This window comes from Procambarus clarkii, chromosome 37 (assembly GCF_040958095.1).
Source record: "Procambarus clarkii isolate CNS0578487 chromosome 37, FALCON_Pclarkii_2.0, whole genome shotgun sequence".
NCBI lineage: Eukaryota > Metazoa > Arthropoda > Malacostraca > Decapoda > Cambaridae > Procambarus > Procambarus clarkii.
In genome coordinates, this window is record NC_091186.1 from 19796318 (window position 1) to 20084675 (window position 288358).

At 43.6% G+C, this 288358-nt stretch overlaps 4 protein-coding genes across 4 annotated transcripts; 2 read left to right on the plus strand and 2 right to left on the minus strand.

Annotated features, from left to right (window-relative positions):
- Positions 1-2300: 2300 nt before the first annotated feature.
- Positions 2301-4640, minus strand: LOC138371855 (mucin-2-like). Its single transcript, XM_069336889.1, has one exon. The coding sequence runs from the start codon at positions 4638-4640 to the stop codon at positions 2301-2303; it is 2340 nt and encodes a 779-aa protein (XP_069192990.1).
- A 2218-nt stretch (positions 4641-6858) lies between these two features.
- On the plus strand, positions 6859-96123 carry Ctf4 (Chromosome transmission fidelity 4). Its single transcript, XM_045754452.2, has 18 exons — positions 6859-7074; positions 17651-17762; positions 23871-24022; positions 25262-25359; positions 29445-29692; positions 36341-36586; positions 41832-42027; positions 44042-44184; positions 51016-51200; positions 52465-52712; positions 56681-56907; positions 57176-57310; positions 61720-61890; positions 65445-65656; positions 72106-72224; positions 76308-76528; positions 84447-84740; positions 95662-96123. The coding sequence occupies exons 1-18, from the start codon at positions 6995-6997 to the stop codon at positions 95830-95832; spliced, it is 3258 nt and encodes a 1085-aa protein (XP_045610408.1). The 5' UTR covers positions 6859-6994; the 3' UTR covers positions 95833-96123.
- Positions 96124-106173: 10050 nt separating this feature from the next.
- Positions 106174-132660, minus strand: Chmp1 (charged multivesicular body protein 1). Its single transcript, XM_045754453.2, has 4 exons — positions 132471-132660; positions 128020-128264; positions 118849-119069; positions 106174-107896 (listed from the first exon to the last, which is right to left on the minus strand). Exons 1-4 carry the CDS (start codon positions 132490-132492, stop codon positions 107776-107778), a joined length of 609 nt encoding a protein of 202 aa, XP_045610409.1. The 5' UTR covers positions 132493-132660; the 3' UTR covers positions 106174-107775.
- A 30304-nt stretch (positions 132661-162964) lies between these two features.
- LOC123765739 (vacuolar protein sorting 53) lies at positions 162965-267521 on the plus strand. The gene is made up of 19 exons (XM_069337229.1): positions 162965-163223; positions 175726-175911; positions 182166-182237; positions 189323-189465; positions 199006-199126; positions 207990-208135; positions 219571-219745; positions 220417-220530; positions 221410-221511; positions 227169-227311; positions 229733-229853; positions 235366-235551; positions 244227-244433; positions 247473-247663; positions 253358-253406; positions 254124-254228; positions 264019-264093; positions 266703-266790; positions 266985-267521. Exons 1-19 carry the CDS (start codon positions 163146-163148, stop codon positions 267248-267250), a joined length of 2568 nt encoding a protein of 855 aa, XP_069193330.1. The 5' UTR covers positions 162965-163145; the 3' UTR covers positions 267251-267521.
- The last annotated feature ends 20837 nt before the right edge of the window (positions 267522-288358 follow it).

A 288358-nucleotide genomic window follows, 5' to 3' on the forward strand; every position in this document is an offset into this window, starting at 1 on the left:
TGATGATGAACGTTCAAAATTAAAATACTTGTTAAAATTCCAGTTTTTGCTCTATTATTATGGGACTATTTTTAAAATACATGCCTTTATATTGCGAACAATTTGATACCAAAATGAGCGAAGTAACACAAAAATTGATGTTATCAAACTGAACGAGTATGCACATTAGGTTGTTCTGAATGTGTTGATGGTGAATGTATATAGTGTGTGACAGTGTATAGTCTGTAAATAGATTGTATATATACATAAATTAGCATGATACATGGTGAATATGTGCAACAAATGTGTACACAAGTGTCATGCACTTAACACAGTGTCTTTGGACAGTACGGATGTTTTACTGCCATAATATAGTGTATGTGTTCATTATACATAGGATTAGCATGTAAAAACAAATAAAATGTATTTGGAACTGTGCGCAAAAAATATGCAAAAATATATTCGTGGCAACTCGTGCGCCCCGCCCCGGGCGCCCCACCGGCCCCGAGAGCATACTGCTCTGGCGCACGGGGAATTATGACGACACGGCCCACCTTTCGGACCCCATAGCAGCCAAAGTAAGTACAATTTCGAACTTGCGTTGCTTTACCCATATACAGGGAGGGGTTTTTGACACTTTCCGAAGAAAAAATAATTTTTTCCCAAGGTTTCATTTCCTGCGCACTGGGGGGATGTCATATTTATAGGCTGCGCAGTTAAAGGGTTAATGAAGATAAGTTCCAGCTCATGCGCTATGGAAAAAATGAAAATATAAAAACGGAAACCACGTACAAAACTCAGGCAAATCATAACATAGAACGAAAAGGCAATGTAAAGGATCTGGGTGTACTCATGTCGGAAGACCTTACCTTTAAAGAACACAATAAAGCAGCCGTCACAACTGCAAGAAAAATGACAGGTTGGATAACAAGAACTTTTCACACTAGAGATGCTATACCGATGACACTTTTCAAAACGCTTGTGCTCTCTAGAGTGGAGTACTGCTGCACAATGACAGCACCTTTCAAAGCTGGAGAAATTGCTGACCTAGAGAGCGTGCAGAGATCCTTTACTGCTAAAATCCACTCAGTAAAACATCTAAACTATTGGGACCAACTAAAGAGCCTAAATCTGTACTCCCTTGAGCGCAGGCGGGAGAGGTACATAATAATTTACACGTGGAAAATATTATAGGGGCTGGTCCCAAATCTGCACACAAAAATAACATCACATGAGACCAGAAGACATGGCAGGATGTGCAGAATACCCCTGTTGAAAAGCAGAGGTGCAACAGGTACTCTGAGAGAGAACTCTATCAACATCAGAGGCCCGAGACTGTTCAACACGCTTCCGCTACACATAAGGGGCATAACTGGCAATCCCCTCACAGTGTTCAAGAGAGAACTGGATAAGCACCTCCAAAGGATACCTGATCAACCAGGCTGCGACTCATACGTCAGGCTGAGAGCAGCCGCGTCCAATAGCCTGGTTGACGACCGGGCCGCGGGGACGCTAAGCCCCGGAAGCACCTCAAGGTAACCTCAAGGTAACCATGCTAATCTAGAAGTTGGAAACATTTATCAGTACTGTACTGTACTTGATGCAAACCAAAGAGGTAATCACAAGAGAGACCAATGAACACAGGAGGCAAATTAAACTTGATTCATATTTGGAAAGAACAGCAACCATAGGATCTCCAACTACTGAAACCTCACAAGGAATCAAAACACCTTTAACCAGTGAAGCCTCACCAGAAAGCCAAGAGCCTTCAACCAATGAAGCTTCAGCAGCTGGCAGTCAAGACTGACTTTGCTAAGCTCATGGTGTACTGTACAGTAATTTGGGTGTTGTGTTAAGTTAGGTTATATAAATTTTCAAGAATTATTGATTTGAAGATACACAGAACTGCACAGTCCTGTATGCAGCATCAATCAAGAAGACTAACTACAATAAGGTTAGCTGAAGTTTGTTTTAGATTTCAGTACTGTACTTTTACATTTTTTTTAATTAGACTGAGTAAATTCAAATTATGTTGCTTATGATACAAAAATGGGTGAATACAGTATGTTCACTATTGGATTTCCCGAGTAAAAATTTTGCTTATCCACATGTCTGACAATGAGCAAGAGAAGAGGGGGGGGGGCCTTCTCCCAGATAATTTGGATAAGTGAGCTTGGCTATATCCTCGTATAACATTATTGTTGGCTATTCAATATCTAAGACTGGGCAGGTTGAAGTCCCCCAAGTAAGATAATATCTGGTATTAGGTTTGCCAGATTATCTAGGCCTTTCTTTATTTTGCTAATCTGCTCTGTGAATTCTTAAACCGTAGCATGTTGGGATGGGATGCTTGGATACAAGTCCACAGGGGTGCTGGGATGTTGGGATACAAGTCCACAGGGGTGCTGGGATACAGGTCCACAGGGGTGCTGCTGGGATACAGGTCCACAGGGGTGCTGCTGGGATACAGGTCCACAGGGGTGCTGCTGGGATACAGGTCCACAGGGGTGCTGCTGGGATACAGGTCCACAGGGGTTGCTGCTGGGATACAGGTCCACAGGGGTGCTGCTGGGATACAGGTCCACAGGGGTGCTGCTGGGATACAGGTCCACAGGGGTGCTGCTGGGATACAGGTCCACAGGGGTGCTGCTGGGATACAGGTCCACAGGGGTGCTGCTGGGATACAGGTCCACAGGGGTGCTGCTGGGATACAGGTCCACAGGGGTGCTGCTGGGATACAGGTCCACAGGGGTGCTGCTGGGATACAGGTCCACAGGGGTGCTGCTGGGATACAGGTCCACAGGGGTGCTGCTGGGATACAGGTCCACAGGGGTGCTGCTGGGATACAGGTCCACAGGGGTGCTGCTGGGATACAGGTCCACAGGGGTGCTGCTGGGATACAGGTCCACAGGGGTGCTGCTGGGATACAGGTCCACAGGGGTGCTGCTGGGATACAGGTCCACAGGGGTGCTGCTGGGATACAGGTCCACAGGGGTGCTGCTGGGATACAGGTCCACAGGGGTGCTGCTGGGATACAGGTCCACAGGGGTGCTGCTGGGATACAGGTCCACAGGGGTGCTGCTGGGATACAGGTCCACAGGGGTGCTGCTGGGATACAGGTCCACAGGGGTGCTGCTGGGATACAGGTCCACAGGGGTGCTGCTGGGATACAGGTCCACAGGGGTGCTGCTGGGATACAGGTCCACAGGGGTGCTGCTGGGATACAGGTCCACAGGGGTGCTGCTGGGATACAGGTCCACAGGGGTGCTGCTGGGATACAGGTCCACAGGGGTGCTGCTGGGATACAGGTCCACAGGGGTGCTGCTGGGATACAGGTCCACAGGGGTGCTGCTGGGATACAGGTCCACAGGGGTGCTGCTGGGATACAGGTCCACAGGGGTGCTGCTGGGATACAGGTCCACAGGGGTGCTGCTGGGATACAGGTCCACAGGGGTGCTGCTGGGATACAGGTCCACAGGGGTGCTGCTGGGATACAGGTCCACAGGGGTGCTGCTGGGATACAGGTCCACAGGGGTGCTGCTGGGATACAGGTCCACAGGGGTGCTGCTGGGATACAGGTCCACAGGGGTGCTGCTGGGATACAGGTCCACAGGGGTGCTGCTGGGATACAGGTCCACAGGGGTGCTGCTGGGATACAGGTCCACAGGGGTGCTGCTGGGATACAGGTCAACAGGGGTGCTGCTGGGATACAGGTCCACAGGGGTGCTGCTGGGATACAGGTCCACAGGGGTGCTGCTGGGATACAGGTCCACAGGGGTGCTGCTGGGATACAGGTCCACAGGGGTGCTGCTGGGATACAGGTCCACAGGGGTGCTGCTGGGATACAGGTCCACAGGGGTGCTGCTGGGATACAGGTCCACAGGGGTGCTGCTGGGATACAGGTCCACAGGGGTGCTGCTGGGATACAGGTCCACAGGGGTGCTGCTGGGATACAGGTCCACAGGGGTGCTGCTGGGATACAGGTCCACAGGGGTGCTGCTGGGATACAGGTCCACAGGGGTGCTGCTGGGATACAGGTCCACAGGGGTGCTGCTGGGATACAGGTCCACAGGGGTGCTGCTGGGATACAGGTCCACAGGGGTGCTGCTGGGATACAGGTCCACAGGGGTGCTGCTGGGATACAGGTCCACAGGGGTGCTGCTGGGATACAGGTCCACAGGGGTGCTGCTGGGATACAGGTCCACAGGGGTGCTGCTGGGATACAGGTCCACAGGGGTGCTGCTGGGATACAGGTCCACAGGGGTGCTGCTGGGATACAGGTCCACAGGGGTGCTGCTGGGATACAGGTCCACAGGGGTGCTGCTGGGATACAGGTCCACAGGGGTGCTGCTGGGATACAGGTCCACAGGGGTGCTGCTGGGATACAGGTCCACAGGGGTGCTGCTGGGATACAGGTCCACAGGGGTGCTGCTGGGATACAGGTCCACAGGGGTGCTGCTGGGATACAGGTCCACAGGGGTGCTGCTGGGATACAGGTCCACAGGGGTGCTGCTGGGATACAGGTCCACAGGGGTGCTGCTGGGATACAGGTCCACAGGGGTGCTGCTGGGATACAGGTCCACAGGGGTGCTGCTGGGATACAGGTCCACAGGGGTGCTGCTGGGATACAGGTCCACAGGGGTGCTGGGATACAGGTCCATAGGGGTGCTGGGATACAGGTCCACAGGGGTGCTGGGATACAGGTCCACAGGGGTGCTGGGATACAGGTTTACAGGGGTGCTGGGATACAGGATCACAGGGGTGCTGGGATACAGGATCACAGGGGTGCTGGGATACAGGTTCACAGGGGTGCTGGGATACAGGTCCACAGGGGTGCTGGGATACAGGTCCACAGGGGTGCTGGGATGTTGGGATAAAGGTCCACAGGGGGTGCTGGGATGTTGGGATACAGGTCCACTGGGGTGCTGGGATGTTGGGATACAGGTCCACTGGGGTGCTAGGATGTTGGGATACAGGTCCACTGGGGTGCTGGGATACAGGTCCACAGGGGTGCTAGGATAATGGGACACAGGTCCACTTAGGTGCTGGGATGTTGGGACACAGGTCCACAGAGATGTTGATGTTGGGATACAGATCCGCAGGGACGTTGATGTTGGGATACAGGTCCACAGGGGTGCTAGTATGTTGGGATACAGGTCCACAGGGGTGCTGGTATGTTGGGATACAGGTCCACAGGGGTGCTGGGATACAGGTCCACAGGGGTGCTGGGATACAGGCCCACAGGGGTGCTGGGATACAGGTCCACAGGGGTGCTGGGATACAGGTCCACAGGGGTGCTGGGATATTGGGATACAGGTCCACAGGGGTGCTGAGATGTTGGGATACAGGTTCACAGGGGTGCTGGGATGTTGGGATACAGGTCCACAGGGGTGCTGGGATGTAGGTCCACAGGGGTGCTGGGATGTTTGGATACAGGTCCACAGGGGTGCTGGGATACAGGTCCACAGAGGTGCTGGTATACAGGTCCACAGGGGTTCTGGGACACGGGTCCACAGGGGTTCTGGGACACGGGTCCACAGGGGTTCTGGGACACGGGTCCACAGGGGTTCTGGGACACGGGTCCACAGGGGTTCTGGGACATGGGTCCACAGGGGTGCTGGGACATGGGGGTGCTGGGACACGGGTCCACAGGGGTGCTGGGACACAGGTCTACAGGGGTGCTGGGACACGGGGGTGCTGGGACACAGGTCCACAGGGGGTGCTGGGACACAGGTCCACAGGGGTGCTGGGACACAGGTCCACAGGGGTGCTGGGACACAGGTCCACAGGGGTGCTGGGACACAGGTCCACAGGGGTGCTGGGACACAGGTCCACAGGGGTGCTGGGACACAGGTCCACAGGGGTGCTGGGACACAGGTCCACAGGGGTGCTGGGACACAGGTCCACAGGGGTGCTGGGACACAGGTCCACAGGGGTGCTGGGACACAGGTCCACAGGGGTGCTGGGACACAGGTCCACAGGGGTGCTAGAGGTGTTTGTTTGGGATACACTAGGGGGGGGGGGTGGAGGGGCCCCAGCACCCTCTTCTCCTTGTGGGGGGAGACTGCACCTGCTGCCTCGCCCTCGCCACTGCCACCCTCCTCACCCTGGCCACCCTCGTCACCCTGGCCACCCTCCTCACCCTGGCCACCACCACGTGGCCACAGCTGGCCCAAGGCTGCCGTCGTCACCAGCCACTTACTTCCCCTTCGACCATATTGCCTTTAAAAAGACCAGGCCCAGCTCGCCCTCTATTTTCCTCCCCCTTCCAACTTTCTTTTCCCCCGTAGCGTGTGTTTGGTGGTCGCTCCTCGGCACTTGCACTCCGGTATTTACCTTATAAACACTCCTCGGGGCACCGAGTGTGAGGCCCGACTGATGGCACAAATGTGAGGGCGAGAAGCAGGAAGTTAAAGGCCTCTCGCTGCACCGCGGCCAAACACCTAACTGAATGGTCGAAAATGGCCTCGCTCCCCGTCATTCATCCTTGTGACGTCACTGGGCACCACTTTGTAAACAACTGCTTATCTTGACCCCTTTGTTTCTGCAAACACCTCCACAGGGGGCACGTTTGTTGTGTGTGACTGTCTGCTCTGGTATATGGGTTATGGCTGGGGTTTAACGGCTGTTTTGTTGGTTAAAGTACATACTAGTTTTTCTGACGTCATGATAGTAGGAAACTCTCCGTAATGGAAAAACTATAATGCTTTACATCAATATATGCTAATAATATATAACTGCAAAAAAATATAATAGACTATCAACTGAATTTAAATTATTCTTCATATTTATTATTTTATTAATTCAAGATTTATTTATAATAGATAAACACATAAAATGTCTAATACTGTTTTGATCTCTGTTAATGTTTCAACCTTTGGCGCGCAAAGTCAGCTGTTGTTTTCCAGGCGGCCTCGGGGGGTCGAGGTGACTAGCACAACTAATAGAAGAGATCTCTGGCAAATTATCACCGCAGTTACTGTATCATTGGTTGTGAAGGTGAAGGCAGGTGAACATGCAGGCGAAGAAGATGAGACCGACGCGGTACGCTCACTATGAGGGCCACACAGACATCTGTTATACCGACGACGGCAGGTGGGACCTCGGGGAATCCTTCTTTGTTAACATGCCGCCTTCACAACAAGTTTAGTTTCGAGTTATTTCTATACTGATTGTGTGTGTAATTTTAAATAAAAGTTTAAAGGTATATCTCGTCTGTCGTGAGAAATGTAATTGTTATCAAAATCATTACAACAAAATTTGATCTACCCTGTAACCCCTGCTAGCAAACATTTTTGGGCTTTCAACCCGATTAAGTTGTTGCATTCCCTTATATTATCTTGTATATCCAAATAATGAAGCACCTCGCATGATCACTTCCAAAACAAATGCTTCATTAGGTTATAAAACGGCATCCCACTCGATAACACTCAGAAATCGCAATAGCGTGATGCATCAAATGAACAAATCCACAATAGGATCCAATAAGTTCAGTAGAACTTCGGTTTCAACTCTTTTGACCATGTCGTAGCACAGTTGATTAAGGCAGCGTCCGGGATGGTCTCGGACACAGGTTCAAATCCTCATCACGGCCCTTGTGGATTTGTCCCACTTGATAAACTTGTAATCGGAGGCAATACCCCCATGGGGCCTGTATCCAAATAGTACCCTGACAGATATCCATATAATGTATCCCCCCCCCATGCCTTTATTCCAGTATGTAAGCTGTATAATGGTCTGGAAATATTGTGGTCAAAATGAATTTCTAAAACCAAATTTTTTATTGGTGATAGTTGTGGCCATCAGTGATTTATTTATCTTTCAGTAGTGGACTAATGAATAAGAGGCACCTCAATAATCCTTATCTTATCAGTCTGGAGTTCATCCAGATTTTGGTATATTTATCAGTGTTTGAAAGTTTCCGATACAAAATAAAATAGCTTCTGTATATTTAAATACTGAGCACATAATATATGAACAAGGATTTTGTGTATACAGTAGTTCTATTTCTTTGGCTTGTATATGCATTGCAATAGAATTATTGTATAGCATATAAACAAGGGTTTTGTATATACTGTACTTGTAATTCTTATATACTCAATACAAAACATTTGAACCCAATAATGTTTTTGTAGCACAGGATGATCTTTGACTAAATAGCAGCAGCAAAATGCAGTTACTGTACTTTATACAGTGGCAACTTACTTACAGATCTTTGGCAAGTCACAAAGAATTGGTGTATTCTGTGTAACCAATATTTTCCTACACAAATTTGAGTGGACACAAAACACAAGCTGAACATTAACCCTTTTATTGTTTATCATTATATGTTGCTTCTCTGGGTAATGCAGCTATCACTGGTTGATTTGTTGTTATTGCCCAGATTTATACTAATGGTATAAATATGGATATAATGCATCAATATAGATGTAGACCCATGAAAAACTCTCCTATTGGTTTTTAATTGTTTAATACCAGTATGTGATGATGTTCCCATGTATCAGTAATTGTTATCATCAAACCATACTTTGATGTGTCCCTCTGGTGTTTAAATCTATTTCAGATGACATCACCTAATAGATTAGCATCAACGTTTGTAACTATACACTCCCTTTGAACTGTGTTGGGAGCAGATTTGTGCAATATTGGTCAACAGGTTACATTGGAGGCATGTGTACAGTACCCAGCCACTGATAGGTGACCATGGCATGGAAGCATCATGGGGGAAATTCATGGTCATCATTGAACTCGTTAAAATATGTGCCAAAAAGGAAAAAGGAAAGTAAGGGAACTACTGTAGATGGATGGCACAGGTAGTAAAAATTAGCTGAGATAACTTAGGGGAACCTCGGGATATTGTATAAATCAATGAAGAACATAGATTATGAGATACAGTATATAGAAGGTCATTATATATAGCCACCCAGGAAATCAGATAAACCAAAGGAAACTACAAAAGAAAACTTGCTAAAAGCATAAGGACAGATCCATAGTCATTCTATTTGTATACAAGAAATCTGTACACATGCCTCCAATTCCAGAATGTGGAATGACCTTCCCAATTATGTCAAAGATTGTACCTCTCTCAACCAGTTTAAGATGAAAACTAAGTACTACCTAATTTACTCCATGTAACCTACCTTACTTCTAAATATCAACCCATGTCTTCCTATTTAAAAGAAAAAAAAATGTTTACCAACTTGTATATTGGCTATTTTTACCATGTTCCCCCCTTTTTTTTTTATCTTATTTTTTTTTCATTAAACACAATTTATACTTTAAGCTCAATTACTATTAAGTTTTAGTCTGTGTTTTTTTCCCCACCTTTCCTTGCCCGAAATGCTATGCGTACTAGTGGCTTTAGGTATTGTATGTACTTCCTCTATCTTTAAATCTAACAGAATGTTTGTACTGTAATGCTGCAACTATGTATGTACTGTTCCTAAATAAATTATTATTATTAAGTAAAACCAAAACAATGGTCTCGGTAAGACCCATAAAAGTTAAGATTAACCAATAAATGATAAAAGGGCAGCAAACATACTTAATGGAATACTTTACATCAGTGTTCACACTAGAAAGATTAGGCAACATCCCATAACCCACAAATGTTTGAAGGAGATGAAGTGAACACTTTAAGGGATTCCATAGCATGACTAGATCAGAAAGGGCAATGACAAACTCAAAAATTCAAAAGCCCCAGGTGTGGACAGAATTCAATCCAAGGCAGATGAACTATGCCTACCACTGAAACTCCTTTTCAGAAAATGTCTGAGCCAAGGATAGTTCCCCTAGATTGGAAATACTGTATGCAAATATCACCTCTATTTAAAAAAAAAAAGGGCAGAAAGAGCTTGACAGAATAGTTCTGTGTGATTAGCTTGGTTTCACATGTCAGCAAACTCATGGAGAGAATCCTTAGGGAGGGAATCATTTAACATCTCAGTGAACAGTCTTGTAAAATTGATATAACTTGGGTTTGTTTAAAAATAGATCCTGCCTTACAAATCTGCTCATATATCTGGGGGTAGCCCCTACGGCTCCCTGGAGCTATCCAGGCTGATATGCTAATGTCAGACTTTGGCATTAGTCATGTGTATAGAGTTCTATGGGCCTACCGGGGACCACGGCCAGAACCTGGCCCCCCTCAGAGAGGCAAGGGGAGCAATGGTCTATAGAAGCCCCCCGTGTGGTTGGAAGCATTCTATGTCTGCCATCGATCGGGTCAGGCACCCAGAAAGGTAAGCATCCCGAAACAAACCCCTATTCTGGTGAAAATATTGCTACCAAAAGCTGTACAAGTGGATAGAACTCCCCCCCCCCCCCCCAAAAAAAAGAGAGCAAACTAGTGACGTCACCCATTGCTGCGCCGCCGTCTGCGCAGCTCCCCCCCTCCCTTGGAGGGGAAAAGGGGAGCCCCAGACCTACCGCACCGGCGATCCACACCCCAGTTCTTGAGGCTGATGTTATAGGCAGCGGTTGTGTGACCTGGCTCCAGACTTTTACGGCGCTGTGCCTTGTGTGTGGTGGTTTTTCTCCAGGGGTGCGAGAGCCAGGAGTTACTCTTCAGTACTCGGGCTGCATGCGCCTAGGGTTCCCTTCCCTAGGTGCCCTGTAAGTACTGCCCAGGGAGCTTCGGGTTACCTTCCTCAGGTTCCTTGGGATCTGCATCTGTGGGTCCGTTTACCTGCTTGGTTTTTGGCCGCCCTTTGGGTACTTGGGGTGTTTTGTCTCCCTAGTTTTCCTTAGGGTAGGAGGCAGTTTTGCACTGGTAAAGGGCGCAGGGTGCTGTGCAGCTTGTCACCAATCACAGCGAGCGGCTCTGTTCCTTGGGGTACTTTGTCATCTTGCGGGGTTTTGTTTTCTTTTTCTTTTTGCCTTGTAGGGGGTTCTGCCCTACTTGCCACTGGTGTTTGGCCTCATCCTGATACTTGGTGGTGCCCCCTGCTAGGTCCCTGTGAGCATACATGTCCCTGGGGTTCAGCTGTAGGCAGTTTGTTTGGTAGTTTTGGGCACCGGTTAGCAGTACCCTGCCTGGGTTTACCTGAGCGCAAGTCCTCTTATAGTAAACGCTCAGGACCCTGGGAATCCCCTAGGTGACACGTGGGTCTGATGAATGCGACCCCGGAGTCCCTCCTCACTTCATGCTTGAGTTTGAGGGTTGTTCAGTCCCTGTGTCTCAAGGCGACCCTCACGTTTTTTCCTCCGTCGCGCTGCCTGTTGGGTCGGTGACACTTTCAACCCTGAGTTCAGTGAGTTTTGCTGCTTGCTGGTGACTCAATTTACCCAATCTGCGGATGATCATCTTCGGGTACAGGCTGTGCAGGCGTTGCATTCTAGGTTTCGTTTGTTGCAACGCGCTAGGTTGGTTGTTCACCTGGATGCCCCACGGCTGCCCCATTTTGCTTATAGGGACCCGGACTTGGGGGTGGGGGTCGCCTCGACCCTGGTTCAGTCCTCACCACCTCGTCCTTCCCCTCCTGTTGTTCGTTCTGGTCCCCCTACCCTGCTTCTGGCCCCGAAACGTCTGAGGGTTTCGGAGTCAGGGCAGGGGTTAGTTGGTCTTGAGATGCGGGCAGCCTTGGGGGATGCCCCTTCCGGTGTGGCGACGGAGTCATTCGAGTCTACTCCCCCTGCTGAAGCCTCTGGGTCTGACCAGTGGGCCCCCCTTCTGTCCGGCTTTTACGGCTGCCCTGGCCTTGTCTGGTGGGGTCCTTGGGGGTAGGACTGCCCCGGGTCCTGCGGAGTAGGACCTTGGGGGAAGGACTCTGCCCTGGGTCCTGCGGAGGAGGACCTTGGGGCTGAGGAGGGGATGACTTTGGACCTTGAGCTCCGCTGGACCCCACCTGGGTTTTTCTGCCCTCTGAGCGGGGCTTACTGTTACAAGGAGTGGGGTTTTCTTTTCCCCTCTCTGGGTACGAGTTGGACTTGGTGCCTACCCCTTCCCTGGTTCGGTTCTGTGTTCCTCCGGGTGCTTCGGTTCTGTCTTTCCGGAGGATTTCAGCTTATCGCATCCAACCTGCTGCGGTGCGGGAGGCCCTTGCTGCAAACCTCCTGCGTGACCCGGATTATGCCTTGGCAGTGAATCCCTCGGCTTTCAGGTTTGGGACTTCGTTCCCTTTCTGGCTCCGTTACGAGGTTCCGGAGTTGTCCTGGCTGGCGGACAGTTCTGTCTTTACCTTGGAGGCCTGGCACTTCTTCTGTTGTTCCCGCACGCGTGAGTGGCGGGAGGCTTCGACAGTGCTGCAGGTTTTCATGGGGGGACGACCTAGAGCACCTCAATGAGTGCTTGTTTGCTCCTGCTCTTCCCGGGATATTGGTGTCGTTCAGCTCCATGTGCAGGTTCCCTCCCTTTCGGCGGCGCTGGTGGCTGAGGACTTGCGCTCCCTGCGCCTATTGCCTTTGGCCTTGTGTTTCTTTTCCCTCCTCGAGCTGTCTTTGGACTGGCTCACGAAGGATGTGGGGGTGTTCCTGGTTCTGGCGCCTTGACCTCGGCGGCTCACTCGTCGGCTGCCTTGCTGAAGTTCTTCACACCGATCTTGCGGGATGCGGTTGCGCTGTTTTAATGCTACCCGGCTCGCGTGTCGGCAGGCGGTGCTTGCCTCTTCTGTGAAATCCGCTTGGGCCTTGGCTCTTAGGATGTCTTTGCCCTTGTGTCCTCTCCTGTTTGAGGCTTCAGCCGTTGCGCAGTATATTCAGGCTGCTTCGGCTTCTTGCCGTCCTATGTCGGACTTCCTGGTTCTCCGGTGGGTCCCTTGGTGGGCCTTCCCGGAAAGATCGTGCCAAGGCTCGGGGTTCCTCTCGTTGTGGTAGGCCACTGGTGTCGGGTTCGGGTTCGACTCCTCCTTTTGACCCGCCTTCATCTGGTCGGCGCGGTGTTCACTCGGTGTGAGGTTCTGGGTCTCACGCCTGGCCCAACGATTCGTGGGCGTTTTGGGTCGTTTCACACAGCCTCCGGTAGTGTTGGGTAGCCCCTCTCTTTAGGGGGTTTGGGGCTGGTGGGGCAGGCCTCTTGCCCTGCGCGGTCAGGTCATCTTGGAGTGGGTTCGCTTGAGTGGTTGAAACGACAACGTCTCAGGTGGGTTTCCCGTCCGTTTCTGGTCCCGAAATGGGACTGCATGGACCTGCGGTTCATTCTGGACTTGTCCCGTCTGAACCCCTGGGTTCATTGCCCTTCCTTTCGGATGACTACGCTGTCCCAGGTTCAGCTCCTGTTGGAGCCGGGCGCTTAGACGGTGTCCCTGGACCTCTGGGATGCTTATTGGCATGTCCCAATTCATCTGGGATTCAGGGGACTGGCTCGGTTTTGTTGGGGGCGTCAAGGTTACCACTTTTGTTGTCTCCCGTTCGGGTTGAACCACGTGCCTTACATGGGTCGTGGTGGCCCGTCTTCATCTGTTAGGTGTTCAGGTGTTGGCCTACCTCGACGACTGGCTGGTTTGAGCTCCCAGCCGGTCCTCTTGTCTGCTGGCCAAGGATTTGGTTCTTTCTCAGCTCGCCGGGTTCTGGTTCTTGGTGAACTGGAGGAAGTCCCATCTGGTTCCCTCCCAGGTTCAGGCATGGCAGGGCCTTGTGTTGGACCCCTGGACCACTTCCTTTTCTCTTTCTCTGGAGTCTCTCCTGTGGCTGCGGTCCCACATCCGCCTGTTTCTGAGGGGCTCCAGGGTCACCCGGTGGTTACTCGAGGGTCTGTGCGGGAACCTGAACTTCGCGATGCTGGTCTACCCGCTGGATTGGGTTTGGCTTCATCGGCTGTTCTGGTTCCTTCTGGGACGTCCCTTCCTCCTCTCTCGCGATCGCTGGGCTCAGACCCCGGGGGCCTTGCGTTGGATGCTGCGTCGTTGGCTTCCTCTTCGGGTGTTTCAGGATTCAGTGCCTTGGCGCCTACCCGAGCCCTCGCTCGATGTGTTCACAGATGCGTCATCTCTCGGCTGGGGCTTTGTGACCAGTGCTCATCAGGTCGGCCAGGAACGGTGGGGGTTCGTCTTTCCGTCGAGCCCACAGCACAGTGCGGGAATTCGCGGTGGTGTGGTTTGCTCCTCGGGCTTCGGGTCGCCTGCGGGTCAACGATCCGGCTTCATTCGAATTGCTCCCCGGTGGTTCATTGTCTGAACCGGGGGGAGGGGGGTCAATGTGGTCCTTGGCTCTTTGGCGCTGGTCGCTTCGGGTGACTCGTCTGCTGAGTTCTCGGGGTTTGGCTCTCCTGGCAGTTCACGTGCAGGGAGTGTCCAACGTCTTGGCTGACGGCCTGTCTTGTTTTGTTCCCCTCTCCACGAAATGGACGGTCGACGCCGACTCCTTCCATTGACTTTGCCAGACGTTCGGACGCCCCGAGGTGGATCTCTTCGTGTCGGCTTGGTCTGTGTGCCTTCCCCAGTATGTGGCGCCCTTCCCCAACTGCAAGGCCGTCGGGGTCGATGCCAGCCGGCAGGACTGGTAGAGGTGGGGGTTCCTTTACCTCTTTTCCCCAGTTCCGCTGTTGCTCCGCGTTCTGGCTGGCTTGGAGACTTACCAGGGAAAAAGTTGTCCTCTTGGCCCCATGGTGGCCGGCCCAGTCGTGGTTTCAGGCGCTGCTTGCTTGGTGTCTGAACCCAGATGTTTTCCCGCGACTTCGCCTCTTCCAGCAGATCGAACCGGTGCATCACGGGGCTGGTTCGATCTTCTCGAGTCTTCGCGTATGGTATTTTTGACTCGTGTTTATCATCTCTATGGTGATCAGGTGACTTCCTTGTTCGTGTCCCACCTGCGGGCTTCGTCTCAGCGGCAGTATGAAGTTTCCTGGCGGTCCTTCCGGTTCTTCTTACGTCTTCGTCGTTGTACTTCGCTTTCGGTTAGGGTGGTGTTGTCCTTTCTCTCTTGGTTGTTCCAGGACCGTCTCCTTATGCCTAACACTGTTGCCTCGTATCGTGCGGCGCTGGTGGAGCCGCTTTAGCTTGCTTTCGGTATTGATGTTATGTCTGCGCCGTTTCGCAAGCCGTCTCTGGCATTGTTTCACCTCCGGCCTGCTCATGCGCCGCCTGAGCCATCGTGGTCATTGGACGGAGTGCTCTCTTATCTTTCTTCTTGGTTTGTTGTGGCCCCTTTGGTTCAGGATTGTTTCTCCAAGGCTCTTTTTTTTTTCTGTTGGCGTTGGCCTCTGGGAGTCGGGTTGGCGAGTTTCATGCTCTCCTCCAGCGCAGGGGTTTCTGCTCTTTCGGTTGGGGCGATCGGTTTGTTCATCTGCAGCCTTCTTCTTTTCTGGCGAAGAATGAGACTGCTGTTTTCCAGAGGGGTCCCTGGGTTGTTGTTGCTTGGTTGGCTAGGCCGGGGGTGCATCATGTTTGTCCCCGGTTGCGGCTTTCTGCTGCTATTTACGCACCGCGGCTTCTGTGTCCGTGGACGCGCTTTGTGCTGACCCGGTTTCCCTTCTTCCCTGTTCTCGGGTGCGGGTCTCCCAGGTCATCCGCAGGGTTATTGAGGCTAGCCAGCCTGCGGTCTACCCTCGTGCCCATGACGTTCGCGACTCTTGCCTCTGTCTTTGGCAATATGTCTTGGGCTGACATTCGGGTACGGGGATTTTGGCAGTCGAACAGGGTCCTGGCTGCTCGTTACCTTGTTAACGTCCCTGGGCCCAGTCGGGCCTGTGTCACTTTGGGGTTGGCGGATGCAGCCAGGTGTCTCGACTTCTGGTTGAGGAGCAAGCAGCAACCGCCTCTTGGGTAAGTCCCTCTTTTTTCCTCTGTAGCTAGTTAGCTCCAGGGAGCTGTAGGGGCTCCCCCCAGAAAACCATTGTTGAATGTAGTGAAACGCCATTTTCTGGGCGAGACCTGGAGGCTCACCGGCATCCCTCTCTCCCTCCGGTTGGCGGTTTTTCACGTGTTTTGACATCCAACCTCAGAACTGGGGTGTGGGTCGTTGGCTCGGTAGGTCTGGGGCTCCCCCTTCCCCCTCCCGGAGAGGGGAGAGCTGTGCAGACGGCGGCGCGGCAACAGGTGACATCACACTAGTTTACCTATGTTCAGTTCCCTGCTTTTGGACTTCTCCGGTGTTCCGTTTTGGTACCGAGTTCCTGCGATTTTCTGTGTGACTTATTGCCGGCTTCGGTGTTGTGCTGTCTGTGGGGGGTGGTGGACTTTCGGTCTAGCGCCTCCTGCCTTCCTGGTTCCTTTTCTTGGTCCCGGTAGTTCCAGTACTGGCTCCGGGATTTTCTTTATTCCTTTTCCGGAACGGGTGTGTTTGCTTTCCTGCGGTTCATGTCCTGGGTAATTCTCCTCTTGGATGCCTCAGGGACGCGTGCGTCATTCTTCTCTGCTCCAGCTGGTTACGTTGCTCCTTTGGGTTGCGGGATCGCTGTTTTTCGATCCGTGTTTTGCGCTTTCGTTCGTGGTGCTAGTTTCTCGGTTGTGTCGGCACTGGTTGGTTCGTTGTTGGTCTCCCACCTGTGTGTTTCGTCTTGGGGGCGGTGTGTGGTTTTCCTGGCAGTCCTTCCGGTTTTCCCATGTCTGCGAAGGGTCCTTCAGTCTTTGATAAGGTTGGCTTGTCTTTCCTTCGGGGTTGTTCCGGGACCATTGTCTGGGATCGTGTCCTGTCACCTCGTATTGGGTGGAGCTGGCGGAGCCGCTCCTGCTTGTGTTCGATGTTGCGGTTCCTTCTGCTCCGTTCCGCTTGCTGTCCTAGGCGCTGTTTCCCCTCTGACCTGCTCTTGCGTTTTGGTGTCGTCCTGGTCGTTGGCCTGGGTGGTCTATTTTCTTCTCGTTTTGGTCTTTGTTTTGTCTGTGGTCGTGGTTTTTTGGTTAGGGCACGTGGCATCTGCCTCCTGGTTCCTTCCCTGTTTTCCTTATCTGTGGTGAGGTAGCTCCGGGGAGCCGACGGAGCTCCCCCTAGAAAACCAGCAATGAATGTAATGAAACGCCATTTTCTGGGTGAGTCCCGGAGGCTTCCTGGCATCCCTCTCTCCCTCCCTCCGGTCGGCGGCATTTTTTCGCGTATTTTGACATCCAGCCTAAGAACTGCCAGTTGGATCACCTGCGTGGAGGGTCTGGGGCTTCCCCTTCCCCCTCCCGGGGAGGGAGGGGGGGTTGCGCAGACGGTGGCGCAGTGACGTGATGCCATGCTAGTTTTATAATTTTGTTTGGGGAGTTCTGTCCACTCGTTCGGCTTTCGGTAGCAATATTTTCACCAGAATAGGGGTTTGTTTTGGGGCGCCTACCTTTCTGGGTGCATATCCCGGTCGATAGCAGACATAGAATGCTCCCAACCACATGGGGGTTTCTATAGGCCATTGCTCCTCGTGCCTCTCTGAGGGGGCCAGGTTCTGGCTCGTGGTCCCCGGTAGGCAAGAACTCCTAGCACTTTGATGCCAGAAAGTTATACATATCCATTCAGCTCTGGGGAGCCTCCGGGAAGCCTCCGGGACTCACCCAGAAAATGGCGTTTCATTACATTCAACGCTGGTTGTTTGTGTGTCTTTGCATTGCGTATTGTTTTATTGTTTTTCATTCAGCCACAGTGACCTACTTATGGTAGAAATTATCTACTTTTACAGTCAGTTATGATGGTTACAAATACTATATATTCTTTAAAGGGTATTTAATTTAGTTTTTTATTTGAAAGGGATAATGTAAGATAGTCCTGAGTGTGCTCTTAGTTTGGGTATACAGGATTTCAAAATCACTCTGAAATCACCTTTTAGGTATATGATAACATGTGGAGCTGATGGTGAGGTGCGTGTTTTTGAGGGGCTCGATGACGACGACTGCAAGACCTACGTGGTTGCTGAGTGTGCCTCTGCCGTTGCTTATCGGGTGAGCACTTGATATTTATATACCAAGCTGGTACAGTACTTGGATGTACTGTAATTATTTCTGAATTGCATTATTTTGCCACTTCTGACGTTCCTAATTGTGGTTCCAACTCTAGTATCTGCAGTCCATAATTCAGAGCTATGGCCCACCACCACATAATTACCAGCATGTGCCCACACTTTGTCTGTTGTTTTGCTGAATATAGCTGCTGGTGGTGAAAACTGTACTCGCCTAGTTGTGCTTGCGGGGATTGAGCTTCGGCTCGTTGGTCCCACCTCTCGGCCATCAGCCAACTGGTGTATGGATTCCTGAGCCTACTGGGCTCTATCATATCTACATTTGAAAGTAGTAGTGTATGGAGTCTGCCTCCACCACATCACTGCCCAATTCATTCTATTTGTAACTGCTGACATTAAAAACATTCTTTCTAATGTCTCTGTGAGTCATTTGGGTAGTCAGTTTCCACCCTTGTCCCTTTATGCATTTACCCCCGGGTTAAATAAACTGTCTTTATTGACCCTATCAATTGTTCTGAAAACCCTGTATTGTGATCATGTCTCCCCCTAACTCTTCTGTCTTCCAGTGACATGAGGAAGACAAATCTTCAAGTTCCTGCAGTCTTTCTTCGTTGCTCTTACCCTTCAGCTCGGGTATTAGTCTGGTGGCGTACCTTTGAACCCGTTTCAATTTAGTCGTGTGCTTGACGAGATACAGACGCCACCCTGGAGCTGTGTACTCCAGGATTGATCTGACATAGGTGGTATACAAAGTTCTGAATGATTCTTTAAAAAAGTTTATAAAGGCTATTCTTTTGTTGGCCAACCTGGTATATGCCGCTGATAATATCCTCTTGATTTGGGCTACAGGGGTCAGGTCTGGCATGATATCAACCCCCAGATTTTTCTTGCTCTCTGATTCTTGCAGGATTTCATCACCTAAATGGTACTTTGTATATGGCCTCCTGCTCCCTGCACCTATCTTCTTTACTTTACATTTGCTTGGGTTACACTCTTAATAGCCATTTGTTGGACAATTCTTTCAGTTTATCCAAGTCATCTTGTAGCCTCATGGTGTCATCCTGTCTTAATTCTTACAAGATCATCAGCAAACATTGAGAGGAATGACTATACCCTCTGGAAGGTTATTTACGTATATCATTATGTATATGTAGGTCTGAGTACAGAATCCTGTACTCCCCTAGATGTGCTTGCTGGGGTTGAGCTCTGGCTCTTTGGCTCCGTCTCTCAACTGTCAATCACCTGATGTACAGATTCCTGAGCCTACTGGGCTCTATCAAATCTACATTTGAAACTGTATGGAGTCAGCCTCCACCACATCACTACTTAATGCATTCCATTTCTTATCTACTCTGGCACTGAAAAAATTCTTTCTAATGTCTGTGGCTCAGCTGGGTACTATGTTTCCACCTGTGTCCCCTTGTTCGTGTTCCACCCGTGCTAAAGAGCTTCTTTGTCCACCCTGTCAATTCCCCTGAGAATTTTGTAGGTGGTAATCGTTCTTCCCTTACTCTTCTGTTTTCCAGAGATGTGAGGTTCAGCTCCCTTAGCCTTTCCTCGTAGCTCATACCTCTCAGTTCCAGGGCTAGTCTGGTGGCATATCTCTGAATCTTCTGTCTTATGGTTTAACTAGGTATAGACTCCAAGCTGGAGCTGCATACTCAAGGATTGGTCTTACATAAGTGGTATACAAGGTCCTGAACGACTCCTTACACAAGTTTCTAAAGGCAGTTCTCATGTTGACCACTCTAGCATATGCCGCTGATGATATCCTTTTGATGTGGGTCTCTGGGGGACAGGTTTGGTGTGATATCAACCCCCAGAGTTTTCTATTTGACTCCTGCAGGATATCACCTCCCAGATGGTACCTTGTGTTTAACCTTCTGCTCCCTTTGCCTATTTTCATTACTTTAAACTTTCCCGAGTTGAACTTCAGTAGCCATTTTCTAGACCATTCCTTCAGTTTGTCCAGGTCGTCCTGTAGTTTGTCTATCTTCATCTGTCGTGATTCTTCTCATAATTTTTGCATCATCAACAAACATTGAGAGGAATGAGTATACTCTCTGGAAGGTCATTTACATATATTTGAAACAGGATGGGTCCGAGTACAGAGCTCTGTGGGGGCTCCGCTGGTGATGTCTCCCCACTCTGATGTCTCCCGCCTCACAGTTACTCGCTGTTTCCTGTTGCCTAGATACTGCCTAATCCATTGGAGCACTTTACCTTTTACTCCTGCTTGATGCTCCAACTTTTATAACTGCCTTTTGAGAGGTGCTGTGTCAAAGGCTTTCTGACAGTCCAAGAAAATGCAGATCTCTGAACCCATGCCGGTGGTGTGTTACAAAGCTATTTCCCTCCAGATGCTCCGAGTCTTTTCCTCCAAATGCGCTGAGCCTTTTCCTCACGATCTTCTCCGTCACCTTGCATGGTATACAAATTAGGGAAACTGGCCTGTAGGTCAGTGCCTCTTGCCTGTCACCCTTTTTGTATATTGGAACTACATTACCTGTCTTCCAGCTTTCCTGTACTCGCCTAGTTGTGCTTGCAGGGGTTGCTTTTTGGCTCTTTGGTCCTGCCTCTCGATCATGTATATCATTGATTGTACAGATTACCAAGCCTACTAGGCTCCATCATATCTACATTTGAAACTGTGTATGGAGTCAGCCTCCACCTCATCATTTCCTAGTGCATTCCATTTAGTGTACTAACTACTGACACTGAAAAAGTTCTTTCTAATGTCTCTGTGGCTCATTTGGGTACTCAGCTTCCACCTGTGTCCCCTTGTGCATGTACCACCCTTGTCTACCCTATCAATTTCCCTGAGAATGTGGTGAGCGTGTCTCCCTGAGCTCTTCCGTCTTCCAGCGACATGAAGAGTTCCCTCAGCCTTTCCTCGTAACTCGTGCCTCTTAGTTCTGGGGCTAGCCTAGTGGCATATCTTTGAACTTTTTCCAGTTTCATCTTGTGCTCTACAAGGTACGGGCTCCATGCTGGGGCCACATACTCTTGGATTGGCCTTACATATGTGGTATACAAGATTCTGAAAGATTCCTACACAAGTTTCTGATGGCAGTTCTGATGTTAGCCAGCCTCGCGTACGTTGCTGATTTTATTCTTTTGATGTGGGCTTCAAGAGACAGGTTTGTTATGATATCAACTTCTAGGTGAACAAATCCACAAGGGCTGTGACGAGGGTTCGAAACTACAGTATGTCCAAGTGGATCCCAGACGCTGCCTTAATTGTTTATTTGATGCATCACGCTATTGTGATTTCTGTGTGTAATGTAGTTAACTCCTAGATCTTTCTCCCTGTTCATTCTCCCCGAGTCCTGTGGGACTGCTGGTGACATCATGCCATTCTGAGGTCTCGCCCCCTCAGTAATTCTCTGCTTCTTGTTGCTTAGATACTTCCTTATCCACTGAAGCACCCTACCAGTTACTCTTGACTGTTTCTCCAACTTATGCACCAGGCACTGTGTCAAAGGCTTTTCAGACAGTCCAAGACAATGCAATCTGCCCAACCTTTTTGTTATTACTTAACCCTTAGAGAGAGGCTATGAAAAAATGCCTACGTGTAAAACAAAAGAAAATCTTTATAGAATTAATTTTTTTTGCAATATGTAAGAAACGTGAAGATAAGCAAATGTTTATAATTTCTGTGGTTGGTGGTGCTTTGCAAGTCTGTGTCTGGCACTAGTCAATGCCTGGTGCTTGACTTTGCTGACGCTTCCTGTTTTATCCTCGAATGTTTTACTGATCGTTTTATCACTTGTTTTTCTATATTTACGTCCACATGGAGCTATTATATCGATACAGTATTTGCATCATACTTGTAAAACCCAGAGAATTGTTTAAATCATCATATGATGACTGCTTTCATAACCATGAAATGGTAGCAAGGTTTCTTTCAAGGGTCAAGGTAAATTCCATTAAATTTTCATACACCTATTATATCCTTATTTGCATCAACACCTTTTATATCCTTATTTGCATCATATGCATAAAACCCAGACATTGTTTAAATTGTCATATGACAATATCTGCACTACCCCATGAATCAACATTTGACGATGACCGCAGCCCAAGGGTTAATCTTTGTCACCTGGTCGTAGAATTCTATTAAGTCTGTGAGGCAAGATTTACCATCTTTGAACTTATGTTGGTGGTGTCACAAAGTCACTTCTCTCCAGATGTGCTACTACTGTAGGTTTATCTGTGGGGATCCATGTCTGCTTTCTGAAGCTATCCAAACTGATGTGTGCTATATTAGTTTGGGGTCATCAGTCGCAGGAATCCTTATGCCTACCGGGAACCACGAGCGAACCTGGCTTCCTGAGGGAGGTGCAGGGAGCAATGGCCTACAAGCACTTTATATTTAAAGTATAGTACTGTATGTCATAATTGCCATCAAACGAGGAAGCACTCGGAAAGATAGGTGAAACAAAACGGACCACAATCTGGTAAAAATTGTGACATACATCTGAAAAGAGCAAAAGACACTCCCCCCAAGAAGGAAAAACAAGCAGCAACACTTCATCCGCCTAGCACTCCCACTCGTTAGCACAACCCTCCCCCACCTTCCTGAAAGGGGAGCTGGCAGTCGGAACAGTCACCGTCATGACTGAAGCCAGTCATGTTCCTGTTCTGGATTTTGTGCTGTGTGGCTGTACCAGCTGTGTGTTGGTGTGGTGGCCAGGTGTCTTAGTGTACAGAAGCATCATGCACCTAGAGTGATCTTCCGTAGGTGCTTCATAAGTTCTGCCCCTTGCCTTTCATGGTTATCTTCCCTGGGGCATTTGGGAATCATTCCCCCGCTAGAGGACTTTGTCTCTTGGGGTTTTCTTTGCATTTGGAGTGCATCAAGGCTCTTCAGCTTTGTCTTTCCCTGGGTAGAAGGTGGGGGGAGGGAGTGTTTTTGGCTGGGTGGTGCATCCTGCTTTACTTCAATGAGACGGCCAAAGCTTCTCTCTGACTGCCAGTTTGTTTGTTGTGTGCCTTCGGGGGGCCTTTAGTTTCTTTTTCTGATGTGGACAGAGGAGGTCTGTCTGGCTTCTTGTTAGGGCTAGCCTAGGTTGTGTTGGTGGTCTTCCTCTGTTGCCCTTGAGGTTTCACTGCTGCTGCAGGTGGTCAGTTTGCCTGCTACTAGATAGGGGTTCTACTGGCCCCAGTGCCTGGGCTTCCCGTGGGATTGCTTTGCCCTACAGGCCTTGGGAGAACCCCCGTGGGCTCAGTGGTACGATAGATACTTCAGAGTCCTTCTCTTGCCTTGTGCAACGTTGAAGGTTGCTTGTTGTCCCTACCGACGCTCATTTGTACTGCCTCTTGTCGTGCTGCCTGTTGGGTCGGGGACACCTATGAACAAGAATCTTGTGGGACTTGTTCCCAGCTTGTACAGTACTTCAATTTACTCATTCCTTGTCTGCGAATTTTAGGAGTTGGGCAGCGGCTGTGTTGCATGCTTAATTCTCCTCCATGTAACTTGCCTGGTTGAAGGCTCTGGAAGTTGCCTTGAGGTGGTTTTAGGAGCTTAGCATCCCCGCGGCCCGGTCATCGACCAGGCCTCCTCGTTGCTGGACTGGTCAACCAGGCTGTTGGATGCGGCTGCTCGCAGTTTCACGTATGAATCACAGCCTGGTTGATCACTTGGGTTTTGAAGTGAACATGGAGCCTGCACTTGGGTTTTAGTGACCATGATTTGAGGGTTTTAGTGATCAGAATTTGGGGGTTTAGTGACCATTTTTCGACCCAACTGCCTTGGTGTCTGCCCACTTTTTTCCTGGTCTCGCTCTTCTACTCTGAAATTTACTCACTCCACTGGTCTATCATTATCCATTTATTCAGATTGCCTAACCATGTCAGTCTTGCAGTTTATTGACTTGTACTTCACACCTCCATGATATTTTAATTTGTTAATTTACCTACTTTTACCACCTCGCATGCTCCTCAGAATAATTTTTGTCTTGAACTAAACTTCAAATGTAATAGCAACCAGCTACAATTCCCCCTTTACATACGCTTTGATTAATCATTCGTGTTTGTAAATATTTGTCTCTTGCATCGCCTAACTCTTAACTCGCTTGTCTTTTCCCAGAATGGCTGCTTCTTGGTGGGCACAGACTGCAATTGGGTTCAGGCGTATACAATGGATGAAGGTGCCCCTAGCGGCATCATCACAAGATTTACTGCTCCACCCACCCACATTGTTGTCAGTAAGGATGGCAAGCTGGTGGCATGTGCTGGCAGGTACTGTATCTTGATGACTGATGTACTCTGTAGAATGGGCACCTGTGGTTCCTTGTTGCTTGGTGTGGCATGTGGTGACAGTTTGTATTGAGTGTAAGGTTTGTGTTGCCTGCAGCGTGGGGGTTAATGTGAGGGAGGAGTGGAGAGTGTAAGGTTTGTGTTGCCTGCAGTGTGGGAGTTAATGTGAGGGAGGAGTGGAGAGTGTAAGGTTTGTGTTGCCTGCAGTGTGGGGGTTAATGTGAGGGAGGAGTGGAGAGTGTAAGGTTTGTGTTGCCTGCAGCGTGGGAGTTAATGTGAGGGAGGAGTGGAGAGTGTAAGGTTTGTGTTGCCTGCAGTGTGGGGGGTTAATGTGAGGGAGGAGTGGAGAGTGTAAGGTTTGTGTTGCCTGCAGTGTGGGGGTTAATGTGAGGGAGGAGTGGAGAGTGTAAGGTTTGTGTTGCCTGCAGTGTGGGAGTTAATGTGAGGGAGGAGTGGAGAGTGTAAGGTTTGTGTTGCCTGCAGTGTGGGGGTTAATGTGAGGGAGGAGTGGAGAGTGTAAGGTTTGTGTTGCCTGCAGCGTGGGAGTTAATGTGAGGGAGGAGTGGAGAGTGTAAGGTTTGTGTTGCCTGCAGTGTGGGGGTTAATGTGAGGGAGGAGTGGAGAGTGTAAGGTTTGTGTTGCCTGCAGTGTGGGAGTTAATGTGAGGGAGGAGTGGAGAGTGTAAGGTTTGCAAGTGTTGCCTGCAGTGTGGGAGTTAATGTGAGGGAGGAGTGGAGAGTGTAAGGTTTGCAAGTGTTGCCTGCAGTGTGGGAGTTAATGTGAGGGAGGAGTGGAGAGTGTAAGGTTTGCAAGTGTTGCCTGCAGTGTGGGAGTTAATGTGAGGGAGGAGTGGAGAGTGTAAGGTTTGCAAGTGTTGCCTGCAGTGTGGGAGTTAATGTGAGGGAGGAGTGGAGAGTGGTCAGTGAAGGTGCACACACTACGTTCTTAAAGACACCCAAAGCAGCACTATAGTGAGGGAAGCAGTTGCGATGGTCCATGTTAATGCTTTCAGAGTTATTGAAGCCAGTTGGTCTACCTGCAAATACACAAAAACAAATTTGAATGTTGTAGTTTTGCTGATTAGTGAATGCCAGGCTTCTTGGACAAATATATACTGTAGTTTAGATGAATGACTGTAATCTAAATAATTTTTCATGTACTGTGCTGAAAATTCTAGCCATCTCTCTAAAGCCATCACTAGCATTTGAATTTTGTTTCCAGTGACATGACCATTCGTGTACACGAGCCGGTGGAGTACAAGGACACTGTGTTTTCGGGACACCAAGCTCCTGTACTCTCTGTTGCTATTGACCCAAAAGGTGAATATGATTCCTGTCATGTTTTATTTTTGCTTGTATGTAGGACAATGTAGTGTATATATGTGTTATGTTTTCTGTGGGGAGCCCCTAAGGCTCCCTGGAGCTTATCGGGGTAATGTTACGTTAGACTGGGACGTTAGCCAAGGAGTTCAGACCTACCAGGGACCAGCGTTAGAACCTGGCCCCTTCAGAGAGGTTTGAGGAAGCAATGGCCCTGGAAAACCCCCTTGTGGTTAGGGTTTTCCTTATCTGCCATCGACCGGGGTTAGGCACCAAGAAAGGTAGGCATAACAAAACAAACCCCACATGGTAAAAAACTAAAACAAAAACCGAACAGAGAGGTAGAAACTCCCTACAATCCCAAGGAAACAAGCAAACATCATACTTTACTGCCACGCCGATCATCCGCGCAGCCCTTCCCTCCCCAAGAGGGGAGAGGGAGCCCCAGACCTCACTGCACCGACTGCCTAGCATCAGTTCGTAAGCTAATGTCAATCGGGATAGACTCTTCTCTGGCCTCGGTTTCCTAGGCGGTGTTTGCCTTGCGTGGCGTTCACTGCCGTGTGTTGTGTTATGCGGTGGCCAGGTGTTCATCAGTACCAGGGCTGCATGCGCTTAGGAGCTTCCTTCCCTAAGCTCCCTGTGAGTACTGCCCCTGTGTGACAGTAGTTATCTTCCCTTGGGCGTTCGGGAACCATTCCATAGAGGTTCTTGCTGCTCAGCATTTGCCTCTCCCTTGGGGCCAGCTGGGGCTTTGGGCCCTTGTTTGGCCCTGGGTAGGGACTGGTATTGTGCTGGTTAGGGCGTCAAGGTGTTGCACGACCTGCCACCTAAGCGGCGACCGGTTCCTGTTGCCTTTGGAAACGGTGTACTTTTGCGGGTTTTTTCTTTTGTTTTTATTTTCATTTGCCTGGTGGGGGTCTGCCCAGTGTGGCTATAGTTCCACTGGTAGTGTTTGGTGGCCCTCTGCTAGGCCCCCGTGATTGTACATGTCGCAGGGGTTTTCAGTGTTGTCCTCTACCCCCTTGTTATTTTTGGGTTTCTTAACCGGTTAGCAACAACTTGCCCGGGCTTCCCATAGTTGTTACCATACGGGCCCTGGAAACTCCTGTCGAGGCTCAGTGGACCATTGAATGTGTCTTCTGGGTTCCAAGTTGTCTTGTACGGGATTGCTGGTTGCTATGCCCTTGTCTCCGAGTGACAGTCGCCACTTTTACCTCCGTCATGTTGCCTGTTGGGTCACTGACACCTTGACCCAGAGTCTTGTGAGAGATATTCTCTGCTTGTTCTCCAGTACTCGCCTGATGTTATTACTGTTCAGAGTACAGGCGGCATCTGTGTTGCAAGCTAGGTTGCTGCAACACGCTAGGTTGGTTTCACACTCAAATGCCCCGGGGCTGCCCCATTTTGGTTAGGTGCTGTTCCCCCTTTCCCTCCCTGTTCCCAGCTCCAGGCCGTTTGCGGGTTTCGGGGTCGGGGCGGGGTTTAGTTGGGGCCGAGACTCGGGCGGTTTCGAGGGCTGCCCCGTTCGGGTTGGGGACGGAGGCTTTTGAGCCTGTTCCTCCTGCCAAGGCTTCTGGGTCTTACCAGCGGTCCTTTCTTGCTGCCTTTCCCATGGACTCTTGCTTTTCTTTAAGGGCGGAGGGCTTGGAGGATGGCTCTGCCCCTGGGCCTCTGTTGGGGTTCCTGGGGCTGTGGGGGATGCCTGCTAGCAGTAATGGGGCTATTTGCCTCTGCCTGGGGTTTCTGCTTCTAGGCTGAGTTTTTTGCCCATCCAATCTGCTTGCTTCCCACTTTTGCTGGCATGTTTTTGTATCTTTTGCGTCGGTCACAGCCCTCTATTCTGGTGGCCATTTTCTTCTGCCGGTTTCCCGGCGTTGCGGTTTGTTTACATGAGCCTGGGTATGCGCGCGAGCGTCTTGTGTGAGTTTTTCACCATTTTTCAGGGGTTTTATTCTCCTGTTGTCATTTCTTTGCTTTTCTGGTGTTTTCTGCCCGTTTTCTGTTCCTCTGGGAACGTGCAAGGCACTTGCGTACATTTTCCATGAGCAGCCAGCCTGCAACTGGCTTCATCTCCTCGCACTTCTGTTTGTGTCACTCCCATACTGCATTATCAACACTCCATTTTTGCTTTACTTACTACCTTTCTCTTTTGACTTGCCTTATCACTTTCACTTCTAGAGAAATAGTAAAAAATGATCAAAAACAGTACTTCTGCTAATGCCATGTTCAGCACACATGACGCTTCTCTGGACTCCACTCTCCACCTTCTTAATTATTTCAACTTCTCAAATGTCATTACTGACCTTTTTCTTTTATGTATCCCGCTTGTTGAACCTTTCACTGACACAATGAGTGCATTTGGAGCTGACATGGGGCACGGATGTTCCTAGATTTTGACGATATATCCAACAAAAGTCATAGAATGAACACTCCAGCCTCCTGACAAATCAAAACAATGGGCCATAAATCTATGACGTTACAGGGTAGAAGGCACTAGTTTTATTTAAACTGTGTTTGTACACTTCCATTTGAAACTGGAACTTTGTTTCCAGTTAGGAGTGTGTCTCTCCATGGTGGACATCAGCTCACAGTTCAGTGCATGGGTGAGTGGTAGTTTGGTTCATACTTCTATGCTCTTTTCTCTTACAGCTTTGTTTGCTGTCTTCTTTAGCCTTTTTGCTTATCCCTTACACTGCTCCAATCGTTATCTGCGATTTCCTCCTGTGTTTGAATTGCCATATGCAAATTTCCCCATTTGAGTTATGTAGGAATGCTTTCAAATAGGTGCACAGTTCAGGGGATAAGGGCAGTGGGGATGTTTAGAAGCTTCTTGTTCACTTTCACTTGGGTGATGTTTGTCAATGCTATTCCTGTGGCAGTCCATATACACAGCATTAAGACTGCTCTTTTGATAGTCTGGGTAAATGGGATTCTTTTGATAGGGTTATTCCTCTTCTGTCAATGAACAGCAGAAGGATCTGTATACAATTTTTTTTCTTGTAGTGTCATCTACTCAGTTCTACTTTCAATGGCTTCAAGGATGAAGTCTTACTGGTCATGTCATTCTTCTGTCTCCTCTGTGGCTGGTTATCATGTTACTTTGTCTTTCTCATTCATTTCCAATCACTACTTAAGTGATTGCTGTTCGATGTATAACTGCCATTTGTCTTGGTCTTACATCAGACAATCATGTGGGATTCCTCTGTGCTCTCAATCTCTATTGTTGTTCAGATGAAGAGCTCCTTTTGAAGCCCTCTCAGTAGATCCTCATTCCCTGCTTACCTGAGAGTTCAAGATGATTGCTCAAGGTACATGCTGGATTACACCTGACCCTTGGTAGACTAGTGATTCTAGTCAAAGATCCTCTAGTCAAGGTGACCCTCAAAGACCTGGACATAAACACCAATACTTGGGAGTTCTTTGCTCAGGAACGTCCAACTTGGAAAAGGGAAGTTATCACAGGGGCCTATACAGCAGAAAATAGATGAACTGCAGAGGCCCATATGGCATAAAATAGACGGACTGCAGAGGCCCAGAGGAAACTTGCTATGTGTAAAGCTAGAGCAACCTTCACCTTTGGAGTAGCACCCATGCACATGTGTCCCATGTGGGCGAGCCTTCCTGACCCAGATTGGTCTCTTCCTCCATCATCTGACACAGCCACTGACCTTTGACCTGATATATTGAGGTCGTGGTCATCTTCACATCCGAAAGACGATCATCATCAGTGGTTCTATCAGGAGGTGAGAGGAGAAAGCAGTGGAGTGCTTTTTGTTTATTGGAGAACAGTTCGTATCAAACATTTTCTGGAGAGTTCTGAGTTTTGTAACCCTTTTTTCATCATTTTTGTCATGTTTTTTTTCTCCTTGTGTAATGTTTGCCCTCAGCTTCCCCACCTCTGTAATAGGACAGGATTTTGGGCTGCCTCTGGTAGGACACAGAAAATGGCAGCGATGAAGTGAGATGGTATTGGTGCTGGGTTGCCAGTACATAATGTGTGTGGGTGCCACAAATTATACTTGATGCTATATTTTTCTTTTATTTTGTATAAATGTGAATATAATCAGGTGAATGTTTATCAGGTGAATATCTGGCATCATCGTCTTGTGATGGCAGCGTCCGAGTGTGGGATCTTAAAACAAAGTCGGTTGTTGTATCTTGGAACCTCTTGCCCAAGACTAACAATTTGTCTACCTCCAAAACATTATGCCGCTTAACATGGACACCTGATGGTCGGTATCTTATTGTCCCCGTTGAAAGCAAGGTTCACATGTACGATCGCACTTCATGGCAGGTGGTGCGGGAACTGAAGGATGACTCTATCAAGGAGGTAAGCTTTTTGATGTGTTCAAATGCATATCCTCTTAATTAGAATCATGAAAATAAATAATATTTCCTTTTATTACACAACCATCTTTTCTTCCTTGCCTCAGGCAGAAACCTCCCTTATCTCCCCCCCCCCCCTCCCCCCACTTGAACAGAAACCGTATCACCCCCCTCCCCATCCCCCCACTTGCCTTGAGCAGAAGACTCCAATGTTTTTCCTATGAAATTGCAAGCAAAAATAAAACAATGCAATACAAGCAAAATATTTTACAATGATTGTATTCCAAAACTTGTAGCAAAGAATAATGATTGTTAGGAATGTATTATTTATTTGTCTTGCTGAATATTAAGTGTATGTAAGCTGTCTCCATGCCTTGCTGGCCAACCACTTAGGCTGGACAGTAGAGCGATGGTCTTGCTTCACGCAGGTCGGTGTTACATCCCAGACCGTCCAAGTGATTGGGCTTCATTCCTTTCCCTCCTGTCCCATCCCAAATCCTTACCCTTGCCCATCCCAAGTGCTATTTAATTGTAATGGCTCAGTGCTTTCTCCTGATAGTTGCCTTCCCTTACCTTTCATACCTTGCAGTTTTGTGGGCATAACCTGGCTGTTCCTGCTAGCCGTGCTCTACCCCTTTGTGTTTACACCACATGCTTTACATTTCTAGCATCATTACTTACTTATTTCCTTATGTGAAGGTTTCATTATGTACTGGTAATAATGCTAGAAATAAGATAAAAGGTAGACATTAATTTATATATAGAAATAGTGCATGTAATTATAACATTGTAAATAAAATAAATTTGATTAACTAGTAAGGGTAATATGCTAGTACCATTGTACGTAACTTTCTGTGAAGCTAGCCGCACATCTTAAAACTCACGTTAGGCATTCAAAATAAGTTGGTAAGATAGAGAAGGCAAACAGATGCGTTCAGAGAAGTGGACACACACACATCTGATGAAAAAATTGATCAAGAAGCTAAATAAGAACACGGCAGTTGGTGCAGATGTAGTTTCACCATGGGTTCTGAGAGAATGTGCACCTGAGCTCAGTATGTGTTTTCAACTCGTTTTTCAGGCATTCCCTGTATACTGGAGTGGTAGCAGATGTGTGGAAAAGGGTTAACAGAGTTCCAGTCTACAAAAGTGGCAGCAGGGAAGGTCCTTCTAAATTAAAGACCTGTATTATTGACAAGTGTAATAGTCAAAATATTGGAAACAATAATTAAAACTAAATGGGTAGAACACCTGAAGAAAAATTATATACACAGGCAGTATGGTTTTCGATCTGGAAGTTCCTGTATAACGAATTTACTCAGTTTCTTTGATCGAGCAATGGAGATTTTACAGGAAAGAGATGGTTGGGTTGACTGCATCTATCTGGACCTTAAAAAAAAAAAAAAAAAGCTTTCGACAGTCCCCCACATACAGTAAGAGGTTGTTCTGGAATCTGGAGCATATTTGAGGAGTGACAGATAGGCTTCTAACATGGATGAAAAATGAAGGCAGTAATCAGTGGCAATGTATTGGTCTGGAGAAATGTCACGAGAGAAGTACCGACCACAGGGTTCAGTTCTTGCACCGGTAATGTTCATTGTCTACATAAACGATCTATCAGATGGAATACAGACTTGTGAACATGTTTGCTGATGATGTTAAGATAATAGGGAAGATAAGAAACCTAAATGATTGTCACACCCTTCAAGAAGACCTGGACACAGTAAGTGTATGCAGCCCCACTTAGCCAATAGAATTTAATATGAATAAATGCCGTGTTATGGAATGTGGAATTTTAGTGAATTTTTACCAAGTAATATTGCGACAAGATACATTTATTGTGGACACTTTACTGACACTATTATCACAGTTCCCTGGAACATTTTGAACATTCTACTGTATATATATTGTAAAGGACACAAATATGCATCATATACGATAAAAAAACAAAACAAATAAAATTGCATTGGAAATACATAGAACAAATAATTGAAAATATATTTGTGGCAACACCCGGTGTTTGAATGGGCTGCGCAATCGTGTCTGGGCGAGTCACACACGGGCGACCAGGCCCTGATGACGTCACAGCGCACCTTGTCCACGTCTCCACAGCCAAAGCAAGTGGAATTTGGTATTTATTTTTACATAGACATGTTCAGGGAAGGGAATTTATCATTTTACGAAGAAAACAGAATTTTTTGGGAACACTTTATTTCATGCGCACAGGGAGAATTTCACAATTCTACCCTAAATGAGTCGAATATAAGGGAAGTTAAGTTGGAAGCCCCATTGGGAATGAGTGATCATAGTGTATTGAGCTTTGAGTACCTGGTTGAGCTGGGAATTATCACCCCCAAAAAAGAACTGGGAACCAAAGGGCTGGCGTACCGAAAGGGAAACTATGAGGAAATGAATAAATTCCTATGGGATATACATTGGGACACAGAACTCGGAACCAAGTCCGTACAAGACATGATGGACTATGTCACCCAAAAATGTCAAGAGGCTGTAAGCAGGTTTGTCCCAGCCCGACAGGAAAAAAACAGAGAAGCAAAGGAAGAATCCGTGGTTTAATAGGGAATGTATGAAAGCAAAGGAGCTGAACAAAAGGGCATGGAGGAACTTCTGTAATAACAGAACACCAGAAAGTAGAGAGAGATACCAGAGAACCAGGAACGAGTATGTCAGTGTGAGAAGAGCAGCTGAGAAAAGGTATGAAAATGATCTAGCTAATAAAGCAAAGACCGAACCAAAGCTACTACACAGTCACATCAGGAGGAAGACAACAGTGAAGGAACAGGTGATGAAACTTAGGGTGGGCGAGGACAGGTACACAGAGAATGACAAAGAGATGTGTGAAGAACTCAACAAAAAGTTCCAGGAGGTCTTTACAATAGAACAGGGAGATGTCACAGCGCTAGAAGAGGTGGCAGCAAACCAGGCGACCTTGGATAGGTTCGAAATTACAAGAGATGAGGTCAAGAAGCACCTATTGGAGCTGGATGTGAGAAAAGCTGTTGGGCCGGATGGAATCTCGCCATGGGTATTGAAAGAGTGTGCAGGAGCACTTTGCTTACCACTCTCCATAGTGTAAAGTAGGTCACTGGAAATGGGGGACCTACCAGAAATATGGAAGACTGCTAATGTAGTACCAATATACAAAAAGGGTGACAGACAAGAGGCACTGAATTACAGGCCAGTGTCCTTAACTTGTATACCATGCAAGGTGATGGGGAAGATTGTGAGAAAAACCTAGTAACACATCTGGAGAGAAGAGACTTCGTGACAACCCATCAACATGGGTTCAGGGAGGGTAAATCTTGCCTTACAGGCTTGATAGAATTCTACGATCAGGTGACAAAGATTAAACAAGAAAGAGAAGGGTGGGCGGACTGCATTTTTTTTTGGACTGTCGGAAAGCCTTTGACACAGTACCCCATTAAAGGTTGATGCATAAGCTGGAGAAACAGGCAGGAGTAACTGGTAGGGTGCTCCAGTGGTTAAGGGAGTACCTAAACAATAGGAAGCAGAGAGTTAGTGAGGGGTGAGACCTCAGACTGGCGTGAAGTCACCAGTGGAGTCCCACAGGGCTCTGTACTTGGACCTATCCTGTTTCTGATATACGTAAATGATCTCCCAGAGGGTATAGGCTCATTCCTCTCAATGTTTGCTGACGACGCCAAAATTATGAGAAGGATTAAGACAGAGGAGGACAGCTTGAGGCTTCAAGAAGACCTGGACAAGCTGCAGGAATGGTCGAACAAATGGCTGTTAGAGCAAGACACCCAAGCAAATGTAATGAAGATAGGGGTAGGAAGCAGGAGACCAGATACAAGGTACCATTTGGGAGATGAAATACTTCAAGAGTCAGAGAGAGAGCAAGACCTGGGGGTTGATATCACGCCAGACCTGTCCCCTGAAGCTCATATCAAGAGGATAACAGCAGCAGCATATGCCAGGTTGGCTAACATAAGAACGGCCTTTAGAAACTTGTGTAACGAATCTTTCAGAACATTATATACCACATATGTCAGATCAATCCTGGAGTATGCAGCTCCAGCATGGAGTTCGTATCTAGTCAAGCATAAGACTAAAGTGGAAAAGGTTCAAAGGTTTGCCACCAGACTAGTACCCGAGCTGAGAGGTATGAGCTACGAGGAGACACTACGGTAATTAAACCTTACTTCGTTGGAAGACAGAAGAGTTAGGGGGGACATGGTCACCACATTCAAGATTCTCAAGGGAATCGACAGGGTTGATAAAGACAGGCTGTTTAACACAAGGGGCACACGCACTAGGGGACACAGGTGGAAACTGAGTGCCCAAATGAGCCGCAGGGATATTAAAAAGAACTTTAGTGTCAAGAGTGGTTGACAAATGGAATGCATTAGGAAGCAATGTGGTGGAGGCTGACTCCATACACAGTTTCAAGTGTAGATATGATAGAGCCCAATAGGCTCAGGAACCTGTACACCTGTTGATTGACAGTTGAGAGGCGGGACCAAAGAGCCAGAGCTCAACCCCCGCAAACACAACTAGGCGAGTACAATAAACTCGGTGCAGCACAGTGGTTAAGAAGCACATTAACAAACTGGAAAAGATGCAAAGACATGCAACTAAATGGATCCCAGAACTGAAGGACAAGAGCTACAAGGAAAGGTTAGAGGCATTAAATATGCCAAAACTGGAAAATAGAAGAAAAAAGAGATACAGTAATATGATCACTATCTACAAAATAGTAACAGAAATCAATAAAATTTATGGGGGAAGAATTCCTAAGACCTGGAACTTAAAGAACAAGAGGTCATAGATTTAAACTAACGAAACAAAGCTGCCGATGAAATACAAGAAAAGTCACTTTCACAGACAGAGTGGTAGACGGTTTGAACAAGATAGGCGAGAAGGTGGTGGAGGCCAAAATCGTCAGGTAGTTCCAATCACTGTCATATGAGTGTAGCTCTCATCCTGTAACTACACTTACTTAATTACACACGAACGTATGTCAGGAGCCTAAGCCTCACGTGGCAGAGATTGATGGCAACCATTAGAGATATGTTTATTTTCTTGAGGAGAGTAGGACACTACATACAATATCTTCCATAGATCCTTAGATAAACTAGCCAACTTGGATAAAGACATGCGAGCTGAGATGGATGGAGGTACGCGAGATGAGATGGATGGAGGCACGCTGGCGGAGATGGATGGAGGCATGCGGGCCGAGGTGGATAAAAAAGCGATCTGATCACCACTTACAAAATAATAGCAGGAATCCACCAAATTGAAAAATGTATTTCTGAAACTGGCAACCTCAAGAACAAGAGGTCATAGATTCACGTTAAGGAAACAAAGGTACAGAAAAAAGATTAGAAAGTTTTCTTTTGCAAACAGTGTTAGATAGTTGGAACAAGTTAAGTGAGAAAGTGGAGTAACCATAAATTGTTTTGAGGTGTTATATAACAGTGTTGAGAAGACAGGACAACATAACTCTTATTCTGTAACTACACTTGGGTAATTAGTTTCAATCTGTAAGAATGGAAACAAGGAAGACTCACTAATACTAGGAAAAATTGAGTAGAAAACTAGATAGTTTTCTTGCAAGAAGTGCCGGATGAACTAGGCTGTGGTGGGTATGTGGACCTGCAGACTGCTCGAAGCAACAGCCTGGTGGACAAAGCTCACAAGTCAAGCCTGGTGGACAAAGCTCACAAGTCAAGCCTGGCCCCGAGTCGGGTTTGGGAAGTTGAACAATTCCCAGTACCCTATCTAGATATAAACTAAAACCAGTATCAATAACAATTGCAGTAGAAAAGCACCTGAAAAAATTATTAAAATCAAATGGACAAAGTACTATGCCAGAAAAGTAAAGACGTAATAACACACGCAGTTTGGGTTTCAAATGGGAAGTTCTTGTGTAACAAATGTTAGGTTTTACTATAGAGATACAGAAATATTTTAAGACTGGGAAGGTTGGGCTCATAGCATATACCTAGACTTGAAAAAAAAAGTCTGACAGAATTCCACACAAGATGCTGTTCTGGAAGTTAAAACACATTGGCAGACTAAAAGGCAGACTTCTAAATTGGATAAGGATTTTTTTTTTTTTTATGGACAAATATAAGTAGTGATCAGAGGAAATGCATCTGACTGGAGAAATGTCACTAGCAGAGTACCTTGCCTTGTGTTGGTTATGGCAATTAATGTCCCTATGGCCCGGTCTCTGGCCAGGCGTCTTGGTTGGTGGTCTGATTGATCAGGCTGTTAGACATTAGACATAGCTGCTCACAGTTCAACATATGAATTGACTGTTAACTGGCTGCACCCCAGTTAATAAGGTATTTTTTTAAGTGTTTATCAAGCTCTCTTTTGAACACCCAGAGAGGTTGGCTAGTAATAACCCTTATGTTTAGAGGGAGAGCATTGAAAAGTCCTTGGCCTGTAATGTTTATAGAATTGCTTCAATGGTCAATTGAATTGATCATAAACTGTTTCAATATTTTTATCAATTGAATTGATAAATTGATCATAAACTGAATACAAGTAGTTTTTACTATTATGTTTAGAAAAGATAGGTACAATAGGTGAGTGTGCTTGTATCATTGCTGTGCTTGCAATAAGTTATATTTTTGCTCATCATGTACATTGCATTTTTCAGACTGTGTCTGTGTGTGGGGTATCATCATGTGGACGATTCATTGCTGCTGCCTGCCTTGATGGTGTCGTGGTGGTGTGGAATGCCATCAGTTACCAGCTGATTACGGCCGAGAAACACCCAAAGTCGCTTGCAATATGTGGTCTGGCATGGAATCCTAGTGGGAAAAAGGAGCTAGCCTTTGTTGATATTGATGGGCAGCTTGGAACTGTGGAGAATATCATAGAGGGAGAAAACACCCCTGCAGTGGTGAGCCATTTTGGTCCTTGCTATATTCTATTTCTACTCATTTTTTTTTCCAATATTTTTGATGTTGAAAACATTCCAATGATGCCTCGACAAAACTTTAATCATTAGAGTACCCTATAAACGTATTTCAAGCTTAACATTATGTTGGTAGGGCATGTGATGATTGTGTGTGTTTACGAGTTTCTAGTACGCTGCCAATGTCAATCTAATAATGTGTGCTGTTAAGTCTGGTTTTATGTTCACTTTCTAGATCAACTTCCTCTGATGTGTGCAGCTGCCTTCATCTTAAAATGTACTGTCCTTCTAGCATACTTTCTTTCAAACTTTATTTGCTTACATTTATTCAGATTAAACTAGTAGCCGTAAGTTTGCTCAGACTTATAGCTTGTGTAGGTCTTCTTGCATTTTGTGCACTATTCATTCTGTACTCTTCTCATCAGCTTGGCAGCATTTGCAAACAGTACCTTGCAAAATTTAACTTGAAAGGTAATTTACCTAAACTGAGTATAGTGAGTATATGAGTATATATAAGTATACTGAGTATATATAAGTATACTGAGTATCTATAAACTGAGAGATATAAGGACTGACCTCTGTGGGGTGCTCTGAATGCTGTTTCCTTCCACCCCCTGACTTTGTCTCCCCCACACTATCCCCCACTTGTTGAAAGGGTATTGTTACTTAGTTTAGTATTTTCTTTATCCTAGTCTACATTTCTGTTTTATAATCCTATGGAGGGGGGGGAGTATGAAAAACCCTTTCATTTGTCTTATGATGATAAAGTCCACCCAACCTTCTCTTTTCTTAGGTTTCTTATGTTAGTCCACCCAGCCTTCTCTTTTCTTGGTTGTCTTATGATACAGTCCACCCAGCCTTCTCTTTTCTTGATTGTCTTATGTTACAGTCCACCCAGCCTTCTCTTTCCTTAGGTTTCTTATATTACAGTCCACCCAGCCTTCTCTTTTCTTGGAAAATCATCAAAGACTATCAGGTGTATTGGATATGATTTGCTGTGTGTGTGTGTTTTGTGTTACAAGTTTGTTTGCTACAGATACAAGATCCTCTTTCTGATTATTTTCTAAAATTACACATGATACATGTCAGTGGTATCATGATAATGGTCCAGGATGGACTGAAACTTTGTCGCTTCTCCATCTTCTGAGTTGTAATTATTTAAGTGTAGTTACAGGATGAGAGCTACGCTCAGTGTCCCGTCTTCCCAGCACTCTTTGTTGTATAACGCTTTGAAACTACTGATAGTTTGGCCTCCACCACCACCTCGCTTAACTTGTTCCAACCACCTACCACTCTGTTTGTGAAAGTAAATTTTCTTGTATTTCTTTGGCAGCTTTGTTTAGTTACCGGATAATTTAAATCTATGACTTTTGTTCTTGAAATTCCCGTTCTCAGGAATTCTTCCCTATCAATTTTATCGCGTCCCATTACGATTTTGTACATGGCGATCATATTGCCTAGTTTTCTTCAATCTTCTAGTTATGGGATATTTAATGCCTCTAACCTCTCCAAGTAACTCTTGTCCGTCAGTTCTGAGAGCCATTTAGTTGCATGTCTTTGCACCTTTTCTATGTTGTTGTTGTTCTTGAGATATGGGCCTGACAGCTGAGTGGACAGCGCTTCAGATTCGTAGTCCCGAGGTTCTGGGTTCGATCCCCGGTGGAGGCCGAAACAAATGGGCAGAGTTCCTTTCACCCTGATACCCCTGTTACCTAGCAGTAAATAGATACCTGGGAGTTACAGCTGCTACGGGCTACTTCCTGGGGGTGTGTAACAAAAAGGAGGCCTGGTCGAGGACAGGGACGCTAAGCCCCAAAATCATCTCAAGATGACCTTTCAACTGCTGCATATTCCAGCTTTGGTCTAACAAAAGTTGTGAACAATTTCATTAGTATTTTGCAATCCACGTATTTTAAAGAAATTCTGAAGTTAGAAAGTGTAGCATAGAATCTTGAGGTTATCTTGATAATTTTGGGGCTTTTTAGTGTTCCTGCAGCCCGGTCCTCGACCAGGCCTCCACCCCCAGGAAGCAGCCCGTGACAGCTGACTAACACCCAGGTACCTATTTTATTGCTAGGTAACAGGGGCATAGGGTTGAAGAAACTCTGCCCATTGTTTCTCGCCGTCGCCCAGGATCGAACCCAGACGACAGGATCACAAGTCCAGCGTGCTGTTCGCTCAGCCGAACGGTTCCCAGAATCCTTGCACGAAGTTCTTTATGTGGTCCTCATGTGAGTTTTCCATTTTTGGTCAACATGGTGGTGCCGGTCTGGTTCAGGGCCTCCGATCTCCTTGCTTGAATTAGTTCTCCTTTAGTGCATTTTTTTAAGATTTGAAGAAACTTGTAATTTCTTATTGTTCCGTTACCAAATTTAATGGTTTAAGTTTCGCACGGGCGCACTGCAGACTTTGACGTCATGCTCCCGGCGGTGCGGGTGAGCATGCAGCGACACCGAAATGTGTATACTCGTTTCAGTTTTCTCGCCTTAGTTCTCGTGCTACGTCGTTCGTTTTGGTATCATTGTGTTCGCAATTAAATTCCCTTCAGGTATATACAATGTCCAAAAGCCCGGCGTGACTCCACAGCAAAGCCTAAAGTTACCCGTGAACGAGAACCAATTTGCACACTGCGGCCTAATGTGTATACTCGTTCAGTTTGATAACATCAATTTTCGTCTCCAGTCTTTCATTCTGGTATCAAATTGTTCACAATATAAAGGCGTGTATTTTAACACTTATCAGTCATCGGGCAGGCGCGCAGTCAACTTAGGGGTCATGTACCGAGCATGCGGGTAAGCGCGCGGTGACACCTAAATGTGTGTACTCGTTTCAGCTTTCTCGCCTTAATTCTCGTGCTACGTCGCTCGTTTTGGTATCATTGTGTTCACAATTAAATTCCCTACAGGTGTGTATAAATATAATGTCCAAAAGCCTGGTGTGACTCGACAGCAAAGCCTAAAATCGGCAAAAGTTACCAGTGAGCGCACAAAATCAGTAAAATGTGCATACTCATTCCATTTTTCTCACCTTAATTCTCGTGCTACGTTGCTCGTTTTGGTATCATTGTGTTAGCAATTAAATTCCCTACAGATGTGTATGAATATAATGTACAAAAGTTTGGAGTGCCTCCCCGCAGAAAAGCCTAAAGTTACCCGTGAACGAGCACCAATTTGTACACTGCAACCTAATGTGTATACTCGTTTAGTTTGATAACATCAATTTTTGTGTTCGTCTTTCATTTTGGTATCAAATTGTTCGCAATAAAAAGGCGCGTATTTTAAAACTAGTCCCATAATAATAATAACACAATAAATAGAATTTTAACACATTTTAAAAAAAATTCCCAAAAATGTATTTATAATCTTTCAAGTATTCTGACATCAGGTTTCATGTTATATCTTTCATTTTGATATCAAATTGTGCACAATTTAAAGGCGTTCATTTTGAAACTATCCTAGTGTTGATCGGATAAAAAGTGAATTTTATACAAATATTTTGTTGGACACAAATGTCACGAGATAGGACTCGGCAGAAAAATTGGTAACGCATTGTGTGTCACGAGATAGGGAAAGTGTTAACTAACGTGCCTGATGCATCATAATGCTTTGCCTGGTCGGTTATCTGCCTAAGGCTTTGCATATTACAGTATTTGTATATACCATGTACAGGGGTACCTCGATTTAAGAGTTTAATCCGTTCCTGGAGACAGTTTGTAACCTGAAAACTCGTAAACCGAAGCTAATTTCTCCATAAATAATGGGAAATTAATTAATCCATTCCTGACTACCCAAAAACCTCACTTCAAACTAAATTTTATACCTAATTCATCGAAATCTACACTACAAAAGTATGTTCAAGTTATTACTTACCCTTGCTGATGACTGCTGTTGGCATATGGAAGATGGTGAGGAGGAGGGAGGAGGAGAGGTGTTACTGTTTGGAAGGGGGAGTCCCCTTCCATTATAACATCAGGCAGTGAGGACTTCTCTGGTGTGCACTCTGGCACGTTTTGCCTGCATACCACTAGGACCTGCTTGTGACTCGCTGCTTGCTTGTCTTACTAAGAATCTGTCTAAAGACACTTTTTTTCCCTACATTTTAACACTTGTCTGTAGTAAGACATCACATTGTCATTTAAAGGGTCAATGCAACGGCCTGCTACAGCTTTATCTGGGCGAGTTTTTTCAACAAACTTTGCAGTTCTTCCCATACTTCACACATTTTCTTAATGAGGAAGGGACATCCTCTACTCACAACTATTTTCTTAGGTTAAACCTCACCACTGACTTTCTTGGGACCCATTGCGAGATATATAATAACAACTTTTATGTTCATATGGCCAAACATCCAACAAAACACTGTAAATCCTGGTGAAGAATTGAGGCGGGATAGTCACTGGGCGCGAGGCACTGGTAAACTGAGCGGCGTACCACCACGCGCAAGTCGGCCTGTATGCGTATCAACACGCTTGTATCCTGAGGCAACCCTCGTATCCAGATACAAATTTTCCGAGCAAATCCTGCTCGTAACCCGAAAAACTCGTAACCAGGGGCTCTCGTAAGCCGAGGTACCACTGTACTGCATTAATGAGCACTATTTCTTGATGCCATTTTTATTGGATAATTTTCCTAGATATTGGAAAAGACCTCTTTCCTCATTAACACTTTCGTCCGGCAGCAACGCAGTTTGCGTCCATTAATAATCTTATGGATGTCAGGCGGGGATGTATGTTGCATCCGAAATTAAAATACGGGTTAGAATTCCATTTATTGGTCTGTTATGTTTTAAAAAGTTTTAAAATGCGCACCTTTGGATTGCGAACAATTAGATACCAAAATGAACGGCATAGCTCGAAAAGTGTGGTCAGAACACAGGAAAGAGTACATGTTAGTGTGGGTGCGCTCCTGGGGGAAATGCCAGGCCCACCTTGGAGTGGGTTGTGGTGCGGGAAAGTGTTCAGCTGTATATTTGATACTGTTAGTTTCCTTGGAATTTATTTGTGAACATGTATTGAAGTGTGAATGTCTATTCTATTCATTTTGACCTAATATAAAAGATAGGGTAAGTGAGAGGCATTTTGATCATGTTTGATCTCTATGCACCTTATGGTGGTTGCTTCTGCTGGTCTTATGAATATGACATGTATGGTTAACAATTTAAATGGTTAATATTTTACTGACAATGATTGTTGCTAGTGTGTGTGTGTGTTTTCACTTGATGACTTTGCCAGGTTAGTGGAGATGGTGCAAGTGAAGTGCAAAGTGGATTGCTCAATGGAGACGTCTTTCCACCATTGGAGATCGATATGGATGAGGACGATGAAGATTTCTCCATCTCAAAAATCAAATCTCGGCTGGGTTTTGCAGATGATGAGGAGGGCACCTTCCTTGGTCTTCCCAAGGAAAGTGCTTTGAAGGAAGAATTGGGTAAGTTCTTTTTAATTTTGAGCGCAGGTACTGACTGGGTGTGAGAGAGATTTTGCTACAATAAACTTAAATCCAAATACTGGCTAAATCCACCATACTGGCTAAGAAAAAGGTCATTGAGTGCTAAAGTGGCAAACTTTACTCATATCCTTCTTGAATGTGAACTAAACCAGCCTCTAGCCATTGTTGACAGGTCTAACTTGATCTGATAGTTCAAGACCTTGCTCCTCTCTCCCTTGTTGATACAGTTTATCAACTTTAAAGACTTTGAACGTGTCTCCCTTAGCCCTATGCCTCTCCAGGTAATGCAGTCTGAACTCCCTTAATCCCTGCACTGCACAAAACCAAGATATCTTGGGTGTCAGGTGGTGTGCCAACCTAGAAGCCACTTATTTTTGTGGGGGGGAGGGGGGATTCAAAACTCCTGCGGGGCTACACATGGCTCGCATCCTGTTCCTCGGGACTCCAGTAAACAAATACCATCTTGAAAAAAACATCTGCATCTCTCGTGACTGTGAAAGCCTTAGTACTGCTACACTGCAGTTTGTAAACAGATGGTAGATGGTTGGAACAAGTTAAGTGAGAAGGAGGTAGAGGCCAAAACCGTCAGTAATTTCAAAGCATTATATGACAGTGCTGGGGAGACAGGACACCACGAGCGTAGCTCTCATCCTGTAACTACACTTAGGTAGTTACTGCGACCATGGCTGGTGCATGCAGCAGCAGCTTGCAGCACAGCTGTGCAAGTCGGGGCCACAGCCCCACTTAATAATGAGGAATGAAATAAGTAACTGCAATTATTTTGTGAGGATAGTATCATGTGATCTTAACTAATAAAAACTAGGTACACGGTTCAAATATCAGTGAAGATAATGCTGGTTATGATGCTCACAGCAGGAGGCAGACATTCACAGCACACAGCCCAGGTTTGTTAATGTACGCATCATGCAATGTGACCTCATGAACAAATCCACAAGGGCCGTGACGAGGGTTCGAACCTGCGTCCGGGAGCATCCCAGACACTGCCTTAATCGACTGGGCTACATTTTCACGGCCCTTGTGGATTTGTTCATTTTATGCATCACGTTAGTGTGATCTCTGTGTGTAATGTGACCTCATGTTCCTTCAGAAAATATTCTTGTGAAAAATTATTCATACCACTACTTTGGTTACCTTGAGATGATTTCGGGGCTTAGCGTCCCTGCGGCCCAGTCCTCGCCCAGGCCTCCTTGTTGCTGGACTGGTCAACCAGGCTGTTGGATGTGGCGTTCCAGCAGTGTTCATATTCATAATTTAGTGACAAGAATGTGATGGTAATAGCAGTGTTGTGGCTAGACTTAGCGATGTACTTAGTACATGTTGCTGCATCGGGTGACTTGCAGCGTGTTGCTGCATCAGGTGACTTGCAGCGTGTTGCTGCATCGGGTGACTTGCAGCGTGTTGCTGCATCGGGTGACCTGCAGCGTGTTGCTGCATCGGGTGACTTGCAGCGTGTTGCTGCATCAGGTGACTTGCAGCGTGTTGCTGCATCAAGTGACTTGCAGCGTGTTGCTGCATCGGGTGACATTGTCTGCTGGCATCAGCTGGTTGTAGCGTGTGGCGCTCTACTTTATTTATTTATTTCTATACTTGAAGGTACATTGTGTTTATGAGAGAACATAGCATTGATGTTTAACTTGGTAATTTCTAGCCAAATTTAAAAAATGCTAACAGGTTCATTGTAAGAAAATTTTGAGAGATTAGTAAGTACATTAAAGTAAAATTTGAGGGGTTATCAACAGGTACATTATATCATAATTTGAGGATTATTTCAATGTATTATGCAGTAAAATATGCATTCAATATAAAACAAGGGTTCTAATTAAGCATCCATTCTTTTCCTTAATATTTACATTTAGCCTCCAGCCCTTACTGCTTCCTTTCTTTTCTAATGTGCTATTATCATTCATTTTTATTAATTTTCATTTCAAGTTGTCATAAAATTAAAACATATACAGGTATTATATATTTGTAGATTCCAAAGCCATAGATGACGACGCAGCAAGTGTCGTGACATCGAGAAGTGTGGCTCCAGCGGCCCCCGTATTGAATTTACCGGAGATACAAAAACCCTTCCATCCTGGCATGTCCCCCGAACACCTCAATGACAGATACATGGTTAGTTGCTTTTCTGCTTTCTCCAGACATTTTTGTTACTGTGATTTGTTGTTAGTTTTTCCATTTTAGGAGTATCATTTTATGCATTAATTATTTCTATATACACTAAGATGTCTTATTCACTGTAAGTATATATATGTATGGTCAGGTTGTGTGTGTCTGGTGTCTTCCATAGTGTCAGTGTGGGATACATGGTCAGGGTGTGTGTGTGTGGTGTCTTCCATAGTGTCAGTGTGGGATACATGGTCAGGTTGTGTGTGTCTGGTGTCTTCCATAGTGTCAGTGTGGGATACATGGTCAGGGTGTGTGTGTGGTGTCTTCCATAGTGTCAGTGTGGGATACATGGTCAGGGTGTGTGTCTGGTGTCTTCCATAGTGTCAGTGTGGGATACATGGTCAGGTTGTGTGTGTCTGGTGTCTTCCATAGTGTCAGTGTGGGATACATGGTCAGGGTGTGTGTCTGGTGTCTTCCATAGTGTCAGTGTGGGATACATGGTCAGGTTGTGTGTGTCTGGTGTCTTCCATAGTGTCAGTGTGGGATACACGGTCAGGGTGTGTGTGTCTGGTGTCTTCCATAGTGTCAGTGTGGGATACACAGTCAGGGTGTGTGTGTCTGGTGTCTTCCATAGTGTCAGTTTGGGTTACATGGTCAGGGTGTGTGTGTCTGGTGTCTTCCATAGTGTCAGTGTGGGATACATGGTCAGGGTGTGTGTGTCTGGTGTCTTCCATAGTGTCAGTGTGGGATACATGGTCAGGTTGTGTGTCTGGTGTCTTCCATAGTGTCAGTGTGGGATACACGGTCAGGGTGTGTGTCTGGTGTCTTCCATAGTGTCAGTGTGGGATACATGGTCAGGTTGTGTGTGTCTGGTGTCTTCCATAGTGTCAGTGTGGGATACATGGTCAGGGTGTGTGTGTCTGGTGTCTTCCATAGTGTCAGTGTGGGATACATGGTCAGGTTGTGTGTCTGGTGTCTTCCATAGTGTCAGTGTGGGATACACGGTCAGGGTGTGTGTCTGGTGTCTTCCATAGTGTCAGTGTGGGATACATGGTCAGGTTGTGTGTGTCTGGTGTCTTCCATAGTGTCAGTGTGGGATACATGGTCAGGGTGTGTGTCTGGTGTCTTCCATAGTGTCAGTGTGGGATCAGAATTAGTAGCTTGATTCTTAACAATTTACTCAAATCCTTGAAATTCTAGCCGAACTGAACAGGTATACAGCTGTGTAAATATAACCTTAATATCAGATGTAAATTGAATAACATTTGGCTTACAGTTGGAGTGTTGATAGGTAAGCAGATGGTACAGGAGGGGTCTTCTCATATCATGTGTGTGTGATGCACGCTCCCACATACTACATAAGGGGTACTAAAGGGAAAGTTTGTATCACTTATAAATTGGCTCTACTAATTTACAAGTTAAAATCACAGAAACCCTATTTAAAGGTAAACTTGACATTTTAGTAGATACGTGTGTAATGTACAATTATGTGACAAATCTTGTGGACTGTACACCCTGGCTTTTGAAGTGGTGGGTAAGTGCAAGAATGAATTATTGCTTTTATATCTGTTCTGCTGTATAATGTGTATAATATAGTAAATGAGTGAGTGGTATTTTTCAAGATTTATGATCTATTTCAATTGATTCCATTTTTGTTCTTCCAGCTGATGAGAAAATATTAATAGAAAAATGAGTATACTGTACTGTTCTAGTGAAATTAAGTATGTCTAAATATGGTCCACAGGTCCATGACATTGATTATAAATCCATATAAATAACAATGTAAATGTTTGTTCAAAATCCGCTAATCTCCGAAAGGTCTTCACCGATTGCTTTGACATTTTCACACATTCCATTTGCATCTGAGCGGGTCACTGTTGGGAGCCCCTACGGCTCTATGGAGCTTATCGGGCTAATGTATGTTATATTTGACCGGGACATTAGCTAAGGAGTTCAGACCTACCAGGGACCAGCGCCAGAACCTGGTTTCAAAACTTTTTCAAAACTCGGTGTCCGAACCCAAAGGTTTTCCTGCGGCTCCGCCTCTTCCAGCAGATTGGACAGGTATGTCACTTGGATGGTTCGATCCTCTCGTCGAGTCTTCACATATGGTATTTTTGACTCGAGTTCATCAATTACCTCTATGGTGATCAGGTGGCTTCCTTATTAGTGTCCCATCTGCAGGCTTCGTCTCGGTATGTATGAAGTTTCCTGGCGGTCCTTCCGGTTCTTCTTACGTCTTCATCGTTGTACGTTGGTTTCTGTTAGGGTGGTGTTGTCCTTTCTCTCTCGGTTGTTTCGGGACCGTCTCGTTATGCCTAGCACTGTGCTCTTTTCTTTCTTCTCCTTATTTTGTTGTGGCCCCTTCGGTTCCGGATTGTTTTTCGAAGGCTCTTTTTCCTGTTTGGGGTCAACGTGACACATGAGTATGACAAGGTATGTATGAGTATATTTACTCATGACAAGGTCATGAGTAAACTTTATTTCGTGGTCAGTGGTGTTGGTTCTCCACTGCCTTCTTAATCCTCTTCATCTTCGTCGACCTCACCAGTAACAGACTGGAGAATCTTGTTTTCACTTATCACTCCATATCCTGGGTCATTGGCATCTTTTTCAAGACAATCAACCACATCCTGTCTTTCTAAGTTTTCCCCGGCATTTCTGAACATTCCATGGATTTCATCTGTAAATCCTTCAAAATTCATTTCTTCATCCTCCTCATTGCTGACCGTAGACGTAGACTCCACACCTTGGCCCAGTTATAGATGGCTTCCTTAATTGCATAGTTCTTCAAATTCTCAAGTTTTTTTTTGTTAGCCCTGTTATCCACACTGAGTTCAACATCTTCAGGAAGAGTCAAAACCACCAAAACTTCGTTGAGCATCTTTTTTCGTGTACAACCTCTTTGTGGCACAGATAATTCCTTGATCCATAGGCTGGATGAGAGGTTGTATTAGGAGGAAGTGCCATACACGTTATCTTGCAATCATGTGAGGTTAACGTGTCAATTCTGGGGATGGGCAGGCGCATTATCAAGCAGCATCAAAGCCCGAACTTCGCTTGGCCTCACTTTGAATTCCTTAACTTGATGGTCATGAACTTCCCTGCAGAACACATGAAACCAGGAAAGAAAGATCTGTGTAAACCATGCATTTTGTGAGTTATAATATTTCACTGGCAGTCTGTCCAAGCAATGTTGTAAGGCTCTTGATTTCTTTGATTTGCCAACAATTGCACACGTGATTTTGTCTGTGCCGTTGGCATTTGCACACATCATGGCTGAAAGCCTGTCCTTGTTAACCTTACGGCCTGGCACACAACCCTCACTCCTCATAGCTAGAGTTTTTTCCTGGTAAACTCCTCCAATACAGCCCAGTTTCATCTGCATTATAAATTTGATAAGAATATAAATTATTTAACAAATGTATGTTCCTAATTTATATTTAAATGGTTCTACTCTGCTTTCATCTGCACTCAATTTTTCACTGACAATTTTCCTCTTTACAATATTGTTCCTCCCTTTGAACTTTGCAACCCACCCTTCACTGGCTTGGAAGTCCTTTATTCCAAGGCTTGCTGCAAACATGCTAGCAGCATTTTGTATTTCTGGGCCGCAAATTGGCACGCCAGCTATGCGGTGCTGAGCAAACCATTTGTACACATCCTCATCCAACTGTACATGTGTCGAAGTTTTCAAAATTTTTCTACCACACCCTCTGCTAGTGCTTGCACATTCACTCTCACTGGTTGAAATGTATTTCAGATATTTCTCTTATTGCTTCCTTTTATCAGAAACAGTACTAGTGCCTATATTAAATTCCTTGGCAACACTTCGACAACACTTCCTTAACAACAAGTCGACCGGCCATTTTCACAAAGCTGTATAACACATAACTTGTCCTTAACCCCTTAACTGTGCGGCCTCCAAATATGACACCCTCCAGTGTGCAGGAAATAAAATCTCTGGAAAAATATTTCGGTTTTGAAAGTGTCAAAAACCCTTCCCTGAGTATGGGTATAGTAACAGAAGGTTGAAATTGTATGTTCCTCCACATTCCCCTTATCCCCCCCCAGGTGGTCCCTCCCAATGCTCCCCTCTCTCCCGACACCACCCACCCACCCCACCCCACCCCACCCCTCTCCATGCACCTCGAGCCACAGCCGTACGGGATTAAAACGGTACGCCCGCCGCATGGCTTTCGTATCCGGACAATTCATTGATTGTCCAGATGACTGTCCGGATAGTGTAACATTAGCAGCAAGTTAACACTTTGGCGTACCCCGCGCGCCACCCCTCAACTGTGCGATTTTGGTCCCAGGGTTTCACAGAAGCGCGCGTAAATTCTGAAAACTATACTCTTCAACTTTGTCACCTTAATTCTCGTCCTACGAGATTAAATTTCGTATCATTGTGTTCGAAATAGAATTCTCTACAGCACTAAATGCATATAAACTCCAAAAACCCGGCTAATTACTCGCAGCAAACAGAGAAAGTGCGAAAGAGTTACCCAGGAGCACGCAAACGCGATAAAATGTTATCACTATTTTCACTCTGGTCACCTCAATTTTTGTCCTAGGTCTTTCATTTTGGTATCAATGAGTTCGCAATAGAATTCTCTAGAGGAACATTAGCATATAAAATAAAAAACAAAAAACCTGGTCACGCTCCAACCGCCGCCAAGTTGAAGACGGGCCACGCGTTAGCCGTGAGTGAGCGCTCAGATGCCTTCCAGCTACACTCCCAATTCCCGCCCTTTTCACGCTTTTCTTTCGCAATTTTCTTCCTGGAAGGGCCTTGTTCATGATCACTATCCATCGTGGAGTAAGCGTAGATAGTTTCTAAAGCCGCAGTAAGAAATATAACCATGGAAAATAGCCGAAATGTTCACACGTTTGAGATGCGAGGGGAGGCGACACCGGTCACAACAGTGGAGCGAAAACAATGGGCTGACGGTGTGTGCCGAGCCGCCTGCGGGCCACGAGGCGCAACAAAGAAAATGGGAAGACATCGGCGCGCATTTTAAAACCAGTCCCCCAAAAATTGGATAAAAACCTGATTTTTGGCGATTATTTAAAGTGGATGATGCAATGCTGCGTCATGCCCGTCATTACCGACAGTAAACGGATGACGCAATGCTGCGTCATGCCCGGGCGAAAGTGTTAACCGGCTCCAATTTTTTATCTGGCCAAACCGGCTTTTATCTGGCTCTCGTGGACATTTTGGCCGGATAGTGAGAACTTTATCCGGTCACGATTTTAGGCGGATAAGAGCGTTTTCTGGATGGTCGAATCTCGGATAATTGAGTGTCTTCAGTATAGTTTATTATTTTATTGATGTTTTCATTTCGTTTTCTTAACTTTTTCTTATATATCAGTGATGGGAACGTCAGATCATTTGACGTTTCCAATTTTCTGATGGGAACATCAGATCATTTGAGAATGCATCAGACAAGGGAGAGGGGAATGGTGGGAAGGACGTGGGAGTGGGGGATGATGAGGTGGACGAGAGGATGGGGGAATTGTAGGGAGGACGATGGGACGGGGAGTGGGGGATGAGGGGCTTGTGGAGTGGGGGGGAATGGTTTGGAGGACAAGGGGATGCTAGAGTAGGGGATGGTGGGGGAGGGCAAAGGGACAGGGGAGGGAGGGGATGTGGGAGAGGGAAATGGCGGGGATGACTGGGCGACAGGGGATGGATGCTGTGGCTCGGCAACGCACATGCATTGTTGAGCCACAGCAACGCGTGGCCGGGTACAGCTAGTACAGTAATAAACAAAAAAGCCTAAAAAAAATTGAATTGACTTTTCAAAATAGGTTGTGAATAAATGTTGAACAATTTGGGACTGCAAATGACTTTGAGTATAACTGTTTGGTACTCAAATTTTAACAAGAAATCATGTGCAAATATAGCATAGAGTAGGGAACCAATTGAATGTTATGATAATTGTTAAAACAGGGAATTCCTAAATAATTGTATGGCTATCAGAGACAATGTGGACAGAATGTAGTTTAAATGTGTTCTTGTATTCGAAGCGTTGCTTGCATTAGCTCAATGATGGGATTGTTCCTGTTGCCTTGGACTTTCCAGGCTTCATCCTGGAAATGCGGACTGGAAAGGCTTTCACTAATGGCTTCACTATGTCGACCAGCATCGGCAGATATCTCGTAAAACTTGAATTGTGGTACAGATGGTGCCTTCCAAACTCCATGCAAGTCTGGTAGTACTTCTGGTTGAGATGCTCTTTTTTCATGCTTATCATGCTGGAAAATAAAGGAGAATGCTAGTAGAGCAGTGGAGAACTTTGCAAAACTTCAGACACCCAATCCACGCACCTGAAAATATGGGAAGTGATGACGTTTGTCCGTTCTAGACCATTATCATGTTGAATTGATAATGGCCTAAGACGGACCAAAATATCATTGCTAGTACTTTATTTTCAGATGGGTAGGTTTGGTGTCCAATTTTCAGCCATGCTATTGTGACTACTATGTGCAAAAAAAACTTTTATAAGTGTGATCACTACCATTTACTTACTGTGAGTAAATGTGTTGGCCTCTGGGCAACCAACCCTCCTCCTCCCTGTAGGGCTGGTTTATGTTGATGTTATTGTTCAAATTTGTGTGATTGGGACTATGAGTGACTGATGGCTCATTGGTAGTTTGAGCACTTTCGGTAAAATGAGCTTGTAAATAATGCCTGTGTATAATAATGAAGGTAGTACAGCAGTGTGTTTCTGTAGGTCTTATTATTGCATTTTGTTTGTTATGCCTATGAAAAATTTGTTTTGTGTATGAAATGTGTGTAAAATGTGGAGTACAGTATGTGATATGGTTCAGTTGTGGAACAATGTGGGCATCGTGCGTCAATACTCGAGTGAGGACGAAAACAGCATAGACGTAGAGTTCCACGACACCTCGGTGCATCATGCCCTTCATCTCAACAACAGTGCTGGGCACACCATGGCAGCCCTGTCCACACAAGCACTGGCCTTGGCTTGCGAGGCAAATGAAGACCAACCCAGGTATGGCATTATTCCGCATGTTATATTTGGCGATTGAACTTAGGAATGGAGATTGTAGATAGTTAAAACAGAAGGATTTAGAAAAGTTCCAGCTGTAAATTTTGCCACTCGGTGGTCACTTACCTTTAGAAATTTAATTAAATATGTGCCTGATCATTTTAAGACGTTATGTAATACGGTTGTCTGAAGTCTATTGTAGAAAGTATTAGTATAAAAGTATAATATTGAAGTATTATAGAAAGGTAAATAAAAATAGTTGAAAAGTATAGTTTGTGGACAAGCTCTGACTAATTTACAGAAGGCAGGTTGCGTGACAAGCCTGTTGCAGTGTTACTGTGGGTGGTCACAGCTGTGGGTAATAGTGGGACATAGGACGGGAGTTAGGCCAGAGGTGCAAGGTGCACCCCAGGTTCAAAGAAACCTTTTGACAGTGTCTATAAATGTTATTTTGTATAGTTTGAGTAATTTTTGTATTTTCTTTTTGATAAGACTGACTAAACTTCATATGACATGCTATTTTTGGGAGAAGGTTGAAACCCCAATCAAATCAATCAACCCCACAGTCTTGATTCTAATTTATGTAATTCTGAAAATAAGCATAAGGTTTATATAGAATGGAGTCTATTGGTTCATGACGAAATATGCGTTTGATGAGTATAGAGTTGTCTTGCCTGTGGTCTGACTCACCTTCCACCACCTCTCATGCTTGGTTAATCTTAGAATGTGATCACTAGAATGACACAGTCTGTAAATTCTAAGCTAAAGAATGGTTCCATTAGAAGTCATGATACAATGATTGATCATGTCTCTCACCTGGGACCAACAGTGAAACATGCCTCTCACCATGTTGGGTCAGATGCTGCAAACGTAATAATGTTTATTTAATGGGTCATTTTCTTTTTCAAAGACTGAAATTTAATTCAGTTTAATAGTTACAGTAAAAGTAATTGTCTAATAAATGTATTAAAACTTCATGGGTTATTACTATGGGTAGAGAATATCTTGTGTACAGTAATTTATACTTTGCCTGGGATTGTTGGGAAGCTCTCTTGTAATTGTTTGATGCAGCAGTTGTCTTGGTGCGGTGAAGGCATGGCTTCACATAGAAAACATCTTGAGGATGTGTGGAAGGTAACCCGGGATTCCTTGACCTCTCTTGCTTGTGATTAATCTTTAGTAATCTGAGACCTCTGACTCCTCCTAGGATTAATAACTTTTGTAAATTATGCCTTGATAAATTGCTGAGGTTATATATTTTACTCAGTAAATTGGTAGTGCACCACTTCTCGGCCTGGGGCTCAAACAAGGAGTGGTACGTTGATATGCCAGAGGAAGAAGATATTCTTGCCGTGTGCCTTGGGTCTGGATGGGTTGCTGTTGCGACAGATCGCCGGAACCTTCGCATCTTCTCCACTTCTGGCATACAGAGGGACATCATCAATATTCCAGGACCAGTTGTGTGTTTAGCTGGATTTGAAGATCAGATAATAATTGTTTTCCACAGTGGCATAGGTAAGACTACTCAGTGTAAAAACTTGACAACTGAATAGGTATTGAGGCTGAACAATGAAATAAAATCTGTTTGTGATCATCTCTAGCATGTGCACTATTGACTTTACCATGATGGGATTGTGGTACCAGATAGTGCCATCCAAACTCACTGCAAGTCTAGCAGCATGTCTGTTTGAGATACTTCTAACCCTGTCGTGGTCCAGTTGGTGGTGCGTGTGCCAGAGGTGATCGGGAGTATGGGTTCCATTCCATTGTACAGCTTGAAAATTTATTCATAGATTTATTACGTTATTGTGATTTGCATTGTGCCTAACTGATTCAGAACATAATACTAATCTTTTTAATGTTTTCCTAACTAATACAAATATTTAAGTATTTAATCCTTAGGTAGCAGACATTGTCAATTGTTGATTCAAATGGTAATGCGGTTATCATCATACGAAGATTTACAAAATTATTGTCTGGGGTTTTCCATGTATGATATAGATATACTAGCTCTGTGGATGTAAATCAAGAAAAAGACGTGATAACATAATCAGTGAAGCATGCGAGGATAAAACGTGACACATGAGCAAAGTGGAGCACCAGGTGTTGACACGTGCCAAACACAGACGCAGCCTTGCACAGCACCTCCACACACTGAAACTATAAATATTCACTTATTTTTGTTTTTCTTATGTTTTGCATACAAATTAATAATTCTTTAATGAAATATTATTTTTTGGAATTTTTCTATTATGCATAGGCAGGTATGACTATTTCTCCATAGCCTATGTTTAAGGAATAAGTATAAGTGCATAAATGACAGTTTAAATTTATTGCAAAGATATACAGGGGGTACCTCGGTTTAAGAGTATTCCTGGAGACAGCTCGTAATCCGAAAACTCGTAAACCGAAGCTAATTTCCCCATAAGAAATAATGGGAAATAAATTAATCCATTCCTGACTACCCAAAAACCTCACTTCAAACTAAATTTTATACCTAATTCATCTAAATCTACACTACAAAAGTATGTTCAACTTATTACTGTGAAGGGTGAAGTGGAATGCTGAGCTCAGATGCACATTCTTTCAGAACCCATGGTGAATCTCCATCTGGGCCAACTGCTTTGTTCTTACTTGGCTCCTTGAGCATTTTTTCCACTTCGTCTCTAGACACCTCTATGTGCTCTATGTTGTTCTCTGGAATTCTTATTGTCTGGTTCTCTGAAGATTTCATTTTGTACAAACACACTTTAGAACTTTTCATTTAATGTTTCACACATTTCCTTTTCATTTTCTGTGAATCTGTTTCCCAGTTTCAACCTCTGGATATTATCATTTTCCTGCAATTTGTTGTTTATGAATTTGTAGAATTTGTAGGCCCTGTTCTGTTTTACATTTATCCGCTATCCCTTTTTCAAAATCTCTCTCTGCCTCCTTACTGCTGTATAGTTGTTTCTTACATCTTTGTTTTCCTGGTATATTTGGGGGTTTGGCCTCTTCCTATATTGATTCCATTTTTGTGTCTTTTGGTCTCTGGCCCTCTCGCAATTTCTGTTAAACCAATCCAATTTTCTGGACCCTGCATCTCTGTTTTGGTAATTACTTAAGTAATTCTTTGATTCTCTTTCTCTTTTACAACTTGGGCATATGTCTCTTTTATTTCTTCTTTATACTTTTCTAGTTCTTTATTAACCACCTCCATGTGAGTTGTCAGTGAAGTTTCCAGTTGGAGATCCTTGCTTAACTCTGTGTTAGCCCTCAGGCTCCCTTGGTGTTAATGTTTGTGCCTTCATCGTATATTTTGCAAAATTTGGCATACGTATAATTTACTTCCCTGCCTAACAAGAAGTCTGTTCAATTACTCATTAAATTTTTTTTGAAGTTCCCCATAGTGACCTCTCTTGAAATCGAGTTTATCAACTGTTTCAATGTCCCCATTTTCTTCTAATGATATCTTAAAGCATATTTAATGTCTAACAGGATGTGATCACTCTTTCCCAAGGGAGGAAGGTACTGGATGTCAAAAATCTCTTCTTCTTTCCTGATGAATACTAGATTTGTGGCCTGCTTGATGTGTTGATAAAAGAATGTCTCCAGAATGAGGTTCACAAATCTGCATGTCCAAAAGTCCTCCGTTCTTACTTCATTGGCCTCCCAGTCTGTTGCTTTAAAGTTGAAGTCTCTCAGTATCAACAGTAGTGATTTATTTTCATCTGCTTGTTGAATAATCTCTCTGATGACCATTATGAGGCTCTCTCGTTTGTCATTCAGTTCTTCCTTTGTCCATGTGTTGCTTGCTGGTGGGCTGTAGGCATTTAAAATTATCAGCTTATCATCCTGATTCCAGACCTGCAATGTCATCATGTCAATATCTCAAGGTTTCAAATATTAACTCTCTTACCTTCAGGTGTTCTTTCACCAGCACAGCCACTCCTCCTCCCTTCCTAGTTTTCCTGTCACGTCTCCCAACTGAATAGCTCCTTGGGAATACGACTTCATTTAATATATTTCCTTCAAGTTTCGTCTCTGATAATGTGACAATATCTGGGACCATGAGCTGAATTATATCTTGTAACTCCAAAGTTTTGACCTCACTCTGTCTATATTGGTAAATACAATTTTCAGAAACATGTTCCTTTTCCCTTTGCTCTTTACTCCCTCTTCCTCTAATGATTTTGTTGCCTTGTTTTTATGTACCGTTTCACAAGCTTTCCAGTCCGATACTTTGTAGAAAAAATTTTCTTCATTTCTATCTCTATTTAGACATTTTGCTTCAATTAGGTTCATTTTCAGATTTTCTGTCTTCCTTTGAGAGGTCTTGTGTTATTGACCAAAGTTTGCCAACCTCATCACTGTTATTTCCTGGCATTTTTAAGCACTTCGATCATGTTTTTCATTCCATTAAACGTCACCTCTAAAGGGCGGTTCTTGTCTTTCTCATATTTTCTTATTCTTCTAAAATCACTGACATTTTCCTTAGAGCCTTCTAAACCTGCTATTTTCTCTGATTTTCATCTCTTCTGCGGCTCGGTCCACCCTAGATGAAATTTCATTCTCTAATCATCCAAAAATTATTATGGACTTACTTCTATCTACAGTGTTTTGTACTAGTTAACTGTTGGTAACCAGTTCTTTCCTAATTGCTTGCCTAATTTCTGCTTCTTATTGGTCGTTTCTGGTTTTGACTTCAGACTTTTGTGTGTGTGTGAAATCACAAGGCTACATTGATTTTGGTAGAACATGTGTTGTGTGCACTGCTCTAAATATGAAGCATGGTGAAGCACTGGTTGGGACTGACCACAAGTCACTCAAGTTTCAGCTGAGAGGGATGCAATTCAACATATTGTGTGTCACAGTGGGTTCCAGGTTTTTGAGTACGGTATTAGAAAATAGGGCCGTGAGTGCAAAACATGGGTTGGGAACAACTAGTTTAGAGGAGTTTGTTACACGGAGGTTAAGATTTTCAAGGAAGCACTGTACTTGTCTTGAGGCATGAAAAGCAGTGGCCTGGTGAAATAGTTGAGAGGTGCAACCTCAACTTATTTTTCAGAGTACTGTTTTTCAGTTTAAGAATTGCAAAACTATTCATTGGAAATAGTTTTGTGGCTTTACAAATTTTAAGGGTGGTTTGCTTCAGTGGTGGGTTGAGTCATTCAAGGGGGGGGTGCATGTCACTTGCAATTGGTATTTGCTTCCATTAGGTGAACATTATTAGAGAAGCCATGCATAGGCAATATTGCCCTAGGGTTCTTTTGCCATTATGCATAAAGAGCATCAGACATTGTGTGTAATCTTTAGCATGTTGATGTAAGCTTAGTACTGTTTGGAGGGAAAATTTTCAGTATCCAAAAAAATAATCCTGTGCCTGGCTGGTTTTTTTCCAAATGTTTAATTTTGAGATGTTAAGGTGTGGCTTTACTCTGAATGTAATAACATGAATTTATATTTAAAATTGCTTATGGTGTAGTTTACTATTCCAATAGGAGTATCCGGAGACCAACATATGGAAAGCATTGTGCTGAGTGTGAGTGGCGGTCGTCACGCCGTCCCATTGGCATGTCCCGTTCCTCTCTCCCCTCGGTCATTTCTGGCTTGGGCAGGGTTTTCAGATGAAGGAACTCCAGTGATTATGGACAGTGCTGGGATAGTGCACATCATGCATTTCAAGTATGGATATAATTGGACAAGTATTCTCAACACTAAGAAGCATGTGAGTACTGTAGCACTTGTTTAGGCATTACCAGATTGATGACATCTTCAATGAGGAAAAAAAGAGATGTACAACTTGTGAATATAAAAAGGGAACTGACGACTGAGATGTAAATAATGATGAAAGTAAATTTGGAAAAAGGTGCCAGAAATTTTTTTGCAACTTATAAAGAATTTGCTTTGAAGTTGGGCACAAGTGTGAATATCTGTTAATATTAGAGGTAGTGGTGCTGCTGATTTCACTAATTAACTACATTCAATTCCAACAGACGCGTGGAAAAAGTGACCACTACTTCCTGCTGGGAGCGAGTGAAACACAAGGAAATGTACGATGTATACTATGCAAGGGTAACCGTTATCCTCCAGTTCTGCCCAAGCCGCACGTGTCCCTTCTTAACATGCAGGTATTGTAAGTTGTGATCGTTAGTTAGCATTTTGTATCATATAGTGTATTAAAAATTTATTTTAGCGGTTGTGGTGACATCATGTTTGTTTCCTGGTTTTTGATTAGGGAATTCTGTTTGCTTTTTCATCTTTCGGTTTGCAATTTTTTGACCAACAGTAGTTTTTGAAATTCCTACCTTTCTGGGTGCCTGACCTGGTAGATGGCAGACAAAGACTGCTTCCAATTGCACGGGGGTGTCTTTAGGCCATTGCTCCTCGTGCCTCTCTTGAGGGGGCCAGGTTCTGGCTCTGGTCCCCGGTAGACATAGAACTCCTTCGATTGACTGTTGCCACGATCTAATGTATACACATCAGCCCGGTATAGCTCCGGGGAGTCGAAGTGGCTCTCCACAGACCGAGGCGTTGACAGAGCATGTGTCCGAGGCAGTCTGCTCTGCCACAGCTGTCGTGTGGGAGTTGCCACAAAGATATTGCCTAATTATTTCAATGTGTGATTTTTCTTATTTTTTTTTTTTTTTTTTTTTTTTTTTTTTTTTTTTTTTTTTTTTTTTTTTTTTTTTTTTTTGCAGTAATATTATTCAATAGCATGTAGTGTGATATATATTTATATAATAAAATGTGTGAACCATCGCTATCTTCAAAATTATGGTGTACATATTAGTGATTCAATTATTATGTTCATAAAACAATAAACAAATAGTTTTGCCGTTATTACGCTACATACACAGGTTATATATAAGTATCTACAAGTTTTATTCACCATACCTGTACAAATAAGCTGGTATGGTGCCCAAAGACCATAGTGGCCACCAGTACACAACATGACAAGTCATGCAGACGACGCACCTCCTCACCAAATTGGCAGTTTCCAACATACTCCTATTGTTGTTATTACACTCTATACACAGTTATATACAAGTACAATGGGGCCTCGACTTACGATGCTAATCCGTTCATAGAGACGGATCGTAAGTCGAAGCGATTTTTCCCATAAGAAATAAAGGGATTTGAATTAATCCGTTCCCCACCCTCCAAAATATTAACATACAAATACATTTTATACTGAATACAATGTTTGTTTCTAACTACAATACAGAACATAAATTTCACTTGCCTTTATGGAGGGCTCTTGATGGTGTATGGAAGATGGTGATGAGGGGGGAGGAGAAGAGTTGTTACTGTTTGAAAGGAGAGTCCCCTTCCATTATCACATCAGGCAGTGATGTTTTCTCTGGGGTACTGTCTCTCCTACGTTTTGCCTGAACACCACTAGGACCTGGTTGTGGTTCAGTGCTTGTTTGTCTCACTACAAATTTGTTAAGAGACATTTGTTTTTCCCTTCGTTTTAACATTTGTCTGTAATGATGCACCATTCTAGCACCCATAATGTCCTTTTTCTTAGCCAGTATGGTGGATATTGTTGACTGAGATTTGTTGTACTGCCTAGCCAGTTCACCTACCTGCACACCGTCTTCATATTTATGAATGATCTCTTGTTTCTGCTCTGTGGTCATCCTTACATGGGATCTCTTATGTTGAGCCTTACCACTGACTTTCCTGGGACTCATGGCGTGATATATAATAATTACTTTAATGTTCAAAATGCAAAAAATCACCACAAAAGCGAAATTTCTTATAGGCGTGATCGTCACTAAGCAGGCAGCTGTAGTAAACAGAGCAGGTCAGCCGCGCTCGGTCGACCCGAACGTGTACCAACAAATATCGTAAGTCGACGACACCATCGGATGTCGAGTCGCATTTTTCGATGAAATTTACATTGTAACTCGAAATTATCGTAAGTAGGGGCCCCAATCGTAAGTCGAGATGCCACTGTATCTACATTTGTGTTGACCATAGCGAACCACTAAGCTGGTATGGCAAGTCCATTCAATAAAAGGTGGCCAAACTCGGTCAGAATACGACACCGCCTCCCTCCCTTCCTCAGCATTACTCGTCCCACCATCGAGCATAGTGCTAAATATCACCACAATCCTGCTAGTATCAGTATCCTGGTCAGTTTTATCAGTCAGGGGACTTCTGTAATACTATCATCGCTAAATAATAGCATGTACATATATATTTTGACATTTTTAGGCGATGCTGTGGTCACAAGCTGAACAGCGGTGCTGTGAGCTCAATGCTAACAATTCCCTTTAACAATTTAACAGTAATACAATTCCCCAATAATACGCTACTGACCACATATTGTTGTTCTTCTTGTTGTTAATTTCTTACACTGGAGTATGCAGATATGTTGTTGAATAGGTGGTAAAGGAATAGACCGGATCTCCTTGTCTAAGCAGATTTTCGTAACCGTATGCATTGCGCGATTTCGGGAAAGTTCCTCCCATCGTGCGATTTACAATTACATACCTGTAATTTGCTTTTGATGAATTTATAGAATAGGCCTGGTTCTGTTTTACATTTGTCTGCTATCCCTTTCTCAAAATTTCTGGCTCTTTCACTGCCTCTCTCCATGTAGTTGTTTCTCGCTTCTTTGTATCGTTAGTATGTTTGAGGGTTTGGTCTCTTCCTGTATTGATTCCACTATTGTCTCTTTTGGTATCTGGCCCTCTCACAATTTCCGTTGAACCCATCATATTTCCTAGTTCTGCATCTCTGCCTTGGTATAAATTTTGTTGTGCTAACTTATTTTGGTTATCTCGAGATGATTTAGGGGCTTAGCGTCCCTGTGGCCCAGTCCTCAACCAGGCCTCCTTTTTTGTTACACCCCCCCCAGGAAGCAGCCGGTAGCAGCTGTCTCTCCCGGGTACCTATTTATTGCTAGGTGAACAGGTACATCAAGGTGAAAAAAACTCTGCCCATTTGTTTCTGCCTCAAATGGGGATCGAACCCAGAACCTCAGGACTACGAGTCCCGAGCGCTGTCCACCCAATCGTCAGGCCTTTACCATACATTTCACAAAACTTGACATACGTCTCATTTACTTGCCTAACAGCAAGCCTTTCCACTCAAATTCCTTAAAGAAATTTCTAAGTTCCCTATAATGTCGTCTTCTGAAATCAGGTTTTTCATCTGCTTCAACTTCCTCATATTCTTCCAGATTATAATGCATTGCATACTTTATTCCTAAAAGACATGGTCACTTTTACCCAAAGAAAGAAAGTACTGAATGCCAGTTCTCTCCCTCTTTTCTGGTGAATATCAAATCCCGCATGGAGGGAACATCTCCTCCATGCTCGATTTGAGAAAGAAGGTAAAAAGTCTAGTATTGTGTAATTTGGTAGTAGAAGCATACGCAAATTTCAGAGAAATATCCATCAGTGAAGATTGGAGTCTCAAACTATGCAGAGCTTCGGCCATAGGAATGCGTGTTACCTGGGTTGAGTGGTGCACAAACGGGCCCTAAAGGTGCACATTCTGTGTGCATTTGTACTAAACACCAAAATGTTACTCTCATGATGTCAGCTGTTGAAAAGGTCTTCAAGCATAATTCAGGAGACTCTTTGTCATGATGTGGGTCACCACATTGTTAAGTCACCACAGGAAATGTTTCTTTGGTGAATGTGACGAGTGCCCAGATACACATTTACAGACATATTAACCGAGGCATTTGACAGACAGGGGATTGATGGTATTGAAATCAGACAATGGGACAAACTCTTCTTCATTATTTCTTCGCTAAAAGATAGAGGGCATTTCTATGAGAAAAGAAAGAGCAGCTTGAAGGAGAGCTCTTTGTTGTTGGTGACGTTGCCGAGAACTATTCTTTATTGTGCAAGAAGCTGTTCAATCATTTCATTGTAAAAACTGGCAAGCAACATTATATCAATTTGTAGAATATTTCTGTCAAAATAAGGAACTAGAGTACAAAAGTTTTGTTACAATTTCTGACTAACCAGCACGATGTAATTGCGGTTAACGTTATTTAAACCAGACTATGAATTCTGAAAAGCATCCCATCAAGTCACCAAAGTCATGCATATGTTGTGTACACTCACTTTGCAAAGGCATTTGATAAATGTGACCATGGGGTAATTGCCAAGAAAATGGCTTAAGGAATAATAGGTAAAGTTAGGTTACGCACATTAAATTTTCAGATAAACGGGCCCTAAAGGGGAAAAGTTTAGGAAGCAAAATATAGTAGTCCATTTACAGTGATGAGTGGTGTACTACAAGGCACTGTCTGCACCACTCCATATTCATCATTGTCTTGTGAAGCTGTGGATGTTTTCAGAATATTGGTGGTGGTTCTCTTTTATGCTGTGTTGTAAGATCTGACAATGATGAGCAATTTGCCATTTAATGAGCGTTATCTATTCTTTTTAGTATGATGACAATTACATCAAAAAAATGTTGACAGATTTATTTGTGGCAAGTGCTGGCAGATAAGCTTTAATAAGAATGCAGATGATGCACATTGTAATAATGTTGTTTTTTCTTACAGATGCCTTTGTGCGAGTTGGAAACCGAGAAAGGGGAGCTGGAAGAAAAGGCAGTTCGAACGGGTCTACTTATGAACACACTTACACGACTCACCCAGCAAGGATATGAAGTGGACAGTTCCAAGAGTGAAGCCGATAAAATCATAAAAGAAACTATGATTAAGCTTTTTGCTGTAAGTTATTTCAGTAACAATATATTGACTCTTTGCCTTATTGTTGTTGTAAAGGATTGTGATTCAGCAGTGATTGTGGGTGAGCTGTTTACAGCTAGAGCATATACATCTTGACAATGACTGAGAGGCAAGAAAAGTGTGGTAATCTACTTCCTTGTTACATTCTGTGCGCATCTTTACTAAAGGCATTCTGACCATAATGCTTCTGGTCATTGGTGGTGGTAAGCAGTGGGTGGTTGTTGACCAGTGGTAAAAAGGGGGGGGGGGGAAGAAGCGACCCTTCACAGCCTACCGAGTGTGTACACAAGCCTCGTGGCCCCTATACACAGTCTGGTGTGTTTGTTGCCTCACTATTCACTGAATTATACGTTCTAAATTTTCCACGTGACAATTTACCTACACTTTCAAGCCTTTATGCCTATTTTGTTACAGTTCACTATTCACCATATCACTGTTCACTGTAGTCTAAGTATACCGATGTAAGTATATGTAGACAAGGGCCTGGTGTATATCCTCGTGTAGGCACTACGTTCCCACATGAGCTGGTGAGAGGTGGTTATTCTCTATTAAACACAAAATTCTAATGGCTTCACTATATTTTTTTTTCAAAATGTGGTTTTACACTTTGTGATAACTGTGATGTGTTCTATCACTGTAATACGAATATGACCGAATATGTTGAAGTTTATTCACAGAGCTCGCAAACCCCACGTCCCTCCCATGCACAGACAACTGGACCCCACACACACACACCCCCAACCGGATTTTATCACGTTTTTCCGGATTAAAGTACTTTTTCACCGTGGAAGTCCAAAAGTGACCATTTTCAACTATTTTTATACCACAAACAACGTAATTTGAATTGCCTTGCCATATACAATTATAAAATATTCAACTAGACACCTCAACTTGTTGTAGTTCATCTTATTGACTGATGCCACACATCTTGAAGTTAAGAATTTTTGACAGTTTACGTAACCTATTCTAACACAACACTAAAATTTTAACACACACAATTACTGTACAGTTCACGAGGCAAGTTAGTTTTGACTGCCAGCTGCTGAAGCCTTTACTGGTTGAAGGCACTTGGGTTGCGTGTGATGCCTCGCTAGTTGAAGGCGCTTGACTTGCCTGTGATGCCTCACTGGTTGAAGGAACTTGGGTTGCCTGTGAGGCTTCACTGGTTGAAGGGCCTTTGGTTGCTTTTCTTAAAATATAAGAATCAAGTTTAGCCTGCCTTCTGTGTTCATTGGCCTCTTTTATGATCAGCTCTTTGGTTTGCCTTAGGTACTGATACATGTTTCCAACCTCTGGATTACCACAGTTGGATGAAAAGTTACTTAATCTGTCAACATAAGACATGAGTATATTGTATTTCATGGTCTGTGGTGTTGGTTCCTCGCTGCCTTCTTCATCCTCCTCCTCTTCGTCGACCTCACCAGTACTAGACTGGAGAAACTCTTTCACTCATCACACCATATCCAGGGTCATTAGAAGCCAATCAACCACATCCTGTCTTTCTGAATTTTTGCCGGCATTTCTGAACATTCCATGGATTTCATCTACCCCTCTACACCTTGGCCCAGTTATAGTTGGCTTCCTTGATGGAATAGTTCTCCAAATTCTCATGGGTTCTTTTAGCCCCGTTATCCACGCAGAGTTCCACATCCTAATCAAGAGGCAAAACCACCAAAACTTCATTGAGCATCGTTTTGGTGTACTACCTCTTCGTGACACAGATAACTCCCTGATCCATAGGCTGGATGAGAGAGGTTGTATTAGGTGGAAGTGCCATACATGTTATCTTGCCATTATGTGAGGTTAACGTGTCAATTCTAGGGTGGGCAGGCGCATTATCAAGCAACAACAAAGCCTGTACTTCGCTTGGCTTCTCTGAGTTTCTTAACTTACGAACTGTCCTGAACAACATGTTATGAAACCAAGAAAAAAAGATCTCCTGTGTAAACCATACATTCTTTAAGTTATAATATTTCACAGGGAGTCTGTCCAAGCAACGTTGCAAGGCTCTTGGTTTCTTTGATTTGCCAACAATTGCACATGTGATTCTGTCTTTGCCGCCGGCATTTGCACACATCATGGCCGACAGCCTGTCCTCGTTAAACTTACGGCCTGGCACAGAACCCTCACTCCTCATAGCTAGAGTTTGTTATGGTAAACTCCTCCAATACAGCCCAGTTCATCAGCATTATAAATTTGACAAGAATGTAAATTATTTGACAAAATGTATATTCCTTATTTATGCTTAAATGGTTCTACACTGCTTGTATCTGTACTCAATTTTTCACCAACAATTTTCTTCTTCACAATATTGTGCCTCCCTATGAACCTTGCAACCCACCCTTCACTTGCTTGGAAATACTTTATTTCAAGACTTGCTGCAAACCTGCTTGCAGCATTTCTTATTTCTGGGTAACGAATTGTCACGCCAGCTGTGCGGTGCTGAGCAAACCACTTGCTCAGTAAAACACTTGTTCAAACCATCCAACTGTACATGCGTTGAAATTTTCAAAGTTCTTCTACCACACCCTCTGCTAGTGCTTGCACCTTCACTCTCGCTGGTTGAAATGTATTTCAGGTATTGCGTTTTTTGTTTCCTTATATCAGAAACAGTACTAGTGCCTGTGTTAAAATCCTTGGCAACACTTGAAGTCGGCCGACCACTGTCACAAAGTTGTATAACACATATCTTGTCATTAATTGTCAGGGTAACCATCTTCCTCTTAACACCTCCAGAACGATTCATGCTGCTACCAGACATGGTCTTGGCCAAAAATGTTCAAAGTTACTATGAAAGCAAAAAAGTTATTTAAATAACATATTTTACTAATGGCGCGGCATTGTGGTATAACGCGAGGGACGGGAGCACATGGGCTGTTTGGCTTGACCAGGTCTGTACGGGTCCACTTGGGGCAGGCACGTTACATAGGCCGTCTGACGGAAAAAAACTCAATATTTTTTAAGCAAACTTCAGCCTGTACAAGTTGTTTTTAGGAAACTTGTATATGTGTTATTATGTAATTATTTCTTTTGTTTTTGACTGATAAATTGCTCTAATATTAATGGTAAATGGTCTTTGTGATTATAATTACTGTACTGTAGTGTATAGGCCCCTTCCACATCCCCCCTTATCCCCTAGGTGGTCCCTCCCAATGCTCCCCTCTCTCCTGACCCCACCCACCCACCCTACCCCCTCCTACACCACGGTACGGCCCGACGCCTAGCTTTTTGATCCGGACAACTCGCCGCTTGTCTGGCTTACTGTCCGGATTGGGTAACATCGGCAGCAAGTTAACTGGCTGGGATTTTTTATCTTGCCAAACATCGGCTAGTCCGGACATTTCCGGACACTTCCATGGACATTTTAACCAGATGGGGAGATAACTTTATCCAGCCACGATTTTGGCCGGATTAGGCTGTTTTCTGGATAGGCGGATTCCGGATTAACAAGCTTCTACAGTATCTGTAAGTGAAACTAGACAGTGTGAAATATAAAAATGGTAAGGAAAATCCAAACATGATCTGTTTACTTTCAGCTGGCTTGTCGCACAGAGCGTGAGTCTCGAGCACTTGAGATCTGCCAGTTGATGCCCTCCTATCATACGGTTGAACTTGCAATAAAGTATGCAGGAAAGTTGCATCGTTTGCAACTTGCCGAGAAGCTTGGGGAAGTTGCAGCAGCCAAGATGGAAGAGGAGCTCGAGAAAGAAGCCAAATCTTGTGAAGCGATGGTTGACGAGCTGCAAACGTAAGTAACGATCACTCTTAGAAATAATGAGACGTGTTGAACATAAGAACAAAGGTAACTGCAGAAGGCCTATTGGCCCATACGAGGCAGCTCCTATCTATAACCACCCAATCCCACTCGTATACTTGTCCAACATATACTTGAAGTGATTATAATATTGCATGTGCCATTTAATTAGACATACCAATGTTGGGGAATACCATATAGTTTTCCGTTTTACTGTGTTTGGTGCTTCCAAGTAATGTTTCAAATACCACATTTCCCAGTGGATTGGACCATTTTTTATCCTCCAACTGAATATATATTGTATTTAAATGCATAAAATCATGTGTTTTCCCCTTACAAAGACACTTGAAAATCACTTTCAATAAAGTATGAGAAATGTAATAATTATCTTTTTTTTTTTTTAATTAGGCGCATTGTTGACCAGACCACACACTAGAAATTGAAGGGACGACGACGTTTCGGTCCGTCCTGGACCATTCTCAAGTCGATTGTCACAATCGATTGTCACAAGTCACAATCGACTTGAGAATGGTCCAGGACGGACCGAAACGTCGTCGTCCCTTCAATTTCTAGTGTGTGGTCTGGTCAACATACTTCAGCCACGTTATTGTGACTCATCGCCTGCATGCGAATTAGGCGCATCTTATGTGCCAGAAAAATATGGTAGTACCCCTCTTGATTTTGGCACACCTGCTTTTGACCAGTATTTTCCTCTGATTACTGTACTGTAGCTCCATTGTTGTGCTTCCTTCCTCGTGAGAGATACTCTTTGAGGGTTCTATCACCATGCAAAACTTCCACTCCCTTCTATGATGCTTGTTCTCTGGCTCTTCCATTTGATGTGTTTTACCTTCATAAACTCCTGGTGGCCACTTGGCAAACTTAATTAGATCTATTACATGGTCTCTGTACTCAAAATGAGAAAGCCTGCCTAAAGGAAATAGTTTAAATTTTTGTATTGGGTTTAGATATTTAGGGTTATATTTAAACCCCCTGGGTTTGGGACACTCGTACACTAGAGCAGCCCTGGGACATGCACACACAGGAGCAGCAAATCAAGGAACTAGTGAAAGAAAATGAGGTGTGGGAAGTGAAGAGTGGTGACTTTGAAGAAATAAACAAGAAAATAGATTCATATAGTGAATAACTCCAAGGGAGCCTGAGAGCTAACATAGTTAGGCAAGGATCTGCAACTGGAAATTCATTGACAACTCACATAGAGGAGGTTGATAAAGAACTAGAAAAGTATAAAGAATAAATAAGAGACGTATGGCCAAGTTGTAAAAGAGAAAGCGACGATTAAGGAAGTGTGTTTGGAAGTCAAACCAGAAATGACAAACAAGAAGCGGATCTTAGGCAAGCAATTAGGAAAGCACTGGTTACCAACAGTAAACTAGTACAAAACACTGTAGATAGAAGTAAGTCCATAATAATTTTTGGATGTTTAGGAAATTTCATCTAGGGTGGACAGAGCAGTAGAAGATATGATAATCGTAGAAAAAATTGTAGGATTAGGAGAAGGCCTAAATTCAAAGCAGCATGTCGGTGATTTTAGGAGGATGGGAAAATATGAGCAAGACAGGAACCGCCCCTTAAGGGTGACGTTTAATGGAGTGAAACCCATGACAAAAGTGCTTCGGAAAGCCAGAAAATTGCAGTGTGACGAGGATGGCAAACTTTGGTCAATAAGACAAGACCTCTCAAAGGAGGACAGAGAAAAGCTGAAAATGAACTTCATTGAATTGAAACGTCTAAATGGGAATAGCAGTGAAGAAGGAAGTTTTTTTTTTTTTTTCTACAAAGTGTTAGGGACTGGAAAGCTTATGAAATGGTACATAAAGAGAAAGCAACAAAATAATTAAAGGAAGGGGGTGTAAAGAACAAAGGGAAAGGGAATATGGTCCTGAAAATAGTATATACTATACCAACATAGATGGAGTGAGATTAAAAAATATTGGTGTTGAAGGATATAATCAGCTCAAGGGCCCCAGATATTGTTACATTAACAAAGATGAAACTTGAAGAAAATATTTTATGAGGTCGTATTCCCAAGGGGCTACTCAGTTTGGAGACGTGACAGGAAAACTAGGAAGGGGGAAGGGAGTGGCTGTGCTGGTGAAGGAACACCTGAAGGTAAGAGTGTTAATAATTGAAAACTCTCGAGATATTGACACAGTGGCATTGCAGGTCTGAAATAAAGATGATAAGCTGATAATTTTAAATGCCTACAGCCCACCAGCAAGCAGCACATGGACAAAGGATGAACTGGATGACAAACGAGAGAGCCTCATAATGGTCATGAGAGAGATTATGGTAAGAGCTGACAAAGATAAATCCCGATTGTTGGTACTGGGGGACTTCAACTTTAAAGCAATATGCTAGGAGGCCAATGAGGCAAGAACGGAGGACTTTTGGACATGCAGATTTGTAAACCTCATTCTGGAAACATTCTTGTATCAACACGTCAAGCAGGCAACACGAATGAGGTAAGGGATGTTCCGTCAGTACTGTATCTAGTATTCGCCAGGAAAGAAGATATATTTGACATAAAGTACCTTCCTCCCTTTAGAAAGAGTGATCATGTCCTGTTAGTCATTAAATATGCTTTAAGATATCATCTAGAAGAAAATGGGGACGTTGAAACAGTTAATAAACTCGATTTCAAGAGAGGACACTATGGGGGAACTTCAAATTTTTTTTAATGAGTGTAATTGGATAGACTTGTTGCTAGGCAGGGAAGTAAATGAGATGTATGCCAAATTTTGCAAAATATACGATGAAGGCACACAAACATTTATACCTAAACAGAGATGAAGGGGCCAGAAAACAGGATTGGTTCAACAGAAATTGCGAGGGGGGTCAGAGACCAAAAGACACAAAAATGGAATCAATATAGGAATAGGCCAAACCCTCAAACATACCAGTGATACAAAGATGCAAGAAACAGCACAGCAGTAAGGAGAGAGGCAGAAGGAAATTTTGAAAAAGGGATAGCGGACAAGTTTAAAACAGAACCATGCCTATTTTACAAATTCATAAACAACAAATTGCAGGTAAAGGATAATATCCAGAGGTTAAAAATGGGAAACAGATTCATGGAAAATGAAAAGAGAAATGTGTGACACATTTAACAAAAAGTTCCAAAGTATGTTTGTACAAAATGAAATCTTCAGAGAACCAGACATAATAAGAATTCCAGAGAACAGTATAGGGCGCATAGAGGTGTCTAGAGACGAAATAGAAAATATGTTCATGGAACTAAGTAAGAACAAAGCAGTTGGCCCAGATGGAGTTTCACCATGGGTTCTGAGAGAATGTGCATCCGAGCTCAGCATTCCATTTCACCCGATTTCTCAGACATCCCTGTGTACAGGAGTCGTAGCAGACATGTGAAAAAGGCCAACATAGTTCTAATCTACAAAAGTGGCAGCAGGGAAGACCCCCTCAATTATAGACCTGTATCATTGACTAGGGTAATAGTGAAAGTATTGGAAAAACTAATCAAAACTAAATGGGTAGAAAACCTGGAGAGAAATGATATAATATCAGACAATATGGTTTTCAATCTGGAAGATCCTGTGTAACACATTTACTCAGTTTCTATGATCGAGCTACAGAAATTTTACAGGAAAGAGATGGTTGGTTGACTGCATCTATCTGGACCTGAAGAAGGCTTTTGACAGAGTTTCACATAAGAGGTTGTTCTGGAAACTGGAACACATTGGAGGGGTGACAAGTAAGCTTCTAACATGGATGAAAAATTTTATGACTGATAGAAAAATGAGGGCAGTAATAAGAGGAAGTGTATCGGACGGGAGAAATGTGACAAGCGGAGTACCACAGGGTTCAGTTCTTGCACCGGTGATGTTCATTGTCTACATAAACGATCTACCAGATGGAATACAGAATTATATGAACATGTTTGCTGATGTTGCTAAGGTAATTGGGAAGATAAGTAACTTATATGATTGTCATTCCTTTCAAGAAGACCTGGACAGAATAAGTATATGGAGCACCACTTGGCAAATGGAATTTAATGTAAATAAATGCCATGTTATGGAATGTGGAATAGGAGAACATAGACCCAACGCAACTAGGGACTATACGGCCTATAAATTATGTGAGAAATCTTTAACCACCGTGCTGCGCCGAGTTTATTGTGAAATTTCCCCGGTGCGCATGAAATAGTGTTCCCAAAAAATTCTTTTTTCTTCGTAAAATGATAAATTCTCTTCCCTTAACATGCCTATGTAAAAATAAATACCAAATTCCACTTACTTTGGCTGTGGGGACGTGGACAAGGTGCACTGTGACGTCATCAGGGCCTGGTCGCCCGTGCGTGAATCGCCCAGACATGGTCGCGCGGGCCATTCAAACACCGGGTGTTGCCACAAATATATTTCAATTATTTGTTTTATGTGTTTCCAATGCAGTTTTATTTGTTTTTTATCGTATATGATGCATATTGTTGTCTTCTACAATATGTATACAGTAGAACATTCATAATGTTTCCTGGAACTGTGATACATGTGTCAGTAATGTGTCCACAATAAATTTTTATTGTTGCAATATTACCTGTTAAAAATTCACTAAAATTACAAAATGTACAGTTTCACACACTATATCCGCAGTAACACACTGCATTACACACTCAGTACTACAGAAGTGAGTAATAATCAACGAAGTAGCCCATGGTACATAGCGCAACTTCGCTCTCGGTGCACCAGCTACATAGGAATTTTTGCTTCCCGTTTCTTCATTCTATGTGCTTGCAAATAACGCACTCACGTACACCCTTGGCTTTAGTACTTGTAGGTTGTATGTAGCCAAGCTTGTAAAGCATAAGGTAGTATTGAAAAAATTATAGAAAATGATCAATTTGTAAGGTAGTCTTGAAAAGATCGCTTTGTATGGTCCCACACAGGAAGAGATTCGGCTTACCTCAAGAGTGTCCATCAGTCAGAAAGAGATTCAGGTAGCCTCATGGAGTGTCCGTCAGTTAGGAAGAGATTCAGTCAATCTTGAAAATATCTATGGAAAACACCACCGTGGAAGCCGCTAACACTGTTCATCTATGCTACTTGTATCAGATGCATCATCACTGAACGCAGAAAAGATTCATCTATGTATCATCTAAATAAATCTGAGATAGCATAGGATTGCAAGGGTGACGCTCAGAGCTACAACTAGATACGCTCGCTGTATCGACCTCATAGGTTCTGTATCACTGGCATCCAACCTTTGTGTTATGTCTTTATTGCGCCTAGCTTCACCAATATTATGACTTACATTCTTCAAACAATAATGTTTGAATTTCACCGACAGAGCATTATCTTTCAACACCACGTCGGACAGGTGTTTGGGAGCCAGAGGCGCGTGCGCCACCCATGGTTGCTCATTCAGTACTAACCCAGCCAGAAGCCCTAGGGCATTCTGGGAATTTCTTCCAAGATGGCTGCCTCTCACTGGAGGTCCTAAGAGTCCATTTCGTACTCGACCAACCTCGTACGTTTAGAATTGGTACCGAAAAATTAGAGTTTTCTCGGTTGGCGTAGTTAAGTGGTTAAAGAAGTCAGATAGAGAGAGAGATCTAGGGGTAGTTCTTGATAGAACACTATCATCTGAGGATCACATTAAGAACATTGTGTGAGGAGCCTATGCTACACTTTCTAACTTCAGAATTGCTTTTAAATACATGGATGGCAAAATATTCAAGAAATTGTACACGACTTTTGTTGGACCAAAGCTGGAATATGCAGCGGTTGTATGGTGCCCATCTAAAGAAGCACATCAACAAACTGGAAAAGGTTCAAAGACATGCCACTAAATGGCTCCCAGAACTAAAGGACAAGAGCTATGAGGAGAAGTTAGATGCATTAAATATACCAAAACTAGAAGACAGAAGAAAAAGAGGTAATATGATCACTACGTTCAAAATAGTAACAGGAATTGATAAAATCAATAGGGTAGATTTCCTGAGACCTGGAACTTCAAGAACAAGAGGTCATAGATTTAAACTAGCTAAACACAGATGCCAAAGAAATATAAGAAAATTCACTCTCACAAACAGTGGAAGACGGTTGGAACAAGTTAGGTGAGAAGGTGGTGGAGGCCAAGACCATCGGTAGTTTCAAAGCGTTGTATGACAGAGTGCTGGGAAGACGGGACACCACGAGCGTAGCTCTCATCTTGTAACTACACTTAGGTAATTACACACAGCACACTGTAGTAAGCCTTGGGACATGCACACACTAATTCTGGATTTACAGTAGTGGTGGGGGGATAGGGTGTCAGTCAACAGGAATGTTTTTCTCTGGTTTTGTGAGAAGTTTGGGAGGTTGCAGATGGATCTCTGACATGGCAGCACCAGTTTCTGGTATTGTACTGTATGTTCTTTTGTATAAATTAAAGATGTTTAGAGCGCCTTTGGTTACTTGTTGCAGGTATGGTGGTGGTGGTGTAAGAAGGGTGCGAGCAAAATCTCCTGTGGACGAAGACAATGAAGTGGATGAAGCGTCCCCCAGTCACTACGAGGACCATGAGGAGGAAGTTCATTCAGAAGGTTAGTGCAGTCATGATAACATTGACAGGTTGCCTGTGTTGCTTCAGTGTTAAAACACAGAGTGGAAGCAAGACATTGTGCATTATTAGTCTTCTAATTATCTCGTAAAAAGGAATTCATTACCAGCTCGTTTTTAAGTAGGAGATTGTGCAGAGGCAATATACTTGTATATGTGGTAGTACCAATGCTGCACGGCTATACACTCATCCTAGTTGTCTGGAGTTTGTTCTTGCTCCACAGCCTCAATTTATTGCTATTGTTCCTGTATCATTTATATCTTGTGATACTGCAATGCCGTCTTATTTGCACTTCTAACTGTGAATGGTAGTTGCTTCCAGCATCTCTAGTTCAAGGTCATTATTCCACTTGCTGACCACTCTAACTACATAGGAATATTTCCTTATGCTTCTCTGGTTCGTCTGTGTTTCCAACTTCCACCTGCTGTCCTTCTCTCCTCTAATATTTTAGCTTTAGTTTTAATAGCTCATTCTCACATTTCTTGTACCCATTTTTTTATATATATATATATATATATATATATATATATATATATATATATATATATATATATATATATATTCTTTGTATTTGTTAGTTTTTAAATTGTGCATTGCCAGGGTGCAGTATTGTTAGACAGCTGCTATGGGCTGCTTTCTGGATTTACAGAAAGGTGATGTGGGGGGGGGGCACAAAAACAGTTGGTTGATTGACAGTTGAGAGGTGGGTCCAAAGAACCAGAGCTCAGCCCCTACAAGCACAACTAGGTGAATACACGCACACACGTTCACTCACTCACTTGGGAAATAAATGAGATGTATGTCATATTATGCAAAATATATGATGAAGGCACACAAACATTCATAACAAAACAGAGATGCAGACCTAGGAAACAGGATTGGTTCAACAGAAATTGCGAGAAGGCCGAAGATCAAAAGATGCAGTCATGGAATCATTATAGAAAGAGGCCAAACCCCCAAACATACCAGCGATACAAAGATAGGAGAAACAACTACACGTCAGTAAGAAGAGAGGCAGAGAGGAACTTTGAGAACGGTATAACAGACAAGCATAAATCAGATCCAGGCCTTTTCTATAAATTCATTAAAAGCAAACTGGAGGTAAAGGATAATATTCAGAGGTTGAAAATGGGGAACAGATACACGGAAAATGAAAAGGAAATATGTGAAACATTAAACGAAAAGTTCCAAAGTGTTTGTATAAAATGAGATCTTCAGGGAACCAGACACAATAAGAATTCCACAGAACACAGAGCGTATAGAGGTGTCTAGAGATGAAGTGGAAAATATGCTAAAGGGGCTAACTGGGCCGGCACAACAACTGCACTTCCAGCTGCCCCATAGGACTGGTGCAAGGATATATCCATGTAAATAATCTGGGAAAGGGAGCGCTCTCTGACTAAAGCATCAATTTGGCTTAAGGCATTGTACTTTGCTTCTTGTCAAAACAAGGCTTGTTCTTTAATCAGCTTCTTGGTTGGGAAAGGGGGACAGTAATTTGGAAAGGAGTGATCTCCCATGGGGCAGGAAAGTTTCGTCATTGTCTCTTTTAGTAGAGGTGATGAATAGTATACATTCTGAGCACAGTGGCAGTTTTGGTAATCCATTTGGAGGGATGCTGACCTTCAAGAAAGAAGGCTTGGAGGGCTTCAGTGCAGGGGTTAGAGTGGGTTAGCCTAAGCATTTTGATACCAATTAAAGCATTAATTTTAGTGATAAGATCACTCACACCTGAAATATTCGGTTCCTTCCTCATGTTTAGTAATTTAGTTGTACGGGGGGCATCCGAGGGTAATCCTCATGGCTTCGTTTTGCATCTTTTCCAGCCCTCCAAGCATTCTCTCAGGCACTAGAGCAAGCAGAAAAATGAAAGGTTGGATAACAAGAACTTTTCACACTAGAGATGCTATACAGATGATACTTTTCATAATGCTTGTGCTCTCTAGAGTGGAGTACTGCTGCACAATGACAGCCCCTCCCTTTCAAACCTGGAAAAATTACTGACCTGGAGAGCGTGCAGAGATTCTTTACTGCTAGAATCCACTCAGTAAAACATCTAAATTACTGGGACCGACTAAAGAGCCTAAATCTGTACTCCCTTGAGCGCAGGCGGGAGAGATACATGATAATTTACATGTGGAAAATAATTGAGGGGCTGGTCCCAAACCTGCACACAGAAATAACATCACATGAGACCAGAAGACATGGCAGGATGTGCAGAATACCCCCGTTGAAAAGCAGAGGTGCAACAGGTACTCTAAGAGAGAACTCTATCAACATCAGAGGCCCGAGACTGTTCAACACGCTTCCACTACACATAAGGGGCATAACTGGCCGCATATTCACCCACTCCGTAAAAAATTGCCTAGTCACCCATGCCTTAGCATTAGCCTTCCACATCACACACATTTTGTGTTTCTGCACATTATATTTTTTTGAAAACCCTTGGATTTTCGGAATGATACACAAGCAAGGGTTTAATTTTCAAATGGCCACTCGCATTACCACCGGTCGGTCGGTCGAGCGGACAGCACACTGGACTTGTGATCCTGTGGTCCTGGGTTCAATCCCAGGCGCCGGCGAGAAACCATGGGCAGAGTTTCTTTCACCCTATGTCCCTGTAACCTAGCAGTAAAATAGGTACCTGGGTGTTAGTCAGCTGTCACGGGCTGCTTCCTGGGGATGGAGGCCTGGTCGAGGACCGGGCCGCGGGGACACTAAAGCCCCGAAATCATCTCAAGATAACCTAACCACACAACACAAGAGTAAACTGATCTTTCACAGGCTTGTGTCCAGGCAATGACTTCTCCTCCTTGGTAATGTATGTTTTCTATGGCAATCTTTTCCAGACTAGCCCTGTCTCGTCACAATTAAACACTTGTTGTGGTAGGTATGCCTCACTCTGCACAAAATCTTTAAATTCGCCAATGAATCTTTCAGCCACTGATTTGTCTGCGCTGGCAGCCTCCCCATGCCTCGCAACACTATGAATTCCACTTCTTTTTCTAAATTTCTCAAACCATCCCCTGCTCGCCTTAAACTCTTTCACTTCTGCATCACTCATTCCAGGGGTTTTCTTTAAAAGGTCTTCATGCAATTTTCTTGCCTTTTCACAAATGATGGCCTCTGAAACTCTATCACCTGCTAACTCCTTGTTGTGTATCCAAATTAATAATAACTTTTCAACATCCTCAAGTGTTTGTGTTCTATGTTTCGTGATTATTGATATGCCTTTTGCCACTTTAGCACCCATAATGTCCTTTTTCTTAGCCAGTATGGTGGATATCGTTGACTGAGATTTGTTGTACTGCCTAGCCAGTTCACCTACCTGCACACCATCTTCATATTTATGAATGATCTCTTGTTTCTGCTCTATGGTCATTCTTACATGGAATCTCACATGTTGAGCCTTACCACTGACTTTCCTGGGACTCATGGCATATTATATAATAATTACAGTACTTTAATGTTCAAAATGCAAAAAATCACCACAAAAGTGGAATTTCTTATAGGCGCGATCGTCAATAAGCGTGTAGCTGTAGTAAACTGAGGCAGGTCGGACCGCGTGACCGGGAACCACGCGCTCGGCCGATCCGAACATGTACCAACAAATATTGAATGTCGACGACACCATCGGATGTCGAGTCGCATTTTTTTATGAAATTTATATCGTAACTCGAAATTATCATAATTAGGGGCAATCGGATGTCGAGGTGCCACTGTATTTAATAAATTAGTGAAGCATTAACTGATGATTGTTGTCTTCTCTGAAATGTTTGGTTTTAGACTTGAGAACATAGAGGTGTTGGCAAGATTGGAGATATTAATATTTGTAGAAGACCTTATTCACAGACCATGAAGATATTGCACTTTAACTGTAATTATTACCTTATTATAAGCATATTTCACCACGTCAGTGTTTGTAAAACAGCTACAAAGTATTTTGAACAGCACATCAGATGTACAAGTAGTGTCAATGCCTAACTTTTTTTTTTTTTTTTATATACTTATTTTAGCTTTTAAATTATTTGAAGTATTACTGTACATAAGACTTGTGTACCAACAGACAACCCGCTGCTGGCTGCAGTAGTCAGAAAAGACAACAGTACATGTAGTCCAGGATATCTCTCGACACAGTCCTCCAAGAATCCCTTCAAGAAGAATGCCACACCGACATCAGCCTCCCAGACTGGCAAACGAGGCATTGATGTTATTGACCAGTTTAGGAAGGCTCAAAAGAAGATGGATAGTAGTCCTGTATTAAGACCAATAGTCAAGAAGCCTCAGGTATTACATTTTACTTTTGTTTTAAACTGCTGAAACTACTTGTGAGTATACCTTTTATCATAGAACATGCTCATTGAGCTTGTATCATCACCTTGTTCTATATAATTTAATTGTTATATTCTGTTTATGCTCAATGTGAATTACATGGGGTCCATCCCCATTTGAGTTACCTAAATCTCCAACATAGTTGAATTTCGTAACTAGAATGTCAAAAATGAGCAGGCATTTTCACAAAGTTCAGTCACATGTTGATAATCTAACTTGCTTTCTCCTAACACCACCATATTAATTGCCGCTGCTCCTCAGACATGGTCTTGGCAAAAAATTATTTACATTTCTATTGATCCTTTCACTTTTTTGCCCACTTATCAATTTTGGCATTACCAGCGCCTTGGGCCAAGTTCAAATCGCTTAGCAATATTTTACTTCCAACATATACTGCGAAGGTACTATGCATGGTAAAGTTATAATTTGGTATCTTTTTAAGCTAAAGAGTTGTACTTTATGATGATATTTTCAAATGCAATAAAAGTAAATTAAACTAACAAAAAAGGGGGAGTTAAAGTTAGCCGATATTACTTTGAAAATGACTACAGTCGTCATTGGAACGTTCTGGCGGTTTGAGCAAATGACAACTGTAGATGTCACAAAAACTTTAAAGGCTTAATAGATTAGGAATGAAAAGCTGTAACAGTGTTACATGAGGTAGACTGGGGTAAATAAAAGAACACTTGACTGAACAAGGTAACAGCATCAAGACTGGTCCATCCCCAGACATGATGCATAGATGCCAGAATTAAAAGAAAAAATCGTGTATTCAAATTCACATACATATACACTACAATTTTTTTGGGTAGTCGAGCAAGTGGACAGGTGGTCAGCCAAAAGCAGGCGGGAGGGCAGCTGAGAGTTTTTGGCAATGAAATAATAGTTCTCAGAGATGTATAAAAAAAAATTGACAATCTGGCACACCGGCCTAAAATGCAAGATATTAGAAATAGGGCGTCCACAGACTGGCTGGCCGGACTGCCTAATGGCCACTGCTGTTCCTTCTCTGCTCTCCTTCCCCCTCGTATTGAGGCTATACAATGGGAGGAAATGCACATCACTGAACTTGTTATGCTTCATACTCACTATGTACGCACCACGAAGGGCTCGGTGTGCGTACTAGAAGCATGTGTCCCCGTAATTTTTATTTTAAGCTGTCGGAGATAGCTATTCATTGTCATAATTTGTTAGATTATCCGTGCCAACACTCGCTCTTGAAATTGTACAAATACTTGATCTCGGCTGTACTTGTGAACAGTACGCGCATACTGCTCATAATTACTGTGTGGCATCTTCAGTGCATGGGTTTTGCTTGATGCTCTTGTTGGTGAAGGGTGGCTAGGAGTGGAGGCTTGATCCATATATGCACTACTTATTTACTTATAATCAGTAGCATTATTCCTGTTTCCCATTCTTGAGGGGAGGTTACTTTCCGATCGGTTCCGAGGATCAACGTCCTCGCAGCTCACTCTCTCATAAGGCCTACTTGTTAGTCGTCTGGTCAATCACACTAATGGATGCGGCTGTTGACAGCCTGAGGTATGAATCAAAGCCTGGTTGACGGGTATCCTTTGGAGGTATTTATCAAGCTCTCTTTTGAACACTGAGAGAGGTCGGCAATTATGTCGACCTCTCTTCCAAGGGAGTGTGTTGAATAGTCTCAGACCACTGATGTTAATAGTTCTCTCAGCATACCTATTGCTGCTCTGCTTTTTTCAATGAGCATTTCAATTGCTCAATGAATGAGGGTACAGTATTTTGCCGTTCTTCCATGCCTTCTCTTCTCATGTGGAGCTATTTCCCTGTGCATATTTAGAATTAGTCTCTAATATTTCCCAAGTGCAAATTACTATGTATCTCTGCTGCCTGCACTCTGGAGAATACAGATTTAAGAATTTAGTTGAAGACCTTTGCTTGCTCTCCAGGTCAGCAAGTTCTCCAGTTTTAAAGGGGGCTGTTATTGTGTAACAGTATTCCACTCTTAAAGAGCACTAGCATCTTGAAAAGCATCATCATTGGTATGGCATGTCTTGTTTAACCCTCAAACCACTAGGGGCAAATGGATTTAACACCCACAGGCGCAAAAAAAAAAAAAAAAAAACATTCTTTCGTCTAATAGAAGTGTTCATTTTTTTCCCTGATCACGGAAAAAATAACAAGAAAATCGTAGGTGGCATATTTTAGCAGCAATAGGGTAGGGAAGTCTAGCAAAAAAAAAGGGGCGTTGACAGAGCCTTCGCCAGACGAGGTCTACTCCACTCGAGCTGTCAGGCGGCAGTTGCCACAAATATATTATTACCTAATTATTTCAATGTGTCTGATTGATTTTTTCTTAGTTTTTTGTAGTAGTAATATTCAATACAGTGAATTGTGATATATTTGTATAATAAAATGTGTGAACCATCGCTGTACTCAAAATTATGGTGTGCGTATTAGTGATTCAATTATTATGCTCATAAAACAATAAACAAATAGTTTTGCTGTTGTTACACTATATACAAAGGTTATATATAAGTACCTGCATGTATTGCTCACCATAACGAACCACTAAGTTGGTATTGTGAGTCAAAAAGCAACGAGGAGTGACCGCCACACACAAGCCAGCCACTCGCTGCCGCTCCCTCCCTCAACAACACCTCACTTGCCCGCATTCTCTTCCCACAATACTGTTTGTGCATTTATTCACTATACACAGACGTTATATTTAAGTATTTACATGTTTTGTTCACCATAACTGTACATCTAAGCTTGTATGGTGAGTAAAGACACGAAGACGTAGCTACTCAGTCAGCTGGTGGCGGCCGCCCTCAAGGCCAGACACACTAATATTTCTCCTCCAACAATATTGTTTGTGGTGTTATTACGCCCTTTATTATATTTAAGTATCTACCTGTTTTATTCACCATACCTGTACAAATAAGCTGGTATGGTGCTCAAAGACTATAGTGGCCACCAGTAAACATGATAAGTCGTGCAGACGACGCACCTCCCTCACCAAAATGGCGGCTCCCAACCTACTCCTATTGCTGTTATCACACACTATACACACGTTATATATATATAAGTATCTACATTTGTGTTCACCATAGTGAACCACTAAGCTGGTATGGTGAGTGCAGTCAATAAAAGGTGGCCACATATAAGCAGAAGACGACGCCACCAACCTCCCTCCCACAGCCTCACTCCTCCCGCCATGGAGCACAGCGCTAAATATCACAACAATCCTGCTATTATCAAAATCCTGGTCAGTTTTATTGCAGCCAGGTGTCTTCTATAATACTATCATTGCTATATAATAGCATGATCATATACATTATGGCATTTGTAGGCGATGCCGTGGTCAAAAGCTGAACAGCGGTGCTGTGAGCTCGTGCTGCGTGCGCCAGCCTTGGTGGCTTGCTCAATACTGATGCTTTCATACCCAAGAATGTTGGCCTGGATTTTTTTTCTAGGTGGCATCTGGCAACTATTGGTCATGGCTACACTATAACTGCCCCTATCTTGAGGTTGTCTTGAGATGATTTCGGGGCTTTTTAGTGTCCCCGCGGCCTGGTCCTCGACCAGGCCTCGACCCCAGGAAGCAGCCCGTGACAGCTGACTAACACCCAGGGACCTATTTTACTGCTAGGTAACAGGGACATAAGGTGAAAGAAACTCTGCCTGTTGTTTCTCGCCGGCACCCGGGATCGAACCCGGGACCACAGGATCACAAATCCAGCATGCTGTCCGCTCGGCCGACCAGCCCCTATCCCAGACAAGGCATTTAAATTATAGCGCTAGACACAAAATCATATTTATATGACATGCGCGGTTTCGGTTTTGCCACTGAAAGCATATGTGTATATGATTTGCGCAGTTTGAGGGTTAAAAAGTTCTTGTTTTCCAACATGTCATTTTTCATGCAGTTGTGACAGCTACTTTATATTCTTTAAAAGTAAGATTTCCAACATGATTAACCACCCAAAGAACGACCGGGGAGCAGGTTGGCCGAGTGGACAGCACGCTGGACTTGTGATCCTGTGGTCCTGGGTTCGATCCCAGGTGCCGGCAAGAAACAATGGGCAGAGTTTTTCACCCTGTTACCTAGCAGTAAAATAGGTACCTGGGTGTTAGTCAGCTGTCACGGGCTGCTTCCTGGGGGTGGAGGCCTGGTCGAGGACCGGGCCGCGGGGACACTAAAAAGCCCCGAAATCATCTCAAGACAACCTCAAGATAACCCAGGTCTTTTATATTGCATTTAAGTTCTGTAGTATGGTTTAACTGCATTTTTTTTTTTTTTTTTTTTTTTTTTTTTTTTTTTCCCATGGCATGAGAGATGGAACTAACCTTCATTAACCCTTAAATCGCGCAAAACATACATATACGATTTGACATAACTAAAGTTTTTCAAACTTGCACAAACACATTCCAATTTTTTGTGCATAATCAACTAGGCAAATGCTCCATCTTTTTGTAAATGATCACAACGTAACTTGAAAAACAAGAATATAAAAAAATTTAAAATTGAATATTGAAAACTTCAGATTTTCAAATCAAATTAAAAATATAAACTATCACCAATTGTTCATTTGGTGTTAGTCACTCAGAATAGCATATGATTTACATTTTCATCCACTTAGAATATAGGTTTTCAGTACAGTTTACTGTAAAAAAGAATCGTCAGTATGGCATTTGAAATATGCGGCAAATTTAGACAAAAATAAATTATAACTCGAATCGTATAGGGTTTATGAAAATCAATTCTGAAGGGATTGTAGAACAGATAGCTGTTGACACAATGTCAAAATGGTGAGAATCGGTCACAAACTGGAATTTTAGAAGTCACTCAAAGTTGAAACTACAGTGGTACCTCGGAATGCGAGTGTCCCTGTATGCGAGTTTTTCGGAATACGAGCAGGATTTCCTCGAAAAATATGTCTTGGAATGCGAGGGTTACCTCGGGACACGAGTTTGTTGATACGCGTACAGGCCGACCCAGCGCGTGGTGGTTCGGCGATCGTCGCCCCTCCACCCATCCGCCCCTCAGTTTACCATTGTCTCGCGCCCAGTGACTACCCCACAACAATTCTTCTCGTGGATTTTCAGTTTTTTGTTGGATTTTTGGTGATTTGACTATACAATTTGTTATTATATATCTCACCATGGGTCCCAAGAAAGCCAGTGGTAAGGATAAAGGCCAGAAAGCCCATGTGAGGATGACAACAGAGGAGAAACAAGAGATCATTCAGAAGCATGAGAACAGTACACGTGTTGTTGAATTTTGTAGGCAATACAACAAAGCCACATCAACAATATGCACTATACTTAAGAAGAAAAATGAGATTATGAGTGCTAAAGTGGCAAAAGGAGTAAGAACAATAACGAAACAAAGACCACAAATACTTGAATAAGTGGAAAAGTTGTTATTAATTTGGATACACGACAAGGAGTTAAGGGGTGACAGTGTTTCGGAGGCCATTATTTGTGAGAAAGCCAGGGTTTGGACAGATTTGTAGTGAGGAAATCGAGCAGTGAGCCTCAACCAGGACCTAGTGGCACTCAGATAAAACGTGCCAGGGAGAGCACACCAGAAAGGTCTTCACTGCCTGATGTGATAAGGGAAGGGGACTCCCCTTCCAAACAGTAACTCCTCTCCTCCTCCCCCCTCCTCACCATCTTCCATACGCCTACAGCATTCAACAGCAAGGTAAGTAATAACTTGAACATAGTTTTGTAGGTTTATTTAGATGAATTAGGTATAAAAATTTAGTTTGATGTGGGGTTTTTGGGGTAGTCAGGAACAGATTAATTCATTTCCCTTTATTTCTTATGGGGAAATTAGCTTCGGAATACGAGTTTTCAGAATACGAGGCGTCTCCAGGAACCAATTAAACTCTTAAACTGAGGTATGCCTGTAGTTTCAGAGATAATTGAAGTTGAAGTTCTCGACAATGAATAGAAGTACTTCTAATTCATTAAGTTAATTAATGTTTTAATAAACATTGTTTGGCATTCGTACTCAAATATGTGAAAGTTGTAGGTCAATGCGGGTTAAAATGAAGTGAAAAAAAATACCCCCCCCCCCCAAATAGGGATAACTATAATAATTATAAGGGGATTTAAGATTTAGGGGATATATTTAGACTATATTTTACGCAAGTGAAAAAGCCCTAATCTGGTCCCTAATCATCAAAACAACCTAAAGAGACAAAGAAAATAGTTTGAAATCTGTGAAAAAATTGGCCCAAAAAAATTCTTAAGTCCCAAGTTCTGCCAGTTGTGACTAATTTATTTGTTGACCAATTTCATTCTGTCTTCACATAGTTTGGGACTGGTATGTACTCTCCAGGATGTGAAGGTTACAACAAAATCAGATAATAAACAAAGGAGAAAAAACTAAAATCTTAAAAAAAAAATCCCCCCCCCCCCCCACCCAAAAATGGGACATTGATGAAAGTAACTGATAATAACATTGGGCAATGTATTTATATGATATATAACAAAATAGAGCATAATAGCATACTTACTCATTATTATTTGTGATTCCAGTTAATAGCTGTTCTTATCAACAAAACATTCTTTTTTTTTTTTTTTTTAATTCATCTAAAACCAATTTCTGAAAATTTGTTGATGAAAGTTTCACGACACTTAAGCCAATAAATTGGAGATTTGTTTCACATTTTTAAGTTTAACATAATACAAATATTTTTTGCTTCCCGGCTCTAAATCTGCACAGTTTAAGGGTTAAACACATAATTTTCTATGGTCCATTAAAAGGCCAGATTTACATCAGTACTGTATAGAGGTTTGCTGTGTCCTCTGTATTGTCTATTCTCTTAAAAATGCTAGTGTCATCTGTAAATGATATGGCACTATAGGGCATAATTTGTGACCTTATCTATGTTCTATATGAGAATGAAAGTTGTGGAGCAAGCACAGTACCTTGGGGAACTGACTTCTTCACGGTTGAGCCAGATTTGACTTTATTGACTATTACACACCGGGTTTTGTTTATGAAATTAAAGATACATTTTATTTTGCAAGTTATTCCTTTTGAGCCCATTTTCTCTGCAGTGATACTGTGTGTTACATTTGTTTAATGCTTTTGAGAAATCTTTGTACTTTCTCACTCAATCTCACTGTGATGTTTTCTAAACTGGTCTTTAAACTGCTGAGTATTTGCCTCTGGTGACTTGTATACAAGGACAATAGCCACATTCGATCTCTATTTTGATTATCAGCACTTCCACCATGTCATTTGTGGTGTCTTAACAGATGAGTGTGTCTGATTTACAGACTGACCCCACCCTGTAGCCTGTGTTTTTGTGTCACATTTGAAAAGATTGTATTACTGTATCCATATCTCACAAGCTGGAGAGTTTAGGGAGTCCTTTAGTAAAAGAAACCTAAAAAGTTAAATTCTGCCCATGCTTTGGCCACCACAACAGAGCATCACCACACTCCATGTAATCACACTTGGGACAGAAGAAAGAATTACTTTCACTGTCTAGAGCGAGTCATACCACTGTGAATGGCCAGTTATCACAAGAAAAAAGGACACTGCAGAAGGCTTATCGGTCCATACGAGGCTGCTCCTATTTATATCCATCACTCTATCCCAAACAAACCATTCCATGCAACTCTCTAGCCTGCCAGTCATTTGACACTGGCAAGTTTTTTTTTTTTAAGCACTAAGCCATCATATTCCTCTTTGAGAAGGTTGAGGAACCTAATATAATATTACCTTATTAATAAAGCTATGCAGTCTCTTTAGCAACAGTCTGCTGTTCATCTTATATGCTCATCTTAAATTTTCAGTAATTAGTTCATATCAGTATTGTAAACCTTTTTACTGAGAACATCATTTAGCAACCATATTTATCTTTTTCAGAATAAACAAACTACATTGAAGAAAAAAACTTTACAGGAGGAAGTTGCAGCAGCTGTAGGGAAGGAAAACCAGTCTGAAAATGCAACAAGTTCTCTCTCTAAAACAGAAACTATAAATCCTTTTAGGAAAAAGGAGCCGTCGCCACAGCCTGCTGTCAAGAAACAGTCGGCACTCCAGTTATGGCTGGCAGATAATGAAGAAAGTGTCAAGTCTCAGTATCCCGAGGCCAGTGAGAAGGAACTCGTGGCCAAGGCTGCATTAATATTCAAAGATCTTGATAATGACGTCAAACAGGTGTGTGTTATGCAAGTGAAGATTTGAATGACGAGTGGCTGTGGTTTGGGTGTAAAGGGAGTTAAAGGGAATATCTGGGTATGAAGTAGATGGTTAGGATCTGTTTCTTATGAAATGGAAGGGTAACGAGGAGACCAATGTGTTGGGAAGATGGAAGTGGATTGTAGATGGTGGTGGTTGGACGCAGTGCACGAGACTTGTCCAATTAATAGCTGAATGAAGCTTTGCAAAAACAGAAGGAAAGGGGAAATTTGGCAAGAAAGTTGTGTGTGTTGAGTAGATTATGATTATGCTGGTTTACAAAAGTTTCATTTTTGTCACAAATGACAAAAATGTGAAAAAGTGATTTTAATAGTATTTTTTATGCTGAATTCAACTATACAGTATTATTAGTTTTGTATTTTAAAAGATTTTTTGTGATACACGGGTTAATTTTGAATAAATCATGTATTTACATATGTATAAAGTATATTATAAATATATTTCAAACTATACAAAATTAACTATAGGGATAATTTTTATGACTTGTGGTATGTTTTGCTTGGGGACGATCCCTCTTGAGTATCCAGCAACAGTCAGCCAACATACTAATACTGTACTCCACTTGCCTGATACTTTTCCAAGCTCGAAGTGGCCTGGTGAAATTGCTCGCCGTGTTTGTTGCTGACAATGCTCAGGTTTTCTAGGAAGAACTCAGAGGTGAATTTTTAGACATTATATCCTAAATCCTCATATGAGCTAAATAGTTCACACACAAAATCACATTAGTTTTACTGCCTTTGAATTTCTCAAACAAATTTTAGTAATCTTGTTGAAAGACATCCATGCTCTTTGTCAACAGGGTTCAACTTTTCAAACTTTTTATTTGTATTGTTTCTCTTATTTGAGCAGCTACACACAGGAGCTGTGTATTTTCTATTAGCAAATTTTCTATTTCTGCTTGATTAATTCTTGGAAATTTTTCTTTTAACCCTTGTGTTGCTAAGGGCTGTTTGGCCATTGTCACCCACAGGCGCATAACAAAAAAAAAAATCTTCTGAACCTGTTAATTTGTATTCCCTGATCACAGGAAGAATAATAAAAAATCGTAAGTGGCATATTTTGTCCGCTATAGGACGGGGAAGTCCGGCAAAAAAAAGAGGCGCTGACTCAGCCTTCATCGGAGGCAATCTGTTCAGCCCCAGCTGTCAGGCAGGAGTGGTCACAGAGATAATTACCTAATTATTTCAGTCTCTGATTTTTCTTCATTTTTTTTGCTGTAATATTATTCAAAAGTGTGTAGTGTGATATATTGTGTGCGTGTGTAATCGTCGCTGTACTCGAAATAATGGTGTGCATATTAATGATTTAATTATTGTGTTCATAAAATGATAAACAAACACTTTGTCGGTTATTACACTATATACACAGGTTATGTAATTACCTAAGTGTAATTACCTAAGTGTAGTTACAGGATGAGAGCTACGCTCGTGGTGTCCCGTCTTCCCAGCACTCTTTGTCATATAACGCTTTGAAACTACTGACGGTCTTGGCCTCCACCACCTTCTCACTTAACTTGTTCCAACCGTCTACCACTCTATTTGCGAAGGTGAATTTTCTTATATTTCTTCGGCATCTGTGTTTAGCTAGTTTAAATCTATGACCTCTTGTTCTTGAAATTCCAGGTCTCAGGAAGTCTTCCCTGTCGATTTTATCAATTCCTGTAACTATTTTGTATGTAGTGATCATATCGCCTCTTTTTCTTCTGTCTTCTAGTTTTGGCATATTTAATGCTTCTAACCTCTCCTTGTAGCTCTTGCCCTTCAGTTCTGGGAGCCACTTAGTAGCATGTCTTTGCACCTTTTCCAGTTTGTTGATGTGCTTCTTAAGATATGGGCACCACACAACAGCTGCATATTCTAGCTTTGGCCTAACAAAAGTCATGAACAATTTCTTTAGTATATCGCCATCCATGTATTTAAATGCAATTCTGAAGTTAGAAAGCATAGCATAGGCTCCTTGCACAATATTCTTTATGTGGTCCTCAGGTGATAGTTTTCTATCTAGAACCACTCCTAGATCTCTTTCTTTATCAGAATTCTTTAAAGATTTCTCACATAATATATAGGTTGTGTGGGGTCTATGTTCTCCTATTCCACATTCCATAACATGACATTTATTAACATTAAATTCCATTTGCCAAGTGGTGCTCCATATACTTATTTTGTCCAGGTCTTCTTGAAGGGCATGACAGTCATCTAAATTTCTTATCCTTCCTATTATCTTAGCATCATCAGCAAACATGTTCATATAATTCTGTATACCAACTGGTAGATCATTTATGTTCACAATAAACATCACTGGTGCAAGAACTGAACCCTGTGGTACTCCACTATGTATACGTATCTGCATGTTTTGTTCACCATAACGACCCACTAAGTTGATATTATGAGTTAAAAAACAGCGAGGTCTTTTGCTGTTATTACACTACATATACACGTTATATATAAGTATCTACATTTCTGTTCACCATAACGAACCACTAAGTTGGTATGCTGAGTGGCAGCGGCAGCCCGCCACTGGCTGTCCCCCCCCCTCCCCTCCCTCCTTCCCTCACCTGACTCGCCACAATTCTCTTCCCACCACACCGTTTTTGCTTTTATTCACTATATACAGACGTTATATATAAGTATCTGCATGTTCTGTTCACCATAACGAACAACTAAGCTGGTATAGTGAGTCCAGACAGTAAGAGGGGGTCACACAGTCAGCAGACAATGCTACCTCCCTCCCTACCAAGATTACTCCTCCCACTACAGTGCTATTTATCACAACAATGCTGCTATTATCAGAATCCTGGTCATTTTTATCACAGGGGTCTTCTGTAATACTATCATCACTAAATAATAGCATGTACATGTATATTATGGCATTTTTAGGCGATGCTGTAGTCACAAGCTGAACAGCAGTGCTATGAGCTCATGCTGCGTGCATCAGCCTTGGTGGCTCACTCAGTACTGAGGACCTCACACCCAGGAATGTGGCCCACGATTTAAAAAAAAAAAAAAAAGCATCTGTTTACAAGAGCCCTGAATCTTTGGTGAGGTGAACCCCGTGTATCCGTGAGCCATTTAAATCTTGCGTAGTACTCCAACACGTCATCTGATGTGATGCGCACTCTGGGGTAAGTTACTCAACACATCATGTGACATGCTGTACAGTTTAAGGGTTAAATATAAAAATCCATCACTATTCTTGTCCATTGGTGCTAATGAAACCGGTGGAAGTTTATATGTTACGAAGACAAAATTTTAAGCTTTCAGTACTTTAGAAAAGCCTGTGAACAAACGCCATTCCTTCATTTCATGCTCATGGGCAAGTGCCGTCATTACAGAGCAGATATTGCTACAAAATACTAAATTTACTTGCAGTGGAATTATGTAAAATCTTCACAATGGTTCTGGAAATGACATATTTAACCACTGCACTGCGATGAGTGCCTTAAGGTGCTGGATCGAGAGTGCGCAGAGCACTGTGTGGCATCTGTAGGTATAGTATAGGTAAAGAGCTGTAGAAGAAGCGAAGGTAGTAAATAAAATTGTTGGCCTCGTGGAAAGTCTTACTACCATAGAGAATGTGAGCGACTACAGGAGAATAGGCAGGTACGTAAAAGGGAAAGATCAACCTTTGAGGATCACTCTAAACGGTGCCAAGCAGATGGAAGTAGTACTAAGGAATGCTAGAAAATTACAAAGGGATGAGGATTGGAAAGTGTGGTTCATTAAGACGAGATCTTTCAAGAGAAGAGGGAGAGAAGCTGAAACTTAACCTCGTAGAGGCAAAACGTCTAAATGAGAGCAGAAACGAAGAAGACATACATTCTTTTTTCTACAAAGTGATAGGGGTAGGCAGGCCAGTAAATTGGTACAAAAAGGTAAACCAACAAAATTGCTAAAGAGAGGGGTAGTGAAGAATAAGGAGAGGGTGAACATGTTCCTGAAAATAGTATACACCCATGTAGATGGAGTGAGATCGAAGATACTGAAGTGATGTAATACAGCTACTGACACCAGACATTGTTGCACTCACGGAGACAAAGCTTGAAGATGTTATTTTAAATGAGGTCATATTCCCAAGGGCTACTCAATTTGGAGACCGGACAGAAAAATTAGGAAAGGCGGTGGCGGTGTTTTGCTGGTGAAAGAACACCTAAAGGTGAAGGAAATAATGACTGCCAATCCACAAGAAGTTGACATAATAGCACTAGAGATCTGCCATGAGGAAGATAAACTAATGGACATAAATGCATATAGTCCACCGCCAAGCAGCACATGGACAAAGGAGGAGCTAGATAGTAAATGAGAAGGTCTTATAACAATAATGAGAGATTATAGTGAGAAAAGATAGATAGATCAGGACTGTTGATAGTCGGGGACTTCAACTTGAAATCCATTGACTGGGAAGCATATTAAGCTAGAACAGAAGATTTTTGGACCTGTAAATTTCCAGACCTCATCCTGGAAACATACTTGTATCAACATGTTAAACAAGCTACGAGGATGAGGGAAGGGGACGTTCCCTCCATGCTAGATTTCATATTTACCAGGAACGAGAAAGAAATATTTGACATTCAGTACCTTCCTCCCTTGGGTAAAAGTGACCATGTCTTTTTGGGAGTAAAGTATGCAATGCGTTATAATCTGGAAGAAAATAAGGAGGTTGACGTAGTTGTAAAACCTGACTTCAGGAGAGGAAATTATGGCGACCTTAGAATTTTTTTTAGTATAATTGGACAGACTTGTTGCTAGGCAAAGAAATTAATGAGATGTATGTGAAGTTTTGTGAAATGTATGATAAAGACACACAAATTTATACCAACACAGAGATGCAGAACTAGGAAACAGGATTGGTTCAACAGAAATTGCGTTCCTGGTAAATATGCGAGAGGGCCAGAGACCAAAAGACACAAAAATGGAATCAATACAGGAAGAGGCCAAACCCCCAAACATACTGTATTGTTTCAAAAGAAACAATACAATATTGCAGACAAATGTAAAACAGAACCAGGTCTATTCTATAAATTCATAAACAACAAATTGCAAGTAAAGGATAATATTCAGAGGTTGAAAATAGGAAATAGATTCACAGAAAATTATTAATTATAAGGAAATGTCTGGTTTCCAGACAATAAGAATTCCAGAGAACAACATAGAGCACATAGAGGTGTCTAGAGACGAGGTGGGAAGAATGCTCAAGGAGCTTAGTAAGAACAAAGCAGTTGGTCGAGATGGAGTTTCACCATGGGTTCTGAGAGAATGTGCACCTGAGCTCGGCATTCCACTTCAACTGATTTTTCAGGTATCCCTGTTTACAGGAGTTGTAGCTGATGTGTGGAAAAAGGCTAACATAGTTACAATCTACAAAAGTGTAAGTAGGGAAGAACCCTTTAATTATAGACCTGCATCATTGACAAGTGTAATAGTTAAAATATTGAAAAAAATAATTAAAGTAAATGGGTAGAACACCTGGAGAAAAACGATATAATATCAGACAGAGTATGATTTTCGATCTGGAAGATCCTGTGTAACGAACTTACTCAGTTTTTATGATCGAGCCACAGAGATTTTACAGGAAAGAGATGGTTGGGTTGACTGCATTTATCTGGACCTAAAAAAGGCTGTCGACAGAGTTCCACTTAAGAGGTTGTTCTGGAAACTGGAACATATTGGAGGGGTGACAGGTAAGCTTCTAACATGGATGAAAAATTTCCTGACAGAAAAATGAGGGCCGTAATCAGAGGCAATGTATCGGATTGGAGGAATGTCACGAGTGGAGTACCACAGGGGTCAGTTCTTGCGCCAGTAATGTTTATTGTCTACATAAACGATCTACCAGTTGGAATACAGAATTATATGAACATGTTTACTGATGATGCTAAGATAATAGGAAGGATAAGAAACTTAGATGATTGTCAAGAAGACTTGGACAAAATAAGTATATGGAGCATCACTGGACAAATGGAATTTAATGTGAATAAATGCCATGTTATGGAATGTGGAATTGGAGAACATAGACCCCACATAACTTATAAATTATGTGAGAAATCTTTAAAGAAATCTGCCGAAGATAGGGATCTAGGGGTGGTTCTAGATAGAAAACTGTCACCTGAGGACCACATTAAGAACATTGTGCGAGGAGTCTATGCTACACTTTATAACTTCAGAATTGCTTTTAAATACATGGATGGAGAAGTACTAAAGAAATTGTTCACGACTTTTGTTAGACCAAAGCTGGAATATGCAGCGGTCATATGGTGCCCATATCTTAAGAAGTACATCAACAAATTGGAAAAGGTACAACGACATGCCACTAAGTGGCTCCCAGAACTGAAGGACAATAGCTACGAGGAGAGGTTAGAGGCATTAAATATTCAAAAACTAGAAGATAAAAGAAAAAGAGGCAATATGATCACTACATACAAAATAGTAACAGGAATTGATAAAATTGATAGGGAATAATTCCTGAGACCCGGAACTTCAAGAACAAGAGGTCATAGATTTAAACTAACGAAACAAAGCTGCCGGAGAAATATACGAAAATTCACTTTTGTAAATAGTGTGGTAGACGGTTGGAACAAGTTAAGTAAGAAGGTGGTGGAGGCCAAAACAGTCAGTAATTTCAAAGCATTATATGACAAAGAGTGCTGGGGAAACGGGACACCACGAGCGTAACTCTCATCCTGTAACTACACTTGGGTAATCACAGGATGGCGGGGCCTAGTGTCCCCCGAGCTCCTCATCGCTCAGCGCCCCATAATTTGCTCAACTTCTCGGCTCCATCGCGGCTGAAGTATGGCACATCCAATATTTTATTTTAGTTTCCCATGATCAGAGACTACATTTTAACAATATAAGAAGATAAAATATTTTGTTGGAAATTATTTATTTTCTGCACACCACAGGGAAGTCGTATTTTAATGCAGCGCAGCACGATGGTTAAATGTCACTGTTGAGAAATTTCCATCCTTTTAACAAGGATCCTAGAAGTTTTGCTTGCTTTTCTGGGAGGAGCCCCTGTGGCTCGCTGAAGCTACGATGCTGATACAGTGCCATCAGTCAGTGGTTTTTAGACCTACCGGGGACCACGAACCTGAACTTATCCCAGAACAAGTTCAGGCCTGTGTTTGTCCTGGTTCACAAGGGCCAGTTCAGTTCAAATTTCACCAGGACCCAGGACCTGGGTTCTGGTGAAATTGGAGTCCTAAAGGGGAGGGACGCCCCTTTACGACTCCAAGGGAAAGGGAAATTGTTATTATTCTTCTGGCTCCCTTTATAGAGGACATGGCAAACCTCTATTCAGATGTAGATCAAGTCTTTCTATGGGTTACAGAAAATAATATGGTCTTTAACGAAGATAAGTTCCAGCTCATGCGCTACGGAAAAATGAAAATATAAAAACGGAAACCACGTACAAATCTCGGGCAAATCATAATATAGAACGAAAAGGCAATGTAAAGGATCTGGGTGTACTCATGTTGGAAGACCTTACCTTTAAAAAACACAATAGAGTAGCCGTCACATCTGCAAGAAAAATGACAGGTTGTATAACAAGAACCTTTCACACTAGAGATGCTATACCGATGATGATACTTTTCAAAACGCTTGTGCTCTCTAGAGTGGAGTACTGCTGCACAATGACAGCCCCTTTCAAAGCTGGAGAAATTGCTGACCTGGAGAGTGTGCAGAGATCCTTTACTGCCAGAATCCACTCAGTAAAACATCTAAATTACTGGGACTGACTAAAGAGCCTAAATCTGTACTCACTTGAGCGCAGGCGGGAGAGATACATAATAATTTACACGTACAAAATAATTGAGGGGCTGGTCCCAAACCTGCACACAGAAATAACATCACACGAGACCAAAAGACATCGCAGGATGTGCAGAATACCCCCGTTGAAAAGCGGAGGTGCAACAGGTACTCTGAGAGAGAACTATCAACATCAGAGGCCCGAGACTGTTCAACACGCTTCCGCTACACATAAGGGGCATAACTGGCAATCCCCTCAGTGTTCAAGAGAGAACTGGATAAGCACCTCCAAAGGATACCTGATCAACTGGGCTGTGACTCATACATCAGGCTGCGAGCAGCCGCGTCCAACAGCCTGGTTGATCAGTCCAGCAACCAGGAGGCCTGGTCGACGACCGTGCCGCGGGGACGCTAAGCCCCAGAAGCACCTCAAGATAACCTCACGGTATCCCTGTTAGCTGACCCAGCCTTGGTCTGAAGTGCTGTTTATTTTATATCCAAACCTGGCCATTTTCCCTCGCCTCCACCTCTTTCAAAAAATCGATCCAGTGGCATTGCTGGTTCTGCCTTCTCTGATCTATGCGTCTGGAGTTTGACTTTATCAGAAACTCTAACTTGGAGTTTATTGCCATCTCTCTGGTAATCAGGTGGCTGGTTTGTTTCTATCCCACATGGTTTTCCTCTTGGTGACCCTATATATTGTCCTAGCATGCTTTTTGCCATTTCCTCTCCATTTGTCTTCGAAGTCTGTTTCAGTTGTTCTGTCTTTTCTTTTTCTAGTTTGGCATCTTGTACAGAATACTGTTGCCTCATCTTGTGTGGCACTGGCAGAGCTGCTTCAGGTTGTGTTCAGGGGCAATACTTCCTCGAACCTATTTTGGAAATTTTTTTCTGGCCTGTTTGGTCTTTGGACTATTCGGATTATTTTATTTTATGGTGTGGTTCGATTTACCCAGGATTTCACGATTGTTATTTGTGTTTGACAAATGTCAAGAATGATCTTTTGGCGTAACCTCAAGGTAACCTTCCACCAAACCATGGGAACTGCAAAAGGTATGTGGCATGGTACTCACAAGATTGTCCATCTCATGAGGAGCTTAACATGTTATACAGCAGACATAAGAGACCAAACTTTTATTCTGGTTGCCATTTTACAACCAAAATAAAGATGGTAACACTTTAATGTTTGTCTGTGAGCTTTAACCCTTGAACTGTGTAACACATCAATATCTGTGGTGAGTAACTGTCGCGGGTGTGAGAGCCTCGGTACTGAGTGAGCAACCAGGGCTGGCACATGCAGTATGAGCTAACAGCATTGCTGTTCAGCTTGTGACCACAGCATTGCCTAAAAACTGTAAAAATATATATGTAACTGGTATTATTTAGTAATGATAGTATTACAGAAAACTTTGATAAAAATGACCAAGATTGTTGTGATAATTAGCGCTGTGCATAGTATGGTGGGAGGAGTAATGCTGTGGGAGGGAGGTAGCTTCATCTGCTGACTGTGTGTGGCCACCTGTTATTGTCTAGAATCACCATATCAGCTTAGTGGTTCGCTATGGTGAACAGAAGGGGGGCCTCGTAGCCTGGTGGATAGCGCGCAGGACTCGTAATCCTGTGGCGCGGGTTCGATTCCCACACGAGGCAGAAACAAATGGGCAACGTTTCTTTCACCTTGAATGCCCCTGTTACCTAGCAGTAAATAGGTACCTGGGAGTTAGTCAGCTGTCACAGGCTGCTTCCTGGAGGTGGAGGCCTGGTCGAGGACTGGGCCGCGGGGACACTTAAAGCCCCGAAAACATCTCAAGATAACCTCAAGAAATGTAGATACTTGCATATATGTGAGTATATAGTGTAAAAACAGCACAAACAATATGGTGGTAGAAGGATTCTTAGTGAGGGAGGGAGGGAGGGATGCAGCATTAGATGACTGTGTGGCATCCTCTGTTGCTGTCTGAACTCACCATACCAGCTTAGTTCTACAGTTATGATGAACAACATGTGTAGATACTTGTATATAATCTGTGTATATAGTGTAATAACAGCAAAACTATTTGTGTGTTTTATGAACATAATAATTGAATCACTAATATGAACACCATAATTTTGAGTATAGTGGTGATTCACACATTTGATTATATAACTATATCACACTACACACTATTGAATAATAATAGTGATATCTGCAAAAAAGGAAAAAGGAAGAAAAAATCACATTGAAATAATTAGGTAATAATATCTTTGTGGCAACTCCCGCCTGACAGCCCTGGCAGAGCTGACTGCCTCCAGCAATTGCTGTCAATTCCTCAATTTTGCCAGACTTCCTCACCCTATTGTGGCTAAAATATGTCACCTACAATTCCCCCCCCCCCCCCCCCTTACCTCCCTGGTTAGGGAACACAAATGAACACTTTTATAAGAGGAAAAATGTGTTAGTTTTTTTTTATTTCTTGCACCTGGGTGTGTTGCAGGTAGCTATTTATTACCTCAGTAGGAGCCAGGTAATACTGAGCAATACCTGGCTGCTCGATAATCACTCGAGCAGCCTAGGCATTAAAGGTCACTTCACCACACATACACACAACAAAGTGTCATAATGGTTTAAACACTTCCTTTGGCATAATAACTTGGTTTTGATCACTTCCAAAAAAGCAATGCATTCAGTGTTTACACTGGAGGACAACACAACACTGGCAAAACACTGGATTGAACAACATTGATGACGTGGGTCATCAGTGTGGCTCGGTAATCACTGTGGGTGGCCACTTACACTACTTAGCTATGCATAATGACTCTTTACTGTTGCTCCAATATTCCTGTGTGTGTAAAATACACACAGCCATTAATAAAAGGAAAGCTCTAGATTGTATACTATTATTGATAAAACACTTATAAATTCAGTACTATAACTGAAGAATTACAAAAAAAAATAGTATAAAAGAAGCGTGATAGAAAACTTGTGACAGCAGATTTGAATTAAATGTAAAATATTACAAGTCACTATAAATGGTGTGACACAAGAACTGTTACCCAGTGTTACCAACACAGCTTCTCTTATTCTTCTCTCTGTCATTTTTCTGTTTTGCTCTTCTCATCCCACGGACCTTAAAAACTCCATTTTATCTTTTCAGAAATACAAGTCATTAGCTGCAGGAACTACTACGCAGGCAGCACCAACACCCGAGGCCGACGACAAGAAGCGCAGAAGAGAGGAAGCCATTGAGGACTCTCCTTCAGAGAAAAAGGCCAAGGGATCAGGCCTTAGCAAATTGTCTGCTTTTGTCTTTAATAAAGATTCATAACCATAGTTGCATTAGATATGTTTTATATATTATGTATAGACAATGATACTGTATACATAAATTATATAACATTGTATTTTATGATCATTGTGCATGTCATATTTTTATAAACTAAGAACTGTAAATATGTTTTAATTTTTCAAAGTGTTTAACAAAGTTAACTACTGCCATCGTGCCTTAGAGATGGGCTGTGTATCTTTGCAATGTACAGCAATTTGGCTTTAACCCTCCGACTGTGCATCTAAATTTAGATAAATTTCCTCATGTGGATAACAAAAATTAAAATATTTTTCTTTATGTATCATTAAACATTGGTTTCCCAAGTTGAGAAAATTTATAAAAAATCTCATTTAGTTTGTCTATAATGAGGTTAACAAATGTCATATTCTTAGGGATAATTTTCATTTGAACTACAGTATTTGTAATAGATTTCTCATCAGAAATATCTTTCAAGTCCATAAAAAATCTTGAAATTGTGCATGATATGAATGGTAAGGATAGGCATCAGTTGGTGGAGAGTGATGTACACAGTCTTGGTACCCGTCTGTGTTTTACTACGACCCAGGCAGGAAACTAGGCTTTTGGGAACTTGTGAGACTTCTTTTGCAGTATACATAACTACATGTATGCATACATTCCATGGGGCTACTGAAGGTCTAATAATGGTTATATAACGATTGCAATATCCACTGCTACCATTGTAACATTCCTGATGTCACCAGAGTAACGTTGATAACAATCAAGTACTGCTCACACACACAGATCACACTAACGTGATGCATCAAATGAACGAATCCACAAGGGCCAAGGATCCAGTAAGTTCAGTAGAACTTCGATTTCAACCCTCTTAATCCTGTCGTAGCTCAGTCGATTAGGGCAGTGTCTGGGATGCTCCCAGACGCAGGTTCGAATCCTCGTCACGGCCCTTGTGGATTTGTTCATCAAGTACTGCTGTTATTGGAAGACTGGCTGTAATGGTTGCTATTAATTTGTAATGCTTTAAGCTGTAATAACTTGCATTGATATAACCCCAAAGAACTGGAAGAATCTGCCCTCACAGCAGAAAATGTTCACGTCAGTTATCAGGAGGAGGGGGGGAAGAAATGACCAAGTTGTTAAAGATATCTCTAACAATTACTGAATTGCAGGGTAATAGGGTTACTGGTTTAAAAACAAACAAATGCCACCACCACTTCTAGAACTTTAATAATTAGGCTCATTGATTCAGGAGGAGACTAACCAACTAGCACCAATGCTTATGGAACTTTGATACTGGGTGACTGGAATTCCTTCTATTTTAGTTTTTCATGAATTACAGAGGATATATATGTACTCAAAAAATGCTCATAGGATCACAGGTAATGTCCAAAACAGTTCAAGGTCTAAGTCTGCAATAATTAAGGGAAATATCCAAAACTCTGGAAACAGTTTAACAGTAACTTTATTTAATAATGCAAATTAACCCTAAGCTAGTGTAACATCCTATTCCTCAAGAAGGCATGGTATGTGGAATATAAATTGTTCAGGGAAAACTCAAGATATTTACCTTGTCCACTGCTTTCACAGGTGATGTGGCCTGGTGGCCAATAACCCCACCCCCTCTAGCACTCAAAGTTCACACTAAAAATCTTTCTCTGCATCCTTCAAGGTGACGTTTCAGCTTCACCCCTAAGTCTATTCTTACCCTAGAAACTGCACCCCTCCTAGGTCTACTCCAAATCAATTTGAACCAGGCCTAGGTTCTGGCACCCTCAACCAATGACAAATATGCCTGGCCCTTGCCCAATGAACAAACCTTAAAACTCCAGAAGGCAGAGTTTTCCCACAAAACTGGATACTACTGACAGCTTACAAAGGGTAGATGTAATGGGCCTCTCTTTGTAATTCTAAATGAGAGTACACATTATACCCTCGAATCATCCAGAGGAAAACAGTTAAAAGTACAGTGGAACCTCTGTTTTCGAATGCCCGTTTTCATATTTTTCGGGTCTCGAACTCGATTTCTTTGAAAAATTTGACTCTGTACTCATAGTTTGTCTCGGTGCTCAAGTTTGTTGATACATGTAGGGGCCGACCGAGCACATGGCGTGCTTCGGTTCACCAGCATCTCCCACCTAGTGATGATCACGCTTGAATTCTTTGTAAAGAATTTCATTGTTTTTGTGCTCTTCATTTTTTATTTCTGAACATAGAAGTTCTTATAATATATCACGCGGTTACCTTATGATTTCAGGGCTTAGCGACCCCGGGGCTCAGTCGTCAACCAGACCTCCTCATTGCTAGACTGGTCGTATGAATCACAGCCTTGTTGATCAGGTTGGATTCCAAGAAAGGAAAAACGAGATTATTGTGAGACAATGCGATGTCTCGCTACAGACAAGTGTTAAAATGTAGGGAAAAACAAGCGTCTATAGACACTTGTCTTAGTAAGACAAGCAAGCAGTGAGCCACAACCAGGTCTTAGTGGTATGCCTGCAAAATGGGAGAGCGAGTACCCCAGAAATATCATCACTGCCTGATGTTATAGTGGAAGGGAACTAACTCCCCTTCCAAACACTAACACCTCTCCTCCTCCTCTCCCTCCTTACCATCTAACATAAAAGTAAGGTACCTATGAGTAGTTTTCTGTATTAAATGTATTTTTTATTTAATATTTTTGAGGGTGTGGAACGGAATAATTCAATTTACGTTCGGTTTTCGAACCGTCTCTGGGAACAGATTAAATTTGAAAACGGAGGTACCACTGTATATGGTTCCTCTTCCCAACATCTGGGATGACTGGGGAAAATCATCCCCTAGAGTCATAGAAGTCATCTCTCATTACACTCAAGACTGACAATGATAAGTTCAAGTCTCAGTCGACTTGAGAATGGTCCAGGACGGACCGAAACGTCGTCGTCCCTTCACTTTGTAGTGTGTGGTCTGGTCAACATACATCAGCCATGTTGTTGTGACTCATCGCCTGCATAAGTTCGAACCTTCATCACGGCCCTTTGGGATTTGTTCATCATCTCTCCTTTATTATCCTGTCATCTTTCAGTCTCTTCTCCCATTCCTCCGGGGGAAAAAAAAGAGGAATGGAAGAAGGGACGGAATGGAGGCAGGATAATAGAGAGACCTGGCCGTTTCAGATAGTGTTATTTTCTGAGTGAACCTAACGTGATATATATCAAAGAGAAAATTACTGGGGCTGAGGCAATGCAAACCCACAACCATGGCATTGCCAGCCACATATTCTACCACTGTACCATCGCTGACTTAAAAAAAAAAGTCATACAACCTGATTTCTACCGAAATCACAGGAAGTGTGGAGGCTCCACCTGAAGCCAGTCCGTCTTACGTAAGACTCCCAAGCACTCTGGAGGAGGAGAATGTAGTTATACACCACACCTCCCAACATAAAATCACACTAATGTGCTGTATGTCGATAAAATCCCATGGAGCTGTAAGTGGTTGGAGGTCTTGCATAAAACTTGGACTGGCTTCAAGAGAGGCCTCCAGACTTCCTGTGATTTCAGTAGAAATCTAATTGGAACAAGCAACAGTGGTAGAGTATGCGGTTGGTAATATTTTGGTGCAAGTTCGCATCGCCTCACAGCCCCATCAGATTTTCCTAATAAATAGTTTGTTAGGCATATGTGGAAAATAACACTAAAGTTTATGAATCATTTGGCTGTTAAGCAATATTGTAGTACCAATTTAGTTATAATTTTTTGTTTTTGCAATGTTACTCTTGAATACGAGCAAATGCTTTCTTTTGATAATGTGGAAAAAAACAGTAAACACACACACAACAACAAATAAACTAGCACCTAAAAAATTTCAATTATTAAAAGATAAACTGCACAGAAAAGGTATATTGTGCAGGGAAAATATTAAGCCACTTTGGTTCATTACATGGTTGGTAGGGTTGGAGGAGCAGTATTGGTGATAAGTGCACTAAGCATACCCTAATGCAGCCAGCCCCCCTCCCCTCCCTTTCCAGCCCGTTGTCATTGTAAGGGGGGGCTTGGTAGATGGCTGCCCGGGTGTGATGCTCCGCGGGACGGTCCTCTGTCCTTTTGAAACCTTATGCTCCTGCTGCCATCTTCACTAATTCTGCTGGTCACTTTTCTCTCTTCCTTATGTTTCATTTTTCCTCCCCCCTTCTTCTCCTTTCTCATTGTCTTTCCTGCCGACCTTTTGCCAGTCTTGATTATTCTGTAGGACATTGTTTTGATGCCCATGTTTTTGGGGTGGCACGCACTCACCCATAGATCTGTGGCACCCGACGTTGTGAGTGAGGGGATGCTTTTATTTGGCAGTCGTCCTATCGTTGCTGAACCCTATCTCGACAAACTGACAATTCTTAAGGTGGCGATTGTGGGGTGTATACTCACGATGCACCCCTTGGGGACTCCAGCCTGTCTCTTGTTGGGTGTCCTATCCTCTAATTGCGGCTCCATGGTGGGTATGGGGGCTCATTCGTGAATGAAATTATTACCTACTTGTTTGTGTCGCTGAATGATCCTCTTATAACTTACCAAGCTCGTGGGATGGGCGACCAAGCCCCTGAGTCGGACTGGGCTGAAAGACCGGGTTCTGTAGCCCTCACTACATTGTGCCCAGACCAAGCTACTCCTTTGACCCTCTGCTCCCCTCCCTCCCTCTGGTAGGGTTGAGCCCCAAGCCCCCTGTGGTGACCATCTCATCACCTGGAGCGGCTACTAATCCATTGTGACAACTGCATCTTTTACCACCCTCTCACTGGGGGTGTTTGGTGCCAACTCTACCACCGATGCCCTGGCATGTTCCCTACCAGTGCTAATACGTTCAACACCTTGTTTGGTCCTGCTACAGGAACTAAATACTTTAATCTCAACCATCTGGACTCTACATGTCTTGACAATTTCTTCCTTCATAAACATCTTGTTGATTCGGTGGATGCTTCTGTTACTTTTAACCCCACCCGTTTTGGTACATGTGTTGTTGCTGCTGCTGCTGCTGCTCAGGATGCAGCTGCCCGCTTAACCACATTGTCCAGTATTGAGGAGATCCCCCTGTCCGGGTCTTCAAAAATGCCTGACTAAATGACAGTATTAGCACTGTTGTCCTCCTGCACCGTGTTGCGACTGGTGTTAGGGACCTGAAAGACTACCACGAGGATATTAAACATATTCTTGAAGCCCAAGGCCATTCTTTCTTCCAGGACAGAATGGCTTTCACCTACGTTCACTCTACCCCCTCGTGGTCGTCGCCGTCGCCGTCGGCCTCTTTGCATTGTGAAGATATATTTTTTGTGATATATACAAGAGTTGTTACATTCTTGAACAGCCACTAATACGCGTAGCGTTTCGGGCAGGTCCCTGGAATACGATCCCCACCGCAAAGAATCGTTACAACCAAGTACCCATTTTACTGTTGAGTTGAACAGAGGCTACAGTTAAGGATTTGCGCCCAGTAAATCCTCCCCGGCCAGGATACGAACCCATGACAAAGTGTTCGCGGAACGCCAGGTGAGTGTCTTACCACTACACCATGGAGACTGGCGAGTCTCCGTGCTGAGTCTACCATATTTTGATAGTAGGACCCTTCCGCCTTCTATAATTCTTGCTGATGCCCAATGCTCCGTTCAGGAGTATATTCCCTCTCCTAGACTTTGCAACAAGTGCTGGAAATTTGGGCATGGTGCACTCAAATGCACAAGTGTAGTGTGTGGGGATTCGGGTCACTCTTAAGTCGGAGTGCTCGTCTTCCCAGGCCCACTGCCTCAATTGCGGTGATGCCCACCCTATCTTCTCCCACACGTGTATACACTACAAATTTGAGGAAACTATCCTTAATTTGAAGCACCACGATCGTTTGTCTTTTCCTGAGGCAAGATGCCTAGTTCACCGTCTCTCCCCTTTCGCTAACATATCTTATTCTCGTTTGTCGCATTCTACCTCTCCTTGCCCTTCCCTCCTCTCTGTCTCACAACTGTTTCCAGGCCTTGGACCCGGACTCTCACACCAACTCCTCCCCTGCTCCTATACCTGGTTGATACCTGGTTGATGGGGTTCTGGGAGTTCTTCTAGTCCCCAAGCCCGGCCTGAGGCCTGGCTCGTCATGTGAGAGTTTGGTCCACCAGGCTGTTGCTTGGAGCGGCCCGCAGGCCCACATACCCACCACAGCCCGGTTGGTCCGGTACTCCTTGCAGGAAACAATCTAGTTTCCCCTTGAAGATGTCCATGGTTGTTCCGGCAATATTTCTTATGCTCGCTGGGAGGGTGTTAAACAACCGTGGACCTGTGATGTTTATACAGTGTTCTCTGATTGTGCCTATGGCACCCCTGCTCTTCACTGGTTCTATTCTGCATTTTCTTCTATATTGTTCACTCCAGTACATTGTTATTTTACTGTGTAGATTTGGTACTTGGCCCTCCAGTATCTTCCACGTGTATATTATTTGACATCTCTCTCGTCTCCTTTCTAGTGAGTACATTTGGAGGGCTTTGAGACGATCCCAATAATTTAGGTGCTTTATCGAGTCTATGCGTGCCGTATATGTTCTCTGTATTCCCTCTATTTCAGCAATCTCTCCTGCTCTGAAGGGGGTAGTGAGTACTGAGCAGTACTCAAGACGGGACAACACAAGTGACTTGAAGAGTACAACCATTGTGATGGGATCCCTGGATTTGAAAGTTCTCGTAATCCATCCGATTATTTTTCTGTTTGACGCAATATTTGCTTGGTTATACAGTAACTGTACTCCCTAAACGTTAGGTCGTCAGACATCATTATTCCCAAATCCTTGACATGCTGCTTTCCTACTATGGGCAGATTCGATTGTGTTTTGTTCTATGGTTGCCCTGCTTACTCGTCTGCTTCTTCTACTCTTCACCATCTTCATGCTCTGCAACATACTGAGTTACGCCTCAACTCTGATGCCTTTCGTTCGACTCCTACCCTCAGCCTGTATGTTGAAACTGGCGTCCTGTCTCTCCAGGACCACCGTGATCACTACTGGCATCGTTACTTTGCACAGTCCTTACAACACCCTCACTCTCGCCTATGTCGTGCTTTGACTTTTACCCCTCCTGTGGTCCCTGTTCCTCTTCATCACCTCCCTCTTTCTGTACGGTTGTCTCGCCTACAAAAGTCTCCTTTGGTTAGTGTTACCAATATTTCTCCTCATGTTGTTTCTCTCTTGCCCCCGTGGAGGGTCCCCCCTCCTAAAATTTGTAAAACCCTGACCCACGTGACTAAAGTTTTTACCCCTCCTACAGTTCTGAACTGCCTTTTCCTTGAACACTTCTTCACACTCCCATTACATTTCCGTCTTCACCAATGGGTCTTAAGTCTGCAGATGGTGTAGGCTACTCTGTTGTTTTTCTGTTCTTTTTTATGCATTCTCCAGGATGTAAAGGTTACAACAAAATCAGATAATAAACAAAGGAGAAACAAAAACTAAAATCTTAAAAAAAAAAATCCCTAAAAAAAATATTTTTGGGCCATTGATGAAAGTAACATATATTAACATTGGACAATGTATTTATATGATATATAACAAAATAATACATATTAACGTAGTTATTCATTATTATTTGTGTTATTATGTATTACTCTGCAATGATATAAAGGCACCAGCTGCATATCAACTGTGGACACTTCTTACTTCTATTGTTCTTTGTACATCGTAGAGGTGCTTGCATCTCCTTATTACTGCATAATCCTTCAGTTCCAGTTATTAGGAGCTGTTCTCATCAACAAAACGTTTTAATTTTTTTTAATTTGTCTAAAATCAATTTCTGAAAATATTTTTATAAAAGTTTCACGACATGAAGCCATTAAGTTGGAGATTTGTTTAACATTTTTAAGTTTTTTTACATAATTCAAATATTTTTTGCTACCAGGCCCTCAATATGCACGGTCTAAGGGTTAATCCAGTTCATCCGGTGGTAGTCGAGATTCAACATTGGCTGTTTCTTATCCAATAAATTTAAGACAATGGAGTTTTGCTGGGCTCCCAGCCATATTGGTGTCTTTAAATGAGCGTGCGGATGCTGCCGCTAAGGAAGCTATCCGCACCTGTCCCAGCTCTCGTTAAGGTATTCCTTAATCCAACTTTTACTCAATTATTCATTCCTCCATCCTTGCCAATTGGTAGGGTTGTTGGTCTTCTGTTACTGGTAACAAATTGCTTGCTCTTAAGGGTAGTGAGTCCCCATGACCTTCCTTCTACCACCATAACCGGCGGTGAAAAATGGCTCTGGCTAGGTTGCATATTGGCCATACACGCTTAACTCACGGGCACTTAATGGAGCACCGCCCTGCTCCTTATTGTCCAAACTGCATTGTCCCTCTTACGGTCGTGCATATCCTTGTTGAATGTCCTAACTTCCAGGACACTCCTGTGTCTTGCTTCCTGATTATCCATACAACAGGAGGGTTCGCAGTGAATGAAGCCTTAAAACTACCAAACTTCCAATGAATCATGCAGAACAAAGAATTCTCAAAGGAAATAAAAACTCATTAGAATCCGTTACCGCCAGCAGGAGGCCCAGCCTAGGCTCCCAGCTGGCTCACCAAGTCTGTTCTGGATCTGATGAACCTGGAGGGAGGATGTTAGGAAGCCACCGGGGCTCCTCCAGAAATAGGTATTTCATTACATAAAATGCTGGGTTTCTGGAGGAAGTCCCCAAGTGGATCCCAGAAGCTAAGTAACCACAGAGAACAAAAAGGGAACTTACCGGAAAAGAAGAGTTCTTCATCTTGGTGCCTACCAAGAGGAGAACCTAGGCCGGGGAGAAATGGCCCAATGCCACACATGACTGACTGGGACCAGGAACATTTACCAAATGCTGGGCTGCAAAGTGCCCTGTTAGAATGCCAAAATTATGCCCGATTATCAGCCCAGGACACATTAGAGAAGATGGCGACTGAAACAGCATATTTACGAACATAATGGGCCTGAGGGTAAACTGGAAGCTGGCTAGACTTGATAACCCCAAGAACAACCTGAGAAATGTGAGCCTCAGAACAAGGAGCTAAGGAAGTTGGGTCAACCAACAAAGCATTCACCAAGATGGAACTGGTGGCAAACAAGGAATGGTGAAGAGCTGCCACCCGATGCCACAAATGATGCATCCCCTTGTTAAACCAAATGACTCCTTCAGAAGCCTGCCAACTCATTCTTTGCCTTTGATTCTATGGAATCTGCATCTTCTGAAACATAAGAGCCAAAATTGAAAAAGTGCAATGGTTTGCAACAAGATTGGTGGCAGAGCTAAAAGGGCTAAGCTACAAACATAGGCTAATGGAACTAAATCTCTCAACCCTAGAAGATAGAAGGAATAAAGGGGACATGATCACTGCTTATAAGATACTGAGGGGGGGGGAATAGGTAAGGTGATGAAGGATAGCCTCTTGTAGGCTATCCTAGGAGAATGTAGGACAAGTGGAGGCTGGAACCGCAAATGAGCTGAAGGGACGCAAGAAAGTATCCATACCCTGAACAGGTACGGGTACAGAAAATACTGTTTTATTGTTCAAAGAATGTAATATTTTTGTCATTAACATGACCACAATGTGTGTACAGTATGTCTGTTTTCTACACGTTCTGTGAGACAAACAAAATTTTTAACTACCGAATGCATCATTGCACTTGGAAACACCATGGTAAAAACATTAAAAATATGAAGAAACTAGTTACAAGATTATTACACCCACCAGAACTACTTAGTGGTTCATAATGGTGCATGAAAAAGTTGTTATACATAAAGTGCCTACAGTGTAATAAGAGCAAAAACAGTATGTTTAATTATTCTAAGAATATAAAATGTGTACATATTAGTGATACTAATATATTTGACCACTGCAATACTTCCACACATTTCATTATATAAATTTCACAAATTTATATAATGAAATGTGTGGAAGACAGTATTGAATAATAATATTGCTAAAAAACAAAGAAAAGCAAATCAAAGTCATTGAAATAAGTACAGTATGTAAAGATATTTTGGTGGCATCTCCTGCCCCGTCCCTAGCCCGGGGAGACCTTCAAAATCGAGTTCAAGTATGTTTATTGAGATAAGAAAGAAATACATCTCAAAGGGATAGAGTAGCTTAGGCTATTTCTACCCCCCAAAGAATTGCCCAGACCAGGGCAACCTTCAAAAAGATGATTGTTCATGAATCAAAATGTATTGCGAGATTTCCTCGCTTTACCATGGCCAAAGTCAGTCATGTTTTTCCCTCCCCATGATGGATGACATTTTAACTATTAAAGAAACAAATTTTGGATTTTATTTTTTCTTGTACATTGGTTATGTCAGCAATAAACAGGAGCACAGTGCTGGGGTTAAGAAATGAGCAAAACATTAAAGTATTTTTTATTTTATAGCGTATATAAAGTTTTATAGTCACACTTATAACAGTATATATATAGGCTATATATATAACATAAGAACAAGCCATAGTGACAGAAGACTATTGGTGGCTCAACGAGGTCTCGTGAAGAGATTAAAGGCAATCACTGCCGTCTTCTATCACTGGCTTGCTACACAGTTTTTGTGGTGTGAAATATTTATAAAGATTTGATAAGTTTACCTAAAATTAGATACAGTACTTATTCACACAACTTGCAGAAAATTTTAACACGTAAAAAAGAATATTGCTCATCATTATCACATTCTATATAAAAAAAAAAAATACAGTATTAATTTGGTTGTTCACATTGTTGGGGCTGGAAAAACGTGTAGCAAGAACACCTCTACTGCCCAATATTAATTTGACAAGGTAGAACTAAATGGGCAGCTTGGTACTATATACTGTACAAACTTGTATGGTATCCAACCTGCACAACCTCTTCACCCAAAATATCAAATATCAGAAAATAGTAAACCATAATGTATTCCTAATAAAATAAAAATTGAAGCCATGTTGATTGGATAACCGTAAAACCCACGAATCATTTTACATTGTATCAAGATAATACGAGTACTGTAGTAAAAACTAAATTCACCATGCAATATTGTACTTCAAAATGGTAAACACAACCATGGAATTTGATGTATACTGTTTTGGATACTTGCAAACTAAATTTCTTTAACCCCATAGAAAAGGAAATTGCAGATTATTATAAGCATCAGACATGTCATAATAAGCAAACTATACACAGTTGTAGCCAATATTCATGTTGGCCTTACAATTACAGTAAACATTATGAAACATTATCAATCTTGTACACACTTCTCACTACTCAAGACCGAAGCTTAGCAATAATGACACTTCTATGATGAAACACAATGGATGAACAAATCATCACCTGATAACAAAAATTGATTCATGGAGCAAGTGACTGAAGGATCGACACTCGCTCTCCATGTCTTCCAAAGCTGAAATACTAAATATGTAACTTGACACAAACAATAACTAATTATAATGATTATTTCCACCAACTTCCTCCATTGTGACTATGTAACAATCTTGGTAGGGTTAGTTTCCATAGGCAATCTAAATTTGATTAAGCTAGATAAGATTTCCATCCAACTACAGTACAGTATTGTACTATATAATTCACATTAGCCGATTGTCTATACTCGAGAAATTCTTTCTTACACTCTAGTAGTGGTGTCTAAACTGAGTACTTTGTCTCTAGCTTCACCATTTCAATCAATTGTAGAATTTTTGCTCCATATAAACATTCCATAACCTACCAAGAAACCTGGCAAACCTGAGGAAATTTAATTTATATATGAATCTGATATACAATGTTTCTAATTGTCTTAAAGCCATCATTGTCAAATAATATTCATCTAAATGGCAAACGTTAAATTTTCTTACTAAAGGTCAATTTTGTTTAATAATGACCAAGCTGTTCTGGTTAAGAAAGGCAATCACAATCAGAATAAATAACCACCATTGTTGGAGTTTTTCCTCTGGGAGAAGTGTGGAGTGCAGTCGGCCCCCTTGCAGGAATCAAGCATTGCGTAGCTTGGCCAGTCTCTGAGTGAGTTCATCCTGGTCTTGGCTGGCTTGTGTGGCACTCACTCCCACTGTGGTTGTTCCACCAGTTGGCAGTTCCATGTTCAGTTCCAAGCTGTGGAAATGATGCACATTATGTTTCATGGATTTATTTCAGGATTAGTGTGTTTCAGTCTATAACTACAATGCTGGAACACAAGATGGAACCAAAAGTGCAGCCTGGTACTGTATATAACATTCTTACACTTAGTTTAGTATTCTACGTTCAGAATTTCATACACATTAAATAAATGTGTACAGCCTCCTGCAACCCTTAGAACCCACCTTCCCAAGATTACAAAGATCAGGTAGAGTTAAACAATTACACCAGAACCAGTGCAAATGGAGGAAGGGGTAACAAACTACCAATGAGACCCCTAACACCCATCTTCCCAAAGAATGGCTGACCTCCAAATCATCTCGGTGGAGAGACATCACCGTTATAAATATTGAAGGTTCTTCACTCAAATCTATGGGCTCCCACACCAATATTTCAGGAACCTGAGAGGCCCTGAGCCAAGGCTGCTCAGAAGTCTTAGTGAATGCCCCTGGAATCCCTGCCCCATGAGGAAACGTTCTGGATTTAGAACAGGTCTTCATCAAAACCTCAACGTCCTCTTCATAAAAGACAGGAGGTTCACCAGCCACAGTTGAAGACGGCACAGTCCGTTACCGTAAGGTGCGCACACACATCCAATAATAATAAATACTGTACAGTATATACGTGGATGAAAAAATGTTTGAACCCAACAACTGGAGCAATGGAGGCTACCTGAATATCCATTGAATTTAGAAAACAATGGCTCACATCCCTGAAAGCTGCAAGGAACATAAGTCATGTCACAGGAGGAGGTAGCCATCACAAAATGGCTACCTCACTGCTCCACAACATGGAGCAGTGGCAATGTGATAAAATTACTATGAATATAATTATGTCTGCCACCACCAGGGAAGCACCCAGAAAGTTAGTAAACCAAAACAGACTATTGCTGGATGTAAGCTAGACTGCATCCTTGAAAACTCCCCAAAAGAACTCTTCAAACAATGTAAACAAACAATTGAAAATTCACAAAGTAAGCACGAATTTATTCGCCCCACCTTGTCTCCCTGTTTGGAGAGAAGGAGGAAGGCAGCCTGGGGTCAGCCAGCTGATCCACCATTGCTTCTAGACGATGGAAACACCCTCAATGCCTTGGGAAAGGGTGTCAGGGCTACCAGGGCTCACTCAGAAATTGACATTTCATTACATTCAATGTTAGATTTCTGGGGAAAGCCCCTTGTGACTCCCTGAAGCCATCTATCTAGAGAGAATAGTACAAACAGGCACTTACCACAGAGGAGGGAGCGCCTTGAGGAACATTATAAAGAAGAGACAACCGACCACATCACACAACCCAAACCCATGCAAGGGTGCTGGAGACTGGGAACATTTACCTGGCACCAAGTACTGGCAAGGTACCTGGCCACCAGAACCCTGTTCAATCGCCAAAACCCCCGCACCCGAATATCAGCCTAGGACATATTAGCAGACATCTGACAGAGCTGCATACTTACAAACGTCATGAGTGTGAGGGTTAGACTGCAGGCTGGTTAGACTTGATGACACTGCAGATGATCTGAGAAAGAGGAGCCTAGGAATAGAGAATTAAGGTAACCGGAGTAACCCTCAACAAATCTACCGAAGCAGAACCGCTGGCATGAAGGTAGTGGTGAAGAGCCGCCACCGGACAACACATGATGTATCCCCAGGTGAACGAACCATGCATCAACAACCAAAGGGACCCCCTTCAGAAGCCAACCAACTCATTCTTCACCAGAAAAGGAGCCAGCTGCAAATGAACAAACTGCCTAACGGCCACGACAGATGGTGATAAACATGCGTAAAAAAACTTGTAGCGTAGATCAGACAAGAATGCGGAACCTGCGAAGAACATCACTAGGCCAATTTTTGGAAAGAAACGGATCCATGGAAAAATGCTCGGGTTCAGACACTGAGCATCCAGCACCTGAAACCAAGGCTGAGCTGGCCTCCAAGGAACCAGAAGGTTCACCTTGTCCCCTGTAAGATTCCAATCGCGCCAGAACCTGGAGCAACAGCCGGACCTGTGGGAAGAGGTACTGTATATGAACCCCCACTGCAGCCAGTCTAACTGAAAGGCATCTACTGCAAGGGCCTCATAAAGGGCCTCATGATCCCTGCATAAAGAGGAAGATGCTGAGATCACACCAATGCGAAGAGGTCCATGTACGGGTGCTCAAACATCCTGCAAAGCCAAAGGAAGAAGGCAACATCGATTGTCCACTCTGTGAGACTCGAATGAAATGGAACAGGATGTCAGCAAGGATACCGAACACTCCATGGACACGATCAGCACCGAAAACCAGCAGACAAGCTACACAGCCCGTCCTCCAAAAATGGGGAGGTAAATGTAAGAGCACAAATAAGTGCAATTATGTACTATTCATAGCAGTCAGGAATTGTACTTATTTTCACTTAGTATTAAATCGTACTGTCAAATATATTGTGAATATTTGAGTATATCTGAAAAACTGAATAGAAAACCACGACCTCACCTAACCGTCTTAGTTTTTGAAGATAATAATTTTATTGCTTTTTAATTACAATTAGTACTTAACCTATAGTTTTATAAAACTAATAAAACAAAACTAACATATATCAATAAATTGTAAAGTAACTCAGGATATTTTCCAATTTTGTATGAAATCTCTATTGTTTAATAAAACTGAAAAAGAAATTCCTGATATTTAAAACTTGTGTATAGTAATTAAAACTTGAAAACTTCATCCTAAAATTCTGAGTGTTTTAACAGAAAACGAGGAGAATAAATGGGGAGGTAAATGTAACAGCCCCATAAGTGCAATTATGTACTATGTATGACAATAAGGATATATACTTATTACACTTAATATTAAATCGTACTGTCAATTCGGAGGATGGGTTGCAGCTACACGCAGATCCAGCTCCAAAGATGCAGGGACCAAAGACCCCCCCCCTCCCCCAGTTGAGACAGTGAATCATGTGGGAAACAGTCTGAATGGAGCACGGAGGAATCCAAACTCTCTGCAGTGCCTGACACATTCCTGCAAGCTTCCAAACCATTCTGTGCACCCAATGAAGGGGTGGAAACCAAAGACCTCGGCTAGCTTGACAAGTGCTGGTCACAAAGCCCTAGCCGAGAGCTGAGACTTCCCTGTGAAGATGTCAAGCAAGGGTATAGGATGGCACCAGGGCACCAAACCCCCAAAAAGCCAGATCTCTGGCTAGCAGACACGTGGGCTGGCTGGGAGTCCATACCAGCCAGTTGTCAAGGTTGGCCAAAACCTGAACACCAAGCATATGAGGGCATGCCACCACAGCCCGAGCAAGAGTGTAAACGTGAGGAGCCAGACTTAGCCTGAATGGGAGAATCCAAAAGCAGTAAGCTTGCTGCCCCATGACAAAGCCTAATTAATCCTGAACCTTGTGTATATAGGGATGTACCAATATACAACCTTGAGGTCAAGGAAGATTATCCAACTGCCCACCTCGATGAAGAGGCGTGGTCATCCAAATGAAGGGGGCAAGGAATGAACCAGTTCAGCCCAGAAGGATTGAACTGGAGATCCAGCAAATCCCATTTTAGGGCCGGAAAAAGGTGGGAACCCAGTTGTATCGACCATGGCCAAAACCACCCATTCCGAGATGACCCTGTGCATGCAAGGAGCAGAAATCTGCCCTGAAAGTCCGACCCCCCCCCCCCCAAAGGAGGAGGGACCACCCAACATCACCGTGGGCCAAAGGAAATTATCTGAAAGGTTCACGAATTATTTGTCCAAGCATGGGCAATCCAAGCTAGTCTTCCCCCACTGCCCTGTCAAAGGGGCAAACCTCAAAAAGACTGATTGAAACCCCACAAGCTGTTCTTCCAAATGAAGTAGGACCAACTAAAGGGGGCACTTGTGACCCAGCTCCTGGGTGACTTACAGATGACCTACCCCAACTAACAATAGGCAATGCCACCCCCTTCCCCCCCCCCCCATCAACCACATTGAACTATCAAATGGCACCACAACAATGACCACCATGACATAAAAAAAAATCAAGAGGAGGGCAACCTCCAGACGGACAAACATGAAGGGCCCAAAGGCACTTGGAATTGAACCCTGGGGGTAGTCACATCCAAATCATACTCATACAGGGAAGGGGGATACGAGAATCACTCCCCCTGCAACAAAAGACCCAACCAGGGGAAGGACTCGGGATTGCGGACGAAAGCAAAGTCGAATCGACTAACTCTCCCAAGTCCGGTCCCTGTAACCCAAACGGGGCAATCTTGGGGCATCCAGGTGAGCAACCAACCTAGCTTGCTGCAGCAACCTATACCGTTCATGCAATGGGGAAGCCGCCTATACCCGAATATCAAGATCAGGAGAATGCATAAATTATAGCACAAGCAAGGAATAAGACTTGCAGGACTCCAGGTCGAAGGTGTCATTGACCCAGCAGGCAGCATGACAGAGGTAAAACTGTTGAGTGTCACCCTGAGACAGGGGAACAGAGCAACCTTCAAACCCACACCCGGCGAGCTGGTACCCAGAGGATGCGTCTATAGGTTCAATGAGCCCTAATGAGGTTTTCCAGGGCCCTTAGGCTGACTGCTAAAGGAAGCTCAAGCAAGCTACTGCTAACCAGTTTGGCCAAAACCACCAAGAAAACTGCTAAAACTGAACCTCTGCGATGTGTACAAGCATGGGGGCCTAGCGAAGGCCCACCAATAAAACAGAGGGTGGATAACAACCAAGGGACAGATCCCCCACCAGGCGAAATAAACAAAAAGAAAAAGAAAACTCTGCAAAGGCACAATGTCCACAGGAGGAACAGAAACCGGGTGCCGTAAATAATGGGAGACGAGCTGCACAGTACCTTGAGACCCTACCAGCAACGACACCACTTCCTATCCACGGCCAAGCAGAAGGAAGAAAACCCCCAACTGGCCCCAATGGTGGGCAATTGCCAAGCAGCAAAAGATCCCTACAGAAGCGGTTCTCGAGTGCCCTGTGGAAGATAACCCCAGAATGCAAAGGCAGTACTTACAGGGTGGTTAGGGAAGTCGGCCCTAAGCGAATGTAGCCCCAGTACTGATCAAGTACTCCTAGCCTGCGCACTACACCGCAGAAATACACCACAATGCACGAGAGTGCACAGATTGAGAGATCAGAGTCGGCGACCACCACAGTCAACATCAGCCGAGGAATTGATAGCTGGAGCAGAGGGCGCGGGGAAGCTGCGCGAACAATCGACGCGACTGCGTTAGTGGTGTTTGCTTGTTTTAGTTTTGGAGTTTTGCCTCCCTGTTTAGTTTTTATTTCGCAATTTTTACCATGTGGAGTTTGTATTGTTACGCCTACCTTTCTGGGTGCCAGCCCTGGCTGATGGCAGACATGGAATACTTCCAAACACATGGGGGGTTCCATAGGCCATTGCTCCTCGTGCCTCTCTGAGGGAATCAGGTTCTGGCTCGTAGTCCCTTGGTAGGCAAAAGAACTCCAATCGACTGATGCCACGGTCTAATACATACTAATCGCCCGGTAAGCTCCGGGAAGCCGTATGGGCTACCCTACAGAAAAATAATCAGAAGCCTTGGCAGGACTGGCAAGCTCAACTGCCTCCGCGCACAATTCAGATGGTGCAACCCCTGAAACCGCCCAAGCCACATCACGACCTAAAACCCTGCCCAGACCCCAAAACCTTCAGATACCTCAGGGCTGGAAGGAGGGGGAGAAGAGGGGAAGAAGGGTGAGCACCACCTAACAAACTGGGGAAGGAAGAGGACATGCAGCAGAGCCCAAGGTCAAAGTGACCAACACTAACTCAAAGACCCTAAAAACCAACTGGGGATGCTCTGGGGCATCCAATTGAGCACACAACCTGGACTGCTGTAAACTAGCGAAACAAAGACAAAGGGTGGTCACTGCCTGGGGAGCCCAAACATCAACAGGAGGGCTAGGGAGAAGAGAGACATGACTGGAACACATCCAACACAACACAGGGTCGAAGGTGTCAATGACCTAACAGGCAGCAGGCAAAGGCAGAATGAAGGAACATCGCCCGGTGGCATAGACGATGTGCATTAACCCTGAACCTTGCAAATAGCAAGGGCAGAGTTGATGGGTATACCCATATGGACCACCAAACCCGCTGGGAATTTCTAGGGCCTGAAAGCTTGAGCTAGCGGGAAGCCCAGACACTGGGACACAATGCTGGTGTTCTCAAGTAAATCAACCCAGCCTAGACCATTTGGCTAGAAAACCTACTTCGGCACACTGAATACCCAATCATACCCCACCAGCCAAAGACGTTCCAAACCAAGGAAAACATGGAGGGGTGAAAATTCCAGACTCACCCCAAAAGGCAAAACTACCATAAGCAAGACAGATTTCCTAAAGAACACCCCCAAATACTCCAGGAAACAGAACCTTCAGCACATGCAACTCTAAGTGCACAAATCTCCAGGCCTTCACTTTCACATTGAAAGTGAAAGGAACCACCACCAAGGCAGAGGAAATCCAAGAAAAACACAGGTCAGAGCGACTGTGGCAGCCCAGCACATCGGAGGAGAAATGAGGGTGCAACAACCTGTAAACTGTGGGCTGCTCCCCCCCTTCCCCCCAAAAGAGGGGGAGGGCAAGGCAAACAAGCAAGTACTAGTTCGGTCATTTTCGGTCGTTTGCTTACACAGTTTGGGGAGAGCTCTTTGGCTGTTTTAGAGTCTGTAGGTAAAGGAAATAGCCAACTGTGGTTTTGTCTCATCTCGCTGACTTTCTGAGTGCTTTCTTTGAAAGCACTCAGAAAGCATCATGTCTGAAAGGTGAAAGACTTTCACCTTTCAGACATGATACACCTCAGAGATGTTAGCTACAGACAGCCACAAGAGGTTCTCCATAGAAAAGAAATAGTATACAATATTATAAGAAACAAACATTTCTTAAAAGCTGTGTGTACAGGCTAAAGAGTGTAGTTCCCTGTTAAAATTAAAGGCCTTATTTTTCCATTTGGCAGCCTACATAACGTGTCCGAACTTGAAGCCACTAATGAATTTTTTTTTAAATAACTTATTGTTTTCATATTAACTTTGTTAATGTTTTGCCATGACTATATCTGGTAGCAGCCGCAATCATCCTGGAGGAGTTAAGAGTAAGAAGGTTGTCCTAATAATTAAAGATAAGTTACGTGTCATTGAACTTTGTGAAAATGGTCAGTCTGCTGTGAGTGTCGCAAGGAAATTTGGTTATAGGCATTAGTATAGTCACTAGTATTCCTAGATATATGTAAACAAAGATGAATACATAGCAACTAGCGAGAGTGAGGGTGCAAGCACTAGCAGAGGGTGTAATTGGGGAACATAGGATTAAGGACTTGCCTGAAACGGTGTGTGTGCTAGTGGCCCTACAAGAATGTAAGAACTCTTGTATATATAAATATAAAACCAGCGTTGAATGCAATGAAACACCATTTTCTGGGCGAGACCCGGAGGCTCCCCCGGAGCTTACTAGGCTGATATGCTAATGTCAGACTTTGGTATCAGTCATGTGTATGCAGTTCTATGGGCCTACCAGGGGACCATGAGCCAGAACCTGGCCCCATCAGAAGAGGCAAGGGAAGCAATGGCCTATAGAAACCCCCGTGTGGTTGGAAGCATTCTATGTCTGCCATCGACTGGGTCAGGCACCCAGAAAGGTAAGCATCCCAAAACAAACCCCTATTCTGGTGAAAATATTGCTTCCCAAAGCCGAACAAGTGGATAGAACTCCCCTAAAAGAAACAAGCAAACGATCATGACGTCACACGTTGCCGCGCCGCTGTCTGTGCAGACCCCACACGCCGGCTGATGTGGGGTCGGCGAATGTCAAAACACACGAAAAACCGCCAACCGGAGGGAAGGGAGGGATGCCGGGGAGCCGGGGAGCCTCCAGGTCTCGCCCAGAAAATAGCTTTTCATTACATTCAACACTGATTTTCTGGGGGGGCTCCTTCGGCTCCCCCCAGAAAATTACCCACAGAGGAAAAACTTAGGGACTTACCCGGGAGGTGGTTGCTGCTCACTCCTCAACTCGAAGTCGAGACAACTAGATGCAACCGCTAACCCAAAGTGACACAGACTCGACTAGGGACGTTCACAAGGTAACGAGCAGCCAGGACTCTGTTCGACCGCCAAAAGCCCCACGCCCGAATGTCAGCCCAGGACATGTTGCCAAAGGCGGCAGCAAGAGCAGCAAACTTACGAACTTCATAGGCATGGGGATAGACTGTAGGGTGGCTAGTCTTAATAACGCTGTAGACGACCTGGAAGACCCGCACCCACGAACAGGGAAGAAGGGAAACCGGATCCACCCAAAGCCTGTTCCCGGACACAGAAGCCATGGCGCGCAAATAATGTCAAAGAGTCGCAACTGGACACAAAACATGATGCACCCCCGGCCTAACCAACCAAACATCCACAACCCAGGGACCCCTCCAGAAAGCAGCAGTCTCATTCTTTGCCAGAAAAGAAGGAGACGGCTGCAAACGAACAAAACCATCACCAAGACCGAAAGAGCAGAAACCCCCTATGCCGGAGTAGAGCATGAAGCTCACCATTCTCAAGTCGATTGTGATGAGGAAGTAGAGACAGGCAATAAATAGGCAAGAGAGGGGTGAGGAGCAAAGGTGTAGTAGAGGGGATAGTAGGAAAACGAACTGCAGAGGGCCAATTGGCCCATGCGAGGCAGCTCCTATTAACCACCAAATGAGGAGACAATAATAAGAATAAGAAGAGGATAGCAAGGGAACGTAGAAGACAATGAACAGAAAAAAAAGAGAAAAGAGAGAAAGAAAGGTAAATGGAAGGGCAAGCTTATGTTAGGTCAAGTTTTTTAGAAAGATTAGAACATTTAAGTATATACTGTGAAAGGGAAGAGTCCACAGCAACAAAGCCAGGACTCAAGTTCATGTTGGGTACATTGTGTATTAGAGCAGATTCAACAAGACGGCGTCTGTGTAGAATAGAGGCAGGAAAGATTATTTTGGAGGAAGACCAATCAATGGGATGATTAGAATCCCTCACATGGCAGAAGAGAGCATTGTTAGTGTCTGCAGACTTAACACTTCTCGTGTTCTTTAAGTCTGTCATTCAGTGTACGGCCAGTTTCGCCAAAGTATTGGAGAGGACAAGACGAACAGGAAATGGAGTAGACACCAGCAGCATTAGAAGCAGGAGGAGCAGTGTGAACTAGATTGCTACGAAGTGTGTTAGTTTGTCGAAAGGCAAGTTTAATGTCAAGAGGACAAAAGGTATTGGTAAAAGTTTTGAGTTCAGATATGAAGGGAAGGCATAGTACAGTGCTACTAGTGTTGGAAGCAGGTTTAGGATGAAAGAAATTTCGTTTCACTTGAGAGTAGGCACAGTTGATGAAATGCAAAGGGTAACCAAGGCGAGAGAATGATTTGTAGATAAAGGCAATTTCAGAATCAAGAAACCGAGGGTCGCTGATGCGTAGAGCACGGAGGAAGAGAGAGACGAGGACACTTTTCTTAACAGAAGGAGAATGGTAGGAAAAGAAGTGAATGTACATGCCACTATGCATGGGTTTGCAGTAGACAGAGAAAGAGAACCCGGACACAGAGCTGTGAATGTGAACGTCAAGAAAAGGAAGGAGGTAATTAGATTCCCACTCAACTTTGAAATGGATAGAAGGAGCCAGATTGTTAAGAGAGGAGAGGAAAGGCTGGAAAAGACTAAGGTCATGAGGCCATAAAGCAAAAATGTCATCAACATAGCGAAACCAGAGAGAGGGACGAGTATCAATAAAAGGAAGAAGAACAGTTTCGAATAGGAACAGCTTCTTGGACGAATCCAAGGAACCCAAAGGCACCTGGAAATGAACTCGAGGATGGGGGGGTCGGGGGGTGGAAGGGAACGGAACTATCAGGAGAGAGCGTCAAGCCATTACGACTATATAGCACTTGGAAGTGGTCAGGATAAGGATTTGGGAATGGATGGGGGTAAGGAATGGTGCCCAACCACTTGGACGGTCGGGGATTGAACGCCGACCTGCATGATGCAAGACCTTCGCTCTACCATCCAGCCCACGTGGTTGGGTAAGGGGGGGGGGGGGCGGGAGAGAAGCATCCAACTCGAATTAATACAGGGAAGAAGGGGTACGAAAACCACCTCCCCTGCAGCAATAACCCTTGCTCAGAAGGTACAAGGGGCCCAAGCAGGGTCAAAAGGAGCCAAGTGCTTTAAGCAGACTTCCTCCGAGCCTCCACCCCTCGACTCAGGTTCCGGGGCAGAGCCCTCTTCCACACCCACCATCCTTGAAAAAAAGGCAGAGTCCAGGGAAAAAGCTCCTGAGAAGGAAGTCAGCTGGGTTGACCCGGAAGTCTCGGTAGGAAAATCAGGGTCAACCATCTCCGTACCCAAATCCGAAACCCTCAGACGTTTAGGAGCTGGAAGCAGGGGGGAGGGGGGGGGGAGAAGGAAGGAGCGAATCACGCCCACCTGCAAAAGGAAGTAGAGGCTTCCTCCACCACTCATGCATTGCCATCTCCGACCATCTCCTTCATCAACTAGATCTCTTCACTCTTCAAGGACAGCTGACTTTGACAAGCAGAACGACTCAATCATTCAAGATAAGTAATGTGCAGTGTTTTTTATATTATAACCTATATTATATTATTATAACTAATATTTGAGGTATGTAATATGCAGTGTTTTCTAAATTGTATGTCCCAAGAAATTTTGGTTTCGAGGTGGCCCAGGTATGCATCTCCTATTTATAGCACGGCACTTATGGGAAAATCAAGTTTTGTATTCAGAACAACTGTTTTACAAACACATTCTCAGAATGTAACTCATTCGTGGTTAGGGAACTGCCTGCACTCTTTTCTACACAAGTCATTTTCTACACTAGTAAAATCAAAAGGTCTTAGAGGGCACATGACTAAAACAGGTAGCAAGTGTATTTTAACTAAATGTAATGACTCACCCTGCTTCATCAGCCACCTGTGCCATGAGGCCGTTGACAGCATCTTGAGGGACTGCCGTGGTGGTCGTCTGGCTCATAGCTGTGTCCATGTATGAGCTCTGAACATCAAGATCTTCAAATTGATGCTCAAACTTATCCATAAGTGCAGATATCTTCTCCAGGTTCATGCTCTTCATTGCTGCGTCTAGGTTTTTGACCACGCCCGCCATGCTCTGGGTAACCTGAAAATGGAAGGCAAGAGTTAAGGTGAAGAGTCAACAAGAAACCAGAAAAAGCTTTTTGTCAAATGCACATTGAAACTACCAGTACTTCATTTTGCATTTGTTCTTTTGGATAACTAAGTTCTTCTAGCTATCAACTACACAATATTTTTAGTAAAGTGGGCATGCATAACCGGCAGCAAGTGCTTAGGGAGCGAGGTCTAGATCTTTATTGAGGCCATACATCACCTCCCAGCCATTTATACTTGACGTACTAATTACTTCTCTCAATATTGATGTTTTCTGCTGATTTTTTCTTAAAGTTGTGCCTTTAACTGGTTTCAACAACCTCTTCCTTCCATGTATTCCACTTGCCTATCAACTAATACTGTAGTTGTAAAATACAACTAATATAGTGACACCACTAAAATTCCCACCTCAATATAATATTAACCTTAGAGATCCAGAAAGATTTTGCTACTAGAACAAAATTCCAAAGTATGAAACGAAGACTGAACTTTCAAACGTTGGGAAAAATCCGTACTGACTTGGCATTGTTAACCCTTAATCACTTAACTGCGCCAACCAAGTATTCTCGGTCGGTAGGAAACTGCGCCAACCGAGAAAAACTCTCTGATTTTTTCGTACCCATTCTAAATGTGCGTGAGGTTTGTTGTGTACGTAATGGACTCTTAGGACCTCCAGTGCGAGGCAGTCATCTTGGAAAAAAATCCCAGAATACCCTAGGGCTGCTGGCTGGGTTAATACTGAGTGAGCAACCATGGGTGGCGCACGTGCCTCTGGCTCCCAAACACCTGTCTGACACGGTGTTGAAAGATCACGTTCTGTCGGTGAAATTCAAACCTTATTGTTTGAAGAACATAATGGTCATAATATTGGTGAAGCTAGGCGCAATAAGGACCTAACACAAGGGTCGGATGCAAGTGATACAGCACCTATGAGGACGATACAGCGAGAGTATCCAATTGTAGCGCTGAGCGCCATCCTTGCCCACCTATGCTATGCTATCTCCAATTTATTTAGATGATACATAGATGAATCGTTTTCTGTGTTCAGTGATGATGCATCCGATACAAGTAGCATAGATGAACAGTGTTAGCAACTTCCATGGTGGTGTTTTCCATAGATATTTTCAAGAATAGCTGAATCTCTTCTTGACTGACAGACACTCTTTGAGGCTGACTAAATCTCTTACAGACTGACGGACACAGTCTTACAGACTTCCATGGTGGTGTTTTTGTCTTACAGACAAAAAAAGGTGACACCCCTAGGTTCAACACTTGCATCAGAGGAGCACCAGCATATTTCAACAATCCTAAGTATTGTAGTACAGGTTGATGGTAGTGAGTGGTGTTCCAGAGAACATAAAGGTATAGTGCTTTTGAAAAATAGGTGAGATAACAGGAATGTGCCAAGGGAAGTGAAAAATTGGATAAGAAAAAGTTGCCCTAGTGTTTCCAGTGCAGAGAAGAACATTCAAGATGGCCGCCGGCAAGAGGAAATACAAAATAGAGCTTGATTTTGCTGGATTCAATGAAGAAAGCATTGATATAACCAGTCTATACAACAAGTTGGTAAAATTAGATACTATAGTGAACTCTCATGTAGAAATAATTAGTAAAATGAAAGAAAGTAATGACTATTTAAATAGCAAAGTTTTATGTCTTGGGGGTTTAGTGAAAGACTTGTACATGGATAAGAATCAATTGGAAACAAACTGCATAGCCATGGAAGAAGAAAAACTCTTAAAAATAGCTTTGGAAGAAGTTAAAGTAAATTTAAACATAAATGACTACAATAGGTTAGGTAAGGAAATTCAACAGGAGAAACAGCTTTTGTCAGCACAGATGGAGGAAGTTACTCGGGAAATAGAACAGTGCAAGAAAGATATGCAACTCACCTATGCACAAGTGGCCAAGGAGAAGGAAAAAATTGAAGAAGCAGTAAAGGAAGCCAAACACTGCAGCAACCAAGATAAAACAAACATTAGGCTGGAAGTGAGAAAGGAATTGCCATCTAACCCGAAGTTAGTGAAAAACACAGTTGACTGGAGTAAGTCCCTGATAATTTTTGCTTGCAAAGAAAAAAGATAACATCTAGATCAGAGAGAGCTGTAGAAGAAGCGAAAGTAGTAGATAAAATTGTTGGCCTCGTGGAAGGTCTTACAACCATAGAGAATGTGTGCGACTACAGGAGAATAGGCAGATATGTAAAAGGGAAAGATCGACCTTTGAGGATCACCCTAAATGGTGCCAAACAGATGGAAGAAGTACTAAGGAATGCTAGAAAATTACGAAGTGATGAGGATGGGAAAGTGTGGTCGTTAAGACGAGATCTTTCAAAAGAGGATAGAGAGAGGCTGAAACTGAACCTTGACGAGGCAAAACATTTAAATGAGAGCAGGAATGAAGAAGAAATCAATTCTTTTTTCTACAAAGTGATAGGGGTAGGCAGACCAGTAAAGTGGTACATAAAGGCAAACCAACAAAATCATTAGAGAGAGGGGGAGTGAAAAATAAGGAGAGGGGGAACAAGTTCCTGAAGATTGCATACACCAACATAGATGGAGTAAGATCGAAGATACTGGAGTTAAATGATGTAATACAGCTGCAGACACCAGACATTGTTGCACTCACGGAGACACAACTTGAAGATGCTATTTTAAATGAGGTCATATTCCCAAGGGGCTACTCAATTTGGAGACGGGACAGAAAAATTAGGAAAGGCAGTGGCGTTGCTGTGCTGGTGAAAGAACACCTAAAGGTGAACGAAATAATGACTGCCAATCCACAAAAAGTTGACATAATAGCACTAGAGATCTGCCATGAGGATGATAAACTAATGATCATAAATGCATGTAGTCCACCGCCAAGCAGCACATGGTCAAAGAAGGAGCTAGATAGTAAACAAGACGGTCTTATAACAATAATGAGAGAGATTATAGCGAGAGTAGATAATGATAGATCACGACTGTTGATAGTCGGCGACTTCAACTTGAAATCAATAGACTGGGAAGGATATGAAGCTAAAACAGGAGATTTTTGAACCTGTAGATTTGTAGACCTCATCCTGGAAACATTCTTGCATCAACATGTTAAACAAGCTACGAGGATGAGGGAAGGGGACGTTCCCGCCATGCTAGATTTGATATTTACCAGGAAGGAGGAAGAAATATTTCACATTCAGTACCTTCCTCCTTTCAGTAAAAGTGACCATGTCTTTTTGGGAATAAAGTATGCAATGCGTTATAATCTGGAAGAAAATAAGGAGGTTGAAGCAGTCGAAAAACCCGACTTCAGGAGAGGTCATTATGGTGACCTTAGAAAAAATTTTAGTGACTATAATTGGACAGATTTGTTGCTAGGCAAGGAAGTGAATGAGATGTATGTCAAGTTTTGTGAAATATATGATAAAGGCACAAAAAAATTTATACCAAAACAGAGATGCAGAACTAGGAAATAGGATTGGTTCAACAGAAATTGCGAGAGGGCCAGTGACCAAAAGACACAAAAATGGAATCAATACAGGAAGAGGCCAAACCCCCAAACATACCAGTGATACAAAGATGCGAGAAACAACTACACGGCAATGAGGAGAGAGGCAGAAAGAAATTTTGAAAAAGGGATTGCAGACAAATGTAAAACAGAACCAGATCTATTCTATAAATTCATAAACAACAAATTGCAGGTAAAGGATAATATTCAGAGGTTGAAAATGAGAAATAGATTCACAGAAAATGAAAAGGAAATGTGTGAAACATTAAACGAAAAGTGCCAACCTGTGTTTGTATAAAAGGAAATCTTCAGGGAACCAGACGCAATAAGAATTCCAGAGAACAACATAGAGCACATAGAGGTGTCTAGAGACGAAGTGGAAAAAATGCTCAAGGAGCTAAATAAGAACAAAGCAGTTGGTCCAGATGGAGTTTCACAATGGGTTCTGAGAGAATGTGCACCTGAGCTCAGCATTCCACTTAAACTGATTTTTCAGGCATCCCTGTTTACAAAAGTTGTAGCTGATGTGTGGAAAAAGGCTAACATAGTTCCAATCTACAAAAGTGGAAGCAGGGAAGACCCCCTTAATTATAGACCTGTATCATTGACAAGTGTAATAGTCAAAATATTGGAAAAAATAATTAAAACTAAATGGGTAGAATACCTGGAGAAAAACTATATAATATCAGACAGACAGCATGGTTTTCGATCTGGAAGATCCTGTGTAAAGAACTTACTCAGATTTTATGATCGAGCCACAGAGGAATGAGATGGTTGGGTTGACTGCATCTATCTGGACCTAAAAATGGCTTTCGACAGAGTTCCCCATAAGAGGTTGTTCTGGAAACTGGAACATATTGGAGGGATGACAGGTAAGCTTCTAACATGGATGAAAAATTTCCTAATTGACAGAAAAATGAGAGCCATAATCAGAGGCAAGGTATCGGATTGAAGGAATGTCACGAGTGGAGTACCACAGGGTTCGGTTCTTGCACCAGTAATGTTCATTGTCTACATAAACGATCTACCAGTGGGAATACAGAATTATATGAACATGTTTGCTGATGATGCTAAGATAATAGGGAAGATTAGAAACCTAGATGATTGTCATGCTCTTCAAAAAGACCTGGACAAAATAAGTATATGGAGCAACACTTAACAAATGGAATTTAATGTGAATAAATGCCATGTTATGGAATGTGGAATTGGAGAACATAGACCCCACGCAACCTATAAATTATATGAGAAATCTTTAAAGAATTCTGACAAAGAAAGGGATCTAGGGGTGGTTCTAGATAGAAAACTGTCACCTGAGGACCACATTAAGAACATTGTGCGAGGAGCCTATGCTACACTTTCTAACTTCAGAATTACTTTTAAATACTGTACATGGATGGAGAAATACTAAAGAAATTGTTCACGACTTTTGTTAGACCAAAGCTGGAATATGCAGCGGTTGTATGGTGCCCATATCTTAAGAAGCACATCAACAAACTGGAAAAGGTGCAACGACATGCCACTAAGTGGCTCCCAGAACTGAAGGACAAGAGCTACGAGGAGAGGTTAGAGGCATTAAATATGCAAAAACTAGAAGATAGAAGAAAAAGAGGCGATATGATCACTACCTTCAAAATAGTAACAGGAATTGATAAAATTGATAGGGAAGGTTTCCCAAGACCCGGGTCTTCAAGACCAAGAGGTCATAGATTTAAACTAACGAAACAAAGCTGCCGGAGAAATATAAGAAAATTCTCTTTTGTAAACAAAGTGGTAGACGGTTGGAACAAGTTAGGTGAGAAGGTGGTGGAGGCCAAAACCGTCAGTAATTTCAAAGCGTTATATGACAGAGTGCTGGGTTGACGGGACACCACGAGCGTAGCTCTCATCCTGTAACTATACTTAGGTAATTACACTGAGGTAATTACACTCTTTGAAGCTGGCTGAATCTCTTCCTGTGTGGGACCTTACAAAGTGATCTTTTCACGACTACCTTACAAATTGATCTTTTCCTGTAACCTTTTCAAGACTACCTTACGTTTTACAAGCTTGGCTACATACTACCTACAGGTACTAATGCCAAGGGTGTACCCGAGTGCATTATTTGCAAGCACACAGAACGAAGAAACCGGAAGCAAAAATTTATCTGTACCTGGTGCAACAAGAGCGAAGTTGCGCTGTGTACCATGGACTACTTCATTGATTGTTACTCACTTCCGAAGTACTGAGTGTGTAATAGTGTGTTACTGTGTAAATAGTGTGGGAAACTGTACATATTGTAATTTTAGTGATTTTTTAACAAGTAATATTGCAACAATAAACATTTATTGTGGACACATTACTGACACATGTATCACACTTCCATGGAACATTATGAACGTTCTACTATATACATATGGTAAAGGACACAAATATGCATCATACACGATAAAAAAACAAATAAAACCGCAATGGAAATACAAAGAACAAATAATAAGAAAATATATTTATAGCAACACCCAGTGCTTGAATGGCCCACGCGACCGTGTCTGGGCGCGTCATGCACGGGCGACCAGGCCCTGATGACATCACAGCGCACCTTGTCCACGTCCCCGCAACCAAAGTGGAATTTCGTATTTATTTTTACATAGACATGTTCAGGAAGGGCATTTATCATTTTACGAACAAAAGAGAATTTTTTGGTAACACTTTATTTCATGCGCACAGGGGAAATTTCACAATAAACTCGGCACAACACGGTAATTAAACTGCGCAACACTTTATATGATGTGTTGAGTAACTGACTCAAAAGTGCGCACCACTGCATATGATGTTTTGGAGTACCGTGCAAGATTTAAATGGGCCGCGGGGTAGAGGAGGCACTCCCCCCATATGCTGCCCAGGGGGCAATAGTAAACAGCTGCCATTTTGAAAAAAAATCTAGCTGGACCACCACAATGCGAGAGGCCTCAGTTACCCAACAGGCACCATGGCGAGCACACGGTCAAATGCCTCCTGGGCATGCATCATGCAATCATTGACTCAAGATCAAATAAATAGTGAATTATTTTTTGATGGTGAGGAAAGTGATATTGATGACTCTGACATTGATAGAGACTATGCACAGATGTCCAATGATAATAGCACGGACAGTGAGATTGAGATACAGCTTGCTCCCATGACAAGGCCTAGATGTTCAGCAGTGCCTCAACACCCAGTGTCTACACCAATTCTCTCACGACCACACAATACTTGTACTTATTTAGAGTATGAGGATATTTTGGGCGACGAGTCAGAGGAATATGATTCTTTTTCTAGTTTTAGTGAAATGGAATCAGAGCATAGTATTACCACGCCTCTCGCTAGTGGCAGTGGTGTTACCAAGCAATGTTTTATTACGTCAACAGCAGAGGCTCGCCCAGCCAAGCGCCGCCGCATGGCACCACATGGAGAAAATGAGGAACAAAGGCCCTCATGTTCATGTGATTATACCTCATCTTCAGTTCTCGCCCATACTGTGCGTAGACGGGCTTCAGCTCCTGGCCCACGGTGTGCAACGATTCCTTGCTGTGGTGCCGCTGTTTCGTCTTGCAGGACACCAGGTATACTTGTATAGTGATGGGGATGATTTTGTTCCACTAATTCTTGCCTTTGACAATAAAGATGTTGGGATTACAGACCTTTTCCCAGATTCTGGTGAGGGCATGTATGAAATGGACTTTTTTACTGCATATTTTGATGAGCCACTCATGGAACATATTGTACACAAAACAAACATTCACGCAGCTCATCTCATTGAAAAGGAGTTAACAGAATTTTCATGATTACAGCATTGGAAAAACACTACTGTAGGTGAAATGTATGTATTTTTTGCACTATGTATGTTGATGAAACATTGTGTAAAACACGTTATCTTAGATTACTGGAGCAAAGACCAGACTGTTCCAACACCTTTGTTCAGGAAATACAAGTCTCAAGACAGGTTTCAGATACTCCTCAGGTGTCTTCATTTTGCAAATAATGAAGATGCAGGATGATAGACTTTTGGAGAGTGAGGCACGTTCTGAATGAACTGATTGGAAAGTTCAGATTTCTACATACTGTACCAGCACAGAAGCTAGTGATTGATGAATCCCTTGTGCTTTTCAAAGGACATGTTGGCGTCAAGAAGTATATTCCCTCCAAACGCAACAGATTTGGATTTAAATTCTATGTTCTCTGTAACCGTGAAACAGGACCTGTGTTACACATGGTTCTGTATTCTGCTAGCAATGTAGACATTCCTGGTAATGATCAACATGATTTTTCAGGTAGTGTGGTGAAGACACTGATGGCACCATGGCTGAAGTTGGGCCACATTTTATACACAAAAAACTACTATACAAGTCCCTTACTAACTGGTTCTTGCTTGAAAATAGAACTGGAGTGTGTGGCACAGTAAAGGCAAGAAGTGGGGAAGCTGTGCCGAAGAGCAGCACGGCGGCGTGGTGTGACGTTTGCTTCTTTCTTTAGGGAGTTTTGCCTCTCTGTTTGGTTTATGGTTGCAGTTTTCTTACCATGTGGGGTTTGTTTTGTTATACCTACTATTCTGGGTGCCTAACCCCAGTCGATGGCAAATAAGGAAAACCCCCAACCACAGGGAGATTTTCTAGGGCCAGATTTTCTCCCTGTGCCTCTCTGAGGGGGGGGGCCAGGTTCTGGCTCGTGGTCCCCGGTAGGCTGAACTCCTATGACTAATGCCCTAGTCTAATGAATTGCATATTAGCCTGATAGCTCCAGGGAGCCTTCGGGGTTCACCCAGAAAATGGCGTTTCATTACATTCATCACTGGTTTTTTTTTATAGCAAGATCCTTAAGTTAACTTTATGTTAGCTTCTATAATATGAGGCATCATGGACATATATCCCTGAGTAAAATATTTCCAACCTAGAGGGATTGTGTAGTACTGTAGTTGGTATATTTGAAGAGTAGACCTATTAATGCCATCCAGTGAAATAAGTTAAAATTAAGAATGAATGCACAATGTATTAAGCAACAAATGTAAAGATGCAACTGGCTACTGAAAGTGAGAATGGAAGAGGTTAGGTAACCTAGTCTAACATTAGTTACATCATAAGAGTTAAACAACACATGTGCTGTCGCTCTTTACTATATCTACAATGATGAGGTCTTTATACTGTATATGTAAAGTACCAATAACACTGTACACTACCATAAACACTCCAAGAAGTCATTAAGGTTAGTGTCACCTACGAATTCCCAAAAAGACTGAAACAGTAGTATAATATAACTTAAGTACTGTACTGTACAAACAATTAACTTGAAGAATGTAGTTTCCTTGTTATTAATACTTCGTTCTTCCAGGTAAATTCTAAGAAGGGACACAAGTGCACAATATTTATTGGCCTGCCTGTTCCTTTCATATTAGCATGTAAATCATGAGCTATAATACACATTTTGAAAATCAGCAATAACCAAACCTTGCGTTGTGTTACAGCCGTCTGCACCCGAGAAGCTACGGCATCAACTCTGGCAGCCATCCGCAGGTAATTGAGAGCTTGACTCTTATTACGAATGGAATTTTCAGCGTGAATTCGAGCACCATCCATGTTCCCCTTGGCTATTGCCTTCTTTAGCTTCACCTTTTCTGCCTTCTCTTCTTTCTCAGATTTTTTAGACTGCCGCTCAAGATCTTTGGCGGCAAATTTCAAGCTGAAGAGATGCTCTGAAAGATGAAGGGATTTGTATTAGACTGCTGCAAACATGTAATAACATCTTGACCCCAATTGGCTATATAGTATTTAATTCCCATTGTCTAGGAGAGAAAGCCTGTACTTATTCTCATCAAGGTCCTCCTCCCCCCACCCCCAGGCCAACTACTGATGCTCCCCAAGATGCAACCCCATAACAGTTGCCTAACTCCCAGGTACCTATTTACTGCTGGGTGAACAAAGACATTAGGTGAAAGGAAATGTGCCCAACCATTTCTATCTTGCCAGGGGACTGAACCCAGATCACTATATTGTGAGCCAAGGCTGTAGACCACTGTGTTACAGAACCCACAAATGTAATATTATATGGATACAGGTAAATGGAAGGGTGCTGAAATTTTTGGATATAGGCACGAGGATGTCACATTGTACCCAAGACAGTTCATGAACAGATTTTTAAAACCTATCCAACCATACCCGTCCCATGCTAAGTTAACAACAGCCTAACATAACAGCATAGAACTATTAAAATAGAAAATGAACTTTGTTGAAACACCTGTGTATGATTTGAGTGAATCCCCAGGCACATGGAGCACTGTAATATTTGGCTCCAGGTGGGCACACAACACTGCAATACTTGAATACTGACACAAAAGTACAGAAAAAACATGTTTGCAAGCAATGTGACATGATGATGATTAGCCAGTTCATTTTAACCTAGATTTTGTGGGTAAGGTCTAAGATATGAGAAAGCTTTTTTGCCCATTTATGTCATTGCTACTCTTTTAATAACCAACACCAACCTAACCCTAACTATCCCAACCCAACCCAACCTATCCTAACCAAACTTAACCATTCCTATCCTATCCTTACCTAAACAAAATACAGTAGACAAAAAGTTTTGTTTTGTTTGTGTTGTTCACTAAGTATGTGACACCATGATAACATAGTTTTAATGATGGCGCAGGTTTTGAATTCTACTGCATTTAGTGAGATACTGTACTGTAGTTCGGCAACTGGCTACAGGTCACCTTGTACCCAAGTCAGTTTGCTAAAACATTTTTAAAACTACCTCACCCAATCCTAACCTATCCCAACACATCCTATCCTAACCTAACCCAGTCAAACCTAATAATATAAACCAGTCAAACCTAATGATATAAACCAGTCCTAACCTATCCTAATCCATATAAGAGTTCTAGTAAAGCCACTAACACACAGCATTTCGGGCTAGTCCTTAATCCGAATTTTCCCAGAATACGACTGGGTAAATCATTTAACAACCAGGTACTCATTCACTGCTGGGTGAACAGAGGCTACAGTCAATCCCCCCCTGACCAGGATATGAACCCAGGAAAAAGCGCTCGCGAAGCGCTGGGCAAGTGCTTTACCACTGCACCACGCGGACTGCTATACGAACAAAAGAACATAAGAATAAAGGTAACTGCAGAAGGCCTATTGGCCCATACAAGGCAGCTCTTATTTATAACCACCCAATCCCATTCATATACATGTCCAACCCACGCTTCAAACAATCAAGGGACTCCACCTCCACCACGTTACGCGGTAATTGGTTCCACAAATCCTGTAACCCCTGTTACCGAACCAGTATTTACCAAAGTCTTTCCTAAATCTAAACTTAACCAGTTTATACCCATTGTTTCGGGTTGTCTTGTGTTGATACTTTTAATACCTTATTAATATCCCCTTTGTTATGTCCATTCATCCACTTGTAAACCTCTATCATGTAACCCTTGACTCTTCGCCTTTCCAGTGAATGCAATTTAAGCTTTATTAATTTTTCTTCATATGACAGGCTTCTAATTTGTTGGATTAACTTTGTCATCCTACGCTGGACACGTTCAAGTGAATTTATATCCATTCAATAGTATGGCGACCAAAACTGAACTGCATAATCTAAATGGGGTCTAACTAGAGCAAAATATGGCTGAAGAACAACACCAGGTGTCTTGTTACTAATGCTTTGATTAATAAATCCCAGTGTCCTATTTGCCTTATTACGAACATTTATGCATTGATCTTTTGGTTTTAAATTCTTACTAATCATAACTCCCAGATCTCTTTCACAATCCGACTTCGCAATCTCAATACCATCTAGCTCATATCTTGTAACTATATCATCACTACCCAGCCTCAAAACCTTACAATTGTTAGCATTTAAACAGTCTCCGTGGTGTAGTGGTAAGACACTCGCCTGGCGTTCCGCGAGCGCTATGTCATGGGTTCGTATCCTGGCCGGGGAGGATTTACTGGGCGTAATTCCTTAACTGTAGCCTCTGTTTAACGCAACAGTAAAATGTGAACTTGGATGAAAAAACGATTCTTCGCGGCGGGGATCGTATTCCAGGGACCTGCCCGAAACGCTACGCGTACTAGTGGCTGTACAAGAATGTAACAACTCTTGTATATATCTCAAAAAAAAAAAAAAAAAAAAAAAAAAAAAAAAAAAAAAAAAAAAAAAAAAAAAAAAAAAAAAAAAAAACTGCATCTGCCAATCTTTTGACCATTTCAAAACCTTATTTACATCGCCTTGAAGTGATAATGAGTTTTTCCGTGTTTATTTCCTTCCCAATTTTTGTATCATCTGCAAATTTGCAAATGTTGCTGCTCAAACCTGAATCTAAATCATTTATATATACTGTATTATGAATAACAGAGGTCCCAGGACAGAGCCTTGAGGCACTCCACTTACAACATTTTCCCACTCTGACTTAACCCCATTTATACTAACTCTGTTTCCTTTGGTATAGCCATGCCCTAATCCAACTTAATATAGCACCCCAATACCATGAGCCTCTATCTTTTTAATCAATCTTTCATGTGGCACTGTATCAAAAGCTTTGCTAAAGTCAAGGTACACAACATCACAAACCTTACCACTATCAACTGCCTCATCTATGCTGGAATAAAACGATAGAAAATCTGTTAAACATGAACGGCCATTTGTGAAACCATCTTGAGGTTATCTCGAGATGATTTCGGGGCTTTTTAGTGTCCCCGCGGCCCGGTCCTCGACCAGGCCTCCACCCCCAGGAAGCAGCCCGTGACAGCTGACTAACACCCAGGTACCTATTTTACTGCTAGGTAACAGGGTCATAGGGTGAAAGAAACTCTGCCCATTGTTTCTCGCTAGCGCCTGGGATCGAACCCAGGACCACAGGATCACAAGTCCCGCGTGCTGTCCGCTCGGTTGACAGGCTCCATGGTATATATACCATGTTGTGAATCACTTATTACTTTGTTTCCAAGATGAAGACGAATGGTATTTGCAATTATCGATTCAAATACCATTTCACCTGTATTACCATACAAGAGTAACCTAACTAAACCAAACATGCCAAACATACCACTATAAACAGCAATAAATCTTAGAAAACAAGCTTTGTCAAAAACAGAATGTGAATGATGTGATGGTACCCTAAGGTTATTGACAAATCATATCGTACAAAAGATAGTTCCCAAATTGATTTTAAAAACTACCTAATCTTACCTAACACAACCAAGCAACCTAACCCACGCTAATGCATCGTAATCTAATGATGCATATTGTTTTGACAATGAGAAAACGAGCTTTGTTAAACCACCTTGAGTATGATCCTAGGGTAGCCCCAGGTGACCACAGTGTAGGGCAGAGACTAGCACCTTGAGTATGATCCTAGGGTAGCCCCAGGTGACCACAGTGTAGGGCAGAGACTAGCACCTTGAGTATGATCCAAGGGTAGCCCCAGGTGACCACAGTGTAGGGCAGAGACTAGCACCTTGAGTATGATCCTAGGGTAGCCCCAGGTGACCACAGTGTAGGGCAGAGACTAGCACCTTGAGTATGATCCTAGGGTAGCCCCAGGTGACCACAGTGTAGGGCAGAGACTAGCACCTTGAGTATGATCCTAGGGTAGCCCCAGGTGACCACAGTGTAGGGCAGAGACTAGCACCTTGAGTATGATCCTAGGGTAGCCCCAGGTGACCACAGTGTAGGGCAGAGATCAGCACCTTGAGTATGATCCTAGGGTAGCCCCAGGTGACCACAGTGTAGGGCAGGGATCAGCACCTTGAGTACGACCCGAGGGTATTCCCAGGTGACCAAAGTGTAGGGCAGAGACCAACACCTTCAGTACGACCAGAGGGTAGCCTCAGATGACCAGTGTCGGGTAGGGACCAGCTGGGCTGCTAGTCACTACTGCAACCCTTCACACACTTACTTTCCATATTGGCAATCGACATGTTGAGGAGTATATATGCAGTAGTGTGGAGAGGGTGAGCGATGTGGCGGAGTGGCAGGGACGGCGACACAGTGTGGTAGAGACAGAGTGTGGCACAACAGTGACAAAGTTTCCCGTGACACTCTAATGTTTACCAATGACGTCATGGAGACAAGTCACTTCGTACCCATCACGGTTCGCCACGGAGTTATTATACATTTGTTACGACCCTGGGTTCCTTAGATGGAAACCAGAATTTGAGCTCTAAATAATTACTATATATTAATTCATAGAATTGGATCATGTGAGAAGGACATTTAATTACAATAATATTTATATCAGGGCTCCTTAAAACCGGGAGTATGCCTTATTCCCGTCGCCCTTGCCAAACGTAGGATGAATCTTGTTTCTCACAGAGCATTCAGACTGAGCTTGTTGTTGATTAATTATAGCATTGAACTAATTATCAGCTATTCTTAGAATGTTTAAGGGAACTAGTAAGGAAGGTCTGAGTAAACTTGGGTTGATGTCTGCTGTACGATCAGCTGAATATCCAACCGGCAGCGATTCAGAGTAAGAGGTATCAGGGCGCTAGTTCGTCCTTCTCTGTCCGGGCTGTGGTTGTGACAACATCTTCCCTGTGTAGCTCTGTCTCCATTCTCCTCCTCCTTCTCCCTTTCCCTTAAGCTACCGTAACCGCTACGTTAAGTATAAACCTGTGTCACCGTGCTACTAGCTAGGCTTATGTGTGATGTATAGATATTGTGTAGTATAAGCCAGTGTTTTGGGCATCCATAAGTGTTTGTGTTGTGATAGGGTACCACGTGGGGCTTACTACCCCAAGCTGCTTCAAACTTTCGAGTTCTTTTCAAGTAGACTTTACCCTAGCTTGTCCTAATTGTAAAACCTTTTGCTAGAGATAGGGGGAACAGGTTAAGGGTTTGCTATCCCGGAGCTGGCATTGGTGATATTATAAATAACATGAATGATATTATGGCTGGAAATGGGAACAATCCCGTTATTTGCATTAGCGTGGGAGGAAATGATGTTGGTCGAGTTAGGAGTGAGGAACTGATTCAGAGGTATAAAACAGCCATAGAATTAGTTAGGAGCAAGGGAGGAATCCCGATCATATGTGGCATTCTTCCAAGAAAGGGAGTGGGAAATGAATGCATGGATATCGAGGGCACTTGGTGTCAATTGCCGGCTGGAAAGATATTGCAAATCAAATGCAATATCTTTCATAGACAACTGGGAACACTTCTATGGAAGAAATGAAATGTATGCTCGTGATGGGGTGCATCTATCGAGGGCTGGGGTTGTTGCTGTTGCGAACTCGTTGGAAGAAGTGGTTAGAGGTGTTTGGGTTTAAACTGTTAGTAGATAGAGGTATGGGAATTGATTTGGAGGAAGGAGGTAATAAAAGTATGTGTTTGTGGGAGAAAGTAATTGGCAAAATGATCAGGGAAAGAGAAGGGCCTCAAAATAACAATTCACTTAGGGTATATTACACTAACAGTAGAAATCTAAGAAATAAAATTAACGAATTAAATGCTCTTGTCTGCACAGAAAAAATAGTTATTATTGCACTTACCGAAACGTGGATGAATGTAGAAAATAGAGAACTATTAGCTGAATATCAAATAAATGGATTTAAACTATTTCACACAGATAGATATATTAGACGAGGAGGTGGAGTAGCCATATATGTTAGGGACAATTTGAAATGTAGTCTCAAAGAGGGAATCAGAGCTGAGCTACACAGAAACTATTTGGATAGAATTAAACGAAAAAAGCTAATATTATAATAGGAGTTATATATAGGCCACCAAATTTAGACAGAATGGAAGCAAAGCACCTATGGGATGAAATATCTATAGCATCTAGATCTAACAGTATTTATGTCATGGGTGACTTTAATTTTAGTGGAATAAACTGGTTGAACAAAACAGGGAATAGTGAAGCAGAAGATTTTCTAGAATTGACGATTGCTTTCTTACGCAACACATTAAGGAACCAACACGGGAAAATAATATTTTAGATTTAGTGTTAACTAACAGGGAAACACAAATTAATGACATCGAAATAGGGAGTGAGCTAGGGCACAGTGATCACAAAGAAATCAGATTTAGCATAGAATGAAATAGACCTGTAGGAGAAAATTCTGTTAAAGTGCCAGATTTTCGAAAAGCTGATTTTAATAGCCTAAGAATTTTTTTGGATCAAATTGATTGGAAAGTCTTGGGTATGGGGTGTGGGCCGGTCTTGGAGCGAGACATGAAACCAGCGATAGGTGACTTAAGTGGGGATTTCGATGTGGATTCAATATATAACTTATTTAAGAATATTCTAAACAAAGCACAGGAACGTAGTATACCATACAAATTGAATAGATCGAATACTAATGACCCAAAGTGGATAACAATGAATTTGAAGAACCTTATAGGTAAAAAGAGAGCTTGGTACAAAAGGATTAAAAATGGGGAGGTCACTTTAGAACAGGAATTCGTTCAACTGGTTAGAAATGTTAAAAAAGAGATAAGGAAAGCAAAAAGAAACTATGAAGTTCGCATAGCAGGGCAAGCAAAGACAAATCCTAAAGGGTTTTTTCAGTTATATCGTACTAAGACTAGGGAAAGGATAGGTCCATTAAAAACTGAGACAGGTCAAATAACAGATAGTGATGAAGAGATGAGTAGTATTTTTAATAAATATTTTGTATCTGTATTTACTAAAGAGGAACTTAACAATATGCCTTCAGCCGAACAAGTCTATGTGGGTGGGGACGAGGACAGGTTGACGAGTTTAGCAGTTACCAGGGAGGATGTTCTTAAACAAATAGTAAAACTCAAACCAAACAAATCCCCAGGGCCGGATGAAGTGTTTGCCAGGGTGCTTAAAGAATGCAAAGAGGAGCTTTGTGACCCACTGTCAACCATATTTAATAAATCAATAGAGTCAGGCAGAGTGCCAGAGTTTTGGAAGGTTGCTAATGTGATACCAGTTTTTAAGAAAGGAGATAGATCACTTGCGTCTAACTATCGACCAATTAGCCTAACGTCTATTGTGGGACAGTTACTCGAATCTATAATAGCAAATAAAATTCGTCTTCATCTTGAAAAACATAAATTAATAATTGAGTCGCAACATGGTTTTATAAATGGCCGTTCATGTTTAACAAATTTGTTATCTTTTTATTCTAGCATAGTTGAGGCAGTTGATAGCGGTAAGAATTGTGATGTTGTGTACCTTGACTTTAGCAAAGCTTTTGATACAGTGCCACATGAAAGACTGATTAAAAAGATAGTCTCATGGTATTGGGGGTGCTATATTAAGCTGGATTAGGGCATGGCTATACCAAAGGAAACAGAGTTAGTATAAATGGAATCAAGTCAGAGGGGGAAAGTGTTGTAAGTGGAGTGCCTCAAGGCTCTGTCCTGGGACCTCTGTTGTTTATAATATATATAAATGATTTAGATTCAGGTTTGAGTAGCAACATTTGCAAATTTGCCGATGATACGAAAATCGGTAGGGAAATTAATTCGGAGGAGGACTCACTATCACTTCAAGTTGATCTAGATAGGGTTTTGAAATGGTCAAAGGATTGGCAGATGCAGTTTAATGCTGATAAATGTAAAGTTCTGAGGTTAGGTAATGATGATGGAGTTACAAGATACGAGCTAGATGGTGTTGAGATTGCGAAGTCGGATTGCGAAAGGGATCTGGGAGTTATGATTAGTAAGAATTTAAAACAAAAGGATCAATGCATAAATGTTCGTAATAAGGCAAATCGGACACTTGGATTTATTAATCGCAGCGTTAGTAACAAGACACCTGGTGTGGTTCTCAAGCTATATCTTGCTCTAGTTAGGCCCCATTTAGATTATGCAGTTCAGTTTTGGTCGCCGTATTATAGAATGGATATAAATTCACTTGAACGTGTCCAGCGTAGGATGACTAAGTTAATTCCCCAAATTAGAAATCTTTCATATGAAGAAAGATTAACAAAGCTTAAGTTGCATTCACTGGAAAGGCGAAGAGTTAGGGGTGACATGATAGAGGTTTACAAGTGGGTGAATGGACATAACAAAGGGGATATTAATAGGGTATATTAATATACCCCCCCCCCCCCCCAAAAAAAAAAGCAGTGTTCTTTTGTTGACCAACTTGTATACAGTAATTACTGATTTCTGCCATGTTTCCCCTTACCCCTTTTTTCCATTTTTCAACACATTTTATACTTTAATCTCAATTAGTTTTAAGTTTTAGTCTAAGTGTTTATTTTTTCCCACACCTTGCCCGAAACGCTATGCTTATTAAGTGGCTTTAGGTATTGTATGTACTAGCTCTATCTATAAATCCAACACTATATATTTGTAACTCATCATCTATGTATGTACTTTTACCTGAATAAACATTTCTGGTAAAAAAATGTTACCTGAAATGGTAACATTTGATCAAATGTTATGATCAAATTAAATAGTAAAATTTTATTTTATTGTATTTATGACATTGATAATTGTGTAACTAGCTTCAAAAGAGTGTTACTTGCTTAGCTAAACGAACTGTGTGGTTCAGTCCCTGAACCAATTATGTGCCTCCGTAACCCTTTACACCACCGCCCACGGGATGGGTATGGGGTGCATAATAAAGAAAGAAATTGAATCATAACCCAATGTACCTTCTTGTATATATATATATATATATATATATATATATATATATATATATATATATATATATATATATATATATATATATATATATATAAATAAATAAAATGTATTCAAGCGTAATTTATAAAGAAAATGAACCTACATGTTGGGGTAACTAAATAAAATGTTAATACATATAATACATTTTAACCTAAACTACATTTGTTAACTTTTTATTAAAATACTGTACTTACATTAAAAATATCTTTATTAAAGTAAATATAATTATATAAATTTTCTTGCATAAATAAAGGAGATTATAAATAATTACATAAGCATTTCATTACATTTTATATATAAAAGTATTTTTTCATAATAGAGTTATATAGGAATATACAGGTCGATACGCGAAGCGTTCTCTAGATATCATTTTTTGGCATCCTTCTCTTGAAGGATATAGGATAATGCTATGATAATTAACAATATGTGAATACTTTTACCAGTTAATTGTCTGTACCGTTGTTATCTCTCTTAATTAAAGTCAGTCGATGTATGTTATCCTCCTGTTGATGTGTCAGTGATGAGAGCATATTGCTTTCATTAATTCTAATTGTACTTAATTTAGTAATTTTATGACAAAATAACTTAAGGGTTCAAAAATGGTCCATAGTCGTGCTACGTCATTGCTACCATTTAATATACAAAACGTGCTTTTAGAGGATGCAGACGGGCTTTACATAAGGTGCTGATATGATTTATTTCAGCATTTGTACTAATGTGTATCCAACATACATGCCCAGATACTTGTACTTCTGAACACGGCTCAGTTCCACACCATTTAGAGTGTTATATTTCTTCGTTTCCTATACTCATATTTGGTTTTATCTGCATTTATAACTAAGCCTAACTTGTGACAGGTTGTACCAAGTATGTTAAGAGCAGTTTGAATTTTGTTCCCGGAAGTGCCTTGTATAAGAATGTCATCAGCATATATGATCGTCGTGACCCCTGGAGGATACATCTCTGATGCTAATCTGTTCATTAATACATTGAATAAGGTGGGACTTAATACTCCCCCTTGTGGGGTACCTAACTGAAACCTCCGTTCCTCAGACATGTATCCCTGGTAATACACCTGACCTTTTCTGCCTTGTAGATAATCCCTTATCCAGTGTAGCAATCTACCTGTTATTCCCAGGTTGGCTAATTCGTATAAGATTACTTCCCCATTGGCTTTATCAAATGCTCCTTGTAGATCAACAAAAACTCTACAATTGTCATCCACATTAGACAAACACTTTAAGAGACAATCCGCAGTACTTTTGCCTTTGATAAAACCAAAGAGATTACTGGACATGTTATCACCTACAAGGTAGAGTAGCCTATTTAACAAAATCCTTTCCATCATTTTACAAAAGCAGGATATTAAGGAGACAGGTCTGTAGCCTCCGTTTGACTTAGGGATAGGAATGATGACTGCCTCTTTCCATTTTCTTGGTAACTTTCCCTCTCTATAACTCATATTAAACAAATCAAATAAGGGACTAGGTTTCATACCGGCTAAATAATTAAGTATGTCATACGTTACTCCATCTTTTCCCGGAGCAGTAGAGCTGCCACTTTTTATAGTATCCAGTAGCTCATCGTGAGTTATCTCAGTGCATGTTATAGATCTTGTATTTAAGGCACATAATGTTACTCCATTTCTAATATTTTCCCATGACTCAATGGTGACTCTCGTGTCTGCAGGTAAGGACTCCATACCAGCAGCACTTGCCCATTTATCTGCTAACTCATTAGCAACCTTCCCTGGATCTGAGTGAGCAATGAATTTGGTCTTACAACCCCTGACTTTATTTATTGCTCTCCATATGTCTTTAAGGTTCTTAGTATTACCAATGGACTGAGCAAATTCTTGCCAGTATCTGTCCCGCGCCTCCTTCCTCACCTGACTGCATTCCCTAGCCACTTCCAACATTGTATTTTTCTCTTCATCCCTCATTCCATTTTTTAACCATTCTTTATGCGCACTCCGTAGCATTCTCTCCCACCCCTTGACTTGCTGATCATTGGAATATTTAAATTTCTTAGGTCCGTGCGTCTTGCTTCCCCTGCCCACGTTATTTTCCCTCTGTACTAATTTCTCTATGTTCTCGACCATGTCCTCGTAAAAACTATCAACGCAGAGCGGCGTGTATTGTTGATACCAATCTCCCATATTTTGAATAAAATAACCGCTGCATTACGTAGGAATGCGGAGGAATTTCTGATGGAGGAGAAGACAATTGCACAGCGCGATCCGCAGCGCAGCGTGCGGAGCGCCGCGGGGGGACTATATAAGAGAGGAAGGGACATGCGTTCTATCTTGCTCCAGCCTCGCTCAGCTCCATAAGTCAAAGGAAAAAATTTTCCCACCTTCCTCCCCTTCCAATGGTCAGCGGCAAATAACCCTACGCACAGTCCTATGTACTTTGTCCTTTATTGTTGGTAAACTGGGGGGGGGGTGCAGCGCCGGCCCCTAAGTATTACGCTGTCCGCAGCTACTTACTCTCACTTGTAAGAGTATTGTTAAATTTGTCCTATAGGTGTATTCTACAGCTACTAGTAAATTTACCATTTCACATTATGTCTGGGATTGGCGCACTATTTCTGTCATGTGTTAGGCCACTATATGATACTCTATAAGCCCTGATTCTACTTGAAAATTATGTAAACGTTTGCCTTACTTGTACCAATAGTTAATAAGGATTCCGCGTTCTGCAGACCATGTTCTATTTAGTTACCGGATATAAGCATATGTATTAATGTTATTAAGTCATTGTAGTCAAGTTATACATGTATTTATGCTGTTGTAAACTTAAACAAGTTACCTGTTCATTAACATGGTCTGAAAAATTTATTTATTTGTTTCTACTAAAAAATTAAATAAAATAGTTCCCAATGCTGTCGTTGTCTCATTCCTCCGTTATCAGAAAATAATTTTTCATATCTTTATTAATATTTAGCCTTTTCCTTTGAAAGTGGACTTGTTTTTTCCCCAGTGGTAATTCAACGTTCAAGGCAAAGTGGTCACTAAGTAGGTCCCGAACAACCCGAGCCTCCCCCATAATCCCCTGAGAGTTTAAAATGCAGGCATAGTCAAGCCGTCCTCCCCTGATGTGAGTTGGTTCATTGTTTCCCAAGAGACAGGTATCTGGATGATCTTGTAGAAACTGTAACCACTTGACCCCATTAGCATTAATGCTACCCACTGTCCCAAGGCTTGTGTGCCGAGCATTAAGGTCCCCAATGACCAGTGAAGGATCAGTATAAATGCAGTCAGGTAAATAGTTAGCGTCGAAGTAGTTCCTGGATACATACAAATTAACTACAATAAATTCCCCTTCCCTTAATGATAATTTAACACAGACACTCTCTATACCTTACGTTTTTGATGGCGGTTCTACTAACTCCGCTGGTATGGAGTTCTTAACATAAATCGACGTGCCTCTGATGTTATTTGAGGCGAAGAGGTTAAACCATTTATAGCCATTTAATTTCAATAATCCTTCATTCCTATCCCCTGTCTCCTGGAGAGCTACAACATCAATATCATTTCCCATCACATAACAATGAACATCTGTAACCCTGTTTCTTAAACCATTAACATTCCATGACAACACTTTCAGTCTAGGGTGATCCATTATTAAACAATTCACTGTCTAAGTCATCCCCAATAAGTTCACTAAATGATAGCCATACCTTGTATAACATCTCCCACCTCCTCCCAAGTTCACCAGTAAAAGCGACATTGCGATTCTCAAGAGATTTTTTCAGCCCTGTGACGTCCATTATTGGCCCAAATGATTCCTTCATTTTATGTGTAATTATAGGGTTCTTCCTTTCACTACGACTACCATCATTCACACACACTTCACTTTCCTTCATTTCATCACTCAATATTTCATTATTGTCCTCAACCACTATATCCTGATTTTCCTTCACAGTTTTGTGATTTTCCTTGACCTCCTGAACGTTTAATTTCGCCTCGATGGACTCGATTCTCTGCCCAAGATTTCGGAGGAACTCACCAACTTTTCTTAGTTCAGCCCACACTTCCTTGACCATATCATTATGGCCCTCTTTCTGAGCCACAGTAACCACTTCACTCACCGTTACACTGTCCCTGCCGGAGTCCTGAGTGGTGGCGTGACTGCTTGTTGCTTGAGCCTGATGAAGTAAAGGTGACTCCTTTTCTGAGGTTGGAAGAAAACGTGCTCAGATTGGGGACTTGTTTATTTTATAATGGTAAATAATAAATTAATATATAATAAATTAATAAATAATAAATTAATAAATAATAAATTAATAAATAATAAATTAATAAATAATAAATTAATAAATAATAAATTAATAAATAATAAAATAATTATTATTATATAATAAATAAATAGTATAATGATAAGCAATTATTTTTAATGAATCAAATAGCTAATTAGGATGAATGATAAATAATTATTGACTAGTGCATAACAATAAAGTATTAAGGAATAATTATAATGAATAATCCTTAATGATAAAGTAGAAATCAATTACAATTAATAACTACATCTATAGGTAGTAAATGAAAGTTGCATTAAATTAATTACACTAATTACAATTCATGGGAATATTTCTTAGCTATCTGCAGGCTTATCACTTTGGGGGTTCCGGCGGAGCACCCCCAAAGATACAGCAAATGCTTAGCATGCTAGAGCAAGTGCCCCTTGAGCACGTCTGTGGGCCGTCCCTTTCAAAAATAAAACAGAGGATGCAGAGGATCCCGGGAGGAGGGTGGGCGTTTTGTAAGAGAGCAGCTGCTGGCTTGTCGTGAAGAGGGCCCCGCAGTCTCCGTCCAGGTTTATATAATATCAAATATCATATATCAAATATATCAAATATATCAAATATATGGATTTAAATATATGGATTTAAATATATGGAATATCAAATATATGGATTTAAACTATTTCACACAGATAGATATATTAGACGAGGAGGTGGAGTAGCCATATATGTTAGGGACAATTTGAAATGTAGTCTCAAAGAGGGAATCAAAACAGAGCCACACACAGAAACTATTTGGATTGAATTAAACGAAAAAGCTAATAATATTATAATAGGAGTAATATATAGGCCACCAAATTTAGACAGAATGGAAGCAAAGCATCTATGGGATGAAATATCTAGAGCATCTAGATCTAACAGTATTTATGTCATGGGTGACTTTAATTTTAGCGGAATAAACTGGTTGAACAAAACAGGGAATAGTGAAGCAGAAGATTTTCTAGAATTAATTGACGATTGCTTTCTTACGCAACACATTAAGGAACCAACACGGGAAAATAATATTTTAGATTTAGTGTTAACTAACAGGGAAACGCAAATTAATGACATCGAAATAGGGAGTGAGCTAGGGAGCAGTGATCACAAAGAAATCAGATTTAGCATAGAATGGAATAGACCAGTAGGAGAAAATTCTGTTAAAGTGCCAGATTTTCGAAAAGCTGATTTTAATAGCCTAAGAAATTTTTTGGGTCAAATTGATTGGAAACGCTTGGGTATGGGGTGTGGGCCGGTCTTGGAGCGAGACATGAACCCAGCGATAGGTGACTTAAATGGGGATTTCGATGTGGATTCAATATATAACTTATTTAAGAATATTCTAAACAAAGCACAGGAACGTAGTATACCATACAAATTGAATAGATCGTATACTAATGACCCAAAGTGGATAACAAAGAATTTGAAGAACCTTATTGGTAAAAAGAGAGCTTGGTACAAAAGGATTAAAAATGGGGAGGTCACTTTAGAACAGGAATTCGTACAACTGGTTAGAAATGTTAAAAAAGAGATAAGGAAAGCAAAAAGAAACTATGAAGTTCGCATAGCAGGGCAAGCAAAGACAAATCCTAAAGGGTTTTTTCAGTTATATCGTACTAAGACTAGGGAAAGGATAGGTCCAATAAAAACTGAGACAGGTCAAATAACAGATAGTGATGAAGAGATGAGTAGTATTTTTAATAAATATTTTGTATCTGTATTTACTAAAGAGGAACTTAACAATATGCCTTCAGCCGAACAAGTCTATGTGGGTGGGGACGAGGACAGGTTGACGAGTTTAGCAGTTACCAGGGAGGATGTTCTTAAACAAATAGTAAAACTCAAACCAAACAAATCCCCAGGGCCGGATGAAGTGTTTGCTAGGGTGCTTAAAGAATGCAAAGAGGAGCTTTGTGACCCACTGTCAACCATATTTAATAAATCAATAGAGTCAGGCAGAGTGCCAGAGTTTTGGAAAGTTGCTAATGTAATACCAGTTTTTAAGAAAGGAGATAGATCACTTGCGTCTAACTATCGACCAATTAGCCTAACGTCTATTGTGGGAAAGTTACTCGAATCTATAATAGCAAATAAAATTCGTCTTCATCTTGAAAAACATAAATTAATAATTGAGTCGCAACATGGTTTTATAAATGGCCGTTCATGTTTAACAAATTTGTTATCTTTTTATTCTAGCATTGTTGAGGCAGTTGATAGTGGTAAGGATTGCGATGTTGTATACCTTGACTTTAGCAAAGCTTTTGATACAGTGCCACATGAAAGACTGATTAAAAAAATAGAGTCTCATGGTATTGGGGGTGCTATATTAAGCTGGATTAGGGCATGGCTATACCAAAGGAAACAGAGAGTTAGTATAAATGGAATCAAGTCAGAGTGGGAAAATGTTGTAAGTGGAGTGCCTCAAGGCTCTGTCCTGGGACCTCTGTTGTTTATAATATATATAAATGATTTAGATTCAGGTTTGAGTAGCAACATTTGCAAATTTGCCGATGATACGAAAATCGGTAGGGAAATTAATTCGGAGGAGGACTCACTATCACTTCAAGTTGATCTAGATAGGGTTTTGAAATGGTCAAAGGATTGGCAGATGCAGTTTAATGCTGATAAATGTAAAGTTCTGAGGTTAGGTAATGATGATAGAGTTACAAGATACGAGCTAGATGGTGTTGTGATTGCGAAGTCGGATTGCGAAAGGGATCTGGGAGTTATGATTAGTAAGAATTTAAAACAAAAGGATCAATGCATAAATGTTCGTAATAAGGCAAATCGGACACTTGGATTTATTAATCGCAGCGTTAGTAACAAGACACCTGGTGTGGTTCTCAAGCTATATCTTGCTCTAGTTAGGCCCCATTTAGATTATGCAGTTCAGTTTTGGTCGCCATATTATAGAATGGATATAAATTCACTTGAACGTGTCCAGCGTAGGATGACTAAGTTAATTCCCCAAATTAGAAATCTTTCATATGAAGAAAGATTAACAAAGCTTAAGTTGCATTCACTGGAAAGGCGAAGAGTTAGGGGCGACATGATAGAGGTTTACAAGTGGGTGAATGGACATAACAAGGGGGATATTAATAGGGTATTAAAAGTATCAACACAGGACAGAACACGAAACAATGGGTATAAATTGGATAAGTTTAGATTTAGGAAAGACTTGGGTAAATACTGGTTCAGTAACAGGGTTGTAGATTTGTGGAACCAATTGCCGCGTAACGTGGTGGAGGTGGGGTCCCTCGATTGTTTCAAGCGCGGGTTGGACAAGTATATGAGTGGGATTGGGTGGTTATAGAATAGGAGCTGCCTCGTATGGGCCAATAGGCCTTCTGCAGTTACCTTTGTTCTTATGTTCTTATGTTCTTATAACCTCGGCTCGTTGCGCGCGCAGCTTGGGGCGGTTAAAGTCAGCTTCCAGACATCCATTTTCTCTTCCACTCAGAAAACCCACCGTTTTAGGAAAACAGTATTCTTTTACCCACGCATTCGTCTGGTTCACTGGCACTGTTTGGGGCAAACTGTTTTGCTGTGCTCCCGGTGTCTGGGTAAGAGCTCTTGCCTGCTCTGTAACATTCACCGGCCGGGGAACATCCATACTCGGCCTCTTGCTACACACAGCCGAGCTGGCATTGTGAACACCTCCGCAGTTGCAGCATCTGGGAACTATTTTCTCACCCAGATTAAGTCTGTTTCTACACACATTAGAGAGGTGAGACTTTCCGCAGAAACGACATCGTGGATAATGTTGACAGCTCCAGGATTTATGCCCCCATCTGCAGCATTTCAGGCATATTATGGGCTCTTTTACATACTTTGCTACATGCCTGTAGCCAGCCCCGGTGATGAACACTTTCTCGGGAACTTCACCTCTCACTAGAGCCACCACCTGACTCCTAGCTTCACCTTTAATAAGGTGACGCTTGGCCCACACAAATCGTTGGTCGTCGAGGATGAATTCGGGGTCTAAAATCTGAGGGTATTTGTAGATAATTACCTTCGTCAGCTTCTCATTCTCCTCCGACATTTCCATAACAATTCCATCATATCCTTGCTGGCTAAGATACTCCACTGCCTCCATAGAACCTACCGTTAAGTAAGGTCTGTTTACACCTTCCTTCAGCAGGGGCTCGAACTTGCGGTGTTCTCTTCCGAGTGTGACTGTCCACAGCAGCTTCTGATGATAGGCCAGCGTGCATGAGGCAGGGAAGAGAAGCCTCCATCTCCGCTGACCCTCACCTTCCTGACATCGTTCCGTCCGTTTGTCTGCATCAGTCTCGGCGTCGTTCTTCATTCTCTTGTTGTTTCCGTTAAGTGTACCATTACTGTCCACACTACGCCTTGCATCCTGTCTTCTGCGTTTCTTCTGTTGCCTTGTTAGAACGTCTTGATACTCACCCTCCTCGACTGACTTGCTGCTTTCAGAGTCCATGTTAATATCGCCGTGGGAAGTAGCCAGTTCTTCTGGTGACTGAGTCTCCATCTCAGTACCCAGCATGGGGGGAGGGGGGGGGGAAGGTGATTGATACGAGTCAGTCTCCTTATGTGTAGACTTAGCTAAACACCAACACTAACTTGACCCCTAGTTGCGGAGCAGGTATCTTGACACGACCGCGTCCCAGATAAGACTGACATCTTGTTTTTTTTTTTTTTTTGAGATATATACAAGAGTTGCTACATTCTTGTACAGCCACTAGTACGCGTAGCGTTTCGGGCAAGTCCTTAATCCTATGGTCCCTGGAATACGATCCCCTGCCGCGAAGAATCGTTTTTTCATCCAAGTACACATTTTACTGTTGTGTTAAACAGAGGCTACAGTTAAGGAATTGTGCCCAGTAAATCCTCCCCGGCCAGGATACGAACCCATGACACAGCGCTCGCGGAACGCCAGGCGAGTGTCTTACCACTACACCACGGAGACTGCTTTGTTTTGCACACTTTGTATTAAAGCCAAGCCTGGATATTATTTTATGTTTTGTAATTTGTTTAACTTCAGTTTTTGTTTTAAAGTAAAATTTTTGTACTTGTTTTTTTTCCCTCTGCTTTATCCTACAGTTTATTTCAGGTTATCTCCTACAGTTTATTTCAGGTTATCTCCTACAGTTTATCTCACTGTGAAGTTACCTTTGCAGTTTAATTTTTTTTCATTTTTTTTATATATTTTGTGAGTAGCATTACAGAGACTGCACGACCACCAATGTTTCCCGTCACAGTATATAAATGCATCAACGACAATGACGCTCGACAATGGGAAACAATTATGATTTTGGCTTCAATTTCCATATCACATAATGAACAGTAAATACAAGAGTTAACCAATGACAAAAAGAAAACGTAACCTTATAACATACTAAGATAAAATATAAAATTGTAAATTTATTTTACTTTAAGACATTTTTCCCTTATATATATGTTTTTTATTTATGAACTAATTTTTTAATTTATATCCATCAAATACGGCTGAATAAAACGTTAAAAGTTTTCTAAAGCAGTTTTACAATTGCATAACAAATTCTGTAAAGTAGAATATAAATTATAAATTTTAGTGACTTATTACGTTCAGAAATATCTTCTCAAATCATTGTTTATATATTATAGTTTTTGGAAGGCAATGAAAGTTGCCTCTGATCGTTTAGTTAGTCGAAAACGTACAATAATAAGGATTTTATACTGTGACATGTTGTTTAAGATACGCTACCTGGAACAAAACGTTCCAAGTAGCACTGGCTATGGTGAACCCGTAATGGACTACAACTGTGACAGACGGAGGTGTGTCAGGAATTAGTTTAGTTTAGTTCATTTATTATGCACCCCATACCAATCCTGTGGGCGGTAGTGGAAAGGGTTACAGAGGCATATAATGGGCTCAGGGACTGAACCCAACAATTTATTATTTAGCTAAGCAAGTTACAGGCTTGATGAGCTAGTTACAAAATTCAATATTAGTCGTCACATCATCAATGGGTTCGACACCGACCACGACGTTTGGTTTCTAAATTAAGCAACTGACATATGTGGAGAGCTAGTGTCACAATTGATATGTTTATCCTGCACACCGCCCCCCATCCAGTGGGCAGCGGTGGATAGGTTACAATCACTTAGTTACTACCTACACTTAGCAAACTGGGAGCAGAAAATTTTGAATGAAATATTTACACGTTGCTGGAACATTGGTTATAGAACTGTCTCTGAATTCATGTATCTTTTCGCACTCCATCACATAGTGACGGAGGGTGTGCGAATAATTTTGTTGACACAGTTTACATTTGGTCAGGTCTACATCAGCAGATAATGAGAATTCCCAGAGATACTTGTAACCGAGTCTAAGCCGAGCAGTAGTAACATCTAGAAGTCTGCTGATTTTATTGGATGAACCATAGATGTGTGGCTCCTCTTGCATGATAGTATGATGATAGATGGAATTACTGGTGTCGTTTTCTTTTTGCCTCAGATCTACAAGATTTTGTTGAGGTTCTTGGTGTACTATTGCTCTCAGACTGCTTATTAACAATACATAGCATAGTATTTACAATCTTGTAAAGCCACTAGTTTCGCAGCGTTTCGGGCAGGTCCTTAATCTAACAGATAAATTTAAGTAGGTAAATTCTAGCAGAATTAATAGAATGATAACAGATACATTGCAAGAAAAAAAAATGAGATGAGAGAGTATAGTATATTATTAGTATTAGTATAGTATAGTATATAAGTAAGTATATTAAAGCACATTAGTATATTAAAGCTCTGATTGATTACATTGATAGCTTGACTGGTAATTTAAACAAGATTAATAGACACCATACAGCAGATTGACAGCACATATAAGAAGACAGCAATGACCACAATGGTAAAGATGTTCGGATTGGGTACATAAAGATTGGGAGATTGGGTAGCAATAGATACAATGCAATTTTAAAGCAACAAGGTAAAAAAACTATGAAGATGAAATTAGGTACATTTTAGTTTTGTTTTTGAATGACGCAAAAGTTGAACAGCTTTTCAATTCATTAGGGAGTGAGTTCCATAGACTGGGTCCCTTTATTTGCATAGAGTGTTTACATAGATTAAGCCTGACTCTGGGGATATCAAAGAGATATTTATTTCTGGTGTGGTGATCTAAGGCCCTTCCAAGGTCAATGAAGAGTCCAATCGGAAACTCATTTTTGTCAAGGGCTGAGTAAATTTTATCAAGGAGACTAATAATTGCATCGTTGGTACTCTTTTGGGAGCGGAAGCCAAAATGACAGGAGCTAAGAATGTCGAATTTTACGAGATAGGAGTGGAGCTGTTTGTAGATAATTTTTTCAAATATTTTTGATAGTATGGGTAGGTTTGATATTGGTCTATAATTGTTTATGTTTGCCGGATTACCTCCTTTATGAACTGGCGTTACTCTTGCTTTTTTAAGGATATCAGGGAAGGTATGACACTCAAGGGATTTTCTGATCAGGGGAAGGAAGACACCAACAGTATGGGGGCTTAATTTATTACGCAGAAGTACAGGATAAATAATTTTGCAGAAGTAAAACAGGCGTCTAAGTAAGTCTTAACAAATGTATAACATAGCCGTGGCTAACTCAGAGTACACGAAACAACTTAAATTGTACACCCGTAGTAAAATAACAGTAATCTTATAGCCTAGTAACAAACTCTGCAGAAACCTAATGGCCTATTGTCTAGAATTAGCAGTGAGGCGAATGTAGCAAATCTAACTCTAAGTATAACAGTCAGGACACCATAAGTGAACAACATAACATAATGGTAAACCCTAACTGGAAAATGGAAAATAATCAGGCGGCAGAAAATTACATAGAGACTGGAAAAGCCTGATATGAATTTGGAGAAGAAAATAACCCCAGGCCAGAGGCCGGGCCGCCAAGGAAGGAATTACCTGACAAGGTAGGGCTTACTAATAGAATGGCTGTAAAGTCAAAGTAGTAGCTGCGGACAGCGGAACACTTGGGGACGGGCGCTGCACCCCCACCCCGCAGGCAAGCAGGCCGGACCCCCCCCCCTCCCCGAAGGGCGAGTGCCTGCTGGCCGCGAGGGAAAACCTCAGGGTGGCAGAGCAACTATGGCTACCGAACTACGAAGGAAAACGTCACTCTCCCACCTGCCGGCCGCGATAGCGCTGTTCGGCAAGCCCTTCTAGAGGCGGCTGAGGGCCCCGCCAAGTCCAAAGAGTGAGGGGCGTAACCAGTGGAGCCAAGCCTAGCTCTTCGAACCCCTAACCTGTGGGTGGCGACGGGGGCGCTGCTCCTGGGTGGGTTCGTCGCGAGGCCGTGCTGGAGGGCATGGGTTGTAGGCAGGGTTCCTCCTTCGGCAGCGCGGGCAGTAGTGCTTGAATGAACATGAGGTGAAAGTGCAGCCGGGTCCCCTCGAGTGGTAGGCGAAGCAGTAACCCGGGGGGAGCCCAGCTGCCCGGGCGCTAGAGAGAGTAAGGGCTGCCGGTCGCCCCGCCTCCTGCCACGTCAGCTGAGCAGCGGCCTGGGCGAGGCGTTGCACCGAGCGAAATTCCAAGTCCAGCCTGTAGTCCAACCATGAACAGCCCGACCTCTCCCTGTCCCACCTGAAGGCCTTGTCGTACCACATCCAGTCGCCTTTGAGGGTCGTCTTCATGGTCTTCACGTAACGTGCATAGGTAAACAGCACCTGGGCCTCCGCTGGGTGCTTCTCGACGTAGATAGTCGCGTAAATGTCGAAGCCATGCGCCCACTGGTCCGGCGTCAGGGGCGGCTGCTTCTTACCAGCCGCCTGGGCGTCAGGGTTTGGCACAGAGTAGGACTCGAAAGATCCTGCTTCCCGTTCGTAGGCAAGCAATTGCCTGAGGTCCACATAGTTGTTTGCCCAGACCTTCTCCCGAAGGGCCTATGGGACGTGCACGCCCAAGAGTGGGATGCTGTAGCCCGGGGTCGCCCGGAGTTGCCCCGGCCAGGGGCTAGTAAGAGGGGGGAGGGGGCGCTCTCTCCTCGGGGGACTCATCGTAAGAGGACAGACTGGAGGAGCTCACATGTCGCCTCGACGTATGCCCTCTGGCCCTGGTCCGTGGGCGACGGTCGGTGGAGGGGGAGGGCAGGACGGCTGTGGCAACCGCGGCAGGGTCGGCCTCGGTGGTCCCCGTGCCCAGAAGGCTTGTGACATGAGAGGGCCCCCGAGCCTGCGCGATGAGCGTGTAACGGTTCTATTGTTACGTAAAGTATGGTACAAATAAACACAGACACTAAGATACTATATATATATTTGGTCGAATATACAGAAGTACACAGGTGATACTTTGGTGTGAGTTGAGCGCACTGAGCGTCGGTACAGTATCTCGCAAGTGTCTGCTCTAGACCACACTTGAAAGTAGACTCTGCTTTAATGTTTGCTATCCTGCTGCTTATATGCCCGGGCAACTCCTCACCATATTGCCCGGGCAACGCCTCACCTCATTCATCTCCAAAGGTTGACAGGAATATTAACAATGCATTTGGAGCGAGTATATTATTGGGATAATCTACTCGCTACAAGCGCTTGCAGCGTCGTCCATTCGTCAGCCGAAAGGGGTGGAGGCTGCGACGCAGTGCCACCCGCCGCTTTGCCGGCAGGGGGCCTCTGGGAAGTGTGGTCGCCGTCCACATCAGAGCCGCCCGAGGAGGCCCCCGAGGAGGGGGAGGCGAAACGGGTGGGTTTCGTCCTGGCCCTGGCCGGCTGCGTCCTCACACTGCGCTGTTGTCCTCGAGTCGACGCCGCCCGAGCCCTTTTCCGTGTTGCAGTTGCTGCGTGTTCCGGCTTCTCGCCACTGCGGAAAGAAGAAACGTAAGCATCGCTAGGACTAACGGGAAAACTGGCAGGGAGACCGAGCTGCCGCACCAGCAAATGACACGTACACAAGTAAACAAATGCAAAGGTAAAATTAAGTGACCATAATGAGTGAGAATAACGGACAGATAACCAATGCGCGGTAAGGGCATGGAGAGAAACTGACGAAGGAGGAGAGCAACAGCGGCAAGGAGCGCGGAGCCTATAGGCACGACCCGAACCGGGCGGCAGGAGGGGGGGGGGGCGTGAGACTGGGGAAGAAACGATACTAACAGGGAATTGAGAAGAGAAACGTCGCCTAACGCCGACTGACAGAAAGAGCAGGACCTAGCCCGAGGGAAGGGCTTAAGAACAAAGGAATAGTTGACATTTCTTCTTTCTTTCTAACTTCATCTTCTTAGTTTCCAACACTGAGCTTTAAATTTGCTCTGTACCTAGTGTTACCCAATCTCCTAATTTTTATGTAATATCAAACAACCTTATCAATGTGTTCATTGCTGTCTTCTTTTATGTGCTAGCCATATGCTGTATTGTGACTACCAATTTTTGTCAACTACCATTCAAGCTGTCATTGCAATCAATCTTAGCTACCTATGTGCTTTAATATAATGTACCTACAATTTTCTCTCATCTTTTTTTTTTTCATTTCATGTAATGTTATCATTTTTTTGTCTATAAATTTTGCAAGTATTTACCTCCTTAAAATTTTCTTAGATTAAGGACCTGCCCGAAACGCTGCGCGTACTAGTGGCTTTACAAGACTGTAATTACCATATTTGTATCCTCACATTCCTTATGTACATTCTTGTATATGCATAAATAAATAAATAAATAAATTAAAAAGTCCTGTGAATAGAATAACTTGCAAGTATGAAAGAATAGGACGAGGAACGGAGGAGGAATGGGGGGGGGGGGCAACCTGGATACACAACAACTAGGACGACCTAGCTGAAAGGGACTTAGTGACTCAAGACTAAGCAAGAATAAACAAAACATCAATGGTAAGCCAGAGATAAGTAAATTAAAACAAGAAGTAGGAACCATGCTTAAAATACAACAAAATTGCTGAGAAGAGTACAAGTCAAATGCAAGACCAATGAACTAAAGACTAAAGGCAAAAGACAAAGCAAAGGCTAAGCTAAGGCTAAGCTGAGCTAAGCAAAGCTAAATTGCAGGGGGAAATGCAGAGCATCATACACGCCAAACTGAAACTAACAACGTAAAATTTATATCTGAAACCACAGTTAAATAATATAGATAAATAAAGACACCAAATTAGGAGCAGCCTTCCTGTGGAATAACGTGCCGTGAAGGATACAAAACACGAATGGAAGGCCAATAAAGCAGCAAGAAAGGCATGAGGCTTAAGTAATGCTAGAAAAAGCAGAGAATAAATAGCGGAGTAAATACAAGACATCACTGAAGCTGAACAATTAAATAGATTAAGGCAGTATTAATAATATACTTGTATATAAAGCTGAACAAATAAAAGGAATAAACAGTAAAATTCATAGGATAGTTTGGAAGAGTAAAACAGTATTATTCATGGTATAGTTTGGTTAAAATAAAACAGTATTATTCATGGTATAGTTTGGTTAAAATAAAACAGTATTATTCATGGTATAGTTTGGTTAAAATAAAACAGTATTATTCATGGCATAGTTTGGTTAAAATAAAACAGTATTATTCATGGCATAGTTTGGTTAAAATAAAACAGTATTATTCATGGCATAGTTTGGTTAAAATAAAACAGTATTATTCATGGTATAGTTTGGTTATAATAAAACAGTATTATTCATGGTATAGTTTGGTTAGAATTAAAACAATGTTAGTCTCAAAAGTAAAAATCAAAATTATTTGAGTATCTCACTAGAAATGGACACTGCTTTAACACTGCAACAGTATTATTAAGTAAATATAAGACATAACTGAAAGCTGAACAATGTAATAAATTAATTTTAGAAAAGCTTAAATAAATAATATAAATAACATAGCGTAGCCCACCAAAACGGACAGACCGCTCTATGGCAGGGCACCTACACATAAGGTAGAGAACTGAACAGGGAAAACTGAAGGGAACGTGACGTGGGGAACAACATGCCGGGCTAGACCGGCCAGACAAAACGTCTGGGTACGAACAAACCGGGCTACACCGGTCAGACAAACGTCTGGGTACGAACAAGCAGGGCTACCACGGACAGGCAAAACTTCGGGGACGAACATGCCGGGCTAGACCGGCCAGACAAAACGTCTGGGTACGAACAAACCGGGCTACACCGGTCAGACAAACGTCTGGGTACGAACAAGCAGGGCTACCACGGACAGGCAAAACTTCGGGGACGAACATGCCGGGCTAGACCGGCCAGACAAATCGTCTGGGTACGAACAAACCGGGCTACACCGGTCAGACAAAACGTCTGGGAACAACGTGCCGAGACACAATGTCAGAGAACAAACGTGCCGGCAACACCGATCAGACGAAACGTCTGGGAACAAACATGCCTGGGTACACCGGACGGACCTGGCAGCTACCTGTAACATTGCAGGAAAGAACCCGGGAACCGGGGCTCTAGGGGCGGCGTAGGGCAAACAAGCCACTGCGTGCCTGACCATAGAAGCTGTAGTGGCCCCCAGCCTGGGCCGGAGAGACAGCAGAAGCCGGGTAGGCTCGCGGCTAAGCCCAACCCTGACGCAAAGGCAGCCCTTAGGCAAGGAAGCCTCGGGGCCTGCCCACCGGCACACCACCGCCACATGGGCGTCTCAAGTTCGTGGGCGTGGGGAAGAGGGACAGGAAGGAAGCGAAACAAACCCAGGGCAAGCGCTCCACGGAGCGCCATGCCACGTGAGTGATGCCGACCTTGCGCATGGGCCGCTAGGGTCGGGCCCTAGGGACAGAGACAACTAGTATAACCTGGCCACGAGGCGTCACCACCAAGGGTGACGCCAGGCCGCTCGCAGGGAGCCCGGCCGGGCTCGCACGACCGAGCGCGACAAGAACCTTGGCCCCTAGGGACAAGCCTAGGGGACACAGCATACCGTGCTCCAGGAAAGACGCCTGGGAGGACAGGAAGGAAGCGAAGGGCACACCTGGGACGAGTGCTCCACCGAGCTCCAAGCCACGTGGGCGCCGCCTACCGGGCTTGGGCCCCTAGGGCCGGGCCCCAGGGGCACAGGACTACTGAAACCCGGCCACGTGGCGTCGCAGCAGAGAGCGACGCCAGTCCGCTTGTAGGGAGCCTGGCCGAGCACCCACGGCCGGGCGCGGCACGAAACAGGGCCCCTAAGGGCACGCCAATGGAACACGACCGACCGGTGCCCCTAGTGCACGTCTGGGAGGGAGCGCTACCTGGCGCGGCCTGCACTGGCACGGCGCAGAACACACGCCAGCCCGGGCGTTGAGGCAGCAGCAAACATCCGCACCAGTCCCGACCTGAAGGGCGCACCTGCATACCCCAGACAGGCAAACAGGCGGAAGGCCCTAGGGAACTAGCTAAGGCGGCACATACGGACCGCGAGGGACTGCGCTGGGCACACGCCGGCACTAGGGACAAACCTGACTAAATTTGAACAGAAAAACTCTCTTTACCTGAAGGTAGGCTGAGTAGGGCAGGGGGCCCCCTGCCGTATCAGCCTGGGAGGTCGAAGGCCCCGTAGGATCAGGGAGCGTCTGATCTGGGACCGTGGTAGCGAGCGTGAGGTCCATTGCTTGAGAAGTCCAGTGTACACCGTAAAGCGGATTTTGGGTGCAATACTGGATCAAAATGAGACAGATCGCAAACTCAGCCTCCCTACCACCTCGCCCTTGGGTTGCTCCACTGTTCAAGCAGTGGTTGCCCTTCGTGACCGGTTGCAGGAACACCAGCAGCAAACGGAGCGGCTGCAAGAGCAACTCTAACATGAGAAAAAATCCACCAGCGATATTTCGATGATGCTCACATGTATGAGGGGACTTGTAAGCAATGACTGCCAAACTCCCCCTTCCACCCCTGAACCCTCCAAACATGTGTTCGCTTGCCCATCAGGGGAAACTTCTAGTGATCTTGAAATCTTGTGTAGTGGAGCCCCTCCACGCAAGCTAACTGCCAAAGTTGTGCTAAAGTATGTTCAAAACGACTCTATAGCTGGAAATGACCGACAAATTGTACTAGACCATTGGAGGCAAATGTGTGACATTGGTAATAAACTAAGAAATGTTCCTGGACTTATACCGTAGTGCAATAGATAATATGTATATAGATAATATATATCAAGTGAACTAATAATATCAATATATAATGCTGACTTTAAATGCACAATTAACTAAGTTATCCATCCTTAGCTGGAACATTGCGTCCCTCAAAAAAAGGTTCTCAGATTTACATCACAAAGTAACAACTGAACACATCGATATTGTATGTCTCCAGGAGTGTAGAGTTCCCGCAAGATCCTCACCCCCGAAATTGCCCTCATTTATTTCTTACAGCAGTAACCTCAGATCCAGTAACTCTTGCATTCTATACATCAAACAATCCCTACCCCATCAACTTCTGTCAGAAAAACAAACTGCCGGTCAACAGTATCATGGAGTGAGGATCTATGTGGACAACTCTGTCCTCAATGTATTTAATCTATATGCTCCAGCAGGAAAGTTAAATTATATTGATCTTCCGGCCTGCGCTCAAGCAGAGCCAACCATCATTCTTGGTGACTACAATGCTAGACACAAGGACATTGGTGGCTCTCGCTTCAGTAACGGTAATGGGAATCAACTGCTGTCGCTACTAAATAGTCACCAAGATGTGCAGATTGTGGGTGACCTTGAACCCACGCATATTTGTGGAGGCATTCTAGACCTCTGTGTTGGTTTCAACGTCTCTCACGTCTGGTGCACATCATCTATTGTAACAGATTTGTTGTCAGATCATCACCCTAGATTAACTACTCTATGTATAGGAAATACCATCCTGTCCGGTGGGACTTTCAAACGCAAACGGCTCAGTGTTCCTCCTGCTCGACGTGAAGACTTTGTTGATTCAGATTGAGATTCAGATTCAGATGTTTATTCAGGTAAGGTATATACATACAAGTGATGTTACATTAATGGATTGATATATAGATAGAGCTAGTACATACAATGCCTAAAGCCACTATTACGCAATGCGTTTCGGGCAAGAAAAACATTAATATCTAGAACTTAATACTAATTGAGCATAAAGATTAAAAGGTGTTGAGAACAAATACAAATAAAGATAAAAAAAAAAGGGGGAACATGACTGAAAAAAGCAGCACAAATACAATAGGTTGACAAACAGTGTTGATTAAAGGAGTGAGGTAGATTACAGGGAATTTATTAGGTAGTGTTTAGTTTTTATCTTAAACTGGTTGAGAGAGGTACAGTCTTTAACATGGTTGGGAAGGTCATTCCACATTCTGGGCCCCTTGATTTGCAGAGCATTTCTAGTTTGATTAAGACGTACTCTAGGAATATCAAAGCTGTATTTATTTCTGGTGTGGTGCTCATGGGTTCTGTTACAACCTTCTATGAAGCTTTTAAGATCAGGATTGGCATTATGGTTTAGCGTTTTATATATGTATAATACACATGAGAGAATGTGCAGTGACTTAATATCTAACATATTAAGAGATTTGAGTAGGGGTACCGAGTGATGTCTGGGGCCAGAGTTGGATATTGTCCTAATAGCGGCTTTGTGTTGGGTAATTAGAGGACGTAAGTGATTTTGGGTAGTAGAACCCCAAGCACAAATACCATAGTTGAGATAAGGATAGATAAGGGAGTAATAGAGAGTCACCAGGGCAGGGCGTGGTACATAATATCTGATCTTAGAAAGAATGCCCGCAGTTTTAGAGACTTTTTTTGATATATTTAGAATGTGACCCTGGAAATTCAGCTTGTGGTCAATGAGAATGCCAAGGAATTTGCCATCTAATTTGTTACAAATTTGGGTATTGTTTATTTTGAGATTTATAAGACTAGAGGATTTATTGCCAAACAGAATATAGAAGGTTTTGTCAATGTTAAGGGTGAGTTTGTTGGCAGTTAGCCAAAGATGGACTTTATTTAGCTCAGTATTTACTGTGGCATTTAGAGCAAGAGGGTCAGGACTGGAGTAAATGAAGGTTGTGTCGTCAGCAAATAGAATTGGTTTGAGGTGTTGGGAGGCATTTGGAAGGTCATTAATGTAGATGAGAAAGAGGAGAGGGCCAAGTATGCTGCCCTGAGGAACACCAATGTTGATGGGTAGGGTGGGAGAAATTGTATGCTAATGTTGTTGCTAATGTGTCAGAGTGGTACAGCACTTATGATCTCTCCACAGTCCAGACATTTAACGACGATCTAGTACAGAGCATTCAGATGTTTGCTGACCCTTTAGGTCAGCCCCCTGCACCATCCAATAGCCGGAACGATATGAAAGGTAATAAACGCCATGCCTATTGCAATGACCCCAAACTGCGTACATTGAAACGCCCTGCCAGACGAGTTGGGCTTGCATATAGGGAAACACGTACGCCAGCAATGCTCAAGCTCTTTCAGAAAGCCCTAGCCAAGGCGAGGGAGCGTATGACAGAGCTCAGGCAAGATAACTGGGAAACTTTTGTTAACAGTCTCAACTCTCACACCCCCCTCAGCCAGGCATGGAAGGATATTAAAAGAATTAAAGGCGATAAGATCGGCCAAGTAGCACACCCTCACCCTCTACACAGAACAAACGAGTTAGTCGATGCTTGGGCAACCACCTCTAGCTTCAATAATCTTCCCCCAGACATACAGTTCAGATTAAATGCTGGTTACGGAGATCGAGAAAGGCTCGTTGACTTCATGCTCCACAAGGAAGATGAATGCAACGTGCCATTTACTGAGTTTGAATTACTCGCGGCCCTAAACAAATGCAAAGCCACATCCTCCGGTGAAGATGATATCACTTTATGACATATTGCGTCTGCTCCCTTTAGTACCAGGGAATCCCCTGCTTGTGCTGTATAATATGAGCTATGTTACTGGGGAACTTCCTATCTCTTGGACCAACAGTATAATCATTCCAATTCCCAAGCTAAATCAAGAGAATGCTTTCCGCCCAATTTCCCTTACTAGCTGCATTTGCAAAACATTCGAGAGAATGGTCCTAAACCGTCTCCTCCATAGAATAAGAACCATGCTATCCCCCCAGATACATGGCTTCATGCATGGAAGGAGTGTGCATCATTGCATCACCACCTTTCTTACCCTGCACACTGAAAAGTCATATACCACCTTCCTAGATCTTAAGTCTGCCTTTGATATTGCAAATAGACATGTTATCTTGAGTGAGCTTGCAAGAATGAATATTGGTGGTCGGCTTCTTTGTTGGATCAGGGGCTACTTATCCAACAGGAAGTCATCTGTATTTTTCCAGGGGCATAGGAGTGTAACAAGAGACTTTGAACTAGGTACCCCGCAGGGTGATGTCCTCAGTCCTATCTTATTTAATATCTTAATAAACACGCTGTTAAACTCTATATACCGAGCAAACCCAACGTCCTGTAGCGAGTAGATTATCCCAATAATATACTCGCTCCAAATATAGTGTTAATATTCCTGTCAACCTTTGGAGATGAATGAGGTGAGGCGTTGCCCGGGCAACACGGTGAGGTGTTGCCCGAGCAATATAAGCAGTGGTGTAGCGAACATTGGCTAGTCTACTTTCAAGTGTGGTCTCGAGCAGACACTTGCGAGATACTGTACCGACGCTCAGTGCGCTCAACTCACACCAAAGTATCACCTGTGTACTTCTGTATATTCGACCAAATATATATATAGTATCTTAGTGTCTGTGTTTATTTGTCACCATACTTTACGTAACAATAGAACCGTTACAGTCCACATCATTAGCTATGCTGATGATATAATGATACACACCACTGGGTATGCTAACACGCAGAACACTCTTAACTCTGTATTAGACTCATGTCAGGACCTAGGTTTAATTATCTCAGCAGAGAAAACAAAGATACTAAATCGGCGCCCACCCAGGCAGGGAGGAGCTATTCGCAAGATGCAACTGTCTGATGGCTCCCAGCTTGACTAAGTAAACAGATTCAAATACCTTGGCCTTGAGGTGCCACTGTATGGTCCTGTTGTATTCAGACTCTGTCGTCAGTATAAAGAGAGGCTCCGAGCTCTCAAGGCTGTTGCAGGTTATCACTCAGGCTATGGTGCCAATGTTAGGATTGTCAAAATGATGTACCTTGCATACATCAGATCTTTAGTGGATTATGCTGCACCTCTGCTTGTTTTGATGCCTGAAAGAGAGCTTGGAGGGCTTGAAAAATTGCAGAACGAAGCCTTGAGGATAATCCTTGGGTGCCCTCGTACCACCAAGATACTTAATATGAGAAAGGAACTTAATATTCCGAGCGTTGTTGATCGTGTTACTGAAATTAACTGTCAAATTGGTATAAAAATGCTTTGGCTAACTCATCCTAACCCTTGCACAGAAGCCCTCCAGAATTTCTTTATTGAAGATCAGCATTGTTCCAAATGGATAACAAAAACTGGAACTCAACTCAGAATGTATCAGGTTCATGATTTGTACCAAGAGAAACAACAACGGCACTTTCCTGCACCGTGGGAGGTTACACCCTTTCCAGTTTTAATCCCTCCCTTTCCACCCAAGAAGCAAATTAGAGATCAGCCCAAGCTTCGTCCTGAGGCAAAGCTCAACGCCTTAAGCCATATTGATGCTCTGTCCACAGAGCATTCTCTCTCTCAAATCATATACACTGATGGTTCCCTACACCGCACCACGGGTGCAGCTGGAAGTGCAGTTGTTCTGACAATGGGCGATGGCTTGTACTTTGAGTGGGGAGTCCGTATAAACAACTGGGCCTCTACCCTTCAGACCGAACTATTTGCCTTGATCCTTGCACTGAAATGTGTACAAGTCTCCAAACTTGATACATTAATTGTAAGTGACTCCTTATCATCCTTAAATGCTCTCAACTCTTTAAGACATAACTGTAACATGCTCGTGTCCGAAGCTAGACACAAATAGAACAAAATTATTAAGGATGGTAACAGAGTCCATTTCATGTGGTCTCCATCTCATGTTGGCCTCCGAATGCATGATAGAGCTGATAAGTTAGCCAAAGAATCTGCCTTTAAAGGAGCCGTTGAGTGTAACCTTGGATTGTCAATGAGCAATCTGAGAGCAGCAGTACACCGAGAACTTCAACAAGATCTTGTAGATCTGAGGCAAAGTGAAATTGACACCAATAATTCCATCTATCATCATACTATCATGCAAGAGGAGCCACACATCTATGGTTCATCCAATAAAATCAGCAGACTTCTAGATGTTACTACTGCTCGACTTAGACTCGGTTACAAGTATCTCTGGGAATTCTCATTATCTACTGATGTAGACCTGACCAAATGTAAACTGTGTCAACAAAATTATTCGCACACCCTCCGTCACTATATGATGGAGTGCGAAAAGATACGTGAATTTAGAGACAATTCTATAACCAATGTTCCAGCGATGTGTCAATATTTCATTCAAAATGATCTGCTACCAGAAATTTTAGCCAAATATCCCCAGTTTGCTAAGTGTAGGTAGTAACTGAGTGATTGTAACCTATTCACCGCTGCCCACTGGATGGGGGGCGGTGTGCAGGACAAGCATATCAATTGTGGCACTAGCTCTCCACATATGTCAGTTGCTTAATTTAGAACCTGTACTTGAGGTCGATCTCGAACCCATTGTTGATGTGACGACTTATATTGAATTTTGTAACTAGCTCATCAAGATTGTAACTTGCTTAGCTAAATGAATTGTGGGGTTCAGTCCCTGAGCCCATTATGTGCCTCTGTAACCCTTTCCACTACCGCCCACAAGATGGGTATGGGGTGCATAATAAATGAACTAAACTGATGGTGTTGTGTCCATGTTTACTATGAGGAAGGTAGGATAGTGGTCAGTTGTTCTGTCATAGATTATCCCCTCCTCAATCCAAGGTTATACTCAATTTCTCCTTTAAAGGCAGATTCTTCGGCTAAATCATCAGCTCTATCATACATTCGGAGGCCAACATGAGATTGATGTTGTATGTCAGTTAACCTTGAAACAAATAAAAACAAGAATCAAGATGATCCAGGAGGGTGAAGAAAAGGTAAAGAGAATGGCAATGGTGGACAGTAGTAACACACTTAAGAATTATTCAATAATAAATACAAATTCGTCCTTCACTTATGGTAAAGGAAAGTCTACTTGGAAGGATTCAATTTACATGAGATTAAGGTTAGGATACAAATATATCTGGCAATACGGTGTTGATGTCAGTGAAAAAGATAAGGAATGTAAATTATGTAGTATGCCGCACGCCCACACCTTAGAACAATATGTATTAGAGTGTCAACTTATTGAAAACTATAGAAATAAGGAAATAAATAGTGTACCACATCAAATTGTTTGGATGTGTGATAATGGTATGATAGACAGTATACTTAGGAGCTACAAGAATTTTGCCCCGAGAGTGTAACAATTATATGCTGTACTTACTATATAAACCTGCAATGTTAAATGGGATTCTTGTAATATTATTTGCCTATTTGTACTCACTGAATTTGTGCGCCCCTTGAGGGACTTGAAGTAGAGGGGGGGGGGGGGTAGAAATAGCCTAAGCTACTCTATCCCTTTGAGATGTATTTATTGCTTATCTCAATAAACATACTTGAACTTGAACGAAATGGATTTTGTTTCTGCCTTTACTAGAACAAGAAATGACAGGTGCAGCATAATCAATAATGTTTGCAGTGTATGCAGTCCCCGTGGTGAAATGGTAAGACACTCGTCTGGCGTTTCGGGAACGCTTTGTCCTGGGTTCGTATCCTGGCCTTGGAGGATTTACTGGGCGTCAATCCTAACTATAGCCTCTGTTTGCCCAACAGTAAAATGGGTAGCTGGTTGTTAAACGATTTGGCGGGTCGTAATCCCGGGGAAAATTAGGATTAAGGACTTGCCCGGAACGCTATGCGTGCTAGTAGCTGTACGAGAATTTAACAACTCTTGTATATATAATTAAATAAATAAATAAAATAAATAGTGTATCTATGGACTCTTTGTTTTACCCGAACAACGCCGGGGGACCGCAAGCTTAATGCGCAAGGAGGAGTTCCAATATGGCCGTCTCTCGTAAACACTTTCCGGGTGCATATAGCTCTGTGGTGAAGCCACGAAGGTAAACACCGGGAGTGACAGCCCAGCCCTGGCCCGTCCTGGCCTGTCGTAACCTACTCTAGCTTGTCCTGGCCTGTCTCCTGTATTGAAACGGACTTCGGAAATGACACTGGGTCACTTCCGGACGAATTAGTGCAAGAGTTAAAGAGCCAGATTAGGCGGCCCAAGTGTCATTGTTGCGCTTAACAAACAAACCCCAGAACGGGAAGAAAGCTAGAAAGGCCAGCAATAAGCCCCCTGCACCTGCAACACGCAGCAACACACGTAACATCTGCAATACGCAGCAACACCTCAACACGCAGCAACACCTGCAACACGCAGCAACACCTGCAACACGCAGCAACACCTGCAACACGCAGCAACACCTGCAACACGCAGCAACACCTGCAACACGCAGCAACACCTGCAACACGCAGCAACACCTGCAGCGCGCAGCAACACCTGCAACACGCAGCAACACCTGCAGCGCGCAGCAACACCTGCAACACACAGCAACACGCAGCAACACCTGCAACACGCAGCAACACCTGCAACACGCAGCAACACCTGCAACACACAGCAACACCTGCAACACGCAGCAACACCTGCAGCGCGCAGCAACACCTGCAGCAAGCAGCAACACACGCATCATCAGCAACACGCATCCTGACACGATGGAAACCGAAAATTTAACGGAGGTGGAGAAACTCAACCTTGATTTTCCAGCAGAAGTTGTGCAAGCCATCCAAGAGGTAGAGTAATATTAGTATACCTGGCAGAGCCGTCCTGAGCCCTCACACTCGTGCTGGCTGGCTGCTCTCTGCCAAGTTTCTTATCAGTTACTATTAAGGCTAAGATGTCATAGTGGCATCACATGTCTTCCACACTACTTATTTGTTTATTTATTTACTTATTTATATACAAGAATGTACAATGGGTTGGTGAGATTACATATGACTGGTATTTGTACATTCATGCAAAGCCACTAACACGCATAGTTTTTCGGGCAGGTCCTTAATCTAACATATTAGGCAAGGTGAAAGGTACATTGTAGCAAAGTTTTATAAAAACAAACAACTACAATATAAGTTGACAGAGGTGATTACGCTGGTAAAAATATATATCTCAGGCATAGTGGAACCTCGGGTAACAAACGTACCTATTTACAAATTTTTCAGGTTATGAGCTCAATTTCTTCTTAAAATTTGAATCGCTTTACGAGTTGATACACATATGGATCGACCGAGCGCGTGTTTCCTGGTGGCACGGGCGACAGCGCTTCAGTTTACCAGACACAGTTTACCAGATGATTCAGTTTACCAGACTACCAGACTCAGGCTGGCGCCTGACAGCTGAGTGGACAGCGCTTTGGATTTGTAGTCCTGAGATTCTGGATTCGATCCCCGGTGGAAGCGGAGACAAATGGGCAAAATGTTTCTTTCACCCTGATGCCCCTGTTACCTAGCAGTAAATAGGTACCTGGGAGTTAGACAGCTGCTACGGGCTGCTTCCTGGGGGTGTGTGTAGCGAGTAGATTATCCCAATAATATACTCGCTCCAAATGCTTTGTTAATATTCCTGTCAACCTTTGGAGATGAATGAGGTGAGGCGTTGCCCGGGCAACACGGTGAGGTGTTGCCCGAGCATATAAGCAGCAGAATAGCAAACATTAACCAGAGTCTACTTTCAAGTGTGGTCTAGAGCAGACACTTGCGAGATACTGTACCGACGCTCAGTGCGCCCAACTCACACCAAAGTATCACCTGTGTACTTCTGTATATTCGACCAAATATATATATAGTATCTTAGTGTCTGTGTTTATTTGTCACCATACTTTACGTAACAATAGAACCGTTACATTGGTGACCCCAGAGAGTTTCGACGATACCCAGCCACGATGGACTACAACATGGACTCTCACTGGACCTCTACTGCTACTGTTTGCTGTGATGGAACACTGCCAACACCCTCGCCACAGCTATGATTTTCATCGCGTCCATCTCTGCATTTTCATCTACTACGGCTTGCTGCTCCACGTTACTCACTGCTCACTGTCAGCTATCGTTACTCACTCATCTGACAGCCTCATCAATGATTACATCATGCTGGATCTACAGCTTGTCCTGCCGACTCTCCGTCGCTGCCAGGGCACTGCTTGTCCTACGCCCACGACAGCTGCTCTGTCATCAGATTCATCTACACGTTCACTGCATTTTGATACTTGGCCGACTCAAGCCCTTTGCGCAGTACAGGACTTACAGCTTGCGTTTCCGACACTTCGTCGCCTTCAGGACAATTCAGGTCTAGATGTGATTACCTCGTTGTCCTAACTACGTGCCTACATTACCTCCTAATGTCCTGGTGCCCGAGCACATCCGCCCCGGATCTAAATGCTCCACCAGCGACCCAAGGACGCAACAATTATGCACATTCTTCTCTCCTGCTACACCGAGCTTGTCCACACACTGCCTACATCTTTTGGTACCAGACTACAATTTCCACAGTCAACAATGTAGTACTCGGCGTGTACAGTCCTAATCAACCCAAGACGCTACAGCTTCGACACAGAGCAGACAGCAGACTACGACCGCATCAAGCCGCCACGCTCTCGCTCCCCAAGTTCAGACACTCACAATTCTCAATCAAGCCGCCACGCTCTCCCACATAGAGCTCCACAACTCCGGCCTCACTCAGCTCTCTGCTCTGCTCCAGGCTTCGTCTCAAACGTCTGCGACACTGCTAAATCCAGAGACACATCCGCCGACTACGCAGTTCACTTTTCGACCACAGTTACCAGCAGCACCGCCACCTACGACGACGGACGATCCTGTGCGACCTCCCACCCTACGACCCCAGTTAAATGACATCAGCGAAGAGGAGGAAGTTAACTTTGATGGTTATGTAACGCGAGCAGGGCGTACAATTCACCGACCAGCTAAGTTCCTTGATCAAGTATTTTTCCTTTCATCCCCTGGGAGGGGGAGTTCTGTAGTGAGTAGATTATCCCAATAATATACTCGCTCCAAATGCTTTGTTAATATTCCTGTCAACCTTTGGAGATGAATGAGGTGAGGCGTTGCCCGGGCAACACGGTGAGGTGTTGCCCGAGCATATAAGCAGCAGAATAGCAAACATTAACCAGAGTCTACTTTCAAGTGTGGTCTAGAGCAGACACTTGCGAGATACTGTACCGACGCTCAGTGCGCCCAACTCACACCAAAGTATCACCTGTGTACTTCTGTATATTCGACCAAATATATATATAGTATCTTAGTGTCTGTGTTTATTTGTCACCATACTTTACGTAACAATAGAACCGTTACATGTGTAACAAAAAGGAGGCCTGGTCGAGGACCGGGCCGCGGGGACGCTAAGTCTCGAAACCATCTCAAGATAGTGTCACCCCACCTAGTGACAATTGCGCTTGAATTCTTTGTAAAGAATGAGATTTTTTCAGCTTTTTTGGTTTCTAAACAAAATAATTTTTACATACCAAGCCATGGGTCCTAAGAAAGTTTGTGATAAGGTTCAACCTAAGAAAACATATGTGAGGATGAACTTAGAGGAAAAACAAGTCTCTATGGAAAGGTTCTTAGACAAACTAGCAGTGTCCCACAAACAGGTCCTAGTGGTATGCCTGCAATGCGTAGGAGAATACCTCAGACATGTCATCAGTGCCTGATGTTATAATGTTATAAGTATGTCACCTATTCACATATTTAATAAGTCAATATTGACTTATTAAATTTGCGAGAACGGGTTGTCTTATTGCTTCGTAATTACAATTATTACCTAACCTATAATAGGTATAGGTTAGGTAATAATTGTAATTACGAAGCAATAAGATGCTTATGTTAAGATACAGTATTGAATAATATTACAGCAGAAAAACTATGAAAAATCATTCAGAGACATTGAAATAATTAGGTAATTATCTCTTTGTGGCCACTCCTGCCTGACAGCTGGCGAGCAACAGACCGTCTGGGACGCACGCTGAGTCAGCGCCTGTTTTTTGCCAGACTTCCCCGCCCTATAGGGGGGCAATATATGCCACTTAAGATTTTTTTTATTATTTTTTCCCATGATCAGAGAACACAAATTAACAGGTTTAGAAGATTTTTTTTTTTTTATATATGCGCCTGTGGGTGACAAATGCTAATTTGTCCTGAGCAACACAAGGGTTAAGGAGGAGATAGCTACAGTTTACAGTATCAAATGCCTTTCTCAGGTCAATGAAGAGGCCAATTGAGAACTCATTTTTGTCAAGGGCTGTGTAGTTTATATCAAGCAGACTAATAATGGCATTATTGGTGCACTTTTTGGGAACAGAAGCCAAACTGGCAGGGGACTTAATATGTTGAATTTTACAAGGTAGGAATAAAGCTGTTTGTAAAAAAAAAAAAAAAAAAAAAATTAAAATATCGGTAGATTGGATATTGGTTTTTATTTGTTTGTCAGCTGTCTCGCCTCCTTTATGAACTGCCATTACTATTGCTATTTTAAGGATATCAGGAAAAGTATAATGCTCTACAGATTTGTTAAATAGCAGAGCTAAGGGTGGTGCAAGGGCATGACTGCCACTCTTATAGGGTCCTGGTAGTATACAGTCAGGTTCATTCTTGATGCATAATCAAGAATTCCGGGTTTGAATCTCGGGTGGGACAAAAATGGTTGGGCTCATTTCCTTTCACCTAATGGGTTTGTTCACCTTGCAGTGAGTAGCTACTCAGGAGTTAGTCAGCCTGTTGTGGTGTTGCATCCTCAGGTCAGTAATTCGTGTGTGGGGGGGGGGGGGAAGCGACATCGATAAAAGTCAAATGTGTATCAATAAACTCTGTCTTACTGTCCCCCGACAGTGCATTATTATTATTATTATTATTATATTATAGATGATACCTCACTAATGTTTCCAGCTTGGTTTTAACTGAGTGAATTGTGGATATAATGTCTGTCAGGCTGACTGGTAAAAGGAGAAGAGAGTTAGGACAGCTGCGTGTAAGAAATGTAGTAACATGTGTCTGGGTCTCTGGGATTTTTCTGGCAAGGTTAGCACCAACCGATGAAAAGAAGCTATTAAATTCAGTTACCATTTCTAAGTCTTTTGCCAGTGTGTAACCATTCTTGGAGAGTTTTATCTGGTTGTTATATGATTGTTGTTTAGATCCTAGGATGCTATCTTGAGGTTATCTTGAGATGATTTCGGGGCTTTTTTTTTAGTGTCCCCGCGGCCCGGTCCTCGACCAGGCCTCCACCCCCAGGAAGCAGCCCGTGACAGCTGACTAACTTCCAGGTACCTATTTACTGCTAGGTAACAGGGGCATTCAGGGTGAAAGAAACTTTGCCCATTTGTTTCTGCCTCGTGCGGGAATCGAACCCGCGCCACAGAATTACGAGTCCTGCGCGCTATCCACCAGGCTACGAGGCCCCCACCCACCAGGCTACGAGGCCCCACAATAGAGATAGAGATAGCTTTCCATGGATGCTAGAGATAGCTTTCCATGGCTGCTAGAGATAGCTTTCCATGGACTTTTCAGGTTTTCTTTGGCTTCATTAAATCTACTCTCATAAAAGGAAAGTTTAGCTCTTCTCATTTTACTGGTAAGTATTAATGAGTATCTTTTAACTAGTTCTTTTATAACTAGGCCAAAACTGTTTTTTTTTTTCTTTTTTTTTTTGTACAGGAACAGACGACTGGTTAGCATAGGTCTCGCATGATGCATGCCAGCATTTAATCCTGATGCTCCAAGTGGTTGGGCACAAATACTTCCCTCTACAAAAATCCTTATCCCTTCCAAGCACTATAGTTGTAATGACTAGGTAATTTCTCCTGATAGTTTCCTTTCCCTTCCCTTCCTTTCCCTGGCCAGGATACAAACTCAGACTAAATTGTTGATGAAGCATGAGGTGTTATAACTGCACCACCTGGTTACTGGACTGTAACCAGCTTGGTTGACCAGACCACCAACCCAGAGGCCTGGTCAGAGACTGGGCCTCTGGGAACGTTGATCCTTGGAACCATCGCAAAGCAAGGTAATTTGGGTTGAATCCTAGGAAAGTCAGTACCATACCTAGTAAGCCTAGGGATGTGGATAAGCCCAACTGGCTTCCTGTCCCCCAACATTGGGGGCTCAAAACCTGAAATACCTGAAAACCAAATGGTTAATGGAACTAATCAAGAAAAAATTTAATAAAATTAACAAATGAAAAACATGTTCAGAATGAAGGTTTTAGAGGTGCTTTCTTTCAGACACAGGCTCAAAGCTTCAGCTTATTTAGCTAATGTCTAAATCTGGCCTTGAAAATGGGGATACTTGTGGCGACGGTGGGATACTTGTGGGGACAGTGGGATACTTGTGGGGACGGTGGGATACTTGTGGGGACGGTGGGATACTTGTGGGGACGGTGGGATACTTGTGGGGACGGTGGGATACTTGTGGGGACGGTGGGATACTTGTGGGGACGGTGGGATACTTGTGGGGACGGTGGGATACTTGTGGGGATGGTGGGATACTTGTGGGGATTGTGGGATACTTGTGGGGATTGTGGGATACTTGTGGGGAAGGTGGGATACTTGTGGGGACGGCGGGATACTTGTGGGGACGGCGGGATACTTGTGGGGATGGTGGGATACTTGTGGGGACGGCGGGATACTTGTGGGGAAGGTAGAATAAGTGGTATGATTGTAAGATAATGGTAGAGATGGGATAAGGGTAGGGAAATGGAATATGTGAGGCACTTGTTGCAATGTGAGGAGTGTGTCCTGTATGTTTCTTTTTGTGGTGAAACAAAAATGTCTTTCATGTTTTCGTATTCAGAATTTGCTGCCCCATAATTATGTAAGAACACTTTCTTCACCAATTCCACTCCAAAAACCTTACTTCCGTACCACAGAGAACTGTTTAATGTATTGTTTTTAGTCATTCATTTTGGGGGGGGGAGCCCCATTGGCTCCCCCTTGGCTCCCCGGAGCTATCCAGACTGATATGGATATACAATGGTGCCTCTATTAACGAATTTAATCCGTTCCGGCACCGAGTGTTCGAGAACATAAGAACATAAGAACAAAGGTAACTGCAGAAGGCCTATTGGCCCATACGAGGCAGCTCCTATCTATAACCACCCAATCCCACTCATATACTTGTCCAACCCGCCCTTGAAACAATCGAGGGACCCCACCTCCACAACGTTACGCGGTAATTGGTTCCACAGCGGAAGAGAACCAGCGGGAACGCTCGTTAATCGAGCGAAAGCTTGTCAGTCGAGACAAATTTTCTGCGGGTGGCTTGCTCGTTACTCGAAATGCTCATAACTGGAGTCGCTCGTCACTCGAGGTTCCACTGTATTAGCTTTTTTACATTCGTCAATGTGTATGGAGTTCTTGCCTTCCAGAGACCACGAGCCAGACCTTGGCTCCCTCCGAGAGCCATGAGGAGCAATGGCCTATAGACACCCCGTGTGGTTGGGAGCATTCTATGTCTGTCATTGACCGGGTCTGGCACCCAGAAAGGTAGGCACCCCAAAACAAACTCCTATTCTGGTGAAAATATTGCTACCAAAAGCCGAACGAGTGGACAGAACTACCTAAACGAAAATGAGCAAACAAGCGATGTGATTTCATCACATTGCTGTGCCGCTGTCTGCGCAACCCCCCCCATCCCCAGGAGGGGGAAGGGGGAGCTCCAGATCCTCTCGCCAGCGATCCAACCTTCAGTTCTTGGCCAATGTGTTGCTGGCAAGGTCGTGTGCTTCTGGCTCCAGATTTTGTCTTGGTTTCTGTGCCATGTGGCATAGTTCTGTCTCTCTGATCGGTGTGTGAGCCAGGAGTATTATTCTTGAAGAACTCAGGCTGCATGCACCTAGGGTTTCCTTTCCTAGGTGCTCTGTAAGTACTGCCCTTGGGGCTTGGGGCCACCTTCCACAAGTCACCTTGGGGTCTAACTCCACTGTGTCCTGCTGCTTGGTGCTAGATCGCCCTTGGAGTCAGCTGGGGTTTTTGTTTCCCGTTTGCCTCTGGGTGGGGGGTAGTTTTCGTCACTGGTTGGGGCGCAGGGTACAGCGCAGCTTGTTTATCACCTCTCATAGCGGCTGGCTCTGTTTTGCCTGGGCACATTGTTCTCTTGTGGGGTTTTCTTTTTGTTTTCTATGCCTGGTGTAGGGTCTGCCTTTTGGTTGGTCATGCCCTCTTGTTATTGGTGGTCCTCCATTAGGCTCCTGCAAGTGTACATGTCCCAGGGGTGCACCTTTTAGTAGTTTGCTTGGTAGTTTTGGGGTGCTGGTTAGCTGTACTCTGCCTGGGCTTCCCTTAGTGTGTTACCAAGGCTAAGGGACCTGGAAAACCCAGCGGGAGCTCCTTGTTCCGATGGATGCGACCCCGAGTCCCCTAGCTCTCGCTTTGTGCGAAGTTGACGGTTGCTCTGTTCCCCTGTCTCAGGGTGACAATCACTGGTTGTGCCTCCACCATTCTGCCTTTCTGGTCGGTGATTCTTTTGACCCCGGAGTTGTGTGATGTTTGTCGTTTGTACGTACTCCAGTTCACCCAAGCTACTGATCATGATATGTGGGTGCAGGCAGCTGAGGCGTTGCATGCTTGGTTTAGGTTGCTGCAACGAGATAGGTTGGTTGCTTCCCTGGATGCCCCGAGACTGCCCTGTTTTGGTTATAGGAGCCTGGACTTTGGGGTGAGAGTTGCTTTGACTTTGGTTCTGACCGCCCCACCATGTCCTTTCCTTTCTATTTTCCGTTTGGTTCCTCTCACCTTGCTTCTGGCTCTGAAATGTTTGAGTGTTTTGGAATTGGGGCACGGTCTAGTTGGTGTTGAGATTCGAGCGGTTTCGGCAGTCCCCCTTCTGAGGTGGCGGCGGAGGCATTCTCGACCCTGGTCCTCCAGCCGGAGCTTCTGGGTCTGACCAGTGGGCCTCCTTTGATCCTGCTCTTTTGGCGGCTCCTGCCTTTTCTCTAGAGGCGGGGGGTTTGGAGGGCAGCTCAGCTCTGGGTCCTCGGAGTGAGGTTCCCGGGGTAGGGGAGAGGTTGACTTGGGGGCATTCGGCCCTGTTGGACCCCGCCTGGGTTTTTGTACCCTCGGAGTGGGGTTCTTTTCTCTCCCTCTCTCCCTCCTTGTACGATTTGGATTTGGCTCTACCCCTCCCTGGGTTAGGTTCCATGATTCTGTGGGTTCTTCGGTTCTGCCTTTCTGGAGGTTTTTGACTTCCCGCGTCCCGTCCCATGTTGTGCGCGAAGCCCTTGCAGCTTACGTCCTGTGCGACCCGGATTATGCCTTCGTGATGGATCGACACTCCTTTGTGTATGGATCTTCTTGTCCTTAGTGGGTTCGTTATGAACTTCCGGAGTCGTCCTGGTTAGCAGACTGCTCTCTTTTCTTGTTGGAAGCTTGGCATTCGTTCTGTTGGTCCCGCACGCTTGAGTGGCAGGAGGCTCAACAGCGTTGCAGGTTTTCTTGGGAGGCAAATTCGAGCATCTCATTGTGTGCTTGTTCACCCCTGCCCTTCCGTGGGATGTTGATGTGGTGCAGCTTCATGTGCAGGTTTCCTCCCTTTCACCTGCATTGGTCGCAGAGGACGGGCATACACGTGGCCTGTTGGCTCCGGCCCTGCATTTCTTCTCCCTGCTTGAGTTGTCATCAGACCGGCTTGTGTTAGATGTGGAGCAGCGTGGGACCACCTCTGGGTCTGGTGCATTGCCCTCAGCATTGCGTGCATCGTCTGCCTTATTGAAGTTATTCGCGCCAATCCTGTGGGCTGCGGTTTCATGTTTTTTTGCTTCCCGATTTGCGTTTCGGCAGGCGGTGCTCGCTTCTTCCCTGGAATCTGCTTGGGCCCTGACTCTTAGACTTTCTTCCCCTTTTTGCCCATTCCTGTTTGCGGAGTCTGTGGTTGTGCAGTATCTGCAGGCAGCCTCATCTGGTTGCCATCCTATGTTGGACTTGTTAGTCCTCTGGGGTGCTCGTGGGGGATCTTCCCGGAAGGGTCATGCCAAGGCTCGGGGTTCTTCCCGTTGTGATTGGCGTGTGGTGCCAATTTTGGGGCAGGCGCAGCCTTCAGTGCCGTCTGTTTCTGTTCGGCACGGGGATCGCTCTGTGCATCGGCTCTTTCGCAGTTCATCCCAGTCACGGTGTGATGGGGTGTTGGGGAGTCTCGCTCTGTTTGCTCGCACCTGGTCCCACGTTTTGTGGGCCTTTCGGGTCGTTTCGTGTAGCTTTCGGTAGCGTTGGGTGGCTGCTCCTCTTTAGGGGGGGGGGGGGTTCGGGGCTGGTGGGGGCAGGCCTCTTCTTTTACGCTCTGTCGGGTCATCTCGTAGTGGGTTTGCTTGGGTGTGGTCGAAACGACCTCATCCCTCAGGTGGGTTTCTCCCGTTTCCAGTCCTGAAACGGGACTGCACGAACCTCTGATTCATTCTTGACTTGTTCCGTCTGAACCCATGGGTTTATTGCCCCTCCTTTCGGATGACTACTCTGTCCCAGGTCTGTCTTCTGTTGGAGCTAGGTACTTTGATGGTGTCCCTGGACCTCATGGACGTGTATTGGCATGTCCCAATTCATCCGAGGTTCAGGGACTGGCACGGTTTTGTTGTGGGACATCAGGGTTACCGCTTTCATTGCCTTCCATTCATCTTGAATCTGGCGCCTTGTGTTTACACATGCCTTACTCGGGTCGTGGTGGCCCGCCTGCGTCTGTTAGGTGTTTGGGTTCTGGCCTACCTCGATGACTGGCTGGTTTGGGCTCCCAGCCAGTCTGTGTGTCTGCTCACTAGGGATTCGGTTCTTTCCCAGCTTGCTGTGTTCGGGTTCGTGGTGAACTGGCGAACGTCCTGTCTGGTTCCCTCTCAGGTTCGGTCTTGTGTGGGACGTTTAGATTGCTTCCTTGCCTCTTCCTCCGGCGGCACTGCTTTGGCTGCCTTCCCGCCGTCGTCTGTTCTTGAGGGGCTCCCTGGTCATGCGGTGGTTGCTCGAGGATTTGTGTTGGAGCCTGAACTTTGCTATGATGATAGTCTACCTGTCAGGTCAGGTGGGGCTTTCTCGGCTGTTCTGGCTCCTTCGTGAACATCCCTTAAGCCTCTCTAGTGACCGCTGGGTTTGGCCTCTGGGGTTTTGCGTCGGTTGCTGCGTCGCCGACCTCCTTCGGGTTTTTCGGGGTTCAGTGCCTTGGCTCCTATCCGAGCCCTCACTCAATGGGTTCATGGACGCGTCGTCTCTTGGTTGGGGCTTTGTGACAAGTGCTCACCAAGCTGGCCAGGGACGGTGGGGTCCGTCTTTCCATCAGGCTCACAGCATGATGCGAGAGTTCGCGGCTGTGTGGATGTCTCTCCAGAGGATTCGGGTCGCTCGCGGATTGACAATCCAGATCCATTCTGACTGTTCCCCAGTGGTTCATTGCTTGAACCGCGAGGGTTCGATGTGGTCCTTGGCTCTTTGGGGCTGGTCACTTCGGGTGGCTCATCTGCTGAGTTCTTGGAGACTCGTGAATTGTCAGGCTCTCCTGACAATTCACGTTCAGGGGGTGTCCAATGTCCTGGCGGACAGCCTGTCCGACTTTATTACCCTTTCCACTGAGTGGATGGTCGACGCTGTGTCGTTCAGTTGGCTCTGCCAGAAGTTTGGGACTCGGGAAGTGGACCTCTTCGCGTCTGTGTGGTCAAGGCATCTTCTGGTATATGTGGCACCCTTTCCCGACTGCGAGGCTATCGGGGTCGACGCGTTTAGGCAGGACTGGGCAAGGTGGGATTACCTGTAACACTTCCACTCCAGGTCAGTTGTTGCTCCAGGTCCTAGCTCACTTGGAGACTTCCCAGGGAAGAGTTGTCCTTCTGGCTCCTTGGTGGCCAGCCCAGCCTTGGTTTCAGGTGCTGCTGGCTCGGTGTTCAAAGGCGAGGGTCTTCCCGCAGCTCTACCTCTTTCAGCAGATCGGTCCAGCTCAGTATGAGGCTGGTTCATTCTTTTCCTCGAGTTTTCATGTCTGGAGTTTCTGACTCGAGTCTATCATCGCTTGTATGGGGCGCAGGTTGCTTCGTTGTTGGTCTCCCACCTGCAGGCTTCGTCTCGGTGGCAGTATGAAGTTTCCTGGTGGTCCTTCTGGTTTTTCCTATCACTGAATAGGTGTACTTTGGTCTCTGATAGGGTTGTTTTGTCCTTCCTTTCATGGTTGTTCCAGGACCGTCATCTTGTGCCATGGGTCTGCTGCTTTCTGGAGGGGTCCTTGGATTGTTAATGCTTGGTTGGTCAGGCCGGGGGTGCATCATGTGTTGTGTTCAGTTGTGGCTCTGCGCTGTTATCTGAGCGTCATGGCCTTTGTGGCCATGGACGTGCTTTGGGTTTCCCCATGTTTCCTTCCTTCCTTCTTGTTCCAGGGTTTGGGTCTCCTGGGTCATCCCCCATGGTCCTTTGATTTTACCAGTTGTCTTGATTTTGTGTTTAGGGCGCGTGACGTCAACCTCCCGGGTCCTTCCCTCTTTTTCCTTATCTTTGGTGAGGTAGCTCCGCGGAGCCGATGGGGCTTCCCAAAGTAAACCAGCATTGAATGTAATGAAACGACATCCACCCTAAGAACTGAAGGGTGCATTACTGGCGCGAGGGTCTAGGGCTTCCACTTCCCCGTACCGTTTGCTCAAACAGCGGGATGGCAATGTGATGATGTCATGCTCATATGCTCATTTTCGTTTGGGGAGTTCTGTCCAATCGTTCAGCTTTTGGTAGCAATATTTTCACCAGAATAGGGGTTTATTTTGGGGCGCCTACCTTTCTGGGTGCCAGAACTAGGCGATGGCAGACATGGAATGTTCCCACCCTCACGGGGGTTTCTTTAGGCTTTTGCTCCTCATGCCCCTCTGAGGGGGCCAGGTTCTGGATTGTGGTCCCAGGTTGGCAAGAACTCCACCGACATTGACTGATGCCAAAAAGCTAATACAGTGGCACCTCGATTAACGAGTTTAATCCGTTCCGGCACCGAGCTCGTCATGTGGAAAACTCGTCTTGTGAAACAACAATAAAACAGTCGGTGGAGGTGTCCGAGAACCGGTAGAAATGCTTGTTAATCGAGCGAAAGCTCGTCAATCGAGACATATTTTCTGAGAGTGGCTTGCTCGTTACTTGAAATGCTCGTAACTGGAGCCGCTCGTCACTGTATATCCATATCAGCCTGGATAGTTCCAGGATCCTCCGGGTCTCACCCAGAAAATGGAGTTTCATTACATTCAACGCTGGTTTTATTAAGTGCATTCTGTATCTGTTTCGTGCATTTTCAGATACTTCCAAGTGATGATCCCTTTGACGCCCCAGATTTTAACACGGTAGAATACATCAATACACGATTCCCAGCTGAACAGTCTCTTCATCATATTGACGATGTGCTGGAGGAGATGAGGTTGAAAATTACATCCACTGATGACCAGATCCGGACAGTTGTTAGGTCCCTTACTAATGTTGATCAGGTAAATATTTAAGATATTCTGCAAGTGAACTCTCTGCTACTCCACATACTGGTATGCTGTATTAAGCAGCTTTATCTGTGCCTTTATTACTAAAGCTTTTAACACTGATTGGATTACTGTATAAAGATAGTTTAAACAGTATCACATTTGCTAGGAGGTAGGATGCATGTTTTTGGTCCACTCGAACCGAATATATATTGTACTGTATTTACATATGCAAAATTATATTATATGTTTTCCCCTACAAAATCACTTAAAATACTTTCAATAACTGTATGATGAAACATACTAAAATTATATTTCTTCATCAAATATCCTTGTAAATCAGGTGTATCTTATATGGCGTTAAATACAGTATGTAGTGGCTTAGAAAAGTCTGTTTATAGCTACTATACTGTTTTCCCTAAACCAGTAGAAAGTGCTGTCTCCTCCTCCAACACTGCTGTCCTCACACTTTCCTTCCTCATGTTATGCTCCAGTTCTGGGTCTAATGTTTTTGATCAAATACTTTTGTAGTCAGTCTTGATGTAAATACTCTCACCCCATATACTATACTTTTATCCTATTCCATCACTTTCTGCCTTAGGATACTGCTTTTTCCTGGAGGGAAGTATTGTAAATTCCAGTGATCTAGAGGCCAGTTGAGGGTCGGTTGTGATGCCTCTTATCTGGACAAAGGAGAAGATTATTGGCTGCTATGTACCAAAAAAAGTTATGCATGAATACTTCAAGATTTGCAACAGCTGCACTGAATGCCTCCCCATAATGTTATTGTATTGCTTATATAACTCGTTCCGCGAGCGCTTTGTCATGGGTTTGTATCCTGGCCGGGGAGGATTTACTGGGCGCAAATCCTTAACTGTAGCCTCTGTTTTAACTCTACAGTAAAGTGTGTACTTGGTTGTAACAACGATTCTTCGTGGCGGGGATCGTATTCCAGGGACCTGCCCGAAACGCTACGCGTACTAGTGGCTGTACAAGAATGTAACAACTCTTGTATATATCTCTCTCAAAAAAAAAAAAAAAAAAAAATTATGCCCCCTCTTCCTTCCCAAGTGGTCGTGGTTCACCCTGCTGCTGCTTCTGGCTCCTAAATGGCTCGGGTGGCTTCAGGGGCTGCCCGTTCCAATGTGGGCGCAGAGGTGGTCGAGCCCCTCTTTCCTGCCGAGTCTTCAGAGTTGACCCAGCAGAGTCCCTTCTTCAAAGCCTTTTCCCTGGACTCCGTCTTTCCTTCTAGGGTGGTGGGCGTGGATGAGGGCTCTACCCTGGGGCCTTTATCATGGGTTCCCGGGAGGAGTCCGCATGGAGCTCTTGGGTTCCTTTTGACCCTACTTGGGCCCTTGTGCCCTCTGTGCAGGGGCTTTTTCTGCAGGGGAGGTGGTTTTTGTACCCTCCTTCCTTCCCCCCTCCCCGTTTCGTTTTCGGGTGCCTTTGGATTCCTTGGATTTGTCTTTCCAGAGGTTTTCTTCCTCTCAGATTTCCCCTGCGGAGGATCGGGAGGCTCTCAGTACCTACCTCCTGCGGGACCCAGTTTACGCATCGGTGATGGATCTGGCTTCGTTTGAGTTCGACTCTACTTTCCCATATTGGGTGCGTTAAGAGTTTCTGGAGTCTTCCAGGCTGGCAGACTGTTCCTTCTTCTCTCTTGGAGTTTGGCATGGCTTTTGTTGTATCCACATGCTTGAGTGCTGGGAGATTACCACTGTGTTGCAGGTGTTCTTGGGGGAGGGGGGGGGGTGGCTCTCTGGAGTTACTCAATGAGTACCTCTTCACCCCTGCTCTTCCTCGTGATATTGTCTGGTGCAGCTGCATGCTCAGGTCCCCACGCTTTCGGCTGCTTTGGTGGCTAGTGACTTTCAGACTTGCAGTCATTTGGCCTCTGTCTTGCATTTCTTTAGTCTTCTTGAGCTGTTTTCGGATTGGCTTTTGGAGGATGTGAGAGCACAGGGTGGGGGGCACCAGCTGGGGTCTTGGTCTCGGCTGCTTCTGTGTAGTCTGCTCTGCTGAAGCTGTTTGCACCGATCCTCCAGGAGGCGGCTTCTCTGTTTTTCACCTCTCGTCTTGTGTGTTGGCAGGCTGTGCTGGCTCTTTCGTTGGATTTGGCTTGGGCCCTTCAGTCGTCTTCACATTTTTGTGCTGTTTTGTTTCCAGAGGACTGTTTCTCGGTTTTTGTCTGCAGTTTCTACTAGTTGCAGGCCTATTTCAGACTTGTTGGTTCTCCAGGGGGTCCCTCCCGACACTCCTGGAAAGGTCATGCCCAGGACTCAGGCTTTGGGCCTCGTTTTGTCATTGTAGTCCTATGGTGTCAGTTTCTGAGTTGGTGGGCCCCCCGGTGCCTTCTTCATCCGGTTGGCGCGGGCCCCCCGGTGCCTTCTTCATCCGGTTAGCGCAGTTTTCTCTCTGCATGGAGGTCGGCATCTAGGGGTTTACAATGGCCCTTTCGTAGGTCGGCATCTAGGGGTTTGCAATGGCCCTTTCGTAGGTCGGCTTCTAGAGGGGTTTGCATTGGCCCTATTGCAGGTCGGCATCTCAAGGTTTGCATCGCCCTTTCGCAGGTCGGCTGCTCGGGATTTGCGTCAACCCTTTTATAGGTCAGCTTCTCAGGGTTTGTGCTGTTCTTTTGCAGATTGGCATCACGGGGTTTGCGTCGGCCCTTTTGCAAGTCGGCTGCTCGGGATTTGCATCAGCATGTCTGGGTTTGCGTCGGCATCTCGGGGTTTGCGTCGGCATCTCGGGGTTTGCGTCAGCCCTTTCACAGGTCAGCTTTCCGAGGGGTTTGAGTTGGTCCTTTCACAGGCTGGCTTCTCGGGGGTTTGCATCGACCCTATCGCAGGTCGGCATCTCGGGTTTTGCATCAGCTCTTTCGCAAATCGCCCTGTTGACGGGGCGATGGGGAAAAGGCTCTCTCTGTTTGCTTGGGCTTGATCCCACGATTCGTGTGCTTTTCGGGTTGTTTATTACAACCTTCAGTGGCATTGGGGGACCCTCACTTTGGGGGGGGAGGGGCAGGCTTATTCCCCTTTCATCCGTCGGGTCATAACAGAGTGGGTTCCTTGGGGGTGGTCGAAACGGCCTTGTTTCTCAGGTGGGTTTCCTGCCTGTATCCGGTTCTGAAACAGGACTGTGAGGATCTCTGGTACATTCTGGCCTTGTCTCATCTGAACCGGTTAATTCCTTGCCCTCTCTTTTGTATGACCACATTGTCCCAAGTTCAGCTTGTTCTCAATCCGGGCTCTTGGATGATTTCCCTGGACCTCAAGGATGCATATTGGTACGTCCCAATCCATATGGGATTTCAAGGATTGGTTAGGTTTTGTGGTGGGGTGACAGGCTTACGCTTTCGTTGTCTCCCGTTTTGGTTGAATCTGGCACCTCACTTTTTATGTGCTTGAATTGGGTTGTGGTGGCCCGTTTTAGTTTGCTAGGTCTTTGGGTCTTGGCTTACCTCGATGACTGGTTGGTGTGGACTCCCAACTGGACTGCTTGTCTGCTAGCCAGGGATCTGGCTCTTTCCCAGCTCGCCGGGTTTGGGTTTCTGGTGAACTGGCGGAAGTCCCAGTTCTATCCCAGGTTCGGACTTGGCTGGGTACTGTGTGGGATTCTCGGACTGCCTCCCTTTCTCTCCCTCCCGTGGCTGTGCTCTGGCTTCAGTCCCACCATTGACTGTTTTTTAAAGGGACCTGAGTCACTCGGAGGTTTCTCAAGCTGCTGTGCAGGAGCCTGAATTTTGCTCTTCTGTTTTTTTCCTTTGGGCAGGGTTTGATTTTGGAGGCTGTTCTGGTACATTCAGGGCAGCTTTTTTTGGCCACTCCTACGATCCCTTAGTTTAACCTCCGGTATCCTTGTGCCAGTTGCTCCATCACCAGCTTCCTCTTCAGGGTTTGGTGCCATGGCGCCTTCCTCCTCCTTCGCTCGATGTATTCACGAATGCCTTGTGTGACTGCTGGGGCTTTGTGACCAGTGCTAACCAGTCCGGCCAGGGGCATTGGCAGCTGTCCATGTGACGGGCTCACAGCACAGTGCGGGAGTTTGCGGCTGTGTGGCTGGCCCTGCGGAGGATTTGATTTCCTTGGGATTCAGTGATCCGGCTCCATTCGGACTGCTACCCTGTGGTTCATTATCTCAACTGTGGGGGAGTCTTTTTTGTCTGTGGTTCTTTGGAGCTGGTTGCTTCAGGTAGCTCTTCTGCCGAGTTCTCGGAGTTTAGCTTTCCGTGCCACTCACATTCAAGGAGTGTCCAACATCCTGGTAGATGGCCTGTCGCACTTCATTCCTCTTTCCACGGAATGAACAATTGATGCTGCTTCCTTCGGCATTGCCGGGCATTCGGGGGCCAGGAGATGGACCACTTTGCGTCAGCATGGTCTTGGCATCTCCCATTATATGTGGTGCCATTCGCCGACTGTGAGGCTCTCATGGTGGATGCTTTTTGGTAGGACTAGTCGAGGTGGGGGTTCCTTTACCTCTTCTTCCGGTTGAGCTGTTGCTCCAGGCTCTGGCTCAGCTGGAATCACATCGGAAGAGAGTTCTTCTCCTAGTCCCATGGTGGTTGGCCAGCCTTGGTTTCAGGTGCTGCTTACTCGGTATCCGAACCCAGGCATTTTTCCACGGCTCCGTCTCTTTGAGCAAGTCGGACTGGTGAGATACCTTGCTAGTTTGACCTCCTACTCCGCAATACATGTCTAGCATTTCTGACGTGTGTATTGCCATTTGTATGCTGATCATGTGGCTTCCTTGATGGTGTCCTACCTGCTGTCTTTGCCTCAGAGACAGTATGAAGTTTCTTGGCGATCTTTCCGTCCTTTTCTTTCTCTTCGTCAGGCTTCATCGGTGTTGGTACGGGTTGCTTTGTCCTTTCTCTTTTGGCTTTTTCTGGATTGGCATTTCATGCCATATACTGTACTGTGGCTTCTTATTGCGCGGTGTTGGTGGAGCCACTGCAGCTTGCGTTTGAGGTGGATGTCCCTTCTGCTCTGTTTCGCAAGCTTTCTCGTTCTTTTTTTATTCCTCTGGCCTGCTCATGTGCCGCCCAAGCCTTCTTGGTCTTTGGACCGGGTCCATTCCTTTCTTTCTTCTCCTTGGTTTGTGGTACATTAGCTCCGTCGGTTTGTGATTGTTTTTGGAAGGCATTGTTTTTGTTAGCCTAGCCAGCCTGCAGTCAACCCTCGCGCTCATGATGTTATGAAGTATGCTGTTCTTTCGGCTGTCTTTGGCAATATGTCTTGGGACGATATTCAGGCGCAGGGGTTTTGGATGTTGAACAGGAGTCCTGGCCGCTAGATATTTCGTGAATGCCCCAGTTCCTCTGCGGCCTTGTGTGGCTTTGGGTGCCTGTCACGGCCGTCTGTCTCTTCCTCACACTGAGACTATCTGAATCCACCAGATAGCGGCATTTCATTTAATTTAACACCGAATTCTTAATTTGCATATAACTTCCTAAGTGATTTTGCTTCCTTTGCCTTCCTAAGGCAAAGAAAATCAAAATTTATCATAGCCACCCCAAAGAAGAAGTGGTACAGAAATCTGGACCCAGTGAGCCAGGAAGAACCTTAGCAAAATTTCCATGCAGTACACTTCCATGTCATTAAGACAACATCAGGAACTTCGTGCATCATGTTGCCACTCTGCTTGGAAACTGAATTAGTTAACAATTAACTTGCCAGATTATCATGAAGTGCAGTCAGGATGTATGAGGAAAACATTAATCATGGGATCTTGGATTGGAGCTGCTGCTGCCTGGTTCTTACCTATCACTGACTACAGGGAGTGTGGTCTAGCACTTCATGTCTGTCCTACTGGTCTTGTACTTGTTCTTAACTATCACTGACTGCAGGCAAGTAAAGTCTAGGCTCTTTATGTCCCGCTTGCTAGTCGTGTTGCATCTATTATATTACAATTTACCTAGTCTAACATTTAAACGCCTTGTCAAATCTGGCCTTAAACCTGTGGATGGAGGTGGCTTCCATAACTTCTTTTGATGGGAAAGTGGAAGAAATTTGTTTGTGATTGTTAGGATTTATCTAATATGCCAATCTCGTGTACATATGATTCCCCAGGGACACTATAGTCCTGGTGGCATTGCTGCCATATATGGCTAACCTGTCTGTAGGTTACAAGATTGTATGATATACAGGTTGTATAGCATCAGTGAGAATAGAAGTATGTAATGATAGATAAAGGTTTGGTGATATATAATTTTTATAGAAAATGTTGAAATGTTTGTTATTAATATAAATACAATCTGTATTTTTCAGGATGGGCGTGCATCATTACTAAATGCTCAAGAAGCCATAGCAGAGCTTTTCTCACGTTTTAAAGACATCAAGGTAAAGTGGTACAGTGTTTCCTTTTGCTGGTACTGACATTCATTCTGTAATGATGGGTGTTATTGCAAGAGCTAATGAACACGGGGACGAAATAATTAAGGAAACTGCAGATGCCTGATTCATCCATACATTGCAGCTTGTATTCATATGCATCCAATCTCATTCATTCATCCTGTGCTTGATGTAAGGTCAATGAAAAGCTTGTAAGCCGTATCCTAGAGTATGAACTCACGAAACCCATCCCTACTTTCTTATTTACAGTATAGGTATGTTACTTTAACCCTTAAACTGCGCATGGCGTATATATATGCCATGAGTAACATGTCCCACCGTTCGCATGGTGTATATATATATGTCATAGGGTGCCAGGCACGATTCAAATGGCCCGTGGCTACACAGGGTTCACATCAGCTTCCTCGGGGCTTTTGTAAACAGACGCCATGTTTAAAAAAAATCGTGGGCAATATTCTCTGATGTGAGAGCCACAGTAATGTGGGAGCAACTAAGGCTGGTGCACACAGCATAAGCTAACGGCATTGCTGTTCAGCTTGTGACCACAGCATCGCCTATAAATGTCAAAATAAATATGTAACTGCTATTATTTAACGATGACAGTATTACAGATGACCCCTGACTGTGATAAAAATGACCAGGATTGTGATAATAGCAGGATTGTTGTGATAATTAGCGCTGTGTGGGAGGAGTAATGCTGAGGGAGGGAGGGAGGGAGATTACCGACTGTGTGGCCACCTGTTATTGTCTACATTCACCATACCAGCTCGGTGGTTCTCTATCATGAACACACATATAGATACTTATATATAATGTGTGTATTAGTGTAATAACAGCAAAAGGATTATGTTGGAGCCATTTGCGTTATGCAGGTGGCGTCGTCTGCATGGCTTGTCTAGCTGTGTAGAGAGGTGTCCACTATGCTCTTTGGGCACCCTACAAGCTTAGGTGTTCAGTTACGATGCAAACAACATGTAGATATTTATATATAGTGTAATAACACACAAAACAATATTGTTGGGGGAGAAATTTTAGTGCGCCTGACCTTGTACGAGTGAGGGAGGCAGCTGCCAGCTGACTGTGTGTGTAGCGATGTCTCTTAGTGCCTGAACTATCTATATCAGCTTAGTTGTACAGTTGTGGTGAACAAAACGTGTAGATACTTATATATAATGTGTGTGTGTATAGTGTAATAACAGCAAAACTATTTGTTTATTGTTTTTATGAACGTAATAATTGAATCACTAATATGAACACATACTTTTGAGTATAGCGATGATTCACACATTTTATTATATAAATCTATCACACTACACACTATTCAATAATATTACTGGAAAAAACTAGGAAAAAATACTTCAGAGATATTGAAATAATTAGGTAATAATATCTTTGTGGCAACTTCCACCTGACAGCTCGGGGTGACGCTGACCGCCTCTTGACGACTTCTCTGGCAACGCCCACATTTTGCCAGACTTCCTCGGCCTATTGCGCCCTAAATGTCGCCTACAATTTATTTTTCCCATGCTCAGGGAACACCAATTAACATTTTTAGAAGACAAAAAAATTTAGAATTTTTGTTTTTCTTGCGCACAGGGGTGTAAATCTCTTCTGGACCTCTTAGCAGCTTAACCCTTAACATGCTCGGGGTCTAATATCCTGCCATCCCCACAGGCACATGTCATTTTGAAAAAAAAAAAAATTTTTTTTTTTTTTGCTAATCTGTTAAGTTCTGTTCACTGATCACGGGAAAAATAAAAAAGAAATTCTATTGTACTTTTGTTGCAATAGAGCCGGAAAGATCAGCGATGACGTCACAATCTGCATGTTCGCTCATGCAGTACACGCCCCAGAGGTGTTGCGCGTGGTCCTCAAACAGCCAGAGTTGCCACAAATATATTTTCGCGCTATTTATTTACAATGTCTAAGCGCATTTTATCCAATTTTTTTCACTAATTGTGTTTCAAATACTGTTTGAACATATTTTGTATCAATAATTGTTGCATATTTGAGTATACACAGGCGCACACAAATGTTTTCAATTACGGCAATATAATATGTCATTACAGTCTATTATATTGTATGTTCTGCTTATATTTGTATATATTTACACACACGCACACGCTATCTGCTTATATGTTTACATATTTACACACTCGCACACGCTATACACACTTTGAAGCACACTTAGAAGTTTTCTAGACTGTGGTAGTCATTGAAGCAGTCGACAGCACATAATGGAATACCACATGTTTCACACCATGTTTGCACAAGCTTCCGTTTCTTGTCTCTACGTGTCGTTGTTTTACACACCAAGCAATCACGTTGGGCTATTGCACGCTTCCCAGCTGGTGGCAAATACTTAAGTTTGTGTGCTAGGAAGCCTTCAGTGTGAGCGAGGCGTGGAGTACCAGCATGCTGCAACAGTGGGTTTATGATGGGTCGCTGAGTACCTGGGACATCTTTTGCAAACTTTCCTAATAACTGTATTGCAGCATCAAATACAAAGTCACGGAAAGTGGGCTTACGTCCAGTTCTCACAAGGTACATGTTGAAACAGTTCAGCATGCTCATGTCCACAAGATGGAAGAACACTTTTTTCGTCCACCTACATGTCTTCCGCACACACTCTGCAGTGCCAATCATCATGTCTGATTTATCAATCAACCGCATGTTGATATTATAGTCTAAAACACAGTCTGGCTTATATAGTGGTGTATTTGTTTTATGGTTCACTTTCCCACTGTTCACCATTGTTCCATCATGAATTGTTGTCAACAAGTTCACCTCTCTTTTGTCTTTCCACCGAACTGACAGAATGTTATCACTTTTCCTTCTCTGACACTCGCCAACTGCAATGTCGTTGTCAAACACAGGCATTTCCCTTCGTTGCGGCTTTACTGTACCAACCAATCCGGTTCTATTTTCTAGCAAGAACCGAGCTAGCAAGGGACTTGTATAGTAATTATCTGTGCATAAAATGTGTCCCTTGTTCATCCACGGAGCCATGATGGTCTTCACTACACTCCCCGAGAATCCATGTTCGTCGTTACCGGGAATGTCTACATCACTAGCCGAGTACAGAATCATGTGTAACACGTATCCTGTCTCACAATCACAAAGAACAAAAAATTTCAGGCCAAATCGGTTTCGTTTCGAGGGAATGTACTGTTTGAATGGAACACGTCCCTTGAAAAGTACAAGAGATTCATCAACCACCAGCTTCTGTGCTGGTACGTAAAAATCTCTGAATTTTCCAATAACATCGTTCATGTAGTGCCTCACTCGCCACAGTCTATCATCAGGTGTTCGGTCCTGAACACTTCCAAAATGTAGACACCTGAGGAGTATCTGAAACCTGTCTCGTGACATATATTTCCCGAATAAAGGTGTTGGCACGGTATGGTCCTTGCTCCAATAGTCACTTATTGCATGTTTGTGACAGTGCTTCATCAACAAACAGAGTGCCAAAAACACATACATTTCCGCAACTGTGGTATTTTTCCAACGCTGCAGTCGTGAAGATTCTGTGATTTCCCTCTCAATCAGGTAAGCAGCATGCAGGTTCGTTTGGTGTACAATGTATTCCATGAGTGGTTCATCATAGAATGCTGTAAAATATTCCATCTCAGCCATGTCCTCACCTTGATTAGGGAAAAGGTTTGTAATCCCTACATCTTTATTGTCAAAGTGAGGAATATTAGGAATAAAATCGTCACCATCATTCCACTCAAGTACACCAGGCGTCCTGCGAGATGCAGAGGAAAGACGGCGAGGAAGCGATGCATACCGGCGACCAGGAGCTGAATACCGTCTGCGAGAAGCACGGTGGCTATGTGCACGTGAGGTGGGTGCACGTGAGGTGGGTGCACGTGAGGTGGGTGCACGTGAGGTGGGTGCACGTGAGGTGGGTGCACGTGAGGTGGGTGCACGTGAGGTGGGTGCACGTGAGGTGGGTGCACGTGAGGTGGGTGCACGTGAGGTGGGTGCACGTGAGGTGGGTGCACGTGAACACGAGGGTCTTGGTTCCTCATGTGGTGCCATGCGGTGGCGCTTGGCTGGGCGAGATGCTGCTGACGCGACAATTTCTCGCCCAGTTACACCACTGGTACCAGCCACAGGCTCAATAAAACTATGATCTGAGTCACTAAACCCAGAAAAGGAGTCACCTCCCTCTGACTCGTCACCCTCAAACAGAAAATATCCACAGGAACTGTGAGGTCGTGGTAGAATTGGGGTAGAAACTGGCCGAGGAGGCATGGGTGAGCGTAGAGGCCTCGCCATGGCACGGCGAGCGTTGTCACTCTCACTGCTGCTGCTACTATCACCCGACAACTGTGTATAATCCTCATCGTTGTCTGAATCATCAAACACACTTTCTTCACCTTCAGAGAATAATTCGTGGGCTATTTGCTCTGGGGTGAGGGACTGAGTGGTGCGTGCCCGTGAGGCGTTTGACCGTGCGCTCGCCATGGTGACTCTCGCTAAACTGAGGCTTCCCATGCCTTCGGTTCGTGAGCGGGAATTTTTTTCAAAATGGCCGCTGTTTACTATAGCCCCTGGGCAGCATATGGGACCCCCAGCTACACCGCGGGCCATTCAAATCGTGCGCGGTACCCATAATCGTCATATGACGTGAAGCGCAGTTGACTGGTAAAACGATTTACACTTCATATGACGTGATGCGCGCTTTAAGGGTTAAGGGTGAAACTAGGAATGTAGAACCAATGGGCATTTATACACACTTCAAACACAAGAGTTTTTTTTTTAACTTAATTATTTTTTTAATAAAACTAATTATCATATTTTTTTAATATATGCTCTTGTGATAGCTGAGAGTCATAGACGTGATTTCAGTTGACACTTGTGTTTGATAATCGTTTTTGACCATTTTGGAATAATTTTGACACCTACTTCAATATTTGTTTTCTCCCTTCCTATTTATGCTACGATGCTGAGACTTGGACCAGATGAAACTCTTTTCATATACAACTCATCAAAAAAGTTTGATTGAAATCGAACCAGTTTTCATTTATTGCATATTTCAATCCAAAACCATTCAAATGCATCCTTAAAAAAAGAGAAACATTTACATTAACAACCACAAAATACTAAACTTTATACACCAGACATTACATTGAAACAATCTTGTGATCCCATGTGAATTATGTTACCCAGTAATTTGTTCCATATATCAACAACCCTATTTCCAAGCCTGTATTAACCCAGGTCCTTCCGAAATCTAAACTTACCCAATTTATATTCATTGTTTTAAGTTCTATTTTGTGTTATATATGTATGTATGTATGTATGTATGTATGTATGTATGTATGTATGTATGTATGTATGTATGTATGTATGTATGTATGTGGCAGCAGGCTTTCGGGCTTTGCATAGAAGGCTCAGAAGTGCGTTCTGGCTACTAGGTACGACATATATATATATATATATATATATATATATATATATATATATATATATATATATATATATATATATATATATATATAATATATATATATATATATATATATATATATATATATATATATATATATATATATATATATATATAATATACACACACACACACACACACACACACACACACATACATACATACATACATACATACATATATATCCCGATATAGTGGATACCATGTGTACGTCCATGGAATAAAAACAAAAAATACTATAATTAAACACTTTTCCTAAAAGTTGTTTGGTTAAAGTTGCAGAGTTGTGGAAGTAGGAGGATGTTATGGTGAGCTACTGAAGGTGTGGCTGAGCCTGAAACATCTGCCTTGGTGTGAGGGCTCTTGGCACTTGTGTGCCATACATCCTTGAGTATGGGTTGGTTTAGGACCATTTTCTTAATGCTCACGATTTACATATATTAATTATTCATGGCCACCATTGCAGTCCATCAAACTCAGCCTTTTCCATACAATTCCCATGTTTCAAGGCAGACATGAGGTTATAATCCACTGCTTCCCTAAACTCTTAAATTTACACAGGTACTGTGTTATCTTACCCCTGCTCCTCCTCGTGTGACTGTTGTTATCTTACTCCTGCTCCTCCTCGTGTGACTGTTGTTATCTTACTCCTGCTCCTCCTCGTGTGACTGTTGTTATCTTACTCCTGCTCTTCCTTGTATGACTGTTATTATCTTACCCCTGCTCCTCCTCGTATGACTGTTATTATCTTACTCCTGCTGCTCCTCCTCGTATGACTGTTGTTATCTTATTCCTGTTCCTCCTCCTAGTGTGACTGTTGTTATCTTACCCCTGCTCCTCCTTGTGTGACTGTTATCTTATTCCTGCTCCTCCTCATGTGACTGTTGTTATCTTACTCCTGCTCCTCCTTGTATGACTGTTGTTATCTTACCCCTGCTCCTCCTCGTGTGACTGTTGTTATCTTATTCCTGCTCCTCCTCTTGTGACTGTTGTCATACTCCTGCTCCTCCTCATGTGACCATGTTATCATACTCCTGCTCCTCCTCATGTGACCATGTTATCATACTCCAGCTTCTCCTCATGTCCCGAAACACATGAATGCACGCTAGTTCATCCAAGAATACAGGAATAATACTCTCTTCTTACAATTATATTAACAGGTACAATAAAAGACAGGAACCTAGCATCTTATTACATCTTATAAGGGATAATATACATAAATACTTTACATAAACGTTACAATGCTCCTTATTTGACTGTGTTATCTTACTCCTGCGACTGTGATGTTATCCTTCTCTTGCTCCTCTTTGTGTGACTGTGTTATCCAATTTCCCCCTGCTTCTCCTCAGGCAAGTGTGTTGTCTTCTTACTACTTACTACTGCTTCTCCTCAGGCAAGTGTGTTGTCTTCTTACTACTCAACCTTCCAGGCACCTGTTTACTTGAAGGAAAATAGAGGCATCACGTGAACGGAAATGTGCCCAATTGTCTGTCCTGCTGTGGGAATCAAACTTGCAGCCTTTCGGTTGTTGCTTTGTTGGTAATGAATTTCATTTATGTAGTGATGTCATTAAACTTTATTCATTATTTGTGTTTTAAGTAGGTAAGTGTTTCAGGAAAAAGCCGGAGAATCTGAGCAGCGTGTGAAAGAGATCACACGGGACATCAAGCAGCTTGACACAGCCAAGAGGAACCTCACTACTTCTATTACCACACTAAACCATCTCCAAATGTTGGTGGAGGGAGTTCAGAAACTGCAGTAAGTTTTCAATAAGTCATAATTTCATCTTTATATTTCTGTATATATGATCCTGGTTGTCCAAGCCAATATTGTCTTTGGAAAAAATTGTTTCCATTGTAAATAGTTTATTTTAAACGATAGTTTTCTAATTGGATTATATAGCATTTCTCGTCTAGTGAAAAAATTTTTGATTTCATTTATGTACAGTAGATGAAATTAGCAAATCTTTTTATTTACTATATAAGAATTGATGCTATGCATCAAATCATGCTAGACTACAGCCAGAACCTGGATGTGTCTTCTAACGCCTGTCTCATCTTGTGGGATGCTGAAGGTTTTTCGTTGCTCCTGCCTCGCGGTGACGATCACCTGTCCTGCCTCCGTCATGCTGCCTGTTTGGTCGGTGACACCGATGAACCTGAGTCTTGCCAGGATTTGTTTCCCGCTTGTCATTCAGTTTACCCATTCCTTGTTTGAGGATGTCAGGGGTCAGGCAGCGGCTGTTGCATGCTCGATTTTCTTTGTTACGAGGCAGGTTGGTTGCCCGCTTGGAAACCCCGAAGCTGCCCCGTTTGGATTTTGGGGTACCCGGATTTGGGGCGTTGGTTACTTCATCCGTGGTTCTCTCCGTGCCCTTACTTCCTTTCCAGGTGGGTGTGGTTCGCCCTGCTCCATCCCCCTGCTTCCGGCTCCCAAATGTCTGAGGGTTTCGAAGTCAGGGTGGGGTTTCGCTCAGGTCGAGGCTCGGGTAGCGTCGGGGACAGCCCCTTCCGATTTGGCCGCTGGGGTAGTGTAGCCTGATTTTCCCTTCGAAGCATCTGGATCGACACAGCAGACTCCCTTCTTTGAAGCTGTCCCCCTGGACTCAGCCTTTTCTTCAGGGGTGGTGGGCGTGGTTGCGGATTCTGCCCCAGGGCCTCTGTCGGGGGTTCCCAGTGCCCGGGGTATATATTGAGGTTATATTGAGATGATTTCGGGGCTTTAGTGTCCCCGCGGCCCGGTCCTCGACCAGGCCTCCACCCCCAGGAAGCAGCCCGTGACAGCTGACTAACACCCAGGTACCTATTTTACTGCTAGGTAACAGGGGCATAGGGTGAAAGAAACTCTGCCCATTGTTTCTCGCCGGCGCCCGGGATCGAACCCGGGACCACAGGATCACAAGTTCAGTGTGCTGTCCGCTCGGCCGACCGGCTCCTCAAGGTAGTCCGGTAGGGGTAGTCCGCAAGGAGCACTTGGGTTCTGGTTGCTCCAGCTTGGGCCTTTGTGTCTTCTGGGCTGGGATTGAAGTTGGGGAGGGGGTTTTTGTCTCCTTCCTTTCTGCATTGGTTTACCATATTTGCCAGCATGAATTACGCATGCTCGCATCGGGCGCATCTATCTTTGGTTTGGATGTTTTGCGGCTGTTTAGTAGTTTGTTTTTGTGGCCATTTTGCACTGCTGGGTGCACTTCTTCTCCCAGCTGTCAGGGTGGCGCTCTGAGTCGCGTTTTCGTATAGCTGATGAGCATTTGCGCTCGCTTTTTTGGGCATTTTTCACTTAGTTCATATGCTTTTGTTCTTCTTGGGACTATTGTTCCCTTTGGTGTGACATCTCTCTTTTTTTTAAGTTAAGTCTGCTTTGTTAACCCTTAAATTGCGCATGGCATATATATATGACAGGAAATGATGTTACCTTATGTTCAATTTCTCAAACTTGCTCAAACGCTTTCCTATTTTTTGTGCATATTCTACTAGCAAATCCTGCAACTTTGTCTAAATGATCACAAATGTAACTTGAAAATGAGAAAATAAAAAATAATTATAAAATTGAATATTGAAAACTTCAGATTTTCAAATGAGCAGCAAAAATATAAGATATCGCCAATTGTTCATTTGGTGTTATTATGCTCTCAGAATACCATATGATCTTCATTTTCATAGTTTCAGAGTATATAGGTTTTCAGTTTAGTTTACTGTAAAAAAAAAAATCAATGTGGCATTTGAAATATGCGCCAAATTTAGACAAAACATTTTATAACTCTAAACATTTAGGGTTTATGAAAAATCCATTCTAATAGGATTGTAGAACAGACAGCTGTGCAGATTTGTAAACCTCATCTTGGTGACATTCATGTATCAACACATCAAGCAGGTCACAAGAATGAGGAAAGGGGATGTTCCGTCAGTACTGGATCTAATATTCACCAAGAAAGAAGAGGTTATCTTGAGATGATTACGGGGCTTTAGTGTCCCCGCGGCCCGGTCCTCGACCAGGCCTCCACCCCCAGGAATCAGCCCGTGACAGCTGACTAACACCCAGGTACCTATTTTACTGCTAGGTAACGGGCATAGGGTGAAAGAAACTCTGCCCATTTTTTCTTGCCGGCGCCCGGGATCGAACCCGGGACCACAGGATCACAAGTCCAGTGCGCTGTCCGCTCGGCCGGCCGGCTTCCTATATGGAGGAGGTATTTGACATCCAGTACCTTCCTCCCTTGGGAAAGAGTGATCACGTCCTCCTGTACATTAAATACGCTATGCGATATAATCTAGTAGAGAATGGGGACCTTGAAACAGTTGTTAAACTCGATTTCAAGAGAGGACGCTATGGGGAACTTTAGAAGTTTTTTTCATGGGCATAATTGGACAGACTTGTTGCTAGGCAAGGAAGTAAATAAGACATATGCCATATTTTGCAAAATATATGATGAAGCCACACAAACATTCATACCAAAACAGAGATGCAGACCTAGGAAACAAGGTGGGTTCAACAGAAATTGCAAGAGGGCCAGAGATCAAAAGACACAAGCATGGAATCATTATAGTGAGAGTCCAAACCCCCAAACATACCAGCGATACAAATATGCAAGAAACAACTACACATCCGTAAGGAGAGAGGCAGAAAGGAACTTTGAGACCGGTATAGCAGACAAATGTAAATCAGATCCAGGCCTTTTCTATAAATTCATTAAAAGCAAGCTGCAGGTAAAGGATAATATTTAGAGGTTGAAAATGGGGGACAAATACACGGAAAATGAAAAGGAAATGTGTGATACATTAAACGAAAAGTTCCGAAGTGTCTTTCTACAAAATGAGATCTTCAGGGAACCAAACACAATAAGAATTCCATAGAACAACATAGAGCACATAGAGGTGTCTAGAGACGAAGTGAAACAAATGCTCAAGGAGCTAAGTAAGAACAAAGCAGTTGGTCCAGATGGAGTTTCACCATGGGTTCTGAGAGAATGTGCATCTGAGCTTAGCATTCCTCTTCACCTGATTTTTTAGGCATCCCTGTGTACAGGAGTTGTAGTAGATGTGTGGAAAAAGGCCAACAGTTCCAATTTACAAAAGTAGCAGCAGGGATAACCCCCTCAATTATAGACCTGTATCATTGACAAGTGTAACATTCAAAATATTGGAAAAGTAAATACTGTAAAACTAAATGGGGTAGAACACCTGGAGAGAAATTATATAATATCAGACAGACAGTATGGTTTTCGATCTGGAAGATCCTGTGTAACAAATTTACTTGGTTTCTATGATCGAGCCACAGAGATTTTACAGGAAAGGGATGGTTGGGATGACTGCATCTATCTGGACCTAAAAAAGGCTTTCGACAGAGTTCCATATAAGAGGTTGTTCTGGAAACTGGAACACATTGGAGGGGTGACAGGTAAGCTGCTAACATGGATGAAAAACTTTCTGACTGATAGAAAAATGAGGGCAGTAATAAGAGGAAGTGTATCAGACTGGAGAAATGTCACAAGCGGAATACCACAGAGTTCAGTTCTTGCACCGTTAATGTTCATTGTCTTCATAAACGATCTACCAGATGGAATACAGAATTATATGAACGTGTTTGCTGATGATGCTAAGATAATAGGAAGGATTATCATTGTGCGAAGTAACTTAGATGATTGTCATGCCCTTCAAGAAGACATGGACAGAATAAGTATATGGAGCACCACTTGGCAAATGAAATTTAATGTAAATAAATGCCATGTTATGGAATGTGGAATAGCAGAACATGGACCCCACACAACCTATAAATTATGTGAGGAATCTTTAACCCCTTAACTGCGTTGCCTCCAAATGTGACACCCCCGCAGTGCGCAGGAAATAAATTCTCTGGAAAAAATTATTTTTTCTTTTTAAAGTGTCAAAAACTCTTCCCTCAGTATGGGTATGTAAAAAATACCCATACTGAGAAGTTCTACTTACTTTGGCTGCTATGGGGTCCGGAAGTTGGGGCGTGACGTCATCATTCCCCGTGCGCCCGTGCCGTAAGCTCTCGGGGGCGGTGGGGCGCTCGGGGCGGGGCGCGCGAGTTGCCGCGAATATAAGAACATAAGAACATAAGAACAAAGGTAACTGCAGAAGGCCTATTGGCCCATACGAGGCAGCTCCTATTCTATAACCACCCAATCCCACTCATATACTTGTCCAACCCGTGCTTGAAACAATCGAGGGACCCCATCTCCACAATGTTACGCGGCAATTGGTTCCACAAATCAACAACCCTGTTACTGAACCAGTATTTACCCAAGTCTTTCCTAAATCTAAACTTATCCAATTTATATCCATTGTTTCGTGTTCTGTCCTGTGTTGATACTTTTAATACCCTATTAATATCCCCCCGCTTATGTCCATTCATCCACTTGTAAACCTCTATCATGTCACCCCTAACTCTTCGCCTTTCCAGTGAATGCAACTTAAGCTTTGTTAATCTTTCTTCATATGAAAGATTTCTAATTTGGGGAATTAACTTAGTCATCCTACGCTGGACACGTTCAAGTGAATTTATATCCATTCTATAATATGGCGACCAAAACTGAACTGCATAATCTAAATGGGGCCTAACTAGAGCAAGATATAGCTTGAGAACCACACCAGGTGTCTTGTTACTAACGCTGCGATTAATAAATCCAAGTGTCCGATTTGCCTTATTACGAACATTTATGCATTGATCCTTTTGTTTTAAATTCTTACTAATCATAACTCCCAGATCCCTTTCGCAATCCGACTTCGCAATCACAACACCATCTAGCTCGTATCTTGTAACTCTATCATCATTACCTAACCTCAGAACTTTACATTTATCAGCATTAAACTGCATCTGCCAATCCTTTGACCATTTCAAAACCCTATCTAGATCAACTTGAAGTGATAGTGAGTCCTCCTCCGAATTAATTTCCCTACCGATTTTCGTATCATCGGCAAATTTGCAAATGTTGCTACTCAAACCTGAATCTAAATCATTTATATATATTATAAACAACAGAGGTCCCAGGACAGAGCCTTGAGGCACTCCACTTACAACATTTTCCCACTCTGACTTGATTCATTTATACTAACTCTCTGTTTCCTTTGGTATAGCCATGCCCTAATCCAGCTTAATATAGCACCCCCAATACCATGAGACTCTATTTTTTTAATCAGTCTTTCATGTGGCACTGTATCAAAAGCTTTGCTAAAGTCAAGGTATACAACATCGCAATCCTTACCACTATCAACTGCCTCAACAATGCTAGAATAAAAAGATAACAAATTTGTTAAACATGAACGGCCATTTATAAAACCATGTTGCGACTCAATTATTAATTTATGTTTTTCAAGATGAAGACGAATTTTATTTGCTATAAGAACATAAGAACATAAGAACAAAGGCAACTGCAGAAGGCCTGTTGGCCCATACGAGGCAGCTCCTATTCTATAACCACCCAATCCCACTCATATACTTGTCCAACCCGTGCTTGAAACAATCGAGGGACCCCACCTCCACAATGTTACGCGGCAATTGGTTCCACAAATCAACAACCCTGTTACTGAACCAGTATTTACCCAAGTCTTTCCTAAATCTAAACTTATCCAATTTATACCCATTGTTTCGTGTTCTGTCCTGTGTTGATACTTTTAATACCCTATTAATATCCCCCCGGTTATGTCCATTCATCCACTTGTAAACCTCTATCATGTCACCCCTAACTCTTCGCCTTTCCAGTGAATGCAACTTAAGCTTTGTTAATCTTTCTTCATATGAAAGATTTCTAATTTGGGGAATTAACTTAGTCATCCTACGCTGGACACGTTCAAGTGAATTTATATCCATTCTATAATATGGCGACCAAAACTGAACTGCATAATCTAAATGGGGCCTAACTAGAGCAAGATATAGCTGAAGAACCACACCAGGTGTCTTGTTACTAACGCTGCGATTAATAAATCCAAGTGTCCGATTTGCCTTATTACGAACATTTATGCATTGATCCTTTTGTTTTAAATTCTTACTAATCATAACTCCCAGATCCCTTTCGCAATCCGACTTCGCAATCACAACACCATCTAGCTCGTATCTTGTAACTCTATCATCCTTACCTAACCTCAGAACTTTACATTTATCAGCATTAAACTGCATCTGCCAATCCTTTGACCATTTCAAAACCCTATCTAGATCAACTTGAAGTGATAGTGAGTCCTCCTCCGAATTAATTTCCCTACCGATTTTCGTATCATCGGCAAATTTGCAAATGTTGCTACTCAAACCTGAATCTAAATCATTTATATATATTATAAACAACAGAGGTCCCAGGACAGAGCCTTGAGGCACTCCACTTACAACATATTTCCACTCTGACTTGATTCCATTTATACTAACTCTCTGTTTCCTTTGGTATAGCCATGCCCTAATCCAGCTTAATATAGCACCCCCAATACCATGAGACTCTATCTTTTTAATCAGTCTTTCATGTGGCACTGTATCAAAAGCTTTGCTAAAGTCAAGGTATACAACATCGCAATCCTTACCACTATCAACTGCCTCAACAATGCTATTATATACTATATAATATATTTTCGTTCATTTTTTGCGCACCTTTCCAAATACATTTTCATTGTTTTTATGTGCCAATCCAATGTATAATGAACACATACACTATAATATCGCAGTACAACATCCGTACTGTCCGTAGACACTGTGTTACGTGCATGAAACTTGTGTACACATATGCAGCACATATTTACTATGTATCATGCTAATTTGTGTATATATACAATCTATTTACACACTATACACTGTCACACACTATATACATTCACCATCAACACATTCAGAACACCGCGTAGCAGCTGCTTCGTATGGGCCAATAGCAGCTGCCTCGTATGGGCCAATAGCAGCTGCCTCGTATGGGCCAATAGCAGCTGCCCCATATGGGCCAATAACAGCTGCCTCGTATGGGCCAATAGCAGCTGCCCTGTATGGGCCAATAACAGCTGCCCCATATGGGCCAATAGCAGCTGCCTCGTATGGGCCAACAGCAGCTGCCTCGTATGGGCCAACAGTAGCTGCCTCGTATGGGCCAATAGCAGCTGCCTCGTATGGGCCAATAGCAGCTGCCCCGTATGGGCCAATAGCAGCTGCCCTGTATGGGCCAATAGCAGCTGCCCTGTATGGGCCAATAGCAGCTGCCCCGTATGGGCTAATAGCAGCTGCCGCGTATGGGCCAATAGCAGCTGCCGCGTATGGGTCAATAGCAGCTGCCTCGTATGGGCCAATAGCAGCTGCCTCGTATGGGCCAATAGCAGCTGCCTCGTATGGGCCAATAGCAGCTGCCGCATATGGGCCAATAGGAGCTGCTTCGTATGGGGCAATAGGAGCATTTGGTCAAGAACACATTCAGAACACCTCGAGTGAGAGCAGCCACACCCAGCCAGTCTCCCTCACTCCAACATCTTACTCGCCAACATTGCTCCTCCCACCATATTGTTATAGTTCTTATTACACATGTTCTATATACCTATCTACATGTTTTATTTACCAGAACTATGCAAGTAAGCCGGTATTGTGTCCAAACAGTACAGTGGCCACCATACACTGCATGAAAAATCACACAGCAGACGACGCTACGATTACGTCACCTCCCTCACCAAAATAGCTCCTCTCAACATTCTCCTGTTGCTGTTCTTACACTATATACACACACTATATATACCCATGTACATGTGTGTTGCCCATAACGAACCACTAAGCTAGTATGGTGAGCAAAACAAGAGTGGCAGCCACACACACAATGAGGCTACCTCAATTCTCGCCCTCCCCCCCTCATCAAAATTCCTCCTTCCACAATACAACGCACAACGCTAATTATAACCACATTCCTGCTATTATCACAATCCTGGTCACTAATTTCTGTAAATGAATAATTGACCACACATTTTGAAAAGGAACCTAAGAAATCATTTGATGATTCCTAGATAAACGAAATAATGCTGTGGTGCCTAAATAAATAATAATGCTATAAAAATAAATAAAAATAATGCTAATCCTACTATTTTTTCTATGATTTTCATCTCTTCTGCTGCTCTGTCCACCCTCAATGAAATTTCCTTCTCATAACATCCAAAAATTATTATGGACTTACTTCTATCTGCAGTGTTTTGTACTAGTTTACTGTTGGTAACCAGTTTATTTCTAATTGCTTGCCTAAGATCCGCTTCTTGTCATTTCTGGTTTTGACTTCCAAACACACTTCCTTAATCGTCTTTTTCTCTCTTACAACTTGGACATAAGTCTCTTATTTTTCGTCTTTATACTTTTCTAGTTCTTTATTAACCTCTTCTTTGTGAGTTGTCAATGAAGTTTCCAGTTGCAGGTCCTTACCTAACTCTATATTAGCCCTCAGGCTCCCTTGGAATTGTTCACCATATGAGTCTATTTTCTTGTTTATTACTTCAAAGTCACCACTCTTCACTTTCCATATCTCATTTTTTTCACTAATTCCTTGATTTGTTCCTCCTGAACAATTGTTACCATGTCAGTTAATGCAATAATAATCTTACTTTGCTGAAAAATGCTTCCTTTTAGAGTGCAGTGCTCACTCCTGAGAGCTCCATTGTCCTCTTCCAATATAAGCACTTTTTCTCCATACTTCTTTACCATATCCTCAGTTATCTCTAACCTACCAAGAACTCCTCATTTCCTTATCTATTGTAGTGAGAATCCTTTGAAAGAATCATCTATTGGTGTGTTTACATTTGCAGCGGCAGCCACAGGAAATGCTTATTTGCAGCACTAAGGCATGCTCATTTGCTTGTTTTTCTTTGGGGAGTTCTGTTCACTCGTCTGACTTTTAGTAGTAGTTTCAACCAGAATAGGGGTTTGTTTTGAGATGCTAACCTTTCTGGGTGCCTGACCCGGTCAATGGCAGACACAGAATGCTCCAAATCACATGTGCATTTCTATAGGCCATTGCTCCTCGTGCCTCTTTGAGGTGGGCCAGGTTCTGGCTCATGGTCCCCGGTAGGCCTAAGAACTCCATTCACACTGACTGATGCCAAAGTCTAATATATCCGTATCAGCCTGGATAGCTCTGGGGAGCCTCTGGGTCTCGCCCAGAAAATGGTGTTTCATTACATGCAACGCTGTTTTTTTTTTGTTTTGTTATAACATAATTTGTCCAGATTTGCCCTGGGAGAATTCTTATATACAGTATAACAAAAAACTTCATTAATTAAATATAATTATCAAATGCAATTAATTGGTGAATACTTCATAGTTAAGATAATTTTTACTTATACACAGAGCCCTGAAGGTCCGTCGGGAATATGGAGAAATTGCCACACTTCTGCAAGGAGTAATGAATGTTTTAGAACATTTGAATCGCTACAAGCATATTCCACAAGTTGCGGACTTAGCTCGCCAGGTTCGTTCAAGTTACCACTTACAAAATCTTTTTGTAATTTTGTTGTTTTTGATTAATTAATTACTTAAATTAATTAGTAAAATTTCCTTTTAATTATTTATTAATTAGAAATTGGTTACTTAATTTCCTTTTACTCTCTTCATAAAAACTAATAATTTTCAAACAAGGTAGTGTTTGTTGTGAAGTAGGTTCTGGTGGGCCTGTGCCTCATGGTGACCAGCAACTCTTCAGATGGTCTTCCCTTCACGTTGAGGCTGTCCATCCTCCAAAAAGATAGAGCTTGTAGCTACTATGGATGAAATGTACAAAATATGGACTGCTCTTTGCAGTAAGAATTTCAGAGTAGTCATAATCCAAACTTAATCTGTCTAAGTCTTAAATAAGTAATCCTAGGCCTAACATATGCACTACTGTATAGGCCAAATTTAATTATTTATATACAGTATCCACTCGATTTAATGGCCTATATGGGGCTGTACCCTGGTCGTTATGTCCGGAGCTCCGGTATTTCCGAAGTTAAGATGTCGGAAATTTTTCAAGTAACATTCAGGTAGGATATATTTTATACTGTATAACTAAAATTAAATAAAGTTCATTGTGTAGTTGCATTCCAAGTTAGTTCCTGTCTCAGTGCCCATTCTATCACAGGTTACAATTAATAATTCCTTCATATGACAAGTTGGATCACACAAGTGGACCATACAACAAGTGAACCATATTAACCAAACACCTCCCTACCTCACCGCCACTCTTCCCTCACCCCCACCACCACCACCCTCCCTCCTTCACTGCTTCTATCCCTCCCTGCCTCTCCCCCTCAATGCCTCCCTCCATCAGTGCCTCCATCACATCCTCTCTCCCCTCAATGCCTCCCTCCATCACTGCCTCCCATCCCTCCATCAGTGTCTCCATCACATCCTCTCTCCCCTCAATGCCTCCCTCCACCATTGCCTCTCTCCCTCAATGCCTCCCTCCATCACTGCCTCCCATCCCTCCCTCCATCACTGCCTCCCATGCATCCCTCCATCACTGCCTCCCATCCCTCCCTCCATCACTGCCTCCCATCCCTCCCTCCATCACTGCCTCCCATCCCTCCCTCCATCACTGTCTCCCATCCCTCCCTCCATCACTGCCTCCCATCCCTCTCTCCATCACTGTCTCCCATCCCTCTCTCCATCACTGCCTCCCATCCCTCCCTCCATCACTGCCTCCCATCCCTCCCTCCATCACTGCCTCCCATCCCTCTCTCCATCACTGCCTCCCATCCCTCTCTCCATCACTGCCTCCCATCCCTCTCTCCATCACTGCCTCCCATCCCTCCCTCCATCACTGCCTCCCATCCCTCCCTCCATCACTGCCTCCCATCCCTCCCTCCATCACTGCCTCCCATCCCTCTCTCCATCACTGCCTCCCATCCCTCTCTCCATCACTGCCTCCCATCCCTCCCTCCATCACTGCCTCCCATCCCTCTCTCCATCACTGCCTCCCATCCCTCTCTCCATCACTGCCTCCCATCCCTCCCTCCATCACTGCCTCCCATCCCTCTCTCCATCACAGCCTCCCATCCCTCCCTCCATCACAGCCTCCCATCCCTCCCTCCATCACTGCCTCCCATCCCTCCCTCCATCACTGCCTCCCATCCCTCCCTCCATCACTGCCTCCCATCCCTCCCTCCATCACTGCCTCCCATCCCTCCCTCCATCACTGCCTCCCATCCCTCTCTCCATCACTGCCTCCCATCCCTCTCTCCATCACAGCCTCCCATCCCTCCCTCCATCACAGCCTCCCATCCCTCCCTCCATCACTGCCTCCCATCCCTCCCTCCATCACTGCCTCCCATCCCTCCCTCCATCACTGCCTCCCATCCCTCCCTCCATCACTGCCTCCCATCCCTCCCTCCATCACTGCCTCCCATCCCTCCCTCCATCACTGCCTCCCATCCCTCTCTCCATCACTGCCTCCCATCCCTCCCTCCATCACAGCCTCCCATCCCTCCCTCCATCACAGCCTCCCATCCCTCCCTCCATCACTGCCTCCCATCCCTCCCTCCATCACTGCCTCCCATCCCTCCCTCCATCACTGCCTCCCATCCCTCCCTCCATCACTGCCTCCCATCCCTCCCTCCATCACTGCCTCCCATCCCTCCCTCCATCACTGCCTCCCATCCCTCTCTCCATCACTGCCTCCCATCCCTCTCTCCATCACAGCCTCCCATCCCTCCCTCCATCACAGCCTCCCATCCCTCCCTCCATCACTGCCTCCCATCCCTCCCTCCATCACTGCCTCCCATCCCTCCCTCCATCACTGCCTCCCATCCCTCCCTCCATCACTGCCTCCCATCCCTCCCTCCATCACTGCCTCCCATGCTACTAACAGGGTTGAGGCTTGTCTTAGCCGGATATGTCTGTCAGCACCTGCTCGCAGATGCCAACTGTGCATAATTCATAAATACAGTAAAACTATATTTGTTTAATTAATAAATAGGAAACTATAAAACATGTTAATGATTAATAATGTATAGTAATATGCAAAAATTAACACATTTTGGCATAAATATTTTACAACTAAGAACAAAAATTTTAATACAGTATTGGTGAGAGGTTTGGCACCCATCAAATGGTCAGCAAACCTTCCCTCCTCCGCCTCCCTTCCTCACCACCACCACCCCCAACACACTGTTACGACCCTGGGTTCTTCAGTGGAAACCAGAGGTCAAAATTGAGTTATTAAACTTTCCTATAGTATAGTTGAACGCAATTCGATGTGTCTTTGTTTGTATCTTCCCTGCCAGACGTAAGACTATTCTTGTTTCTCAAAGAGCATTTAAAGACTGAGCTTGGGGTTGATTATTAAATAATAACATAGGCACCAACTATGTTTACTAATACTTTAATCATTTGTAAAGTAACAATACGTTGCATAGGGGAAGATCTTTAATGTGCTTAGCTGCACGATCAATTAGGCTCCTTCCGGCACCACCACATGCGGGAGGCCTAAGCTGGTCGCTGGGAGCGGTCTTCTCTGGTTGCTGGCTGTGGTGAAAGGAACTTACTCTCCTTCCTCTTCGTTTCCTTATTTCTGTGTCTTGTTCAAGATAAGTATATACTGAGTACATTATTCAATCTCTGGCATACTCATGTTCTATGTGTAGAGTAGTATATTTTGTGTGTAGTAGGTGTTTTTAAGAGTTTATATTACTAGTTATTCTAAAGGGGGTCCCATTGGAACCACGTGGTTCCCTACCCTAAGCTGGCTCTAACTTCAAGTTATTCAATAGTAAAGCTTTACCCTAGCTTGTGTTCAGTGTATAACCTTGTATCCTGCTTATGTGGACCAAGGCTTTTAACGTAAGGTAGTGTGGTAAAGTTATTATTATTATTGTTATTGGTGTGAATGTATATGGGGGGCTGTTAAGGGGTTAATAAATAAGTACATGAATTATAAGAGTATCGTTCTTCCTGTGTAGGAGATCTTGATCATTCCCTAGACTGACCTTGTTGTGTAGCCAAGTAGTCAGCACTACTTCTAGTTTCCATGGGGGCCGGGCCTTACTGATCTTCCCAAATAGATACATCTTTATTCTGACTGACCTTACCCCTGAATACCACTAGATTCCCCATAGTACAGACACTCATTTTAAATAACACACACCCTGCCTGCCTGCCTGCCTCCCTCCCTCACCATCACCACCCCCAACACTACCTGCCTGCCTCCCTCACCCACCACCACCCCCAACACTCACTCTGCCTGCCTCCCTCAACACCACCACCCCCAACACTCCCTGCCTGCTTCCCTCAACACCACCACCCCCAACACTCTCCCTGCCTCTCCCCCTCAATGCCTCCCTCCATCAATCACTGCCTCCCATCCTTCCCTCAATGCCTCGGAGGTTGGTGGCCTATTGCCATGTGAGGGCCCGCCGAAGCCAAAACAAACCCAATATCGACCGCCAAAGTGGTATATGAGGCTCCAGATACCGGTCTCTCAAACCGGTGGTTACACCCAACAGATCGGTATAAAAGAGGCCATTAAATTGAGTGGATACTGTTACCTAAGTGTAGTTACAGGATGAGAGCTACGCTCTTGGTGTCCCGTTTTCCCAGCACTCTTTGTCATATAACGCTTTGAAACTGCTGATGGTCTTGGCCTCCACCACCTTCTCACCTAACTTGTTCCAACCATCTACCACTCTGTTTGCGAAAGTGAATTTTCTTATATTTCTTCGGCATCTGTGTTTAGCTAGTTTAAATCTATGACCTCTTGTTCTTGAAGTTCCAGTTCTCAAGAAATCTTCCTTATTGAATTTATCAATTCCTGTTACTATTTTGTATGTAGTGATCATATCACCTTTTTTTCTTCTGTCTTCTAGTTTTGGCATATTTAATGCCTCTAACCACTCCTCGTAGCTCTTGCGCTTTAGTTCTGGGAGCCACTTGGTAGCATGTCTTTGCACCTTTTCCAGTTTTTTTATGTGCTTCTTAAGATGTGGGCACCACACAACCACTGCATATTCTAGCTTTGGTCTAACAAAAGTCGTGAACAATTTCTTTAGTATATCGTCATCCATGTATTTAAAAGCAATTCTGAAGTTAGAAAATGTGGCATAGGCTCCTCGCACAATGTTCTTTATGTGGTCCTCAGGTGATAGTTTTCTATCTAGAACCACCCCCCTGGATCTCTTTATCAGAATTCTTTAAAGATTTCTCACATAATATATATAGGTTGTGTGGGGTCTATGTTCTCTTATTCCACATTCCATAACATGGCATTTATTAACATTAAACTCCATTTGCCAAGTGGTGCTCCATATACTGTACTTATTTTGTCCAGGTCTTCTTGAAGGGCATGATAATCATCTAAATTTCTTATCCTTCCTATTATCTTAGCATCATCAGCAAACATGTTCATATAATTCTGTATATGAACTGGTAGATCATTTATGTAGACAATAAACATCACTGGTGCAAAAACTGAACCCTGTGGTACTCCACTTGTGATATTTCTCCAGTCCGATACATTGCCTCTGATTACTGCCCTCATTTTTCTATCAATCAGAAAATTTTTCATCCATGTTAGAAGCTTACCTGTCACCCCTCCAATATTTTCCAGTTTCCAGAACAACCCCTTATGTGGAACTCTGTCAAAAACCTTTTTTTAGGTCCAGATAGATGCAGTCAACCCAACCATCTCTTTCCTGTAAAATCTCTGTGGCTCGATCATAGAAACTGAGTAAATTCAATACACACGATCTTCCAGATCGAAAACCATACTGTCTGTCTGATATTATATAATTTCTCTCCAGGTGTTCTACCCATTTAGTTTTTATTAGTTTTTCCAATACTTTCACTATTACACTTGTCAATGATACAGGTCTATAATTGAGGGGTCTTCCCTGCTTCCACTTTTGTAGATTGGAACTATGTTAGCCTGTTTCCACACGTCTGCTACAACTCCTGTACACAGAGATGCCTGAAAGATCAGATGAATTGGAATGCTGAGCTTAGATGCACATTCTCTCAGAACCCATGGTGAAACTCCATCTGGGCCAACTGCTTTGTTCTTACTTTGCTCCTTTAGCATATTTTCCACTTCATCTCTAGACACCTCTATACACTCTATGTTGTTCTCTGGAATTCTTATTGTGTCTGGTTCTCTGAAGATTTCATTTTGTACAAACACACTTTGGAACTTTTCGTTTAATGTTTCACACATTTCCTTTTCATTTTTCATGAATCTGTTTCCCATTTACAACCTCTGGATATTATCCTTTACCTGCAATTTGTTGTTTATGAATTTGTAAAATAGGCCTGGTTCTGTTTTACATTTATCCGCTATCCCTTTTTCAAAATTTCTTTCTGCCTCTCTCCTTACTGCTGTACAGTTGTTTCTCGCATCTTTGTATCGCTGGTATGTTTGGGGGTTTGGCCTCTTCCTATACTAATGACATTTTTGTGTCTTTTGGTCTCTGACCCTCTCGCAATTTCTGTTGAACCAATCCTGTTTTCTGGCCCCTGCATTTCTGTTTTGGTATGAATGTTTGTGTGCCTTCATGGTATATTTTGCAAAATTTAGCATACATTTCATTTACACTGTACTTCCCTGCCTAGTAACAAGTCTGTCAAATTACACTCATTAAATTTTTTTTGAAGTTTCCCATAGTGACCTCTCCTTAAATCGAGTTTATCAACTATTTCAATGTCCCCATTTTCTTCTAGATGATATCTTAAAGCATATTTAATGTCTAACAGGACGTAATCACTCTTTCCCAAGGGAGGAAGGTACTGGATGTCAAATATCTCTTCTTCTTTCCTGGTGAATACTAGATCCAGTACTGATGGTACAGCTCCTTCCCTCATTCTTGTGGCTTGCTTTATGTGTTGATACAAGAATGTCTCCAGAATGAGATTCACAAATCTGCATGTCCAAAAGTCCTCCGTTCTTGCTTCATAGGCCTCCCAGTCTATTGCTTTAAAGTTGAAGTCTCTCAGTATCAACAGTCGTGATTTATCTTTATCTGCTTGTACAATAATATCTCTCATGACCATTATGAGGCCCTCTCGTTTGTCATCCAGTTCTTCCTTTGTCCATGTGTTGCTTGCTGGTGGGCTGTAGGCATTTACAATTATCAGCTTATCATCCTGATTCCAGACCTGCAATGCCATTATGTCAATATCTTGAGGTTTTCAAATACTTACTCTCTTACCTTCAGGCGTTCTTTCACCAGCACAGCCACTCCTCCTCCCTTCCAAGTGTTCTTGTCACATCTCCAAACTGAGTAGCCCCTTGGGAATATGACTTCATTTAAAATATTTCCTTCAAGTTTCGTCTCTAATAATGCCACAATATCTGGGACTTTGAGCTGAATTATATCTTGCAACTCCAAGGTTTTTGACCTCACTCCGTTTATGTTGGTATATACAACTTTCAAGAACATGTTCCCTTTCCCTTTGCTCTTTACTCCCACGTCCACTAATGATTTTGCTGCCTTTTTTTATGTACCATTTCACAAGCTTTCCAGTCCCTGACACTTTGTAGAAAAAAGAATTTCTGTCTTCTTAATTTCTATCCCCATTTAGACATTTTGCTTCAGTGAGGTTCATTTTTAGCTTTTCTCTGTCCTTTTTTGAGAGGTCTTGTCCAAACCAAAGTTTGCCATCCTCGTCACATTGCAATTTTCTGGTGGTTGGCTCTGCGTTCCTTCGTTGATGTTCCTGGGCCTTGTCGGGCCTGTGTGGCCTTGGGTTGGCAGTTGCAGTTTTTGTCTCCGCTTCGCGTTGGTGGTGTGCGTCTTCCGCCTCCCTGGTTAGGTCCCTCTTGTTTTCGTCTTTGGGTAGGTAGCTTCGGGGAGCCGATGGGGCTCTCCCCCAGAAAACCAGCGTTGAATGTAATGAAACACCATTTTCTGGGTGAGACCTGGAGGCTCCCCAGCAACTCTCCCTCCCCCTGGTTAGCGGTTTTTCGCGTGTTTTGATGTTCAGCCTCAGAACTGAGAGGTGGATAGCCGGAGCGGGGGTCTGGGGCTCCCCCTTTTCCCTACCGGGGATGGGGGAGCTGTACAGACAGCTGCGCAGCGACATGTGACGTCATCCACGTTTTCCCGTTTCTGTTTGGAGAGGTCTATCCATATGTTTGGCTTTTCGTCGCAATTTTCACCAGAACAGGGGTTTGTTTTGGGACGCTTACCTTTCTGGGTGCCTGACTCAGTCGATGGCAGACATAGAATGCTTCCAACCACACGGGGATTTCTATAGGCCATTGCTCCTCGTGCCTCTTCTGAGGGGGGCCAGGTTCTGGCTCGTGGTCCCCGGTAGGCCCACAGAACTCCATACACATGACTGATGCTAAAATCTGACATTAGCATATTAGCTTGGATAGCTCCGGGGAGCCTCCGGGTTTCACCCAGAAAATGGTGTTTCATTACATTCAACGCCATTTTTTTTTTCATTATTGCATTGCCTACGGATCGCTTTACTCAAGGGTTGTGTGTTTTATTGTTGAGTAGCTTGCTCTCTTCACATCCTCACTTGAGATCTGCCTTTTCACTACTATCCAGGGTTGATTAAATTGCTTTAGACTCGTACAGCTTCATGCTATTGTGTTCTTTTAGTTTGGAGCTCTTTTACAATTAATTTTAGGAATACACCTAGGGAAACTTTCCCTTAATGGGCCAGGTATTGATATCTGTAGCATCGGGTTTGTGCTGGGGTGCCATGAGTAGCTCACCTGAGGGTTTTTGTTGCCTCTTCCTCTTGGAATTCCACCAACTGGTTTCCAGCCTTCACTCCTCCTGTGCCTTCTACTGGGAGGGAATGAAGGCTGAAGAATTACCTTGGGGATCTTGGTAGCTTTACCCCACTTTACTCAGAGCCAGTGTTCTCAACTCAGGCATTTCTTTTTATTTCTGTTCTGCAGGTGTGGTTGTTCTCCTATTTTGCCTGCTTGGGTATTCTTGGTATATAGATTTTAATGTTCATATCATTCAGACATTGCCTGTTCACCTTCAGGGATGATCCTGGTTTGCAGGGTTGCTTCCTCTGACCTTGTGTCTGGTTGTGTTCCACGACTCTGAAAGTGACCGAGATCACCTTGCTCAGAAATAAGGTGTTCAGTAATAAGAAACACTCCCAATATTGCATGTTTGGATGGTCTCAGCTTTAAATGAAGATAGCCTTCTCCTACAACCTTATTGTGGTTTTAATAGTGCCATCTAATTTGGCGTTTCATATGATTAAAATGTTTGATGTCATAGTGAGCAGTCTCTGTTGTTGTGTTAACTTATATTCCCTCCTCAATTAGGTGGATATTTAAAACTAAGTGCAGTAGGTGTCTATTATTGATGTCTTTTTTTTCTCTAATTTATCAGGTGGAGCAGATTAGAGGAGACTTAGAGAAACAAATTTTGGATGATTTTTACCAAGCATTTCATGGCCCCAATGCCCGACGTTTTGCTCCCACAAAAGAGCTTGCTGAGGCTTGCCTTGTAGTCTCAGAGTTGGATCCAAAAGTCAAGTAAGTCATCTTTTTTAATTTACTCTATATTAAAGACTAAAAATTTTTCACATAGTTATATTTTTCTTTACAATATCCTTTTCTGAGGGGGAGCCCCTACGGCACCCTGGAGCTATCAGGCTGATATGTATTATATTATTCTGGAGCATCAGTCAATTGGAGTTCAGCCTACCAGGGACCACGAGCCACAACCTGGCCCCCCTCAGTGAGGCAAAGGGAGCCTCACCCCCAATGGCCTATGGAAGCCCCCCTTGTTGTTGGGGACATTCCATGTCTGCCATTGAGCGTGGTTGGCACCCAGAAAGGTAGGCATAACAAAACAAACTCCACTTGGAGTTTGCAACCGAAAACCCGAACAGGAAGGCACTCGCCCTACAACTTGAGGAAACAAGCAAACTACTGCACCGCTGTGCTACCTGTCCACGCAGCTCCTCCCCCTGGGAGGGGGAGGGGAAGCCCCCGAACCCCCCACACTGGCTTCCCTAGCCATCCTGTTCGTTGGCTGATGTTGTCCGGGGCAGACGTTGATTCTGCCCTCAGATTCCTGTGCGGTTGTGTGCCTTAGTGATGTGTTTCTGCTGTGTGTGAGGTGCAGTGGCCAGGTGTACTTTGAATAGTACTGGGGTTGCATGTACTCAGGGTTTTCTTCCTTGGGTGCCCCGTAAGTACTACCCTTGGGTTCTAGGGTTCTCTTCCATAGAACTTTCGGGAACCGTAGGGGTCTTTGCTGCTCGGCTCTCACGCCGCCCTTTGGGCCAGCTAGGGTTTTCGTGGCTTCTGTTTGGCCTTAGATAGGAAGTGTTATCGTTTGCTGGTAGGGGCGCATGGTACTGTGCAGCTCACCTGGATTAATAATAGGATGGATTACGAGAACTTTCAAATCCAGGTATTGCATCACAAAGGTTGTACTATTCAAATCACTTATGCTGTCCTGTCCTGTCTTGAGTACTGCTCAGTTCTTACTTTCCCCTACAGAGTGAGAGAGATTGCTGAAATTCAGTTCAGAAAACATATACGGCATACATAGACACGATAACGCACCTAAATTATTGGGACCATCTTAAAGCTCTCCAAATGTACTCGTTAAAAAGAAGACGAGAGAGATATCAAATAACAACCACGTTGAAAATACTGAAGGGCTAGGTCCCAAATCAATACAGTAAAATAACAATTTACTGGAGTGAACGATATGGAAGAAATTGCAGAATAGAACCAGTGAACCTCAGGGGTGCCATAGGCACAATCAGAGAACACTGTATAAACATCAGAAGTCTGCAGTTGTTCAACATCCATTTTGTCTGTTTTGGGTCTGGGCCCTTGGGTTTGGGCTCAGTGTCCCTGGCTGTTATTCTTGCTCCCACACCTTGTCCCTCGGTTTTCGGTCTGTTTTGACCGTTTCCCTGGGGGTTTCTGTCTGGAGGCTGTGCTTTGCCTTCTATGGTGTATCTCCGCCGGCAAATGTGGTGGGTTGGGCTCCCCCTGGTTCGATTCCGGGGTCCTTTGGGTTCTTTGGTTTCGTTCCAGAGGTTTCTTCTTCTTAGACCCCCCTTTGTGGGTTCAGGGGGCTTTGTTTCCTTGTGTGTGACCCGGTTCTACCTTCTGGAGTTCCGGGGTCTTCCTGGCTTGCAGACTGATCTTTTGGGTCTTGGCACGGTTTGTGTTCGTGCTGGGACTTTGAGGTTTTGTTGTCGAGGTGGGCCCTTTTGATGCAGTTTTCTGCCTTCTTCGCCTGGCCGGCGTGGTGCTCTCTGCCCGCTGGTCGGTGGCTTGTAACTTTCTTTTCACGTGTATGTGTGTGTACACTGTGTGAGTGCACATGTGTATGTGCATACACACGTGTGTGTAACATACCCTGTGTGTGTATGTTTATATGTATGTGTTTGTGCATGATGTGTATATATGTGTATGTATACTTTTTCTTTTGGAAGGGGCTCTGTTCCCTTCTCTGTTGACGGGGCGCTGGGGGAGCAGCTTGCTCTGTTGACGTGTTGTAGAAGTGTTGCTGTGGCTGTGGTCCCGCCTTCGGCTGTTCATGAGGGGGTCCCAGGTTGCTCAGCGGTTGCTCGAGTAGTTGTGCGGGAGTCTGAACTTCGATGTGCTGGTCTGCCCGCGGGGTCGGGTTTGGCTTCGGCGTCTGGTTCCTTCAGAGACTCCCCTTCCGCCTCTCTTGCAATCGTTGGGTTCGTGCCTCCGGGGATCTTGTGTTGGTGCTGCGTCACCATCTTCCTCTTTGGGGTTTTCGGGGTTCTGTGCCTTGGCACCTCCCTGAGCCTTCACTCGATGTATTCATGGACGGGTCATCTCTCGGCTGGGGCTTTGTGACCAGTGCTCACCAGGTCGGCCGGGGTTGTTCAGGTCTGTCCATCCGTCGAACTCACAGCATGGTTCGGGAGTTCGTGGCTGTCTGGTTTGCGTTTCGGAGGGTTTGGATCACTCGGTGCTCTACCATTCAGCTCCATTCGGACTGTTCTTTGGCAGTTCGTTTCCTGAACCACAGGGTTTCTCTTAGGCGTTGACCGTTGGGGTTGGTTCCTTAGAGTGGCTCATTTGCTGGATTCTCGGGGTTTTGCTAACCGTGAGGTTCATGTCCGGGGTGTGTCCTGTGTCCTGGCGGACAGCTGTCTCGGTTCATTCCTCTGTTCGCGGATTGGCCAGTCGTCGCCAACTCATTTCGTTGGCTCTGCCGGACGTATGGACTCTTGGCCATGGACGTCTTCGAGTCGGCGTGGTCTAGGCGTCGCCCATTTTATGTGGCACCCTTACCCGCCTGTGAGGCGTTCACGGTGCATGCCTTTCGGCAGGACTGGTCGAGGTGGGGGTACCTGTTCCTCTTCTCTCGGTTCAGCTGTTGCTTCGGGTTCTGGCTCGGTTGGAGCCCATTCCCACGAGAGTAGTCCTTATGGTTCCTTGGTGGCCAGCCCAGCTTCATTTTCAGACACTGCTTGATAGGTGTCCGAACCTGGGGCATTTTCCCGCGGTTCCGCCTCTTTCGGCAGGTCGGATCGGTCCTGTACGTGGCTGGTTCGGCCTTCTCCTCGGCTCCTCGTATCTGGGTTTTTTACGCGGATATCACCATCTCTGTGGTGATCAGGTGGCCTTATTGACGGTGTCCCACCTGCGAGCTTTGTCTTGGCGACAGTATGACGTTCCTGGTGTTTCTATGCACTTTTTCTTGCTCTTCGTAGGTTGTCTTCTCCTTCGCATCGGGTTGTCTTGTCCTTTCTTGGGTTTTCAGGACTACAGTTTTTTATGTTTCTTACTGTCGCCTCGTTTTGTGTGGCGCTGGCGGAGCCGCTCCAGCTTACGTTTGGGGTGGACGTCACATCTGCCCCGTTTTGTATGCTTTCTCATGTTTTGTTTCACCTCCAGCCTGCTCATGCATTGCCTGAGCCATCCTGGTCCTTGATCAGGGTGCCTTCTTATGTTCTCATCAGTTTGTGGTAGCCCCTTCAGTTCACGTTTCTGCTCTTTGGTACTGGTGGTAGGTTTGTACGTTTGCAGCCTTTCTCCATCTTGGCGACGGTCGAGACGGCTGCTTTCCGATGGGGTTCTTGGGTTTTTGATGTTTGATTGGTTTGGCCGGGGGTGCGTCCTGTGTTGTCCGGTTGCGCTTTTTGCCGTTACCTGCGTACCTTGTCTGGGGATGCGCTTTGGGTTGTTCCGGTTCCCCTCATTCCCTGTGTCAGGGCTCGGGTCTCCCAGGTCGTCTGCAGAGTTTTTCAGTCTTTCAGCCTGCGGTCTGTCCTTGCGGCCGTGCTGTTCGGACGTTTGCAGCTTTCGCTGCTGTATTGGTGACATCTAGGGCTCATTTCGGGCGCAGGGATTTGAGGGTCGCACAAGTTCTTGGCTGGCCATTCTTTACGCGCATCTGCTCCTGTGTGTTCTCGTTACCTTGGGTCGCAGGTTGCATGTTGTCTCGGCTTCGCATTGCGGAGTTTGTGGCGGCCGCCTCCCGGGTTAGCCCTTTCTTTTCCTTCTCTTTGGGTATGAAGCTCCAGGGAAGCTCCCCACAGAAAACCAGCATTGAATATAATGAAACGCCATTTTCTGAGTGAACCCCAGAGGCTCCCTGGCAACACTCCCTCCCACCGGTCAGCGGTTTTTTCGCGTTGGTTGAAGCTTAGCTTCCAAACTGAAGCTAGGCAGCTGGCACTGTAGGTCCGGGGCTGCACCCTCCCTCTCTCGGGGCGAGGAGGGCTGCGCGGATGATCGGCGTGGCAGTAAAGTGTGATGTTTGCTTGTTTCCTTGGGATTGTAGGGAGTTTCTACCTCTCTGTTCGGTTTTTTGTTTTAGTTTTTTACCATGTGGAGTTTGTTTTGTTATGCCTATCTTTCTGGGTGCCTAACCCCGGTCGATGGCAGATAAGGAAAACCCCAACCACAAAGCGGTTTTCCAGGGCCATTGCTCCCTGAAACCTCTGAGGGGGCCAGGTTCTGGCGCTGGTCCCTGGTAGGTCTGAACTCCTTAGCTAATGTCCCGGTCTAACATAACATACATTAGCTCGATAAGCTCCAGGGAGCCTTCGGGGCTCGCCCAGAAAATGGCGATTCATTGCATTCAATGCTGGTTTTTTTAGGGGATATTTTTTTTTTAAGATTTTAGTTATTGTTTTCTCCTCTGTTTATTATCTGATTTTGTTTTAACCTTTATATCCTGGAGAATGTATATGTTTTCATAACTATGTGAAAATAGAATGAAATTGGTCAACAAATAAGTCTGTCACAACTCACAAAACTTGAGATTTTTTAAAATTTTTGGCTGATTTTTCTTTTGATTTCAAACTCTATTTCATTTGTCTCTTTAGGTTGTTTTGATGATTAAGGACCATATTAAGGCTTTCTCACTTATATAAACTATACCCTAAATATATCTCCTAAATCATTATAATTATTATAATTATCCTATATTTTGTATTTTTGGCGGGTTATTTTTTCTTGACTTCATTTCAACACATTGACCTACAACTTTCACATATTCGAGTACGAATGCCAAACAATGTTTATTAAAACAAATTATTAAATTAACGAATTAAAACTACATTTATTCATTGTTGATAACTTCGATTTCAATTATCTCTGAAACCAGAGTTTCAACTTTAAGTGGCTTCAAAATTCCAGTTACTAACCGATTCTCACTATTTTGACATATTGTGTGCTCTGCTCTCTGTTCTACAATCCCATCAGAATGGAGTTTTCATAAACTTATACATTTTTGAGATTTAATTTTTTTTTGGTCTAAATTTGCCGCATATTTCAAATGTCCTTTTGACGATTTTTTTTTACAGTAAACTATACAGTACTAAAAACCTATTCAGTATTCTAATTTAACCCTTAACATGCTCGGGGTTTAATATCCTGTCATCCCCACAGGTGCATGTCATTTTGAAAAAAAAAAAAATTATTTTTTCTTCCTAACCTGTTAATTTGTGTTCACTGATCATGGGAAAAATAATAAAAAAATCGTAAGTGGCATATATTGCCCGCTATAGGGCGGGGAAGTCTGGCAAATTATAGGCGCTGACTCAGCGTGCGTCCCAGGCGGTCTGTTGCTCGCAAGCTGTCAAGCCAGAGTTGCCACAAAGAGATAATTACCTAATTATTTCAATGTCTCTGATTGATTTTTCATAGTTTTTTTTGCTGTAATATTATTCAATAGTGTGTAGTTTGATATATTTATATAATAAAATGAGTGAATCTTTGCTATACTCAAAAATATGGTGTGCATATTGTTGATTCAATTATGTTCATCAATCAATGAACAAATACTTTGTCGGTTATTACACTAAAAGCACAGGTTATATATAAGTATCTGCATGTTTTGTTCACTATAACGAACCACTAAGTAGCTATTATGAGTCAAAAAGTAATGAGGAGTGACCGCCGTGTACCAGCCAGCCACTCCCGCCCTCCCTCCAGTCATCTGACTCACCCACATTCTCCTCCCACAATACTGTTTTTTCTATAATTCACTATATACAGACGTTATATATAAGTATTTACATGTTTTGTTCACCATAACTGTACATCTAAGCTTGTATGGTGAGTAAAGGCACAAAGAGTAGGACCTCACACAGTCAGCTGATAGCTGCCGCCCTCAAGGTCAGACGCACTATTATTTCTCCTCCAACAATACTGTGTGGTGTTATTATGCTATATACACACATTATATATAAATATCTACCTGTTTTATTCACCATACTTGTACAAGTAAACTGGTATGGTGCCCAAAGACCATCGTGGTAACCAGTAAACAACACCGTCGTCTGCACGGTGGCGTCGTGCAGACGACGCCACCGCCCTCACCAAAATGGCGGCTCCAAACCTTCTCTTGCTGTTTATACCCTCTATACACACGTTATATATAAGTATCAACATTTGTGTTCACCATAGCGAACCACTAAGCTGGTATGCTGAGTGCAGTCAATAAAAGGTGGCCACACACAGTCAGAAGACATCGCCACCAGCCTCCCTCCCACAGCATTACTCCTCCCTCCATGGCGCACAGCACTAAATATCACCACAATCCTGCTATTATCAGAACCCTGGTCAGTTTTATCACAGTCAGGGGTCTTCTGTAATAATATCATCATCGCTACATAATAGCATGAACAAGTATATTTTGGCATTTTTAGGCGATGCTGTGGTCACAAGCTGAACAGCAGTGCTGTTAGCTCATGCTGCGTGCGTCAGGCTTGGTTGCTCACTCAATACTGAGGCCAATAACACCTGAGAGTTTGGCCCACGATTTTTTTAAAAAATGGCGTCTGTTTACAAGAGCCCTGATGAAGGTGTGGTGAACCCCGTGTATCCGCGGGCCGTTTAAATCTTGCGTAGTACTCCAACACATCATATGACGTGATGCGCAGTTGACTGAAACAACGTCCAACACGTCATATGACGTGATGCGCACTTTAAGGGTTAATGAAAATAAAAATCATATGCTATTCTGAGAGAATAATAACATTAAATGAATAATTAATGATAGTTCATATTTTTTATTCTGAATTGAAAATCTGAAGTTTTCAATATTCAATTTTAAAATTAATTTTGATTCTCTGGTTTTTCAAGTTAGACTGTGATCATTTAGACGAAGTTGGATCATTTGCCTAGTTGATTATGCAAAAAAAAATTGGAAAATGTTTGTGCAAGTTTTAAAAACTAATCTTAAATTATTTTTTGTCAAATCATATATGTATGTATTGCGCTGTCTAAGGGTTAAGGCAGCGTCTGGGATCCTCTCGGACATAGGTTTGAACCCTCTTCACGGCCCTTGAGGATTTGTTCACTTGATGCATCACGCTATTGTGATTTCTGTGTGTAAAGGTAGTTCTAATTTGTTAGTTTAATTGTACAGGGGTATCTCGGTTTACGAATTTAATCCGTTCCTGGAGACGGTTCGTAACCAGAAAATTCGTAAACTGAAGTGAATTTCCTCATAAGAAATAATGGGAAATGAATTAATCCGTTCCTGACTCCCGAAAAAATTTAATTCAAAGTAAATTTTATACCCAATTCACCCAAATCTTCACTACAAAAGTATGTACAAGTTATTACTTACCTTTACTGATGACTCCTGTTGGCGTATGGAAGATGGTGAGGGGGGGGGGGGGAGGAGGAGAGGTGTTACTGTTTGGTAGGGGAGTCCCCCTTCCATTATCACATCAGGTAGTGATGACTTCTCTGCGGTACACTCTCTCCTACGTTTTGCCTGCATACTACTAGGACCTGGTTGTGGTTCAATGCTTGTTTGTCTAACTAAAAATTTGTCAAGAGACACTTGTTTTTCCCTTCGTTTTAACATGTGTCTGTAGTGATGCATCACAGTGTCAATGAAAAGGTTAAGGCAACGGCCTACTGCAGCTTGATTTGGGCGAGTTGTTTCAGCAAAGGTTTGCAGTTCTTCCCATGCTGCACACATTTTCCTTATTGTTGAGGAAGTGACATTCTCTACTGGCAGCACCTCCCCTGAAGAAATTTCCTCAGCTACCTCTTGTTGTTGCTCCTTTTGAAGGGCTTGGAGTTCTTCGGTGGTCAGTTCTTCGTTGTGTTCTTCCACCAACTCCTCCACATCAGCACCACCCAACTCCAAGCCCAATTGCCAACGCAGAGAAACAATTTCCTCAACAAGAGGCACTTCAGGTTCAGGCGCAAACCCCTCAAAGTCTCGTTCTGCAGCACATTCAGGCCACAATTTTCTCCAGCCAGAGATCATGGTTCTTACAATCACTTCTTGCCAGTCTTTGTCTACGTGTTTTAAAGCACTACAAATGTTAAAATGGTTTTTCCAGAACTCTTTGAGGCTGAGTTGTATGGCGTATGTCATTTCGACACATCTCCGGAAAAGTGCCCTTTCATAAAGTTTCTTAAAATTGGCAATGATTTTCTGGTCCATTGGCTGAAGTAGTGGTGGTGGTGTTGGGAGGAAGGAACTTTACTGTAACAAAACTAAATTGCTCCATCAATGAATCCCCCAAGCCTGGAGGATGGGTAGGAGCAGTGTCAAGGAGAAGCAGGGCCTTGAGTGGCAAACTGTTCTCCTGCAAATACTTTTTGATGGCAGGGCGCACCACCTCATTCACCCACTCCGTAAAAAATTGCCTAGTCACCCATGCCTTAGCATTAGCCTTCCACATCACACACATTTTGTTTTTCTGCACATTATATTTTTTTAAAACCCTTGGATTTTCAGAATGATACACAAGCCAGGGTTTAATTTTCAAATCGTCACTCGCATTACCACACAACACAAGAGTAAACCGATCTTTCACAGGCTTGTGTCCAGGCAATGACTTCTCCTCCTTGGTAATGTATGTTTTCTATGGCAATCTTTTCCAGAATAGCCCTGTTTCATCACAATTAAACACTTGTTGTGGTAGGTATGCCTCACTCTGCACAAAATCTTTAAATTCGCCAATGAATCTTTCAGCCGCTGATTTATCTGCGCTGGCAGCCTCCCCATGCCTCACAACACTATGAATTCCACTTCTTTTTCTAAATTTCTCAAACCATCCCCTGCTCGCCTTAAGCTGTCTCATTTCTGTATCACTCGATCCAGAAGTTTTCTTTTTATTAGATCTTCATGCAATTTTCTTGCCTTTTCACAAATGATGGCCTCTGAAACGCTATCACCTGCTAACTCCTTGTTGTGTATCCAAATTAATAACAACTGTTCAACATCCTCAAGTGTTTGTGTTCTATGTTTCGTGATTATTGATATGCCTTTTGCCACTTTAGCACCCATAATGTCCTTTTTCTTGGCCAGTATGGTGGATATCGTTGACTGAGATTTGTTGTACTGCCTAGCTAGTTCAACAACCCCCACACCATCTTCATATTTACGAATGATCTCTTGTTTTTGCTCTAAGGTTATCCTTACATGGGTTTTCATATGTTGAACCTTACCACTGACTTTCTTGGAACCCATGGCATGATATATAATAATCAGTTTTATGTTCAAAAAGCCAAAAAATTGCCACAAAAACAAAATTTCTTATAGGCATGATCGTCACTAAGTGGGCGGCTGTAGTAAATTGAGGCAGGTCGGCCCACGTGGCCGGGAACCACGTGCTTCGTTGACCCGAACGTGTACCAACAAATATTGTTAGTCGACGACACTATTGTAAGTCGAGTCCCATTTTTCGATCAAATTTACATCGTAACTTGAAATTATCGTAAATAGGGGCAATCGTAAGTCGAGGTGCCACTGTAAAATAATTTAACATAGATTTTTAAAACTTGCACAAATACCTTCAATTTTTTTTTTTTGCATAATCAACTAGGCAAATGCTCCAACTTTGTCTAAATGATCACAACATAACTTGAAAAACAAGAGAATCAAAATTTATTTTAAAATTGAATATTGTAAACTTCAGATTTTCAATTCAGAATGAATAATATGAAGTATCACCAATTGTTCATTTAATGAACAATTGGGTAACTTTCCCGGGTAACTTTTTTTGGGTAGCGCTCCCGGGTAACTTTCTCTCACTTTCTCTGTTTGCTGCGGGTCATAAGCTGGGCTTTTGGAGTGTATATGCTTTTAATCTTGTAGAACATTCTATTGTGAATACATTGATACAAAATTGAAAATCCTAGGACGAGAATTAAGGTGACAAAGTTGAAAAGAGTATACACTAATCAGTATTACCGAGCGCTCCCGCAGAATGCCCAAAACCACTTGGACAGGTCAAGCAATCGACGTTGGCCCACGAAAATGTTAAGAAGCACGTCAACAGACTGGAAAAGGTACAAAGACATACCACTAAGTGGCTCCCAGAACTGAAGGACAAGAGCTACGAGGAGAGGATAGAGGCATTAAATATGCCAAAACTAGAAGACAGAAGAAAAAGAGGTGATATGCTCACTACATACAAAATAGTAACAGGAATTGATAACATTGATAGGGAAGATTTCCTGAGACCTGGAACTTCAAGAACAAGAGGTCATAGATTTAAACTCGCTAAACACAGATGCCGAAGAAATATAAGAAAATTCACTTTCGCAAATAGTGGTAGATGGTTGGAACGAGTTAGGTGAGAAGGTGGTGCAGGCCAAGACCGTCAGTAATTTCAAAGCGTTATATGACAAAGAGTGTTGGGAAGACGGGACACCACGAGCGTAGCTCTCATCCTGTAACTACACTTAGGTAATTACACTTAAGTAATTACACTTGTATTCAGTGTGAATTGGGGCACGCAGGTGGAGGGCCACTGCTACACGAAGGGATTCTGGATCTAGATGCGTGCCTGTTGCTGCTATGGGTACTGGCAGAAGCAAGTCCCCTGCATAAGGAGCACGCACTGCTCTGAGGTGGGCTTTCTCCTTATCTGATGTTGCAGTGGTGAGCATGGCATCAGCTATTTTTTCCACTATTGGACTGTCCCAGTTGGACTTTGTGTTTTTTGTTGGATCATGTTGGGTGCTGGGACTGCAAGAGCATCCCACTAATTTGAACATTCAATGAAAGCAGGATCGTGTATCCCTGCCAATTCACACGGGTTGTGGTAGGATATCTCTTACAAGGTTGTTCAGTGCATGGGAGGAAGAAAGGAAGGCTGGTTGAGCAATCTGGGAGGCTGTGCAGACACAAAGGCCACTGAATGTTATAGGGAGGGTTGCTTACTCCCATTGAGTGTTGTCCAATGTTCAGGACTTTCTCCAGCATGGCTATCTACCTTTATACATTCCTAACATGGATATGTACTGGCTTCCTGCCCCCAAACATTATGAATTATTAATAAGCATTATTATTAACACAGCTTATCAGGCAGTTGTGCACATAGATATAAAAAAATGAGTATTTTTATTGCTGTCATTTAGGTGTTTGTCAGTGATCATAACTGTTTTTTTTTTTTTGGAGAGGGGGGGAGATGTACTGTAAGACTTATAACAACATTTCTATGTTACTGTACTTCTTAATATATCTTAATTTTCAGACGCACTATCATAGAGGACGTAGTAAAGACACAGTTAGCCGAGTATGAGGTGCTGTTTGCTGGAGGCGAGAGTGATGCTTGGCTCACCAAAGTGGATTTAAGGCGCAAATGGTTCTTGAAAACAGCTGTAGAATTTGAAAAAACATTAGCTGCAATGTTCCCACCATCATGGCAGGTACAGGATACAAATGTTTTATGTTGAAAATATTAGATTCTCTTTCTATTTCTTACAAGCACTGTCCCATTTTGAAGGTTGGGGAGGAATGATTTTTCACACTATTTACCCAGAAATATTAACTCCTCAAAGTGCAGCATTGTTCTGTATTGATTCTCATGTGTTGATCGTCTAGTGCATTGTGGGGGTCGTCGTCATCATCACGATGACATTTTCATTTTGTGTCAATGTTTGAATATCAAAGTTGCACATATTGTTTCAATAACTCAGTGTCTTTCCAGCTTGTTCTCTTGATTTGACACTCCGTAAAAAATCCAATCTCCTAACTTAACCAGAAATATACGAACCCAAGCATCCCACCTAACCTATCAAGTCCGAAGCATAGAAAATGTTGCAGGCGATGAGTCACAATAACGTGGCTGAAGTATGTTGACCAGACCACACACTAGAAGTTGAAGGGACGACGACGTTTCGGCCTGTCCTGGACCATTCTCAAGTCGATTGTGAAGAGGAGGTAGAGACAGGCAATAAATAGGCAAGAGAGAGCTGAGGAGCCAAACCACCTTTTGTATGATTTGACCACAGTCAGTCAGGCCATCCTCAAAGAAAAGGAATTAGATTGAGTGAATAGTATACTGTAGGACATGCATAAATGCATTTTTTTGTTTTAGGTTCCAGCTCGTCTTGCACTTTCCTTTTGTGATGTGACAAGATCTCAGTTATCTCGAGCAATGGAGCTGAGAACCCAAGATATTGATGTTGGCACACTTCTTCATTCTCATAAGGTATGTGTTATTGCATGAAATTTGTTCTTGGGAAAATTTATCACGTTAGGTATTGCTGCTGTGGGAGTTGCCTTATTATTTCATCATTATAATTTGTATTATCATCATCGTGTTTCCCACTTTCATGAGCTTAAAAAGCACCAGTCTGGAAGAAATAAAGAGAGGAGAAGGTTGTTTTAGATACTAACTGTACCAATTCATTAACCTTACCTTCCACATCGTATATATACGGGAGCATTATGTAAAATCAGCACAATCACATTCCAGCAAAGAGGCTATAGCCATGGCAGCGCCCGACTGTTTCACACATGAGTTACTCTAAAAATATGCTAAACAAATGTCAAATATTCACTCCTTTAAACTGATTCCGTCCTCATCATTACAACATTTCCCAATTTTCATTCATTGACACATCAACCCCACAAGAAATAGGAGGACAGTTATGAATAGAATAAAGATACAAACACAGAGGTCTAATTTCTTTTAGGTTTACTGAGTTCAGCATAGCCAAGGGTGTTGGTGTATAGTTATTCATCTAGTGTTAGTATGACTGACCGACTCACATGTCGAGCTTCATTCCCAGCCACTTCTCGTTCCCTGTAAGTTTAGCTTTAGCTTTAATCACATCCGTCACAACTTACTGTGTCTGTCCAGGTGATGTATAGTTCATGTATCATGATCCAGGTACTGTATATTTCATAGGCCATAATCAAGTTGCTTTATAATTCATGCACCATGATATTGGTACTGTATAATTTATGTACCATAATCCAAGTGCTATATTTTTCTGCATTTTTCTGGACAATTTTGGTTAAGGCCAAACAAAATATTTAATAATTTTAAAGTATGGTAATTTTAAAGTAATTTTGTTTTGTGTAGGTTATGTCAGAGTTGGAGAGTCTCCTGGTGAGGAAGTACGCAGGATTCCAGTCATGCGACAAAACTCCGCGATCATCTACCTCGACAAACCCCTTCTTAGAAGTAAGATTTCTACAAAGATGCATTTTATTATTAGACTGCAAATGCTCTTTTACTTATTAAATTACAAAATCACAGTGGAATACTTTTGAGTAACATTAGGTTTATTTTGTTGTCAAGGTATGATGAATTGGTAACATTAAAATTATTCTATTTGTTGGGGTATGCAACAAATGCACATGCTATGCACATATAACCATGCACATGGTTATTCCGTGGAAAAATATAATTTTTAGTCAGTTTTCTGTGGGAAACCCGTCGGCTCCCTAGAGCTATCGGACTGACATATGATACAGTACAGTATTAGTCTGGGTCTTCAGTCACATGGAGTTCTGCTTACCGGGAACCACGAGCCAGAACCTGGTTCCCTCAGAGAGGTGCAGGAAACTATGGCCTATGAAAACTCCACTCTTTGAGAGTACAGTGGGGGACTCGATTTACGATGGTAATCCGTTCCCAGAGACGTATCATTGGTCGAAATATCGTAAATCGAAGCGATTTTTCCCATAAGAAGTAAAAGGAAATGAATTAATCCGTTCCCCACCCTCCAAAATATTAACTTACAAATACATTTTATACTGAATAAAAAAAAAATTCTCTAACTATAATGCAGTACATATGTTTATCTTACCTTTATGGAGGACTCTTGATGGCATATGGAAGATGGTGATGAGGGGGAGGAGGAGAGGTGTTACTGTTTGGAAGGGGAGTCCCCCTCCATTATAATATCAGGCAGTGACGACTTTTCTGGGATACACTCTGGCATGTTTTGCAGGCATACCACTAGGACCTGCTTGTGGCTCACTGCTTGCTTGTCTTACTAAGAATCTTTCTTAAAGACACTCGTTTTTCCCTACATTTTAACACTTGTCTATAGTAAGACATCACATTGTCATTTAAGGTCAATGCAACGGCCTGCTACAGGTTTATCTGGGCGAGTTTCTGGGGGGAGCCCCATTGGCTTCCCATATGGATATGGATATGTATAACTTTCTAGCATCAGTCAAAGTGCTAGGAGTTCTTGCCTACCGGGGACCACGAACCAGAACCTGGCCCCCTCAGAGAGGCACAAGGAGCAATGGCCTATAGAAACCCCCTTGTGGTTGGGAGCATTCTATGTCTGCCATCGACCGGGATAGGCGCCCCAAAACAAACCCCTATTCTGGTGAAATTATTGCTACCTAAAGCCGAACGAGTGGACAGAACTCCCCAAGCAAAATTATCAAACTAGCATGACGTCATCACGTTGCCGTGCCACTGTCTCTGCACCCCCTTCCCCTCCCCGGGAGGTGGAAGAGGGAGCCCCAGACCCTCCACGCCGGCGATCCAACTGGCAGTTCTTGGCTGATGGAATTACTGGCTGGTCGAGTGCCTCTGGCTCCGGTTTTTGTTTCAGTTCTGTGCCTTGTGGTGTGGACTGTCTCTACTGGTGGGGTGTGAGCCTGGAGTAAGATTTCACGGTACTTGGGCTGCATGTGCCTAGGGCTATCTTCCCTAGGTGCCCTGTAAGTACTGCCCTTGGGGCTTGGAGCCTCCTTCCACAAGTCACCTTGGGTTCTACCTCCGCTGTGTCCTTTACTGCTCGGTACTGGGCCGCCCTTGGAGTCGGCTGGGGTTTTATTGCCCTGGTTTGTCTCTGGGTAGGTGGTAGATTTCGTCACTGGTAGGGGCGCAGGGTACCACACAGCTAGTTTTCACCAATAACAGCGGTCGGCTCTGTTCTGCCTGGGTACGTTGTCCTCTTGTGGGGTTTTTCTTTTGTTTTTGTTTTTGCCTGGTGGGGGGTCTGCTTTTATGGTCCCCCATTACTGTTCTAGGTGTTTTTCTTTCGATTTCTTCTGTTGGTGGTACTCCCCGCCTGGCCCCCGTGAGTGGACACGTCCCGGGGGTTCAGCTTTAGCAGTTTGTTTGGTAGACTTGGGCGCCAGTTCGCGGTACCCTGCCTGGGCTTCCCTTAGTGTGTACCAACGGCTAAGGGTCCTGGGAAACCCCACAGGGGCTCCGTGGTCCTATAGGTGTGTCCCTGGAGTCTCCCCTCACGTCCTGCGAGTTTGACGGTTGATCTGTCCTCTTGTCTCAGGGTGACACTCACCGGTTGTGCCTCCGCCATGCTGCCTGTTGGGTCATTGTTTCTTGTGACCCGGAGTCGTGCGACGGGTGTTGTCGGTACGTGCTCTCATTCACCCAGGCCACTGGTCATGATAATCGGGTGCAGGCGGCTGCGGCGTTGCTTGCTGGGTGTAGGTTGCTGCAGCGCTCTTGGTTGTTTGCGGCCCCGGATGCTCCGAGGCTGCCCCGTTTTGGTTGTTGGGGTCCGGACTTGGGGGTGGGGGTCGCTTCGGCTCTGGCTCCTTCCGCTTCTTGTCCTTCCCCTTCTGTTCTGCACACTTCCTCCCTTGCTTCCAGCCCAGAACCGTAGGCGGGTTTCGGGGTTGGGGAGGGGTCTGGTTGGGTTGAGACTCTGGCGGTCTCTGTCACGCTACCTGCTGGGTCGGTAACACCTTCGACCCAGAGTCCTGCGAGTTTGTTGCTTGTTTGTGACTGTTTACCCAGTCCACTGATGACTCTATTCGGGTACAGGCAGCGCAGGCGTTGTAAATTAGGTTCAGGTTGTTGCAACGTGCTAGGCTGCTTGGTTTCCTGGAAGCTCCGAAGGCTGCCCCATTTTGGTTATAGGTACCCGGACTTGGGGGTGTTGGTCACTTCGGCCTTGGTTCAGTCTGCACCCCCTTGCTCTTTCCTTGCTGTGGTTTGGTCTGTAACCACCCCTACATCCGGCTCCAAAATGTCTAAAGGTTTTGGGGTCGGGGCAGGGTTTAGATGGTCTTGAGGCTCGGGCGGTCTCGGGGAATGCCCCTTCTGGGGTCGCGACAGAGGCATTCGAGTTGGTTCTCCCTGCCAAAGCGTTTGGGTCTGACCAGTGGGCCCCCTTCCTTCCGGCTTCTACAGCTGTGCCAGGCTTTTCTTTTGAGGCCGGGGCTTTGGGGGGACGACTCGGCCCCGGGTCCTGATGTGGTGGTTCCTGGGGCTGGGGAGGGGCGGACTTTGGGTGCCTTGGGCCCCGTTGAACCCCTCTGAACCTTGGGCCCCCGTTGAACCCCGGTTCATGTCCGGGGAGTGTCCATCCAACGTCCTAGCGGATGGCCTGTCTCGGTTCATTCCTCTGTTCACGGATTGGCTGTTCGTCGCTGATTCATTTCATTGGCTCTGCCAGACGTACGGACTCCCAGATGTGGACATCTTCGCGTCGGCGTGGTCTCAGTGTCTTCCATTCTATGTGGCGACCTTTCCTGCCTGCGAGGCTTTTGCGGTAGATGCCTATCCGCGGGACTGGTCGAGGTGGAGTTACCTTTACCTCTTTTCCCGGTCCAGCTGTTGCTTTGGGTTCTGGCTCATTTGGAGTTCTTCCCGAGGTAAGTAGTCCTCGTGGCCCCTTGGTGGCCTGCCCAGCTTTGTTTTCAGATGCTGCTTTTTCGGTGTCTGAACCCGGGGCATTTCCCGTGGCTCTGCCTCTTTCGGCAGGTCGGACCAGTCCGGTATGTGGCTGGTTCGGCCTTTTCCTCGGCTCTTCACGTCTGGTTTTTTTACGCGGGTGTATCACCGTCTCTATGGTGATCAGGTGGCTTCTTTGAGGGTGTCCCACCTGCGAACTTCGTCTCGGCGACAGTGCTGTATGTAGTTTTCCTGGCGTTTCTTTTCGCCTTTTTCTTGCTCTTCGTAAGTTGTCTTTTCTTTAGCATCGGGTTGTCTTGTCCTTTCTTGTTTTTTTAGGACCGTTAATTGATGCTTCTTACTTTCTTACTGTTGCCTTGTATCGTGCGGCGCTGGCGGAGCCACTCCGGCTTGCGTTCGGGGTGGATGTCACATCCGCCCCATTCCGTACGCTTTCTTGTGCTTTGTTTCACCTCCGGCCTGCTCATGCTCCACCTGAGCCGTTCTGGTCCTTGGTCAGGGTGCCCATTATTTTGTGAGCGTGTCTGCTCCTGGGTGTTTTTGTGTTGCTTTGGGTCGCAGGTTGCTGCCTGTTGTCTCGACTTCGAGTTGCGAAGTTTGTGGCGGCCGCCCCCAGATCAGCCCTTTCTTTCCTTCTCTTTGGGTATGGAGCTCCAAGGAGCCATAGGGGCTCCTCACAGAAAACCAGCGTTGAATGTAATGAAGCATTTTCTGAGAGAGCCCCGGAGGCTTCCTGGCAACTCTCCCTCCCACCGGTCGGCAGTTTTTTTGCGTTGGTTGAAGTTCAGCTTCCGAACTGGTGGTAGGCAGCCAGCGCGGTGAGGTCCGGGGGCCCCCTCTCGGGGAGTGGAGGGCAGTGCGGACGAGCGGCGGAGCGGAGTATGGGTGGGTGGGGAGGAAGTGTGGTGAGTGTGTGTGGGTGGGGAGGAAGTGTGGTGGGTGTGTGTGTGGGTGGGGAGGAAGTATGGTGTGTTGGGGGGGAAGTGTGGTGAGTGGGTGGGGAGGAAGTGGGGTGAGTGGATGTGGGTGGGGAGGAAGTGTGGTGTATGGGGGGGGGGAAGTGTGGTGAGTGGGTGTGGGTGGGCAGGAAGTGTGGTGAGTGGGTGTGGGTGGGCAGGAAGTGTGGTGAGTGGGTGTGGGTGGGGAGGAAGTGTGGTGTATGGGGGGGGGGGGAAGTGTGGTGAGTGGGTGTGGGTGGGCAGGAAGTGTGGTGAGTGGGTGTGGGTGGGGAGGGAGTGTGGTGAGTGGGTGTGGGTGGGCAGGAAGTGTGGTGAGTGGGTGTGGGTGGGCAGGAAGTGTGGTGAGTGGGTGTGGGTGAGAAGGAAGTGTGGTGGAGGGAGTGGGTGGGGAGGGAGTGTATGTGGGTGAGGACTAAGTGTTTTGAGTTGGGATGGATGGGTGGGGAGGAAGTGTTGTGGATGGGGTGTGGTGAATGTGGGTATTTAGAAAAGGTGTCATCTTGCTCTCCTTGCATTGATCAAAATGCTGCTCTGTTAAACCAGATATGATATTGGTTATGGAAAAATACCTCTATGTATACCTCTACTTGTTGTACGCAAGTTGAGAGGTAATATTGAGTGAAGAACTCCTCACAGTATTGTGTGGAATCAATCATGGGTCCTACGACACCCCATACTCACACATTACTGACTGGGCCACAGAATGCATGCATCTGAGGTGACTCTGGATGCAAGTTTGAATCACACATTACTCTGAAGATTTTCTTTTGAATTTATCATGTTACTGTGATTTCATTGTGCATCATTGAGTGACGGGCCTGACAGCTGAGTGGACAGCGCTCGAGATTCGTAGTCCTAAGGTTTCGGGTTCGATCCCCGGTCGGAGGCAGAAACAAATGGGCAGAGTTTCTTTCACCCTGATGCCCTGTTCACCTAGCAGTAAATAGGTACCTGGGAGTTAGACAGCTGCTATGGGCTGCTTCCTGGGGGTGTGTAATGAAAAGGAGGCCTGGTCGAGGACTGGGCCTCGGGGACGCTAAGCCCCGAAATCATCTCAAGATAACCTCAAGAAGATAATAAATGTTGTGCCTGAACCCATTTACACAGGAAAAGGAATAAGGTAAATATAAAAATAACTATAATAATAATGTCTTAGTTACTGTTACAGTGCTTTTTATTTCTACTCCTTATCCCCTTTGAGAGCAATTCATAGTGTGCTGCTAATGGAAGATTCTTCCTTGTGCTTAGGATGACCAGCCTACTAGACCTAGCAGTACAAACCCTTTTGTGGAGTATGAGGCTCAAGAAGAGGTTTCCAGCTCCCCGTTCAATGGTGCAGTGTGCCGGTGCTTCCAGCCATACCTCCGAGTGTACATAGAGAATGTTGACAAGTGAGTTTAATTCTATTACTGTGCAATAATTTATAATGTGGGATCGCCACAGTGATACACCTCGATCTTGCCGCCAGACTATTGTCTCGTGGAACATCTTGCTTAAAAAGAAAGATTTGTGTAACATATTTGGTGATTTTAGGTTTAAAACTCCTTCTTTCTATTACCCATCTTCTGTTATAAGGCATCAGTCAGTGAAGAGTTAACAGTAATCCTTCGGCCCTCTGGACTCTACATTAATAAATTGTACACAGTAATGACAGTAATGGTTGGCTTAAATTGAAAGTTTTGTCCACTCTATTTTAGAATTTTGTTTTATTATTATTTCTGAGGGGAGCCCCTTCGGCTCCCAGCAGCTATCCAGGATGATATGGATATTATTTGACTTTGGCATCAGTCAGTGTGAATGGAGTTCATAGGCCTACCGGGGACCTCAAGCCAGAACCTGGCCCCCTCAGAGTGGCACGAGGAGCAGTGGCTTATAGAAATGCACATGTAATTTGGAGCATTCTTTGTCTGCCATCGATCGGGCCAGGCATCCAGAAAGGTAAGCTCCCCAAAACAAACCCCTATTCTTGTTAACACTATTACTGAAAGCTAAATGAATGGACAGAACTCCCCAAATGAAAACGAGCAAATGAGCATAACTTCACACGTGTCGCGGCGCTTGTCTGCGCAGCTCCCCCCCTCCCTGGGAGAGGGAAGGGGGAGCCCCTGACCCTTCACGCCGGCTATCCACACCTCAGTTTTTGGCTGATGTGGCTCGGTGTCCGTCGTGTGACTCCAGTTCCTGATTGTTGTCTCGGTTCTGTGCCTTAGGTTTGGTGCTGTCTCCACGGTGGTGGTGAGTGAGCTCAGAGTAAATTCACAGGGCTTGGGCTGCATGTGCTTAGGATTCCCTTCCCTAAGTGCCCTGTAAGTACCGCCCTTGGGATTTGGGGTTATCTTCCACAAGTCATCTTAGCTCCAGGGAGCCTTCGGATCTCTCCCAGAAAATGGCGTTTCATTACATTTGACGCTGCTTTTTATAAATATAATGATTCACATCACTTAATAATGTATGTGATATCTTCCTTAATTAAAATCTACCTCTTTTATTCCCAAAATATGTTATGTCATGTTATATTTTGGTTTCCTCTAATCTGGGACAGGATGCCTGTTAGGCTTATTGAGGTACCAATAGACCAATTACTGATCTATCCCGGGTGCAACTCAAGATTACCTGGTTGATACCTGGTTGATGGGGTTCTGGGAGTTCTTCTACTCCCCAAGCCCGGCCCGAGGCCAGGCTTGACTTGTGAGAGTTTGGTCCACCAGGCTGTTGCTTGGAGCGGCCCGCAGGCCCACATACCCACCACAGCCCGGTTGGTCCGGCACTCCTTGGAGGAATAAATCTAGTTTCCTCTTGAAAATGTCCACGGTTGTTCCGGCAATATTTCTTATGCTTGCTGGGAGGACGTTGAACAACCGCGGACCTCTGATGTTTATACAGTGTTCTCTGATTGTGCCTATGGCACCTCTGCTCTTCACTGGTTCTATTCTGCATTTTCTTCCATATCGTTTACTCCAGTATGTTGTTATTTTACTGTGTAGATTGATCTAACTCTAGGGTACCTATTTGTTAACATGTGAACAGAAGCATGAGGTATAACGAAACGTGCCCAAACATCTCGCCCTGACTGCAAGAATCAAACTCAAGTGTATTCAGCTGTGAGCCGACTGCACTAACCACTGGCTCATCTTGAGTGTGTGGCTTAGAACAGTCCCTGGTAGTGGCAGCATGCTCACCCTGCACCTCATCAGTGATTTGGTCTGGGTTTGAGTCCTGACCAAGGAGGAGTGACCAAATGACAATCCTTAACTGCTTGCTTCTGTTCGCCCGGCAGTAATTGGGTAATTGGTTGTTAATCGATTGGCAGGATGTTTCATGGAAAACTAGTGGGTTACACTTACCACGAGCTTATGAGAAGGGAAAGCTCTCATCCTGCAAAGTCAAAAGTCATCTTATCCTGTACCTATTTTAAAAAGAAAAACAATTGAAGAATTTTTTCAACATATACTGTGTATCAAAAATTCATCCTGTTTCATACAGTTAAGGACACCCGATATATGTACAAATATAGCATTAAATGGTTATCAAAACAAATTTATTGTGTATGAAGAATAGAAATAAGGCTCCCTTCTCCTAGATACAAACCCTGTATTTTAGAAATTATTGTTGTGAGTAAGCTGAGAAAGGAAGTGTTTGACATGTTGGGGCAGGATTCTGACATGGCTGCACCCCAACCTTCTAGAAAGGAGAGTCCCAGAGTAAACAAACAATAACGTTGTGGGTAAAGTGGTAGAAAAGCACATTGTTCAAAGTTCAACTGGTTGTTGTGTTTACTTATTTTGAGATTATATATTTTCCTTTTTCAACAGACGGCTGAGCGATCAGATTGAAAAGTTTGCTAGTGAAATGAAAAGCTACAAGTTTGAGCACATCGATGCAGAGGAATCGAATGTTGTACCATATTGTGGAGAGCTCTTCACTATATACAAGGTAAGTTTTTTTAGCCAGTGTTTATAACTTATCCTTATCATCTATACCAGAGGAGCTTGTCTCAGACATCTGACTGTTTTATACGTTGACATAGTGTGGATGGTAAAGGTGATGCTGTCTTAACGTTTAACCCCACTTGAGGCAGTAAGGTATTGTACTTTACATGTAACCTAATTCACGCACATGAAATGAAAGTGATGTCATGGATCCTTTTCAAGTTACAATGTCATCACTTTTATTTCACATGTGTGGGTTGGGTTATTTATTCTTAGCCATGTTTTTGTAGCTAATTCTCACCGTATTTCACAGGTCACTTGAAAGTGAACCAGAAAAATGTATTGAGCTTTTGCTGCCTATGACAGACAAAGTTCGGTTGTGTTGGTTTAGTAAGACATCACTTAGTCTGAGCAGGAGCCAAACTCTGCCCAGTTGGTAAACAAGAAGGGCAGAGTTCAGGCTCCCACACAACTGCTCGAGCAACTGCCGAGTCACCTGGGTTTTTCTCAACACCAACAGACGGCAGGACTGCAGCCAGAGTAAAGCCGCAAGAGTCATGGAAAAGAGACGCCGATCGAGAATACCAAATGAGGCCCAACCAGGTCTGAACCAGAGATGGAACCAACTGGGGACTTCCGCCAGTTCACAAGGTACCCGTACCCGGAAAGCTGTAAAAGAACTAGATCGCTGGCTAGCAGTCATGCAGACAGGCTGGGAGCCCAAACAAGCCAGTCATCGAGGTAAGCCAATACCCCAAGACCGACCCCTGCCTGGACACACAGCAGATCAGAAACAGGACAGCAACTCACTGAGGCAGTCAACAAGAACTGAGAAATAATCTTTTTGGGTAAACGTAGAGGACAAAAGGGAGAAGCTGAAATGAGAGCCAGGTTGGAGTCCAAAGAATGAGCCAGCACAGCCTGCCGACACACGAAACAGGAGGTAAAAAACAAGGAAACCGCCTCCCTGAGTATCAGAGAATACAGCTTTAGCAAGGTACTCAGTCAAAGTAGAGAGACAAAAACCCCTACAAGAGGAACCTCACCGAGCACTCCATTGTCCTCCGATAGTCAATCAGAAAAAAGCTTCAGGAGGCTCAAGACCCGCACGACAGAAGCATAGTGCACACAAGTACGTAAATCATCAGCCACTAAGGCAGCTGACAGATGGGGAACCTGAGCATGTAGCTACACAAGACCAACGTCGCGGGAAAGGCAGGAGTAAAGAGGCATGCATTGAGGGACTCTAAAGATCCCCCCAGAAAATTTTACAACAAGTAACACCTCCCACCAATCAAGTGTGTGGGTATGGCAAAAATTGTGCCAGGCCCCTAGCGAAAGCAGTGGACAGTGTGCTAGCCAGGATGACTCTTGAACCTCGTAACGCACTCAATAATGGGAGGAAGAACCAAACTCAAAGAGGCCGGATCCATAACCGATGCGTAAACGGAGTCACGCAAGAGGTAAACGTCTCCCAAGCCTCTGCAGGGTAAACCCAGGATGTCAAGAACCCTTGGAAGGATGAATCTGAAGTTCGCAGTGGCAACTGGAAACGAACCCTGGTGGGAGCCCTGCCTAACTCAAACTCATACAGGGAAGGGAGATAACAAAACCCCCACCCTGCAACAGAAGACCCTCCAGACAAGACACAAGCACCCACAAAGGGTCAAAATGAACGCTCCAATCTTCGGGAATTTCAGCCAAGAGCTGCAGGGCGCAGCAATCATCCATGCCCACTGCCTGGGAAGGGAAGGCAGTGTCCAAGGCAAAAGTTTCAAAGGAGGGAGTCTAATGGGAGGACCCAGAAGCTTCCGCAGGAAAGAGCAGCTCAACTGCCTCCTCGCCCGCATTGGAAGGGGGGCAATCTCTTAGAGTTGCCCAAGCCACGTCCCAAACTACACCCTACCCCGAGTCCAAAACCCTCAGACTCTTTGCAGCCGAATGCAGAGGAAAAAGGAGAAGGGCAAACCCAGGCACTTGGGTCAGCTGTGCCGGTAAGCCAAGTTAAGGCAGGCAACCAGAGCACTCGAAGCCTAAGGAAAGGCCAAGGGGACAGCAAAGGGGTTCCACCGCACACACCCTAGGCTTGCCTAATAAGGCAAAAGGCAGAACCCCCAAGTAAAAAGTAAGCATAAAAGAACAAAACAAAAATGCTAACATAAAAACAAGACTAAACCGTGGCGAACAAGTAGGTAGGGAGAATCTTTGGCACATGGAATACAAGCAAGGAGCAGGACATGCAGACCACAGTGCGCTCCACCAACCAAAAACACTCCCAGACCCTCGGCTTACCTTCTGGGTGAGGACCACTACAAGAGAGAAAGCCCCCTAACAGGAGTGTTGCTCAAATACGTCATGAAAGGTAACCCTGACTGTGCCATGGTAGTACTGTACTTACAGAGCACACAGGAAAGAAAACCCTAAGCATATGTAGCTCCAGTGCACTATACTCCTGACTCTCACACACTCTTGTATAAGGAAACATCCTCAAAGGCAAAAAACACCACTCATAAACAGGAGATTAGAGCCAGTGAATGTGGCCACCAGGCACAACATCAGTCAAGAAAACGCTGGTGAGGGCCCGGCTGACCTGGCCTGGCTGTAACGCCATTTTCTGGGTGAGCCCCGGAGGCTCCCTGGATACCCTCCCTCCCATCCGGTCGCGGGATTTTTCGCGTTGGTTGAAGCCTAGTTTCCGAACTGACGGCAGCCGGCGTGGTGAGGTCCGGGGGCCCCCCCCTCCCCCTCCCGGGGAGGGGAGGGCTGCGCGGACGACCGGCGCGGCAGTAAATTGATTGTTTGATTGTTTTCCTTGGGATTGTAGGGAGTTTTCTACCTCTCTGTTCGGTTTTTGTTGTAGTTTTTTACCATGTGGGGTTTGTTTTGTTATGCCTACCTTTCTGGGTGCCTAACCCCGGTCGATGGTAGATAAGGAAAACCCCCAACCATATGGGGTTTTCCAGGGCCATTGCTCCCTGAAACCTCTTTGAAGGGGCCAGGTTCTGGCGCTGGTCCCTGGTAGGTCTGAACTCCATTGCTAATGTCCCGGTCTAACATAACATACATTAGCCCGATAAGCTCCAGGGAGCCTCCGGGGCTCACACAGAAAATGGCGTTTCATTACATTCAATGCTGGTTTTTTAGGTCCAGAAACTAGATCATAGAAACTGAGTAAATTCGATACACAGGATCTTCCAGATCGAAAAGCATACTCTCTGTCTGATATTATATTATTTGTCTCCAGGTGTTCTACCCATTTAGTTTTATTATTTTTCCAATATTTTGACTATTACACTTGTCAATGATACAGGTCTATAATTGAGGGGGTCTTCTCTGCTGCCACTTTTGTAGATTGGAACTATGTTAGCCTGTTTCCACACATCTGCTACAACTCCTGTACACAGGGATGTCTGAAAAATCAGCCGAAGTGGTATGCTGAGCTCAGGTGCACATTCTTTCAGAGCCCATGGTGAAGCTCCATTTGGGCCAACTGCTTTGTTCTTACTTAGCTCCAAGAGCATTTGTTTCACTTTGTCTCTAGACACCTCTATGTGCTCTATGTTCTCTGCAATTCTTATTGTGTCTGGTTCTCTGAAGATCTCATTTTGTACAAACACATTTTGGATTTTTTTGTTTAGCTGTCCCTCATTTTCAACCTCTGAATTTTGACCTTTACCTGCAGCTTGCTTTTAATGAATTTATAGAAAAGGCCTGGATCTGATTTACATTTGTCTGCTATATCATTCTCAAAGTTCCTCTCTACCTCTCTCCTTACTGACGTGTAGTTGTTTCTCGCATCTTTGTATCGCTGGTATGTTTGGGGGTTTGGCCTCTTCCTATAATGATTCCATGCCTGTGTCATTTGATCTCTGGCCCTCTCACAGTTTCTGTTAAACCAACCCTGTTTCCTAGGTCTGCATCTCTTTTTTGGTATGAATGTTTGTGTGCCTTCATATGAAGTATATCTCAAGAAGCAAATATATACTGGCTAGCGGCAGCCACTGGCTGCCACTTCCTCCCTCCCTCACCTCATCTGACTCACCCACATTCTCTTCCCACAATACTGTTTTTGCTTTTATTCACTATATACAGACGTTATATACAAGTATCTGCATGTTTTGTTCACCACAACTAAGCTCATATAGTTAGTTCAGGCACTAAGAGATATCGCTACACAAAGTCAGCTGGCGGCTGCCTCTCTCACACATTCAAGGTCAGATGCATTAAAATTTCTCCAATAACAATTCTGTGTGTGGTGTTATTACCCTATATACAGACGTTATATATAAGTATCTACATGTTTTGTTCACCATAACTATTCAACTAAGCCGGTATAATGCCCAAAGAGTATAGTGACCACCTCTACCAACATGACAAATCATGCAGATGTTGCCACACCCATCACCAAAATGGCTTTTCCCCCACACTCCTTTTGTTGTTATTACACTATATATACACATTATATATAAGTATCTACATTCGTGTTCACCATAACGAACCACTAAGTTGGTATGCTGAGTGGCAGTGGCAGTGGCAGCACACCACTCGCTGCCATTTCCTCCCTCACCTCCTTCCCTCACCTCACCTAATTCGCCACCATTTTCTCCTCCCACCATACTGTTTTTGCTTTTATATACAGATGTTATATATAAGTATCTGCATGTTTTGTTCATAGCGAACAACTAAGCTGGTATAGTGAGTCCAGACAGTAAAAGGTGGTCACACAGAGTCAGCAGACAATGCTACCTCCCTCCCTACCAAGATTACTCCTCCCACTACAGCGCTAATTATCACAACAATCCTGCTATTATCAGAATCCTGGTCATTTTTATCACAGTCAGGGGTCTTCTGTAATAATATCATCGCTAAATAATAGCATGAACATATATATTATGGCATTTTTAGGCAATTCTGTGGTCACAAGCTGAATAGCAGTGCTGTGAGCTCATACTGCATGCATCAGACTTGGTGGCTCACTCAATACTGAGGCCCTCACACCCGGGAATTTGGCTCACGGTTATTTTTAAAAATGGCGTCTGTTTACAAGAGCTCCGATGAAGGTAATTACCTAAGTGTAGTTACAGGATGAGAGCTACGCTCGTGGTGTCCCGTCTTCCCAGCACTCTTTGTCATACAGTATAACGCTTTGAAACTACTGACGGTCTTGGCCTCCACCTGAGGTGAACCCTGTGTATCTGCATGCCATTTAAATCTTGCGTAGTACTCCAATACATCATATGATGTGATGTGCATTTTATAGCAAGTCACTCAACACATCATATGATGTGTTGCACGAATTAAGGGTTAAAAAAATTTTGAAGTTCCCCATAGTGACCTCTCCTTAAATCGAATTTATCATCTGTTTCAATGTCCCCATTTTCTTCTAGATGACATCTTAAAGCATATTTAATGTATAACAGGACATTAATAGTGTGTGTGTGTGTATATATATATAATATGTCTGAAGATATATGAAATAACATTTAAATAATGAGAAAATCTACACTGTATTGCAGAATGTATTGGTTGAGTTCCTACGCTTAGGACCTGGAGAGAGCTTAGGAGGTCTTGTGGAGGTTCTTCAGAAACACTTGCGAGAGTTTTGTAATAAAGTGGTTCGAACAGCCTTGCCGAAGGTTGGGGCCAACATTCCCATGCCCAAAGACATCAACATGAAAGAACTAACAGCTGTTCTTGCACAGGTAAGCCTATGTACATTTTACATAATAATTAAAGATTCCCATGAACAGCTGTTTCATGTAGAGAGAGAGTCGCATAACATGGCTGAAACAAATAAGCCAACGTAAACAAGGTCTCAACCTAACTTCACATTACTTGGCAAGTAGTGTAACTGCACACTACTGCTTGACTTGTTGCTTGTGTGGCAAGCTAGTATGCCTGCCAGCCACCAGAGGGCAGTGCTGTCTCCAGTGTAAGCCCATAAACCCCCGCTTATGTCCTTTCTTAGACACAGGCGGATCCCTAGATCTTGGATCCCTGGCGGGATCTAAGAGTCAATGCTCGATCCTGCAGACACAATTTAGGTGAGTACAGATTATGATGCAAAATTCACAAATGGATGAAAGGATTTAACAAAGGGATGTAAATAGTGAGCTAAGAATATCAACCCAAGAAAGAAGAAGGAAAAATAGATTCAAGTTGGGACAGTAAGCTTGACTTGTTGATGGGGACAGTAAGCTTGACTTGTTGTTGGGGACAGTAAGCTTGACTTGTTGTTGGGGACAGTAAGCTTGACTTGTTGTTGGGGACAGTAAGCTTGACTTGTTGTTGGGGACAGTAAGCTTGACTTGTTGTTGGGGACAGTAAGCTTGACTTAGGCTTATCAAGGTCCACCCAGGCCAACTACTAACCTCCACCAGGATGCAACCCACAACAGTTGAAAAACTCCAGAGTACGTACAGTAGAACCTCGGTTTATGAATGCCCCTCTGTACAAATTATTTGGTATACGAGGTCAGTCTCCTTGTAAAATTTGACTCAGTGTACGAGGTTTGCCTTGGATTATGAGTTTATTGATACAGTGGTACCTCGGTTTAAGAGTTTAATCCGTTCCTAGAGACAGCTCGCATTCCGAAAACTCGTATTCCGAAGCTAATTTCCCCATAATAAATAATGGGAAATAAATTAATCCGTTCCTGACTACCCCAAAAACCCCACTTCAAACTAAATTTTGTACCTAATTCATCTAAATAAACCTACAAAACTATGTTCAAGTTATTACTTGCTGTTGGCGTATGGAAGATGGTGAGGAGGAAGAGGGAGGAGAAGAGGTGTCACTGTTTGGAAGGGGAGTCCCCTTCCATTATAACATCAGGCAGTGAGGTCTTCACTGGTGTGCACACACTGGCACGTTTTGCCTACATACCACTAAGACTTGCTTGTCTTATTAACAGTCTGTCTAAAGACACTTGTTTTTCCCTACATTTTAACACTTGTCTGTAGTAAGACATCACATTGTCATTTAAAAGGTCAATGCAACGGCCTGCTACAGCTTTATCTGGACGAGTTTTTTCAACAACACTTTGCAATTCTTCCCATACTTCACACATTTTCTTAACACTTTAGCATTATCACGGCGCTCAAGAGCATTACCACTTTTTGTGTTGAGGTCGCACAGCGGACTCGCTCACGAGTCACGAGAAAAAACATTTCTTTAAACTCTATTTATTATGAGATCAACTTTGGGATAGTTTGAAAATGTACGCCATGAAATTTCCGTTTTATTTAATAGCCACATAGCCTATTTGGGAGAACGGCGTAGCATTTCACCATCGAGGTAAGACCATTGTATTGTTGACACGACAAGTGTAATCGACGTAGTTTTTTATTTGGTGCCGGTCTAATGCATCCTTGTGTGACATTTTATACTAATGTTCTTATAGAACATTCTATTGCGAACACACTGGTACAAAAATGAAATACGTAAATCAAAAATTAATGTCAGGACAATGAAAAGAGTATACACTTTTCAGTGTTGCCACTCGATCGCCCGAAACGCAGCACTATTTTCTTAGGTTAAACCTTACCACTGGCTTTCTTGGGACCCATGGCGAGATATATAATAACTTTTATGATCAAATGACCAAAAATCCAACAAAACACTGAAAATCCGGGTGAAGAATTTACGTGGGATAGTCACTGGGCGCGATGCACTGGTAAACTGAGGGGTGAGAGGGTACGATCGTCGTACCACCATGCGCTAGGTCGGCCTGTACGCGTATCAACAAACTCACCTTCCGAGGTAACCCTCGCCTTCCGAGACACATTTTCCGAGGAAATCCTGCTCGTATTCCGAAAAACTCGTATACAGGGACACTCGTATTCCGAGGTACCACTTTACATGTATGGGTCGACGAGCACGTCTATTCTACTGGATGCGGGCCGAGGCATGCTCAGTTTAGCAGTGTATCCCGCCTAGTGACAACCGCGCTTGAATTCTTTTGGAAGAATTTCATTGTTTTCTGCTTTTTTGGTTTCTGAACATAAAAGTTTTTGTTATATATCATGCCATGGGTCCCAAGAAAGCCAGTGGTAAAGTTCAACCTAAGAAAATAGTTTTGAGTAGAGGCAGTAGAGGATGTCCCTTCCTCATTAAGAAAATGTGTGCAGTATAGGAAGAACTGCAAAATTTTGCAGAAAAAACTCACCCATATAAAGCCGTAGCAAGCCACTGTGTTAACCTTTTTAATGAGTGTGATGCCTCACTACAGACAAGTCTTAAAACATAGGGAAAATGTGTCATTAGACAGTTTCTTAGTAAGACAAGCAAGCAGTGAGTCACAAGCAGGCCCCAGTGGTATGCCTGCAAAATGTAGGAGAGAGCCCCAGGAATGTCATCGAAGATGACATACTGATCGAAGATACTGGAGTTAAGTGATGTAATACAGCTGCAGACACCAGACATTGTTGCACTCATGGAGACAAAACTTGAAGATATTATAAATGAGGTCATATTCCCAAGGGGCTACTCAATTTGGAGACGGGACAGAAAAATTAGAAAAGGCGGTGGCGTTGCTGTTCTGGTGAAAGAACACCTAAAGGTGAAGGAAATAATGACTGCCAATCCACAAGAAGTTGACATAATAGCACTAGAGATCTGCCATGAGGATGATAAACTAATGATCATAAGTGCATATAGTCCACCACCAAGCTGCACATGGTCAAAGGAGGAGCTAGATAGTAAACGAGAAGGTCTTATAACAATAATGAGAGAGATTAGAGTGAGAGCGGATAACGATAGATCACGACTGTTGATAGTCGGCGACTTCAACTTGAAATCCATAGACTGGGAAGCATATGAAGCTAAAACAGAAGATTTTTGGACCTGTAGATTTGTAGACCTCATCCTGTAAACATTCTTGTATCAACATGTTAAACAAGCTATGATCATGAGGGAAGGGGATGTTCCCTCCATGCTAGATTTGATATTTACCAGGAAGGAGGAAGAAATATTTGACATTCAGTACCTTCCTCCCTTGGGTAAAAGTGACCATGTCTTTTTGGGAATAAAGTATGCAATGCGTTATAATCTGGAAGAAAATAAGGAGGTTGAAGCGGTTGAAAAACCTGACTTCAGGAGAGGACATTATGGTGATTAATGACTCTACATTATGGTAGAATGAGATTATTATCTTGGAGCATTAATGGGTTAAAATCTAGTGTAGTGGATGTACACTATTATACTCTTAGATAGTACTATATTAACCTGAAATGTTAATTGGGGTTCTTGTATTTGTACTCACTGAATTTGTGCGCCCCTTGAGGAACTTGAAGTATGGGGAGGGGTAGAAATAGCCTAAGCTACTCTATCCCTTTGAGATGTATCTTTTTTCTTGGCTTAATAAACATACATGAACTTGATTATGGCAACCTTAGAAAATTTTTTAGTGAGTATAATTGGACAGATTTGTTGTTAGGCAAGGAAGTGAATGATATGTATGTCAAGTTTTGTGAAATATATGACAAAGGCACAAAAAAATTTATACCAAAACAGAGATGCAGAACTAGGAAACAGGATTGGTTCAACAGAAATTGCGAGAAGGCCAGAGACAAAAAGACACGAAAATGGAATCAATACAGGAAGAGGCCAAACCCCCAAACATACCAGCGATACAAAGATGCGAGAAACAACTACACGGCAGTGAGGAGAGAGGCAGAAAGAAATTTTGAATAAGGGATTGCGGACAAATGTAAAACAGAACCAGGTCTATTCTATAAATTCATAAACAACAAATTGCAGGTAAAGGATAATATTCAGAGGTTGAAAATGGGAAATAGATTCATGGAAAACGAAAAAGAAATGTGTGAAACATTAACCCTTTAACTGCGCAGCCTATAAATATGACAACCCCCCAGTGCGCAAGAAATGAAACCTCGGGAAAAAATTCTTTTTTCTTCTGAAAGTGTCAAAAACCCCTCCCTGTATATGGGTATAGCAACGGAAGTTCGAAATTGTACTTACTTTGGCTGCTATGGGGTCCGAAAGGTGGGGCATGACGTCATCATTCCCCGTGCGCCAGAGCAGTATGCTCCTGGGGCCGGTGGGGCGACCGGGGCGGGGCGCGAGTTGCCGCGAATATATTTTTGTTCATTTTTTGCGCACAGTTCCAAATACATTTTATTTGTTTTTACATGCTAATCCTATGTATAATGAACACGTACACTATATTATGGCAGTAAAACATCTGTACTGTCCGAAGACACGGTGTTACGTGCATGACACTTGTGTACACATATGTTGCACATATTTACCATGTATCATGCTAATTTATGTATATATACAATCTATTTACAGACTATACACTGTCACACACTATATACATTCACCATCAACACATTCAGAACACCGCGAGTGTGAGCTGTCACACCCAGCCAGCCCTCCCTCACTCCTCCAACATTGTATTCAGCAACATTACTCCTCCAAATCATACAGTTATTCACACCAATGTTTCATGTTCATTTATGTATATTTACAACATATGTACACACTCTACACTGTCACACACTATATACATTCACCATCAACACATTCAGAACACCGCGAGTGTGAGCAGCCACACCCAGCCAGTCCTCCCTCACTCCAACATCTTACTCGCCAACATTGCTCCTCCCACCATTCTGTTATTGTTCTTATTACCCTAATTACACATGTTATATATACCTATCTACATGTTTTATTTACCAGAACTATGCAAGTAAGCCAGTATTGTGTACAAACAGTACAGTGGCCACAATACACTGCATGACAAATCAGACAGCAGACAACGCCATGATTACGACGTCACCTCCCTCACCAAAATAGCTCCTCACAACATACTCCTGGTGCTGTTATTACACTATTCCACACACACTGTATATACCTATGTACATGTGTGTTCCCCATAGCGAACCACGAAGCTAGTATGGTGAGCAAAACAAGAGTTACTGCCACACAGTGAGGATACCTCAATTCTCTCCCTTCCTCCCTCCCTCACCAAAATTCCTCCTTCCTACGCACAACGCTCATTATAACCACAATCCTGGTCACTAATACCTGTAAATGAATAATTGACCACAAGTTTATTTTGAAAAGGAACCTAAAAAGTCGTTTGAAGATTCCTAGATGGACGAAATAATGCTGTGGTGCTGTGGCTAGCGCTGTGAACATCGTGAACAGCATTGAATCACTGATATTTGAACATTGTACCCAGTCATTATCACACTCGGGCTCTTCTATAATACTATCATGGCTAAATAAAACAGATTATATATATATTTTGACAATATTAGGCGATGCTGTGGTCACACGCTGAACAGCAGTGCTGTGCGCTCATGCTGCGAGTGCCAGCCTTGGTTGCTCACTCACTACTGAGGCTCTGACACCCGGCAATGTGGACCATGATTTTTTTTAAAGATGGCGTCTGTTTACAAGAGCCCTGAGGAAGCTGATGTCAACCCCATGTAGCTGCGGGAGTTTTGGCTGGAACGTGAAAAATAAAAACACCCGGAGGCGCGTTGCACACCCGAAGCCTGGGCCTGCAGGTGCGTTGCGCAGTTAAAGGGTTAAACGAAAATTTCCAGAGTGTGTTTGTACAAAATTAAATCTTCAGGGAACCAGACACAATAAGAATTCCAGAGAACAACATAGAGCACATAGACGTGTCTAGAGACGAAGTGGAAAAAATGCTCAAGGAGCTAAGTAAGAACAAAGCAGTTGGTCCAGATGGAGTTTCACCATCGGTTCTGAGAGAATGTGCACCTGAGCTCAGCATTCCACTTCAACTGATTTTTCAGGCATCCCTGTTTACAGGAGTTGTAGCTGATGTGTGGAAAAAGGCTAACATAGTTCCAATCTACAAAAGTGGAAGCAGGGAAGACCCCCCTTAATTATAGACCTGTATCATTGACAAGTGTAATAGTCAAAATATTGGAAAAAATAATTAAAGCTAAATGGGTAGAATATCTGGAGAGAAACGACATAATATCAGACAGACAGTATGGTTTTCGATCTGGAAGATCCTGTGCAACGAACTTACTTAGTTTTTATGATCGAGCCACAGAGATTTTACAGGAAAGAGATGGTTGGGTTGACTGCATCTATCTGGACCTAAAAAAGGCTTTCAACAGAGTTCCCCATAAGAGGTTGTTCTGGAAATTGGAACATATTGGAGGGGTGACAGGTAAGCTTCTAACATGGATGAAAAATTTCCTAACAGAAAAATGAGGGCCGTAATCAGAGGCAAGGTATCGGATTGGAGGAATGTCATGAGTGGAGTACCATAGGGTTCAGTTCTTGCACCGGTAATGTTCATTGTCTACATAAACGATCTACCAGTGGGAATACACAATTATATTAATATGTTTGCTGATGATGCTAAGATAATAGGGAAGATAAGAAACCTAGATGATTGTCATGCTCTTCAAGAAGACCATAAGTATCTGGAGCGCCACTTGGCAAATGGAATTTAATGTGAATAAATGCCATGTTATGGAATGTGGAATTGTAGAACATATACCCTACACAACCTATAAATTATGTGAGAAATCTTTAAAGAATTCTGACAAAGAAAGGGATCTAGGGGTGGTTCTAGATAGAAAACTGTCACCTGAGGACCACATTAAGAACATTGTGCGAGGAGCCTATACTACACTTTCTAACTTCAGAATTGGTTTTAAATACATAGATGGAGAAATACTAAAGAAATTGTTCACGACTTTTGTTAGACCAAAGCTGGAATATGCAGCGGTTGTATGGTGCCCATATCTTAAAAAGCACATCAACAAACTGGAAAAGATGCAACGACATGTCACTAAGTGGCTCTCAGAACTGAAGGACAAGAGCTACAAGGAGAGGTTAGAGGCATTAAATATGCAAAAACTAGAAGATAGAAGAAAAAGAGGAGATATGATCACTACGTTCAAAATAGTAACAGGAATCAATAAAATTGATAAGAATTCCTGAGGCCCGAAATTTCAAGAACAAAAGGTCATAGATTTAAACTAACTAAACAAAGTTGATGGAGAAATACAAGAAAATTCACTTGTGTAAACAGAGTGGTAGACGGTTGGAACAAGTTAGGTGAGAAGGTGGTAGAGGCCAAAACCGTCAGTAATTTCAAAGCGTTATATAACAAAGAGTGCTGGGAAGACGGGACACCACGAGCGTAGCTCTCATCCTGTAACTACACTTAGGTAATTACTCAATACTTCGGAGGCGAGTAATAATCAACAAAGTAGTCCATGGTACATAGTGCAACTTCGCTCTCGTTGCACCAGGTACAGATAGATTTTCGCTGCCTATTTCTTCATTCTGTTTGCTTGCAAATAATGCACTCATGTATACCCTTGGCATTAGTACCTGTAGGTGGTATGTAGCCAAGCTTGTAATATGTAAGGTAGTCTTGAAAAGATTACAGGAAAAGATCAATTTGTATAGTAGTCATGAAACGATCGCTTTGTAAGGTCCCACACAGGAAGACATGCATCCAGCCTCAAAGAGTGTCCGTCAGTCAAGAAGAGATTCAGTTATTCTTGAAAACATCTATGGAAAACACCACCTTGGAAGCTGCTAACACTGTACATCTATGCTACTTGTATCAGATACATCATCATTGAATGCAGAAAACTATTCATCTATGTATCTTCTAAATATATTGGAGATAGCTTAGCTGGGCAAGGATGGCGCTCAGAGCTACAACTGGATACGTTCGCTGTATCGTCCTCATAGGTGCTGTATTACTTGCATCCGACCTTTGTGTTAGGTCCTTATTGTGCCTAGCTTCACAAATATTATGACCCCTTATGTTCTTCAAACAATACAGTTAGAATTTAACTGACAGCGCGCGAAATTTCAACACCGCATCGGGCAGGTGTTTGGGAGCTAGAGGCACGTGCGCCACCCATGGTTGCTCACTCAGTACTAACCCAGCCAGGAATCCTAGGGGATTCTGGGAATTTTTTCCAAGATTGCTGCCTCTCACTGGAGGTCCTAAGAGACCATTTCGTACACAACCAACCACGCACACATTTAGAATGGGTACGAAAAAATAAGAGTTTTCTCGGCGCAGTTTCCCACCGACCGAGAATACTTGGTTGGCGCAGTGAAGTGGTTAAGACACTATGTGCAGTTCAAGGGTTAATGACTAAGGGCAGAGAAAACAGCTGGTTTAGAAATATTAATAGAACAATTTCAAGCAGGTATCAATCAGTTGTGTGGTGCATAATATGCTGCACTCTTTGGGTGAATGCAAACCACTTCAAACTCAAAATTAAAATCAACCATAGAACTATTTGATTTTAAATGTGAGCAGTGGCTTCATATGAGACCAGTTGTTCAAGTTTTAATGAATTTATATGACAGTTTAGTGATATTTTCTCAGGTACAGACACTGTGGCGTGAAGGTGACAGTCCCAAATTGGGAGATGATGATGTTCGTCGAGTCTGTTCAGTTTTGGTGTCTGCAGAATACTGCGAAGAAATGACAGGGCGACTGGAGGCTAAGTTAAAAGAAAAAAGTCCACCATCACTTGTTTCTACCATCAGCCTTACTCAGGAACAAGATCTTTTCCATGCAGTTTTAGCACAGGTCAGTTCTGGTATAGAAATTTGGTTCATATAATTTTCCATTTGAAAAGAAAATTTGTTATTTATATTATGAATTTCTCTTATGTAAATAATGTACGGTACTGGAATTTTGTGAACTAACTCAATTATAAATGTAGAACCATTTATGGATAAAGTTTTAATTTAAATGGTTGAGGAGATGCCAGTGGATCCTTGTTTTAACAAACCTTGCTTTGACAAATTCCTTGATGGTCTGAAGAAATTGTGTTCAGTACAGATTGTTCAGTGGCACATATAAATGTTTGATTAACCTCCGTGCTGTGCGGCTTTTATTGTGACGTTCTGGTGGTGGACGGAAATTAAAGTGGTCTACCCCCCCCCCCCATCCCCCCCAAAAAAAAATCTTTATAATTTGTTAAAATCCCTTCCCTGAACATGTACATGCAAAAAAATTTAATGTAAAAAAACTTACTTTGGCTGTGGCAACATGGAGAAGATGCTATGTAACATCACAGATACATGTTCGCCCATGCTGGAAGCTCCCAGATGCTGTCACGCGAGTGAGTCAAGACTCGCGAGTTGCCACAAATATATTTTCATTAAATTTTTCAATGCATTCTAATTACTTTTTCTGTGGGGGAGCCCCGTCGGATTCCTGAAACTATCAAAATGAACTTGTGCCATATTAGTTTGGTGCCATCAGTCCCTGGAGTTCGAAACAACTCCCGAAGACCAGCGCCATAACCTGGTTCCCTCCGGAGAGGCGCAGGGAGTAATGGCCATATGAGCACTCTACATTTAGTTTGTCGTGTCTGCCATCGACCACCAGAAAGATAGGCTAAACAATACAAACCCCCCAACTGGTTAAAATTGCAACCTATGTCCAAACAGAGCCAAAGAACTCTTTTTAAGTAAGAGGCAGTTTGCACTGGTGGGGTGCAGGGTGCTACGCAGCTAGTTGGCACCATTCACGGCAGCCGGCTTCCTTGGGGTGCGTTGTTCTCTTGCGGGTTTTTTTTTTCCTTGCTGACTCCTTCCGTTGGCTCTGCCGGACGTTCAGGCACCCCTTCCTGAAGGAAATACCTTCCCGAAGACGCCTCGACTGTGCAGCACCTTTGCCGCAATGCTGCATCGTTGCCGGGACTCCTCTTGCTGAACGGACGACTCAATGCCGAGTCGTTACCGAACGAAATTGTTAAGCTATATTTGATGTCAATGATGCTATATTTTATATCAATGAACAAATCATTGCAGTTTGTTTTCTTGTTGCAGAAATGACTGCTTGCTGCAGTCATTGCAGCAATAAACAAATCATTGTATTGCAGGACATTTTAGTTAAAAATGACCTTAAATTTTGGAGTTTATTTTTCTTCTTGAGAATATATAAGAAATAGTTTGAAGTAAAAAATAAGGAATACTTCACCATAGACTCATTGTTATGATGTACAGTACTGTAACCCCGCGATTATCCGGGATTCAAACATCCGGAAAACGCCCTTATACGGCCAAAATCGTGATCGGATAAAGTTATCACAATATCCGGCCAAAATGGCCACAGGAACTGGATAAAAGCTGGTTTGGCCGGATGAATATTCAGCCATACCGTATTAATCCCGTCTGTGGCTCTAGACGCATGGTGGAGGAGGGGGTGGGGTGGGTGGGTGGTTTTGGGAGGGTGGGAGGGGTGCGTCAGGAAGGGACCACCTGGGTACAGGAATTACCATTAATTTTAGAACACTTAATCATAGCCAAAAATAACTGAAATAAGTACTAGTAATTATGTAATAACAAATAAATAAGTTTCCTAAAAGTAATGTGCACAGGCTGAAGTTTCCTTCAAAAATATTATGAGTTTTTTTCCTCCTGGCGGCCTACGTAACGTGCTATAGCTGCCCCACCCCAAGTGGACCTGTCCAGCACTGGTCAACCCATGTGCGTCCGTCCCTCGTGTTATACACAGTGCTGCGCCATTAGTGAAATATTTTTTTAAATAACTTTTTTATTTTCATAGTAACTTTGAACATTTTTGGCCAAGATTATGTCTGGTAGCAGCATCAATCGTTCTGGAGGTGTTAAGAGGAAGAAAGTTGTCCTAACAATTAAAGACTAGTTACTGTTATACACCTCAACCAGTGCGGCGTCACAGTGCTGCTCCATTAGTGAAATATTTTTTTAAATAACTTTTTTATTTTATAGTAACTTTGAACATTTTTGGCCAAGAATATGTCTGGTAGCAGCATCAATCGTTCTGGAAGTGTTAAGAGGAAGAAGGTTGTCCTAGCAATTAAAGACAAGTTATGTGTTGTTCAACCAGTGAGGCGTCACAAGCAGCCAAATGCCTTCAACAAGTGAGGCGCCACAGGCAAGCAAGCGCCTTCAACAAGCGAGGCGTCACAAGCAAGCCAAATGCCTTCAACAAGTGAGACTTCACAGGCAAGCCAAGCGCCTTCAACAAGTGAGGCGCAAGCAAGCGCCTTTAACAAGTGAGGCATCACAGGCAAGTCAAGCGCCTTCAACAAGTGAGGGCATGCAAGCGTTTCAACAAGTGAAGTGCATGGAAGCGCCTTCAACAAGCAAGGCCTCACAGGCAACCCAAATGCCTTCAACCAGTGAGGCTTCAGCAGCTGGCAGTCAAAACTAACTTTGCTTAATGAACTGTACAGTAATTTTAAGTGTTAATTTTAGTGTTGTGTTAGCATAGGTTACGTAAATTGTTAAGAATTCTTAACTTCAAGATGTGTGGCATCAATCAAGAAGACGAACACCATCAAGGTAAGTTGAGTTTTCTAGTTGAATATTTAATAATTATATGTGGCAAGGCAATTCAAATTGTTGTTTTGTGGTATAAAAGTAGTTGGAAATTGTCACTTTTGGACTCGTAGGTGAAAAAGTACCATTATCCGAAAAATGTGATAATCCGGCTGGGGGTCCTTCCCATATAGTCTGGATGATCGAGTGGAGACAGTATTTTAAAAATTTATAATCTAATAAATTGTGCAATTATCTTTGTACACTAACAGATGGTATGCAGTACATGATATTGATTATATAATTCTTTCAGTGCATTGCACTTCTTGTGACCCATGTGGAGAGCCTGTGTGATCCAGCACTTGCCTCCATGACTAAGGTCAACTGGATGGTGGAACAGACTGGCGACCAGAGCCCCTACGTGACCGCCATCTCTCAGCACATTGGTGCATCTGTGCCGCTAGTCAGGCACAATCTTCACACCTCTCGTAAATACTTCACAAGGTTGGTTATCAAGCCAAATTGTTATTTTGCTAACAATAAGTCACAATAATGTAATTGAAAATTAGAAACACAACCCATCCATGTGAAAAAAATGGGTTGTATGTTTATTATTATTTTTGTTTCAAGCTGTTATAAAGGTTTAACCCTTTAACTGCGCAACACACCTGCAGGCCCACATCTGGAGTGCGCAACGCGCCTCCAGGTATTTGTATTTTTCACGTTCCATTCAAAACTCCCGCAGCTACATGGGGTTCACATCAGCTTCCTCAGGGCTCTTGTAAACAGACGCCATATTTAAAAAAAAATCATGGTCCACATTGCCGGGTGTCAGAGCCTCAGTAGTGAGTGAGCAACCAAGGCCGGGGCATGCAGCATGAGCTCACAGCACTGCTGTTCAGCGTGTGACCACAGCATCACCTAATATTGTCAAAATATATATATAATCTGTTTTATTTAGCCATGATAGTATTATAGAAGAGCCCGAGTGTGATAATGACTGGGTACAATGTTCAAATATCAGTGAATTAATGCTGTTCATGATGTTCACAGCGCTCGGGGTCAATGCCTTTCAGCTGGACTGGGTGAGGTGGGGTTACCTGTACCTCTTCCCTCCGGTTCAGCTTTTGCTCCAGGCCCTGGCTCGCTTGGAGACTTACCAGGGGGAGGATTGTCCTTCTGGCTCCTTGGTGGCTGGCCAACCTTGGTGTACGAGGCTGGTTCGGGCCTTCTCCTTGAGTCTTGGCGTCTGGAGTTTTTGACTCGTGTTTATCATCACTTGTATGGTGCACAGGTGGCTTCGTTGTTGGTCTCCCACCTGCATGCTTCGTCTCGGCGGCAGTATGAAGTTTCCTGGCAGTCCTTCCATTTTTTCCTATCACTGCGTAAGTGTTCTTCGGTCTCTGATAGAGTTGTTTCTTCTTGGTTGTTCCAGGACCATCATCTTATGCCGAATACTGTTGCCTCGTATTGTGCGGCGTTGGCGGAGCCACTTCAGCTTGCTTTCGGTGTTGATGTTACTTCTGCTCAGTTCCGCAAGCTGTCTCATGCGTTGTTTCATCTTCGGCCTGCTCATGTGCCTGCCGCCTGAGCCGTCTTGGTCCTTGAACCGGATGCTCTCGTTTCTCTCTTCTCCTCGGTTTGTTGTGGCCCCTTCCGTTTCGGATTGTTTTTCCAAGGCACTTTTCCTGTTGGCATTGGCCTCTGGGGGTCGAGTTGGGGAGCTTCATGCTCTCCTCCAGCACAGGGGTTTCTGCTCTTTTGGTCCTGGGGGTCGTTTTGTTCGCTTGCAGCTGTCTCCTTCTTATCTGGCGAAGAATAAGACAGCTGCATTCCGGAGGGGGCCTTAGGTTGTTGATGTTTAGTTGGTCAGGCTGGGGTTGTATCATGTGTTGTGTCCGGTTGCGGCTCTCCACCGTTATTTGCGTGCCACGGCTTTGGTGGCCAGGGATGCGCTCTGGGTTGACTCGGTCTCCCTTTCCTGTTCCCGGGCTCGGGTCTCTCAGGTCGTCCGCAGGGTTATTAAGTCTAGCCAGCATGCGGTCTACCCCTGGTCCCACGACGTTCACAAGTTTGTTGCTTTGGCTACCGTCTTTGGCAACATGTCCTGGGTTGACATTCGGGCCCGGGGTTTTTGGAGGTCGAACAGGGTCCTGGCAGTTCGCTACCTGGTGAATGACCCCGGGCCTAGTAGGGCCTGCATTGCATTGGGTCGGTGGTTGCAGCCAGTTGTCTCAACTTCACATTGAGGAGTGAGGATGGACCGCCTCCCGGGTAAATCCCTTGATTTCCTTCTCTTTGGGTAGTTAGCTCTGGGGAGCCGATGGGGCTTCCCCCAGAAAACCAGTGTTGAATGTAATGAAATGCCATTTTCTGTGCGAGTCCCTGAGGCTCCCCGGCATCCCTCCCTCCCTCTGGTCGGCTGTGCTTTTCGTGTGATTTGACATCCAGCCTAAGAACTAGTGTTGGATAGCCGGCGCAAAGGGTCTATGGCTCCCCCTTCCCCCTCCCGGGGAGGGGGGAGTTACGCAGACGGCTGCACGGCAACATGATGACATCATGCTCGTTTGCTAATTTTTGTTTGGGGAGTTTTGTCCACTTGTTTGGCTTTCGGTAGCAATAGTTTTGTCAAAATAGGGCTTTGTTTTGGGGCGCCTACCTTTCTGGGTGCCTGTCCTGGTCGATGGCAGATATACAATGTTCCCAACCACAGAGCGGTTTCTATAGGCCATTGCTCCTCGTGCCTCTTTTTGAGGGGGAGCCCAGGTTCTGGCTCGTGGTCCCCAGTAGGCAAGAGCTCCAAGCACATTGACTGATGCCAGAAAGCTATACATATCCATTCAGCCTGGATAGCTCTGGGAAGCCTCCAGGACTTACCCAGAAAATGGCGTTTCATTACATTCAACGCTGGTTTTTTGAGGTGGTCCCGGGTCCCTCGGCAGTTGGTCGAGCAGTTGTGAGGGAGCCTTAACTTTGCCGTGCTGATTTACCCACTGGGCAGGGTTTGGCGTCTGAGGCTGTTCTGGTATCTTCAGGGTGGCCCTTTTCGACTCTCTCGTGACCACTGGGTTCCCACCCTGGTGTTTTTATGTCTGTTGCTGAGTCACCAGCTTCCTCTTCAGGTTTTTCAGGGTTTGTTGCCATGACGCTCAAAGTATTCATGGATGCCTTGTCTCTTGGCCGAGGCTTTGTGACCAGTGCTCACCTGGCTGGCCAGGGTTGTTAGGCTTCGTCGTGCCGTCTGGCTCACGGCTGAGTAACTGGCATTGCAATGGATTCGGCTTTATCGAGGCTCTCTGATCCGGCTCCATTCGGATTGCACCCCTATGGTTCATTGTCTCAACCGGTGGTGGGGGGGAGTCTCTGTGGTCCATGGCTATTTGAGCCTAGTCACTTCAGGTAGCTCTTCTTCCGAGTTCTCGAGGTTTAGCTCTCCGAAGCATTCATATTTGGGGAGTAACCGACTTCCTGGAAGACAGCTTGTCGTGCTTCATTTCCCTATTCACGGAGTGGACAGTTGACGCCGCCTCTTTCCTTTGACTTTGTCAGACATCCGGGTGCCCAGAGGTGAACCTCTTTGCATCGGCGTGGTCTCGGCATCTCCCATTATACCTGGCGCCATTCCCTGACTGCGAGGCCTTCACGGTAGACGCTTTCCAGCAGGATTGGTAGAGGTGGGGGTTCCAGTACCTTCATCCCAAGATCCAACTGTTGTTTCGGGTTCTTGCACGAAACCCTCAGAATCGCCACTTGTATGTTAATCAGGTGCTTCTCTGATGAGAGGCAGGACCAAAGAGCCAGAGCTCAACACCTGCAAGCACAATTAGGTAAGTACAATTAGGTAAGTACATGCAGTCTTCATCTCGTGACAATGAAGTCTCTTGGCAGTCTTTCCGCCATTTCCTTTCCCTTTGGAGGGTGTTGTCGGTGTCTCTGAAGGTAGTTTTGTCCTTGCCTTTTTCTGAACCAGCATCTCTTGCTGAGTACTGTTGCTTCTTATCGTGCAGTGTTGGCAGAGCTGCTCCAGCTTGCATTAGGGGTGGATGTCTTTTCTGCCCCATTCCGCAAGCTCTCCAGTGCATTTTTCACCTCCAGCCTCCTCATGCACCGCCTGAGCTTTCTTGGTCCTTGGACCGGGTGCTCTCTTTTCTTTCCTCTCCTCAGTTTGTTGTGGCCCCTTCAGTTCGGGATTGTTTTCTGAAACCCTTGTTTATGTTGGCTTTAGCCTCTGGAGGTCAGGTTGGGGAGCTTCATGCTCATCTCCAGTACAGAGGATTCTGCTCCTTTGGTCTTGGTGGTCTTTTTGTTCGTTTGCAGCCTTCTCCTTCTTTTATGGCAAAGAATGAGATGGCTGGTTTCTGGAGGGGTCTATGGGTTGTGAATGCTTGGTTAGTTAGGCCGGGGATGCATCATGTTTTGTGTCCGGTGGCAGCTCTACGTCGCTACCTGCATACCTCTGGTTTGGTGTCTGTGAACACATTCTGGGTGGATCCTGTTTCCCTGTTCTAGTGTTCATGTTTCTCAGTGTTCAGGTTATCCGAAGTGTCATCAAGTCTAGCCAGCCTGCGATCTTCACTTGTGCCCATGATGTGCATAAGTATTTTGCTCTGGCCACTGTTTTTGGTAATATGTCTTGGGTCGACATTCAGGCACGGGGATTTTGGAGATCGAACAGGGTCTTGGGCCCATTTATCTTGTGAACTTTCCAGTTCCTTTCCGGCTTTGTGTGGTTTTGGGGCACTTGTTGCGGCCGTCTGACTCTAACCTCCTTTGAGACCTGCGGTGCTGCTGCCTTCCTAGTAAGTCCGTTTGCCTTCTCTGTGGGTAGTTAGTTTCAGGGAGCTAACGGGGCTCCCATACAGAAAACCAGCATTGAATGTAATGAAATGCAATTTTCTGGGCTAGCTCCGGAGGCTCCCTGACACCTTCCCTCTTCCTTTGGTAGGCGGTTTTCATGTTTCTACTTTCTAGAACTGAATTGGTGGGTTGCCGGCTCCTCCTCGCCCCATGGAAGGGGGTAGTACTTCCGTGCTTCCGTGGTATTGCTTTCAACCGACAGTGGTTTGTTTTAATTTACCTACCTTTCTGGGTCCTTCTCTGGATGATGGCAAGTATGACATACTTTAAATGTAAAGTGTTCATAGACCATTGCTCTCTGCACCTCTCTGAGGGGGCCAGGTTCTGGCTCGTGGTCCCTGGTAGGCAACAAGAACTCTGTGACTGATGACCCAACTAATATAGTACTATATCAGTATAGATAGCTTTAGAAAGCCTCTGGGGGCTCACCGAGAAATTGGCTTTTCACTGCATTCAACGCTGGGTTTTTCCTCTAAAAATGAGGTTTCGAGGCTAGGACGTTGGAAATATGCTAGATGTGGCTAAATCTCTCTCTACGGATAGGTTCTCTCGGTAGTTGTCCTTTATATGTCACGTTGAAATAAAAAATTTGCTCAGCGAAATCAGCCCATAAAGTGTGGAAAATATTAGAGTATATTCCTGGATATTAATTTACAATATCAAAAGAAAAAAAATTCTGAATTTTGTTTTCTTGTACATAATAGACAATGCATCTCTAGCATGTGTATTATAAGGGTCAAACCATAAATACTATTACCCTCTTTATCTCAGTCAAATCCTAGTACTTTGAACCCTTGATTATGTTTATCAATATTTTCAAACCATGAGTCTTAGAATGAAATCCTCAGTATTATGGCCACTTCATTCCAACCTATTTAGTACCTTTAGCCTTTAAAACTAATGGGCTCAGTCATGCCAATCCATTCTTTATACTGTGAACCTTTGGTATTACTGACTCCATTTATTCCAACTCATGCCATGTATTCTGAACCTTTAATACTATTACCCTGTTCATTCCCACCCATGCCTTGTAGAGTTCTCTGAACCTCCAATAGTACTGACTCATTCATTCCAACCCATGCGTAGTACTCTGAACCTTTGGTACTACTGACCCATTCGTTCCTGTTTGTGCTGATTGATAAAGATTAAGTCACCCAAGTGGTGACACGGGCATGAATATGCCGTAAGTGTTTGTGCTAAATAACCTGTGATAAATTTATCTTAAATATGCTCATTATTTTTTAACATAGTCACTCTGGGTTTTTGTAAACATACAGATAACCTCTACAAATAAGAGAGGCTTACTGCATCATGGTCACTTACTGTAATATTTCTCCTCAGGTTTTGTGATAAATTAGCAGCAGCGATACTCAACAAGTTTGTCCAGCAGGTAATATCAGTGTTGTTATTAGTTATAATACTTGTATATTTGAAGTCCATATCTAAGTTGCTGTAGATGAAAACTAAATATCGTAGGAATTTTTGTTTAAAGCAATGTGGTGGAGTTGAACTTGTGTGTCTGGTCATCCCTAGACCAGAAATAAGATTACACTCAGAAATCATAATAGCGTGATGCATCAAATGAATAAATCCACAAGAAATTGTTTATTTGATGCATCACGCTATTGTGATTTCTGTGTGTAATGAAGCAAGGGCGAAGAAGCAGAACAGCTTATTGACAGCGCTCGGGTGCATGGGGAAATTGTGTAAAAACCTGGTGTGTCTCAGAGAGACTGCAGGATCCGTGGTAAATCAAGTTGATTTCCCGGTTGCAATTATACCATGTCGTAGCTCAGTCGATTAAGGCGTGTCTGGGATCCTCTCAGACGTAGGTTCAAACCCTCATCACAGCCCTTATTAATTTGTTCAGAGATAAGAGTTCAGTTCCATGCCATAGCTTCAAACATTTCTTTTAGATATATGCTATTGTGATTCCATTGTGCATTAATCTTGTATAATATATATGCAGTTGTCATATGAATAGCTGGTTTGACAGTATTGTTAGGAATGAATAATAGTTACTGTTCATTGTGAATAATTATGTAGCTTGTGTAACAGTTTGTTGAGACTTAATATGCTGATATGAACCTTTATACTGTGCGTGTAGGTGTACAAGTGCCGACCCATCAGTGGAGTCGGGTGTGAACAGCTGCTGTTGGACTGCCATGCCCTCAAGGCTGTTATGCTGCAGCTGCCAGTTGTTGCTTCACAAGTAAGCATGAACATTTTTAAATATTAATAAATCTAATTGCAAAAATGCAGTAGTAACCCAACTTTCTGAAGGGGCTGAATGGTGGTTCCCTGTTGCTAGATGCACCAAGATAGCTGCATACAAATAAGTCACATGAGTCCTTAACCGCTGAACTGCGCAACACGCCTGCAGGCCCTCAACAGGGGTATTTTTATTTTTAGCGTATGATTCAAAACTCCCGCGGCTACATGGGGTTCACATCAGCTTCCTCAGGACTCTTGTAAACAGACGGCATTTAAAAAAAATCATGGGCAACATTCCCGGGAGTGAGAACCTCAGTACTGAGTGAGCAACCAAGGCTGGTGCACACAGCATGAGCTCACAGCACTGCTGTTCAGCTTGTGACCACAGCATTGCCTAATAATGTCAAAATATATATATAACTGGTATTATTACTGTGTGTGGCAGCCACTCTTGTTTTGCTCACCATACTAGCTTAGTGGTTTGCTATGGTGAACACACATGTACATGGGTATATACAATGTGTGTATATACCCATGTACATATGTGAGTAGTATTGTGGGAGGAGGAATTTTGGCGGGGGAGGGAGGGAGGGAGAAGATCGAGGTAGCGTCACTGTGTGTGGCAGCCACTCTTGTTTTGCACACCATACTAGCCTAATGGTTCGCTATGGTGAACATGTATGTACATGGGTAAATACAATTTGTGTATATACTGTAGTGTAATAAGAGCAACAGGAGTATGTTGGGAGGAGCCTTTTTGGTGAGGGAGGTGGCGACATACCCATAGCGTCGTCTGCTGGCTGCTGTGTGATTTCTCATGCAGTGTATGGTGGCCACTATGTTGTTTGGACACAATTCCAGCTTACTTGCATAGTTATGGTGAATAAAACATATAGATACGTATACATAATGTGTGTAAATAGTGTAATAAAAACAATACCAGTATGGTGGGGGGAGCAGTGTTGGCGAGTAAGGGAGAGCTAGCTGGGTGTGGCAGCTCACACTCGTGGAGTTCTGAGTGTGTTAATGGTGAATGTATATAGTGTGTGACAGTGTATCGTGTGTAAATATGTTGTAAATATACATAAATGAACATGAAACATTGGATATATGAGCAATATATGTGGACACATTTGAGACACATATAACACAGTCTTGGGACAATACGGATGTTCTACTGCCATAATATTGTGTACGTGTTCATTAAACATAGGATTGGCAAGAAAAAACAAAACAAATGTATTTGGAAATGTACGCAAAAAATGAACAAAAAAATATTTGTGGCAACTAGCACATGTTGAAGCTGGCGGGTGACTGGCTCTGCGAGTCTGTTTCAGGGACGACCACCAAATTGTGACATCACGTGCCATTTTCCAGACCCCATTGCGGCCAAATTAAGTACAATTTTGACATTTTGTTAACATATCCATACTCAGGGAAGGGTTTTTGACACTTTCAAAAAAGAAAATAATTTTTTCCAGAGAATTTATTTCCTGCGCACAGGAGGGGTGTCGTATTTGGAAGCCAAGCAGCCCAGTGGTTAAGAATCCTTGAAAGCCTACCAGAGACCAGAACTCAAAACCTAGCAATTTTCCCCCCACCCCCTTTCACAGAGGCACAGGCAGCAGGGGACTCATCACCACCCCTCACTTAAGAAACAAACCCTGATAAACAAAAATGAAGCAAAACAGACAACTGCAAGGCCCACAGAAAGTATAGTAAACAAATAATGCAGCAGACAACTCTGCAAATGATCCACCCTGCAGTTAGATTATACACTCACTAGTTACAGCTGACCACTTCCAGGTGGCAGCACCACGGGAGCTGCCAGCTCCATAATGTCAATAATCCTCAGTCCTCCTGATAGACTTGTCTGACCACTCTATGAGTTGATGGTTCCTCAGCTTCCAGATTTTCTAGACAAGAGTTGTCCATCCATTGGACTTGTGTATCATTTAATCCTTGATTATTATTTGTTTCATGTGCATGTGTTTATATGCCTCATTTGTTGTAATAACAAAAATGTAGTTACAGGATGAGAGCTACGCTCGTGGTGTCCCGTCACTCCCAGCCCTCTGTCATATAACGCTCTGAAACTACTGACAATTTTGGCCTCCACCACCTTCTCACCTAACTTATTCCAACCATCTACCACTCTGTGAAAGTGAATTTTCTTATGTTTTATGGCAGCTTTGTTTAGTTAGTTTAAATTTATAACCTCTTGTTCTTGAAGTTCAAGATCTCAAGAATTCTTCTTTATCAACCTTATAATTCCAATTACCATCTTGTACATAGTGATCATACAGCCTCTTTATCTTATATATTATATATAAACCTCTATATTTATCAGGGGGCCGGCCGGCCGAGCAGACAGCACACTGGACACATGATCCCAGGTACAGGTACTGCTAACCGGCACCCAAGTCTACCAAACAACCTTCTAAGAACTGAACCCCCGGGACGTGTACACTCACGGGGACCTAGCATGGGGAACCACCGGAAGTAGGAAAAATACTCAGAATACAGGGGACACAGGGGGCAAGAACGTAGGCAGAACCAGGTAGACAAACAAAAAGAAAAAAAAAAATCCCCCAAGAGGATAGCGTACCCAGGCGGAACAGAACTGGCCGCCATGATTGGTGAAAACAAGCTGCGCAGTACTCTGCGCCCCACCAGTGCAAACTGCCCTTTACCCTAAGACGAACAAGGGAGACAGAACCCCCACAATCACACAAAGGGCGGTCACGTGAGGGGCCTCAGGCCCCGTTGATCCCCGCCGGGATGTTTCTACCCCTCTGGGGGGGACTTGCAGTTTTGTGGTGTGGGGTTTTCCGTTCCCCCTCTCTGCACGTGCTTTGTGGGTGTCGGCCCCTCCCTGGGCTCGGTTTCCTTGTCCGTTGTGCCCGTTGTTTCCGTCCTGTCGGTGGGTGCTTTTCTACGATCTTCGCCCCTTTTGTCCGGGACAGGCCTTCTTCCCTCATGTCCCCCTCTTCTTGGGGTTTCTGCATGACTTTTGGTCTTGGGTGTGATGGGGTTTTGGGGCCTTCGTCCTTTGTGTTTGCTTCTTTTTGTTCTCGAAGGTTCGGGATGGTTTTGCTCCTTCCCGTTTTCTGGTGCGTCTGTCGTCATTCGGTTGAGCTTCCCTCCGGTCCTTTCTAGGGCTTATGGGTCCTCTTCCCGGCAGCTTCTGGGTGTTGGCCTTTTTGTTCTTTTGTGAATATCTCTTCTCTTCACACTGTCTCGGCGCTACTAGTTTTCCTGCGAGCGATTTTGCTCCTCCTAATGAGTCTTTTCACTCCTGCCCTTCTGCGGGATTTTGGTGCGGGGCGGCTCCTTATGCGAGTTCCTTCCCTGTCAGCTGCACTTGTGGAGGTGGTCTTGCACACTTGTGGCATTTTCGTTTTGGTCCTGCGTTTTCTTTTCCCTCCTGGGGCTGTCATAGGATTGGCTTGCGGAGGATGTAGAGGCGCTTGGGGCCGTTCCAGGGTCTGGCACATTGGTTTCTGCTGCTAGCTTTCGGTATCAATATTCCTTCTGCGCCGTTTCGCAGGTTGTATCGTGCGTTGTTACACCGCCTGCCTGCTTATGCACTGTCTGTGTCGTCCTGGTCTTTGGACAGGGTGCTCTCCTGTTTTTCTTCTCCTTGGTGGTTGTGGCTCCTTGGGGTCAGGTTTGCTTGCTTTGCCTCGGTTTTCTTTTTGTGTTGGCATTCGCCTCTGGGGGTCGTGTGGCAGAGCTTCTTGCTCTTCTCAGGCGCAGTAGTTTTTGGCTCCTATGGTCGTGATCATAGGTTTTCTTCGTCTGTGGCCGTTTTCCCTTTTTTCTGGTGAATGATATACTTTGGGTTGTTGTCTCGACTTCGTGTTGTGGAGTGATTCATCGACCGCCTCCCGGGTATGTCCCCTTGTTTTCTTAGGTAGTCTTTGGTGAGGTAGCTCTGGGGAGCCGTAGGGGCTCCCTCCAGAAAACCAGCGTTGAATGTAATGAAACGCCATTTTCTGGGTGAGTCCCGGAAGCTCCCCGGCACCCTCCCGCCCTCTGGTCGGTGGGTTTTTTTCGCAGTTTTGATATCCAGCCTCAGAACTGGGGCGGGGATCGCCGGCGCGGGGGTCTGAGGCTCCCCCTTCCCCCTCCCGGGGAGGGGGGAGCTGCACAGACATGCGGCGCGGCTCGCGTGATGTCATGCTTGTTAGTTCGTTTTCCTGGGGGAGTTCTGTCCACTCGTTTGTCAATTTTTGTTATTAACCAGAATAGGGGTTTGTTTTGTGGTGCTTACCTTTCTGGGTGCCTGTCCCGGTCGATGGCAGATATAGAATGCTCCAAATCACATGTGCATTTCTATGGGCCATTGCTCCCCGTGCCTCTCTGAGGGGGCCAGGTTCTGGCTCGTGGTCCCCGGTAGGCCTAGAACTCCACCCACATCGACTGATGCAAAATAGTTAGGGTATCCATATCAGCCATGGATAGCTCCGGGGAGCCTCCGGGACTCACCCAGAAAATGGCGTTTCATTACATTCAACGCTGGTTTTTTGGTGCTTTTCGCTTCCTTTCCCTTCTGACATTGATCAGGTTCTTTTAGTGTCTGTCTCCTTGTGCGTACAAACATACGGACATAAGTATTGTGGACCTGCGGAGGGCCTCTTGGCCCATGCGAGGTTGCTACTGTTTCTTACCATCCATTCCCACTCACATACATGTCCGACCTGCCCTTGCACCAATCGTGGGGCCCCACCACCACGTTACGTGGTAATTGGTTCCGCACGTCACCGGGCCTATTACAGTGCAGGTCATTCCTCCGGTCTTTCCTGATTCTGCGCTTATCCCTTTTATGCCCGTTGTTTCGTGCCCACAATGTGTCGCAAGGGTGGCTTGTGCCACTATCCCAGTTTCTATTTCGTGGGGATTGGTCAATAAACACAAACACTAAGGAACTACTTATCTTTTGTTGCGTATTCAGTAGTTGCGGGTGATATTTTGGCGGGCAATGGTGCGGGTTGGGCGCTCTGAGTGTCGGTACGGTGTCTCGCATGTCTGTTCTCGACCACACTTGCAGGTAGTCTAGTTATTCTTCGCTATTCTGCTGGTTATATGCTTGGGCGCCGCCTCACGGTTCTCCACAGGTTGGCAGGACTTTTCCTTGGACATACGGAACGGTTTGAGTTCCATCGTTGGTGCTTTGGAGAGCTTTGCTTCTCTGGTTAGGCTCATGCGTTTGGAGCGAGTATCTTCTTGGGATACTCTACTCACTCCGCCACCCTTGTTCACTGTTCCATCCTTGTTTACTCTTCCCCACTTGGCGGGATTGCATCGATGGCTCCTGACTGGGGTGTTTGGTGTGGTGTTTGGTCACCTTGCATGTGTCTTTAGTGCCTTTTTTGTCCATCTTTTGTTCTTTGTTGTCCTGTGGGGCTCTGCCCTGCATTTTGGTGTTTTTGTTTTCGTTGTCAACCCCGGGGTTTTTTCCCTGTCAGGACACTTTCCTTGCATATCTTCAGTGCCTGACTGCACACTGCTGTCCGTAAGGTCCCTCAAGGATGTACGCACTCCTCTTCACATTTTGTGGTTGGTCATGTGAGTTACTTCCCGGCCGCTCTTTGGGCCGTATTCGTGGTTTCCTTACTTATTTCCGTTTTTCCTCCCCATGGTACACTTGTTGTGTGTCTGGGTCAGTGCTTCTTGGTTATCCTGTTTGGTGCTCCGGTGGGCCTCTGTCCATGTTCCACGTCCTGCTTTTGGACTTCTCTGGTGTTCCGTTTTGGTACCGAGTTCCTGTGATTTCTGTGTGGTTTTCTGCAGGCTTCGGGTTGCGCTGTCTGTGGGGGGGAGTGTGGACTTTTCGGTCTGCCGCTCCAGCCTTCCTGGTTCCTTTTCTTGGAACCAGGTTTGCTGGGTTCCGGTCCTGGTTTCTGTTTTTCTTTGTTCCTTTTCCGGACCGGGTGTTTTTGCTTTCCTGCAGTTCTCGTCCTCGGTAGTTATCCTCTTGGATGCCTCGGGGATGTATGTCCCATTCTTCCCTTCTGGAGCTGGTTATGTTGCTCCTTTGGGTTGCGGGGTCACTGTTTTTAGCTTCGTGTTTTGCGAATCTGAACACAGGTCCCAGGTTATTGGGACCAGGTTATTGGTCTCCCACCTGCGTGTTTCGTCTCGGGGGCAGTGTGTGGTTTTCCTATCATTGCGAAGGGTCCTTCGGTCTTTGATAGGCATGGCTTGTCTTCCCTTCGGGGTTGTTCTGGGACCGTCGTCTGGGATTGTCCTGTCACCTCATGTTGGGTGGTGCTGGCAGAGCCGCTCCTGCTTGCGTTCAGTGTTGCGGTTCCTTCTGCTCCATTCCACTTGCTGTCCTGGGCGTTGTTTCCCTCTGGCCTGCTCTTGAGTTTTGGGGCCGTCCTGGTCGTTGGCCTGGGTGGTCTTTTTCTTCTCGTTTTGGTCTTTGTTTTGTCTCTGGTTTTGGTTGTTCAGTTAGGACAGGTGGTATACGCCTCCCGATTTCTTCCCTGTTTTACTTATCTTTGGGGAGGTAGCTCCGGGGAGCCGACGGGGCTCCCCCCAGAAAACCAGCGTTGAATGTAATGAAACGCCATTTTCTGGGTGAGTCCCGGAGGCTCCCCGGCATCCCGCCCTCCCTCCGGGCAGCGGCATTTTTCGCGTATTTGACATCCAGCCTAAGAACTGCCAGTTGGATCGCCGGCGTGGAGTGTCTGGGACTCCCCCTTCCCCCTCTCAGGGAGGGGGGGGGGGTTGCGCAGACGGTGGCGCGGCGACGTGATGACGTCATGCTAGTTTGATAATTTTGTTTCGGGAGTTTTGTACACTCGTTCGGCTTTCGGTAGCAATAATTTCACCAGAATAGGGGTTTGTTTTGGGGCGCCTACCTTTCTGGGTGCCTGTCCTGGTTGATGGCAGACATAGAATGCTCCCAATCACAAAGGGGTTTCTATAGGCCATTGCTCCTCGTGCCTCTCTGAGGGGGCCAGGTTCTGGCTCGTGGTCCCCGGTAGGCAAGAACTCCTAGCACTTCGACTGATGTCAGAAAGTTATACATATCCATTCAGCTTGGATAGCTCCGGGGAGCCTCTGGGACTCATCCAGAAAATGGCGTTTCATTACATTCAACGCTGGTTTTATGGTCAAATGACCAAAAATATAACAAAACACTGAAATTCCTGAAGAATTGACGCGGGATAGACACTGGGCACGAGGCATTGGTAAACTGAGGTGTTAGGGGCGACGATCGCTGTTCCACCATGCGCTAGGTTGTCCTGTACGCATATCAACGCACTTGCCTTCCGAGGTAACCCTCGCCTTCCGATGCAAGTCTCGCCTTCCGAAGCAGATTTTCCGAGGAAATCCTGCTCGTATTCCGAAAAACTCGTATACAGGGATACTCGTATTCCGAGGTACCACTGTACTTTAAATGTAACATGCTCATAGGCCATTGCTCCCTGCAGCTCTCTGAGGAAACCAGATTCTGGCTTGTGGTTCCCGGTAGGCATAAGGACTCACGTGACTAATGACCCCAAACTAATATTGCACACGTCAGTTTAGATAGCTCCAGGGGGCGTCCGGGGCTCGCTCAGAAAATGGCTTTCCATTCCATTTAACGTTGGCTTTTTTCTTGCACACTGCATGATTGTCACATGTAACATGTACGCAGTACCAGGGATTAGCAATTGTTTTGCCTATTCGTTTTGTTGGGTTTTCATTGTTTTTTGGTTGATCTCTAATTCCCAAGCTTCCCTCCTCATAAAGGAAGTCTAATTGTCTTTCTGGTTCTCAGTAGATAAAGGTGGATCTCAAAATCCTGGTGTGTAGCAGTAAGACTTGGCTGTACCAGTGCTTAAACTTGGGGTGTTACTGAGGGGGCCTGGCCAGAAAATTTAGACTGACTTTAACCCTTTAACTGCGTGGCCTATAAATATAATACCCCCAGTGCGCAAGAAATAAATTCTCGGGAAAAAATTCTTTTTTGTTCTGAAAGTGTCAAAAACCCCTCCCTGTATATGGGTATAGCAATGGATTTTTGAAATTGTACTTACTTTGGCTGCTATGGGGTCCGTAAGGTGGCGCGTGAAGTCATCATTCTCCGTGTACCCGTACCGTAAGCCCCCGGGGCCGGTAGGGCGCGCGAGTTGCTGCGAATATATATTTGTTCATTTTTTGCGCACAGTTCCAAATACATTTTATTTGTTTTTACATGCTAATCCTATGTATAATGAACACATACACTATATTATGGCAGTAAAACATCCGTACTGTCCAAAGACACTGTGTTAAGTGCATGACACTTGTGTACACATATGTTGCACATATTTACCATGTATCCTGCTAATTTATGTATATATACAATCTATTTACAGACTATACACTTTCACACACTATATACATTCACCATCAACACACTCAGAACACTGCGAGTGTGAGCTGTCACACCCAGCCAGCCCTCCCTCACTCCTCCAACATTGCTCCTCCCATCATACAGTTATTCACACCAATGTTTCATGTTCATTTATGTATATTTACAACATATGTACATACTATACACTGTCACACACTATATACATTTACCATCAACACATTCAGAACATCGTGAGTGTGAGCAGCCACACCCAGACAGGCCCTCCCTCACTCCAACATCTTACTCGCCAACATTGCTCCTCCCACCATACTGTTATTGATTTTATTACACTATTTACACATGCTATATATATACCTATCTACATGTTTTATTTACCAGAACTATGCAAGTAAGCCAGTATTGTGTCCAAACAGTACAGTGGCCACCATACACTGCATGAGAAATCACACAGCAAACAGCAGACGATGCTACGATTACGACGTCACCTCCCTCACCAAAATAGCTCCACTCAACATACTCCTGTTGCTGTTATTACACTATATACACCACACACACTATATATACCCTTGTGCATGTGTGTTTCCCATAGCGAACCACGAAGCTAGTATGGTGAGCAAAACAAGAGTGGCTGCCACACAGTGAGGCTACCTCAATTCTCTCCCTCCCTCTCTCGTCAAAATTCCTCCTTCCACAATACTACACACAATGCTAATTATAACCACAATCCTGGTCACTAATTTATGTAAATGAATAATTGACCACAAGTTTATTTTGAAAAGGAACCTAAGAAGTCGTTTGAAAATTCCTAGATGGACTAATAATGCTGTGGTGCTGTGGCTAGCTCTGTGAACATCGTGAACAGCATTGAATCACTGATATTTGAACATTGTACCCAGTCATTATCACACTCAGGCTCTTCTATAATACTATCATGGCTAAATAATACAGGTTATATATATATTTTGACATTATTAGGTGATGGTCACATGCTGAACAGCAGAGCTGTGCGCTCATGCAGCGAGCGCCAGCCTTGGTTGCTCACTCACTACTGAGGCCCTCACACCTGGCAATGTGGACCATGATTTTTGTTAAAGATGGCGTCTGTTTACAAGAGCCCTGAAGAAGCTGATGTGAACCCCATGTATCAACGGGAGTTTTGAATGGAAGGTGAAAAATAAAAACACATGGAGGCACGTTGTGCACCCGAAGCCTGGCCCTGCAGGCGCGTTGCGCACCCGAAGCCTGGGCCTGCAGGCGCGTTGCGCACCCAAAGCCTGGGCCTGCAGGCGCGTTGCGCAGTTAAAGGGTTAAGGAAACGCTTCTCTCTGGGTAATCCCTTGGTTACTGCCCTACCCAGGAACTGTAAAAATAATAATTTTATTTCATTTTATTGTCTTCTTTTTTTGGTATAATTATCTTTATATTTTGATAGGTGCGGCGTGACCCTCCACAGACGTACACAAGAATGGTTGGAAGAGGCATGGCTCGTGCTGAGTTAGTACTACAGGTGTGTATGGCATGTGCCAAGTTAGCACTACATGTGTGTAATATTTTATTTGCCGAGTTATTACAGGTGTGTAATAATTTTATATACATACAACTTGGTACAGTATAAGGAAACACGAAGGTACTGTAATATAGGGTGTTACCTGTATTTAATTATTTAATTTATTATTATTATTATTATTATTATTATTATTATTACTGTATTATTAATAATATTATTATTATTAATATTAACTGTATTTAATTAGTAATATGTATGTTTTAATATAATACAGTGGTTTATAATAATGCATTACGTGTAATTCAAATTCAATTATAAAGATAAATAATAACATAAAAGTAGGTTATCCACGTGTAGAACATTTGAACACATTATGTATACAGCACATGTAGACTATTGATAACTTTTATGTGATTATCTTACATTCAATGATTTATACATAAACCAATTAATCCTGCCTCTCAGGATTAAATGAGTTCTATGACCAGGCAACAAAAATCAGATAAGACAGAGCGGGGTGGGCAGACTGCATTTTTTGGATTGTCAGAACACCTTTGACACTTTACCACACAAGAGACTAGTGCAAAAGCTGCAGATGCAGGCAGGAGTGAAGGTACTCCATTGGACAAGGGAGTACCTAAGTAACAGAAGACAGCGAGTCACTGTGAGGGGTGAGGTCTCGGATTGGTGAGGCATCACCAGTGGAGTCCCATAGGGTTCAGTCCTTGGACCTATACTGTTTCTGATATATGTAAATGATCTCTCAGAGGGTATAGAATCATTCCTCTCTCTGTTTGCTGATGATGCAAAAATTATGAGGATTAAGACAGAGGAATACAGTATGAGGCTACAAGATGACCTAGACAAACTGAATGAATGATCCAACAAATGGCTACCAAAGTTGAACCCGAGTAAAGGTAAGGTAATGAAAATAGGTAGTGGAAACAGGAGGCCAGACACGGGATACCGAATGAGAGGCGAAATCCTTCATGAAACGGACAGAGAGAAATATCTAGGAGTTGATATCTTGCCAAACCTGCCTCCTGAAGCCCACATAAAAGAAAAACATCAGCAGCGTATGCAAGGCTGGCTAACATCAGAACTGCCTTCAGGAACCTGTGTAAGAAATCATTCAGAACCTTGTATACCACATATGTTAGATCAATCCTGGAGTATGCAGCCCCAGCATGGAGCCCGTACCTTGGACGGGCTCCATGCTGGGAGCCAAGCACAAGACGACCCTGGAAAAAAGTTCAGAGGTATGCCACTAGACTAGTCCCAGAACTAAGAGGAATGAGTTATGAGGAAAGGCTGAGTGAAATGCATTTCATGATACTGGTTGACAGAAGAGTAAAAGGAGACATGATCATTACCTACAAAATTCTCAGAAGAATTGACAAGGTAAATAAGGATAACCTGTTTGAACATGGGTGCTACGTGAACAAGGGGACACAGGTGGAAACTGAGTACCCAAATGAGCCACAGGGACGTTAGAAAGAACTTTTTCAGTGTCAGAGTAGTTAACAGATGGAATGCATTAGGCAGTGATGTGGTGGAGGCTGACTCCATACATAGTTTCAAATGTAGATATGATAGAGCCCAGTAGGCTCAGGAATCTGTAGACCAGTTGACTGACGGGACTAAAGAGCCAGAGCTCAACCCCTGCGAACACAGCTAGGTGAGTACATAATGATGGTTTAATGGGTGGATTGGTAATATCTTTTATTGGTTGCTTTATTGAGATAATTGTAGTGGGTTGTACATAGGTGTGCACTGAGACCTTGCTCTTAAGCCTATCTTGGTTATCTTGAGGTTATTTCATTATATTCAACACTGGTGTTTTTAATGTCATTCAGGCTTGGGTGGTGGGTTTGAGGCGGGATTAGCAATCCATCAAAGTGCTTGCAGCTCAGCTCGTTACTTAGTGAATGTTCTTGATCTGTGCTGGGCTTGTGTGCATTTGGGGTGGTTAACGTGTCACTAATTCCCCTTCTCCTGGGGCTTAATCTCTGCAGCTCTTCTTGGGACTATGGTGAGTGCTCCTTGTTTTGTCTGTGGAGCCATCATAGGAGCCCTCCCAGAAAACCATCGTTGAATGTAATGAAATGCCCCTTTCTGGTGGGTCCTTAGTGGGTCCTCTTGACCCTCCTTTCCCAACCAAGGGATTCGGTATTTCATTTTCTTAGGTATAGGACTGAGGTATCAAGGTTGGTGGATTTAGGAGGAAGGTTTGCAGTCTCCAAATGGTGTGCAGGTGGAACTAACAAGGATACTGTACTGCTTCACAACCTTGTGTTTTGTGAATTTTTGGGCTTGTGTGTTCCATTTTCTATGCTTTGTTTACCTCACTGTTTGTATGTTTTGCTCATCTTTCTGGTGGCCTGTTCTTGGTTAGGGTGATCTAGGATACCTGCTCCGTGCAGGGATCCTTTAGAGGGGGATAAGTCTCTGTTTCATGGATCACATTGGGTGGAGCTTGTCAGGTGGCAAACACCAAGGAGCCACCAGTTTTTTTGCAGTTGATGCTGGTTTTCTTCATTATGAAAGTTAGAGGAATGATGATAAAATGTATGTGCTATATTGTATTGATCATACCAATTATCTTTTAGGTTGTGATGGGAGAGTATGCAACACACAATGACCTGGTTGACAAATTTAATAGACTTCTTCCTGATGCTACCATTGCAGACTTCCAAAAGTTAAGTAGTTACCATTTGAAAATGTATCCGAGTATTTTAAAAAGCAAACTGTTAGTTTCATAAGATCTTTACAATTTAATAAACTCTTCAGACCTTATTAAATTTAATGCTTGTTTTGAAATTAATAAATTTTAAAGTTTTCTCTTTTTACACATGAAACATCAGGGATATTAACATTGTGTCAAATGGTGCAGGTGTTGGAGATGAGAGGAGTAAAGGATCGAGCGTCGGTGCTAGAGCTGTATCGCCAACGCACTATGGGATCCTCGGTAGATTCTCCTCATCGTAGTCCTGCAGTTTCAAGCTCCGGCAGCCAGGCATTATCTGCTCATCACTCCATCAGTCAGAGTTCATCTACAGCTAGCATTAGCACCATCTCTGTCCCAAGCCCAGAGCATGAGATGAGCAAGATTGCTCGTCTAGAGAGAATGTTGAAGTCTCGTAGACTTATATCTTAAAGTATTAATAGCTATTATTGATAAGCTTCAAAAATGTCTTTAAAGCATTTGGTATATATTTTATATATACCAAATTATTTTGGTATATGAAATTATTTTGTTTGTGTATATATATATATGCTGAGGAGCCGAGTGGTGTTTGTCTTACGTTTATTGAGCTATTACTGAACACTATGAAGCACGAACTTTTGTTTAGCAAATTTACATTTTATCACATATTACTGTGTCAAATTTTGTTATCAAATATTAAGTAAAGATAATTCTAAGAAAATGTCTAGTATATTTTCCAAGCACCTTTCCAAATAGTTTTTTGGGCTTGAAACTTTACAAGGATAATACTTAAAATTAAAACACTTTTGGCCAATTTCAGAGCTTAAAATTGTATTTGATGGAGTTTTTCTCCTGTGCGATTCTCTATTGATGAATTAACAGAATAACACCAAACTTATTACATTCCCAAGTTCCAAATAATATGTTGGAGTCTCAGTTGACACTGTAAGCACGCATGTGCCTTACACTAAACGTATTGGAGTCTGGCTTAATACTATAGGCATGTATGGCTAGGTAAATATGAAGAGAATGAGTCACAACGACATGGCTGAAACAAATAACCCAACCCATACACATGACAGTGACAATGTTTTGGACCATTCTGGTCCCGTAGAAGATCAAGGAGTAGGTGAGGTGGCACAAGAAGTAGTGTGGTGTATATGGTCTGAAATGTCATTCATGACTTTACTACTATTCATATACTGTACCTGCCACCATATGCAGTTTGGGTTATACATAGGTATGATGAAATTTAATGTTGAAGCTTAGTACAGGGATCAAGGGATAATTTAGTGACAAGGGTTGTTTACTCTCTGACTGTGACACAGTTGTTTAGAAAAGCTGCCAAGAAACAAAATTTTGTAATCAAGATATTTTGTATTATGTATACCATATAGTTAAAAAAAATACATGCTCTTTCCTGCTGTGCAGTCAAACAAAAAGATAAGAAAAGTTGAATGGTGAAAAAAATTTGACTCCTCACCCACTCCCAGAAATAATTCTTCATTTTCCAGTACTGAAGATAATATGACCTAAATAATCTTGGTGTGTGATGATGGGGAAGGATGGTAGACATTAACAACTATAATATACATTGTGAGGGAAGGAGGTATACATTGGTGAAGAGAGTAATATACATTGTGAAGGAAGGAGGTATACATTGGTGAAGAAGGTAATATACATTGTGAAGGAAGGAGGTATACATTGGTGAAGAAGGTAATATGTATTGTGAAGGAAGGAGGTATACATTGTGAAGGAAGGAGATATACATTGTGAAGGAAGGAGATATACATTGTGAAGGAAGGAGATATACATTGTGAAGGAAGGAGATATACATTGTGAAGGAAGGAGATATACATTGTGAAGGAAGGAGATATACATTGTGAGGGAATGAGGTATACATTGGTGAAGGAGGAGATATACATTGTGAGGGAATGAGGTATACATTGGTGAAGAAGGTAATATGCATTGTGAGGGAATGAGGTATACATTGACGAAAGTAATACATTGTGAGGGAAGACGGTAAATATTAATGATGAAATATTGCCACCCATCCTCCTGTTTAGATGGTACTTATTGTAACTGTGGCCCATCATACATATATTGTTGTAAAAGACAATTAGATAGTAGAATTTGGTACTATTCATTTTATAGAGTCTGAAAAAATAATGGTAAATAACAAACTTAAATGCAGGCGATGAGTCACAATACCGTAGACCATTCTCAAGTTGATGACAATCGACTTGAGAATGGTTCAGGACGGACCGAAACGTTGGCGTCCCTTCACCTTCTAGTGTGTGGTCTGGTCAACAACAAACTTAAATATTCTTAGGCCTAGTATAGCACATATATGTACAATATTGGGCTTCAGATGGTGTGTATTTAGACCTAGAAAGGTTAGGTTAGTTTAGGTTTTCTTTGCAACATGAATACAAAACCTTATCTGATTTGTCCATATTCAATAATACCAATTTCTATTTTGTAATTTCCTTTTACAACAATATATGTAAAGTACGATGGTCCCCCATCGTTATTATCAGTACTACTTAAACAGAAGGATGGGCTGAATATTGGTAATCCACATATAAACTAAATTAACTCATAGGAGAGTTAAAACTTGTTTTACCATGTACCTCTACTAGGTAAAGTTTTCAAATCTATAATCACATTTTATTTCTCTATAATAGAAAGACAACAATCATCAAAATTTCCTTAATGTTTGGAAATGTACTTTATAACATTATATGTTTAAAAGTGTATTATGGTTAAGAGCACAGCCTCTCATCTATGGCTAGATGTCAGATATGAGGTATCTGAGCAATCCACCATAAAAGAATAATAGACAGAATACACTTTACTGGTTGGATTTGATGGCATTGTAATAGACAGGACCTAAATCTTTCTGCAAAGCTCATGGCTCCTGCACATCAGCAACACAGCCTCCCCCTCTCTCTCACCACACACTCCCTCCTCGTTTCATGTCGTGTTTCAATAATATTTCTCTCTCTTTACAGACATTTATGTGGACTTCTTTTTTCTGCTTTCTTTTACAATTTTCAAAATACAGTATAATCTTATAAATGGCTAATATTATATTTGGTTCATATTATGTATGTACAGAACTCAAATGATTATAAATAATATATGTACCCTTGGCCCTGTAATAGACACATATTCGCACACAATAAATACCAGGTCATTCAATGTACATTAGAACCATAGTAAAAGCAGGCAGGAGATATGTAAATATGTACACTATACACAATCCTTGAAGGAATACCTTACTTAAAAGGTATCCAAATCTCACCACACCTTGTGATAGCCTGTTAGTACACCAAAAGCTTTTGAAGTGAAGTTAACGAGATGAGAATCAAGGAAACTGCAGAATGCCTGTTGGCCAATGCGAGACAGCTCATATTCACCTAGACTGGTTCATATACATGTCTCACCTGTGCTGGAAACAATCTAGCAAAACTTTGTCTATTATATTACCTAGTAATATAAACCGTTTGACAATTTCACACACATATATTAGACGAGGAGGGGAAGTAGCCATACGTGTTAGGGAAAATCTGAAATGTAGTCTCAAAGAGGAAATCAAAACTAAGCCCCCCCCCCACACACAAACTCTTTGGCTAGAATTAAATGGAAAAGCTAAAAGTCTTATAATAGGAGTTATATACAGGCCACCAAACTTAAGACAGAATAGAAGCATAGCATCTATGATATTAAATATCTAGATCAAACAGTATTTGTGTCATGGGTGACTTTAATTTTAATAGAATAAACTGGCTTAACAGAACAAAGAATAATGAAGCAGAAGATTTTTTAAAATTAATTGACAATTGCTTCCTTAACCACTGAACTGTGCAATGCACCTGCAGGCCTTCGACGGGAGGTGCGCAACGCGCCTTCAGGTATTTTTATTTTTCACCTTCCATTCAAAACTGGCGCGCAGTGACACGGGTACGAAATGGATGCCTGGGGGCCCCAGTAATCATCCGCCGTCCATCTTGGAAAAAAAATCCCAGCATGCCCCGCAGCCATGGGGGAGCCTCAGTTTCAAAGCAGCAACCATGTCTGACACATTGTCTATAAACTCCCGCTCCACGGTCATCTGCGGTCATGGAAAACGACTCTTGAGGAGGAGATATGCGACATTTTGTATGATGACGGTGCAATGGATGATGACTTAGACTATGATCCAAAGAAAGACCTTATACAGAGGTCTGATACAAGTGAGGGAGAGACAGGTGGATGATGTGGCGAGTGTGTATGGTACACGCACCTTGCCCAACCTGCCTCGCCGCCCTGGGTCAACACCATTATCATCGCCACCACCATCCTCAGACGCAAATTTATTCAGTAATAGTACATGTGATAAATCTTTTTCGGCCTTCAGTGACATAGGCTCCGATACAAGTAGTGTGGACGACCCGAGTACGAGCAGCGAGGGTGTTACCAGGCGGGGTTTTGCTGCCTCAGCAACACATCGGGGCAGTCGGCAGCGTGTCTCGCAGCAACAGGACAATGACGACAGTGGGCCCTCTACATCAGGCGTTCGTGGTAGGCCTATGACACGTAGATCAGCCTCATCTCCTACCACACCCTCACGCAGCTGCAGCACCAGACGACGTAGCCATGTTTTTGGTGCTCGTGGTGGTGTTGGCGCCAAAACCAAACCCCCGGGTGTACTTGTGTGGGAGGATTGTGCCACATTTGTTCCATAAATACCGACGTTTGATGCTATCAATGTTGGTGTTACACCATTATTCCCATATACAGGTGATGATATGGCAGAAATAGACTTTCTCGGCGTATTTCGACAACGAATTCATGACCCATCTTGTTACCGAGACAAACTGATACGGTCACAGCCTCATATAGACACCAGCATTTTACCTGCCTCACGTGATGGAAGGTGTTATGAAAATGGTGGGCTTGCTATGGGGAAACTGGTACTATTAAGGGGTAAGGGTAGTTAGAATACAGAGTTATCAACTATGGGAGAACTAAAAGGCCCGGCCCCCAAAATAAACTATCCACAGTAATAATAACTTGCTACTAGACCATGTCAGACTAAAGGTTGATCATTGCACTCCCACACAGGAAGAAGGAATACTCCGTTCTAACTTACTTATTTATTAACCCCTTAACAACCCCCCATATACACTCACACCAATAACAATAATAATAATTACTTTACCACACTATCTTACGTTAAAAGCCTTGGTCCACATAGACAGGATACAAGGTTTACACTGTGAACAAGCTAGGGTAAAGTACTACTGGATAAGCACTGAAGCTGGATGCAGCTTAGGGTAGTGAGACCACGTGGTACCCTAATACAAAAACACAACACTTAGAGGTACCCAAAACACTGGCAAATACTACCCCCAGGTCTCACCAATCGTTACTACCAGAGTAGGCACACTTAAAACACCATACTTAACTTAATGGTACAGGAACTTAAGGTAAGGGAAATAAGTAAGAGGGGAAGGGAGAAGATGAGGGGTGCAGCCATAGAGTAGGTCTCGACACCACGAACGCCAGCCAGAGAAGACAGTCTCTCAGTCTCCTTCCCGCCAGTTGGCTCGCTGCCGGCAGACTGCTCAACTAATCGTACCGCAGCCCTATACCAAGTTTACTCAGGTTTACTTTACAAATGATTCGAAAGTATTAGTAAACATAGTTGGTGCCTATGTTATTATTTAATAATCAACCCCAAGCTCAGTCTTTAAATGCTTTTTGAGAAACAAGAATAGTCTTACGTCTGGCAGGGAAGATACAAACAATTTCAGCTCGTGATGCGTCCAACTATACTATAAGAAAGTTTAATAGCTCAATTTTGACCTCTGGTTTCCACTGAGGAACCCATGCAGGGTTGTAACAGAAGGATACCGGCGTGCCACAATTGACGAAATATATGTTTCTCTCACTCATTATGATGATGAAGCACTCCGAGAAAGCCGTCATCCAGGATTATTGGAGCAAAGACAGTCTTATTCCATTGCCCGTGTTCAATCGATAAATGTCGCGTGATAGGTTCCTGTTGATTCTTGGGTGCCTGCATTTCGAGAATAATGCAAAAGAGGACAGACACGACAGACTGTGGAAGGCATGGATGGTGTTCAGTGACATGGGAGACAAGTTCCGCAATTATTTTGTACCTACACAGAATTTGGTAATCAACGAATCGCTTGTACTGTTCAAGGGGCGACTGGCATTCAAACAGTACATCCCATCAAAATGCCACCGTTTTGGACTCAAGTTTTTTGTGCTGTGCAACTGTGAGACTGGTATCATCATGGACATGATTCTGTATTTTGATACAGACATCGACATACCTGCTCAAGATCCACACGGGTTCTCCGGCAGTGTCGTAAAAACCCTGATGGAACCGTTGCTGAACAAGGGGCATATACTGTTCACCGACAACTATTACACCAGCCCCTTGTTGACTAGATACCTCCTTGCCACAACACCGGCATATGTGACACTGTGAAGGCCCACAGGATGGAAATGCCAGTGTTTGGCATTGGTATAGCAGTAGGTGACCAGCTGCGCGGGTGTGACAATATATTTCTGCTCAGGGGGAAAAAGACGCCAATAGTTTGGGGCTTAATTTATTACAAATTGGAGATGGTAAATTAAATTCTGCAGAACATGTAAATAATAAGTAGGAACAAAAGTAACATATCCATGTCTACTGAGTACTAATATTTAACTTAAAATGTAACATATCCATGTCTATTGAGTACTAATATTTAACTTAAAATGTACACCCGTATTAATTGAGTAAGCTTAGCCTAGTGACATGGTAAACACGTTCTGCAGAAACCTAATGTCAATGTAATGTAATTATATAAAACTAGTTATAAGAGTCGAGCAGGACACAAATGTTCAATTAAGTGGATAGGCCACATAACACTTAACGGAGGCCGACCAGGAATAAGTAGAAGGGTTTCCTGACTAAAGGTAGGGCTTACTAGCACCTAGACTGGGCAAAGTATTAGCTGTCTTTTAATATTCATTAATCCGCTTACTTGTAACAGTCTGGGACACTTTATTCTATCAATTATCATTTTTTCTATCCACAGACTGTTGGGGATAGTTTTTATGGTATTCTTATACAGCACATTTGGTTGAGCTCAATTTTATACTCGGTCGCTGTGGTCCAAGATACATAATTATATCCTGCTAATCATTTAAGGCTATCTATGTACATTTCTTATTTGTATATCTATATATATCTGTAGGTATCAGGAATTATTTCTTTCCCTGTCCTTACTGGAGTACTTAGTTAATTTAAAGTCTTATAATATTATAATTAATACACTTATCTGTAACAGCTTGGGGCACCTTAATCTATTAATTATCCTTATTCTTTCCACAGCGGTTAGGGTAGTGGTACGGTTGAGTAGTGAATAAGGAGACAGATTGAGGTAAAAAAATTTCAGAAACGGTTGGGCACTTCCATGCCGACTTGACCCTGGCGGGCCAGATCGTCCATCCCTCTTGTTTTAGGTGGTTAGGTTAGGGCACAGTCAGCGCGCTCCTGGCTGGCTGTCGGTGGTGGGGTGGTGGTTCCCCCTGGGGTCCCGGGGGGACCACCACCCATGGTGTACCTGAGGAACTGGTGCCCTATCCTAACCTGTTTTTGCACGATTCGTCTCGAGCTTTTAAGATGAGTCTAGGGCCTCAAGGAGGGGGTCTCTACTTATGAGAGGTACCGAGGATGAATGTTCAATAGTTGGAAACCAAAAAATACACTGGTGAAAGGCATATAAACGTTTTTGGAGTATTTTAATGGCATGAGCAAAAATGCACGATTTGTCCCGGGGGTGTTACGAGAGTACTACGGTATCAATTTGGGGGCCCTTACTTTTGAATGGATCAGAGGGTGAATGTTCAATAGATTCAAACCAAGAAACGCAGTTGAAAGCGAATATAGAAGTTTTTGGAGTACTTTAATGAGGCTATGACTGAATAGTATAGGGAGTCCTTGGGCACAGCTCCATTTTCTGTAATGGTCAGAGGTGGAAAACCCCCAGTGGGGGTCAAGCATACAAGGGGGGGTCAAGATTCCTTGCTTGATTCCTTGCTTGGGGGGTCAAGATTCCTTGTGGACATGCTTAAACAAACTCGCTCGCAAAAACAAATTCTTTTTTTTTTGGTTTAACTTACACAAATAAACCCAGGGCTTTCACATTCGCGCAAAATACTTAGTCCCCCCTAAACTTAAAACAGTTGCACAATCTTACTTAAACACATTGCTAAACTCTTATACACAAACAAAAACTGAATTTTTAACTTACACAAATAAACCCAGGGCTTTCACATTCGCGCAAAAATACTTAGTCCCCCCTAAACTTAAAACAGTTGCACAATCTTACTTAAACACATTGCTAAACTCTTATACACAAACAAAAACTGAATTTTTAACTTACACAAATAAACCCAGGGCTTTCACATTCGCGCAAAATACTTAGTCCCCCCTAAACTTAAAACAGTTGCACAATCTTACTTAAACACATTGCTAAACTCTTATACACAAACAAAAACTCAATTTTTAACTTACACAAATAAACACGGGCTTTGCACATTCACACAAAAAAAATGCTTAGTCCCCCCTAGACTTGAACACTCACAATCTTACGGTGCTTTAATTTCCAAAGCCTTCCAAACCTGCACTGGGTCCTGCCCAGCTGACTGCGGCTGGATGGGAAATTACAATTGAGCCAAAAACAGTTGGTCAGGGCGAGATACGGCCTCATTTTTAGAGACATTTACTGTAGCAAAAGCTTGAACATCGAGAACTGAATGCGGGCCTACACGAGAGTTGTTCTTGGCACTCAAATGTTTAGAGATTAAAATAATTCTGATTAAATAAAAGATTCTGCCCGAAACGCTGCGCGTGCTAGTGGCTTTACAAGACTGTAATTACCATATTTGTATCCTCACATTCCTTGTGTACATTCTTGTATATGCATAAATAAATAAAATAAAAATACATAGAATCTGCTAGAGCCCACCCAAGTCGCTCACGCGGGCAATAGACATGTGTTTCGCCCAAGTGTATTTATTTAAAACAAAAATACGTCAGATAGAAAGATTTTCGCATTGCCATTATATTTACCTTATAAAGCCTCTTTATAAAAATGATATGCCACTGCGTATTATGATTGTTTTATAATAAATATTGCATAAATACTTACACGATTTCATAAACAAAAAATTATTTTAATGAGCCATGTTAGGAAGGCATCATTTTTACAATAAATTAAAACTTTTAAACTAACTAAAAAGATATATCTCATAGAGGAAGATTTATTCTTCAAAATATATGTTATTGTTTAAGATTTTCATTCTGTATCAAAAGGTTTGCCAATGTTTTCAAAACTCTGGCCTACAAATTTTTTTTTAAGGTTTTCCGAGGGAGTAAATCTTGCTTCCTCTCTTTCTCCCACGTGTGTCCCGGATGCAGAGTAACCTTAGTGCAAGTCCTGACTAATTTCCCCAACGTCCAAACTATTGGACATTGCAATATTTCACTAAATAATGCGGTATTTTAGTTGCCCCCTCTAATTATAGAGATTTTAATCTCTAAACATTTGAGTGTCAAGAACAACTCTCGTGCAGGCCCGCGTTCAGTCCCCGACGTTCAAGCTTTTTTCTATAGTAAATGTCTCTAAAATGAGGCCGTATCTCGTCCTGACCAACTGTTTTTGGCTCAATTGTAACCCATCCAGCAGCAGTCTGCTGGATAGAAGGGCAGTGGGCCTGATAAAAATAAAAAAAAAAATAAACATAAATTGTTAGACTAGCTCTTTACATATGCTAGTTGTTTAATTTATTAACTGCTACTAATGCGATGATGATGCAAGAGGAGCCAGTACACATCTATGGATCAACCAATAAAAGCAGCAGACTTCTAGATGTTACTACTGCTCGGCTTAGCCCCCCCCCCCCATAGCAAGATGGGAATAGGGGGGGGGCTGCATTAATAAAATGAATTAAAACTAACATTCAATTATATATTCTCAAACTTATGCAAAAAAAAACTTTACAATCACATTTGCAAAACTTGCACAAATTAATTTTGGCAATTTCGTTTACCCATTATTTGTTTGTTTTTCTTGCTTGAGCCAAAAATGAATTGTTGGGTTCATTACCAGAGTCCATTTCCCACCGTGGTAACCCTTCCCACTACCCGCCCCACATGATGGGATTCATAATAAATGAACTAAACTAGCATTCAATTATATTCTCAACAAACTTATGCAACCCCCATACAATTACATTAGCAAGCTAACACAAATTCATTGAGCAAGTTTAACTATTCGCATACTTTGCGTCATTATATAATGGAATACGAAAAGGAAATTCGCAGAATTCAGAGATAACACCATCAATGGAGTCCAAGAAATACGCTTGTACTTCATTCATAATGATGCGCTGCCAGGAATCTTAGCAAAGTAACCAAAATATTTGCTTACTGTATGTATGTGCAGGATGCACATGACTCTCCGGTTAGGCGGTTGTGGAGTGAGACCAGCAACTGCAGACTTCCCATAGTCGTAAAAATGCCTTGCATAGAGACCGTTGCAAGCCTCTTGTTGAATCACTTAGGGTGCATATATGTGTGTGTGTGTGTGTGTGTGTGTGTGTGTGTGTGTGTGTGTGTGTGTGTGTGTGTGTGTGTGTGTGTGTGTATGTAACGAGCTTTCAAGAGATTGTCACTTACATAGCTAAACAATATGTAGGGTTCAGTTTCCAAATCAATTATGCGGCTCTCGAACCCTTTTCCCCCGCTACATGCGGGAGATCCCTTTTATTTTCAGCTAAAATATGCATTATATTCAGGGGGGTTCGCCGTGTCATAGCACAACCAAAAGCCCAATATACTCCCCTAAACTTTCCCTATACGTCAACTTTTCCGTTGTACGTCAGGCTGCGAGCAGCCGCGTCCAACAGCCTGGTTGATCAGTCCGGCAACCAGGAGGCCTGGTCGACGACCGGGCCGCGGGGGCGCTAAGCCCCGGAAGCACCTCAAGGTAACCTCAAGGTATCCCATCTAAATTTAAAAAAAATGCATTTCCAATACCCAATATATATATATATATATATATATATATATATATATATATATATATATATATATATATATATATATATATATATATATATATATATATATATATATATATATATATATATATATATATATATATACTGTCCCTCCCCCTCCCCCTCCCCCACTCAACCCCCACCCCACCCCCAGGAATAGGCCTGATTTGTTCAAGCCAAAGCCCAATTCACCCGAGTTTTCTCTATCTCATCTAAAAATAACGTTCATTTCCAATGCCCATTATCCAGCCACCACATATTCTCCATTCCCAAGACCATTTCATAGTGTTAGTGCTGTGGCCATCTACCTAATTTCATCCCAATTAATGACAATTCCCCATTAAATATTGGCAAAAATATGCCAAATCATATCACAGCCAAAGCCCATTTCACCCAAGTTTTACCTATCCCATATAAATTTAATGTGCATTTTCAATATCTAATATCCAGGTGCCCTATGTCACGCCCTATTCCCAAGACCATTTCATAGCGCAGTGTCCATCCAGCTGTTTCCAAATATCCAGATGTGTTTATATATCTTCAATCCTACGAAACCAGACCTAACCTAACACACAGCTAAGGCCAAATTTATCCCAATTTAATCCAATTTCCACCTAATTTGATCCAATTTATTCAAATTTAATCCAATTCCCACCAAATTTACCCGAGTTTACCATTTCATAGCACAACCAAAGCCCCAATTTGACCAAGTTTCACCTATCCCAATTAAATTTAATGTGAATCTTCAATATCAGGTCGCCCCCCAATGTCACAGCCTATTCCCAAAGACCATTTCATAGTAATAGTGCAGTGTTCATCCAGCCATTTCCATGTTCCAGATGTGTTTATATATCATCAAACCTACCAAAAGCAGACCTAACCCAATACGGCTAAGGCCAAATTTAACCAAATTTTCCCCAATTTAAGATAATTTCCACCTAATTTGCCACAATTTTATCCAATTTCCACCAAATTTTACCATAGTTCACCTTATCATAGCACAGCCAAAGCCCCAGTTTGTCCAAGTTTCACCCATTCCATATAACTTTTATGTGTATTTCCAGTATCCAATATCCAGTGGTCGATGTCATACTTCATTCCCAGAGACCATTTCATAGTGATAGTGTAGGGTCTGACGAGCCACTTCCAATATACAGATGCGTTTATATACATCAATCCTACCTAAAAACCAGACCCAACCCTAACATGGCTAAGACCAAATTTAACCAAATGTATCACAATTTAAGACAATTTGTACCTAATTTGCCCCAATTTATCCAAATTTAAGACATTTTCTACCAAATTTACCCGATTTTACGTATTATAGCAAAGTCAATGCCCAATTTTCCCCCCAAGTTTCGCCTATTCCATACACTGCAAATTTAAGGCGCATTTTCAATATGCAGTCCAATAATCTCGACTGTTTTCTTTTTTTTTATTTGTTAGTTATGGATCTTTGTTAAATATTGTATTTTATATTCTTAGAAAAGTATTTGTTTGGATATTAACCCAACCACCCGGTACCCTAACCTGCGTGGATCTTTGCCGAATATTCCTGTCAATGTTGTTTATGGACTCAACAATCCTGAAGCTAACCTGCCTTGACCTGACGTTAATTGTTGCACCTTCTTTTTTGGGGGGAAAGTGATGTTTTTGCATCAACCCAACCGCCCTTGCCCATACCTCTGATACCAAAAATCTTGGTTCCATATATGGTATCTTATTCTTGGGACACAGCCAATCCATCCCAATCTAACCTCTATTAACTATGGGTTTAATGACCATTTTTCTCTACATCAGTTCAAACACAACCCAACCTCATATAAATGGATCTGAACTCCATTTGTACACATGTTCTTAGGAAACATGATAAGATTCGCCATATCTCTATCATTAAATAATAAAATTTTTCCTTAACCTAGCCTATAATCCCCCCCCCCCTTCCTCGAAATTCTGGCAAATTATGGATATTAAAGAATTAAAGTAGGAATATATTTTCACATTAGCTTAATATAACCCAAATCTAACACAAATTTGTCTCAATTGGTGGGGGGGGGGATTATAGGCTAGGTTTCTAAGGAAACTACTCCAAGCTTGTACTAAAGAGGCACCCTTCTTGAGCCCGGATGGGCACATGTATAAGCAAGTAGATGGGGGTCGCCATGGGTTTTCCCCTAGGTGTCCTGTTTGCGAACTTCTACATGGGTACTATCGAACAAAAGGTCTTAGTCGACATGAACTTGAAACCGGCCATATACTGCAGGTATGTTGACGATATTTTTACACAGGTACCTGATGCCAGACGTCTGCAGGGGCTGAAGGAGGCATTTGAGCAGAGTTCCGTGCTGCGTTTCACTTACGAGATGGAGAAGGATGGGAAGCGGCCCTTTCTAGATGTAACAGTCATGGAAAGGAGCGGAGGTTTCCACACTGCAGTCTACACTAAGGAAACAAACATAGGAATGTGCCTCAATGCCAACAGTGACTGCCCAGACAGGTACAAGAGGAGTGTCGTTAACGCTTTTGTTGACCGTGCTCTCAGCCACAGCTCAGAATGGAAGCAAGTCGATGAAGAACTCTGTAGGGTAAGGCAGGTCCTAGTCAACAACGGCTTCTCCAATGGTTTCGTTGAAGACATCATAAGAAGGAAGGTGAAACGCCATGCAACCTCTGAAGAGACAACTAACACAACACCTATACCCCCTATTAGACTATTTTACAGGAACTTCTTTTCCACAGCTCATAAAACGGAGGAAAGGGTCCTGAAAGATATTGTTAATAGAAACGTTATCCCTACAGACAAAAATCAGAAGATATAATTGACAATCTACTATAAAACCAAGAAAACGGCCATGCAACCTACTCATGAGAAACTCTCCAGACACAAAGCAGAATGCTTTAAAAGAGACCAATGTCGTCTATGCCTTCAAATGCCCACTTGGGGACTGTAAGCCTCAAAGAATTCATTATATAGGCAAGACAACAACATCTCTTTCCAGGCGATTAACGATGCATAAGCAACAGGGCTCCATTAAGGAGAGTCAGCTAGGATGTTCTAGTTGTAGTGTTGCGGGCCCCTGCCTCCTGCTTTAAAATTTCCTGGCCCTGCATTTATGCTTCGTTTCCTCTGAAATTTATTACTGTATATTATGTTTAGCTCTTGCATGTTTATGTTAATTACTACTGGTTACGTTATGTCGTTTATTATTTATGACCTAAATGTTTACATTTAGCCTACCACAATTTAATTCTACACTTGATGTATTGCCCATGTTGCATGTCGTTTCACTTCGCGGTGGTTACAGTTGTCGTTTCACTTGCTTGCCGTTTCAGTTATTAAGTCAGCGAGGAGGCGCTAGTTGCGGTGTTCGGCCCTTGCCTCTTGCATTAAGTTTTTCTGGCATTGCAATTCTGTTCGTTTCCTCAGGAATTTATTTCCGTGTTTTACGCTTAGCTCTTGCTACAAAATTATGTTACTCGCCACTGGTTACATTTACGTTTTTACTCTGTTATTTGCCTGTAACGGGGGGTGGGGGAAATAGCTCTATCTTGTCCATTATTCCACCCCCCAGTTAGTTAACTAACGAGGCCGGGGGAAACAGCTCTCTCTAGTCCGTTATTCCGTCCCCAGTTAGCTAACTATTCTAGAGCACTCCCAGAGTCCCTAAGGCAACCTCTCTCGTTCAACACCTTGTAACCTAGGTATTTGACTACCTAGGTGCTAAGACTACAAGGCGCCGTAACTGGATCAGCTACCCGAAACTCTAGAGAGAACTCTAGAACACAGAATCATTACCACAAACGTATAAGAGAAAACGAAAGGAAAGAAATGAATAGTGAAGTAATTAGTGAGGGTTTGGGGTGAGAGAGGTGGGAGGAGCGAGGAGGGTCATTAGTTGAAAGTGAGAGTTTAGAGAGGGGTGGAGGGAGAGGTGTAGATAGGTAGAAGTAGAAGAGTAGATAGTAGAAGTAGAAGAGTAGATAGTAGAAGTAGAAGAGTAGATAGCAGAATACGAAATGCTGCCACCATCCATTCAAGACCATTTCATACAAGACAAGGAATGGAACTTGTCTGTATCACAATATTCACAAAAGATGTTATCAAGAGGTCATTATTAGTATGTCCCATCTTTATCATGTACTCATTCTAAACCATGAAACCAGTAATCACAGAGGCTTTCTCACCTCAACTCAAAATCTCTAGGGAACAAAATAAAGTCCATTTAAATAATAAATTCAATTATATTTCACATACTAAGTATCATAATTTAAGCAATGTTCAAGATCTATATATGTAAAGTGAGTCATCCTCCAAGAATCTGAGAACACTACAACTGACTGCCCCTGATCATCACACAACACTTGTAAAACACGACCAAGTCACCTTAATGTTCAACTCACCAAGTGCCTGCCTATAGATGGATTGAGAAGGGGGGGGGAGTCTGCAGCTGTCAGGCAGCTTCACCCCCGTCCGACCGACAGCCTGTCTCGGCTGTTGTCGTCCTGCTCTGCTGCCTGGTCTTCTGTCTTGTTAATCCTCTCGAATCGATAGCTCTCAGAGTATATATTGGGGAACCTAGTAGCTAACTCCGCCCACAAGTAGATAGCCTCCGGCTCTCTACCAAGCCACTCCTTAAACGTCGGCATGTTTGAAGGCTACCAGGCTCCAATTATAAGATTAGTAGAAGTAAGGTGAAATTCGCATGATCTGACCTTAGGTCACTTGGGGTCATTAACTCTTAGAGGTGTGACTTTCCGGTGGACAAACTGGCGCCTTCTCAAATTCTTGTCTCTGACTCATATTCTATATATATTTTAAATAAACTAAACCAAACACTTTACAGTGTTACATCTCCCCTTCTCCCCGAAATAAAATTTTTGCAACACTGCTAAAGCAAGCTAGCTGTGTGCAACAACTTTATTAACGAAAAAAAATACATCCTAGCTAAACAAACATACATCATCCTACTCTAAAAATGAAATATGTAGACAGACGTCCATTGTCTCTGGCTGGGCGACGTCACTGCTTGGTCTTGTAGATAATCCTGTACCACATTTCTTCAACACAACTGCCTCCGTCGCTTTTCCGTCGTTAACGCACAACAACCCTTGGTCAACCCGAAAGCCGCTACTACTTAAACTGCGCACAGGACCGTGGAATTCGGTTGTCCCAGCTGATCTGTAATTGGCCCTACGTCAGTCACCATGAGAGACGTATATTGGGGTTTTTCACAGCTATAGGGACTACAAGGTTCGAGAACTTCATATAGTTGCCAACAGTAGAAATCCCATCCTACTCTTCTCCTCCCTGTTGCTCCAGTACGCCTCCTTCAGAGAGCCACTTCTGACAGCCACATCAAGTCCGCACGACACAGGAAGAATCACTCAACAGGGCAACATGCTTGCAGGAGGGGCGGCCAGTTAAGGCAAACGATCCTGTCTAGCAATTACGCTCCATGCAATGATGCTGACACCAGCAAGGGACACTAGGCATCGTGTCGCACTCAGCTTGTCTTATCTTCTTCTTCTTTCTTCTCTCTTCTTTCTTCTCTCTTCCTTCTTCTCTCTTCTTTCCTCTCTCTTCTTTCTTCTCTCTTCCTCCTCCCATGGGTCTTTGACAAGCGACCTGGGGTCCATTGGGGTCCGTCCGTCCTGGGGTCCATCCTGGGTAGACCGATGTTGGTGGGACACACTGGAGTCGTTGTTGCTCCTCTTCCATCTTTACTGGTCGTCTGGGGTCGTCTGCAGAACGACCTGGGGTCCACTGGGGGTCCATCCGTCTTGGGGTCCACTGGGGTCCGTCCGTCCTGGGGTCCACTGGGTAGACCAATGTTGACCGACCGAGAGGGTTGCATCTTGGGGTCCACTGGGGTTCGTCCGTCCTGGGGTCCACTGGGTAGACCAATGTTGACCGACCGAGAGGGCTGCATCTTGGGGTCCCTGGGGTGGTGGTGGTGGAACCATGACCTCCAGGCAGGGGCTGGTCGTGGTGGTGGTGAGGAACGCCCCTGAGTGTGGTACACAGCAGCCATCTCCCTCTTCTGTATGTGCGTCTCTCCTCTCTTCTGGCTCCCACCTGTGAATGAACAGAAAGGCAACAATACCCGTGTTCCCAAAATGTTGTGTGACCCTGCAGTTTGTATAGGGTTCACACAGTCCGATTATAACGCTCTCCTCCTGGCAACGACTACACTCAAATTTTTAAAATAATCCAATTAACACTGAATGATACTGACTTGGTGGAACATAAAACAGTACTAGTTAGAGAAGTAAAACAGTAGAGTTAGAGAAGAGAAAATAAGGTCGTCACTACTTTTAACTTGTCACCTAAACCAATCTCCACAATAAATATCAAAACTAATAGACAAAACACTAGCCTAACTTAGCTATACCGTTCCTAATCTTACGTACTTAAATAGCCGTTACTCCCACCGTTAACCTAGGCAAAGCAAAAGTTAAACAAACATACTGTAAACACAGTAAAAGTAAACATGCAACAAGACAAGCATCCAGAGCGGGAATAAAGTGAGTAGGCATCAGATGTTGATGCTCCAGCTGTCGATGTCCAGCTGCAGGTGCCCAGCCCCGATGTTCCAGCCGCGGATGGCAGGATTTTGCAGTTCAACATTCGGCAACGGTCGTTAAGTTAATCCATTATTTTGCACAATTTTGACTATTGGTGTTTGTGTTACACGCTACGTTAATGTGGGTTTAAGGTCCAGGTACTACCCACGTGCATAATTCTTTAACTTATAAAACTCGTGCTTATTGTATTTGGGTTATTAACTAAGCCAGCTAGGTTGTGCTAGTTGCCGTGTCACAGGCCTCATGCCTCTTGCTTCAGGTTCCCTGGCTTCGCATTTTCCACTAGCCTACACACTTTATTCCCGCTCTGGATGCTTGTCTTGTTGCATGTTTACTTTTACTATGTTTACAGTATGTTTGTTTAACTTTTACTTTGCCTTAAGTTATTAAGTAAAGTCAGTTAGGATGTGCTAGTCGCGGTGTTACGGGCCCTTGTCTCCTGCTTTAAGTTTCTGGCCCTGCATTTGTGTTTAGTTTCCTCTGTAAATTATTACTGTTATTACGGGTAGCCTCGCGGCATATTTGTTGTTTCTCCTGGTTACGTTATGTGGTTTATCATTTACGGCCTAAATGTTTACATTTAGCCTATCACAATTTAATTCTTCAATTGATGCCCTCCCAACACCAGCTGCAGGTTTTACTTCCCGATGGAAATTTATGCTTGTTCGCTCGACTTTGTTTAAGTTGTTAGGTAAGGCCAGTTAGGCTGAGCGAGTTGCTACTCGCCGTCTCAGTTATCTCTAACTTAAGCCTTGACGCCCTGGCGTCGTGCGGTCCGCCGTTTTGGTGATTTATAATTTATATTATTTGTGAACATTTTTAAAATATATCTTATGATTACTAGACTTTCAGTTATGAGTTGTATTACTTCCGCAATTTATAGCATTGCTTACGCCTCATGCCTAAAAAAATTTTTTATTGGACTCGCAATTATGATTCGTATTTAATACGGCAAATTTTTCCCGCAATTTACACTTTGCTTAAGTTTCACGTTTAATTTGTTATATTAAGGGACTTTCAATTAGGATTTGTATTAATCTATTGCTTTGCCTCTGCGCCATTAAGTTAATTTCAGCTAGGGTACGCTAGTTGCAGTGCATTCGGGTTGGCCCCCCCCCATTTTTTCCTCTGATTATTTCGTTCTATTACACTCGTTTGCCTCATTATATATTGTCATTATATATTGTCATTATATATATTGTCATTATATATGTTTGCCTCATTATATATATGTCAATGTTTGACCAATATTGTGCATTATATTTGACCACCCATTCTTCACTCGTTTCGGCAGTACATTAAGATACATTTGGAATGCTACAGAGAAGTTTAGCATGGCCTCGCGCATGGTGTCATGCAAACTGGCCATTCGGCCTTCCATACGGCAAGCATAAGCCAATAAGTCGCATGATGTTGGCCACTATGCTGTTGGTCAGCAGTCAGCCAGCATGCTGTTGGCCATACGGTCGCTAACGTTCTCTGGCCATCCGGCCTTCTGGGCTAATTTACTCTTCTTGTTCCTTCGCTATTGTTGTTTCTTACTACGTAATAGTATTCTATTTAATTTAACCTCATCTATCATTAGGTTAGAGGCCCTTACCTCCAACTGCTATTCCTTCCCCTGTGCTCTGCCTGCTTGGCGCACAACGTCGGCTTCTTCTGTTCCATTTTTTCGCAGCCACGACAAGCCGGAACCCCCCCCCCACCTTCCTCACCCTACTGCGGCGAGGAAGAGAACGCGAGCCGGATATTCCTCTGATCACCATCAACGCACGCAGCGGCGCCGGGATGCAGCCGCCCAGGGCCTACGTTAATACTATTATCTTCCCTTATTTGCTGGGCTATATGGTAGTATTAATATTATTCCGTATCGTTACTGTCATTCCAGTATTATTTTATTAAGAATATAAATTGTTATTATGGTTTGGCGTTGCTTTCTTAATTTCTTCCATTCTGCGGCACTTGCCGTCATCGGTTATTTACGATATTACATTGTATTCTTACATTGTACGATTATTTACGACATTGTATTCTTAATATTATCCTTATTACAGTTACTGGATGCCAGTTCCCTGCCGTCGATTTCACTTTGCTCCTGTTCTAAAAGATGTAGCCGAAGTTCACGGCGTACTAGCTGCGGCTTGCAGACGCTCATTGACAACACAAGACTACACTCAGCGGCCACTTAAGGCAGACTCCTTGGCTTCTATTCAGCTCCATCACCCGTCTGGAGGCAGAGAAGGGATGGAGACCAAGGGTAATGTTCCCCGCTCACATTCTTCATCCGCTTAGGACACAAACATGTTACAGATTTGGCTTTAAGAATTGGTTCTTATTCCATTTTATTGTTTATGTATATATTGCTTTGTTGTATATACCCGTTCTTGGTATATGTATTGTTTATATTATCAAGATTTATAGTGTTTCGTATTATCCCTGTTTAAATAGTTGCTTTGTGCTTTCTTGCTGTTCTCCTACTGGCTTTCTCCCACCTTTGCTCCTAGCAAAGGTACTTCGCCCTTCCGTTTGCTGGAAGATTCTTAGAATTGTTAGCCCCCTTCATTGCTACAGTATAGTTATTCGGAAAACTCTTATTCATCCAGGATTGTTTAATTAAGGAATCTCTTAATTCCTGCTGCCGGGCTCCCTCCCCCCGTTTTTCGTCTCCTCCATATTGATTCAGCTAGGGTTTACCTCTCGTCTGTGCTCTTGCCTGTCACGATACCACTGCATGCCGCTTCTGCCCACCCTTACTGCCTTATATCTTTCAGCCCGGGGGAGGTGATCTACGCGACAAAAAGTCGACGCACGCTCCGACTGGACCAGGTATCGTTTACATGGTCAGTATCAACACTCTTCGGATCCTACAAGCACAGCGCAGGACGCACGCATACCCTAGCCCGGCGAGCGACCCCTCCCCCCCCCCCTGACAAGTTCTACCCTGCCCGTGCCCCAGTGAACAGGCAAGACTTCTACAGGGCGCTTCGCGCCGCCCTCGCAGAGCTAGGCTCGCCTCCAGCCGACCACGCCCTCTTACCTTTAGAATTGGCAGGGCCACTCAGCTCTCTTGACGGGCTCGCCAACGGAGATAATGGCGGGTCCAGCAACCAGCTGGAACCCCCAGCTGACTACGTCCGGGACGTTGTTGCTCTGCCACTCTGAGGCCTCCTTGCGGCCAGCGGGCCTCGCCCTTCGGGGGGGGGGGGGAGGGTCCGGCCAGCTGGCCTGCGGTGGGGTGCAGCGCCGGTCCCCAAGTGTCCCGCTGTCCGCAGCTAATCCTTTGCCCAGTCTAGGTGCTAGTAAGCCCTACCGTTAGTCAGGAAACTCTTCTCCTTATTCCTTGGCGGCCGGCCTCACGCCCTGGGAAAACTTCTCCCATTTGTCATATATCAGTTTTCCCCAGTCACTAGGTATTTTCTGCCCGCCTGTTAACTCTAGGATTTCCCATTATGTCTTGGTAGGGCTCCGTTAAGTGTTGTGTCTATACACTTTATTTCCCCTTTGTGTCCTGACTGTTATACCTAGCTCTAATTATATTTCTTCTGCCATTAGGTTTCTGCAGAATGTGTTTGCCATGTCACTAGGCTATGCTTACTCTTACTTACTACAGGGGTACATTTTAAGTTAATTTAGTCCTCAGACATGGACATGTTACATATGTTAATTCCTACTTATATTATTTACATGTTCTGCAGAATTTAATTTACTAATAAAATTTAAGCCCCAGACTGCCTGTGTCTTTTTCCCCCTGGTCAGAAACATCGTGTTAATACATACATACATATACACATATCACAAACAATAAACATATTACCGAACATTCTGAGAGATAAACATATACAT

What these genes read in the sequence shown, in the direction of transcription:
- LOC138371855 (XM_069336889.1), bottom strand. Translation starts at nt 4,640, where the DNA reads ATGGACCTGTATCCCAGCACCCCTGTGGACCTGTATCCCAGCAGCACC.
- Ctf4 (XM_045754452.2), top strand. Translation starts at nt 6,995, where the DNA reads ATGCAGGCGAAGAAGATGAGACCGACGCGGTACGCTCACTATGAGGGC. An exon ending in CTATGATTAAGCTTTTTGCT is followed by an intron (nt 61,891 to 65,444) that starts GTAAGTTATTTC and finishes GTTTACTTTCAG; the next exon opens with CTGGCTTGTCGCACAGAGCG. An exon ending in CAATAGTCAAGAAGCCTCAG is followed by an intron (nt 76,529 to 84,446) that starts GTATTACATTTT and finishes TATCTTTTTCAG; the next exon opens with AATAAACAAACTACATTGAA.
- Chmp1 (XM_045754453.2), bottom strand. Translation starts at nt 132,492, where the DNA reads ATGTCGATTGCCAATATGGAAA. An exon ending in GTCGATTGCCAATATGGAAA is followed by an intron (nt 128,265 to 132,470) that starts GTAAGTGTGTGA and finishes TTCATCTTTCAG; the next exon opens with AGCATCTCTTCAGCTTGAAA. An exon ending in CGGCTGTAACACAACGCAAG is followed by an intron (nt 119,070 to 128,019) that starts GTTTGGTTATTG and finishes TTCCATTTTCAG; the next exon opens with GTTACCCAGAGCATGGCGGG.
- LOC123765739 (XM_069337229.1), top strand. Translation starts at nt 163,146, where the DNA reads ATGGAAACCGAAAATTTAACGGAGGTGGAGAAACTCAACCTTGATTTT. An exon ending in CACTTCTTCATTCTCATAAG is followed by an intron (nt 220,531 to 221,409) that starts GTATGTGTTATT and finishes TGTTTTGTGTAG; the next exon opens with GTTATGTCAGAGTTGGAGAG. An exon ending in AGCTCTTCACTATATACAAG is followed by an intron (nt 229,854 to 235,365) that starts GTAAGTTTTTTT and finishes ACTGTATTGCAG; the next exon opens with AATGTATTGGTTGAGTTCCT.